Below are 281,764 nucleotides of genomic sequence, written 5' to 3' on the forward strand. Positions count from 1 at the left end.
ATTTGTTTTGTGCGCTTATATTCGGAAGTGTGTGTTCAATCCCACGTCGAGGCGAAAATTTCTTGCGCCTTTTTATTTTTTTTAAGATTTAGGTAATAACACACACGTAAATGGCTAAACAAGAGTATAAACCCTGAACCTAAGAGAACAAAATGTGAATGTACTTTGTAAAGCGCCTCACGTGATGCTTCCCTTGCGCAGCTAGCAGAGTGTTTGACTGCAAACTGTGAGGTAAGGGGTTCGATTCCCACGAGAAAAAAAGATGTTTTTCTCGAGATGGTGAGTTATTTGATTTTTATATTTATCATTTGTACACAGAGAAAAAACGGAACAATATGGAACTGATATTGTTTCATATCAAATTTTCCATAACAAAATTGTTTGTTATACCCGTTACTCGTAGAGTAAAAGGGTATACTAGATTCGTGCAAAAGTATGTAACAGCTAGAAGGAAGCGTTTCCGACCCCATAAAGTATATATATTCTTGATCAGGGTCACTAGCCGAGTCGATCTAGCCATGTCCGTCTGTCCGTCTGTCCGTCTGTCTGTCTGTCTGTCTGTCTGTCTGTCTGTCCGTTTCTATGCGAACTAGTCTCTCAGTTTTAAAGCTATTGCGATGAAACTTTCCCAAAAATCTTCTTTCTATTGCAGGTAGTACATACACTAGTCGGCCTAATACAATAGTATTTTAAAAAGTATCTTAATTACTTTCCCGAGCTTTTTAACAAGGGATGAAGTCGTTGATAAAATTCGAGTCCCTGGGAGACAATTACAACTTAAAAATAACAATAATAACGAATAACACTAGTTTACAAAATAATATTCTTGGTGTGCTCCCCAGCAATTGATGGCAAATTCTGTTAGTGTTGGACCCCAAGATCACAAAAATAGCAATTATTTTTTTTTCGATGGCACAGTTTTTTTTTAAAGATTTTTTAAAGTTTGAAATGTTAAATTTCAGACTTTTTTCGAATTTCTTCTTATATCTCGGCAGATATCCACTTGGTTGAGCCAGTTTTAGTTTTATTTTAAAGTCAATAGATCAGAGCTTAACTTTGCCATACAGATCAATATGATTGGATGAGTAATGGCAGCGCAGAAGCTTGACAAAGATGAAAAATGTGTTTTTTGGTCGTCTGTAAGTCAGCTGTATATATCGTAAAAACTCGAAATAAATCCGTTGAAAAATCATAATGGGTACAAACTTAAAGTGTACATCCTACCGAATAGAACAAGCTGGATATGGCCCAAATCCATGGAAAACTGGATTTATGGTGGATTTTTAAAGTTCGGATTTTTCTACTTTTTTCGATTGACAGAGTCCAAATTTAAGATTTATCATAGGCGGCGACATGTAAACAAAAATGAGTGGTGACGGCAGCCGGGTCAAAAAATAGCTAAATTTAAAAGCTAGAAAATTATAAAATAAATTTAATTTCTGAAAATTCCTTTAAAAATATAAAATTGCTTGCGTTATGACTGTGAGTATTTTTAACTAAGTACTATCCATTTGGATAGTTCATTCTTATGAAAAAAGTAACCTTAATTAAAAAATTAAATTCACTTTAATAATTTTCTAGCTTTTAAATATCTGATTTAGCTATTTAGTGACCCGGCTGCCAACACCAATTATTTTTGTTTACATGTCGCCACCTATGATAAATCTTAAATTTGGACTTTGTCAACCGAAAAAAGTGGAAAAATCCGAACTTTAAAAATCCACCATAAATCCAGTTTTCCATGGATTTGGGCCATATCCAGCTTGTTCTATTCGGTAGGATGTACACTTTAAGTTTGTACCCATTATGATTTTTCAACGGATTTATTTCGAGTTTTTACGATATATACAGCCGACTTACAGACGACCAAAAAACACATTTTTCATCTTTGTCAAGCTTCTGCGCTGCCATTACTCATCCAATCATATTGAACTGTATGGCAAAGTTAAGCTCTGATCTATTGACTTTAAAATAAAACTAAAACTGGCTCAACCAAGTGGATATCTGCTGAGATATAAAAAGAAAATCCAAAAAAGTCCGAAATTTAACATTTCAAACTTTAAAAAATCTTTAAAAAAAAACTGTGCCATCGAAAAAAAAATTAGTGCTATTTTCGTGATCTAGGGGTCCAACACTTACAGAATTTGCCATCAATTGCTGGGGAGCATTTCGGCTGTAAACTAGTGTAATCAAGGACTTTTAGAGTACAACTTATAAATATTACGGTCTCTGAAAAATAAGAGTCAATATCGTTGTATCCTAAGCCAGCATTTCTTTGAGGAAAATTTTTATTGGCGAACGCAAAAGTGATAGTTAATCTTTAAAATTGTAAAAAATAGAATCTCTATTTCATTGTGAGTCACAAAAAAAAAATGGTAAGTCGGGGATCGAACTCGATCCTTTTTGTTCGGAGACAGAAGCTCTACTGGCTAGGCTACGTCCAACTGTTAATATTCATGAAATACATTTCTACTTGACTCTTTTATTCGAGCGAAACCAAAAAGTTGACATGTTAAAATCGGACAAGAAATGGAATGGGGTAAATTCCTAGTTTTACACTTAATTTTTAGCGAAACTTTAGGGCCATTGCGCACCGCCTAACCGATGAAATACAATTTTTCTGTTTTCGCATAAATTTATTGGACACAGAAACCTACCATGTAAGATGCTGAGCTTAGTTGACCTTAAAGAAGTCCACCCTAATGCACACACACAAAAAAAACAAGAGAGAACGCTATAGTCGGGTTGGTGTCCCGACTATCTAATACCCGTCACTCAGCGAAAGGGAGTGCCAACGCTGTACTCGGATTGGTGTCCCGACTAATAATCGTAACTCAGCTAAAGGGAGTGCGTGGGAGATAGATATATAATTTTTGATTGCGTATAACTTTTTAATGAATGGTCCGATTTGAAAAATGTCTTCTACATTTCGATAGGTATAAATATACACAACAGAATTGCATTTATACTTTTCGGAAATCTTTAAAGATGTGGGCGCAGGACCCATTTTAAAATCGTTAGTGGGCGATTGTGGGCGTTAGAGGGGGCGTGGCGCTCGGCTAAAATAAACTTGCGCTGCGTAGGAAGCCAAAGAATATGTGTGGGAAATCTCAACCTTCTAGCTTTTGTAGTTTCCGAGATCTCAGCGTTCATACAGACGGACAGACAGACAGACAGACAGACAGACGGACAGACGGACAGACGGACATGGCTAGTGACCCTGATCAAGAATATATATACCTTATGGGGTCGGAAACGCTTCCTTCTAGCTCTTACATACTTTTGCACGAATACAATATACCCTTTTACTCTAAGAGTAACGGGTATAAAAACAATGTAAAATTAACATAGAAAAATAGTATTTCACTATTTTCTGAATTTTTCATGTATTTTGTTGTTTTATTTTTTGGGTCATTGTTAAATACTATAACAATTAAAATAGTAGAAAACCTATTTACGAAATTTGCATGTATTTTGTTGTTTTATTCATTTGGAAAGTTACGAGCAACGTCTCAATTAATATCGTAGCAAAACTATTTTATTTGTTTGCGTGTATTTTGTTGTTTTATTTTTTTGGGCATTAAATAGTAACACCACAATTAATATCGTAGCACAACTATTTTTTTCCTTCATATATTTTGTTGTTTTAAAAATACGATTATAAATTGTATGTCAACTATTTTTCTGGACTTAGGGTGGTTAGAGTATCCGACTCATAATCTCTGGGTCGTGAGTTCAAATCTCGCTTTTGAAGATGATGTTTTTCATTTTTTTTGTTTTGTTAAATGTTGATTTCAAGTCTATAGATTATCCTCTACGAAAATCATTCTTCTGTGGCCTAGTGATTAGAGTGCTCGACTCCGATGGTTGCGGCCCTGCGAAGGCAAAAAACCTGATTTGTAAGTTTAAGTATCTGTGAAATGTAAGTGTCTATAAATAACTTCCATATAAATTTATATAACAAATTAAATTAAAAATAAAAAAAATTAAAAACATAAATTAAAAAAACAACAATTTTTTTCGGGTTAAATACTATTTTGTAGGTTTTTTTATAGGTAATCTACTATTTTTTGGGGAATTTTCTATTTTTTATGGGTTGGTACAGTTTTCACTCTTAAATAGTTGATTTTACATATGTAGCTCTAATACAAAGACTAAAATGAAGATCGGTCCATGTTGATTTTTTTCGTTGGGTGCAGAAGCGCAAATGTTAAGTGCCGTCGCGAGGAGGGTAAGCTGACAGTGGAGCATCGGATGCTGTGCCTGGCCTTGTATTCGTGCCAAACTATTTTATAGGCAGAAAAAAGCGTTTCCGACCTAATAAAGTATGTATTTTCGAGTCGATATAGTCTGTCTGAAGGTCTGAGTGAAGGTTGAGATCTCGGAAACTGCAAGTGCTTGAAAGTTGGGATTAACCACACATATTTGCTTCCGACACAGCGCAAGTTTGTTTCAGCCGAGCGTCCCCTTCAACACCCACAATCGCCTTAATTGCAATTTGGTTGGGTTTATTTATATCTATGGAAATATAGAAGACATTTTTGTAATCGGACGGCTATCTGATAGTCGCGGTACACTCAAAATAAATTTAACCCTAAATTTTAGAAAATCGCCATTAAAATTTCTTTTTTCTAAATACAAGAAAGTTATTTCTAAATCTAAGGAAATTTTTCTTAAGTCAAGAAAGTTTTTCTTAAATCCAGGAAGTATTTCTTAAATGTAGAAAATGGTTACCATGAACTAAAATCACCCTAAAATCTAGAAAAAATGCCCTTAAAATTAGAAATAATTTTCTGAAAAATAGAAAGGCAAACGAAAATAATAAAATATTTTGGCAACACTTTTTCTAAAAATGAGTGCCCTAACCCTAAAATTAAGCTAACCCTAAATAATAGAAACATTTTCTAAAAAGTAGAAAGTTTTTCTAAAAAATAGAAATAGTTGTTTTCACATGCTCTGGCACACCAAAATGTTCAATACCAGAACTTGTCAGCTGCCGGGCGGCTGTACTCGTAGCGCAGACGGTTAAAGCGCTTGGTTAGAAATCGAATCGACCCTAATTCGAGTCCCAGAGCAAACTAATTTTTACCTTTTTTTTAAAGTTTTTTTTTTAAAGTTTTTTTTTAAATTTGTTTTTTTACTCTTTTTTTATTCCGTTTTTTTTATTGATGGCAAGCGGTAAACCGAAAATAATTTGGTTTATATTTAGCTACTTACTATATACTACACATAATATAAATTGCGATAGCATAAATATATACATAAGTATATATGTATGTAAATAAGTAAAACGCGAATGGTCAAAATTATGCAATTAGTATTCAAATGTATTCTCCGCTTGACCCTTTACATACAATGCTCGGTTTGCCACAGCAAATTTAAGTGCTACAATGGCCCAGTATGTAGGCCGTTCGCTCCTCGCGCGGGAGACCCGGGTTCGATTCTCACGACGGACAAGTAAAAAATTGTAAGTTTTTTTCATGAACATAAAATATTAACTAATCATAATTTCTACATTCCCAATCTTCCGTAGTCCCGTAGTCCACATTTACAACCACATTTGGCTTTGGTTAGATAAGAAATCCAAGCGCAAATACATAATAATAAATACATAACCTTTAACATTCACAATATACAAGACACACAACGCCTGCATATGTATCAGAGTTGTGCCTTTAAGCATTATCATTACTTTTTCATTATCATTAAAAAATGTAATGCTAGTGAAATCAGTTTTCATTATCATTAGAAAAAGTAATGCTTTTAATGCATTACTTTTGACAAATATAATGCTAATGAAAATTCAATTCATTATTTTTGACAAATATAATGCTAATGAATATTCAATGCATTACTTTTGACAAATATAATGCTAATGAAAAATATTTCATTACTTTTGAGAAAAAGTAATACCAATGATATTTTTTCATTACAATTAATAATGCTAATGAAAAAATTTGCATTAAAAATTTCATTAAATATTTTTTAACTATTTTTTTTTGATAAAGTATTGCAACCGCAAACCATACATATCTCAATTGAATACAGCCATTTTTAAGATAAGACGCTACTTTAAAGGCAAGGTTTTACGTCAGTACTACAACATGCACTTGACTTACAAGAACTTAATAGTCGTAATGCAACGCCAAGTGCATTTATTTTTTCAATGAAAAAGATTGGTCAAAATGGAAAAATATTTTTTTACTGAAATCGCCATCTTTGTTGTGTACCCTTTACTGAACACCTCTGCTGGTTAGGGATTGTCTTCATCCATAGAGGCCTAAAAGTTTCGCGGTTTGATTTGTATCTTTTTTTTGCATTAGTTACAAGTTTAGTATACTAAACTTATAAACTATAACACATTCATACTTAACTTACAAAACTTCTTGACAGTGCTGAAGAAGTCGCGGTCCATGGAAGAAAATTTGTTTTTAAAGTTTTTTGGGGGTATTGGCCGCTGTACTACACAGTTGCCGAAAAGTATCCAATGAGGATAGTCTTTTGGCGGTTTTACATTGAATGTCTATATTGTGGAATCATTGGATTTGACAGAATCTGTCAGAAGAAGAATCTGTCAACCAAAATCGCCAGGATACAAATGATTTGCCAGGAATCCAGGAAAAAGTAAAAATGTTCTATTTTATTTTGTTAAGTATATATGTGGGGCTTTATTTTGTAAGTGATAGAATATGAGAAACTTTATTTAATAGAAAACATAATATAGTTTAAGTTTGATAGTTCTTCGATTGAGTATTTATCGTCGTCGCGTCGTTTGATAAAGCACGTTTTTGCTCAGTCGGCCGTCATGACCGTCTTGGCTTCGCTTCAGGTCATCTTTTTGTCGTCTTGATTGTAGTCTTCTTCATATTCGTTTTCATCAGGGAAGAGCGATTCCTTGAGAGTTCTGAATTAAAACTGTTTATTTCTATCAATTGTACGAACTTAGGTAGCTAACCTGTGAAGTGATTTACAAAGGTTCTTATGTTAAAAATTATTTGTTATTATTTATTTATTAAAATTATTTAAAAGACATTGTTTGCTTTTAAAACAACGAGCTTTTCGAAATGGCCATCCGACAAATTTTGTCTTTTCTTCCCATTGACCATCCCGGCGTAACTGAAAAGACGCTCTACAGGAGCAGACGATGGTAACGGAGTGTTGTATTTGAAAAAAAGTCGCTTTAATAATAGGATATCGATTTAGGCATTCCAAGTCTTCATCCATGTCGTTCAAATAGCGGGGCATGTCTGGCATGCTGCTAAAACACCGCTAGCTTGCTTTTGGTGAGATGTGTTACAAACCTAAAATTGGATTATATAATAATATATTAATTAACTATGCCATTTTTCTATCAGTGTTTTTAATTTCATTAATTTAACAAATGGCCTTACACCTTTTACTTGACGCATTTACACTTCACTTACCGGTTTAATAATTTTAAAATATTTCCCAATTAATATCAAGGGCACTTGCGGGTCATCTAAAGCTACTTTTTCTTCCAAGGAACTATGCGAAGTGCTGGCTCTAGTTTTAATTTTTTTTATTAACTAGTACGTTTTTTCAAACGTTTAAGAAGAATACTCACGAAATGTTGGAAAACGAAGTAATCATTGACTGATTGCTGCATCCGTCCATCCCGTCAATCACTGGTTTATTTTCACTCGCCATTTCACTTGTTTTTTTTTTTGTAACTTGCACTGATTTTTTTTTATTTGTTTGCTCCGACACTGATTTTTCCTTATTTGTGTGTTCCGACACCGCTTTTTATGATATGTTTGCTCCGACACTGCTTTTATATAATGGTTTAATCTGACACTGCATGTCATTCGTTAGTGAATTTGACCGCAAAAGCCTGCTGGGATGCTTACTTAAAACTGAACAAAATTAAATAGAATACGGACCCCGAATACGAATAGAATACGGACCGCCAAAATATGTTGTAAGTTAAGCATAGCACTAATGTACTTGCTTTTACGAATACAAACAACAACCGATCCAAAAAACAATCGAAATCAATCCGCGAAATCTTCGGGCCACATTGGTTGAAGACAACACCAATGGCACAGCGGTCCATAACTCAAAAAACGTTAAAATCTATTTTTTCTCCATGGACCGCGAGTTCTGAAGAACTACCACCAAGAAATTTTCGGAAACTGCATATTACAGCGGTCCTAAGCTCGAAAAACGTTAAAAGCTAATTTTCCTTCATGGACCGCGACTTCTTCAGCACTGGCACTAAGAAGTTTTGTATGTTAAGCATGAACTCGTAACTAATGCAAAAAAAGATAAAAGTGAAATCGCGAAATCTTCAGGCCTATTTGCATGAAGACATGGTTTGCGGTTGCAATACGTTATCAAAAAAGTATAGTTAAAAAATATTTAATGAAATTTTTAATGCAAATTTTTTCATTAGCATTATTAATTGAAATGAAAAAATATCATTGGTATTACTTTTTCTCAAAAGTAATGAAATATTTTTCATTAGCATTATATTTGTCAAAAGTAATGCATTGAATTTTCATTAGCATTATATTTGTCAAAAATAATGAATTGAATTTTCATTAGCATTATATTTGTCAAAAGTAATGCATTAAAATTATTACTTTTTCTAATGATAATGAAAACTGATTTCACTAGCATTACATTGCTTTAATGCTAATGAAATTGCTAATTCATTACAAATCTAATGCATTAGTCACAACTCTGATATGTATATAGGGAGAAGTACATAATATAAACGTATATACAAAAAAAAATCATGATTGAACATGTTTTTTTGTTTTGTTTTTAATTTCTATTTTTTAGGAAAATTTCCTACTTTTTAGAAATTTTTGCCCTTAAATTTAGTAAAATTACCCTAAAATTTAGAAACATGACGTCAAAAAAATCAAAAATATAGAAAAATGTGACCCTAAAATTTAGGGCGAGCTTGTCTTGAAGACAAAAGTAGGGCGATTTCCTTGACTTTAGGGTTAATTTTATTTTGAGTGTACCCAACTATAGCGTTCTCTCTTGTTGGTATTTTAACTCGTCAAGAGGTGCGAGTATAATTAATTAGGATTTTTTATTTATTGGAGTTTTAGTTCTTGTAAGGGACCCTATTTTCGTAGTAAATCTTAAGTCAATTTAGATCTTACGAGCATATAATGACCAATCCTAATTTTCTAGTTTTTAGACCTACTTCAACTACATCAAGCCATTTATTAGTATTTGGTCAACTTGCAAAGGAAAGCTTTCAATGATCCCTTACACCGCACCCCGGGCCACACGAAAGGCTAATTTCCGAAATCTGGATGCTGTGCTTGGCCTTGTGCTTATGCAAACCGAAATCGGCTTCCCAAGCATTACAATCAATTATGCATTGGCTTAAATCATCGCATATGTGATTTACATACATACATACACCCAAGGCAAGCCAACCCGAGAACGAACACATCCACCCACTCGGAGACATTGCAAATCAACGGAAGGCATTGGGACCACTGCACTCAAAATAAAATTAACCCTAAAGTCAAGGAAATCGCCCTACTTTTGTCTTCAAGACAAGCTCGCCCTAAATTTTAGGGTCAAATTTTTCTATATTTTTGATTTTTTTTGACGTCATATTTCTAAATTTTAGGGTAATTTTACTAAATTTAAGGGCAAAAATTTCTAAAAAGTAGGAAATTTTCCTAAAAAATAGAAATTAAAAACAAAACAAAAAAACATGTTCAATCATGATTTTTTTTTGTATATACGTTTATATTATGTACTCCTCCCTATATACATATGCAGGCGTTGTGTGTCTTGTATATTGTGAATGTTAAAGGTTATGTATTTATTATTATGTATTTGCGCTTGGATTTCTTATCTAACCAAAGCCAAATGTGGTTGTAAATGTGGACTACGGGACTGCGGAAGATTGGGAATGTAGAAATTATGATTAGTTAATATTTTATGTTCATGAAAAAAACTTACAATTTTTTACTTGTCCGTCGTGAGAATCGAACCCGGGTCTCCCGCGCGAGGAGCGAATGGCCTACATACTGGGCCATTGTAGCACTTAAACTTGCTGTGGCAAACCGAGCAATGTATGTAAAGGGTGAAGCGGACAACACATTTGAATACTAATTGCATAATTTTGACCATTCGCGTTTTACTTATTTACATACGTATATACATATGTATATATTTATGCTAACGCAATTTATATTATGTGTAGTATATAGTAAATAACTGAATATAAACCTAATTATTTTTAGTTTACTGCTTGCCATCAATAAAAAAAGGAATAAAAAAAAGTAAAAAAATAAATAAAAATAAAATAAAATAAATTAAAAAAAATAAAATAACATTAAAAAAAAAGTTAAAAAATTTTGCTCTGGGACTCGAACCCGCGTCGATTCGATTGCTAACCAAGCGCTTTAACGGTCTGCGCCACGAGTACAGCTGGCCGGCAGCTGACAAGTTCTGGCATTGAACATTTTAATGTGCCAGAGCATGTGAAAACAACTATTTCTATTTTTTAGAAAAACTTTCTACTTTTTAGGAAATGTTTCTATTATTTAGGGTTAGCTTAATTTTAGGGTTAGGGCACTCATTTTTAGAAAAGGTGTTGCCAATATATTTTATTATTTTCGTTTGCCTTTCTATTTTTCAGAAAATAATTTCTAATTTTAAGGGCATTTTTTCTAGATTTTAGGGTGATTTTAGTTCATGGTAACCATTTTCTACATTTAAGAAAAACTTCCTGGATTTAAGGAAAACTTTCTTGACTTAAGAAAAATTTCCTTAGATTTAGAAATAACTTTCTTGTATTTAGAAAAAAGAAATTTTAATGGCGATTTTCTAAAATTTAGGGTTAAATTTATTTTGAGTGTGGGTCCTCGATTTTGTCCCTGGCTGGCATACGGACCCCTCTTCGTCCTTTGGCAAACGCGCTACGTATGCAACTCAAGTGAATTAAATTGGTTTCCAGCTGGTCTGTGCTATTAGTTGTAATTGATTCTTGAAATAATTTATTTTATGGCTTTTTGTCGCCAACCGCCTCCGGCTGACGATTCTCTTCACTTAACGATCTCTTTACTGGAGTTGAAAGTTCGGCAAATTGCATATAATCGGGATTTCCTGTCAATGTCAATGGCTTAAATTAATTAGAACAGATTTAAAACGTTCGTTTTGTCTTGCACTGACTGGATTTAGAAAGATATTTCATATTTTAGTTAATCCTGATACAATTTACACACATATTTTATCCATAATGATAGGGAAGAAATGTAAAATTTATATTAGTAATCTATAGAGGCTTTAACTTTAAAAAATAAGTCTATCATTCGCACTTCGTTATTCAAATTGTATTATAGCATACAATCTCAATATTTTTGGTTTTAAAACTCTAAAGATTTTCATTGTTAAATTTAAACTTACGACCATATTTATTTTTCAAAGTTGCCCACTTAAGGTCCCTTCTGCTAAGGAACGATGCAAAACTTATTCTGCCGAGTGTATTTACTGGTTGTACCCTGATGGCCCCTGCATTATGTATTCGCCACTCTACAGCCATTTGCCACCATTCAAAGTCCTTGGCCAACCTCGCTGGTATTATTAAAAATTCGCTTCTTGCATAAGCGACTACTTTTCAGTGGCAAATGGTCGACCTCTTACTGCTTCCATCCTGTTGCAATTCTTGCTCATTGCTAATTCCACGAAATCGAACCATCATAAAAGCTTGATGCTCCTTTTTCTCTCTCTGTTAGCATATTTTTAAGATTTTCGAGCCGTTCCAGTGCCACTTTCTTACCCACTTTTGGTGGCAAACACTATATAGCTATATACATAGCTGCATCGGCGGACGACAACGAGGCGACTGAGGTTAAGGGTGGAAGTGCCAATGATGGGTTCTGTGTTGGGGCTGAAAATTTATTTATAAGACTGCTGTGTTCATGAATATTTTGTTTTCCGCCGGCCACTCCCGATTTCCCCCTCTCTTCTAGTAGTGCTCCCTCTATTTTTCCTTCGCTCACTTTCGGTAGCTTCCTTTTTTCAAGTTGGTTTTGGTTCCCAAAGTCTTGTCTGTATTTATTAATTTAAATATATTAGTAAAATTTCATACTTTTGGGGTTCCCCAAAATCTCTTTTAAGCAAATTCTAGATTCTACCTTTGATTCAATAGCTCGAAAACGGTTGAAAAGTATTCGAAAACGGGAACATGGCCGATAGCTTTATTCTAGTATTCCTATTTTTCGGTCTGCTGGTACAAAATTTCAATTTGTGTTAACTAGTCGACTGAGTCATTCCGTCCCTTCCCTCTTCGATACTGTGGCAAACCCTTTTCCTGTCCTGGCAGCAGACAGCCACGCCAAAGTTATCCTTTCACCATTGTTGTAGTCATTGGCTGGCGCGGCCTTGGCTGATGATTTGATTTTTCCCGGCCTGGTAGTGGGCGTAACATCCCCGTAGACCCTTCCCCATTCCCTTCCAAAAAGTCTATCGCATGTGAAAATTTGGCGGATGTCATGTTTGCCCTTGCCTCTGTTTTGTTTTGCTCATGTTGAAGAAGGTAATATTTTAATGCATTTAAACGACTGTCAAGTGGCAAACACACGCCAAGTTGGCTATGATTCCTTTCCCGCCTGCCTTTACGATCTGCTATTTGTTTCCTGTTTTCGAGCCTCCCCAAAAACTTGTAAAAGTCGCGAGTATTCACGTAGAGGACTCTCAAAAATATTTTGGGAAAAGTAGATAGGCAATTGCACAGCGTATATGCGAGGATACTTTTATCTGAAGTCTCACATAAACTAAAAAAAAAATCAAAATTCATCTTAAATGTTTGGTAAGGATATAAGTATTGTCCCTTTCTGCAAAATTTTAAACAATTTTTATTTTTAGCTAAGCTTACAAAATCAAATATTTGTAATCATACTTCATTGCAAATTGCATTTCCAGACAATGGAATGCCATTAAACAGCTTTTATTTTACAGTTTTATTGCCTGGTTAATTAAAAAATACAGTTCCCCATAATGCATTTTTTTGTCATAATTGTTAATTTTTGTTATTAAAACCAATATTTCAAAACACATTTCACTGCACCCTTTTTATTCCAGTTATTTTTCAAGCACTTCCGTACATTTTTTGGTTTTCCAGACAATTGAATGCCCTTTTTAAATCTTTTATTTTACATTTTTATTGCCCCGATTAATTTAAAATTACAATTTGGTTATTCCCATAATAAACAGAATGCATTTTATTGTCATAATTGTTAATTTTTGGCATAAAGACCAATTAATTTCTTTCCTTTGATAACGGTCAGGCCGATCCTTTTGTTTTTACATTTTATCATGGACATTAAACATATATATATTATGTTTTCCTTTTTGTAGAGCAATTGTTGTTGCTCACGGTGTCTGCGGCTCCAATCTGGAATGGCTTAAAATATGCAATTAATTGCAATTGTCGCCCGGCAGTTTGAAGCCATCATTGGATGTCAATGTTTACCTTTCCAGGGAATGTGCACAGGCAGCATCATTATTTTTATACCCTTGCAGAGGGTATTATGATTTCAGTCAGAAGTTTGCAACGCAGTGAAGGAGACGTTTCCGACCCCATAAAGTATATATATTCTTGATCAGCATCACAAGACGAGTCGATCTAGCCATGTCCGTCTGTCCGTCCGTCTGTCCGTCTGTCCGTCTGTCTGTTTCTACGCAAACTAGTCTCTCAGTTTTTGAGCTATCAGGATGAAACTTTCCCAAAAGTCTTCTTTCTATTGCAGGTAATATATATGTCGGAGCCGACCGGATCGGACAACTATATCTTATAGCTCCCATAGGAACAATCGGAAAAAAAAAACTTTAAAAAATTCTAGCTTCGGTGTTTTTTGAAATATTACCTTCTACTTTTGTTGTTATTTTTTAAATATATCTGAATTTCGAATTAATTATTTAAAAAATCGGACTACTATATCATATAGCTGCCATAGGAACGATCGGAAAATTAATGGAAATGTAATAGGAAATAAATTCTAGCTTCTTTGGATTTTATTGTATTATCTTCTACTCTAGGTTATGACACTTTTTAAATATTTCCGAATTTCAATTTTAATTTAATCAAAATCGGACGACTATATCATATAGCTGCCATAGGAATGATCGAAAAATTAATGGAAAAGTAATAGGAAATAAATTCTAGCTTCTTTGGTTTTTATTGTATTATCTTCTACTCTAGGATATGACTCTTTTTAAATATTTTCGAATTTCAATTTTAATTTGATCAAAATCGGACGACTATATCATATAGCTGCCATAGGAACGATCGGAAAATTAATGAGAAATATTAGAAAATTGAACATTTTTGCGATTTGTTAATTAATAGGAATGATCTGCAAGGGTATATAAGCTTCGGCTGGCCGAAGCTAGCTTCCTTTCTTGTTCCATATGAGAATAATTAAATTGCTCAATTTCGCAGGCGACAGTATGCTGGAATGGAATGCGTATGAATATTGTGACAATAAAAATGCTGGAGAAAACAATTTCTGGCATACCTCTTATGTTACAACTTTCAAGGATGTGGGTTATCAGTCTTTGTTAATTTAAGTAAAATAATAATACAATGAATGTATAAAACTACAAAAGTGTGAAACCAAATATATTCCATTTTTATTCTTAGGCATATTTCAATATTATGTATTTTTTTGCAAAAAGAAATGTAGCTGGATTGTTCTTTTAATGTGCTGAATTTTTATTTACTGTGCTAAAAATGAGTCAGTCGACATTCCCATAAACTTAAATTTGATTCAGTTAGCTTTGTGTGAATGGATTTCCATTCACTGACTCGTTTCTGTAAAGCAAATATGCGATTTTTAAGGTCCTTTGTTGTAACTCTTTTGGCTAGAAATGAAGGTTCCACTTTTGCCATATTCGCCTTTTGGAGAGGGAGGGACATCTCGGTTCTGCTGAGCATATTTCTTATTTAAATGTAATTATGTGGCCAACAAGAACTAAAATTTAATTTACAGGGTTACAACAATTTATATACAAAACCTACAGATTTTTTGGTAAAGTATTGTAAACTGATCCACAAGTTCACAGAGCCTTCTGGATAGATGATATTTTAAACTTACAAATGTAAAGTTTGTATGTAGATTTGGCTATAAGAAGGGTTATAGTTTTTAATCAAGTAGGTACCTACTATGTACTACCTACGTCAGATTTTATTGGACTAAAATATTTTTGGTAATCATAGGTACCTTAGTTTTGCGCATATTTGGTTTATGGCTATATTACCTTTGCATCTGTTAGGAGATTATTCAGCAGGCAATGGCTAGCAGCTGGCATAACTTTACCTGCTCCTTTCTTGGGCATGGATTTGGATCCGTTGGGTTTTCCACGGGTTCTACCTGAGCCCAAAGAGTAAGAGAGTTATGTACATTTACCTGATAGGATCTATATAAAGCAATGCGCGGATAGCTTCAAATCAGTCTGCTTCAAGAGCCTCTTCTGATCACTACATTTTAAAATATATAAAAATGACGAACGTCGTAGCAGTATCAACTGGAGAAAATTCGACCGTTGGCCCACTAAAGAATGTGAAGAAAAGTACGATGACACCCATTGAGATATCTATTGAGCAATTGCCGAACCTCGCATCAAACTGGTCAACATTTTTAAGGGATATAACAAATGACCGAAAGCTACGAGTCGAGCGTATAAATCGCCAGTCGGAAGATGTCAGCCAATTTATAAATAGGTTCCCTCTTGTGGAATCTTAAGAAAATCTTCCTAGAAATACGGCCATGGGTTTAAATGCTGTTATCTCCAAAACCTGTCAATTCAAAATTATAAATAATAAGCTTAATGTAAACACAAAATTTATAAAATAAAGAAACTTACTTAAATTATTCCACAAATATTTCATTTAAACAAAATAAATCTTCTATTCCACAAATCATTAATAACGGAAATTTTCAGCTCTAAAGTATACCTACTATTATTAAGGAAAATATTGTACAGAAAAACTTATTGCTGTTCCTCTATCGTTTCCCCACTTTTCTTTTATCGTACCAAAAGATATTTTATGCGATTTGGTCGAAAAGTTTTACCCCGGAGCTTTGCGGATAGTAGAACAAATTCCTTTTTTATTGTTATTGTTGGTGTCCGCACAGCATACAAAGATTATAATCTTTATGGCCGAAAAACAACTCAAGCGACAAATAACCAATGAAAATGAAAAGCATATGAGCCGTGGTGCGGACGATGCGAGCGGCCATAAAGAGAGAGTCCGGGAGTTTTGTGCCCACCACACAAATTATGTGCTGCCGAATCAACCATTATTTATTGAAATCTAGTATGCCATAAACATCCTTGTTTTCGTGTTTTGAAATTTCAACAGAGTTCAATTTTCCAGAATATGGTTGAAGAAATTCAATTAATCTTCGTCCTACTGAGCCTTTCAAATTAATTTTACACATTAATCTTTGAACGCAACAAAGACTACTACTACCATAGACGCAATCAAACAATTTTTTTAAAAAAGAATTTGTGGAATAGAGTGCCGCTGCAAGGAATTTGGGAATAAGAAGCCTAGAAAAGATGGGATAACTAAATATAGTCACATGAGTTAAACCGTATACGGTTTATCTGGGCTCGAACCAAAAGTTCCATCAAATAAAACTCTCCCCTTACAAAATAAATCTTGATCCATTGCATTTCATATTTGGCCAAGAGGACAATAAGGTTACATTTGCTATTGTAAAATCAGGCTACATCTGATGTTCCCAGAAGTGCATACCGATTCTATTTAACTTGATTAAATGAATCGAGCCGAACGCAGTCGGTGTAAAGCTGTCCTGTCATCAAGGCAAGTGTCCTGAATGCCCCCTCTCCATTCAATTCGTTTGTCTTTGTTGTGAAGTCAATGACGTCAGCTCCGTTTATCCTGTGAATTTATTATATGCTTGCATACAAAGTTTACCAGGTGGAAGAGACTCGTAAGTCAGCACACTGATGTTTGCATACTGATTTTAAAAATCCTAATTGATTGGTGCACACTACTATAGTGCCTTTATCTTTAATCACTCAAATAATATTCTAATACAAAATCAAACAAAGATTCGTATTATTTTGTCTTTCAATTTAATTTGCATATCCCTTGAAGCCAGCAGTTCAGGACTGAAGTCAAGCAAACCAGGACAATGCCGAATGCAGAGTTCTACTCCAGAACATAAATCTCGAAACAATAAAGGCCAGGTCTAAGGGCCGAGGTAGATACTGAGAACGCTTTCCTTTATGAGTTACGAGAGACAGAAGTTCACTGGAATGGCTTTTAATAGCACTCGTATTGCCATCGACCACCGAAGCATACCTCCCCTGAGTTTATAACCTCGCATCGATGTCACTTCGGTGGCTGGCGTTTAACATATGACCATTTGCATAGCGGCTTGCTGCTCTCCATACATTAATTGCCTTATCGCTGACGGGGCTTTCGCTAATTTATGTGGAAATAGACTAATATATTTAAAATTTAGGCTTACATTGCCAAATTCTCCGCTAAACATTGATTTATGGTTAAATCTGTTTGAATTTTATTATTGAAGCATCCAACGCAAAGGTAAATGCTTTTTAAAGTAATAATTTATTGGTCTTCGGTCTAACTTCTAAACATCCTTTCCTCTGATTAAAGAGACCATTCATTTTTATTTTGTCAGTCAGGATTTATTGCTTAAAATTGTTTTTTACAATTTATTTAAGCTTGGTAAAAATTAAGAAATGTTAAGAAATCCCAATATATAAATATCAGTTTATGTCAAAAGCTTCCTGTTATAGGAATTAAAACACTCTATTTATGTAAATTGCATATTAAATTCGATTAAAACTTTTCTCAGCAAACTAACCGCAATGAGACTAAGATAACCTTCAATTATTTACTAATATACGCGAAGCACATAAATTCAAGCTGTGTCATTTAAAGGTATGCTCGGTGTAACCCGCTACTTTAATCACATAACCGTGAAAATCCTCAACGGACCAGTGGATTTCAGTATCCATTAAATAAATAACCGAAAAACTTTTCAGCTTTCATGAATATTAATAAAAGGAGTTTTTCCAACGAAATCAAAAAAGGTGACGCGGTGACTCCAGTTTGACTGTTTGGTCAGCTCGGGCTAAATGTAATATGTGCATTTAAATTGAGTTTCTTAACAATATCGTGGGGATTCGCCAAACAGGATACAGGCGATGAACAGGTGTATGAACAAAAGAATACTTATTGGTAGAATGAGAGAATGAGAATGAAGGTAATATATGTATTTGTGTCTTAAATTACACATTTTATTTTACATGGCAAGAAAGGTAATGTCTTGACTTCTATGCGTATTTTGTTCCTATACCATTATTTTCTATTAAATAATGGGCGTCAGTGTGCGGATCACGGATCATAAATGGATCAAAAATATACATTTATTTTTATCTTCTGACTGAAACTAGAAAACCCTCTGCTATGATGTTTTCTTTCTTTCTTTTTATTAAATATATTTTATTAAAAAAATAAAAAAAAATTAGTAGTTAAATTGTTAGTTAGTTACAACTCTGCAAAATGGTTACAGGTTCTCCGCAGGAACTAAATCATGCAATTCTCTGACTAAAAACCGTGGGCACGGATGTATGGTTTGTACTCAACGGTGTTACTAAAAACACAATCAACAGATGCACGCGACAACAGATGGCGAATGATGCAAAATCTGTCGCACAATGATGAAAAGGGACCACAGACCAAAGGACGATGTTTTCGGAGCGACTGGCTCCACACAACTGAATCGCCAGGAAGCAGTGGCGAGCATTTTGAAACGGCTTTGGAACGAAATGGAAAAGGACCTTGTGAAGCAAAACTTTGAGACCCCAGCCAAAACTCTCTTAAATTTACTGTGATAGCAAAGTGGAGAGTCTTTGGCAGAGAGAACAGAAATAAAGGTTGAAATTGGTGTTTGCAGTGGGCTAAGATTCGCAGTTGGGGAATTGAATTCGCCGGCACAAGAAATAAGTTAAAAATACCAACGTTTTTAGGAATATTAAAGAAAATAAAGAAAATCTTATATTTAGGGTTTTGTTTATTCTTTTTGTTGTCTTGAGCCAGAATCTTTCAAGGGCTAGAAGTACGAGTACTGTTTTTGAACAATAATAAGCGAAAAATTCTCTAAGTTTAAGGACCAAAAATAAATAAATGACAAGACAAAACTTAATTTTTAATTTAACAGCAAAATATTTTACATCATAAAGTTCCGTTGCTTGCTGTCGATTGCACTTTGCCATTTATATGACGGATTAGAACTTTTCGCCTTGGGGCTTAATGGTGATATTATGGATCTGCAATGGTAGGAGGTCACAATTTTATTATTATCCATAAAACGTGGTGTGTTATCAGTCATGCTAACGTTATTACCGATATGAAAATAAAATAGACTTCAGGCAAAGAACTTAAAGAGACACTGAATGAAAAAGTTCTGGTGGTTATGTAATGTAATTTTTCTACAAAATATAACTTAAAGGGAATCAATGCAAATTTTATAAGAATTTTTTTTAATTTTGTAAACTAAAATATTTATACAAAAAATAGTAAATATGTTAAAATAAAAAAATGTTAATAATGGAAATGCGATTTATGGAGCTTACCTGAACGTTAGGCGGTGTGCTGATAGTCCACAGAACCGCATCGGCCACGTCATCACTTCGCAACATGGGCATGTGCTGCTTTATAACACCCTGTATCTGCTCAGGCAAGATGTCCGTATCAACTATGCCGGGACTGACGGTCTGAAAATGCAACTTAAATTACGCAGTGCTCCAGAAGACTCTTCGGATTCACTTCACTAACCGAAACCCTTACAGGGGTCTTGTGCCGCTGGAACTCCTGCCGGTAGATCTCGTTCATGGCGCGAAGGGCAAACTTGGTGGCCGGGTAAATGTTAAGCGAAGGCAGCTGGGGACCCAGGTTGGGAACCTGGTAACCCGCCACGCTATTCACGATTACCACGTGACCTTCGGAGCCCCGCTTTTTCATCGAATGGAAGGCCTCGCGGACGCAGTAAACGGTGCCCATGATATTGGTCTCAATGGTGGACCGCATGGCAGGACCGTCATTCCGCTCGCTAAGTTCTCCGGTACCTATAATGCCGGCATTGCTTACCAGGACGTCTACGCCTCCGAACTCCCTGCTAGCCCAGTCAAAGGCCTTTTGTACCTGATCCTCCTGTGTAATATCGCACTTGATTGCATGCAACCGGGACTGCTGTTCGGGACTCAGATCCTTGCGGAGGAGCTCCACCCGCTCCTGCCGCCTTGCCAGGCCCACGACCACCATGCCTGCGCCGATCAGGGCCCTGGTGCAAGCGGCACCAATTCCTGCACTGGCTCCGCTCACCACGGCCACTTTGTTGCACCAGCGCTCCATGATACCTTCCAACTGACGTCTAGAAACCCAGTGGCTGGCATTTAATCGTTAAAGAACCAAACCACCGAGCAGCTCATAGGGAAGCCATAACAGTAAACACACTATTGATTGCTTTGAACTCGCGCTGTAAAGTGGGTCACTTCAAATGACTTCGCTATTGACTTTTAGGAAATACGCGAAATTAGCGTTTAAAGACCTCATCATCAAGCATACTTTTGTATTTGAGGATATTGGAAAGGTCTTTTTTCGACTTTACGACCTGGCGCCAAATTTTGAAAACGTTTTTCCCAAAAAGTTATGGGCATATTATGCAATCTGAAGAGCTATTAACGACGTATTTATTTACATTTCATTATTAACAGAGCTCTATGGGTAAAAAACCCGTTTTTGGTGCAAAAACTCAAGTTTAAAAGATATTATATTGAAATTTTGTTGTGCATTATTTAAAATTAAACGAAATTTTAAATTGTGTTGTTTTTTTAAATTTGTCCCCGTAGTATATATATAATAACCCCCGATTTCGTTCAAACTTTCAAAATCCACGTTATTTGGGTTCCTGATTATTGGAAAAATAGTCAAAGTTGGCGCAAATAACGGGATCATGGAAAATAACGGTAAAAACTGTTTTTCTATATCTTCGAATATAATAACTTAATCAAAAAGCTAGCTAGGAGAAATGAAAGCTATTAAATAAATGAGTATTTTATGTTTTATACATTTTTTCTGTAAAACTAATAGTTTTCGTTAAAAACGCTAAATAAGAATATTTTTTCACAATGTTTGAAAATAAAAAACCGTTGAAGCACACTTGCGTGATTTTGCCCGATATATCGCACGAAAGCTTCATGTTGTATCGGTGTGTCAAAATTTATATCTATGTCTCTCGATGTATTAGCGATGATACTACCTAAGCACGAGAATGGCATTACATTTTTTAGGAAGAGCATTTCACTTCTCGTAGTTAAATATAACATTTAGAAAACAAAATAAAATACAAATTATACAACGGAAATAAAATGTATTAACAAAAAATACATATAAATCATTTATAACGTCGCAGGCAAAAATTTTTTTAAACGAAAATCGCGGCGATTTTTGTTTTAAAAAATTTTTGCCTTCGGCGCTTTCTTCGCCCGTACCTTACTACTTTCTTTAAAAGCTTATCCAGCTTTCATTCAGGTCATCCGTTCCATTTCCTTTTTTCGAGGAGCATGAACAGGATACATCGTATAAAAAGGCAAAATAGGTCCATCATTAGAGTAGAAAGTAAAATGCTGTTATCGACTAATCGAAAACTATCTGTCGCCATTTTATGGCGGAATATTATAGTATTTTAAAATGTTCACTCCCAATTTAAAATACTTCTTTTAGTTTTTCATCGAAAACCTTTATGTTTACGAAGAAAATGATTAATACACAAAAGATCCGTTCTATAAATATCTTCTGTTTTTGTCTAAACATTTTTTGATTTTTCTTTTATTTTCCGAAAAAACTGCAAAAAACCGAAAATTTTACGATTTTTACCGTTATTTTTCAAGATCCCGTTATTTGCGCCAACTTTGGCTATTTTTTCCGTAATCAGGACCCAAAAACACATCAATATGGAAAGTTTGAAAAAAATTGGGGGTAGGAGCTAAACGGAAGTTTATCCACAGTTGGTCAACCGATTTCCCAAATTTTTAAGTAATTAAAATGCAAAATATCAAACAATCGGTCTCTCCCTTTCATGAAATATAAGTACGCCCCTGTTTAGTAATAGTCTAGTCACACTGTGTGGGGTAACCTATCGAGTGAGCCAATAACCCGATTACTCCAAAAAAGTGTTTCCACTGGGTTAACTCCACATATCGAGTAATGACAACTAGTGTTGGTTGTTTTTAGGGGGATTCCCTAAACTGTTGAATTGCTGAATTGTTGAAAATTCATCAAAAAATTTCAGCAATTAAGGGAACGACCCAAAATGGTTCCTGTTGAATTTTCAAACAGCTGTTATTTGTTGAAAAGTTTCACGGACATGTAAAATTTGATTTATTATTGCTAGTTACTGTCTAAAAGTGTTACCAAGGTAAAAAGAACCACAAATATGCTTTCTAAGTTGATTTTAAAATAAATAATGCGTACTGGTGATACTAAAATGTTACAGAGTTGCCACGACTTTTAAAAAAAGGTGACAACTCTGGCTTTTCAGCAATTCAACAAAATTTTCATCAGCCCCGAGGCTGTTGAATTGCTGAAATTTCTGAAAGTTGACTTTGTATGGAACAGCTGATTAACAGCTGACCAAAATTCAACAATTCAGCAATTCAACAGTTTAGGGAATCCCCCTTTTGTTGTTTATTTGAGTAGGGATGGACCTTCAACGATAGGAAATAAATACAAAATATACTGAAATATACAAAAAAATACTCCGAAATACCAAAGACCCTAAAAGTACCCCACTTTTGCACACTTCTAGTTGCCTATACACATCCTATGTAAAAAAACAGGGTTATGTCAATAACCCCATAACTCCACCCCAGTGTAAATAGACTATTACTTTGCAAACTAGAGCTGGAGAAATATCAATTAATCGATAATATATCGCTATTTCTTCCACCTCTAGTGCAAAATCTTTTCTTCTCGACACTTCTTTCGCGTCAAGTTCACGTCTCCGTAATGGATATTGACAAAATTGAGTTTAATGCCTATGCCTATGTAAAAAATCCCTGAACATCAATTTATTTTGAATTCATGGCGTCCATGATTTTCTCAGAACGATCCTGTTAGAAGGCGATATTCATATTTTTCCCAAATTTAAATTGTATGCTTCACAGAGCTGGTTGTCCTTGTGGACCTTTTAAATACCGAAATGCGGTCAGGTCCTTTTTAAAAATTACGAGAAATTTTTATTTTGATATATAACATAATTTATATTATTTAAATTGTTAAAATAATAAAGTAAATAGTAAAAAAGGACCAAAAAAAATACGTATTTCTAAAATATTTTCTTATCAATTTAAGCCACTGCTTATTATAGTACACCACAAATTGGGACAATAGTTTGTTGCTCACAGAATTGGCTCCAGTTTTAAGATCGGAGAAAGTTTCATTGATCAAACTAGGTGGCAGCAATGGAAGATGGAAGATACTGCATAAAAAATCTTGTTTCGCCTTAGTTCAACTTCAAATCCAGGTATTATGGCAGAAGAAGAACCAGCATGCGTAAAACTTTGTGGAGGGGTGCAAATTTCTGATTGCGTTACGCATAGCCTTTTGTAATCCGAAATGTACGATCTTCCGGCCAAGCTACAAATATTGCAACCAATATATGCAAAGAAATGTTGATAGCACACTTCTGTTTTTCTGGACATCAATACGAAAATAAAAGGTGTAATCTATAAAAAAAGCAAAATAAATTATATACAAATAAACATAAGAAAAACTATACACATTGGGCGCGTTCAGCAGAACATGATACCTGATCACTGATGGATTTCTTACAATAGTTCTTCTGAACGCACATGATTACTAATTATGATGCAAGAATTTTGCATCAGTGATCAGGTATCAGGTAGCGTAAAAATAGTACGCTATATGGCTTCTGGCATATATCGATTATCGAAATATCGAAACTTATTAACATAATAATTTAAAAAAAAACATAAATTCGGTTTAATTCTTTATAATTGTTCAGTCATTTTTTATTTTTATGTATCCGCGATAGCTGTGAGCAGTGCTGCATTTGCGGAGGCAGGAAAACATTTTTTTTAAATTGATATATTTTTTACTTTTACGTCATTGAAATGTATCATGAGCGTTCAGCAAAACAAACTTGATCACTGATAACTGATGGATCAGTAATCAGTGATCATGTCGTTCTGCTGAACGCGGCCATTACCTTTTCCATATATTTATACCCGTTACTCGTAGAGTAAAAGGGTGTATTAGATTCGTGCAAAAGTATGTAAAAGCTAGAAGGAAGCGTTTCCGACCCCATAAAGTATATATATTCTTGATCAGGGTCACTTGCCGAGTCGATCTAGCCATGTCCGTCTGTCCGTCCGTATGAACGCTGAGATCTCGGAAACTACAAAAGCTAGAAGGTTAAGATTTGCCACACATATTCTTGGGCCACCTACGCAGCGCAAGTTTATTTCAGCTGAGCCCACTAACGATTTTAAAGATTTCCGAGAATTATAAATGCAATTTTGTTGTGTACTTATACCTATCGAAATGTAGAAGACATTTTTCAAATCGGACCATTCATTAAAAAGTTATACGCAATCAAAATATCTATGTATATCTATCTCCCTCGCACTCCCTTTAGCTGAGGTTCAAATATTAGATAGTCGGGACACCAACCCGAGTACAGCGTTCGCACTCCCTTTAGCTGAGTGACGGGTATTAGATAGTCGGGACACCAAACCGACTATAGCGGGATACCAAACCGTTGCTTAGAATTAAATCGTAATGTTTTAAAATTTAAAATATATATTGGTTTTAAAAATATTATAATATTTTTATAAGAAATATGTACATCGTGTTGGAAAGTTTACAGTTTGGAAAACGAATATTTAGAAATTACACTCAAAAAACAAATGTACCTAAAAATATAGGTGTAATTTACTTAATTTTGTTTTCTTCGTTATAAGAATACTATTTATATCATTTAAGGGGTTATATAGAGTTGTGAAAGATGAAAAAATCGATTTTTTTGTTGCATATTCTTTAAGTATATACTGTAGAGAATACTCTTACAAAAATTCAGAACGATCGGAGCATTAGAACCGAAGTTGTAGCTATTTATAGCGCACTACCTGCACATCGGTCGTTACAAACTTGAAACCTTAAACCCGATTATCTCAGAATCTTGTTTTTTCGAAATTACCTTTGCGGGGACACGATTACTAAAAAACTATTAATCCGATCGACATTAAATTTTGACCACTTATTTATTATAACAATAGCTAGTCCTTGAACGAAGGATTTTAAATTTTTTTGAAAACTTCTTTTTTTAGAGCATAAAATCCAAAATTTTATACATTGAAAAAGTACATTTTTTGTTAAAACCGTCGCCATTTTTTTTTAATCAAAATTTTTACAAATCCTTCGTTCAGGGACTGGGCAATACAATATACTAACGAAATTTTTTTGAATTGGGGATTTGATATGAACCGTTCTTGGCATATGATGTCCACCGCAAGTCACCATCGAAAAAAGACGATCTTGGAATTTGGCCATAACATTTTTATTATTGAATATTTTTTTATGAAAAAATTTTAATGAGTACCCAGAAACAAGTACTAAACAACGCCGGCAAAACATTTGGTAATACTATACATTAGCGGGCTCACCCCCGAAATTCGCGAAAAAATTATCCTCGATGGACCGCGATTTCTTAAGAATTTACGTGCAAAAAGAACTTGGCGGTCGGCCATAGTTCTCTTGTAATTGAATTTCAAAGTTCCTGGGTTTGCTATAAACAAGGGTGCTTTTCTCATACTTGCTATAAAAATCGAGTTGTCTTTCAAGTTTCCCTAATATTAAAATTTTTATCAAAAATTGTTGTTTATTGATTCATATTGTTCAACATGACGTGCCAGTCCTGCTCTGCAACGTTTGGAGAGTTTCTCGGTATGGATGAGAAAGCTCATTTCCGCTTTTTACAAGATCACGGAGTAGTTTTGGACAAGCGCGACTGTCCAACCTGCCTTAGCCCATGCAAAGTGGTCGAAGACGGTGGAACAATAATGTTTGTATGCCGGCGAAGGTTCGCAGTTGAAAGTTTCATTTTTATATGTTCAAAAATTATATTATATACACTAAAAATTTAATTTCTTAGGAAAGTGCCTTCAAAAACACATTCTTTGAAAAGACTCATGTGTCCTTCAGTGAGGCATGCAAGTTCATTGCGTGGAACATGAAGGGCTCCACATATTCATTTTTGAAGGATGAATTGGGATGGGCGCCCAAAACCGTGGGCGACTGGACGAACTTCCTTAGGGAAATATATGTAGATTGGTCGGAGAAAATGATCAAGACCGTAATTGGAGGCGATGGTGTGACTGTGGAAATCGACGAGAAGAAGATTGGTCGCAGGAAACATAACTGCGGCCGAATAATCGAGGGTCAGTGGGTCTTCGGTGGCATAGATCGCGATACGGGCGACTTTTTCGTTGTTCCGGTAGAGGACCGGTCAAAGGACACTCTGCTACCACTGATCCAAGAGAAGATCGCTGCCGGGATCACCATCGTCTCCGATTGCTGGAGAGCGTATGATTGCTTGGATGACGAAGGTTATCAGCATCTGAAGGTCAACGACTCCGTCAATTTTGTTGACCCAGTCACGAAGGCCAACACCCAAAAAATTGAGCATCTGTGGCGAGACCTTAAAGAGACCATTCCGCACTATGGCCGGAAAAGAGAAAAATTATGAAGGATATTTGGCGCGCTTCGCTTTTTTAAAGAAGCACAAACCGCACACCGTGCAGCTTCATTTCTTTTTTGCAGCCATGGCGGATATGTACAGCCCGAAGAGCAAGTCATGTGATGTATGTTAAATATGAAATTAAAACATCGTGCAAGTACAAATTAAAAAAAAATGGAACGAGTCACAAGTATCGCCGCGATTTTTTTTTAATTTCATGCCAAATTTTACTTGTGACTCGTTCCATTTTTTTTTTAATTTGTACTTGCACGATGTTTTAATTTCATATTTAACATACATCATAAAATTTCGCATGTATATTTTTAGGACACCTTTGATAACAACTCAGCTGTTAATTAGGAGACTCTTTGTTATATTCGGATCTGAAGCGTGGACTAGGCCTAAGGGGGACACCACTATAAAAAAACGCGCCTGGAACTTTACCTCAATGGTGGTGTGGAAAAGTGTTCATTGAAACTATTTAAATAAATATAAAAATACAAATTGTTTGAGTTTTATTTAATGCATAAAAATGGTGGGGGACCTTGGATGGCTATGATCGTTCCTGGCCGTCACTAAAATCTCGATACAGCATTGTTATAACAATCATGTCCTTTATAGACCACAATCCACTCATAACATAATTATTTGCATACGTTTTTTCATTAGACAAAAAATACAATTTAAAAAAATGTGACAAAAGTACACTTTTTTTTATAGGAACTTATTTAAGCAATTAAATAATTTTATAGGAACTCATTTAAACAATTAATTAATTTTATAGGAACTCATTTAAACAATTAATTAATTTTATAGGAACTCATTTAAACGTAATTACTTTGATTGAAAATATGAGAAAAGCACCCTTGTTTTTTATAGCAAACCCGGGAACTTTGAAATTCAATTACAAGAGAATAATTTTTAATAAGTTTTTTTTTTGGACCAACTTCGGATTTTCCTCATACAAAAAAGGGCCCAAATATTAATTTGTCTTGGGCTCTACTCATAAAGATTGTGCAAACATGCATGGTAAATGGGTGGATTGGGGATCCTCCTAAGAACGTTTTGTGAAATTCATAAAAATTAAACCCACAGTTTCCGAGAAAATTGATTTACAGGGGTTAAATTGTCAAATTTTGAAATTGGCCGTTACCCATGACATTAGAACATGAGATTATATTGATCTTTGCATCAACCATGTAAATATCCATTTTTATGCAAACTTAAAGTAATTATTACAGCTCTCACAGAGATTGTGGGGCTTACTTCCAATGTTTTCTTCAGAATGGCAACTCCCCAATCCAAAATCAGTAAACCGTCAAATTCCACCAAACCACTAGATCGATTTGGATGAATTATATATTTAAAGAATCAGGAGAGTAAATTCAATTATGGGGCGCATACATATTACTTAAAAATTTTCTATAAAAATATATTTGTTTCGATATTAGGCGCTAAAAAGTTGCCAATTGGCTCAATTAAGTAATGTAGGTCGTACTTGCCGATATATCGATATAAATACCTAGATTTTGGTTTATGCCATGGTTCCGTACGCTAGGGGGATTCCCTAAACTGTTGAATTGCTAAACTGTTGAAAATTCAACAAAAAATTTCAGCAATTAAGGGAACGACCCAAAATGGTTCCTGTTGAATTTTTAAACAGCTGTTATTTGTTGAAAAATTTCACGGACATGTAAAATTTGATTTATTATTGCTAGTTACTGTCTAAAAGTGTTACCAAGGTAAAAAGAACCACAAATATGCTTTCTAAGTTGATTTTAAAATAAATAATGCGTACTGGTGATACTAAAATGTTACAGAGTTGCCACGACTTTTAAAAAAAGGTGACAACTCTGGCTTTTCAGCAATTCAACAAAATTTTCAACAGCCCCGAGGCTGTTGAATTGCTGAAATTTCTGAAAGTTGACTTTGTATGGAAAAGCTGTTTAACAGCTGACCAAAATTCAACAATTCAGCAATTCAACAGTTTAGGGAATCCCCCTGCTGTCTCGCTTGCTGGACAGTGTGACCGCGTGGGAAAAGCCATAATTTAAAAGACTTGAAATTTCCAAATCTGTGGGTTTGATTTCACTGAAATTAATGGCTTATTCCACGTGAAACGTGACAGGCCAATTTGGGTCAAATCTCAGAATCAATCAACAACAGCGTAACGTGTAAGAAAGAGAAAGAACTATTCCTGCTCTCCCGTGTTCGTATTGCTGTTCTCTTTTTACTCGTTGCAATGTTGTTGCATGATGCAAAGTTGCTAAACTAAATTCGTTGTCTTTATTGGTAGGTCTTGCAAATACAACAATTTTATTTTATTATTAGGATAATTATTTTTTTCGGAAATCGCGTATGCTCGTGATCCGTTTCACTTACAATCTTCTCAGTGCTAATTTTAAGCTTTAGCCATTGGGCGTAAAAATTTCCGTAATGCAGTTGTTCTTCTTGAAATTTTTTAATTGTTTTTGCAACGGAGTAAAGACTGCGCAATATAGAACCAAACCCAAAAAGAACCATTAACTTCAAAATTTTCCTCCTCCGATTGGTTTTTGATGGACTCGATTTTGCTTAGAACATCTTTTGCGTCCATTAAGTCGCTTAACTGTGTAAAAGTTGATCCCCATCTGGTTGGACAATCTAGGCGCGGAATTTTTAACATTTTTAAGTCAAAAATTTCCCGATAGCCATTGGAGATACTTTATCAAGTTCGATGCCTTAATTACGTCCAGAGCAACCAACTGTGCTGAATGTGCAGCACAACGACAAACTTGTATGTTGCCTACAAATATGCTTGGAATCTTTTCTACTGTTTCTATTTGCCCCAAGTAAAACGCATTTGTGGAGGATTCATCGTCTTCATCGATATCTTGCTCCGAAACAAAAGACAATGGGCGCGTTCAACAGAACAACATGATACCTGATCACTGATGGATCAGTAATCAGTGATCAAGTTTGTTCCAAAATCGAATTTTTATGGTATTCGTGGTTCTGACGGGCGCGAAAGTTTTCATTTGATTTTTTCCAATGGCGGAATATTTTTTTGACAACGTTTCTAATTGTACAGCCATATTTTCACCAGTTCTAACACCTGCAGCTACGGAGTACTTGCAAAAAGCACCATCTTCTTTTGCAGAGGAAGATATCCAAGCAAACTCATCTAGCCTTGATCGTTGGAAGGACAAATTCCAAGTCCCAACTTAAATGTTGGCGAAGGAACCACTTTCAATGATTCTGCTGAGTTTTTTGTTCCGTGGAATTTCCCAACGATTATTCCTATATCATTATGTGGGTAATTATGAATTTTGCTTGTTGTTATGTTATGGTTCAAATACGAATCTGCAATGGATAGCTTTCGCTATTTAATACAGGAGTAAAATTTATATCAAGAATAGCATATTAAACGTACCGATTTCTTTCTTTTTGAATATCACCCCCCACAACCTCTAGAACTAAGAAAATAAATACGTTCACTGAACATTAGGGCGGTCCAAAAAATGAAATCTTATTCTCACCCCTTCATATCGTAGATTAATGTCTGCAAAAAATGTATCCAAAAATCAAAAAAATGTTTGTTGACGTTTAGACCTTGCGAAATGTCCTCAAAGTTACATGTAAAATTACTCATACGACCTGTAGGCCAGCCAGAACTTTTTTTAAAAATATCTTTTTCCCCTCTCCAATTTTGTCAACTCTCTGATATTATTCAATATGAATCTAAAAATGGAGAAAAATGACGAAATTTTTTTGGTTGGGAAACTGATATCTGAAATACCCACAACGGACTTTCCAACGAAAAGGACCGTTCTTTCTAATGTCCTTTATAGGATTAGATTTAAAGGAAAATTGGTACTGGAAAGCGCAAAAGAAGTGGCAAATATGCTGATTGCCATTTGGAATCAAAGGAATATTCGAGCCCGCCCTTTCCACCACATTCTAAAATCAATATCGCGCCTTCGCAAGGACTATTTTGACTTAAAAAAAAATGTACAGTGGCTCACAGCTTATTTCGTGCAGAGGTAAACTTAAAATTCAAACTCTTATAGCTAACAAACTGTACGATAATTTACCAAAATTTAAATGCAGTTATGTTAGGTAGTATTTTGGCCCTTATTAACCCACTTTTCTATTCTAAGATTCCATAGAATAACACTTAAAATTAAAAAAAAACTAAAATCATTGACTTTGTCACAGCTTATTTCGTGCAAAACTTTAAAATTACTATTATTTGTAAATTATGGCTAAAAATGTGTTTTTTTTATTTCTACATTGAAGCGCCTATTATTAACAATTTTTTTTTTAATTTTAATTATGTCAAATACACTAAAAAAAAAGTTACATGCAAAAAAATAAAATAATCAATTAAAATGCTTAAATGTATATTTTCGTATTAAAAATATCGTAAAATGTATCCCAAATTTGCAAAATTTATTGAGCAAGGACTTAGTTCTCAACTTTCCATGGTCAAACGCTTCTTACAAAGGAATTAAGTGGTACCAATAGGCCCAAAATGCATCCTGTGCAATAGTATCTGAACTGGAACAGACTTAAAATTATTAAAAATGTATAGTAAATTTAACAATACGGGCTTCAAAGTTGGCTGTAATTGCTCGCAACGAAATGGTCTAATAATGTTTAGAACACAATTTCCGCCTCTTACAGCGAGATCACAACATTATTGGCCAATCAAGCCGAAATAAAGTATTTATTACCTACAAGTACATGCTCAGCAGATGAAAAATGGCCAGGAAGCTCGATATTCGTCAAATTTTCATCTGGAATGATTTTATATTTGCTTTTAAGCCCTCACTGACTAAATATTTGTTTACTTGTATGCACCATGTATGATCCTGACGGAGTTCCGAAGACCTCACAAACGCTCAAAATCAACGCTTAAGCAAAGTGGCGGGTTGTGATAGGGTTTGGGCATGTCAGATGTTTTTAGGGACTTCAAATTAAGTTTTTTTTTTTGACATTAGCCAACTTTGAAGTCCGTACTGTTAAATTTACTATACATTTTTAATGATTTTAAGTCTGTTCCGGTTCAGATACTATTGTACAGGATGCATTTTGGGCCTAGTGGTACCACTTAATTCCTTCGTAAGAAGCGTTTGACCATGGAAAGTTGAGAACTAAGTCCTTGCTCAATAAATTCTGCAAATTTGGGATACATTTTACGATATTTTTAATACGAAAATATACATTTAAGCATCTTAATTGATTATTTTATTTTTTTGCATGTAACTTTTTATACCCGTTACTCGTAGAGTAAAAGGGTATATTGTATTCGTGCAAAAGTATGTAACAGGTAGAAGGAAGCGTTTCCGACCCCATAAAGTATATATATTCTTAATCAGGATCACTAGCCGAGTCGATCTAGCCATGTCCGTCTGTCCGTCTGTCTGTCCGTCTGTCCGTCTGTCTGTCTGTCTGTATGAACGCTGAGATCTCAGAAACTATAAAAGCTAGAAGATTGGCATTTTGCGTGCAGATTTTAGGAGTTCCTACGCAGCGCAAGTTTGTTTCAAAATGGTGCCACGCCCCCTCTACCGCCCACAATCGCTTATATACGATTTTAAAAATTGTAATATTTTGGAAAAGTAAAAATGCAGTTTTATTGTGTTTATCAATACCTATCGAAATGTAGAAGAAATTTTTCAAATCGGACCATTCGTTAAAAAGTTATGCGTGATCAACGTTTTCTATCTCTATCTCCATCTCCCTCGCACTCCCTTTACCTGAGTAACGGGTATCTGATAGTCGGGGCATCCGACTATAACGTTCCCTCTTGTTTTTTAGTGTATTTGACATAATTAAAATTAAAAAAAAATTGTTAATAATAGGCGCTTCAATGTAGAAATAAAAAAAACACATTTTTAGCCATAATTTACAAATAATAATAATTTTAAAGTTTTGCCCGAAATAAGCTGTGACAAAGTCAATGATTTTAGTTTTTTTTAATTTTAAGTGTTATTCTATGGAATCTTAGAATAGAAAAGTGGGTTAATAAGGGCCAGAATACTACCTAACATAACTGCATTTAAATTTTGGTAAATTATCGTATAGTTTGTTAGCTATACGAGTTTGAATTTTAAGTTTACCCCTGCACGAAATAAGCTGTGAGCCATTGTAAACAAAAACGGAGCAATTCACCGAAACAGGGAAAGTTGTTTTAAAACATAGAGTAATAAACTGTATAGAGACGCCATTTGCTCTGCCCGAACCTCTGCCCAAGCTCTGCTGAGAGCCAATTCAAGGCCAAGTTCGAAGCGAACTTAAATTTCTCACCGCATCCAACATGTGCGAAGCAACAGCAATAGCGGTGAGAGTCCACATACAAAAACAAAACAGTGAGTGAGAGCGGTGCAGATATATAAAATCCCATAAAACTCACCATGGGCCCGAAATGCATGTTTGAATCGAACATATGAAAAATTAGGGAAATTTTTGTTTTTCGCCTAGGTGGCATCATTGGCGATTTCGCCGAAGAGAGCGGCAGAGCAAATGGCGTCTCTATACATTATTACTCTATGTTTAAAACTACTCTAAGTGAACTATTTTGCATTACCCATGCCCTGGCGCCCTCAGATGGAAGGACAAATTCCATAGAGCATAGAGTAAGAAAATATATAGAGGCACCATTTGCTCTGCCGCTCTCTTCGGCGAATTCGCCAATGATGCCACCTAGGCGAAAAACGAAAATTTCCCTAATTTTTAATATGTTCGATTCAAACATGCATTTCGGGCACATGGTGAGTTTTATGGGATTTTATATATCTGCACCGCTCTCACTCACTGTTTTGTTTTTGTATGTGGACTCTCACCGCTATTGCTGTTGCTTCGCACATGTTGGATGCGGTGAGAAATTTAAGTTCGCTTCGAACTTGGCCTTGAATTGGCTCTCAGCAGAGCTTCCCTCTCTGTCTCTCTTAAGCGATAGAATGAGAAAGCTAGATCATGGTGGAACTATACAAGGTGGTCTCGTTAGCTCTGCTGAGGACGTTAAATATGTTTACCTCTCTGTCTCTCTTAGGCGATAAAATGAGATAGCTAGATGGAGACTGACACAAATAACGTCCTCAAAAGAGGGCAGCTCTCGCGACGAGATCACCTTGTATAGTTCCACCATCATAAACACACATAAACATATACATACATACGCCAAAAACTTTTGTCGCAACGCGCCGCGGCCTAACCGCATGTCTTCTTCTTTTTTCGTTTTGAAGAAAAAATGAGAAGCATAAAAGAAATACAAAGTTTTTCTTAAATCTATGGTGATTTTATAATTCTACTTTTCTATTTTCAAGAAAAAAAAAATTTTTTTTTTCAGAAAAGTTCTTTAAATTTAAAAAAATGTACCGTGTTTTTTATGGCGACTTTCTAGATTCTAGGAAGGCCTGAAGTACATTTTTTCTTAATTTAATGGCGATTTCGCACTATCGCCTACGAAAGAAAGCGCAAGGAGTCGTCAAGCCGTACAGCTTGATACAAGAGGTATGTACCCGCTGGAACAGCGCGTTCAAAATGGTAAATCGCATACTGTTGACCAACGAGTATATTTCTTCTGGAACCAAGGCGCCGGAACCCCTGGCAGCAGACGATATTGCGATCTTGGAGGATTTAAATGACGTAATACCTCCTTTCGATGAAGTTAAAACTCAATTATCTTAGTGTCCAAAGTAACTGTATCCTGCGTAATACCCATATCGAATGAACTTGTGCAGAGTTTGTATGAAAAAATCGAGCAGTTAAGACCAAAAGAAGGCAATGAACTGTGCACATAATTTTAATTGAGAAGTGTAAGAAACGACTGTTTCCCTTTGAATAAAGGTCCTCGACTCGTTTGGCCATAATTTTAGACCCTCGGTTTAAAAAAGAGGGTTTCAGGTTCCACTTTAATGCGGAGCAAGCCGTATCTGTACTTGAAAAAACCATTTCTTCTCTTCCCCATACCAACGAGCAACCCACTTTAACCATCGAACCACCGGAACCATCAAATCCGAAATCGTCGCTACTAAATTTTGTGAAACAAAATATAGAGTCGAAACAGAGGTCACACAAAGTGGAGTCCATCATACAGCTAAGGCAGTATTTCGAAATACTGGAGTATTGGAAGGAAAGCTATAAATATTATTATTTAAAATTTGTATACTGCAGCAACATGAATTAGAGATGCCCCAACTGGCTATAAACGCTACGCAGTGGCTCTGCGTTCCGGCTATCTCGACGGAATCGGATCGGATGTTTTCCAAGGCGGGCCTAATCATCTCCGATCGACGAACAAAAATTTGTTCCTAACCAAAGAAACATGATTCTATATTTTCTTTCAAATATGTATCTCACTTAAATTTAAACTAATTGCGTTTTTAACTGTCAATAATTGAAAAGGGAGCATAATTGCTTTACTTTTATAAAATAATTTTCTATACCCCTATTATGTTGGTTTTTACATAAATGCCCCTAGTGTTTATATATGAGCGATACTATCGCGATAGTATGGAGGTTTAGTCAGCAAAATATCAAAACTATCGATGGGACGACTATCGATTTTTTGCAGCTCTAATAGCCTCTTCCCATAGAGTCCATCCGTTTGAAACGGTTGGGATTTTTGACGAATGTGAAACTCGTGTTCCCACAGAACTCCATCCACCATCTACCATCCAATAACAGCTGAATGAAGAGCTGTTACTCAGCTCAACATTAACGAAGGGGGATTTCAACTCGGGAAAATTGTCGTAAAATTGCGTTCTCCTAATTTTATTGTAGAATAATAAAAAAAAAAGATTAAGAAAATAGTTTAAAAACATATCTAAACGTTTATAACATAGCCTACAACGAGTATGCATACAAATTGCTGACTGGGGGAGCCTAACCTCCCGTACCCCACACTCGGCTCTTACTAGTAGAGCTGCAAAACTATCGATAGTGTAGTCAGTCGACTGTTTGACAGCATTTCTGTCGACTGTTTCGATATTATCGACTAGTCGTTATTTGACATTAGAAGAAAAGTTTTTATCAATTCTATTCCAAGTAAATAATAAATATAGCCTTTAATAGTATTGTTTGTTTTTTTTTAATCAGTCTGTATGTAAATTTAAATAAACATAAAAGTCAAATTTTTAATTACTAAGGACCCATTGGTTCTTGTTTAAAAAAAGTAACATGTTAATATTTCTGGGCTTTAGAGCAGATCTTCGATCTGAAGCAATGTAACCCGCTTTGCTGAACATTCGCTCAGATTCAGTTGAGGTTGCTGGGATATGTAAATATTTCCTAGCGCAGCATTTCAAAGTTTTATATTTTGACTCCGACATCTACAAAAAGAGCAAACACACAATATAAATTATTAATACAAAAATATGGGCAGATATTACCTCCCAATATTGTATTGGATTCTTCGCTGTAGAAATATTTATTTGCCTGAAATATTGTTCTAAGATGTGCCCTTCCTCAACTTGAATGGATTTTTTAAGTACTGCACTTTTAAGGAATCCGAATATATCACGTTTTCCTAAGAGAGATGGTGACTGAGGCGATGACAAATTGCTAGAAGATACCTCAAGCGTTCCTTTTTCGATTAGTTCCACTTCACGTTTAAGCTCTGCTGCTGCTTCATCAGCGATCGATAAGGATTTGAAGCCTTCTTTTTTAAAGCGCGGATCTAAAAGAGTAGCTTTTTTTAATAATGGCATTTCCTCATATGATTTTAATCGGTGAACAAGACGCTCCAGCAAATATTCTCCTATAAAAGTGCCCTCCACTGTTTTCATATTTTGACAAGACTCCATTATATTTTTCAGAAGACCACACGTTAAAGGCAATATTAACGAAATTGTCACAGAATCGTTAGCAGATTTTTTTTTCGTGGCATCGTCCACTTGGCTAAATAAATCTTCAATGTCTTCCAAAAACTCAATTTCCTCAGCGTTAAGCGGTTCCGGTGATTTCCGGGTACTTAGAAGAACCGTTGAAATAGAATCTTTCGTTAGTAAAATTCTATTTATCATTTTGTAAGCGCTATTCCACCGCGTTGCTACTTCTTGGATTAAAGACAGGGGAGGGTTTCTAAGCTGCGCGGATCGGAATTTAGCATACGCTATTGAGCTACTTTTAAAAAAACCAACCAATTTTTTGCATTTAATAATAATGTCCTTCAGGGAATAATGCTTTAAAACGTCTTGCATAACTAAGTTTAGGGTATGAGCAAAACATGGCAAATTGAATTTCTGCAAAATCGTACAAGCCTTTTTCATGCTCTGAGCGTTATCAGTAACAACGGCTACTACCTTCTCCCGAATGTTCCACTCATCAAGTACCTTGTTAATTGAATCTGCAATATTTTGACCCGAATGATTGGTGTCATTAATCAATGGGCAAGTGGATAAAACCGCTGATCTTAGCTTGTCCTTTAATATAAAATGGCAAGTAACGGTTAAATAATTAACATTGGCCCTTGATGTCCAACCGTCTGACGTTATTGAGCAGTAATTTACACCCAGAAAAAAAAATGACCTAAAATGTCAAAAAATGGCCTAGAATTTAGGTAAAATTGGCCTTAAACTGGGGCTAAGTCCTTAAATGGCCTAAAATTTAGGATTCCATGACCTAAAAATTTAGGTCATAAATGGCCTAAAATGGGGGTAATTTTTAACCTAGATTTGAGGTAATTGGCTGCCTAAAAATGTAAGAAAACTCCCAATCCAAAATTTTAGGCATTTAACGGCCTAAAATTCGAGTAATTTGTGGCCTTGATTCTAGGTTATGGGCTGCCTATAAACAACCCCATGTCCGATATTTAAGGCATCCAACGGCCTAAAATTTTGGCCAGCATTGACCTTAAATTTGAGCCTCTCATTTTGACCCCAGCCTAATTTTTTGGACAAATTTGACCTAAAAATTAAGGTAATAACTACCTTATTGTAAAAATAAATACAGATTTGTATTATTGTCTTTTATTTATTTCAATGTACTTCATTTTCAGTTATAACTAATTAAAATTGTTTTGGCTTAACATAGTTTTTATCTTTAAGAGCATGTATATGAATAGGCGGGTTAGTTATATTCTTAAGATTAAATATTTTATGTGTTCCATATCCGATCTGGAAGCAGGGACTTATAAATATGGTAGACCTAGCAGAGTAGGAAACTTTACCGTCGTCTGCTGAATCCGTTTTTAATTTCTTCAGTATTTCCAGGCTGTAATTTTTCTTCACTCTTTCTTGCGATAGTTGAAGGAACTTTGATCGAAATGTTGACCATTGAGTTTCCAAATCGATGATAGTCTCTGGATACTTAAGCTCAAAATCTCGACTTATCTAAACAAAAATGTATAATGAATATTCATTTTGATAACAAAGATACAGATAAGCTTACCAATTCATGTCCAAAACTCTGTCTTAAAATTGGCCATTCTTCAAGAATTGCGTTTAAGTTCTTGCTTCCAGTTTGAATCGACAATTTTCTTTCTGAGAAGGTGTGTTCCCAATGTTCCTTGACTATATTCAATGGGGCAACATTGCATTTGAGCCAGTACTTTGCATTATTATTATAGTTATCGTTCTCTAAATAAAATGCAACAAATTATTAATAATACAACATGTATTTAAGTTTAAAGCACCTTCGTCAGCAGGCTCATCTCCGTCGTCTTCAATGTTGACTGTTGACTCAAGGACTCTTCGTTTGGCCAAGGAGTTTCTATACCTGCAGCACAAAACACCTCCAGCTTTTTAATTTTTGATTTGCAGATAGTAAGTCTCCTATCAAAATATAATTCAATAAGTAAACACGTTTTGAAACTTAAATTTAGAAAAATATTCCTTTCTATTAACATAATATAGTTACTACCTTCACTTCAGTTGGAAACATTTCGACTAATTGCTCTGAAATTTCTTTAAACCTCCTAGGTTGCCAATCGATTCCATTACTGATTAAAAAATCGCAAATTAAGTTGCTTATCAGTTTGCGGTGACTCGGCTCAAGGTAGCCCTTCTTTCGATAAAGTGCTTGGATGTTTACAAATTGTGGGTATACTTTTAAAATGCCTAGAGCAGAAACCTAGTAGAGATATAATAATAATTTAGTAATGTAAGGATGAATATTAAAATTCGAATTGTTTTTTTTCTTGCCTGTACTCCGACTTGGCTACTAGCATTATTCCCCTTTTCGCCAATTTGGTTATACCCAATAGGTCTATTTTCAGAAAGTCCATTTTTCTGAAAATTAGTATAGAAATTTTTAGCAACTATAAAAAACATAAACGGACATTTTTATGACTACAATGCTCACCCATTCATTAAAGCGGTTAACTTCGTGCTCAAATCGAACACGCTCCCCAAACAGATGTTTGGGAACTATTTCCTTTAGGTGTTCACCGTTCAGTAAAAGTATGGTAGTTTCATCAATTCCATGTTCTATTTTTGAAATACAAAATTAATTTTTGCGTTTGGTTTTATATTTACATTAGTCGTACCTTCAAAGCACTCTTTCAGCTTCTCGCATTTAAAATCTTTTAATATTTGTTCCATATCTAAAATAAATGTAAGCCTACTGCGCAGCACGAACTGAACGAACCCAATACAAGCGTTCATACATATGAAATATATGTATATATATGAGTGAATACAAAAACATTCACTTGCGCATTAGTAAATTTAATGTGGTATATTAACTTATTAGGCCAACTTATTAAAGCCTTTTCTTTTACAGTGAAATTGAATAAAGCTTCTATAAAGTAAGTGCGCAGTTGCATCTATGAATGTGTGTCAAAACGAAAGTTCTAGAAGAATGCAGATGCATGTATATATGTACATACGTATGTACATATGTGTGTAAAATGGAAAGTTCCGGGAAAAATGAGTTCCTTACTTTTAATGACCTTTTTCCTACAATTGGGAAGTCTGCAGTTTACTTTTGTGTATACTATCCTTTTAACCTGTGTTATTTAGATTACTTACCAGAATATTAATTGATCCAAGCCAGGACACTTGTACACATTCACTTTGACTTTCACGAAATGTAATGCACACTATTATTGTGTATTGTCTTGTGTGCTTCTTCTTCTTGAAGGTCCAGTGTTGGTAATTTCCGTGCGCTATTTTTTGGTCACACTGGCTCAAAAACATAAGCAAACTTAAAATTCAAATTTTTAATTTGTATTTTATCAGCGAAATCAACCGTATGCTATTTCTATTGTTACAGTACTCGTTAGTCATTGTAAATAGTATTCGACCCTTGAGAGAGTATTTTAATTAAGGATTTAACTAGGTTGTTATCGGAATTGATCGATAGCTCAAGAAATATATAAAATTAATTATTTCTTGCGCGGTATTTTTGCGAGCCTAAGTACTGCCGTCCAAAAACTTCAACCAAAATTTTGACACCAAAAATGTTGTGACGTTTTTTATATGAAGTATTTGGTTTTGGACGACTTTTTTTGGGTTGAGTACTGGCCCTTATATCGGATTTTTCAACACTTTTATACAGCTGCCTTATAATACTTAAACATTATCTTTCCTAAAATAGTACCTTAAATAATTTATTAAATACAAATAAGCAATACAATTATTATTTGGTTAGGATCAGCATCAATATTTAACAGACATACTTAGTTAAAAAGGTTTTCAACTGTTAAATATATTTAGGTAAAGTGCAATAATTTTAAGGCCCAAGATGACCTAAAATATTAGGCTATATGTTCCCTAAAAGCTAGGGCAAATAGTCCAAAAATTAAGATTTTTAGGCAGTACATGACCTAAAAATGAACTTTTAGTCCATTTTAAATTTTTTAGGCTATGCATGACCTAAAATTTTGTCCATCATTTTTCTGGATGAACACATTTGAGAAGATTTTGAAGACGTTCCTTGCATTTTTCGTATGACGTCATTAGACACACGTTTTGCAAGGCGGTTCTGCTAGGCAATTTGTATTTCGGGTCCAAAATGCTCACCAATTTTTTTAATCCGGTTTCTTCTACAATCCGAAAAGGTTGCATGTCTGATACAATTAAGTTCATCACAGCGTTGTCAATTTCAATCTTCCGGGGAGAGTCCTGCTCATAGTGCGAGGGTGTAGTACTCTCGCTTATTTCCGGCTCAAGCAAAGACTAATCTTCGCAGTAAGCATGCTTCCTTCTGAGATGATCCCTTAGGTTTGAGGTGTTGTTGCTGGTCTTATATTGCTTGTTGCACAAAAGACATTTTGCGGTCGTCTTGTCGATTTTTTGGAACCTCTTCCATACATCGGAAGCTCTCGGTTTCCCTTTTTCTTGAGAGTCTACTCGTAACCAAATTATTAGATTATGCTGATTAAATAATTTAGTTATACTTACCATTTTCTTTGGAAACAGCTAAAAACTTCTCCATTTTAAATGAAAATAATTTCAAAAGATTCTTTTGATTTTATAAAGAAATATTAGAGTTAAACTATAGAAATGAGCTACAAACGGTACTTGATTAAAAAAAAAGTCGATAGTAGTCGACTGAAAATCGACTGAACAATCGCAAAGCATACTATCGACTTGTAGTCGACTTCAGTCGATCTTTTGTCAGCTCTACTTACTACGCCTCTGCCTAGCCAATATTAATATGAACAAGAGAGAACGCTATAGTCGGGTTGGTGTCCCGACTATCTAATACCCGTCACTCAGCTAAAGGGAGTGCGAACGCTGTACTCGGGTTGGTGTCCCGACTATCTAATAATCGTAACTCAGCTAAAAGGAGTCCGAGGGAGATAGATATATAAACAATTTTGATTGCGTATAACTTTTTAATGAATGGTCCGATTTGAAAATGTCTTATACATTTCGATAGGTAGAAATATACACAACCAAATTGCATTTATACTTCTCGGAAATCTATAAGGATGTGGGCGCAGGACCCATTTTAAAATCGTTAGTGGGCGATTGTGGGCGTTAGAGGCCAAAGAATATGTGTGGGAAATCTCAACCTTCTAGCTTTTGTAGTTTCTGAAATCTCAGCGTTAATACAGACGGACAGACGGACATGGCTAGATCGACTCGGCTAGTGCCCCTGATCAAGAATATATATACTTTATGGGGTCGGAAACGCTTTCTTCTAGCTGTTACATACTTTTGCACGAATCTAATATACCCTTTTACTCTACGAGTAACGGGTAAAAAAATTTCTAAACAAAACGAAATTTGTGCTGTTTTTGGTAATTTATAGCAACTTTGGAACTTTATAGGAGCACAAAGAACACTTTTAATTAATTTTAGTTATATTTACGAAGTGCAGAACATATTCTGACACTTTGCTGTAAACATTGATGTTGTTGTACGCACAACAGCTTACATTTTGGCCCACACATAGCAACCTGCTTGCGAACGCTTTTCCGCTCATAACAAACTACAAATAATTAAAAAAAATCTAAAAAACAATGAGCTGAAGCATTATTTAATTTTTTCCCGCCATCGATTTGATTTGTTCTCGCAGTCATCATTCCAATTTTCACAGTCAAGAGGAAGAATTCAGAGTTGCACCGAGAAAACATCGCCTAACTATCGCATAAAAGAGCCCGTCAAAGTCCGTCAAAATTGGATGGTGGTCTAACTGGGAAATTTTCGGAACGGCAAAACCTTACGGACCATCCGTTCAACGGATGGTAGATTGTGGATGGAGCTCTGTGGGACCTAAAAAGAAGCCAAGTAGGTCAAAATGTTATTCACGACATAAGCAAGGATTCTGTGAAATGGTCACCACATCAATATAGAGTTTATAACAAACTGATAAAGCAGAGTGTCCTGTGTGTTGATGCCTCTGGTGTGAGGTTTATGGAATATGTGCACGTAGACGGATAAAAGTCACAGCACATATTTTTTCACATTGCCGTGCCCCACTCTCCGTTTGGTCAGTTTGTAGCATCCTCGATGCTGACAAAGAAACAGGACATGCTTTCAATAATAATGCTAAATGGCTCTAGTTGACTCAGCTGAAAAACAACAAGCAGCAAAGGTCGACGACTCAGGTAAACTATATCAGTTAAGAAATAAATATACTCTATATTACTACTATATATTGTATTCCGACCCCATAAAGTATATATATTCTTGATCAGGGTCACTTGCCGAGTCGATCTAGCCATGTCCGTCTGTCCGTCCGTATGAACGCTGACATCTCGGAAACTACAAAAGCTAGAAAGTTAAGATTTGCCACACATATTCTTGGGCCTCCTACGCAGCGCAAGTTTATTTCAGCCGAGCCCACTATCGATTTTAAAGATTTCCGAGAAGTATAAATGCAATTTTATTGTGAAAACATATACCTATCGAAATGTAGAAGACATTTTTCAAATCGGACCATTCATTAAAAAGTTATACGCAATCAAAATAAATATGTATATCTATCTCCCTCGCACTCCCTTTAGCTGAGGTTCAAATATTAGATAGTCGGGACACCAACCCGAGTACAGCGTTCGCACTCCCTTTAGCTGAGTGACGGGTATTAGATAGTCGGGACACCAAACCGACTATAGCGGGACACCAAACCGTTGCTTAGAATTAAATCGTAATGTTTTAAAATTTAAAATATATATTGGTTTTAAAAATATTATAATATTTTTATAAGAAATATGTACATCGTGTTGGAAAGTTTACAGTTTGGAAAACGAATATTTAGAAATTACACTCAAAAAACAAATGTACCTAAAACAAGAGAGAACGCTATAGTCGGGTTGTTGTCCCGACTATCTAATACCCGTCACTCAGCTAAAGGGAGTGCGAACGCTGTGTCGGGTTGGTGTCCCGACTAATAATCGTAACTCAGCTAAAGGGAGTGCGAGGGAGATAGATATATAATTTTTGATTGCGTTTAACTTTTTAATGAATGGTCCGATTTGAAAAATGTTTTCTACATTTCCTGATCAAATTGCATTTATACTTCTCGGAAATCTTTAAAGATGTGGGCGCAGGACCCATTTTAAAATCGTTAGTGGGCGATTGTGGGCGTTAGAGGGGGCGTGACGCTCGGCTAAAATAAACTTGCGCTGCGTAGGAAGCCAAAGAATATGTGTGGGAAATCTCAACCTTCTAGCTTTTGTAGTTTCTGAGATCTCAGCGTTCATACAGACGGACAGACGGACAGACGGACAGACAGACAGACAGACAGACAGACAGACAGACAGACAGACGGACAGACGGACATGGCTAGATCGACTCGGCTAGTGACCCTGATCAAGAATATATATAATTTATGGGGTCGGAAACGCTTCCTTCTAGCTGTTACATACTTTTGCACGAATCTAGTATACCCTTTTACTCTACGAGTAACGGGTATAAATATAGGTGTAATTTACTTAATTTTTTTTTCTTCGTTATAAGAATACTATTTATATCATTTAAGGGGTTATATACAGTTGTGATAGATGAAAAAATCGATTTTTTTATTGCATATTCTTTAATTATATACTGTTGAGAATACTCTCACAAAAATTCATAACGATCGGAGCATTAGAACCGAAGTCGTAGCTATTTATAGCGCACTACCTACACATCGGCCGTTACAAACTTGAAACTTTAAACGCGAATGTTTTAGAATCTTGTTTTTTGGACGAAGGATTTTAATTTTTTTTGAAAACTTCCTTTTTAGAGTATTAAAACCGTCGCCAGGCAATGCAATATACTAACGACATTTTTTTAAATTTTCGATTTAAAACGAACCGTTTTCGGGATATGATGTCCACCGCAAGTCACCATCGAAAAAAGACTATTTTGGAACATAGCATTTTTATTATTTAATATTTTTTTATGAAAAAATTTTAATAAGTAGGGGAGTGTAGGGTAAGGTGACGAACGATTTGTTCTTTAATGCAACTTCTCCAAAAATCAATATTTTTTAAAAGTGTAAAAGCAGAAAGTTACTTACATTTACTAATCATATTTCTAAAAAAATTGGATTCAAAATTTCAACGTAGTCAAGTCCCACAGCGTTTGGTGTAAATCATCCTTTTCACAAACAAAACAATACATTTTTATACCCGTTACTCGTAGAGTAAAAGGGTATACTAGATTCGTGCAAAAGTATGTAACAGGCAGAAGGAAGCGTTTCCGACCCTATAAACTATATATATTCTTGATCAGGATCACTAGCCGAGTCGATCTAGCCATGTCCGTCTGTCCGTCTGTCTGTCCGTCTGTCTGTCCGTCTGTCTGTCTGTCTGTCTGTCTGTATGAACGCTGAGATCTCGGAAACTATAAAAGCTAGAAGATTGACACTTTGCATGCAGATTTTAGGAGTTCCTACGCAGCGCAAGTTTGTTTCAAAAGGGTGCCACGCCCCCTCTAACGCCCACAATCGCTTATATACGATTTTAAAAATTTCAATATTTCGGAAAAGTAAAAATGCAGTTTTATGGTGTTTATCAATACCTATCGAAATGTAGAAGAAATTTTTTAAATCGGACCATTCGTTAAAAAGTTACGGCGGATTAAAGTGTTTAACTCCATCTCCTTCGCACTTCCTTTAGCTGAGTAACGGGTATCTGATAGTCGGGGCACCCGACTATAGCGTTCTCTCTTGTTTTATATATAATTTACGGAAAAGTTAATTTCGATACGGAAAAGAAGGAAGTAATAAGATAATACGCAAACTTACAGAAAAAAAAAGGTCAATGTGCAATTTTTTTAAAATTAAATTAAACTGACGTCACTATTAAAAACAACAATAAAACTGCAGCAGTAAATGTTATCTGGTATTATTATATTTTTATTACAAATAATCAACGATAACAATTAAAATTCTTGAATAAAAAAAATTCGTCACAATACCCTACAAAAAGTTCGTCACGATACCCTACAAGGTAGACTTGGAGCAAAAACGGTGTCACTCTCAAACGGCGCAAAAGAAAAAAACGCGAAGTACCAAAAACTGTTGATAAAGATCTCACGTATACGTGCATATATTTGCCTGATTTTATTTTCCACTCATCTTTGCTCTGGCACTGCTGAAACACAAGTAAATTGAATAGGTATGCTAGTTTGCGCACTACATTTTTAGCGAAAATTACCTCACGAACAAATTACGGGACTTCTTATTAATATTACTGTAAATACATTGTCGACACAATAAGGGGAGACGACTACATTTATTTGGAATTTTTGTCGTGACGTCATATATGAGATTCGACGAGTTCGTCACATTACCCTACTCGTCAAATTACCCTACACTCCCCTACCCAGAAACATGTACTAAACAACGTCGGCAAAACATTTTTAATAAATATTTTTTATAGTGTCAAAAAAAATCGATAAAATTTAATTTTTTTGCGCGGTACATCTGTATATAACCCCTTAACAGATCCGACTGAAAACACTTTCGACAATAAGTGAACACTAGGGTGTTTTTTTTTTTTATGAAAAATTCTAAGGTCCCACTCTCACCTCCTTATAATTTGCGCATTGGTGCATTTAAGACATACCAAAAAGAAAAAGTTTAAAAAAATGCGATTTAGGGCCGGTTTCTCGAGACCCTGTCAAAGTCCCTGATAGCTATCTGTTCGAAAAACTTAAAGACCAGATAAACTGTTCGTAAAAGCAAATCCGCTTTCTCGACTGCTTTAATTTATCTGAACGAGAAACAATTATTGTGCTGTGAAGCGCAAAAAATGGCGTGCTTCGATTATTTCATCAAAGGAAATAATTCGATTATTTTCAAAGGAAAAGTCAGTTGTTTCGTTTCTTCTTCATAGTTGGCTTTGGGAAATCAGCTGTCATTTTATCGAGCCGAAAACGCTTAACAGGGACTCCGAGTCCCTGTGAGAGTTAGTTCTCACATTGATGCTCGAGAAATCCAAAATGCCTTAGCAGGGACTTTATCTGTTCGAGAAATGTTAGCCGGCACTCGAGAAACCGGCCGTTAGTACTTTCGCATTGACCTTTAAGTTTATCACTCATACGTACTGTTGCCCTTGATCAAATATTTTAATTTCATATAGAGGGCGTAGACTTGTTATTACTAAAGGTAACCTTGTCACCTTTACAAACGGCTAAAGAAAAATAAAATCGCTATGGCTATATAAGTTTCAATATTTATGGGAGTCGCACCACAGAACTAAAAATTTTTTTAATTAATCGCCCCCAAACCATTGCAGAATATGTGGATAATAAGATGTAACATGGGGTGACCCTCTTAAGAGTGTATCGTGGCCAAAATAATTAAAAACAAACAAAGCAATATAATTGTACCGAAAATTCATAAATTTATTTATTTTGTTATATCCTTGCATTTTATGGTATAGGGTATTATAATTTCAGTCAAAAGTTTGCAACGCAGTGAAGGAGACTTTTCCGACCCTATAAAGTATAAGGGAGTTTAGGGTAAGGTGACGAACGTTTCGTTTTTTGAATACAACTTTTCCAAAAAGCAATATTTTTTAAAAGTGTAAAAGGTTGCTTACATTTACTGGGCATATTTCTGTAAAAGTACGATTTAAAATTCCAACGGAGCTAGGTCCTACAGCGCTGGGCGTGAACCATTATTTTTTTGCACTTTCAAAAGTTGTATGGTAAGGTGACGAACGAATTTTTTTTCGTGTAACTTCCCCAAAAGTAAATTTTTTTAAAAGTGTAAAAGCAGAAAGTTGCTTACATCTACTGAGCATATTTCTGTAAAAGTACGATTCAAAATTCCAACGTAGCAATATCCCACAGCGTTTGGCGTAAACCATGCTTTTTACAGAAAAAAAATATTTAATTCAAAAAAGTCATTTTGGATACGGAAAAGAAAGAAGTAATAAGATAATGGCCAAACTTTTTAAAAAATAATTGGTCAAAGTGCAAATTTTTTTTAAAATTAAATTAAACTGACGGCACATCTAATAACAATACAAAGCAAAACAAGAGAGAACGCTATAGTCGGGTGCCCCGACTATCAGATACCCGTTACTCAGCTAAAGGGAATGCGAAGGAGATGGAGATAAAAACTTTGATCCGCCGTAACTTTTTAACGAATGGTCCGATTAAAAAAATTTCTTCTGCATTTCGATAGGTATTGATAAACACAATAAAACTGCATTTTTACTTTTCCGAAATATTGAAATTTTTAAAATCGTATATAAGCGATTGTGGGAGTTAGAGTGGGCGTGGCACCATACCCTACAAAAAGTTCGTCACAATACCTTACAAGGTACACTTGGACGGTCAAACGGGTCAACAAAAAAAATCGTCAAGTACCAAAAATTTTGATTAAGATCCCATTTATACAAGCATATATTTATATGATTTTATTTTCCACCCATTTTCGCTCTGGAACTACTAAGGGCCGGTTTCTCGAGTGCCGGCTAACATTTCTCGAACAGAAAAAGTCCCTGCTAAGGCATTTTGGCTTTCTCGAGCATGAATGTGGGAGCTAACTTTGACAGGGACTCGGAGTCCCTGTTAAGCGTTTTCGACTCGATAGAATGACAGCTGATTTCCCATAGCCAACCAAGAAGAAGAAACGAAATCACAGCTGACTTTTCCTTTGACATATACCCAAACAGCTGATGAAATAATCGAAGCACGCCATTTTTTGCGCTCTACAGCACAATTCTGTGCGTTAACAGCACTCTGTAATTGTTTCTCGTTCAGATAAATTTAAGCAGTCGAGAAAGCCGATTTGCTTTTACGAACAGTTTATCTGGTCTTTAAGTTTTTCGAACAGATAGCTATCAGGGACTTTGACAGGGACTCGAGAAACCGGCCCTAAAACAAATAAATTCAATAAGTTTGCTAGTTTGCACACCTCCTTTTTAGAAAAAATTACCTCATGAACAAATTACGAGACTTCTTAATAATATTACTGTAAAATTTAAAGTGTAAATACATTGTCGACACGATAAGAGGAGACGACTAGATTTATTTGGATTTTTGTCGTGACGTTATATGTGAGATTCGTCGAGTTCGTCACATTACCATACTCGTTAAATTACCCTACACTCCCCTATATATTCTTGATAAGCATCACCAGGAGAATCGATCAAGCCATGTCCGTCTGTCTTTTCTTGTTAAGCCGTGTTATTCGTCAAAATTGTTCGAAAGTGTTTTTCTGTTACGATTGGGATACGTTTTTCTGTGGTGCTCAACACATTGAAGAACGCATTGTGTTTGTTCCTTGCTTTGTGTCAGTTTGCCGTGGAAATCCTCCATCGTTTGTACTGCTCGTTCGGCTACATCATTTACGACGCCTAAGGAATTTATTGCAGCCATTGCCTGTACTTTACCGGAGGAGTTAGGGATTTCCGGCGTATCCAAAAGTTTTTCTTTCCCAAGTCCGGTATAATTGGAAGACGTTTGACTGGCTTATCATTTGCATCTGAATAGATAAGCTAGTAAGAATACTTGGAAAAAGAAGAAGAACTACTCACTATTCGGAGGAACAAGCTTTCCATCCCAGTGTACGGTTAACGCTCTAGGCATGGTATAATTATAGAAGGTAGTCTCGTCGGCTGCCTAATCGTTCGGCTTTTTGTCAGTGCTTGTCAAAGGAAAAGGTTGTGTGCGGACGATTTTTTTCAGAGTATTAACCCTTGTGTAACGATGACGTTCTGCAACCTCTGTCGAAACAACAACAAAACAAGGATTAATTTCAAATTCAAAATTATTAAAAACTAAATTATAAACAACTTTAACTCTCTTTACTATAAATGAAATATTTAAACCCCATGCACCATCTAAGGGTTAAACAACAAGCTCTATTGTCGTTTCACTCGCACTTACTACGCACACTCCTCTCACTCGCACTTGTTGTGAGTATTGTTAACGGACTGCTTTTTGCCGACTACCTTCTATAATTGTAGCATGGCTCTAGGTACCACCTCGGCGAAGTTCTTTTTTTATCTTTTCGGGTCTTTCTTTTCGCAGCTGTGCTCGGCACTTTAATATACTGGATTGACTTATGACAACCGTATCCAAACCTATGCCGCGGGCCTCCACAGTAGCTTCTAATAGGAAAACTGCGCTTCGAGAACTTATTTGACACCTATCCAGAACCTCGACCAACTTTGGCGTTATGAAAGATTTTTTTAAAATTCTTTGGAGTTTCGTATTTTTGCTTTTTTTCAGTTTGGCTTCGAACTGCATTCAGATTCGCCATCGCTTGAAGTTTGTTCATAGTCCATATCTAAGACTTCTATTTCTGCCTCTGAAACTTCTGCATTGTCCATTGCGTTATTGATACTAAATACGGTATCCAAAGAAATTTCAAATAAATTTAACCTGTTGCGGTAAAGTTTTTAATATTAAAACATTCTTTATGCACTCGCAAAATTTGCTCTTTAATGTGATGCAAAGGACGTACTCGAATTTCCTTTCTCTCCCATACGGTAACCAGCATTTTTGCAACAAGCTGAGCACTTTCAGATAAGGTTTGCTTCAGAAGTACGGTCTTTTTTGACGGCAAAGTTTCTTCTTCATCAAAATTTAAATTCAGCCTTCCAACCAAAAAAAGGTGCTCTCCATTTTGTAAACGATTATGAACGAAATCAAATATTTGACAACTCTAGGTATGAGAAAAGATTTGCCTACCCAAAACTCATACTGGCTTACGTGCCGTATGAGTAATCTTTTTGGATACTTTGAGACTTAATTTAATTTAAATTTTTTTTTGGATTTTAGTTTAAGTTATTTTGCACAAATATCTTGTGTTTAAAAGGGTGAGAAAAAAATGTATTATAAAAAACCGCCCTAGTGAACACATAGAACGACCAGTTACCTCGCTGAATGGGCTTCGGGTATAAAAAAGGAAGTAGATGAGATTGTGGAAAGCGAGAAAGGTGATGATCTTAATCCTCGTGAATGCGAGCAGTTCTCAAAACGGCTTCTAAAGCCGATCAGGACAATTCCTCTGTGGTCTAGTTTGGCCCGCAAACATTTTGGAAACGGCAGGATTCCAGCTAGCCGCGCACCAGTTGAAATCGAGTTTAACTCAATTAAAAATAAGGTTAAATTTTGAAGAGAGCATTAAATTGATAAATTGCTCAGCAAAAAAAAAAGAACGCTCTTCGTGAAGATCTGGAGTGCAATTCCGAAGATATCGAGGCAACAATTAAAAATCCGCAAAGTTCTACAGAACCTCTTTTGAATATCACCAATGTATTCGAAGATGTCTGTAGCTTATCCGATTTAGCTGTGTAGTCCCAGCCGCAGCCGGAGACGCGGCCACAGGCCCAGCGGCGTGGGAGGGCGTCGTCCACGACCTGAACTGGTCGGACGGGACGGCGCCCAGCGGAGCAGCAGCCGGAGCCGTAGTCCCAGCCGCAGCCGGAGACGCGGCCACAGGCCCAGCGGCGTGGGAGGGCGTCGTCCACGACCTGAACTGGTCGGACGGGACGGCGGCCAGCGGAGCAGCAGCCGGAGACGTAGTCCCAGCCGCAGCCGGAGACGCGGCCACAGGCCCAGCGGCGTGGGAGTAAATTAATTGATAAATTGCTCAGCAAAAAAAAAAAGAACGCTCTACGTGAAGATCTGGAGTGCAATTCCGAAGATATCGAGGCAACAATTAAAAATCCGCAAAGTTCTACAGAACCTCTTTTGAATATCACCAATGTATTCGAAGATGTCTGTAGCTTATCCGATTTAGCTGTGTAGTCCCAGCCGCAGCCGGAGACGCGGCCACAGGCCCAGCGGCGTGGGAGGGCGTCGTCCACGACCTGAACTGGTCGGACGGGACGGCGCCCAGCGGAGCAGCAGCCGGAGCCGTAGTCCCAGCCGCAGCCGGAGACGCGGCCACAGGCCCAGCGGCGTGGGAGTAAATTAATTGATAAATTGCTCAGCAAAAAAAAAAAGAACGCTCTACGTGAAGATCTGGAGTGCAATTCCGAAGATATCGAGGCAACAATTAAAAATCCGCAAAGTTCTACAGAACCTCTTTTGAATATCACCAATGTATTCGAAGATGTCTGTAGCTTATCCGATTTAGCTGTGTCTGGAGTCACTTGTTTTTTATGTACCAATCTTGTCCAGGATGGAAAAGATGTACAGGTCTGCAAAGATTGTTTTGAATGCTCTCACAACTCACCCAGAATAGCGTTTAACGCGGTCGAAAAATGGAGAGGGTTGGGGCAAAAAAACACAAAAATACGAAATAGCTCTACACTCAAAATAAATTTAACCCTAAATTTTAGAAAATCGCCATTAAAATTTCTTTTTTCTAAATACAAGAAAGTTATTTCTAAATCTAAGGAAATTTTTCTTAAGTCTAGAAAGTTTTCCTTAAATCCAGGAAGTATTTCTTAAATGTAGAAAATGGTTACCATGAACTAAAATCACCCTAAAATCTAGAAAAAATGCCCTTAAAATTAGAAATAATTTTCTGAAAAATAGAAAGGCAAACGAAAATAATAAAATATTTTGGCAACACTTTTTCTAAAAATGAGTGCCCTAACCCTAAAATTAAGCTAACCCTAAATAATAGAAACATTTTCTAAAAAGTAGAAAGTTTTTCTAAAAAATAGAAATAGTTGTTTTCACATGCTCTGGCACACCAAAATGTTCAATGCCAGAACTTGTCAGCTGCCGGGCGGCTGTACTCGTAGCGCAGACGGTTAAAGCGCTTGGTTAGAAATCGAATCGACCCTAATTCGAGTCCCAGAGCAAACTAATTTTTACCTTTTTTTTAAAGTTTTTTTTTTAAAGTTTTTTTTTAAATTTGTTTTTTTACTCTTTTTTTATTCCTTTTTTTATTGATGGCAAGCGGTAAACCGAAAATAATTTGGTTTATATTTAGCTATTTACTATATACAACACATAAAATAAATTGCGATAGCATAAATATATACATATGTATATATGTATGTAAATAAGTAAAACGCGAATGGTCAAAATTATGCAATTAGTATTCAAATGTATTCTCCGCTTGACCCTTTACATACAATGCTCGGTTTGCCACAGCAAATTTAAGTGCTACAATGGCCCAGTATGTAGGCCGTTCGCTCCTCGCGCGGGAGACCCGGGTTCGATTCTCACCGACGGACAAGTAAAAATGTACGTTTTTTTCATGAAGATAAAATATTAACTAATCATAATTTCTACATTTCCAATCTTCCGCAGTCCCGTAGTCCACATTTACAACAACATTTGGCTTTGGTTAGATAAGAAATCCAAGCGCAAATACATAATAATAAATACATAACCTTTAACATTCACAATATACAAGACACACAACGCCTGCATATGTATATAGGGAGGAGTACATAATATAAACGTATATACAAAAAAAATCATGATTGAACATGTTTTTTTGTTTTGTTTTTAATTTCTATTTTTTAGGAAAATTTCCTACTTTTTAGAAATTTTTGCCCTTAAATTTAGTAAAATTACCCTAAAATTTAGAAATATGACGTCAAAAAAAATCAAAAATATAGAAAAATGTGACCCTAAAATTTAGGGCGAGCTTGTCTTGAAGACAAAAGTAGGGCGATTTCCTTGACTTTAGGGTTAATTTTATTTTGAGTGTATGATGAGAATAGCTCTATTAATGATGACTTTTTAAACAAGGTGTCCATTTTAAAAAATGGCAGTAATTCTACTTTGGGATTGGTCAATGTAGAAGGCTCAACTTTTTGTTTTCGGAACACTTGTGCCCTTGACAGTGTGTTTTCAGGTACTTTTGGCTGGAGTGAAAAATTCTAGACCATTAAAGCAGTACATAAAAAAAGAAAAAGATTGAAAATAATTTTTTTGACATAGTTTTCAATGTGTCCGAATCGAAAGTTGACGCTCAGACCTACAGAAAACGTAAAAAATAATTATCCTCATGTCATAAGAGCATAGAGCAGCGGTCGGCACACACGTGCGTTGACATTTTGTTTTATATTTGTGCGAGTAATTTGCACTGGGCAGCTCATCGATGTGTGTGTGCAGACCGCTGTGTACGAGCAGCGCGCTGGCAGAACAAAACTTAATAGGGCGCTGCCGGCCGCTGAGTATAGAGACGCCATTTGCTCTGCCCGAACCTCTGCCCAAGCTCTGCTGAGAGCCAATTCAAGGCCAAGTTCGAAGCGAACATCGATTTCTCACCGCATCCAACATGTGCTAAGCAACAACAGCAGTGGTGAGAGTCCACATACAAAAACAAAACAGTCAGTGAGAGCGGTGCAGATATATATAATCCCATAAAACTCACCATGGGCCCAAAATGCATGTTTAAATCGAACATATGAAAAATTAGGGAAATTTTCGTTTTTCGAATTCGCCGAAGAAAGCGGCAGAGCAAGCCTCTATATAGTTTCTTACTCTATGCTCATGTTGGTTCATCAAATCTTTACGAAGTGTTAAAATACAATTTTTGTATTTGCAAGGCCTACTAGTAAAGACAACGATTTGCATCAAGCAACAAAAGCGCAATGTGTAAGATAGGGAAAGCACTCCGGCTTTCTCGTGTACGTATTGCAGTTCTCTTCTTTTGTAGTGTGAACGAGGTTTTCAGAGTTTATCCGAATTGCATGTAGCATAGTCTTATTGTAAATCAGCTGGGCTCACCAATTTTAAAATATTACAAAATGTTGTTATTGGCACACCGCTTCTGCGCACAGCCAAAGATAAAATTTTTTATTCTTTGGGCCGCGGCCAAAGGTGTTCATCGGAAAATCAGGTATTTTTTTTGTATTTCCTTACCATTTGTTTAGCTCATTTGAGTACCGCGGTGAAGGCTTTACCTACCTATTTACCTCTCGCTTACTGCTATGGCTAGCTAGCAGTTAACGAAATCACAGCTGACTTTTCCTTTAAATTATACCCAAACAGCTGATAAAATAATCTAAGCACGCCATTTTTTGCGCTTTACAGCACAATTCTGTGCGTTAATCTGTAATTGTTTCTCGTTCAGATAAATTTGCTTTAGTCTGCTTTAGTCGAGAAAGCGGATTTGCTTTTACGAACAGTTTATCTGGTCTTTAAGTTTTTCGAAAAGATATGTAGCTATCAGGGACTCAAAAAACCGGTCCTAAGTGCATCAATATTAATAACTTTGTCACAGAAATTTCTTTCTTACACTCAGAAAATGAATCGCCCTGAATTTTAGAAAATCGCCTATGGATTTGCTTCACTGGCGATTTTTTTCTTTAAAATAAAAAAATTTTCTACTGGTAAAGAAAATTTTCTTCCAATTAATCAAAATTCATTAAATTCAAGAAATATTCCAGAAATATAGAAAAAAATCGCCAGTAAAGCAAATCCATAGGCGATTTTCTAAAATTTTTTTTTGAGTGTAGGTTGGATTACTGCGTTGATTTACGTACACCCAGAAAAAAAAGAACGAAAAAAATCAACAACATTTTTCATGATTTAAGAGCAATCCGTTCGCTACTTTTCTTTCATGAAAAACGAACGCCGCGGGGCCAAATCTTTACATTTTTGGTAAAATTTTGAACGGGTCACAGAAAAGTGTTGAGCCTTGAACGATGTGGTAGAGACCTGCACGAGTAAGTAAAAATATACTCGATTACTACTCGGCAATGCAGATTCCAACTGTCAAATCTGGCATCGTGGCATCGTAGAATCGTTCCGAGGTTCCGAGGCATTATTTGTCCACAGATGCCTTCAGATTATGTTCAAATATGGTCTTATACTGAGAACGAACCATAATACCCTCGACGATGACCAAATTTGCTACTCCCGAGGCTTCAACTGTTCCCCACACCACACCACTCCCGCCGAAGTGCTTTACCGTCCAAATTAGTACTGTGGTGGGAGTATGGTAGGAAAGTCTTGGTGTCGGGATCAGATCAAATCAAATCGGTCAACTATATCTTATAGCTGCCATATAAACGCTTATTACAAAGGGGAATATCTCGGTTCTTTTTCGATACTTGTTCATGTAAATCAGGTTTTAGATTTTATTTCGATAACAAATTAAGTTTAGATTTATATTTTCAGCAAAATAAAACAAACTTAAATTATAATTTCAATTTTTTATTCATTCATCATTTTCATCACTACTGTCAGAACAGTCAAATGTATTCGCATACTTATTTTGAGAACTGGGAGGACTTTTTATAAGATCTAGAGCTGACTTTGGCATTTTTTCTTTTTTTTTTGAGTTTTAAAAAAGCTAGAAATAATGGAATCCGAGCTGATAAGCAATCTATTAAACACATCCTGGTTTGATTTTTCGCGACTGGTTTTTCTGGAATTGAATTCTTTGAAATGCTTAAAATTCTTATTCCGTGCTTCCTGTGCTTCCTCAGTTAATTGGTCAATAGGTAGCAAAGCATGTTCAATTATTTCCGGACCACGAATAAAAAATTTGTGCAGAGTTGGTGGCATATTATACCACGGATAGAGCTTTACAAAATGTCTATTTCAATCTCTTTATTGGTGAAATAACGATTAAAATGGTATGAATTTCTTTAATTAAATCCATATCTAAGTGTGTAATTTCTGCAGACTGCTCAGCATTTTTAAAAAATCTTCGAGAAAATGTTTAATATTTTAAACTTCCAAATCCAGGCTTTGGTACATCAAATAGTAAGCCCAGTATTCTTTTGAATTCGTTTTGAATACGTTTTTTATTACTGTCAAAAATATCTTTGTCCTCGACCGACCTTGCTTGCCATCTTTTAATGGGTAGTTTATAAGAAACATGTAAAAGACATTCAAAAAGAATATCCAACCATGCAAGATTGAAAGTCCGAACTTCAAATTTTCTGTTTTCACAGCTTTTTGTAACATATTATCTATGTTATTAAATTGCTTGCTCGTTGAGCCGCATAAATAGCATGTTCGTGTTGATGTTGCTTCTGTGATGGCATTGCACACCTTGCCGTCAATCATTGAAAGAATTAGTGTATGGCTCACCTCAACACCATTGCCTTCTATGTCCACAACTGTTTTAGCTAGCTTACTGATTTCTGCATTTACTCGATCATTTTCCGCCTGCGAGACACTTAAAGTTTCCTTTATGTATTCTATTTTTAAAGGTCTGCAAAATGAGTTGAGCCAGGACGTGGGTTCTGCCATAAAACATATTCTTCACATGTCATTTTTATTGGAACTATGGAAGTGATAAGTAGAGAGGAATCTGAGAGGAAATCGCAAAAAGCTTGCTTATAGGAACTGTGTCCCGAACTACCATCAAAATACCACTTCCTCATCTGACTCGGCTTTAAAGTGGCAATCTTGCGTTTTTCTAAATGAATTAATAGCTGAGCAGTGTGATTCATCAGGGCTTGAAGAGTAACTATGGCCACTGTCTCACTTATAGCCATGCTTTCTGGATAACACTCTTTTTTCGCTAGTTGGACATCATAGTACGATGGGAATCTATCTGGAGCAGAATCTCGGACTATATTGTATTGAAATCGAGAAAGTCGTGCTTCGACCAATACTGCCTGCCAGTGCTTTCTCTTTGGACATTTTGTCATCTTGCGGCCTTACAAAAGTCTCTTTATTGAATACTGCAGATACAAGCTTGGATTCTTCAACATGACCTTCTGATCTAAGCTTAGCAAAAGCTAGCACAGTCGAAGAATGTTGTTTCCTCAAGTCCTGGGTTTTTCTAAGCTTGGTTCTGTTGATGGATTCTTCAAACGATTTCTCGTTGCGTCCTCGTCTAAGCTCACAAAAAGAAATGAATGGTTGTATCTAGCCAACCCTGATTTGCCTTGAGAAAACGTTCTTCCACTCTATGTGCTCGAGTCCAGCGAGTCTTAAATTGTGATATAAACCTTGTCAGTTTTTCATTTAGACTTTTCAAGCTCAGCCCTGTTGCCTTAGTTTGGTCGCATAAAGACGTTTCCAAGTGCTAAAACTTTTCCTCAAACAAATCGTACGTGGATCTCTGCATGATGTTAAAAAGCTCTCGGCGAGTGAGAGAAGCAGTTGATAGTTCTGTTTTAAAAAGATATCAACTTATTTAACATGTATTACATTAAATCTTACCAACAAGTTAAATCACTATTTTTCACACTTCTAAGACATCAGAATAGCTCTAATACACTAATGCAGCACATTAATAAGAATATATTTGACGCCAGGAACACAATATAAATACCTCCGGCTTTATTTTCCATTATAATTGGATTTAAATTTGACAAAATAATTGGACAGCTTGCCGCGAAAGAAAAACAAAAGTAATTGGAAACAGCTGACAGGCTGGCGACTATTCGAACTACGAACATTTTTTGCTAACACTCATGAAATTATTTTTTCTTAAGGCCTAGTACTCACTTCAATCAAAAAGCCTACGAAATGAAAATCTCCATACGAAATTTTGATCACGAAATTTTTCGCCTGTCATTATACCCGTTACTCGTAGAGTAAAAGGGTATACTAGATTCGTGCAAAAGTATGTAACAGCTAGAAGGAAGCGTTTCCGACCCCATAAAGTATATATATTCTTGATCAGGGTCACTAGCCGAGTCGATCTAGCCATGTCCGTCTGTCCGTCTGTCCGTCTGTCTGTCTGTCTGTCTGTCCGTCTGTCCGTCTGTCCGTCTGTCCGTCTGTATGAACGCTGAGATCTCAGAAACTACAAAAGCTAGAAGGTTGAGATTTCCCACACATATTCATTGGCTTCCTACGCAGCGCAAGTTTATTTTAGCCGAGCGCCACGCCCCCTCTAACGCCCACAATCGCCCACTAACGATTTTAAAATGGGTCCTGCGCCCACATCTTGTTGTGTATATTTATACCTATCGAAATGTAGAAGACATTTTTCAAATCGGACCATTCATTAAAAAGTTATATGCAATCAAAAATTATATATCTATCTCCCTCGCACTCCCTTTAGCTGAGTTACGATTATTAGTCGGGACACCAACCCGACACAGCGTTCGCACTCCCTTTAGCTGAGTGACGGGTATTAGATAGTCGGGACAACAACCCGACTATAGCGTTCTCTCTTGTTTTTATATAGAATATTTCGTTTCGTTGCCTTTTTGATTGAAGTGAGTACTAGGCTTAAATATAGAAAAAAAATTTTCTGTGCTTTAAAAAAATATTCTATAAAGAGGAAAAATTTTCTAATCTTCAGAAAAATTTTATAATCTTCAAAAAAATTCTCTATTGAACGAGTTTTTTTTTAAAAATTTAGAAAATTTAGAAAATTTTAGAAAAAATCGCTGTTAATCGAAGAAAATTTGCGGGATTGGTAGCCTAGGGGTCTAACGCGTGCGTGCATGCATATGTATGTTATTCAAGCTTGCGGCTGCAAGTGTGAGTTCAATCCCACGTCGAGACGAAAAACTCATGGTGTCTTTTTGTTTTTTTTTTTAACACTAATATTTACATATTAATAAAAAAAATATATTGAATTTTTTTTAGCTCATGAATAATTATATTTTGATAAAAATGATGTGTAAGTTTTTCAAATTTGAAACATTCAATTACTGTTACTATTGAACCATATTAAATATATAAATATTAATATTAATCAATAAATATTTAAAAGCAAAATTAAATGAACAACTAAAAGGAATAACCAGAAGAGAGCCAGATCAATTTGAGTAAAAATAGGAGAACAAAATGTGAATAGACTTTGTACAGCGCCTCACGTGATGCTTCCGTGGCGCAGCTAGTAGAGTGCTTGACTGCAAACTGTGAGGCGAGCGGTTAGCGGTTCGATTCCCGCGTGCGGCGACCAAGAAAGATGTGTTTTTCTCCAAATAGTAAGTTATTGGGTTTTTATTTTTATAATTTGTAATTTGTACACTCATTTCAGTTATTATTACAGTTCCAATTTGAAACCACCCACGTGCTCAATTAAAGGAAATTCAAATAAGTGACAAACAAGAACGAAAAAAAAAGCAACACAAAGGCCGTGGCGTCACAGAAACAACCGGGTATAATTCGCAAGCCCGAAAATAGATTTTTGTATTTTCTGAATTTGAGAAATTTTTTTTTTGTTATTTAAAAAATATTTGTCCATATTTAAAAAAAACCGTATTTCTATTTTTTAGAAAACCTTTGTTTCTTAATTTGAAGAAATAATTTTTTAAAAAACGTCTTTGATTTTAAAAACCTACTTTCTTTAATATAGACAAAATCGCCAGTAAAGCAAATTCATAGGCGATTTTCTAAAACCAAGGGCGATTTTAGTCAACTTTTTTTTTTTGGTAAACTTTAACCGCGGTTATCTCAGAAGAGGTACAAAAGGGCAAGCTAGTTTTTTCAGAATTTGTAGTTGAAGATCTAAACTTTTTTTAAAGAAAGAATTAAAGGGGGATCTAGGGTGTAACACAAAACCAATTTTTTTGGACCACTTTTAAAAAATTAAAAAAAATAATGCAAAAGTATGTAACAGCTAGAAGGAAGCGTTTCCGACCCCATAAAGTAGGGGAGTGACGAACGATTCGTTTTTTGAATGTAACTTTTCTAAAAATCAATATTTTTCTAAAGTGTAAACGCAAAAAGTTGCTTACATCTACTGAGCATATCCCTGTAAAATTCGGATTCGAAATTACAATGCAGCCAAATCCCACAGCGCTTGTCGTGAACCCTTCTTTATTGGCACTTTTAAAAGTTGTTGGGTAATGTGACGAACGATTTGTTCTTTAATGTAACTTCTCCAAAAATCAATATTTTTTAAAAGTGTAAAAGCAGAAAGTTACTTACATTTACTGAGCATATTTCTGAAAAATTTGTATTCGAAATTTCAACGTTGCCAAATCCCACAGCGTTTGGTGTAAATCATCCTTTTCACAAACCAAAAAAAAATTTTTTTATATATAATTTACGGAAAAGTTATTTTCGATACGGAAAAGAAAGAAGTAATAAGATAATACCGAAACTTACAAAAAAAAATGGTCAAAGTGCAATTTTTTAAATTAAAATTTTTTTTTTTTGTTTAATTAAATTAAACTGACCTTACTATTAAAAACAACAATAAAACTGCAGCAGTAAATGTTATCTGGTATTATTATATTTTTTTTACAAATAATCAACGATAACAATTAAAATTCTTGAATAAAAAAAGTTCGTCACAATACCCTACAAAAAGTTCGTCACGATACCCTACAAGGTAGACTTGGAGCAAAAACGGTGTCACTCTCAAACGGCGCAAAAGAAAAAAACGCGAGGTACCAAAAACTGTTCATAAAGATCTCCTGTATACGTGCATATATTTGCCTGATTTTATTTTCCACTCATCTTTGCTCTGGCACTGCTGAAACACAAGTAAATTGAATAGGTTTGCTAGTTTGCACACCACATTTTTAGCGAAAGTTACCTCACGAACAAATTACGGGACTTCTTATTAATATTACTGTAAATACATTGTCGACACGATAAGGGGAGACGACTACATTTATTTGGAATTTTTGTCGTGACGTCATATATGAGATTCGACGAGTTCGTCACATTACCCTACTCGTCAAATTACCCTACACTACCCTAAAACTATTCTTGATAAGCATCAATAGCCGAGTCCATCTAGCCATGTCCGTCTTTCCGTTTCTATGCGAACTAGTCCCTCAGTTTTTAAGCTATCGCGATGAAACTTTCCCAAAAGTCTTCTTTCTATTGCATGTGGTACATATAGGTAGCGTACTTATTTAGTCGCATCTAAAATCATTTTTCGTCACAAAAGTTGATATCAGAAGTTTTGTAGTTTTTTACCTCGCTAAGAGGTGTTTTTATTTGATATATCAAAGAAGAATAGACGGACATGGCTAGATCGACTGGTCTAGTGACCCTGATCAAGAATATATATTCTTTATGGGGTCAGAAACGCTTCCTTCTAGCTGTTACATACTTTTGCACGAATACAATATAAGCTTTTACTCTACGAGTAACGGGTATAAAAAGCATTTCATTACCTAAGGTGTGTTTCAAAATTATACGACACCAACACACTTATTTTTTGAAAATTTGTAGCGTTGTTGTTGTTTATAGAAAGCGAAACATTTAAATGCAGATCGAAAGAACAATGTATGATGTGTACGAAAAAACGCGTCCTTGATCCTCTTTTCAAGGATTTACCGCTAATTTTTCGAAATATCGTTAATTTTTTGGCGATTTCGATTTTCAAAAGTGTTAAGAATATTGACCAGACAAAAGTTAAGACGAATTGGGGGATATGACTCAGAAAAAAACTTTTTTTAAGGTATAGAGAGAAATATTCAATATTTATGTATGGGCCGAAGATTAGAAGGATCAAAGATCCAGCCCAAAGCTGGATTTCGATTTAACCAGAAAAAAAATTTCGGGTAAGTTTGATCATTGGAACCGGAAAAAATTAATGGTGTCGTATAATTATGAAACACCTTAAAATTAAGATTTTTAAGATTAAGATAGTTATGCCACAGAGGCAAATTTTATATTGTTTTCACATGAAATTCTTTGTTTTGTTATAACGATTAAATACAAACACAATCACCTTAATACGACTTTTAATAAAAAAAATATTTAAGAAATTTATGGTGTCGTATAATTTTGAAACACACCTTATTTTCGGTCGCAGCTGATTTTTAATTTTTAAGCTATTTGTTGTGGTGTCCTCGCTCAAAATTAGGTAAAATATTATTAAACTAAAAAAAAGGGAATCTTTAATAGCCTAGTTATTTACTAAAAGTTTATTATTCAAATTCCACAGCTTTACATTTCATCTTTGACATTGCCAGCAGATTTCCACTCCGTGACTCGCTTCTGAAGAACCAACAACCGACTTTTGAGATCTTCAGATACATTTGGGCTGCTTTTCGCCACGAAGTTATGTGGCTGAATGATCGATGTTTTCAAGGGACTTAGTCTTCTTCTTGGTGTTGGTCGCTCTATCTTGATGATACGAGGCTGTTGCTCAGATACAGTCATTTTGCTTCGGTTTGGAATCTTAAGCATAATTTAGAATTTATGCACTTTAAAAGCTACTATCAGGTACTGATGATTTATGATATCTATTATTTGCAGAATATTAAAAAAAATGTTTAAATTTCAAGGTTTAGAGTCTAAACTTTAGACTAATGAGGTGAAGTGATTAACAAAACCTACTTTGTCTTGTAAATTCAAATGTTTTCATTGATAAAAAAATGACATAGTTAATTTTAAAAATTCGTTTTTTATATTTAAATTTAAATGCATGTAAACAAAATGATTTAATGGGAAAATATTTGAACCAAGATAGAAAAGATAAATTTTACCTTAAAAAAAATGTCATTTTAAAAGTAAAGTTTAAAATCTTTAAATTAACTATAAATATTATTTACGAATCGTTACCTACAATACTATACTTATAAAAAAATTATTATTTTCATATTTAAAGTTAAGAAAAACACCGATAAATAGAAATCCATGGCGAAAAATATTTTTGTTGAATATGAAATAAATGTATTAACTACTTTATTTTTACCAGTTTACGAATAAAGTTATCTATTCGGATAAAATACTACCATTACAAGTGGGGTACGGTAGTGAAGTGATACAACTGATCAATTCTTACGCATTTCAATTCATATTTAAACCTACTATGCAAAAAATCCGGGGTCTGGTTAAATAAGTTCAACTGGTGGAGTTTTTTTGCTGCTCGTCGGAGCTATTGTTTGAAAACGGTTCCAAATGGCTGCAGATAGTGCCAGCGATCAAGTAAGAGTAACGAACATTGCGCCCCGTCTAGTCGTTTCTCTCTTCAGTTTCTGGTTTAAATTTTTGGTGGATGGACAGTATTTTCAGTTTTGTTTTGCTAAGCTAACCGAGACGCTTGAAAAGTTTCGATGAGAGTAACCCATCAAGGGGTTCGTAGAGAGTTAAAAATGTATTCTCTGCGGTCTCTTACTTTCGCTGCTGTGAACTTGCCACAGAATGCTGCCTCTCGCCACAGTTCAGTTAAAATTTTACTGTCTGTGCCGCATCGAGCAACAGCGAGTTTAAATAAGTGTTTTCAATTTCGACTTTGGAGTACTTATATACACCCACACACATATTTGAGCATGCAGTGCACTGCCGTTACTGATCGCAATTATTGCATTTCGTCATAACAAATTCGGTTCTAATTTATTCTAAGAGACCACGCCTGCATTGATATAAACATGGGTTGCTGTTTTAACTATAAATTCGTACTCAATCTGTGTAATTTTTTATTCTTGGTGAGTGGTTACTCGACTAGTAAAGTGAAAGTTGCAATAAGTTCCTCCACCTGTAATCCTTTTCAGATATGTGGCCTACTGCTGATTGTATCAGGCCTGTACATCCTTTCGGATAACAAGCGGATTCTGCTCTCCAGACTTTTGGCTGCCTCCAGCGATCGGTTGAGCTCATTGCCCCAACCATTGCTCTTTTACATAGCCCTGGGCGTGGCAATTGCGGGATTCGTGGCCATTTTGGCCGCTGTCGTGGGCTTCTGGGCCAGCTGCCTTCACACCTACTGCTTCCTGACCATATACTTCCTGAGCGTTGTGGTCCTGCTCCTGACCGAATCGGTTCTGTGCCTGGCCATTACCTTGTGGCCCCACTGCCTGGGAATTAGCCTGGACGAGAGTCAAATGGTGCGATCGCTGCAGAGCAACTATGGAGTTCCGGGCCAGGAGCAATTCACCAACGCCATGGATTTGGCCCAGACTCAATTCGGCTGCTGCGGGATGAGGAGTTCGCTGGACTACGACACATCTTTGTGGCGATTGCAGGGCTATGGACAGAGGAATTGGCCGGTGCCGCTCAGTTGCTGTGTGCTGGGGAATGCGGGGCAGCCGATGGCATTTCTGGATCCAAAGCCGGCCAATGAATCGATGTGTCAGTCGCTGGAGCGGTTGTCCTACGAAAGGGAGCGCAACACGGAGTCCTGCCTTCCGCATCTGGACAACTGGTACCGCGAGCAGTATGGAGTCTTCCTTGGCGCCAGCCTGGTTTTGGCCCTGGTTGAGTTCTGTGTCCTGCTGGCTATTATCATGAGCTGCACCGGTCTGGCCTCCAAACGGGCTAGAAGAAGCAAGAAAAGGCCAACTCAGGAGGGCAGACCTCAAAAGGCGACAAAGTCGCGACAAACTCTGATCGAAAACATATACGAACCGGAGGTTGAGCTAAGGGAAAATTCCAGTCACAGTATCGACGGGATATACCTTGGACCAGCTAGCCGGCATGTGAGCAGTGAGGATTTTAAAGATCTATACATCAAGCCGAGGGACCTGTACAGACAACATCACTTGGGGACAGGAAAACCCATTTCTGTCGCCGGTCCAACGCAAATGAGAAATTATTTGGTCTAAACTTGTACTGAGATATAGCCCTGGAAATAATTTAATTTAATTTAATTTAATTTTATATTTTAACATTCGCTCAGTAATATTTAATCAGGTAAATTAGTTGACAGAAAAATTTAACTGTGTAAAAGTAGTGACTATTTAAGCACCGCGGTTACGGCTCTAGAATTATAGGTCTCAGAATATATGGTTCATAAATATTTACTTTTACCTAGTGTTTAGACTCATGTGGTACCTAATAAAAAATGTATTTAATAATAAATAACTTAAAATAATTGATTAAAAGTAAAATTTACGGCTGCCTAATTATAATTTGAACATGGTTTATGATGTGGTTCATTCAAATACAAATACAAAAAAATTGGTGCTAAAAAGTTAATTATTTAAAAAAAAATCCAAAAAATAATTAATTAAAATTAATAAAAAAATGTATACAATTTTTAAATAGTCTAAAGATAAACACACAGCTTAATTAAGTTAGTTTCATTACAAACAACCCTGTAGAAATAGATAAGTGGCGCCACCTAGTGTCACTCTACAACACCAGATTGTACACTGCTTACTGTGACTCGAACTGCTTGAAACGATAACATTTAACGGTCCGGTATTCCGTTACAAGTTTAAAACAAAAGACTCTCCTTGGCTAAAATTAAATCTACTGTATTCCAGCATTCAAGTTCAATGATAGTATACTTTTACGTAATACGTATTTCATTCATGGATTGCTCGATGACCAGATAATTTATGTGGCGACGTTCCAACAGATTGGCTTACCCCGAGTCAACGAAGTCTTCCCCCATGCGGACGACGCGTCGTAAAGTTATGACATAGGTCCCGGAAGTGGCACTATCAACTAGGCATTGGCATCAGCTTAAACTTGGCACAGTTCTGGAGCAGTTCGCGATGCTAATTTAAGCACAGAAACGACGATAAGCTGAAGATGGTGCTTTTTTTCGCGGATTCTGGATAAGTGTGGGCTTGACCCTAACAATTCAGAGTAGCTTGATAAAACAGCTTGGCCACCAGGCTATAAAAGGCGCTCCCCATCCACTGGCACCATTAGTCGCGATCGTGCATCGAAGTCGTCAAGTTCAGTGGATAAACATACAGTGAAAAGTGCTTAACCAAACAGTGTGAAAAAGTGAAAAACCGGCAGTAATGGATTACCAGTGTTAAATATTAGCAGGATAATCCTGTAGACAACATTGAACATAAAACGTTCGCTTCAGCCAATCAGAATGGCAAACAAATTGATTTTTGTATCCTTGTGGATACTACTCATCTGCTCTGTGTGGGCCGAGGATGGGGACATTATAATGAGCGATGATGATGACGAGGATATAAAGTGAGTGGAACAAAAAGTCGAAATTTATGTTTATTAAATTAATTATAATTACAATAATTACAAATTATTCTTTGTAAAAGTGAATTAAAATGTTTAAAAGTGGATTTCCAAGATAAGTTTCAAATTTAAAATAATGTTTTGATAGGAAAACAAGGACACAAAATATTAAAAATAAAAGAAGTAAATCAAACCAACGTTTCACTTCAATAAATTTGACAAATATTTTATAAAACAGTCACAATTAAAACATGTCTCTACGATTTTTTTTAAATTGTTATTTAGGCCTAGGCATGCTTTTGACAATTTGCATTTAAGATTCATACAAGTGAAAATATTAAAAACAAAAGTGGTTTTCAAAGGATAACTCGATTTCAAATAAAAAATCCTATTCAAATAAAATAAAATTTTGTTACAAATTTAATGTAATTGATTTTCACAAAAATTAAGTTATATAAATCTTTGACTTAAATACAAAAAAAAAATTACCCTATCAAAACAACACTACTCTCTCTTTAACTAAAAACTATCTTTTTTAACATTTTTTTTAAATAAGTGGGAATATAAAAAATATATATATGTATCGTACGAAGTTCAATAAGGTCCTTGCCTTGATAATCTCCATAACACTAGCTTATAATAATATTCATGAAACGCCCCCGAAATTGCTGGATCAAGAAAATGCCATTAACTTTTTTTTCGATGGCAAAGGTTTTATTAAAATATTTTTTAAAGGTTAAAATTATAAATTCGGGCCTTGAGGCATTTTTACTTAATTTAGCCAGTTTTCGTTTCATTTTAAAGTCAATAGATCAAACAGATCAACAAGATGAAAAAGATGAGTTTTGGTCGTCTGTAAGACGGCTGTACATATCGAAAAAACCCGAATAAAATCCGTTGGAAAATTACAATGGGTTCCAACATTAAGTTTACACCCTAACGACTAAAACAAATCCTATTCATGCAAAATATGGTTTATAGTGGATTTTTAAAATTCGTTTTTTCTCCTCTTTTCGAAATCCAGGGGTTTAACACTAAGACAATTTGCCATCAATTGCTGGGGAGCGTTTTGGCTGTAAACTAGTGTAATTTAACCTACTTTCTACTACTATTCTAAGGCTAATAAGGCTATTCTGTTATTTTTCTATATATTGCTTAGATATTTAATTGTAGTTCTGTAAATTTCACTTGGGTTCGTAATTAATACGAAAATTAGATAACCAAATAAAACATCAAAAGGGTTATGCATAGAACTTGTAAAATCAGAAAAAGTTAAAGCTAAAAATAAACATTATCAAACAGAACAATAAAAAACCCTAATATACTTATCTGCCTAAATATAAAGCTTTGTGTCCTAATGAATGCATAAATTATTTGCAAATTTAGCCCGCTGGTCCAGGCCGCACCGGAAGCCGTCGATAAGGAGAATGAACGCGACGAACGACACATAAGCTTCAACATCCTCCAGGCCCCCGCAGTTAGGTAATGATAAGTCGGAAGAAAGAGCGATAATTCGCCAAGTTCAGCGGGGATTATATAACCGGATTAATAATGTTATGTTATAGTGCGAGATACACTTATGGTGGTGGAATCGGTGGAGGATACAGTGGCGGCGGCGGAGGATATGGCGCTGGAGGAGGATATAGCGGCGGTGGAGGATATGGCGGCGGTATAAAAACTTCTCATGCTGCTGGAAGTGCCATTGGGTAATATGGTCGAATTTTTCAAAACCCGTAACTCTCTCTGATATACAAATTTATCGCAGAGGTGGATTTCTAACCAAAACCTTGGGAATGTTTGGCATTGGGAAGGGGTAAGTAGCACCATTAAAAGATATGTAATAAACAAACTTTAATTTATCATAATTCAGGAATCAGGGAAATTTTTACGGAAGCGGTGGCCAGTTTCTGGCAGCCTTTGGAAAGTGTTCGGCTCTGCAGCTGCCATCGAATGTTCAGTCCGAGTGCCACAATGGGCGCTGCAAGGTCTTTTGCCCAGCTGGCTATAGCTTCGCCCAGGACATTCAGTTTCTGGATATGTTCTGCAGCAATGATGGATGGATCATAGGCAATTCCGTTTTCACGGAGGTGCCACCCTGCCAGGCGCAATGTCAACCCCGCTGCCAGAACAATGGCATCTGCATCTCAGCCGGAGTCTGTCAGTGCCCCGAGAATTACTACGGACCGTTGTGCCAGCAAAAGAAGTCAGTATGTGCTTCCTTTCCAAGCGCACCAAAGAACTCAAAAGTGTCTTGCAAAAATAAGTGAGTACCGGTACGATTAGGTATGCTTTGGGGTCTAAAACTGAACTTTCCTTACAGTTTGTGCCATGCCGAGTGCATGAGAGGCTTCCAGTTTCCAGACGGCAGTGGTATTACAAACATTGAGTGCCGCAACGGCCAGTGGGTGCACACCAAATCGGGGCTATCCAAGCCCCCCGATTGCGCCCGTAAGTAGATCCACTAAAATGTTGGGACTTTCGTGATTCCAACTTTATCTTTCAGCTACTTGTGCGCCCGCCTGCCAGAATGGAGGACAATGCATTAGCTTCAATGTCTGTCAATGCTCCAAGATGTTTCGGGGAGCCAATTGTCAATATAGTATGTATACAGAGGAGTAATAGTCATAGACGAGTAGAAATAGTTATATTTGGAACCAGTAAAGAACTGGGCTCCATTGAATGCTTACAATTCTTTACTATTTTACTTTAATTTTATTTCGCCTATTATTTTTTATAGATATTGAAAGATGCAATGTGACGAATACCAACTTTAATGGAAACTATAAGTGCGCCTATGAAATGGAGGAGGCTCGTTGCACATTCACTTGCCCTCAGGTACCGGGCTTGAAAATCCAAGGTCGCCTTGACATAGAGTACAAGTGTAGCTATCAGCAAGGAAATTACCTCCCTGCACCACTACCAAAGTGCATATTTCGTAAGTGTTAAACCTCAACCTCATAATCTGATGAATCTGAAAAAATGTGAGCTAATTGCCAGAGTGCATTAAATTAAACAAAATTTTGAATTCTACATATTTAATTTAAAATAATTTTTAGCCATTTTGAACTTTTATGCAAGGGATGCGCTTTCATTAAATTGTTTTAACAATATAAATATTATTTTTAATAAGTAAACAGTGGGAATAGCTATAGCTAGCTGTAGTTCCTAAGATCCTGGAGTGTACAAAAAATTAAAAGATATATATCTAAAACCATAATACTGCAGCTCCTGGATACACCATTCGCTCCACCTCATCAATGCATTCATCGCATCAGACGAGTGGAGTCTATCAACGTGGAATGAGTGGGGAAATGTCCTACGAAATTCAAACCGAGCGTGAAAAGCTTCTGGCCTTGCTGGCAAAGTACCGGGATCTTGAAAGAAGAAGTGTACGTTAAAATGAAATTTAGATTGACTTTTATGCTTTATTTTTGTAAATGGATTTTATTAGGAATGGTGGTCATCGGAGGAAACAGTTGTCACCCTTAGCAGTTATTCCCTGTACCAGAGCAACGATTTGGAAATTGTTATTGACAAGACCCCGCGACCGGCTCTTTGTACCACTTGGGGTGGTATTAACATGAAGACTTTCGATGGTCTGGTCTTCAAGTGAGTGCATGGTGATAAAAATAAATGATTTGTATTTTTAAAACCGTATATTCCTCACAGAGCACCTCTATCATGCTCCCACACGCTGGTTACGGACAAGGTCTCGGGAACCTTTGACATTATCCTGAAGGCCTGTCCTTATGGCTCCGGCTATGGTTGTGCACACACGCTGAAGATTCTGTGGCAATCGGTTCTGTACACTTTTGAAAATCTAAGTAAGAGTCTACAAAATTAATTCAAGGTTCAAAATGATTTCTACCCAAACCCTTTTTGCAGATGGTACCATGCAGTTGAGCACACCCATTAAAAAACTACCCATGCCTGTGCAGGTTATGGGCATGAAGGTCATGCCCGTGGCCCAGCATGTCCAGATAGACCTAGAATCCGTTGGACTCAAGCTGGATTGGGACCATCATCAGTATGTCTCCGTGCAGGCTGGTCCCCAGATGTGGGGAAAAGTGGGTGGTCTATGCGGATCCCTGGACGGTGACTTCAACACGGACTTGTCCTCCAGAACGGGCAAGAAGCTGGCGACCGTGAAGGCCTTCGCAGATGCCTGGCGCGTAGAGGATCACAGTGAACTGTGCCAAGTGGAGAACAGTGCCGAGCTGGAGTTTGGCGTGGACTCCTGTGAGCAATCCAAGCTCCAAAAAGCCGTTTCCGTCTGCGAGCGTCTGTTGGCCAACGAGAAGCTCGGAGACTGCATCAAGCCCTTCAACTACGAGGCTCTGATCCGCACCTGCATGGCGGACTACTGCAATTGTGCAAATCGGGAGCATCCGGAGAGCTGCAATTGCGATGCCATCGCCATGCTGGCCAAGGAGTGCGCCTTCAAGGGCATCAAACTGGAACATGGCTGGCGGAATCTGGAGATTTGTCGTAAGTATAATGGAAAACTAAAGAAAGAAAATAATCCGTATTCAGGGTTTTAAAATAACTCAAAGGACTTTCCTGGTGTTAAATATGATGCAGGGGTACTTGGCCCAAGCACGCGGGTCACATTTGTTTTTACAAAGTCACAAAGCATGCCTGCCTATCTTGCATTGAGCGCACGTCGATTTTTTTTTTGTGTTTGCATCATATCTCTGCCAATTAAAAATGGTTTTTTTGTTGTTTAAATATTCAGCCATGCTGTGGTCCTAACTTTTGTTTTTATGTTTGTATTTATCAGTAGTCTCAAATTCGCATATTGCATGGTTACTCTAAACATTCTAAGTTGTATTTTAAGAAGCATCTAAAAACAAAAACGCAGAGTTTTTGAAAAACAATGACCGTTTGAGAATGTACCATTGGCTCTTACTAGTTTAATTAAGTTCATTAATTCTACCGGTTAATGACGTTCCCCTCTACTTTTTTCAGCCATCAGCTGCGGTTTTGGACGCGTCTATCAGGCCTGCGGTCCCAATGTGGAACCCACCTGCGACTCGGACTTGGCCGTACCAGCTTCTAGGGGCGCCTGCAACGAGGGCTGCTTTTGTCCGGAGGGAACTGTCCAATACAAGGAGGCCTGCATCACCCGCGAACTGTGCCCGTGTTCCCTTCGCGGCAAGGAGTTCAAGCCAGAGTCGACCGTCAAGAAGAACTGCAACACGTGTACCTGCAAGAACGGTCAGTGGCGATGCACTGAGGATAAATGTGGCGCCCGCTGTGGGGCCATTGGAGATCCGCATTATCAGACGTTCGATGGCAAGCGCTACGATTTCATGGGCAAGTGCTCGTACCATCTGCTGAAGACAGAAAACATCTCGGTGGAGGCGGAGAATGTGGCATGCTCGGGGGCCCTTTCGGAGGCAATGAACTTCGCCGCTCCCGATGACCCATCGTGCACAAAGTCAGTGACCATCCGATTCGTCCTGCGCGACGGTACTCCATCGGTGATCAAGCTGGACCAGGGACTTACCACCGCGGTTAACGGCAAGCCAATTGTCAAGTTGCCCAAGATGCTGGGTCTCGGCGAGGTGCTCATTCGACGCGCTAGCTCCACCTTCCTGACCGTGGAATTTGCGGATGGCATTCGCGTCTGGTGGGACGGAGTTTCGCGGGTCTATATTGACGCCCCGCCCAGTTTGCGGGGAAAAACTCAGGGTCTGTGCGGAACCTTCAACTCGAACACCCAGGACGACTTCCTGACGCCCGAGGGCGATGTGGAAACGGCCGTGGAGCCTTTTGCGGACAAGTGGCGCACCAAGGACACTTGCGAGTTCAAGGCCGAGACCCACCAGGGACCTCATCCCTGCACCCTGAATCCTGAGAAAAAAGCTCAGGCGGAGAAGTTCTGCGACTGGATTCTGCAGGACATCTTCCAGGACTGCCACTTCCTGGTCGAGCCGGAGCAGTTCTACGAGGACTGTCTGTACGACACCTGTGCCTGCAAGGACGACCTGTCCAAGTGCTTCTGCCCCATTCTGTCAGCCTATGGAACTGAGTGCATGCGACAGGGCGTCAAGACGGGCTGGCGCATGTCGGTCAAGGAATGCGGTAAGTTTAAATAAATTTTGGTACCTATATAGAGGGGATTTTTAATTTTTCTTCACAAAAAAAAATGTGTTTCAATTTAGTATTTTGATATTTATTTACGGAATGGACTTAGCGATAACAGTTTTAAAAACGTCCTAGACCTAAAGTCATTTTGTGTTTATTAAATTTGTCCAGTTTTTCTTAAACAGTAAGTACGAAAAGAACATTTTATAGGTCACGTTTAGTCCAGGCATTAAAGACAAAGAATTTTTTCTGTGAAAGAAAATAATCTGTGAGTTTTAACTTTTGAGTTCTGAAATTGTTTCAAATATAATTTGCTTCGACTTTTGTTTTTGCGCAAATTTGTAGCCAATAATAGCCGAAACAAAAGCAAAATGCTTAATTTTCAATGTTATTCAGCTATATGATTTTTAATTTAAATCTAGTTGAAATTTAAAAATTAAAAAGGATATTGTTTACTCGTAAATTCCTTAAATCAGCATACAATTTATAATGTTATCACCGGTGTTATTTAAACCGGTGTACTCCTTTTCCAGCTGTTAAATGTCCCATGGGCCAGGTCTTCGACGAGTGCGGCGACGGCTGTGCCTTGACCTGTGACGATCTGCCCAGCAAGGGCACCTGCAAGCGGGAGTGCGTCGAGGGATGTCGCTGCCCCCACGGAGAATACGTCAACGAAGAGGGTGAATGTGTGCCCAAACAGAAGTGCCATTGCAGCTTTGACGGCATGTCCTTCCGGCCGGGCTACAAGGAGGTGCGACCGGGAGAGAAGTTCCTGGATCTGTGCACCTGTACGGACGGCGTGTGGGACTGCCAGGACGCCGAGCCAGGTGACAAGGATAAGTATCCACCGTCGTCGGAGCTGCGCTCAAAGTGTGCCAAACAGCCCTTTGCCGAGTTCACCAAGTGTGCTCCGAAGGAGCCGAAAACCTGCAAGAACATGGACAAGTACGTGGCCGACTCTTCCGAATGTCTTCCCGGCTGCGTTTGCATGGAGGGCTATGTCTACGATACTTCCCGCTTGTCCTGCGTCCTGCCGGCCAATTGTTCCTGCCACCATGCCGGTAAAAGCTACGATGACGGCGAGAAGATCAAGGAGGACTGCAATCTCTGCGAGTGCCAGGCTGGCAACTGGAAATGCTCGAAGAATGGCTGCGAGTCGACGTGCAGCGTGTGGGGAGATTCCCACTTTACCACCTTCGATGGCCATGACTTTGACTTCCAGGGAGCCTGTGACTATGTTCTGGCCAAGGGAGTTTTCGATAATGGCGATGGCTTCAGCATAACCATCCAGAACGTCCTGTGTGGCACGATGGGTGTGACTTGCTCCAAGTCGCTGGAAATTGCTCTGACTGGTCATGCTGAAGAATCACTCCTTTTGAGTGCGGATTCTGCCTACAGCATCGATCCCAACAAGACGCCCATCAAGAGTTCGTAAATATCACTTTAAAATATACCCTTTAGTGATATCTTCTTTTTTGTTTTAGAACTTCGGGACAGTGTCAACTCGAAAGGTCACAATGCCTTCCACATTTACAAAGCCGGTGTCTTCGTTGTGGTGGAAGTGATTCCCCTGAAGTTGCAAGTTAAATGGGACGAGGGAACCCGGGTCTACGTTAAGCTGGGCAACGAGTGGCGGCAGAAGGTCAGTGGTTTGTGCGGCAACTACAATGGCAATAGTCTGGACGATATGCAGACGCCTTCGCTGGGACTGGAGACAAGTCCCATGCTCTTTGGCCATGCCTGGAAATTGCAGCCCCACTGCTCGGCTCCGGTGGCGCCCATCGACGCCTGCAAACAGCATCCGGAGCGCGAAACCTGGGCCCAACTGAAGTGCGGGGCCCTGAAGTCGGATCTGTTCAAGGAGTGCCATGCCGAGGTTCCCCTGGAGCGCTTCTGGAAGCGCTGCATCTTCGACACCTGTGCCTGCGATCAGGGCGGCGACTGCGAGTGCCTGTGCACCGCCATGGCTGCCTATGCGGATGCCTGTGCCCAGAAGGGTATCAACATTCGCTGGAGGTCCCAGCATTTTTGCCGTGAGTAGAGATTGAATGTCAAGACAAACATTATATTATTATTTAAGTAAATGAAGCCTATTAGCCGATTTCATATAATGAGTATTTATCCTAGACAAATCCAGATTATCCAGATTACGTAAATACTTAAACCCACGTGTATTCTTCCGTCTTCATATTGATAAAAAAACTTTTATTACTTTTATTTTTAATCGAGTCCCTCAGCTAAGGAAAGTGCGAGGGAGAGATAGATATGCATGCAAAGCATTTTTGCAAAGCGACTGCTTGAATTTTAATGAATGTTTCGATTTGAAATATTACTTCTACATTTCGATAGGTATTAATATGCACTACAACATTGACCGAAATCTTTAAAGATGGTGGCGCCATAAACCATAAAGGGATGGTTTAATAATGAGCTTTATTTTGACCAAAAATAAAATATAAATTGAACAGATTTCCAACTTTTTTAAAAACTGAAAAAACTGACTGTTTTGACTTCTTTTTTAAGTGCTCTAAAATGTATTTATCTTTATTTGACTCGGTCCATCTAAACAATTGATATCTTTTAAATTCAGCCATGCAATGTGATCCCCACTGCTCCGATTACAAGGCCTGCACTCCGGCCTGTGCCGTGGAGACCTGTGACAATTTCCTGGATCAGGGAATCGCGGAGCGCATGTGCAACCGGGAGAACTGCCTGGAGGGATGCCACATCAAGCCGTGTGAGGATGGATTCATCTACCTCAACGACACGTACCGTGATTGTGTTCCAAAGGCCGACTGCAAGCCCGTTTGTATGGTGAGGGAGGGCAAGACATTCTACGAGGGCGACGTCACTTTTACGGACTCGTGTGCCACCTGCCGCTGCTCCAAGCGCAAGGAGATTTGCAGCGGTGTTAAATGCACCGTTCCTCTGACTACCGCCCATCCGGCTCCCCTTATCGAGGGCACCACAGCACCAACTCCTTTGGCTACCCAAAATCAGACCAAGTGCGTCAAGGGATGGACTCGATGGTGCGACAAGGATCGCGATACCTCCGACAAGAGTGTGCGTCTGAATGATGAGGAGAAGGTTCCGCGTTACGATCGAATGGAGGATGTCTACGGGACGTGCCTGAAGCAATATATGACCAAGGTGGAGTGCAGGGTGAAGGAGACCCACGAGGCGCCGGAACAAATGGACGAGAATGTGATTTGCAATCTGGAGGAGGGTTTAAGGTGCATCGGAAAGTGCCACGACTATGAGCTGCGTGCCTTCTGCCAGTGCGACGAGGAGCAAGTGCCCGATGAGCCCAAGCCCACTGAAAAGCCGCAACTCGGCCTGGCCTGCGATGCGGGTGTTGTGGAGTACAAGGAGTTCCCTGGGGATTGCCACAAGTTCTTGCACTGCCAGCCCAAGGGAGTGGAGGGTGGTTGGATCTATGTGGAACAGACCTGCGGCGAGTACATGATGTTCAACCCCACCATGTTCATTTGCGATCACATAGCCACCGTCACGGAGATAAAGCCCACCTGTGGTGTAAAGCCCAAGCCTCAACCCGAACCGGAACCCATTAAGCAATGTCCGCCCGGCAAAATAAAGTCGGATTGTGCCAATCAATGTGAGCATACCTGCCATTACTATGGCAGCATCTTGAGGAAGCGAGGTCTCTGCCAGATCGGCGAGCACTGCAAGCCGGGCTGTGTGGACGAACTGCGACCGGATTGCCCCAAGCTTGGAAAGTTTTGGCGCGATGAGGACACCTGTGTTCATGCCGATGAATGTCCTTGCATGGACAAGGCCGAGCACTACGTTCAGCCACACAAACCAGTGTTGGGAGAGTTTGAAGTATGCCAGTGCATCGACAATTCCTATACCTGTGTGCCCAATAAGCAAGAGCCCGTTCCCAAGGGAGGAGGTTGGTATCTGTCATGTTAAGTCACGGACCATATCATTTATATAATCCTCTATTTCAGATGGTGAATTGGTGTTGGTACCTCTGGTTCCTATTTTCCCTGTTACCCTCACGCCACCTCTGCAATGCTCCCCAGAACGGTAAGAAACGCCTGTTCCTAATCCTATATTATGTTCAATCACAACTAAGATATTTGCCTTTTTAGACTCATTTACAAGATAGAGAACGAGGTACATTCAGAGCCCGACAGCATTTTCAATGCCAGCTCCCAATTGGCGCCCGAGCATGGACCGAAAATGGCTCGACTGACCAAGGACCATCCGAAGGGCAGTTGGTCCCCCAACATCAACGATCAGATGCAATATCTGGAACTTAACTTTGGAAAGCCGGAGCCCTTCTACGGTGTGGTTATGGCTGGCAGCCCTGATTTCGACAACTATGTTACCCTCTTTAAGGTGAGTCCTTGTCTACAATACAAATGAAATCTTATTTTCCATTGCTTCCATTGCAGATCCTTCACAGCCATGATGGAATCGCCTATCACTATCTCGTGGACGAAACAGAAAAGCCTCAGATGTTCAATGGACCCCTGGATTCGCGGGCTCCAGTGCAGACTCTCTTCAAGATTCCCATCGAAGCGAGCTCCCTTCGCATATATCCTCTTAAATGGCACGGCTCCATCGCCATGCGTGTGGAACTGCTGATCTGCGGAGATAAGGTGGAGCCCACGCCAGTGCCACCCACACTTCCAACCCTTCCACCCATAACAGAGCGCCCAGCCCAATTGGTAGATCTGGAATGCATCGATCTTATGGGCGTAGATGAGGGTAAGATGCATCAGGACCAGGTTCAATCGAGCAGTTTGTGGCAACAGCCCAACAATGGAAAGAAACCCCTGCTGGAACTGCTGAAATTGTCAACCCCATTGGCTTGGCGTCCTCTGGCCAATAGCCAAAATGAGTTCATTGAGTTTGATTTCCTGGAGCCACGAAATATTTCTGGATTTGTGACCAAGGGTGGTCCGGATGGATGGGTCAAGGGCTACAAGGTGATGTTCTCGAAGAAGAAGCCCACCTGGAACACAGTGCTCTCGACTAACGGACAGCCACGCATCTTCGAGGCAAACATCGATGCTGAATCTGAGCGCAGACATCACTTCAAGAAGCCCATATTAACGCAGTTTATAAAGGTTGTGCCGGCTTACTGGGAGAGGAATATCAATATGCGCATTGAACCCCTGGGATGCTTCTCGCCATATCGTAAGTTTTTTGTTAACTAACATCAGATATCAATTGTGTATCCTTCTTAACACCCCCAACAGCTGAGGTCCAACGGCAAGTGCCCGTGGAGGAGAGCAAGCCCACAAAGTGCAATATCTGTGATGGTGTGTCCACCAGTTCGACCACCGGATGCCAGTGCCAGGATCAACTCTTCTGGGATGGCAGTGCCTGTGTTCAGCACAATCTCTGTCCCTGCATTGAGAACTACGTTAGCTATCCTATCGGAAGCAAGTTTGAGAACTCGGCTTGCGAGGATTGCGTCTGTGTACTCGGTGGCCACAAGAATTGTAAGCCCAAGAAGTGCCCGCCCTGCCAGGATGCCAAGTTGCGGCCCGTCATAACCAGCGACTGTTTCTGCAAGTGCGAGTCCTGTCCCAAACACCAAAGACTGTGCCCGTCCAGTGGAGATTGCATACCCGAGGTGCTCTGGTGCAACGGAGTTCAGGACTGTGCCGATGACGAGGACTCCAGCTGCAGTGACTCCTTTACTGTGGAGCCCGACATCAAACGGGAAAAGAATGAGAGTGAGTTGGGTACCAAAAGTTAATGGGTAAAATATATTAATACAATATATGTTTCCAGCTGAAGTCATAACATGTCCCGTGCCCGTTTGCCCGCCTCAGATGAAGATCAGAATAACGGAGAAAAAGTCTAGAAAGATGTCCAAGATGTTCACCTTCTCGAAGCAGGTGTCGATTGTGGACGACGGAACGACCATCACCAAGACCAAGTTCATCTCGTCCAAGGAACAAATTCTGGCCATGCCCAGCCAGGAATTGGACTTTCATCAGGAGGAGCAGTGCGACGAGTTTACCTGTGTGCCCATTCCCAGCAAGCAGGTGGATAAAAACGAGACTGTCACATGCTCGGAGCCCAAGTGTCCGGAGAAATACGACGTGGAGCTGGACATGAGTGCGGCCAAGGTGGGCGACTGCTTGCGATACACCTGCGTCCTTCGGCCAAATAAGGACGACGTGTGTGAGATTAGCGGCAAGAGCTTCACCACCTTCGACGGCACGGTCTTCAAGTACGGACCCTGCAGCCACATCCTGGCCAGAGATATTCACAAGGGCAGCTGGTCCATATCGGGTACGAAATGTTACATTTAATTAACTACAGATGGTATATGTTTGATCTTTTTTGTTAGTACATCAACAATGCAGCGACGAGACCCGCAAAGTTTGCCACAAGGTGATCACCATCCAGGACACAGAGGCGGGCAACGAGTTGATCCTTCTGCCCCACCTAAAGCTCAAGTTCAATGGCTTCGAGTTCACAGTCCAGCAGTTGATAAACTCACCGATCTGCAAGGCTTCCTTCGTGGTTTCTCAGCCGGGCAAGACCCTGCTGGCCGTGTCCACTAAATACGGTTTCTGGGTGCAGCTCGATGACATCGGTATCGTCAAGGTGGGCATCTCGTCCAAATTTATTCGCACCGTCGACGGCCTGTGCGGTTACTACAACGGAAATCCGAGGGATGACAAGAGATCGCCGGATGGACAGATTATTGCGAATACGGAGAAGTTCGGGGACAGTTGGTACGACAAACGGATTCCCAAGGATCAGTGCGGAGACCTAAAGTGCACGAGGGAAATGCAGGCGAAGGCGTTGCAGCTATGCAATATCATCAAGTAAGTATTAGTAAGCAGGGACCGTAGCGATTATGAGTTCTATGGAAAAAACTCACAATTAATCTTTATTTGAGATTTTTATGCCAAAACATTTTTTACACTTTTAATTTTCAAATCTCAAATGATCGTTATATGGGATACTTATTTATAAAACTCACAAAAAACAAGAAAGGAAGCTACCTTCGGCCAGCCGAAGCTTATATACCCTTGCAGATAAAGTAATGCTCACTCGGTGCAGTTCCAGGGATTCCAGATTCAGCGTTTCTATTTTTGAATTTTGTTTTTAAGTAGTCAAGAATTAAAACGCCTACTTCCTACAAAGTTACAATGAATTTTCTTATATTTGTTTGAATACTCCTATGGGAGCCTTAAGATATAGTGGCCCGATCCGGCTCGCTCCGACATATGTACTACCTGCAATAGAAAGAAGACTTTCGGGAAAGTTTCATCGCGATAGCTTTAAAACTGAGAGACTAGTTCGCATAGAAACGGACAGACGGACATGGCTAGATAGACTCGGCTATTGGTGCTGATCAAGAATATATATACTTTATGTGGTCGGAAACGTCTCCTTCACTGCGTTGCAAACATCTGACTGAAATTATAATACCCTCTACAAGGGTATAAAAACTCTAAAAAACTCTGACATTAGCTGTTATATGAGTAGACATGGGCACGGCCATAATCCTCTGAAGAATTCGCGGTTTTTTATTTAATTTCATTAAACACCTTTAGTAACACTAGTTTACAGCCGAAATGCTCCCCAGCAATTGATGGCAAATTCTGTTAGATTTGGACCCCTAGATCACGAAAATAGCACTAAATTTTTTTTCGATGGCACAGTTTTTTTTTTAAAGATTTTTTAAAGTTTGAAATGTTAAATTTCGGACTTTTTTCGAATTTTTTCTTATATCTCGGCAGATATCCACTCCGTTGGGCCAGTTTTAGTTTTATTATAAAGTCAATAGATCAGAGCTTAACTTTGCCATACAGATCAATACGATTGGATGAGTAATGGCAGCGCAGAAGCTTGACAAAGATGAAAAATGTGTTTTTTGGTCGTCTGTAAGTCGGCTGTATATATCGTAAAAACTCGAAATAAATCCGTTGCAAAATCATAATGGGTACAAACTTAAAGTGTACATCCTACCAAATAGAACAAGCTGGATATGGCTTTCCACTTCCACTTTCCACTTTTTTCGGTTGACAGAGTCTAAATTTAAGATTTATCATAGGCGGCGACATGTAAACAAAAATGAGTGGTGACGGCAGCCGGGTCAAAAAATAGCTAAATTTAAAAGCTAGAAAATTATAAAATAAATTTAATTTCTGAAAATTCCTTTAAAAATATAAAATTGCTTGCGTTATGATTGTGAGTAATTTTAACTAAGTACTATCCATTTGGATAGTTCATTCTTATGAAAAAAGTAACCTTAATTAAAAAATTAAATTCACTTTAATAATTTTCCAGCTTTTAAATATCTGATTTAGCTATTTAGTGACCCGGCTAAATCTTAAATTTGGACTTTGTCAACCGAAAAAAGTGGGAAAATCCGAACTTTAAAAATCCACCATAAATCCAGTTTTCCATGGATTTGAGCCATATCCGGCTTGTTTTATTCGGTAGGATGTAATCTTTAAGTTTGTACCCATTATGATTTTTCAACGGATTTATTTCGAGTTTTTACGATATATACAGCCGACTTACAGACGACCAAAAAACACATTTTTCATCTTTGTCGAGCTTCTGCGCTGCCATTACTCATCCAATCGTATTGATCTGTATGGCAAAGTTAAGCTCTGATCTATTGACTTTAAAATAAAACTAAAACTGGCCCAACCGAGTGGATATCTGCCGAGATATAAGAAGAAATTCGAAAAAAGTCCGAAATTTAACATTTCAAACTTTAAAAAATCTTTAAAAAAAAAACTGTGCCATCGAAAAAAAAATAAGTGCTATTTTTGTGATCTAGGGGTCCAGCACTAACAGAATTTGCCATCAATTGCTGGGGAGCACACCAAGAATATTATTTTGTAAACTAGTGTAATGCATTTATTGAAGTACAACTGGCAAAGCCATTATCCTCTAAAGAATTCGCGGTTTTTTTTAGCTTTTTAAATTCTGGATATTTATCCAATTTTCCACGAGTTAGCAAAGACATCATCCTCTGAAGAATTAACGGTTTCTTCAGAAGTTTTTTAAGTTATTAATCAGGGACCGTAAATAATGATTATTGACCTATTTTTTGAACCAAAAAATCAGGCACTTAGGATCGACATACGCAAAAAAGGAATACACCATAGTGATCCTCATTGCTTAATCTATTCATTATCGCCATGATTTTTATTTTTGGGATTTTTATAATATTCTTCAAAAATAATCATTATTTTTGAGTTTTAAAATAAAAATCAAAAATAATCATTATTTCTGATCAGAAAAAATAAAACTCAAAAATAATGATTATTGTTGATTTTTATTTTTTTCGCTCAGAAATAAAACTCACTTGGACGCCACGGCTTTTCTGTGCCGATTTTCGGCGTTTTTTTTTGCATAGTCCTATGTAGCGAATGCAGACGTACCACCTCTGAAAAAAAAAATTGAACTTGGCTTCTGCATCCCGTTAAATGGTATCATTCTTATAGTCAGTAAAGGAGATACTTCTAGCCTTTGTTTATGTTAATGTATTTAAACAAACATTATGTTTATGTATTTAACCATGGATTGCAGTCGAAATGCACTTGTCTTTCTCTCTTACTCTACACGAAATAATTAACCAATGAAGGCCGCCAGCTCGACAATACATACTGGAGCAACATTTAACAAAGTGCCACCGCTGTTTGAAATCTCTAAAATCTAAAGAAGCATTGTCCCTTATTCTTAAGAACAGCTTATCCTCTTCTTCTCAAGAATTCGCGGCTTTTGCAAAACTAATTTAAATATCAAACCATGTATAGAAAAGGGTTTTAGGTAAGTAGAAATTGGTTAACAAAGTCTGCAGTATAAGTTGTTCTTAAGAATTCGCGGTTCTTTAAAAAATCGATTTCAGATACGTTTTTATTCAGGAATTAAGTAATCAGCACAACTTTCCACCCAAGAAAGACAAAATTGGTAATAATATTAAAACAATTATATCGTGTTATTTTATTTTAAATAGTATTATTATTTAAATATTTTAGTTAATTTTTATTTAATTAGACAAAAAGAAGCATGGCCAAGGACGAGCTTTTTATGTTGCACCTATTGTCCGTCAGCATCATTTTCAGTGCTGAAAACGATCTCTCAACACTAACTTGCGTTGCAGGTACAGCGTGTACGACTGTGGCCAGTTGATATAGAATTGGGTAGCGCAGCTTATTTTCTTCCCAAAACTTCATTATGTCTGTATCCAGGCTTATACGTTTGACATTTTGATCGATTCTTCAAAAACCGCGAATTCTTAAGAAGAAGTGGATGCTTTCTCTAAGGACCTTTTTTTATAGTTCGTTTCACATTTTAATCGATTCTTCAAAAACCGCGAATTCTTAAGAAGAAGATACTTTCTCCAAGGACCTTTTTCATATAGTTTGTTTGATATTTTAATAGATTCATCAAAAACCGCGCATTCTTAAGAAGAAGAAGATACTTTCTCCAAGGACATTTTTCTTATATATCGTTTGAAATTTTAATCAACTCTTCAAAAACCGCGAATTCTTAAGAAGAAGAGGAGCTGATTGTGTGGATACTTTCTATACCTAGATTAGTGGACTACTGAAGATATGAAAAAGTAGTAGTATTTTGGTAAATGTGGTTCCAGGTTGTGTTGAAGAACTCGCGGCCTTAAGTAGTTCTTGTAGAATGAGAAGGAAAAGAGCATTTAGACTGAAATCCATGTCTTAATACATAAACAACATAAGACATCATAAACATAAACAAGGCTAGAAGTATCTCCTTTACTGACTATAAGAATGATACCATTTAACGGGATGCAGAAGCCAAGTTCAATTTTTTTTTTCAGAGGTGGTACGTCTGCATTCGCTACATAGGACAATGCAAAAAAAAACGCCGAAAATCGGCACAGCAAAGCCGTGGCGTCCAAGTGAGTTTTATTTCTGAGCGAAAAAAATAAAAATCAACAATAGTCATTATTTTTGAGTTTTATTTTTTCTGATCAGAAATAATGATTATTTTTGATTTTTATTTTAAAACTCAAAAGTAATGATTATTTTTGAGTTTTATTTGTTTTGCTCACAAATAATGATTATTGAGTGAGTTTTAAAATAAAACTCATAATGATTACGGTCCCTGTTATTAATACCTCTTAAATGTTGGATATATCAATTATACTAATAGAAAGGTCACTTCTGAGTTTTTATTTCAAATTTGGCTCTTCTCCACAGCCACCCAACCTTTGCTCGCTGCCACAAGGCCGTCAATTACAAGCAGTTCCAAACCAATTACTGCCTAGAGGCTGCCTGCAATTGCATGATGGCCAACAATGGGGACCCGGCCGCCTGCAAGTGCAACATTCTGGAGAGCTTTGTGAAGAAGTGCCTCAGCGTAAACCCACTGGTCCAGCTGACCACATGGAGGGCCATCACCCAGTGCGAGATCAAGTGTCCGTCGCCGTTGGTTCACACAGACTGCTACAAGCGCCGCTGTGAGCCATCCTGCGACAATGTCCATGGCGACGACTGTCCTGTGCTTCCGGATTCCTGCTTCCCCGGCTGCTATTGCCCGGAGGGAACTGTACGAAAGGGAGCCAATTGTGTGCCCATTTCCGAGTGCAAGGATTGTGTGTGCAATGCCTTGGGCGGATCCAAGTACATGACCTACGATCGCAAGAGCTTCAGCTTTAATGGAAACTGCACATACCTTCTGTCGCGTGATGTCGTTCTGCCCGGAGTCCACACCTTCCAGGTTTATGCCAGCATGGATGACTGCAAGAAGCTGGGACAGCCGACGCCAGTGGAGGGCGGCAGCTGCGCCAAATCCCTGCACATCCTCAACGGCGACCATGTGATTCACGTTCAGCGCGTCCCGCAGAAACCGAAGTCCCTGCAGGTCCTGGTCGACGGATTCGAGGTTAAGCAAATTCCGTACAAGGACACTTGGATTAGCCTGCGACAGGTGGTGGGCAAGGAGCTGGTGCTCTCCCTTCCCGACTCCCATGTGGAGCTGACGGCCTCCTTCGAAGACCTGATCTTCTCGCTGGGCGTACCGAGTATCAAGTATGGCAGCAAGATGGAGGGACTCTGTGGCGACTGTAATGGCAACGCCGCCAACGATCTTCAGGCGAATCCGGCAAAGAAGAAGGCCGGAGTGGATGTGATCCAGAGTTGGCAGGCGGATGAACCCAAGTTGGGTCTGGTGGAAGAGTGCCTCAGCGAGGATGTGCCCAAGGAGCAGTGCCTTCCGCTGCCGCCCGATAAGGATCCCTGTCTGCAGTTCTACAATGCCGAGTTGTTCGGCAAGTGTCCCCTGGCCGTGGATCCCATTTCCTATGTCTCCGCCTGCCAGCAGGACATCTGCAAGCCGGGGAATACCCAGCAAGGAGTGTGCGTGGCCTTGGCCGCCTATGCCAAGGAGTGCAACCAGCACGGAATATGCACCAATTGGAGGCGACCACAGCTCTGTCCCTATGAATGCCCCAGCGAAATGGTCTACGAGCCGTGTGGCTGCGCCAAGAACTGTGATACCATCAAGGCCCTGTCCGAATTCGATGCAGTGAGCCTCAAGAACCAGGCCGTAATTCACACCGTGAAGAGTGATGAAATGTGCCTGAGTTCGGAGCGTTTCGAGGGCTGTTTCTGTCCCGCCGGAAAGGTAATGGATGGCGGCAAGTGTGTGCCCGAAATAGCCTGTACAAAGTGCGATGATGGACTGCATTTGCCTGGCGACAAGTGGCAGAAGGATAAGTGCACCGAGTGCCAGTGCGATCAGGGTGGCAAGACGTCCTGCGTGGAAAGGAAGTGCCAGGTGGAGGAGAATATCTGTGCCGAGGGCTACAAGCCGGAGACCCTGGTCCGCGTGGAGGAGTGCTGCCCCCGATATCGCTGTGTCCCGGAGACCAAGGACCCGGCCAAGATGTGCCTGGCCCCGCTGATGCCCATCTGTGGTCCCGGACAGTTTAAGAAACAGAAGATGGACGTCAACGGCTGTCCCCAGTATATTTGCGGTAAAACCTAAACCTAAACTATAAGTTCATAAATTAATCCCAATCTCTTGCAGAGTGTATACCCAAGGACAAGTGTGAGATTGTCAAGCTTCGGGAATTGCTGCCGGGCGAGGCAATTGTAAAGGTTGAAGAGGGATGCTGCCCCACTCAGAGCATCGAGTGCAGGCCGCAGTTGTGTCCCCAGGCACCGGCCAACTGTCAGGAGCGATTCTATGAGGTCAAGACCACCAAGGAGGGCGGAATGTGTTGCCCCAAACACGCATGTGGTAAGAAGAGGATCTCCGTCGGAACAGTTTCCCCTTAAAATCATATACCCAAATTATTTTCAGTACCACCCAAGGACCTGTGCATTGTTCAATACGAGCTCGACGAGTCCACAAAGTTCACCAAGCCGGTGGGCGAGAAGTGGACGCATGCCAAGGATGTTTGCAAGCAGGAGACATGTTCCTACGGTCCAGATGGCAATGCCCAGGTGGTCAGCACCTTGGAACAGTGCATCACAGACTGTGCCCCTGGATTCAGCTATCGGCACTTGGACAAAACCAAATGTTGCGGCAAGTGTGTCCAGACTTCCTGCATCTTTGAGCAGAAGCTATACGAAAACAATGCCCACTGGAAGTCGGCCGACAATTGCACTACCTATAGTTGCCTGCAGAAGGATGATCAGTTTTTGGTTACCACCTCCGTTGAGGTTTGCCCGGATGTGGGCAGCTGCCTTTCGCACCTACTGTACCAAGATGGCTGCTGTCAGCGATGCAAGTCTGAGCCACTGACGGAGGACAAATGTAAGCAGATTTCGAATACTCCAGCTCAGTTTAACTCGAAGTGTTATTTTTTGCAGCAACTTGCTTGCCTGTTTCGCTGGCCGACTCGCTAACGAAGGAGATTCTCAAGTTCCCCGTGCAAGGACACGGATCCTGTGTCAATGCCGAACCTATTCAAGGCTTCACCGACTGCGAGGGTGCCTGCTCCTCGGGTTCCAAGTACAATACACTCACCGACATGCACGAAAAGTATTGCACCTGCTGCAGCATCAAGTCCTATCGTCCGATCTCAGTAAAAATGACTTGCGAGGATGGCCACACGTTTACCCAGAAGGTTTGTGGAGAGAGGCCTGTCTTTAAGTCGGACCATAAATACTTATATATTTCTATTCCAGCACGAGGTGCCTTCCAACTGCGGATGCTCGCCGTGCTCGGAACTCTCAGACCCTCCGATCGATGTGCGAATGCAGCCGGATGTGCAGTCTCCGCTTCTGAATTTACTCGGCAACCATCGGCACTAATCAATATTTGGTTGCCTTGGAAAGTTATTTAATTAGATTTAAGCAAATCGAGCATTTAAAATAAAAAAATTTAAGCAAATTTATCTGTTTTTTACTTTTAAATGATTGTAGAAAATTTGTTTAGCATCTCGCTAACAGCATCAAAAAGGGTTGCATACACTCAGGAGTATCATTTATATACTTATTGTATAAGAAAGTATGTAGGTATAATAAATATAAATGTTCTACACAGAAAGAATTCATTTGAGTTGAAAAGGTTCTTAACAGTACAACAAAATTTTATAAGTTAATGTTGTTTTAATGAGCTTGAATCAAGTTAAATCAGCGGTATTTACATTGTTGACCTCAATAAGTAAATAATTAGTCAAATCAGTCATTTAAAATTTCTCAAACAATTGTCAATAAACTCAATTAAACTTTTCCCTTCTCACCGTTTTGTCCTTAGATTGAACTCAAGGATTGAACTTTTAAGGACGAATGTTCTCGATTGAAGAACACTTGCACTTACATTTTTCTCTATGTGTAGATTTGGGTTGCTAGAGTTCTGGTTAGATTTCACTAGGCTAAGAGTCCCCATCAACAATATATAGTTACGGGACTATAAGGCTTCCCTGGACCTTTTTACGCTACGAGCACCTACACCGCAAGCAAATTTATTAAATTAACTAACGAAATTAAAACTTCAAAAATGTACAAAATATACGTAACATTTTAATAACATTTTTTTTAACATATTATACTTCTTATGATCAAAACTTTATATTTACATATAACAATGGAAGAAATTCGTGTTGGGCTGCCTACTTTTCTAGATACTAGAAGATAATTGACGAACAGAATAATGGTTATACAGCGTAAAAATATAAATGTAGATTACGGGTAAATGGCACTACAGCTAATTAAATGAAAATATTGACACTAGTCCAATCAAATTAAAATTTTGGAGATAACTTGGAATAGGGGTCAATGGGGATCATGGAATAATTTAAATATCCTTGGTGGCTAAAGCTATTTTGTGCCCGGGCGGAGAGGCGTTGGTGGTGGTGGTGGCATTGGCCAGCCAGCAGGCACTGCCTCAGACGGACTTGATGGGGCGATCCTGCCGCTCGAAGAGCTTCGTCTTGTTGGCCAGCGTCTCGGCGGCGGTGGCGATGACGCCGCTGGTGGCGGCCATCGCGGCGGAAGCGGCACTCGCCAGTCGATCCTGCATCACGGCGGTCAGGCACTCCCGGAAGGCCAGGAGGAACTCGTCGGCGTTCTCCCGACTGAAGCACATGGGCGGCTTTAGCTTGATCACGTTGTCGTTGGGACCGTCGGAGGAGACCAGCACGCGGTGCAACTGCTTCATCCGGTTGACCACCCAGTGGGCAGCCTTCTTGTCCGGAATGCGCTCTGCCCGCTCCTGGACCAACTCAATGCCAACGAAGAGTCCGGCGCCACGGACATCGCCGATGCACTCAAAGTCCTGCTTCAGCCGGTTGCACTCCTCCAGCAGATAATCGCCCAGGACGAGGGCATTCTGCTGCAGGCCCTCCTGGTCGATCACCCGCATCACCGCATTGGCGATCGCACAGGACACCGGATTGCCTCCGTAGGTGTTGAAGTAGGCCACTCCGGTGGCGTGGAAGGCCTTGGCGATTTCGGGCGTGGTGACCACCGCACCCACCGGATGCCCATTGCCCATGGGCTTGGCCACGCACACGATGTCGGGGACTACGTTCTGGGTCTCGAAGGCCCAGTAGTGGCTGCCCACGCGTCCGAATCCCACCTGCACCTCGTCGGCGATGCAAACACCGCCGGCGGAGCGTACCGCCTCGTAGACAGCCTGGAAATATCCTGCCGGCGGCAGGATCTGGCCACCACAGCTCTGCAGGCTCTCGGCTATGAAGGCGGCCACGCCCTCGCCCTTGGCCAACTGCCTCTGGCAGATCTCCTCGATGGGCTGGGCATACAGGGCACCCATGTCCGCATCCGGATACATCTTGTCCGTGAACTTTCCGCCATAGATGTCCGGGCAGGGAGCCACGTGCACATAGTCGGGCTTCGCCTCGCCGCCCGGTTGGTTGAACTTGTACGGAGATACCTCCATCACCGACTGCAAGTGACCATGGTATGCGCTATTGGGAAAAAGAAAGCGAGGATTAGTAAACTAGCTTAAGATTCACTGCAACAATGGAAACTTACTGGTCGAGAGTGATGACATCCTGGCGCTTTGTAAAGTTGCGGGCCAGACGAAGGGCCAGGTCATTGGCCTCTGAGCCCGAATTGACGAAGAAGCACACGGACAAGGGCTCCGGCATTTTGCTGGTCAGCGTGCGGGCGCATTGGACCAGCTCGTCGTGGAGAAAGCGGTTATTGGTCGAGATGGTGGCCATCTGCAGGGCTCCAGCTCGCACCACCTCCGGGTGACAGTGACCCACTGAAAAGGAGAAAGTAAAAAGTGAAATTAAAAATTTATTTTATTTAATTACATTTAATTTATTTTATAAATATTTATTAAGCTCAACTTTAATGTTAGCCCCAAACTATGTACTAAAGCCCTGCATGGGTATACAAAATGGGTTATTTGGGTACCCAAACGAAATTTCAGGTCAAGTAGGTCAGGCTTTCTTTTAAAAATTTACCTACCCAACCCGACCACAACATTTTCGGGTCGTTTGGGTTTGGGTAAAATTTTACCCATTTACTCAAATACCCAAACCCAAACGACCCAAGTCGTTTCAAGTAGACCAGTTCAGGTTTTAGGTTACCCAAAGAAAAAAAATTGATTTTTAAATAAGACGATGATGACAATTTTCACAGCTCATCGACCCGTCGCGAATTCTAAAAATCAGTTTTTTAAAAAATCAATTTTTTTCTTTGGGTAACCTTAAACCTGAACTGTTCTACTTAAAACCCATTTGACTTGGGTCGTTTGGGTTTGGGTCGTTTGGGCTTGGGTAAAAATTGACTCACTTACCCAAATACCCAAACAAAAACGACCCAAGTCAAATGGGTTTCAAGTAGGTCGGATTTAAGGATTTAAGGTTTGACAAACAAGTCAAGTTACTTACGCAGGGCTTGACTATGTACTGTACTGTACTTCGAGTATATAAATTGCTACAAACTTGCTAATGATAATTCCCTTTGTTACAATATCTGTGCCAAAGAAAACTAGGTCAACTTGTAAATATTTCTGTTAACGGAAGAAGAAAGAAAAACAGCTTGGAAAAAATTATAATTAATAATCATACGTATCTAATCCTAATGGTCATTGTCTAAATTTAGCAAATATATAAATCTTCCTCCAATCATTAATTCTAATAAAAGATGCAATATATTAAGGTACCTGTGTGGTTAAACACATGGTGGTGAAAATCCCAAAAATAATTATTCTGCCAGTGGTCGTCCATTTCAAGCGCCGATATCGGGCCCAGTGACGATTATCAAATCTTATTTATAGATCAACCAACTCGCGATTAGCGTGCGCAAACTTCACCCACTTAATACAATACTTCGAGACTTCGGGCGTGCCTAAAAATAAGCGAGCCGCGCACGTGATTCTCCTCCGCCCATTTAATTCTCCGGCCGTTTGCGCATCGCACCGCATATAAGCAGGCGAATCTGATTCGACGCCGAAAATAAAACGCTTTCAGACTATTCAGACAGGCCCGGATCCAATTGAAACGGCGTCGCCACCCATGAGTATATCACTTTTCCGTAGGCCCCGACGGATGGGCGATAAGCCCCGGACCCAGACCACTCCGCCACCGTCCACGACGACAGATTGCGTTGTTTTGGGGGTCAACTACTCGTTCCGATTGCGTTTCTAATTCTAGACTCTCATTAGTTCTATTTGGACTTGGACTCACGCCTTCTGATAAGGCGCAGTGCTCTGCGAGCCAAGTATCACGTGAAGTTCACGCGATGCCTTCACGTTTCTAGTTTCTATATCAGTGCCATGAAATTATACAGCATACTGCTCCCCGATTCTGATTAGTTTTGCAATGAGAAGTGACCATGGGGAAGTCTCTTGGCTTCGGTTTCTAATTTTCTCGAGTGGGCGGGAGTACAGTTACGCTGGGAAAGACATAGTAAGTAACTAAGAAGAAGGGAATGTTTTCTAATGCTTATCTCAACTTCCTTCTTATTATAAGAAATTAAATCTTCTTTGCAGATTTTTTGGACCTTCTGGTGGATCTTAAGTAGCATTAAAACATCTAATACTCCTTACTTCTTATATTCTTTGTTATATATTATTTAGCAGTAGTCTAGGAAGGGCATTCCCAAGATATTTCCTATCCCACTTCTCTATATTTTTCTATCATTATTCGTTTTTCGGCTCTACTTGTGTATACATTTTAATGTGCGAATTTTCTTAGCTTTTCGCGACATTGTCGCCAATCTACAAGTGGTCACGATGACTTGCTCTCAGTTCTACTTGCTCTTGCCTTTATATCGGCTGTTTGTTCGACTTTTCACAGCTCGGGGTGATTTTCCGATTATCTGGTCAGAATTTTCCACTCGCAATGTGTGCCGAGTGGCACAGCTGATTGCTCAGATCCCGTGGGGTAGGGGCACTACGACAAATATTGAAACTAGACTACGGGCACAGAGCAATGGACGGACGGATGGGCATACTGTACGCCTGTGGACTCTCCCCGGGGTGGGGCGGCCCCTCCCCCTTTTTCTTGGACTGTGCTTAGCCGCTATCTCGAGTACATTTCCATTCGCACGAGACGTTCACATGTTGCGGGCTCTCGCAGGCCCGGAGTATAGAAAAGTAGCACGAGATTACGCGGAACGTGGTTCAAGTTTCATAACAACTTGTTATTCAGATCGTAGATCGTCGACACGTGCACTCGACGCCTTATCAGGTTTAGTTCCATGTTATGTTTGCCTGAGGACTGATTTCCCACTTTGTTATTGATGACTTATGGGTATAAGTCAGTTACGGGTCTTATTGATATTACGTTGTGGATGGGGAGAGCCAAACTATCAGTCGAATGATCATTCGAGGCTGACTGGCCTTTGCGATCGTCCGAGAAATGTGCAAACGCCTAAGTGGGTCATACAAGGGGGGATACTTCTATGACATCCAGCAACTGGTAGAGGATCACTAAATTATAAATGACTTCTTATTATGATAAGACCTAATTGTCATCTCATAAAAGTGAACTATTGAATTATGTAATCAGAATATTGGTAACATTGTATTTCAAAAAGGTAATAAAAGCTGTTGCAGGTAAGACGATTTTTTAAATTTTCATGATGATGTTCTAATAATATGCCAACCCTTGAGCGACAAAATCATTCACTTGATAACGCTCAAAGGTGCACACATCATCAGGTGACTATCTCTAAGGTGTAAACAACTTTACCATATGCCCCTGGGATGATAACCCTTAATGGAAAATAGTTTTGGACTCGGCTGATGAGCCCCCCATCGTAGGTAGGCATTACTCAAAGGGCGCTATTAATAAATTGTAGAGCCCGACGGTTGGCGTTATCAAGTCCCAGTGGATTTCCAATTCTATTTCATGATTTTTCAGTACATTCGCAATGCCAATGGCCTCAGCTTATCTGCTCGGCTAGCTCTAATTCAGAGCGAAAAACTAATTTAATAAAAGGGAAGCATCATAAAAATAGCTTGCACTAAAATAGATCAGCTGCTTGTAATTATTCTGTTTGTAATTACACTGCGTAATATTATGGTTGCTATTTGGCAAGCCCATTGAATAATTATTAACTGTGTATTTCGGCTAAGAAATTTCCTGTTGACTCAATATTGTAAATGGAAAATTCCGTTGTAGGAAGTGTTTTGGAAAAATACAAATGAGGCGAAAACATTTTGAGCTCCCTAGATCCCAGAATCAGCAAATTGGCAAATTGGTTGCCGACGTCAATCTTCGTTGTTGTTGTTATTGTTGGGCCACCGTTGTTGATAAGTTGATATGGTTAGACTGGATTTGACTGGCCCCCCTCGGTGATATACGGTGCTCGTAATACGTATTGTATATTTTATACGCAAATGGGCCCGTGGTCACTTGCTATTATTATTATTGTTATTGTTATTGTGATTGTCTTGATGACACTGTTGTTTTAATCATCAGTTATTGCTCTGCGGCTCTGTGTCGGGGCCCGAAAACCGAAATCAGAACCAAGTGGCCAGGCCCGCCCGCCGTATTATTGCCATTCATTCCCATTATTCCCATGCCGATTCTGATTCCGATTCCGGCAGGCAGCATCTAAAATTCACCGGTGGGCGATGATAAGGCTGACTCAGTCGCAGTGGGCTTCTCAATCGGGGCCTGAACATGCCGCCGTCGTCTGGCCCGCCACTTGTTCTATATCTATTTGTGCGGCTAACCTTGAACTTGTTGCCAAATGCGAGGGAACCGCCCATCCCCATCCCACTTCAAATTCCCATCGTATACGGCCTGCACTTTGCATCTAAGCGTTTGGCCATTTGTCGGGCGTGTGCCGCTGCTAATCAGCATAAACAGAAATAGGATCTGCCAACGACCAAGTGTCGACGTCCGGACGTTGGGTCCAAAAAAAGCGTCATCAGGCCCCGGTTCCAAAATTGTCGCCGAGCAATAGAACAGCAGGCCGTAGCAACTATCTTCACGAATTTCACATTTTTATATTGCAATGGGGCGAGTACGAGATCGTTTCATTATCTTTTAACTATTAAACGATAGTCAACGATTAAAGATACTTTTTTTCAAGAAAAAAAAATCTTAAATATATTTATATTTTCCCTTTTTAGACTAGATTTTAGAGTATAGTAACTTACCGTGGGCCACATTGTTGATGCAGTCCAGATACCGGGTACCCTCCTCATCGAACATATATTGACCTTGGCCGCGCACGATTTTCAGGGGATCAGAGCGGTAGAAGAGCTGGCAGGCTTGCCTACAAAAATACAAGTATTACAAAATGTTAACTTGGCCAGAATTACGTTGTAAACAGCTAAGTAAGATCATAAAGTCACAGCGACAATGTGAAGAGCAATGACGTACGTATATGGGACGGGACTATAGTTACATTATTAACCGGGGCCTATTTCAACAGTTCACAAGGAACTGCCACATCTGTAGTCATAATCACCAAGATTAATTCCGTTCCCACTCCCGAATTTAATGGTTATTGTATTTGTGTTTGTCACACAGAAACAAGGCGTCTTGCAGTGTTTGATAAACATTTTATGGTTGACTTTAGGCAAACAAAGAAAACAGGGGTACAGCCGCTAACAATTTAACGGGGACAAATAAATGAACTTTGATTCTAAGCCGGAGACATTTGCAAATCATAATTATTAGGACATTAATAATGTCATAATAATGTTCTAAATACCAATACTTAGAAAATTTATCTACAAGACGTTTATTAATAAAATTTCTGACGTACTTTGTAAGAGTCCAAAGTCATAAAAAACCAACCCGAATATTGTTTAACTTTTTTTTTTGTAATTTCTACGTTTATCGGACAAAATTTGCCTATTTACTTTTTAATTTATTAGGTTACAAATTTTCCATGAAAAAGGCGAGTTGTTAAATATGTTCTTAGGCAATTTTCCTAAATCAATATAAATTTTAGTACAATTAAAGTTAAATTAAATTCGATTGAAGAGAATTTTGTGAACCCAATACCAAAATATCTTTCCTTTCGGATTTATTTTTACATGACTTCTAATTTAGACTTCCTATTATTTTGCAGTCAGGCGATAAAAATCAATAAAGCCAAAATCTAAAAAAGCGCCGCTGCTGCATGTTTTTGTTTTTCGGTCCGTTTTGTACTTTTTGTTTTATTATTTCTTTTGGGGGGCTGCTGTTGGCAACAGTGCCAAAAATACAAGAAAAGCAGGCGGGGGTATTTTCTAGTGCGCGCGACAGAGAGGGAAGGCGATGAGTGGCCCGAGTGGGGAAGCCGCCTGACCTTGACAGCCACAGCGAATTCAAGGCAAGGTCGCAGGCTCACGACCCGGACCAGGGATTGCGGATTGCGGATTTCGGATTACGAATTACGGAGCAAGGACTATTGACTGCGAAAGGATGCGACTTACCCGATGTGCTGGTTGCGCAGCTTGATGGTCTCCGTTTTGCTCAGCTGCTCGCTGGCCACCAAATTAAGTTGCTCGTGGGCGAAAGGCATTTTAAAAATATTTAAATATTTTTATTTTTGGATATTTAAACTCGGCAAGGAAGCGCGCACTTTTTAAAATGAAAAGGAACTTTTTTGTGTTTTAAATCTGAACCGTGTGTTGGGGCTGTAGGTCCTGGCAGGATTTTCTGGGCTCCTGGACAGTCGCTGGCAGGCACGGTCGCCTTTAACGTCTTGTTTGAAATTGTTGCCGAACCAAGTTTTGTTCTCGCTTATAAACACACAGTTCACAATGTCGTGCCGTCTCTCTCTGCGAATTCGAACTCGCTCGCGTCTATCGATTAACCGATTATTCATCGCATGTGAGGCCGTTTGGGCGCCATAATTTAAAAATAGATTCGAATAAAATACTCAAATTAAGTTAGGTCATTTAATTATTTTGTGAAATAATTGTATATTATAATAAACAATTTTAGATCGCCATTTTGATTAATATTGATCTATTCGGTATGACTTACGTGTATTGTTTCGTTGTTTTGTGGTTACCCCAAATCCTAAGGATACTCGAATCATTTTTCGCCTTTAGCTGGAAGGCTTGAATCACTTACGTTTGTGACGCATCGCTTCACGAGGCACACATTTTTATTTTCTATTTCATTAACTTTTGTACCTTATTGTTTAAGTTTATCTATAAGACGCCATGAAGTATCTTGTTATTAGGTTTAAGAGAAATCCCTGAAGTATTATCGGTTAACAAAATTAAATTTAAACCAAAACGCGCCCTAAACAACGTTGCCAGATCGCAAGACTTTGCCAGATCGCTACGCGATCAAACCACCAGGTGGCCAGATTGACTATCGATGGTCAGCTCCGCTCGATATTTCGGCGAGTGGCAACGAAACCATGAGTAGATGACCGACATTGCTCGATATTTCGACGGGTGGCAACCCAAACCGAGTTGATGTTCAGGATCAATCGAAATGATTCGCTCTCTTGGTTCCGGACCGCTGAAGGAAGCAGACGTGTGCTCCACAACTGGGTAAAATAACTTGTGAATCAACGCGTGTGACTTATATCCTAAGAACTCGGTGCAGCAGCAGGGAAATAAGACAGGATAAGGAAATAAAGTGAAACTTCTGAATTATAACCCACCTGCGTATATTCGGTAACAAAGTAGTTCTTTGAAAAGTAACCCTAATCCTTCCTGAACCCGTAGTTAGTGATACTTCAGGCGTGGCTACGGTAATACCTGGTACTCCCAGAGAACGCCGGATCCTTGCCAGATATAGGCGTCTCATAATCAGGAGTCGCACAAGTACGCGGGAGCACCACGCGTGTTTTCCCCTTCCCCCTTCTCCTCTGATTAGCCACGCAAATAGAGGTGGAGAAACATCGATGTTTTTCGATGTTACATCGATGTTTGCCTTTTAAAACATCGAAAACATCGATGTTTCTCCACCTCTACACGCAAAGCCAGCGCATTTTCTGCGTCGCGGTCCCAGCAATCGCGACTTACCCGATCCAAGAACCCTCGCCTACGATTTCCTTTTTAAAGCAAGTCTCCTATAGATTACAAATTTCTTGTAAGGATCTCTGGCACGACTGAGACTCACCCCGGCCAGAGAACTTCGTTACACGTTAGGAACTGATTATTGGATCACCCCCTTGAGATGTTGAATAGAGAATATATCAAATAACGATCCAATTGCAACCCACGCAGAGCAGCGGTCAAAAAGATATCGGTTATATAAAAAAACGTTTTCTTTTTATTTTTCTTGTTTTTGTTGTTTTCTTTATGTATATGTAAATACCAAGGACAATATCATTTGTTTTTCACTTTGTTGTTTGCAATAATATAATTAATAATATAATATTAAATCAGCGCTTTTTGTGTTCATTTTCATTTCAATTTATGTATACCATTATCTTTTGCTATGCTAATGCCTTAGATTTGTTTGTATTAATTTTGATAAATACAATTATTTTATTAATGTTTCATTAAATTTTTGAATTCTTTTTTAAATGTTTAACTTTATATTTGTTCATTTATAATTGTTCTTTACAATATACACAACTGAAATACTTTTATTGAAATTGTTTATCTTTAAACACTAAGCACTAGTTTAGCTCGATCTTTTGCGTTTATGCCTGGTGTTATCTTTCCTAATTGTCATTTTGAATGGGGTCGGAGATTTAAATAAAATAGAAGTACGGGGTTTTCCAGGGGATTTTGTCTCGCAAGCAAAGCAAATTGGCTCTAAAAAGCAATGGAACGAATAACTAGGCATTTAGAACTTGTACACTATATATAAATATATTGTTTTGGGCATGTTTGTTTGGTTTTGTGGTTCAGTGGTTTTTACGGTGCTTCGTTCTGTGTCCTTTTCATTAGCTTTCTCGATATAAGTATATGTATGTATGATAAAAAATATAAAAGTGAGCATTGAATGATATATAACCATTTCTTGTTATGTACTAGGTGGCACAGTTTGTTTTTGTTGTAGTTGGTTGTTGGTTGTTTTTGTGGTCTGGTCTGAATGCATTAAGGGGTTTTGGGGGATTGATATATATTTGTTGGGCCTTTAAGGAGGATTAACTCATAAGCGAGACCTGGAAATCATAAGAGTTATTTTGTTAACCGGTAATATACACAATCATACACTTTATATGTGATATATCGATATATCTACAAGTTGGATTATCTCTGGTTAAAAGTCTAGCTCAATCTTAATCGTACAACAAGTTTGCTTCGGCTGAGGCTTTGCTATTCGGTAATTTAGCTATCCATATTAACTATAACTAACTGCTATTGCTATTTACGATACGATATTTACGTGGTACATGGTTGTGGATCTATATGGTATGGTACATATACGGTTCTATATGGTATTTATAAGCTTTCATTTCTTTCCCGTGTGATGCGGTCTTTGTTTTTGTTTCTGTTTCTGTTTTTGTTTGTTTTGGTTGAATGAGTTTAAATGCCGTTTACCCTTTCATTAGCATAGCATATAGATAGCCTTGTTGCTGTTTGTAATCATATGTAGTTATATATAGTTCTATACATATTAATTCACATAAATGGTTTCTTCTTCCGAGTGTGTTTGCATGTGGGGTATTGAAGTTGAAATTGAAATGGTTTCTTCATTTTGCTTAAAATTGCTTCTCATTGTCGTTTACAATTTAGATATAGTTTAGCATACGTTTTAAATACGGTATATGTTTATATGTTGTTTGTATGCATGTATACATTATATTAAATAGATATTTATCTGGTAGTTCTCAAAGTTTAAGTTAAGCCTTCTCATCAAAATGTATCGCAATATACAAAGGCGTAAGTGCGTCCACAAGGCAATCCCCTTGATACTTTTCGTCACGCATGAACGTTGCAAAATGATTTTATAGTTTTTATAAATTTTTGAAAATTTAACTTGAGTTTTACTTGTAAGATTTTTGTTTCATTCTTTTTGTGGTAAATTCACTAACAATAAGTAACAGCATAAGCTTCTTTGCTTGAATTTGGTTTTTAATTTTTACTTTTAGCTAAAAAATGTACATAACTGATACTCAGTAAAGCGTTTAATTACATAATAGTCAACAAAAATACAAGTACAATACCTCATATAACGATTCAATTTCAATTTTAATAATTTTGTATATTTACTTTCCACACAGACACATACATAAAGAGAGTTAATAAGAGAGAGTTAAGCAGAGAAATAGTTTTGGTTTTGAAGATTCGAGATGATAAAAACAAGCCCGGCATGGGAACCATGCCCTATGCATATCATTAGACACAAAGTTAACTTTTTTGGGACTCAGGGTGAACAAATTGCTCTTGTGACATGCAAAAGTTTCATATTATTCCAAACACTATCACACACAACAAACGAAATCAACAGACTTGCCGAAACGATTGACTGAACGATTGACTGAGTGAATGAGTGACAGATATAGGTAGATCGTATAATCGAAAGTGAAAGATAGAGAGCGAAAAATACGTTGGTTTTGTTTTTGTTTTTGATCTATAAAAAGGAATTCGTCTTTTGCTAATATTTTATACAATACGTACGAAGTTATAGTTAGCACTATCTGTTGTTCATCGTGCCCGTTTAAAGTTGTTATATAATTTTTTACTTGCTCGTGATCGCGCCCTGTCGGCTCGGCTCTTCCTGCTTCAACATCGTTTAACTTTTACTTAATGCCAATCAACCTCAAATTTTAAGCGTTAATTTCTTCTTGTTTCTACAGCGTTAATGTTATACTTGCATTTTTAGTGGCAGAGCAGACATAGATGTCTTTCTGCCCTAGCAGTTTCATAATTCGTTTACCATTTTGCAGGGTTGGAGTTGGTTGGGGATCGATTTGGGGTGCGAGGGATTTTTCTTAGTTAGTTTGGTGAGGAGAATACAATTTTGCAGCGGATTTTCCTGGTGTCGGCTTTTGCTCTTTAAAACATTTAACAAACATTCAAAAATTGTGCAGTGTGCAGTTTAAGTTGTACTAATAACAGGGATATGCCTTGCGGTGTTGTCAGATTGATCAAGGAACTTGATGGTCCACAAAACGTGGTCAATAAATAATCTCTAAACTGAACAAAAGAGAAGTTCTGTCGATGCCAAAATGCGGAAATATTGATTAACCTTACAACACTGCGGGTATATAATTTGATATTTTGGTTTAAATTTAGAATTGATGCGCTTTTTGGGCTAATTATTTCTGAGTGGGTGTTGGTGTAATTGTGTTATCGTGTGTGTTTGTGGCTTCCTTTTTAAATATATAATTATAGCTTTTTACATGTTTGTGTGTTTACTTTTAAGATTATTTTTTAATTTTTACAAATTATCTTTTTGCTTAGGTGGGCTTCATTTTTGTTTGTTGTTGGTTTTTTGTTTTTCTTCAATTAGCTGCTGTAAATACAATCAATTTGGCAATATGCATGCGTGTGTGTGTTTGCCGTGCATATGTGTATTTGTGTGTGTTAGTGTGTGTTTGAATCTAACAAAAGCGACAATTCGTTACTAGTTTTCTGGTTACTCTTATATTTTACAGTGTCTGTGCCTTTATTCCTTTTCGTATTTCTTCTCTGCAACGTCTTCTTCTTGCTTACTGTTTAAGGGATTTTTAGATATTTTACTTGTTCATTTTAAACATTTTAAGCTCTTGATTTTCTTAATGTATGCCTTATTGGGTTTTGGTTGCTTTTCCTTGGGGGCTTTTGTGGGTTTATCATCAAATAACATTGCTCTTACAGTAATCTCGTGAACCTAAACTTGTCTTGTCACTAGTTTAAACAAGTAATGACTAACGGTCTAAGCTAAGTGGCTCGCTTGATAATCAATAGTAATAATAATCATACAATAATATGTTTTAGAGTTTACACAGATTTACACATTTCGACTAGCGCGTGGTTCGATAGAGGGTTCTAGAATACCTAAGGTCTGGATAGGTCTTGTCATTGGTTATTTTAGTTGAGGATCGGAGTGGTTCTTGGTTCTAATATTAAAAGAGATTTTCCAGGGGGAGACATAGAACGGAAAGCCAAGTGAGAGTGAGATGCCCTTGCTTTTTATGTTAATACTTTTATTTTTTTTTTTAACCTCGGCAGTGTTAAAATTTTACTTTTGATATTTCGGGAAGTGTTTAACGTATTAAACGAAAAGACGAAACTTAAAGTAGGATTTCTTACAAACAGGTCTCTTGGACTCACTTTTCTTTAACCTTTTTTTGTTGCTAAGGGCATCTCGTCAGCTACAACAAATAAACACACTTCTATGGGCCTAGTTAAGCGGGATATGGCGGCTCATAAAATTCAGTTTCAATGGGATTTAGCCGGGAAATTTTGGGGCAATTTTGTATTTATTTTCTGACAAGCGCGTTGTGTTAAGTGTAGAAAGAGGCGTGCATGAGAGGGCGGGGGTCTTTTTTGTTTTAACAAAGGTAGCACAATTAAACTGTTTACTGATTGAATTGCTGTTGCAGTTTTGAAAGAATGTTTCCAAAAAATTGTGGCTCCAATTGCTAGAATTGCATTTTTGACTCTTGTTTCTCGGTTTCTCCTTACTGGTAAACGGAATTATTATGAGATTTGTAGCTGTTGCTGCTGCTGTAGCGTTGGTGTTGCTGCTGTGATCCAGATGAGTGATGATGACGGTGGTGATGGTGTTGCTCGTGATGCTCACGATGGTGATGGTGTTGGTGTTGTTCGTGGTGGTGTTCGTGTTCGTGTTGGTACTCCCGCTCGCGTTGTTCGCGTTGCTCACGCAAATGTTGCTGCCGTTCGCGTTGGTGTTGCTGCTGCTCGCGATGCTCCCGTTGTTCGCGTTGCTCGCGTTGCAGTTGCTGCTGGCGGGTGGGCGTTTGCTGCTGGTGTTCGCGTGTGGGCGTGGCATGTGCCTGATGTTGCTCCCGTGTGGGAGTTGCCTCCCGCGAAGCTTTCGTTGGTGTGTTGGTGTTTCCCGGTTGTAGTTTGCTAGCAGCTGTTGCTGCTCCCGTTGGTGTTGCTTGTGTGTTGCTGTTGTTTGTGTTGGGCGTTTTGGTGTTTTGATGTTGCTGTTGCTGCTGCGGCTGCTGTTGCTGTTGCTGCGACTGCTGCTGGTGAGGATGTGTATGCGGATGCGAATGCGAATGTGGATGAGGTTGATGATTGCTGAGCGCCGCACCGCTACCGTAATGCGCATTGATGTTGATGTGCATCTCGTGTGGCAGTGGCGGCGGATTCTTGGCTTTCGTTAGCGGTATTGGTGTTGGCATTGGTTTTGGCGTCTCCGTTAAATCGATGCCCCATTCGTAGAGGAACTCGAGTTTTTGTCGTTCCAATGGGTCACTGGCCGGCAGGGCAAGCAAATGTTAGGCTTCTAAAAATATCAGCGCCGTCGGCTTCGGTTCCAAATTTGATTTTTTTGCTTCGACAACTAAGAAGGTTATTTCAGCCTTTTCACGATTAGCAAAGCATTCGGCTATAAGTCGAGCAACCTCCTGCAAAAGCAATTAAATATTTAGCCAGTATGTTAAAAATATTCTTTAAACGACATTCCAGATTCTCTCTGAAATCTTTTAATCCAGATCAATTTATTGTTACCTGATGATGTAGACCTTCCACTTTGGTTCCATCTACCTCCAGTATGAGTTGCCCGACTTCTAGGCCGCCCGCTTCAAATGCTGCACCATTTTCCTGTTGCAAGTTCAGTTTGAGCATAAAGTAGTCTAAATGATCGTTTAAGTACTCACATGGATATTGATTATCCTAGGGAGCGGGTGTTTTGTATTAGCACCACCTTCGATAGCAATACCTAAAATTGGTTTGGTTTTCTTAACTGTAATGTGTAAGTTGCCTCTATGATCAGGTACGACGTTTGGATTGTGTTCATGTGTTTGTTCAGTCGTTGAACCACCATTCTGCTCCGCTGACAGACGCTGCATGGACTGAAAAACAAGCAAATGGAGTTGATGAAATGACAATTAAATAGGGTTACTACTTCAGGTATTAAACCCAGTTCGATGGGTACTTTTTTGCTATTCATTAGCCTAAGATTAGCTTATAGTTCAAATTGTGTTTGGGTTGGATCAAAGATAACTTGGTTCAAGCTGGTAGAGTAGATTTTGTGATTTGGTTAAGGCAAGCAATTTAACATTTGGTTGATTCAAGGACTTTAATAAATATTGTTTTGGGTTGTTGTACTTATTTACGTGTGGTTCAAACAATAGGAAACGGTTCAAGCTATGGAAAGGTAGGCCAATTCAAATTTACAAATATTGCTAGTTTAAAATATTCAATGGCTTAGTTGCTGTTTATTTTAGAGTTAGGTAAAAAGAGAGATAGAGAAAGTAGAAACTTTTGTGTGATTTGTTTGGAATGAATCATGAAATGTTCTGGGGTGACCGAATTGTATAGAATTTAGTAGAAAAACCGACGAAAGTCTTATGATTAAATATTAACTCTGATAATTTCGAGCCAAAACTCATTTTTGTTTCTCATACGTTTTTTGTTATATTAAAGTTGTTGTTGGCATTCAAGTGCTGTTGTATTCAGTTATTTTTTGTAGATATCTGTTATTTTAGTGTGGTTGCACTAGTTTGGAGTAGCACTCACCTGATGCCTTCGTACACCTTTATCGCCCAGCAATGTGCCGCCTTCTTCCTTCATATCGAAACTTCTTGAGAGTTTTGTGGCCAACTCCTATTCATTTAATTTTTGTTTCGGTTTTCAGATTTGGCCACATTGTATTTTGGCAATGAATTGGTTTGTTTTTGGGTTTTGCATAGTGAGCAAACATTTGATTGATTTTTGGTCGTACAATAAGTTGAATGTAAAATGAAAATAGTAGAGATATTTGCATAAGAAATCGTTGTAGTTGCTTGTAGTAGAGATAAAAAACGTTGTTGATTTCTTGGTAGACTGTATTGGTTGCGTGTGAAATATGGTTAGAATATATATAAAGTTCTTGATTGTAGCCGCTTTAGAGAGTGTTTGCTTTTTTTGTATTCTCGCTCACTTTCAAACATACAGATAGAAATTTAATTGAATAAAGTATGACAGTTGACTATACGGTGAGTTAAATTGAGTGGTGGGGTTGTTTTGGGTCGGCGGATGGGTGGTTCTTGTGGGGCAGCATGTGCCAAAGCGTGCTTTGGAGAGAGATAAAGAGATAGAGAGAGGGAGACAGTCTGAGATTCTGGATATCGATTGGCATTCGAAGTGAACTGAGCTGATTTGCTTTGAATTGCAGAGTTCTGATTTTTCCTTTGCATTCGATTTTTGGTTACCTTTCACCATATTGGATTAGTCGTTGATGTAAGCTTTGATTGCTTGATTGGCTTGGCAGTGGTTTTCAGTTTGTCACTGGAGAGTGCAGCTTATCTTATTTGTTGTATTTTATTGTACAATCGGAAAAGGAAGGCAAAAAGTTGCATGAATATGAATACTTAATATATTTTAGGTTTACTGTAGTGCCTAGCCCCTTGTATGGATACTTTGAATAATAGCAGAGTTCTATTTAGCTCAGTATTTTTAGAAATATATCCAAAAATGTAACATTCTATTTTTGTCTTTTAATAAGAATGATGAATAAAGTAAAGTAATATATTTTTTTAATAATCCCAAAATAAACAATTTGAAGTTAGGAATCTGCCATACAAAGAGCTATAGCAAGGGTAGACTTCCCTATAATTTTTTTTTGAGCCGAAATAACCTTATTTTAACATTTTTGTATATCGTAACACTGAATGGAATGAATACTTTTTAACCACTGTTGTTTTTTCAGGGGCCATCGGCTTCCCACCTATTTTGTATTTTGGACTAAGCTGAGTTCAAGAGTGCATTTTATGAATATGCGGGTGCTGTGTGCGTATCTGTGGATTTTGTCTGTGTTTGGCTGGGTTGTGTGTCTTTTAGTTTGAGTTTGTGCAATTTAAGGCTTTGCAACTATACAATAATTATACAATCTATTTATAAAAGCTAATGGCAATATTTGGCAACTAAGACACTTAGAGTTTGGTAACTAGACTAGGTCGGACTAGGTAGGACCGAATGTAGCGCTAACTAAAACTTCAAAACTTCAACTTACGAGTACTTTACAGGACTAAGAGCTGCTAACTACAACTAGGATTGGGGTGCGTGTGTGGATGTCAATTAGTGTCGTTGTGTGGGAGAGCAGCAGCTAAATTAAGGCCAACATAAATCGGGATTTACACTAATTACAGGGCAAATGAAAAGAAATGGTAAGACACTACAAATCGATGTGTGAGAGGTGAATCGGTGAGTTATGGCTGGCGGTGAACCAAGACCAATTTATTCGATGCTGATACGGATATTGATATTTGCGTGTGTTTAGAAATCGGGGTGACTCATGCGTAAATGTGCAAATGTATTTTTCAAGCTTTTCTTTTTTGTTGGTTTTCTTTTTTATATTTCACTTTGGTTCGTTTTTTGTCTTAAAGGCTTGACCTTTCGCTTTTAAATGCATTGTTGGCTTTTAGTCTTGTGTCTTGTTTAGCTTTTGTTTTAAAATACTTACATTGACAATTACTTTACAAAGAGACTAAGGAAATCTATATGAAACGTTTTCGAGTGCGCCACGAAAAATAAAAGAACGAAACACAATGGAAATAATGTTGTTTAACTTGTGGGGCAAGCAAAATTTGATTTGGAATGAGAGCACAAAGAAACTAAAACACAGTTCCTACGAATACAACACAAAATGCTGGAAATGCAACCGAATTTCAGAAAACAACCTTTTAAATTTTGTATTTTAATGGCAATGGCACTTGCAGTGGCTTTCGTTGCAATGCACATTCAAATTCAAAACGGTTAAGTTAGTTAAGTTAGTTAGTTAATAGAGAGAGACAGAGTTACAGAGAGATAGAGAGAGATAGAGAGCGAGTGAGAGAGTGATAGCAACAATACTAAGTAGTTCAGGCTAAATTGAATGCAACGAGATGCAAATTGAACGGTCTGTTCCAAAAGAAAAACAAAATGCAGACTGGTGAAAACATTTCGCAGACAAAAATTATTCCACTCAACTTGCGAACACAATTTCTATTTTGTGGTTGCTGGTGTCGTATTATTATTAGGTTTGTTTGTTTTCGTTTTAACGTTTAACGAAAAATACATTGGCACTTACTAGAGGTCGTCCCCAATACCATGATTTGACACGTTGTGTTAAACCACCCAAATGTGAACGCAGTCCATCTAAGTAGCCGCCCTGAAATGCACACAAATGAACAAACAAGAACAATTTTGGGGAGTACGGGACAAGAGGTCTCGGAAATCGAAATCCAAACTCAAAAGCGATCTGGAGTCTATGGATCTGATGGAACAACAAAAGTGGTGGGGTGAGGGTGCCGGGTGAAATGAGAGACTCGAGTGGAAATCAAGGGGGAAATCAGTGTGCTGGGTTTAAAGAGAGAAAGTAATAGAATAGGAGGATTCTGTGGGGGTTTCTTGGTAGGGTTCCTAGGTTATATGTATTTAACTAGTCGAGCTACTTGTAAGTATGTTACTGGTTATATAGTTGAACTGGATACTTGTTGAAGATTACGGGAGGTTACTGGTTACTTATATTTGTCGTAACCATAACTACTTAGATGAACTATTGGAAAATGAATACCTAACTATAGAACTAATGTCTTAACCATAATATGGGGTTCTTAAGGTGTCTAAATCAAGTTTTCTCTACAATCGCTACAGCAGTTATAGGTCGAATTACATTTACTTTTTAAGTTTCTAGTTAACTAGTTTAAAAACAGCTGGATTTTTTTCTTTTATATAAATAAATATAATTTAATTACTAAAGAATTGTTTAGAGGCTATTTGCAACAAATGTTGCTGAGCATCATCATCATCAACAAAGTCGAGTAAACTTTAATAGCACTGCATACTTTTAGGCTGAACAATAAAATCTGGTCACTCTAAAATTTAAATTTAAGTTTGAAAATGAGAAAGAAGAAAATGGTGAGATTAAGTATCTCCAGAAGACAAATTTCCTGTGCTCACAATTTAATAATCTCGGATTTAAGCTACACCCGCTACAACGCCTTTATTTGCTAATTAGCTTTGATTATGTCAAAACTTTGTGAGGTAATCCTCTCGAAAGCTCCGTTGCATGGGCATGTAATACGCCCACGTTCACGTCCCCACCTCTTGCATTTGGAAAATTATGCACACGAATCACCAGCGGCGAAATTAGTTAGAGAAATGGTTTAAAACAGAGTGGCGAGCTAAATATTTACAAGAGTTTCGGTTTTTGTGGCTCTTTCTTTGGTTACGATTGCTTCCTTATTGGTTTTTCCTTTGTTAAGTATGTACGTATATATTTATTGGAGTTTACATGTATATATGTGTTAGTGTGTGTGTTGGCATTTGGTTGTGTGTGAGTGTGTCGAAAAGATAGTTTCGAAAAGTGCTTAAAGTGTAACAAACGGCGAATGCAGCGAACATCGAGCTTACCTGTTCCTGTTTCCAATTAATGCGATTCCCATCCATTGCGCATACGCAGCGTGAAACGGTAGCGAAAAAAAGATGGAAAACCGAAAAAGAAAAATTAATTATCACCGCTTAGTTGCTAATGAGCATCATCTCTTTTCAATGCCAAATGCAAACGCATTTCTGGCCGTCAACTACCGAGTCTCTGAGTCTGTTGGCAGAAATAACAAATTTTCCGTTTACGTCATGTTCAGGCAAAACAAAGCAAAACCCAAGTGGTAAACAGAAACAGAAAAAAACGGGGGGCCGAGGAAACCGAAAACGCCACACAGCTGCAGTCGATGTCAGCTGCAGTATCCCACAGATACATTTTATTTATTTGTCACTCCAGTTTGACCATTGCGTAAATCGCACTCTTGCACTCCATATCACACTTACAACATAAATCTTGCAGATATAATTGCAGTATAATTTTTAGTCATAAATATTGACAATCTTTGTTTATCAAATCGCCTGCCATTGTTTCTGTCGTCGCTGTGGGTAATTTTTTACATTACTAGGCCATAAAAAGTAACTGGGAAAACGTTCAGTGGCAAAACGTCAAAGAAAGCAAAACTCAACGCAACAACGAAAACCCCTAGATGAAAAATATGTTTATGCCAAGCCAACTCTAAAATGCTCTAGCAAAGTTAAATTATTGAATTTCCTAGAATATCGGATGTTTTTCATTTGTGAAATAACATAGAAAATAACATAGAAAATATATAAGAAATGCAAGTTGAAATGATCGAAATTTTCAATTTTAAAAGTAGGACATGGCCAATTTTCTCTCTGTTTCAATTATATGAAAATAATGAACATTTCACAGATTTCTGATTTGGCTGTCATAAATCTTAATGTTAATTTAATTATAGATCTAGACTTTGGGTCTTAATTACTTATCTTATTATTTATTTATAAAGTTAGACTTAACTGAAAGTAATTTTTTCTGGAGAGATAAAGTTTTCATTCTTGATAATATCCTTCCCAACAGACTAGGGTTGATTGATCGATTGACTTGCGATATTTCAGTTTCGGAAGTTCAACTCCAATACTATTTATATAAATTTTACAAGGCCTTTTAAAATTTTTGGTCAAACCCTTTACCATCTGCCCACGACCCTGGCCAAAAAAGAGTAGCTCTGCTGCTGCGGCTGGCTGGGCATCGTCAACTTGGTTGGCTTTTGGCAGCGGCAGCAGCAACACCAACAGCAACAGCAGCAACATGAGCAACTACAACCGGGCAGCAGCAACTGCGGATTCAGCCGCAGCTCTACCTTCAGAAAAGTCTGCAGTTTCAGTCGCGCGTCGCCGCTTCGAGCGTGAGGTTGAAATCCCAGTCATCAGAGGTCCGAATACCCGTTTACAACGATTTGTGCGGCCAACGAGCATCAGCTAAAAGTGCGTATTACGAGGCTTAAATTGAACGAGAAACAAGTTGCCTGTGGAGTTGACAAATCTCGCGTTTCGTTACATTTCGCGCTCTGTTTGCCGCCGAATTATTGCATAAATAATAAAGCGAGCAGAAGTTTTGCCTGGCTCTTCTTTGGTTATATCATCGCAATCCGTTTTTGGGGCCTTTTTGGGGGCAGACAAGACGGTTTTACTGCTTTGTATTTTGCATTCAATTATCTGCTATTTCTCACCTTTTTTGGCTGAGCTAATTTCCTTTGTTTTTCCATTTTTTGTTACCTTTTTTAATTGCCAGAATGAAGCTAAGTCGCAGTCAGGCAGTGGTTTTGGCTGATTTGTTGCCTCTCTGTCTTTTCTGCAATTAAGTTGCTGACGGAAATGAGGGGATTCTAGGCGGCAAGACTGCGAAATAGTTGCTAAACATTTCGACCCAGAAAAAAACCATCGGCTGTCAGCTGTAGGGAAAGCCGAAAAGGTTTGGAAGAAATGCGCATAAAACACAGAAAGAACGAAATGCTTTTAATGGCTTTTTGGACAGCCTTTCAGAGTGTCTCTGGGCCTCAGGGCACTGACAACTGACTAAAGTAATTGCCATTGGAAAAGGCATAAATAAGAATACCCCTTTCCGGAGGAGAAACTTAATGGAGATTGCTCCAATAAAACGTTGTTCCGCATATTCACGAAAACACCGCTCTTTATGCATTCATCAAAATTGGTTTGAGTTAAAGTTAACCAATCAATTTCAGGCAACTCTGACCCACTTCTCATCACCGACCGCCGATCTACAAAATCAGAGCCAGAGATTTGATAAATTATTCTTAGACATTCGGTCAGCTGTCAGTTGCTTAATAGGTCAATGAGCTAGCCCAAATGTGAACAAAATTATTCATATCCAGTGTCACAACACCGAGCTCAACTCCGATCTCAGGCGTCTGAGTCTGACTTCATCGCTACCACAACAATAGTGTGAATAAGACAACAAATTAAATGTTCACCTTTTGTTTGACTTTAGAAAAAGTTAAAGAAAAAAGGTTCCGACTGGCAGAACCAGAAAAATTTCACCAGAACCGAAGGAACAACTCCGACTTCAAGTCGGAAAACCGGGAAGCACAACTTTCACAGGAAAGAGAAAGAGAATTTTCCAGACAATAATGAAAACTTTCAGTCAATTGTGCCTGCTGTCAGCCCATTTAACTGTATTTTCCCTACGCACATCATTTTCGGACCATTTTTCTCCCAATTTGTTCAATCATTTTCTGCGTCTTTTGGTAAGCTGCTCAGGGCAACCATTTCAAAATCAATCAAATTTATGACTTTGCAAACTTTTGCAGCCAAGATTTGCTGTCGTGTTTGATGATGTTTTTTTAGCCCCAGCTATTGGTAGTAGCTCAATTTTTGTAACTCGAATCGAAAAGCTGGCAATCATCATTCATAGCACATGCCATTGACCTCGTTGTTCAGTCGGAGGCTGGGGGATGGGGACTTGGGGAACCGGGGGGCAGGGGGCAGGGGCACCTCTTTGTCATTAGATACGCATCGGAGGTGGAGGGGGAGCCGAGTTCAACGTTGGTCCACCGCATCGATGGAGTTGCCAAACGTACTTCAGTCCCCAAGCTGGATTTTATTAATGCCATTGCAAGGTCGAACAAATTATATTTTTCAAATCGAATAAAATTGTGGCTTGCGAAACTGTCACCTGTCCAAAAATATCGAATGCAATAAAATAAAATACCACAGGCAATAAAAAATTTTGTTAATAGTTTAAAGTTCACTAACTTGGGTTTGTTAGCTGGCAAAAAGTATGGCAAAATTTATTTTTTATTATTAGTTGGCTTTAAAGATTTAAATTTAATTTGATAAATAAAAAATTAAATAAATGAATAGCTATTTTTTTGTAACATTATTTAATGATACATTATAAATGCATTTTCTATGAGTATTAAAATCCCCCTTAGGCAACCCAGAATTCCTAACTTTTCGTAGGGCTTTTAATAGGTAGCATAATTACCTAACCCCGGGGAGCCCAGTCAAGTATAATGAATAATGTCAAAAGATGACAAGCTGTCCGGATTGCTAGAACAACATAATGGATCGACGTAAAAGAGTTTGTCATAACGGTTAATCAAGATTCAAGACTTCACACCTCCCACCCCCTTCGCCTCAATTAAGGTTCTCATTATGATGGGTAAGAGTGTTCTCTATTGACAGACGGGTCTTCAATCTGACAGCCTACCAACTGGGCTCAATCTCATAATTATATTTTACACCCATTGAATTTGTAGACCGGATTTGGGTTTGTTTTTGTTTTCAGCTTGCTGCTTACTGGTTACTGGTTTTCGCTACGCATCCAAATGGTTTATTTACATTATAAACAACTTCTTCTTGCTCGCTATATGCCGAAGCTGGTAGCTACAACAATTTACTTTCCATTTACGTTTGCTCTTGACAAAGTTTTGTACCTTATTTAGTACATTTCTCTAATGACCCACTTTTGAGTTTTTGGTCTTGGCCGTTGCTCTGGCTGATCTCCCTCTACCGCTCCACCTCGATTTCTATCCCCGTCTCTGGTCCCTGTAATTTCGAAAAAGTGAGTGTCCCATAAGCCAGACAAGCGACATCCAACAAAAAGTTGTTTGTCAGTTGTAGTTGAAATCAAACTGGTTACTCAGCTGCCGTCTGGGTTTGTTCCACCGTCTACAGTCCATCGACCATTGGCCATCGTTCATCGGTCGGTCAAGCCGGCCCAAATGGTGTCAGCTGTGTAAACAGGGCTAAGCAAGCGGATCGCAAGCCGTTTAGCTGCTCATTTCCCCGCTGCTCCACTGTCCCACCATCACCATCGCCATCCGAATCAATTTCGTGCGAACCAAATGAAAATTCTGCCCTGAACTTGACTGCCTGCATGTGATACGGTTGAACGCCTTTTGCGGAAATTATTGCAATTTTCTTGTCTTGTCTTCTAGCCGAACACACATACCGTTCACTGGGGTTTTGGCGGTGAGTTTACTTTCACTTTTGCTGCACTTACTCAACAAGTTGTGGGGGAGAGCCGAGTGGCCGCCCGGCGAAGTTTGCTCAAAGGCGAAACATTCATCAAAAGATTCAAGTACGGCACTTTTTCCTCTAAATCAAATAAGAACTTAAGTGAATAACTGAAGTTGGCTGAGCATTAAAATAGTTCTTCATTACAGAGTGATTCTTGCTGGGAAGAAAGAGTTTTAACAGAGTTTTTTCGCAAACACATTCTTAAATCTTCGGAAACTCTTTGAGTTTCTTAGCAACTTCTTTGGAAATTTCACATTATTTATTACCAAATTATTTGCACTTTAACACGAAACTAAATAATGCTGCAACTACCCTTGTCTTGAAATAAAAATCTAATTAAAATACTACTTAACCAGAATTGCACTGAGACTAATTTAACTAATTCGTTAAAATTTACGCTCGACTCCACACTGATTGCAACTTGGCCAAAGAACAACAAATCATTTAAACAAATCAAACATCAACAGGCGACTGGCGACAACATGGAAACCTATTTGACGGAGATCAAACAGTTGCGCATACCACGCCCGAAATTCGAGCCCAACAGTTGCCATCAGCAGCACCACCATGCGGTGACAACCACCGCGACCACGCCCATCCAGCCGCCCCCGCCCCTGCACCACCGCCAGTGGCGGCACTTTGTGCGACCCTTTACGCCGCCACGCGATTACCATCTGCCCATGGTGGCCGAGGGCTCGATGCACGACAAGATGTGAGGAGGTCTTACTGGCTAGGCAAACATGCTGCCCATACATAACCCCATATACGATACCTACATATAGTATATAGTGCTTAAGTCTAGTGTTAGTTATAGACTAGTTGACGTACTATAGATACAGTTACAGATACAAAGAATAAAAAATACAGAAATTGATTGGACATTTCTTAAACAGTACAGTTTCATAAGGAGAGTTCAAAGAAGTGTGTCACGAAATGGAACTTCATGAGATGATCCAATGGAGGTGTAGAGTTAAGAAATACTGTGTATAAGATCTGTTGCTAATCACTTCTACTCTATAATGCCATATTTTATCCCCAGGAATGTCCTACAACATAATCGCTTACTCACCGCATCTTGATCGTATTCCGGTAAAAGGGTTTCGCTGCCCCGGCGAGTTCTGTGCTCATCACAGCCGTATTCCTAAGCCGGGATAAAAGAATTTACATAGTATATTTTTCAGCGGCTTAAATACTTTTCTGCTGTTGGCCAATTCGGTTTGGCACTGGTCTTAATGCGACTTAACAGTATTACAACACTCAATAGCCAATTGGACAACATTTAAAAAGGAAGTACAACATAACCGGAAACAGAGACGAAAACGTAAACTTAAACCACATTGAGCAGTTGGACAAACATGGAAAAAGATTGAAACACATAAAAACGGCAATAGACGTTACACACAACGAGAGACAAAGATACAAAAAGTAGATAGAGACAGAGAGAGATAAAGACACTAAAGATACAAATAAAGTAAAACATATACAGCCGACAGACAGTTTGAAATCTGAAGTCTCGGCAATTTTACAGCAGAATGTCAATTTTTTTTCAAAAGCGTACACAAATTTAAAATAAAATCCTGCTTTCGGTGCCTTTAAATAAAAGAAAATGTAAAACCCTACAGAAATTTATGCACAGTATATGCCAAAATATTGAAATAGAGGTACATTTTGGAAAGTTTCTCAGAAGGCTCATTAAGTAATTTTTATATAAGAGCTTAAAGTTGAGTTAGGGATCTTTTAAAGATCTGAAACTTTCAGAATAGAACAGTTTTAGGAACAGTGAAAATAGCTTTGCTACCCTATCCGCCCTACTCGTTTCGGTCCTGACCTGTTGCTGATTGTCTTTGGCCTGCTTGAATTTCAATTGACTTGGTCCCAACGGGTAGTGATGATTACGACCAGATCCCACGTTGCCGCCGATTCCGCCCAGGTGACGCAATGAGGCATGATGGGGTGGATAATGTTGCTGCTGTTGCTGATGTGGCTGCTGGTGTTGCTGCTGTTGTTGTTGTTGTTGTGGGGGCGATAATGGTGATGAGGACAGGTTGCTGGCTGTCTGGTAATGTGATGCTGGCTGTGAGCGATGCAGTATGGGTCCCGCCGACATGGGACGATGGGGCAACTGTAGTGCGGGTCTATCGTATACATATACACAGGTCAGTTAACTATTACGGTGGGGAGTGGATGGTTGGGGATCAGTGTTGGAGGTTCCCTAGATATATTAAGCTGTCAAACCTTCACAAATTATACCCAACATAAATAATTCAATTTTTTATCTAATTAAGAGTCATTTTTGAAAGCTTTACTTTACTTTTTGCACATTTCTAAAACAAATAATAGTTTTCTAATCATTTTATTACTTTAGACACTATTTAGAACCCAAAATTACGATCTTTTTCAACACTGTTTCGGGATAGGATTATGGGATATAGGTTTTCGGTTATTGGCTAGGTACCGTTTGTGTATATCCGATACGGTCATGCCCAGGCCCGAGTCCGACGAAGGACTCCGTCCGGTGGCGGCTATTATTTCCAAATCGTCGGCTGTTACCTGTTGGGGAACGGAACGGAATGGTACGGAATGGAACGAAACGAAACGAACGATTTGGTTTGCATACGATTCAGATCGAGTGAGACAGTGACAGCTGAACAGCTTGAGAGTGAGTGAGTGAGAAGGGTTCTAATCTAGGCTTCCGTAGAATTCTACCGAGCATAGACAGAGACAGAAAGAGATATAGAGAGCGAGACAGAGATAGCGACTAGGAGTCAGAGCTGGAGAGCGACAGAAATAGAGTGTCTGGAAGTGCATTCGTAGTTCGATCTATAGTTATATTGATTGGTATTTATATGCATATATTGGTGCTGATTCTTGGTGACTGTTGTGGTTTCTTGTTTATCTTTTAGGTGCACTTTCGGTGTGGGATTACATAGATTCGATGTGATATTTTACAGTAACTTGGTTGCTTAAATCTTATACTAAATTTAAATTTAAAGATAACTATTTGGCAGTAAGCCAAAACTGATCTAAGTCATATCCCATTATTATATTTACAACTTTTGAATATAATCAAATAGTTTCGAATTTTCCCAATAAGGGCCCCTGTATTTAAGGTTTGCGATCGAATTTATTTTGTTTTTGCTTAATCTACATTAGTTCACAAAAGCCCCTCTTCTTATTGCTAAAAATTATGTAAAAACTTTGCCACTACAATGTAACTAAAGTTGTATCTATATATATGTGTTTATTGTTTTGGAAAAATTGACATTCGATTTGATTGTACTTCTTTTGAAATGCAATTTCACTTGGAAAGGGCCGAATCAGAAGTAAGCAAGTTTCTGAAAGCTTTGTAAAAAGAAAATAAACGAGAATTACATGCAACATTTGGGAAATGAAAGAAGCATTAACTGGTTTAGAGTTGGGTGGATAAAGAAAGTATCAAGTGTATCTCGTTCAACAATTAAACTACAAGTTTTGTTTGGATTTTCTTTTGTCGAGTGTTATTGTATTTGTTCTACAGTTGAAACAGATAAATTAAAGTAAAAGTTACAAACGTACAGTGACAACAATTATCAACGACAACAGCAAGAAGAGAAAGATATACTAAACAATAAACATTTTGTAGGGGATATATAAGTAGAGTAGAGTAGAGTATAGACGAATAGTAGACAGTGGACCGGTTGAACAGTAGTCAACGTTTAGTTAGAGTATTTGGCTGAACATGCTCAGTGTTTTTTGGTTAAGGAAGTGTCTCCCTTAACTAAGTATATATTGTGTCTGTGTCGTAGAATAAATCTTCTAAAAAGCTTACCGGCAAATCACGGGCGGGGTCTCCCTTACGCTGTAAAAGATAAAGGGGTTTACATGGGGGCTAACCGGAAATGAGCTTCCTCGGGCTTACCCTATGCCTATCCACGCTATAAGGATCGCGTTCTCTGCGGTAGACTAGCTCATCGTATCGCGTGCGATCCTCGGGGAACACCAGTTCCCGTATTTCCGTCACTAGCGTGTGCTGGAAGTGAGGAAATTATATGATTAGCCTGACTTATTAAAGCTCCCAAAAACCTTCTGTGAAACGCACCTTCTCGTACGTATCTAACATCTCTAATAAGACGGCAACAAAGGCATCTATGGTCATTGCTTTCGCACTATATTCGGCAATATAGTAGGAAAGGCTTGCAAAGTGATGACGGGGCAGCAGAGAGCGCGCCTTCTCCTCCACCATGGTCGCAATTTGACCTTTTCGGCGTGCTCTGTGTGAGATCAAAGGACTAATGTTGTAGGATTTCAGAGGAAACTTTGAGCTTCTCGGGTGGACCCACCTTGTGCCCGTTGGACTGTAGGCATCCCAGGGCTCCATCTCGATGGAGGTGCAGGAGTGCGGCACCTTGCCCACGTCTCGTATCACCAGCGACATGCGCTTGTGGTACTTCAGCTGACCCACCGCCTCGTCGTGAGTCACATCGAGAAAGGATTGCCCGTTGACTTCGAGGATCTCGTCGCCGATCATTAGTCCGGATCGATCCGCCACACTGTCCTTATCCACGCCGGTGACGAAGATCCCCAGGCCGTACTCCACGCCGCCACGGATCATCAGGCCCAGAGATTGACCGGGCTCGATCAGCAGCTCCACGCGACGAATCCTGATGGGTGGTAAGGGGTTAGATTTCTCAATAAATCCTATGGATTATGGTGTCTTTAGTAACCCCTTGATATAAACATTTTTAATGAGTCAATTTTCTTAAAATAAAAAAAATGTTTTGGATTTACAAATTGGAGCATTTAAAATTTTTTAAATACCGCAGTGGTAACCAGCAAAACAAACTTTGCCTCTCACTGAAAGTATGCCAAAATTTCGTAGTAATTTTTCTGCTCTGCTGGTAAGCACTGGAATAAAGACATCTTTAGGTCCTAAAATCCTTTGATATACCGGAATAATTACACACAAAAGAAACACGGCGGGATCAAATCGATATGCGCATGGTTAATTTGTGGTATTTTTTTTTATGACTTTGAAAATGAGAGCAAAATGCTATATGACAACTTAAATGACGTGAGATGGAGCTAATTCTCTTAATTAGATTTGAAATTAGAACTAAGAACATGTTGATTACATTTTGAGCATATCAAATTGATATGCCGCATATCAAGTCAAAATTTATACCACATAATATCAAATTGATCAAGTTTTTTTTGGCTGTACCAATAAGTACTTATCAGTAGTATTTTGGGTTGCAATAGTAATGCATGTAAGAGCTTAAGAATCATTGTTTTATACCAGCGGTCGGCAGCGTCCTATTAAGTGAGCATAGGAAATTGTTCTGCTCATTCTCTGCCTATCACGTATACTGTAGAACAGCGGTCTTTACACACACACTGATGAGCTGCCCCGTGCAATTTACTCACACAAATATAAAACAAAATGAAATTGTATGAGTGTGCCGACCGCTGTTTTATACTCACCGATCCCGTCGCTCGCTGCGCCTGCCCCCGTACTCCATGGGCGGGGAGGCGGGTCGTCCGTGGCGGTCCATCCAGGAGCAGGTCTGGCGGAAGGGCAGACCCGCCCCCGAGGCCGCCGCCGCCGCTGCTGCCGCTGCCGCCTGGTTCTGTGGGTGCAGGGGTGGAGCCATCGATGCGTACATGGGGTCGCGGGAGGGCGGACCGAAGCCGTGGAGCGGGGCGGTCGAGTTCAGAGTGGGCGGCGCTCGCACCGTCATACTGATTTGACGTGACGATTTCAATATCTGCACACATCTCTGCGTTAAGAAAAAATGTGGCAATAGAAGAGACACAAAAAAGAGAGGACAGATGCGAGCAGAACGGAACGGAATGAACCAACAAGAAGAGAGAGAGCCGAAAAGGAGCAAAGTACTAAATGAAAATTAACAAAATTAAATTGAAATACGCAAAATGCTTGGACCAATACGTGTACGTAGAGTGGTGCGAAACCTCCCCGAAAATTCCCGAAATTATTAATTAACTTTAACTGTGGGCGTGTCCGCTAAAATTCCCCGTTAAAGCCCCCCAAGGCCCCCTGACTTTCATTAGTCGCCGGGCTTTTGCGGTCTAGTTTTGTTGTCAGTTTCCAGTGTCGCTTGCCACAATTTGCTGTCATTATTTTAATTGTTTCTGACCAAAAAACTAATGTGAGAATGTGCAAAATTGTGTTGGTCCACGGACGAGGGGGAGGTGCGGGTGCTGTGTGCAAATTGGTCTGTGAATCCTCACAGGTGTTGTCCGCTTTTAGGGGCTTCAAGCTTCGGTCAGAGTCTTAATTTTTCGGTTTGCGGTCGGCTTTCCTTGGGCTTTTCACCCAACAGCACACATTTTTAATAATCTTGTAACGTTTCTGTCGATCTAAAATGCAACGCCATAAGCTTTTGTGGTTGAATTCTTTGACATTCAGCATGAAAATAAATATATTGCAAAATCCTACTAGTTTAGTTTCACAGTTAAAAGGATGTGCAGCTCAAATGGAATTTTTAAAAGGCAAATGCAATGCAAAGTCGTCTGCTTCAATTGCTTGAAGAAATTTTAGTCTGGTCAACTGAAACTACCAACTAAAAGAATTCCAAATAAATAGCAATGAACGTAAACAAATGTATACTTAAAAAAATTCGGATACAAAATGCGACTAATCTATTGCCAATTTTTTCTCGGTGTATATTTGTATTAGTGTATTATTGATTTTATTTTCATAGTTTTTCTCAAATGTATGTTCGTATTTGGTTTAGTAATATTCATACAAAACTGTATCAAGTGCATAAAGATTTATATACTTGTATAGGAAACAACTACGAAAAATCGCTCGAAGCAGACAGCAATCGATCCGGGAAATGGGGAAAATGTCAATCTATATATTTGCATTTGTGCTTATCTTCGTCGTGTGTGTGGGAGTGTGTTTGTGTTCCCAAACAAGTTCTGTCGAAAACGGTTAAAGTTTAAATTGATAGAAAGCGTGAGAAATGGCACACCATGTGCCATGCCTAAGCCTTCGTCCTTTCTAGCCATCTAGTAATATGTTTGGGAATGAATTATATTGACTATCATAACGTGTCACATAAAATATTCCACAATAAATTGACTTTCGTTCTTGGGCAGCTGCCATCGTCGGAGGGCTGAGGACTGAGGAAATCCTTTTCTTTTGGCTACTCTGTCAAGTGTCGGCCATAAAAGACGATGGTGGCCTACTGAATACAGTTTACTCGTTGTACGGCTGTACAAATATGTAGCATGGCTGTGCACATGTATATATGCTTGATGGATAGAACCCCATTATGGGCAACTATTAAGAGCCAGCGATTGACAAACTGAGGCTGCCGATACCAGGACGGCCAGCTAGAAAATCGCATTAAAAATCAATAAAGTGTACAATAAAATTAGATATTTTTTGATGGAAGAAACATTTTTGACAAGGCTGTCAGGGTCGAACGAAAGGCAGCGACTTGGACGAAGGGAGAACAAGGAGAAAATACACCGAAGTGGGGATTGTTCGTGAATATGAAAAGATTTTATATTTCTCACAGAATTTCTATTCTAACTTGTTTTCATTTTTATTTCTGCTAGGAATTTGTAAAAGTAAACTTGATTTTAATTGGTACCACTGAAGGTACGTTTCAATTTGTATACACTTTTAACGAAGCTTCTTTTTCTTATTTCTTGCAAATATATTATTTCATTCCTTCCATACACATTTATTTATAGATTTATAATATTATGTAAAGGGACAAACAGTGCCCTTGTCAATCAATTTAAATATTCGATAAACATTTATTTTCAGAAAATCAAAGGACGCTTTCTTGTCTCCCCGCATTGCTGTATGCTTTAATCGATTTTTATCTATGTATAAATAACATTAGCTACTACAAAATATTTAATAAAGATCAAAAGAGATATAAATATTTATGCGGGCGCAAATATTTTGTTGGATGCTCACCTTCAGCGCCTCCTCGTGATTGATTGAGGTGAAGGGGGTGCCGTTCACCTCTAGGATTGTATCACCGGGTCGCAAACCGGCGCGCTCGGCCACCGAATTTTCCTCGATGCGTGAGATGTAGACGCCTAAGCCTGAAGCGAAAACAAAAATGAGAAGAGGAGGGGAAATCAATTAGCCAGCCCAGCACACACACTCAATTTTTAATAAAAGTTCCCCCTGAAAACCCCGGGCCAAATTACCCAGACCCCTTTTCTTCCACGGGCGTCTGTGTTTCTGTGTTTTTTTTTCGATGTTTTTCATTAAGCTCAGCCATTTTGCAGTGGATTGAGGATGGAGTGCGGCAGCCATTTTATGTTTAATTTATAAAGCATGTGTGTCTGTGTGAATGTGAGAGTGTGCACAATGGCGACGATGCACGGTAAAGAGAGGAGGAACGGAAGAGGAGGGGGGAGATGGAGAGGCGAGAAAAAGAAAAGCCTGCATACGGGGGCAACTTAAATAGATTTTTATCGATTTTAAAGCCGTCCGCATATTGCAAACTAAAAATAAATTCTACAGCAGGAAATGGGAATGAAGGAAGAGGAAGGGAAAAGGAAGGGGCACAAGCAGCGGCAGAGGAAAAGAGGCAGGAAAAGCTGGTTAGCCAAAAAGGTAGTCAGGTGCAAAATGCACTTGGAAATGTCAAAGCTGCTGGCGGTTTGTCACACACAAACATGCACGCCAATACACGTGGTTACTCCAACACGGACGGACACACGGCTCTTCGAGACCTGGACAATAAAACGAAATTGAAAACTAAATTGCACGTAAGAGCTTCCCATGCCAAAAAGGAAAATGAACCGGGAGGACCATCACCCAAACCGACTGGGCGTGACATCGAATCAAACAGCAAGGGGCGTGCCGCCAGATGGATTGAGTGGGTAAAAGGTGTCTGGAAATTTCTGTTGTGTAGATTTTTCGGCATTCCGAAGGACTTAAGATAGCTTACGATATCTTTTAATACAAGCTTACACCAAAGCCAGCATTAGCTTATAACTAAAACTTTAAGTACTAAGTATTCTAATTATATTTGTAAATAAAGCAAATGTATGTCAACAACTATTTCTAAATCGCTTTATTTCTCTGTTAAGTGTATGTAAAATCACAACTAACTCCTGAATCTCTTGCAAATTTTGTAAAATCTTTAAACTGAGTTTGAGTTATAATTAATTCCCCTTACTCACCTGAGTCTTTGCCTCCTTTGACGCAAATGCCGAAACCATGATCGATTTGCTGGTCGCGCGACATGGAAACGGTTCGCGTCGTAAGTTCATGGATATTCGGGACACTGCGATCCCTTTCCCGCTCCCGATCCCGATAAATCTGCAAAATAAAGAGGCATTAGAAAAATATACCGGAAAACACTTTACGAGAGTATCAGCGACCATTAATATTAATATGATCACGAAATCAATTAAATAGGTTTATAAAAATTAAAAAATGTGTATGTATGTACATTAGGGCGGTCCTCATTTGTATTGAAATTTTTAAGGTGCTACACCTACACGGTGAGCATTATGGTATTAAAGGTAAAAAATCGCGTTTAAGGGTTTGCGAATTTGCTTTAAAGTTTATAACCCAAAGATTTTTAATAAAGGTGGCATAGATTTCAAGAATATAGTTGAAATTCATAATTCATTCACGAAATTCATAATTTGGCAGGACATGAAATGGGAGAACGATTTTTTTCGACCAAAACTGTTATGGGCGTCGCATGAGTAATTTTTAAGCAAACTTTGAGGACGTTTCGCAAGGCCTAAATCCCGAAAAAAAATATTTTTGTTTTCAGAAAGATTTTTTGCTTACTTTAATATACCAAGTGAAGGGGTGAGAATAGAATTTCATTTTTTGGTCTGCCCTAATGTACATAGAGCTCCCAAAAGTGTTGACAGTTTGATATTTCTCAATATTCAATATTTGTCTTGTCATCTAAACATCGATACTTTCGAAAGTATCATGATTCATATCCTCAATAATTTGTAAAACAATCCTAAAGATATCTTTAAATTAACCTATCATTGATTTGTATTATTAATAGAGTTATGACACTTTTGAAATATTTTTCTTTAGTTAGAATCTTTGTTCAGATATTGCAACTGATTTGTTTGATATTTTTTGCGTGTCGCTATCATAAGGTTGTTTGGATTATCACCCACCTGGTGGGTGGTGGAGGGCGGACTGCTGGCGGGGCTCCGCCTGCCCGTGCGATCCCGATCCCGCGTGCCGCCGTTGCTGTAGTGGTAGCTACTCGTAGGAACTGATGACGACTGGGTGGCGCCGAACATGCGCAGCACCTGCTCCGGCGAGATGGGTCGCTTCTTGTTGCCGTTGCTACTCGCGTGCTGGCCCATCCGATCCGCTCGTGCGCTGGCCGCCGTCGAGGTGGGCAGGGTGCCCGCCGTTCCAGCGGCCATGTGGCTGGCGGGTGAGGAGCTGAGATAGGCGCTGCCACGCCCCGGCAGCGAGCCGCCCTTGGTGGGCACGCCCGCCGAGTTGAAGTAGTAGTGCGGCGAGTGGGGGCGCTCGATGATCGTGTAGGAGGTGCCCGGCGGAGAGTAATAGAGTCCGGATCGACCGCCGGCGCCGCGCAGCGAACTTGTGCTGTTGCCAACGCGCGATCCACTGGCCGCCGCTGCCGCCGACGATCCGACATAGGGTCCGCTGCCCGGCGGCGGACTGATCATGCCGAAGGCCAGACCAATGTCCTCCGCCTCGAAGCTGCTCGGGCCCGGCGCTCCACTACCGCGCAGGTGGTGACCACTGAGGCCCGCCGATCCGCCCGTCGGCACGCTCGACGACGACTGCGTCCCGCCCAACGTGGGCCCAAGTCCAAAGCCGGCGGCTGCCGCTGCGGTCGCATTGTATCCGTAGGGTCGGGCACTCCATCGCGAGGGTCCAAGATCACAGAGTTCGGCATAGTCGTTGCCAGCTGCGCTCATTGTCAGGGGGTCGCCGTCGTATGGAATGCCACTGCCCCCAAGGCGCATTACACTGCTGGAGCTGGAATGGAGGAGGTACCATTAAATATACAGTAATACCATTAAGTAATCTCGAAGTGCAACTAGATCGATCTGCCAGATCGAAGTTTTCTAAGCTCAGTGAATTCAGGAATTAGTTATTAAAGATAGATAAATAAGCAATAACATACACAATTAGAAAACTAATATCACTTTCTTAGGATATTTCAGTTAGACCCCTGCATGAATTCATTCAAGGAATTATTTTGAACTTTTTTGTTTTATGGGAATGAATCAATTTGAATTTTGAGTTTAACAGAATTGAATGAATTATGAGTTTCAATAGAATGAATGGCAATAATTTAAACAATAATAATTCAGACAGGTTTGCTTAAATCATTCATTTCATTCCAAATTAATTAGAAAGTCAATTCTATCAATTAAATTAGTCATCAAAAAAATTTAATAATTATGAGTCACAATGAAATGTAGAAGAAAATGATTAGTTTTCCTAATAAATATTTCACAACAAAAACAGCCCTACGAAATAAGGATTCCCTTACATTAGTCTATTTTGCACGCGTTTAAAAGGCCTAATCGACCCCTGCTCTCGTAACAGGTACCACCCATCCGGAATTGGGTTAAAACACCCGCTTCTCCATCCAATCTGAAATCCCTCGAACAACTTTTGTTTGCGTACGCAGGCCGCTAAGCCGCAGCTCAGACTGAGCGCCACATTCAGTGCAAACAATGGCTTAATCTCCAGAGTCATATGGAATACTGCTGCCCCTCATCCTGCGCCACATCATGGCCGTAAAAACACACACACACACTCATTTGCACACACTGCGAAATCAATGGGAACTTATGCCCCGTGCTTCATTATTTATGTGCCAACTTTGGCTGGCAAAACAAAAACAGGTTAGCACAAAGGCAGCAGCGGCTCCCGGAGGAGGAGCTTTTCCCCATAAACCATCCCATCCGCACATTTTCACACCGTTCAGATGGTAAGAGGCGCCTCTGTACTCATAAATAGTTGAAAATTACCGTGCTCACACATTGCCACTCACTTAGCCATGGCCCTGGTATTAGGAATGACGTGCACACGATAGCCATTCAGCGGCACTGGCCATAAAATATTTTCAATTTTCCCGGGTAAAAACAAAAATTCATCCAGCACACATGCATTTATTGATAGCCGATAACTACTCGCTGGCTAAAATTGAGTGCCAAACAAAAGCAAGGACCGAAATACCGAAAAACAAAAGTAACTTTTCGTATTTCAACTAAATTTTTAGCTATCGAAATGCTATAGTGTAATAAATTATAAATTATTTAGTATTAATATTTTTTCAGTTAGTTAAAAATTGTACCAGTTCCAATAGTTTTTGAAATAAGTATTTTATGAGACTATTATCAGAGAGTCAAAATGGATAAGATGTACCCTGTATAAACGAAATTAATAATTTAATATTTATTGCAGAAGCCTCAAATTAAATACAATTTATTTTTAAAAGTTTATGCCAAACTGTTTTAAATAAATATACAATTCGAAACTGACTAGCTCAAAGGGAAGTTCCTTTACATTCAATCAGCCCGCCGAGTTCAATTAAAAAACTTGCCCATCGATTATGCCAATAAAAGTTGCATCAAAGGCATAAACGAAACGCTGTCGATTAATCGAGTGTGAATAGCAAATAAGTTTCGAGTGCTCAAATACTCGTGCGTGGGTGTGTGGATTTTTTTCCTTGCACTTGTGTGAGTTGTAAAGTTATGTGGGTGTGTTGGTGTAGAGTGGGTGGGGAAAGGTAAAGTGCACTTTCAGCTAAGCGCCAAAGAACAAAGCGCCGGCCAATTTGGTTTGACGCTTAAGCGCACTTAGCGGTCGACCATTGGCAAACACAAACACAAACAGGACATACATACAAACACGCACACTTGCTCGGTTTAGTGACTAACACACACAGAGACACCTACGTAATGGCTGGCAGTTGTGCTTACGTCTAACAAGCAGCCAATAATGTCCTTTTTGATTTACCGATACACATTTGCATTTCTTTCTGCCACACAACAAATTGGCAAGCAGACGCCATTACAAATGAGGCTAACAAACACACGCGCAGGAATACGAATAGAAAACATATGTTTGAGGGTGTGTGTGCGCAGTATGCCAATGTATTTTGTATAAATATCAATAAGAAGCATCAGCAGAAGCTTGTGCTATATTATATAGATATGACAATAAATTTCTCTGCTGCTATTTCACTCTCATTCTCACCCCTATTCCCCTCCCTTTTGTTTCTCCCACTTTTTGTATTTTATTTTATTTTATTTTACTTATTTTTCTTTGTGTTCTTGTTGCTGCCTTGGCTTTGTTAGAGAATAAACGGCAAAAACAGCATGCTCCAAACGTATTTACTCATGACCTTGCTAAAGCACAGCCAGCACTCACACACTCGCCCAAGGATCGTACACACAGTCACAGACGCACACACATACAATACACAACCACAATTGCCGCCGTTTGGCGTTGGCGCTTGTCACAAGGACATTTTTCATGTGCGCAATGTGACATTTTTTGGAATTGTTAGTCTGACTCTGGTTTGTGCCAGGCAGCCAGTCGAGAGTGCATAGATGGACCGTGTCATAAAGTGGTGAGTTCAGCAAATGGTTTTTAGTTTCGTTTAAAAAATAAACCACACACTCAAACAATATAAACGTAGACAGAGGTTTTTTGGGCCAAACAATTTCAAAGTATATTTTTAAATCTTCTGTTTTTATAAGTACCAATTTTAAGACACATTCAATATTATACTTTCTAGCTTTACTTTAAGCATAACACAAGAATCAGGGAGACTTAAACCACTTAAATTATTTTATTGTTTCAATTGAAAGTTCCTAAAAAAAAGTCATAGTTTGTACCGATTTGTAATCCCACTGTACCGAATTCTAATTCTCTTTTCTGTCTACTTCCAACAACTGGCACTTTTTTGTAACTGTTTCACTGTTGTCACTGCCACGCCCCCTGCTCTTCGCCCTCTTTTTCCGCCATGGACTTCTACTTTTTGCCGTTGCTGTTGTTTGATTTGAAAATAAGTTTTGTATATTGTTCACTCCAGTTTTTATGGCACTCGAGCCTAGGTAGTTTGCATGTTGTGTTGCATGTTCCATCTGCTTGTGTCTACACAGAAAAAAAAATTCAAACAAGGATCAAAACGATCTTAAAACATATTATACCTAAGTTAAGAATACCAAATGAATAAAATACAAATTAAAAAAATATATATATAAACATTAATAAAAATCTAAAGTTTTTATGATTACATAAAAATTGAACTAGAATTAGTTCCATTTTTTTCTGTGTCGGTGTGGGAATGTGTCTTTTATTCATCGTCCTTTTTGGTCCAATGCTCAACTGCGATTGCAATTGTCGTAGTTGTTGTTTTTCCCCGAGTTGTTTGCATTTTTAAAATAATTGCTAAGCACATTTCGATGTTTGAGCATTTGCATACAATGTGCACACTAGGGTGGACTTATTTTGTATGAAATTTCTAAGGCCATGCTCTCACCCCTTCATATATAGCCTTTTTGTATCCTTAATCCATTAAAGAAAGAAAAAGTAAAAAATAATTAGTTTTAGGCGGTGCGCAACGGCTTTAAAGTTTATTACGCTAATTTCAGATTCATCTAGATGCCGTAGACTTAATTTTATACTTTGACAGTATTTTAAAAAGTATCTTAATCACTTTCCCGAGCTTTTTAACAAGGGATGAAGTCGTTGATAAAATTCGAGTCCCTGGGAGACAATTACAACTTAAAAACAAGAAAGGAAGCTAGCTTCGGCCAGCCGAAGCTTATATACCCTTGCAGATCATTCCAATTAATTAACAAATCGCAAAAATGTTCAATTTTCTAATATTTCTCATTAATTTTCCGATCGTTCCTATGGCAGCTATATGATATAGTCGTCCGATTTTGATTAAATTAAAATTGAAATTCGGAAATATTTAAAAAGAGTCATATCCTAGAGTAGAAGATAATACAATAAAAACCAAAGAAGCTAGAATTTATTTCCTATTACTTTTCCATTAATTTTCCGATCGTTCCTATGGCAGCTATATGATATAGTAGTCCGATTTTTTAAATAATTAATTCGAAATTCAAATATATTTAAAAAATAACATCCCCAAAAGTAGAAGGTGATATTTCAAAAAACACCGAAGCTAGAATTTTTTAAAGTTTTTTTTTTCCGATTGTTCCTATGGGAGCTATAAGATATAGTTGTCCGATCCGGTCGGCTCCGACATATATACTACCTGCAATAGAAAGAAGACTTTTGGGAAAGTTTCATCCCGATAGCTCAAAAACTGAGAGACTAGTTTGCGTAGAAACAGACAGACGGACAGACGGACAGACGGACGGACAGACGGACAGACGGACAGACGGACATGGCTAGATCGACTCGTCTTGTGATGCTGATCAAGAATATATATACTTTATGGGGTCGGAAACGTCTCCTTCACTGCGTTGCAAACTTCTGACTGAAATCATAATACCCTCTGCAAGGGTATAATAACAATAATAATGAATAATCAAGGACTTTTAGAGTACAACTTATAAATATTACGGTCTCTGAAAAATAAGAGTCAATATCGTTGTATCCTAAGCCAGCATTTCTTTGAGGAAAATTTTTATTGGCGAACGCAAAAGTGATAGTTAATCTTTAAAATTGTAAAATAGAATCTCTATTTCATTGTGAGTCACAAAAAAAAAATGGTAAGTCGGGGATCGAACTCGATCCTTTTTGTTCGGAGACAGAAGCTCTACTGGCTAAGCTACGTCCAACTGTTAATATTCATGAAATACATTTCTACTTGACTCTTTTATTCGAGCGAAACCAAAAAGTTGACATGTTAAAATCTGACAAGAAATGGAATGGGGTAAATTCCTAGTTTTACACTTAATTATTAGCGAAACTTTAGGGCCATTGCGCACCGCCTAAACGATGAAATAAAATTTTTCTGTTTTTGCATAAATTTATTGGACACAGAAACCTACCATTTAAGATGCTGAGCTCAGTTGACCTTAAAGAAGTCCACCCTAGTGCACACACACAGACTGAAATGAACAGGAAAGGAAAGCCCCCAAATGTATGCTATGCGAAAGACTTTATTTAAGCGCGAACCCTTTTTTGTTTGGCATAAATAATTGATGTTTAATATGCGCCTGGCATTTAACGTTCAGCTTTTCAAGTGTGCTTAATAGTTGCCAGAGGCATATTAAAACATTAACCAAAGCTGCAGAATTTCGCTAAAGCCCATGGCATTCATCAACGTTCATCATCATCAGCAACGGTCTCTTTTTTTGTTCTTTTCGTTCTCCTTTTTTTTGGCGGTAAATTTCTGGGGAAGTAATTATGATAAATGCAGGATATACACGAGTGTGGGGGCCGTTTGCCGAAGCGGCATGTCGAACTTGTAACTGGGTTAATTGCGCGTAAATAAAAGGCAGGTAACACACGGGGAACATGTGCCTCGCCCATTTCCCGTTTCCGGTGCTGCTGTCAATAAATCTTGAACGAGATCTCGGGGCATTTTGATAAGCAAAGCAAAGACTTGAGTTACGTGACTTTGTCTTGTTAACTCTGCGTTCCGACTCGCATGAAAATATGTGCTTTTCCACTTTATGCCCCAAGCTTTATTCTCATTAAATTGGTGATAAGAAAATGCAGCGTGCTAATTGTTAAATGGGCCAAATGTGCAATGAAAAATGAGTCAACCAACCTATTGCAAATTTTCGAATTTGACTGATTTGAAATATAAAGTTTTGTATGCTTTAATAAAAGATTTTTCAATATTTTTAATATTAATCATCACCAAAATGTCACTCGTTCTCTTTGCAGTCCACACAAATTATTTATTAAATCTCCTTAAAGGATGCAATTAAAATAACGTATATCAAAAACGATAATCATATTCCTTCCAAAGCTTCAAATACATTTATACAAACATAATTTAAGTAATCTTCTGGGGCATATTGATTGGCCCGCAGATGGATGATAATCCAAGGACGCCACCCACTCGACTCTGAACAATGACGATGCTCCTTGTGTCATGATGCCAAGTACTACAACAAAACAAAGCTATCGCATACATAATGGAAATTCACTTGTTCATGTATTAATCAGCCGTTGAATATGTGTACGCCTTGTAGGCATGTGTTTATGAACACTCTTGTTCGATTGTACGATTAAGAATTAAGGAGTCAAATCGGATTTTAATAAAAATCTTCAGTAAAAAGTAAAATTAAAACTTATTGAATATGACTTTTCAATGGGAAAACCATAAAACTGCTCGCCTAATGTTACCATACGATTTCATTTTCAGCTGCCTTTTTGTAGGTATACTATATCCACCACATAAGAATTTGTCCACATATCTCTCCGCCCTTTTCTTGGCTTTTCAATTTTCTTTCGCCAGCATTGAGGGTGTGGTTTTCTTAAGATATTCCTCCAACTGAAGCGTCACGTAGACTACACGAAGCCAGAAGAAAATCTGCTATAATAAGATATGCACAAATGCACATGCATAAGTTAGGGCAGACCGAAGGAAAATCGCCCAAAGAAACCCAAACCGTGGAAAAGGTACAACAAACCAGGCCCGAAAGAAGAACAAACCAAGTTGACTTACATGTCAACTATTGATTTTTTAATTAAATATTAATGAAGCACGAAGAACGGCAACAACAGCAGCAAAAGCAGCGGCAAAAATGGCACAAAACACGCTCGAAAAAAAGGAAGGAAAAAAGTTTACCCGGGAAGTGGAACGCCTCAGGTATGCTACAAAAAACATGACACACAAAGAAGGGTAGCAGGTGAGCTTGGGAGGGTTTACGAAATATACGGGCAAATTACGAATTTTTAATCACACGTCGCGTTTGTTATATAAGCGGGAATATCAAGTCCCCGCCAAACCTAAAAAAAATAACGTAGGAAAAAGCGAACAGAAATCAAATAAAATAAATATGCAAAGCGTCGTCTCGCTGTCCCTACCACCACCACCATTCTATTTTCCTCTTTTGAGTAGGTCGTCTATGCAGAGACACGCAACTACACTGATAACAAAATTGTGGCATTACTCTATATTTACTTCAGGATGGAAAAATAACAAAAGCCATATAACACAAATTAACTGACTTATAATTATGATTTATGAACTAAATTTATTGTTGTATTTAATTTTAAGAAATTCACATTCAAGAGAACTATTTTTTAAGGCATTGCACTATCACTACTCTTTTCCTGTCTTTCCAATTACCAAATAGTTGGCTAGTCAAAAATTTGTATTTCTATATTGTATACTTAACTGATATTAAGCCATGCATAATAGTTTTATAACAAAATAGGTTTAAATATTTAAGGGCCATTCTTAGCTTAGACATAGTTTTAGTTTTCTCTATATGCAGGGCAAAAGTAGGAAATGTGTGGAAATGTAAAAGGCAAATGAAACTAACTGGGGAAGTGAGGATCCGGGGAGTGTGTGTGTGCCAACGAGAGACAGGACAGCCGGGACAGACTGGCATTTCCTACAAAACGCCGAGCAGCATTTTGTCCAGTCACGAAAAGTTTGGTCTAGGCAAAGGCAAAAACGAAAAAAGGGCGATATATACACACGTACCGCTGAATGGCCGGAGTTCGAGTTAGCAAGAAGCTCTCGAGTCGACAAAGTCTCAAGTTGAATGAAGAACTCACGCAGCTTACACACAAACCCAAAGGTGGCGAAGGGTTTGGGGCGAAAGAAAAACCCTACCATCATATTATGCCGAGCAGGAATTCTAGTTGTTTTCCTTTATGTCGTTGGCCGTGTTTACGATGTTGCTGGGACTACAAAATTGGTGCATTTGAAAATTGAAATTTATGACGGGAATAAATAATCATAAATAACATGAAAAGTAGAAGCCGGTGAGGCGTTGATAGTGTGGTATAAGTAACATCACTCAAAATAAATTTAACCCTAAATTTTAGAAAATCGCCATTAAAATTTCTTTTTTCTAAATACAAGAAAGTTATTTCTAAATCTAAGGAAATTTTTCTTAAGTCAAGAAAGTTTTTCTTAAATCCAGGAAGTTTTTCTTAAATGTAGAAAATGGTTACCATGAACTAAAATCACCCTAAAATCTAGAAAAAATGCCCTTAAAATTAGAAATTATTTTCTAAAAAATAGAAAGGCAAACGAAAATAATAAAATATTTTGGCAACACCTTTTCTAAAAATGAGTGCCCTAACCCTAAAATTAAGCTAACCCTAAATAATAGAAACATTTCCTAAAAAGTAGAAAGTTTTTCTAAAAAATAGAAATAGTTGTTTTCACATGCTCTGGCACACCAAAATGTTCAATGCCAGAACTTGTCAGCTGCCGGCCGGCTGTACTCGTGGCGCAGACCGTTAAAGCACTTGGTTACCAATCGAATCGACGCGGGTTCGAGTCCCAGAGCAACATTTTTTAACCTTTTTTTTTAATGTTATTTTATTTTATTTTTATTTATTTTTTTACTTATTTTTTATTCCTTTTTTTATTGATGGCAAGCAGTAAACTAAAAATAATTAGGTTTATATTCAGCTATTTACTATATACTACACATAATATAAATTGCGTTAGCATAAATATATACATATGTATATACGTATGTAAATAAGTAAAACGCGAATGGTCAAAATTATGCAATTAGTATTCAAATGTGTTGTCCGCTTCACCCTTTACATACAATGCTCGGTTTGCCACAGCAAGTTTAAGTGCTACAATGGCCCAGTATGTAGGCCATTCGCTCCTCGCGCGGGAGACCCGGGTTCGATTCTCACGACGGACAAGTAAAAATTGAAAGTTTTTTTCATGAATATAAAATATTAACTAATCATTATTTCTACATTCCCAATCTTCCGCAGTCCCGTAGTCTACATTTACAACCACATTTGGCTTTGGTTAGATAAGAAATCCAAGCGCAAATACATAATAATAAATACATAACCTTTAACATTCACAATATACATGACACACAACGCCTGCATATGTATATAGGGAGGAGTACATAATATAAACGTATATACAAAAAAAAATCATGATTGAACATGTTTTTTTGTTTTGTTTTTAATTTCTATTTTTTAGGAAAATTTCCTACTTTTTAGAAATTTTTGCCCTTAAATTTAGTAAAATTACCCTAAAATTTAGAAATATGACGTCAAAAAAAATCAAAAATATAGAAAAATGTGACCCTAAAATTTAGGGCGAGCTTGTCTTGAAGACAAAAGTAGGGCGATTTCCTTGACTTTAGGGTTAATTTTATTTTGAGTGATGTTGGCCAAGGGTTAACTTATCATATATCTCAATTATGAATCAATTTAATCGACAATTTGAGCCTTTGGCCTGTCATTCGTTTGTCTTTGCATTAAAGTGCCGAAGGCTTTCATTAATTTTCCCATAAATCTCCTACGGAATATTTCCCATAATTTGGCTTGCCAAACTGCAGCTTATAAGCCCGCTTAATTATTGTGTCAGCTAACTGAAAGTTAATAAAGCAGCCATTGTCATGAAAATAAAATCCAAAAATAAACTGCCAGACCAAATGGGGCACGAGCCAAAATCAATAATAAATACATAAACAGGTCAAACAATGCCGCAAAGGAGAAAGACAAAAGAGAAACCATTGCCACGATGAACTGTGGAATACTCTTCAATATATAAGGGCAAAAACTAATAGATTTAAATACATTATTAACTTGTTGGAAAAGCATTTGAACTTTAATAAAAATAAATTGGAGAAAAAAATACATATTTGTTTTAAAAGGATTGCAAGTCTCATGAAGCTTTGTCTATTCCAAGTGACTCTTTGAGAGAACGCATAAATAAGCAAAAACTATTTTATTTATTTATAAAGAAACATTGTATAAAATTGTTTGAAGCACTTTAAAAAGCTCGGAGTTTATCTTAAAAGACATATTTAACAGAAAGTCATAAAGAAAGATATTTATTATTTATATTCTTCACGTTTGCGCAGCTTAAATTCCCTCCCGAATTTCGGCAACCCCGCCGTGCAATAAATAATACAGCGTTTTATCATAGTCATCATAATCGTTGAATTGCGTGGGAAAGCCCCAGACCCTTCGCGGCTCCTCCACAAATAAGGATAATAAGCCCGCAATTAGTGTCACCGATAGACTCGCTGAAGACTCAAACAGAAACATGGCCCAAAGCCAAAGCCTGCAACCCATTTAAAGCAATTTTCTCTGGGTTGCAAGTAAGAAGAATAACAAAAAAAAAGGTTAAGCGAGGCGCTCGCACCGACGCAAATCTATTATCCTACATCCTTTTTAGCTTCTACGGTAGAAATGGAAAAAAATAAGGAGGAGAGGGAAGAAAAGTTGCAAGGACAAATCGCAATTTCAGTTTTATGAATATTTTTCTATTTGCCTATGGAAAACTGCTGAATGGTCCTTACTTTATCAAGAGATCCTTCTCGACTCAATTCAATGGCTAGAGGTGGAAGAAACTTTCTTAATACAAGATACTTAAAGGACTCGCACACGGTCACAGAAAGAGGCGGAGTCCGACACTCAATTGCCACCGTTCGGCTGAAGGATATGCCATTTATAATGTGTGTGTGCCCCCGTGTGCGTGTGAGTTGTGGCAAACTCAAACCGAAAGTCTTAAGTGAATTAAGAGGAAAACTTGCAACATTTCTAAGACAACCCCAAGCCACCCCGACCGTCCTCCATCAAGGTTAGCCCACTTAATGAGCTCTTGAAGTGTTCAAGTTTGAGTTTGCTAAATACATATATACGAGTCAGAACAAAAAAAGGATTATTTGATACGGCAGCCCCGCCTCCCATTTAACCATTTCCTTCTGACTGGACACCTGTGTCCACCCCACACCCTCCAGCCTTCCCCGTAGGCTCCAAGATTGATTGTTATGCCACCGAAAACTAAACGCAGAAAGGGCTCGGCTCCCTTCGGCCCGACTTGGTTTTGCTTTAGTTTGGTTTGGGGCCACTTAATGATTGCCAGCCAAAAGATTGTGGATGGTGCGAGGTCAGGGAGTGAGGTGCTTTCCCGGAATGTCAGGAGGGGTGTCACCCACACCCTGTGATATACCATAAAACAATTATTGGAATTTCTTTCTTTCACCTTCCCTTTTCGTTGGGTAGGGTTGGGTTTTTGGGCTTAGTTTATGATGGCTGTAATTAAAGTTGGGGAGTGGGAAGCGGGTCACGTAACTTTGAATCGATAGCAGATATATCAGCATAAAAACCATTATGGATTTACAATTTGACCAATGTCTGTCATAGAACGAAATAGATCGAGAATGCCAAAGAAATCTACAGTGTCTGATCAGAATAACTAGCCGAATCGATTTAGACATATTCGTCTGTCTGTCTGTCCGTCCGTACACCCAAAAAAAAAATCGACTGAAATCGCCCTTGGTTTTAGAAAGTCGCCTATGAATTTGCTTTACTGGCGATTTTGTCTATATTAAAGAAAGTAGGTTTTTAAAATCAAAGACGTTTTTTCTAAAAATCAAAAAAAAATAGACTGCAATTTAGAAATATTTTGCTAGAAAGTAAAAAATTATTTCTTAGAATTTAGAAATAAAGGTTTTCTAAAAAATAGAAATACGGTTTTTTTTAAATATAGACAAATATTTTTTAAATAAAAAAAAAAAAATTTCTCAAATTCAGAAAATACAAAAATCTATTTTCGGGCTTCGGAATTATACCCGGTTGTTTCTGTGACGCCACGGCCTTTGTGTTGTTTTTTTTTTCGTTCTTGTTTGTCACCTTATTTTAATTTCCTTTAATTGAGCACATGGGTGGTTTCAAATTGGAACTGAAATGAGTGTACAAATTACAAATTATAAATATAAAAACCCAATAACTTACTATTTTGAGAAAAACATCTTGGTCGCCGCACGCGGGATTCGAACCGCTAACCGCTCGCGCCTCACAGTTTGCAGTCAAGCACTCTACTAGCTACGCCACGGAAGCATCACGTGAGGCGCTGTACAAAGTCTATTCACATTTTGTTCTCCTATTTTTACTCAAATTGATCTGGCTTTCTTCTGGTTATTCCTTTTAGTTTATCATTTAATTTTACTTTTAAATATTTATTGATTAATATTAATATTTATATATTTATTATTTATTATGGTTCAATAGTAACAGTAATTGAATGTTTCAAATTTGAAAAACTTAAACAAAATGCAATACATTTTTTTATTAATATGTAACTATTAGTGTTAAAAAAAAAAAAAAAGACACCACGAGTTTTTCGTCTCGACGTGGGTTTGAACTCACTCTTGCAGCCGCAAGCTTGAATAACATATGCATGCACGCACGCGTTAGACCCCTAGGCTACCAATCCCGGAAATTTTCTTCGATTAATAGCGATTTTTTCTTAGGCTAAAAAAAACTTTTCTAAAAAGTCTATAAGAAAGGAAATCGATCAAATACGGTTAAATTTTTTATTTTCTAGAAAAATATTTCTTAATATCACACATTTTTTTCAAAATGTTAGAAAAATCTTCAAAAAATTTTTCTGTTATTAGAAAAACAATATTTCTATTATATAGAAATATTTATAATTTTAATGGCAATTTTTTTTTAGTTTTAGAAAAGTTCAGTCTTTTTTTTTCTAAAATCAATGGCGATTTTAACCCTCAAAAAAAGAAAGGATGATTAGAAAAATAAACCTTATAATTTAGAAAAAAATTGATTTTTCTGTATTTCAGAAAATATTTTCTAAAAAAACTCGTTCAATTCAGAATTCTATTGAAGATTAGAAAATTTTTCTGAAGATTAGAAAATTTTTCCTCTTTATAGAATATTTTTTTGAAGCACAGAAAATTTTTTTTTTCTATATTTAAGAAAAAATAATTTTTTGAGTGTATGAACGCTGAGATCTCGGATGCTATAAAAGATAGAATTCCCCAAATTCTTGGGGTTCCTGCGCAGCGACCCAATTACTACTGTATTTATCGAACCATTAGGTTAATTTAAGCTATTTTTACAATGGCAAACAGTTGTTTGTCTCCAAAAATAAAGTTTAAAAAAAAAGGGGGCCTTTAGAAGTCATAACGAGCGCGCGACAAAAAGTCGGTTAGACTTATAGAGAAATTCGAGCGAAGTTCTACCTACGAGTTGGGGAAGTTCTTCTGTACTTTCTACGGCATATTCCACAATATAAACAAATATATTAAATCAATAATTTTTTTTTAAGATTGGCTAGATATGGAAAAAAATGCCTCTAATTATTAAAAATCTATCTAATTTGTTAAAAAAATTGCAAAGCTACACTCAAAAAAAAATTTTAGAAAATCGCCTATGGATTTGCTTTACTGGCGATTTTTTTCTATATTTCTGGAATATTTCTTGAATTTAATGAATTTTGATTAATTGGAAGAAAATTTTCTTTACCAGTAGAAAATTTTTTTATTTTAAAGAAAAAAATCGCCAGTGAAGCAAATCCATAGGCGATTTTCTAAAATTCAGGGCGATTCATTTTCTGAGTGTATGATTCTTCCGACAACAATGACTTTTACAAGACTTCTAAATCTTGCCAGCCTTGACCCACAAAGATAGTTTGCCTTAACGGTTTCAGTATAGCCATTATTAACGACAGAGTGTCAACAAAAAATTCGAGTAAGATATTAATAACCTAAAAAACACATTCGTGGTTGACACTTGCCGGCGACATGGGCTGAGGCTGAGTAATAACTATTTAATGAGTTTGTGTCACAGCTCGGTGTTGGGGAGAACAAAGTAACTTGGCCGTGAACCAAGTGCCAACTGCCGTCATCGGGAGAACATTTCCATCCACTGACGCCATTTAATTAAAATTTGCGCCTAATTAATTGCCGAAAACGGAAGCGCACAGCCTGACAGGACATTGTGTGTACTAGGCGTATGAGTGATGTTTGGCTATTTACATTCGCTGCTGTTTGATTGGGGCTCAGAACACTAATTGAAAATGAAAATTTGATTTCTCGCATTTCTGTGGTCGGCGCATTTATTGTGCAGTTTGCATCATTGATTTTTACGGCAAAATTTCTCTCAATTATGCATGAATTATTATAAATATTGAGCCACCGAAAAGTGTGCAACACTTTTGTTGTTTTCAATTTTTTCGGTTCGTTGCCATCATTTTTGCTCTGCATAATTGATGGCTGAGCTTTTAATTGAAACTGAGTTGTGGTTATTATGAGTGTAACGCGCAGAAGGGGCTGATTCGCTGAAAAATTTATGCAAATTAAGACTGCACTGGGGCGGTCGCAATTAAAGGCAAATTGCATCCTGAGGAGTGGAGAAAAAGAATAAAAGTACTGTAATTGAAGAGCGTTTGAAGGGTGCGAATGCCGAACGCTGCTTGAGATAGAAACGGAAAGGGCGTCCTTGAAGGCGTGGAAGTTTTTTTAACGAGGATTTCTTGGGCGATTGGATGTTCTTTAATTATTGGGAGAAACTAACATTTGTGAGACTAAGTTGGCCCGACCTTTGCAATTGAAGATAATTTTGTAGTTACTGCAAAAGCTAAATTCGTTTCCTTTAGATCGGAATTTAATTTTTATAACAAGAAATACTTATGGATCCGTCTACCTAAGACATCAATTAAAGGATCCATCTGTCCCTTTTTTAAGAAATTAAAAAATCAATGCACGAAATCGAATAAACATTTACGATACGGTATACGATAATATAAATTTAATTTTTAAAATCAAGTTTTATTTCTGAATTAATGATAATGACAAACTTTCTTAAGGGAAGCAAAATAATTTCAAAACTTTGACGAATGGATTAAACAAAAATCGAATACTGAAATCTATTTATCCTCTGGTACTGGCAAAAACAAACTCTAAACGCAATGATTTATTAAATAAGTTCCATGTAACAAATAACATTTTATCTCTTTAAACTTTTTGAACAGATAAATTAAAAATATTCTGCATCCAAACAAACTCCTATTGGGGATAATCTCGGCTAAATGAATGCGACAAGAGACCAAAAAAATTTGCTGAAACAAAGCGACTACCTTATTCACTGTTTCCTTGTGGCAAGTGTGCAACTTTTTATGTGGCACACTTTTGCGGCCCGGGACATTCAAACTTATCGCCCATTCAAAACTATAATCACAATGGTTTATTATGCGAGTATCAAGTCCTTTCACTGCACATTACTTCTTCCTTATCTGTGTTCACTTTTCGGGTTGTATGCTCACCTGTTTGGAATTCTAAGGACACATTAAAACTGCCGTTGCTTGGGCGCGGTGTGAGTGTTAGTGAGTGGCGGCGCGAGGAGCCTATGGCCAGTGTGCCCGCTGGAGGCCTCTATTGAATGGATGGTGAACGGACAGCCGGACGACCGGACGCTCGTCCTGTCCGCAACACAGTTGTCCCGCTGCCAGGCTTCCTGCAGCAGTCAGCTGATGCTGATTGTGGCGCTCCTACTGCTTGTGGCATGCAAAAAGTTTTCCCTTTGAGTTTTCCAGCGCCGTCCGTCTGTCTGTGTGTGTCTGTCTGTCACTCTATGCGCTTCCTGTCTCTCGATGCCGCCACGTTGTGGCGAGAGTGAAAGTATTTTTTTCCGTTTTTTTTGCTTCTTTGTTGTATTTTATCGTGGTGAATTCGGATTGGGGGTGCTCTGCTCTGCTCTCCCTCTGCAAGCTTTCTCCCTAGCTCAGAGAGCTAGGCACATTTTCTGGTTGAGTAAATTTGTAGAATATTTTGCTTGATGTTCTCCAGTGACAGGGACACTTTGGTTAAGGCTATTGTATTATTATTTTATTTTTGCGAACCATTTACCTTTTGAATATTTGTTTTGAGGGGATAAGTTGGAAAGTTTTGGAATGTTATGTGCTCAATAGTTTCTGCTCTCTGCACGCCTATAATCTGGATACTCCGTATCCCGACCGAGAACTCCGAAACCGAAACCGAATTTCGGACTGACGACTCCGAAACGACTGTCGTACGTGGCGAATTTGACGTTTTGTGTAATTTAACCTTCTGCCCTACTCTTCTCGAATGCGTCATCGGGAATCGCGTAGAGTGGAGTCTACTCGAATCGCTTATTTATTTGCTTAATATTTTATTTGGCACCCACACACGCGCACGCACACTTTGTTGCACATGTTTTCATATTGGCTAGCATACATTATTTTGGTTTTATTAAGCATACGCCATGTTGATCGGGAGCCCTCGAACAGCGAATTGAGAGCCTTGGCCAGAAGCTTCAAGGTTATTATTTCCTTGCTGTTTGCCTCAAAATGTAACCCTCATCTCGTTTTTTTTCGGTTTTTTTTTTCTTGCTTATTTTTCTGTAACCAATTTAATGAGGGGCTCTATTTCGGCCTGTTCCTGGCTGTATCTACATGCCCCATGCATATTGCCAAAAAAAATTGTTGGAGGAGGAAAATCGTTTCACACATTACACACAACAACATGGAAGAGTCAGAGTGGTCCTGTCTCTTTCCTTCTTTCGCCTTAGGCAGCCCATAATTGGCGTATTTGTTTAACTGGCATTTCTAAACACTTTTTACTTGGTTTTTTTTCGGGGTATTTGGCTGAGCCCTCTGCAATTATTGGCTAGCCAACTTTTTTCTTTTCCACGAAGCGCGATTTGGGCTGCGATTTTGTAGTTTCTTCCCCTTTGCTCTCTCCTTCTGTATTTTGGTTTATTTTTCAGCGGAGCTCCGCGTCTTGACCGTTTGGCTCCACTTCTCCGACTACTTTGGAGGCTTCGCTTTCGCAGAGGCCTCGGCCCAAAAGCTTTCCCCGATTTTGTAGGCTTCCATGCAGACCAAGAGAGCAAGGCAGCGAGAGCGGAATCCCCGTCGAGACTGACTGGCGACGTCCTGGCGAGCTTCGCCCTCTCTCTCTCTCTTGTCCTATTTCTACAGTTAGAAAAAATATATATCTTCATGATTGGCTTCCTGATAAAGATCGTTGTTACAGCCATAATTGCAAAGTTTCAGAGCGTTACTTAATTAATAAAAAAAAATAATAATTAAGGAAACCCTTGAAGTTTCGCTTTATTATATTTAGACTTAAACTTAAGCTCCATAAATAAATTATGAAAAAATTTAATCTTATATGCTATATTTTAATTTAAATTAAATAAAAATATTATAACTACAGTAGCAGTTTTTTAAAACCACAACGCAAGGTAATTTTGTACTAATATTCAATATATGTTTGCCATTTTTCTAGGTATATCCCTCTCTGGCCCTGGGACCTAGGGCTCTCTTGTTGGTCTTGCACTCAAAGTTTGCGTTGTTTGGATTTTGTTATTTTAATGTTCACTGAGCAGTCCCTGAGCAAGTGGATAAGGGGAGGGGAAGCCAGGACAAAGGGAATACGAGAGAGGGGGTGTGTATTCTCAGTCTCGTTTCCCGTGTGCTTTTCGAGGATTTCTTTCGTGTAATTGTTTTCGTTACGTTTGTTACGTTTGTTATGGGCACCAGGTCCACATGCACCTAAAATGTAGACGTAATTGTGCACTACAAAAAATGATTGATGAAAGGGTTTATCGTGATTTTAAAATTATAACGTAGAAGCTTTGATACAATATTATAAATATTACCGAGGTATTTTTAAATTTTCGCACGCATAAAAATTACATTTAAATCAATGCCAGAAATAATTTATAAAATATGTTATTTATACATATTTACAACATTAGTACAAGAAAGTACGGTTTGTAAAATTATATAGTAGTTTTATAACATTTTCTCGAACACTCCGAGCCAATATGCATACAGTTATAATAGGCTTATATTTTTCTCTTTAACGTGGCTTGATTATTCGGCAATTAATAATTAAGAATTTTATGTAAGTCACAATATTAAGGAAAATAAAAATATTTTAAATAAAATGTTTCAAATTATAATTCTAGTAGCTTCAATGGCTTAATCCAACATTTTATTGAAGCTTTTGCCCAATTAAGTGTCTTGGTGTAGCCATAAAAACCAACCAACAAACCCGCGCCCATCAAAAGCCTTCCCAGCCACTCCCACCTTTTCTTTCATTTTCCTGCCCCTCTCGAATTTCCCTGAAGAGAGGCAACTCACTCAATAGTCCGAAAAGCGAACTGAGGCCCATCCGCTGAGACCCAAAAGAACCAGGTAATGCCAGAGCTTTGCAGAAAAGCTCTCTTCTCGTCGGAGTTCTCTCTTTTTCTTTGGCCGTCTCTCCCACGCATGAACTCAACACAGCTGGCGAAGAAACGTCAAAAATGTGTGACAGGAGCTCCACTCTAAAGAAGAGGCAGAGAATCGCCAGTTTGGCAGCTAGCAGAGGTCCTTTACTCTCTCGCTCTCTGGGGAGGCTGTATGTGTGTGGAAGAAAGTGGAGGGGCGTAAGGGTGAGTGAGGGCCCGACACGTTGTTGCATTTTTCGAGAAAAAGCGCTCAAAAGCAGGCAACTGAAAATTCCTTTGGCTTGGTGTTTTCACACGCTTGCATGTAACAGTTAAATCTTCTTTCCTCTTTTCATAGCCGTTTCTTTAATCTAACAATATTTACAAATTTCCAATTTAATCAATTCAAAAATAAAGTTTTTAAACTTGTACTATTTAAAGAATAATATATATTTGCTTAACAATATTTAAAATCTATTTTATTATATTGATAATTAAAAAACTAAACAATTGTTAGTCTGTACTTAATGAAATGATGTCGTATTATTCGTGTAAAAATGGTATTGCAAATTTAAGAAAACTTACCTTTTTCCTAAGGTAGATATTTATGCACTTTGACATACCTTCACATTAAACATAATATTTTTAGTCAAGCCAATCTTGAGATGAAATTATTTAAACACCAAAATCTTACGATTTTGATATATTGGTTTGCAAGGGTATTTGAGACACCATGCCTCAGTCTTCATTTCTATTTTTTTGTATTTTTTTGCTTTTTTGTTTGAAGGTTTCACCTGGTGTCGATGGAAATGTACACGTGCTATATGGTGGGTATATGGTAGAGGGAATCGCTAAGGAAGAGGGTGTAGCCCCCAATGGGTGGGGGGAACTTGTGTGTGGTGTGGAGGAATGGAGAAGGCCAAACTAGACTGTCGTCACGATACTGCCACCCTTAATCCCCATCTTACTTCTAGGACTTTCTAATTGAATTTCTTGTTTTGACCTGCAGTTGTGACCCTGTCTTATCAATTTTCCCTGTGGGTATGTGTTGAATTATGTCACTCCAACTGCGTCATTGTGTCTGCTTGAGGTTATCGATTATTCGTTCTCAGTTATGACGAAACGCGTTTGTACGCTAGAAATTGCTTTACCCCATTCACTATCCTCACCCCCGTAGTTTGGCTTCCGTTGCACAGAGAAAAAATTATCAGCATTGGTTAAGAATTTTAATTCTTAAAATCCAGAACCTTTTTCAATTATGATACAAAATGTGGTTTCCAAACTAAAGTTAAATGATAATATTTTAAACATTCGATTATATTTTAAACCGATTCAATCGACATTCAATAGTTCTGCTATTTAGATAAAGGCCTACTACTATAATATACATATGCGGCTATAATTTTTTCTTGCAATCATTATTATTAAACCTGCAAAATTACAAAGAAACACTTAAATTTCATTTTAGAACATTTGTTGGTATAATTTTTTTCGTGTGCTCATGACTTGCAAAACTATGACGTCATTGTTAACCCCGGAGCTTTCACTATGCTCCACTCCTCTACGCCACGCCCTCTTGGCAGCACTCCACTTTGATGCCACCACCCACTTTTTAGCCCTTTTGAGCAGCCTCAACGTCAAGTCAAGTCAACTTATTTCCATTTCCATTTGATGCTTGATGCGGATTTTCACCGACTAGTTTGAGAAAGTTTGTTTTTCGAGAGCTTTCAAGTTCTCCCCGCCACACTGCCACGCCCCCTCGCCCTCCGCCCGCACATCTCCGTTTGTTTGGCTCCGTGGGTTTTATTATTGCGGTACAAGATTTATTTTTTGTCATTGAAGTGATCTAATTAAAGTTTGTGTGGGCCGAAAAATTATACGCGCCAAAAAAGGGTAAGGGATAACGAATTTTATTTTCAGCGAAAGTTAGGTCGGAGGTGCAACTTGTTTTCGTATCCGACCAAAAGTTGTTAAAAAGTCAAAAAATAAAAGTAATTTATTTCAGTTTTACTGCCTTCATCTCGTCTGTGTGTTTGTGTGTGTGTCAGCCTGCAAATGTAATGAGATGTTTTGACCCGCTAACTTGGTCCTTTTCTTCTAACCCCTTCCTTCAGCCTTCGGTGGATGCTGATTTGGTTTGAAGCCTTGGCCAAGTTCTCTTGGCATCGGCTGCTTGATAATCAGATTTTTCCACTTTCCGTCCTTCTTCGCTTTTCACATCGAAATGGGTTAAACTTTTTCTGTCGACTTGTTGGGGGTTAAGTTTTCACATAGCCAAGCCAGGCTAATCAAAGTTGGAAATCAGTTTTGTTGGATTACTAATACCTTTAATGGAATGACAAATTTTTATACAAAGATGGGATGGAAAGATTCTTGATATATCTTTAGTCCCATCAGAAAAACGTAGAAATCGATGGAGCTATTTTAGAAAGGGTTTGTAAAATCTATTACATTTTGATTTGTTTCGAATGGAATTGGAAATCTATGGAACCAAGCTAATGATTATTTTGCATTTTAGTTGATTTATTGAATTTCATTTTCAATGATTCCTTTAATCTTTATTTCGTAGAATGTTTTACTTACTTTTACCGAAATATTACAGTAAATCAGCGGTCGGCACACACATACGTTGACATTTTGTTTTATATTTGTGTATGTAATTTGCACTGGGCAGCTCATCGATGTGTGTGTGCAGACCGCTGTTTTACGTTATACATGTGCGAGCAGCGCGCCGGCAGAACAAAACCCTATGCTCACTTAATAGGGCGCTGCCGACCGCTGCAGTAAATTAACGAGGCAAATCATTATGTTTTCGTTTGGTACAATTTATTTTTCAGAAGAACACAAATTATAGCTTTTCATTTATCTATTTACAATATTTCTCTGTTCATCTTCTTTCGCGTACTTAGTTTTCATTTAAATAACTATCATATTTAATATGTATAATTCTAAGTAGATTCTTAGTGTTTACCGTAGATGTATAATTGTTTCATTCTCTCAGTAGTTTTCAATGTAGATAACTTACAAAATCTGAAATACAATATCTTAACCTGCTAAAGTTATTGATAAAATATTATTTCTTGTTGTGCACTCCACACGGAAACAGTTACAAATCGTACTTATTGTTAAACTTGTATTTATAATACACATACAGTGGGTAAAAACATCTATACAAATATGCTTAGTTGTTTGTGTTTGAAAGTCCTCAAAGTACAGACAAGGAGGATCCTTCAACCAACTCAATATCCGTTTCAAGATCCCAAATTATTGTACCACATTTAGAATATCAATTGTTGTATTCAAATATATATACGTAATATATAATTGTGTTTGTAAATATCAGCAAATATTCCAGTAGAGTCTCTATATAATATAATATATGTTTTGGATTGGTATTTTTCGAGATATACTTACACATTAAACTCTAGGCCTGGGAAAAATCAGAGATTACAAAAGTCGGCTAACTGCTAATTGACAGGTTAGAATCAAAAGAGATATTAATCGAAATAATCGGTTATCGAACTAATTTCTTCTACTATTCTTTCGCTTTTCAATAAATAACTTAAACAAATTACGAACCTAAGTAGAAATTGGTATATCCAGTTTTGTCATGGGCGAGTCAAGCTCCAGCTATTTACAATTTCCCCCTCCCAATAAAGGTAGTCCCTTCTTCACTCCTCGCCCTCGTATCCCAGACACCACAATTGGGACAGGGGCACGGCTGTGGACTAGCTTCCGGCCACGCCCTCTTCCTTTCGCGGTCTCAGGATAAAGTTGAGGTTGTAGTTCGTGTTCACCGCGTAGTAGACATTCGCATTCTTCGGCATTACCAGTTCCTTATCGGGTAGAACCTGGGCCAGAGTAAACCTATCCGGATCGTCCTCCAGGCCCAATTTGAGCATAGCATTTCGGATCACCGTCGGCGTGCGCTCGTTATTTCCCAGCATAATGCTCTTGTACAGCACGATTCCGTCCAGCTCGATGTTGTCCGTTTCGTAGGTCACCCGGATGATATAGAAGTCCGGAGCGGACTGGGGAGTTCCACTCGATGGCTGCACCAGCTGGGCGTTGATATGGGGGGACCCACCATTGGTGGTGCCATTCCCGTGCGATTTCAGTCCATTTCCCATGGACTGCGAGTGCGTCAGTTTGCCCGACTGTCGACCGCCGGAGTTGCTGGAATCCAGCGACAGATTGGACACACTGCTCGAGGCGGACATCAGGGAGGCGTGCTGGTGGTGGGCATCCCTGTCCAGGGAATTGTGCCTCGAGCTGGTGCTGCTGTTCAGTTCGCAGTAGAACTGCGATCCCGCCCCGCTGCTCGAGTTGGAGTGAATGGAGTCAGTCTTCCGGTGGCCCATTATCGAGGCCGTCGATGAGCCGGTCGTATTGGTTAACGAGGTGTTGGTGCTGACCACCGATTTCCGTGGCGCCGGTGGCTGTGGCTCCAGTCGACAACTCAGCTCAAAGGCCTCCCGCTCGTCAAACACCGGCATCGAGTTGAACCAATGATCGAACAGGGCGTCCCCCTGCAGATTATACGTGTTGGCCGCTCCCTGGAGCAACTTTATCTGGGCCAGCACCTCGAACTCCTTGCGTTTCTTATCGAAGTTTATGAGCTTGTTCTCGGTGAGGTAGTCCGGGTTGGCCGTATGGATCATGGTCAGGTCGGTGAGGAAAGTACCCAGATAGGGTATCGTTCCGTGCGATGTCTGCGTTCCCAAGTTCAGAATGAGCTTCTGCAGGTGTCTATCACCCTGATCACTGCCCGGATCGGGATTCTTGGCTGTTCCCTCGCGTTTCAGTACTTCCCTCAGGGTCCAGGCATTGTTGTCCTCCGAGCAAATGTTCGCCAGCTCCGTAAAGACTTCCATCTGGTGAAGAATTACGGATTAGGAATTTTATACGTAGTTATGTAACCAATACTTACCCTTTCTTTAGGCAGCACTTCCCAGATCTTGGAGAGGCGGTATATGGAATTGGAATTCAGTGCAGAAATAATGGCCTTCAGTGAACTAAAGTTCTTGAGCATCCGCAGCTCCTGGGCAATGTCAATCCAACGTGAAATGTTAAGAGCGCGTTCCTGGTAAACATAAAGAATAATAAGATTAATAAGATAAGACACATGTAAAATCGAGATGGTCATGTAAATTTCAGGTCATGCAAAAACCCATACGTTTTTATATACTCTCTCGATCAGGTCAAATTTACCTGGCCGAATATCAAATTAAAATGAATCTTTAATAATGTAAAATCGATCTACGTTTCATAATGATCATTACCTGAGGCTTGAGGCGATCGATCAAGATGCTGGACACCACCCGAAAGAGCACCGCATTGAATTGGTTGATGGTGGCCACCACAGTCTCCGATCCTCCGCTGTCCCGCCGGGCCCAAGTGTGTCCGAGGCACTGGTGGGGTATCAGTCGCTTGAAGAGTTCCGTGTCCATACGGGTCAGCTGCTCGGCAAAGTGCCGAACGGGGACGTGAGGGAAGCGGAAGGCCTGCAGAAAGTGCGTGGGTCCGCGGTAGATGTGCCCATGACCGCCCATTGGCGCCAGATACATGCCGTTGAACTGATCCGTCAGGTCATACGAAGAGCCGTAGTGCGTGGGAATCATGAACTGCTGCATCTGTTGCGAACCCGCTGCAGAAAGCCACGAGAGACCATTGCCCTCTGAGCCACCACCTCCACCTCCTCCTCCATTCCCATAGACAGACTGTCGGATCAGGCGCTCCAGACGATTTAGCACCTTGATGTGCAGATCGGAACGTTTCAGTCGCTTGGTGGCAAAGGCCAAGATCTGTTGATCGAAATATATAATCAATAAATAGAAATCTTACAATATTGTTTAGAGTTTTTCCCTACCTGCTGCAGGTTGTCCTCATGCCAATCCTCCGGGAATCCATCTAGCCACACGTGAAGCGCCGAGACTAGGGTTTTCTTGTGCTGCTCATGGATGGAAGCATGGGGATCATAGGCGGGATCCATAACCTGGCCATTCTGCTGCGCCTGCTCTACCTCCTCCACGTGCTTCTCGTGCAGCGCATCGTAGCGCTGCGTCAGCAGACTGAGCACCTGCTTGGGCGTGGAGAAGGTGCGGTAGGTGGACAGGAACACGTTGATGAAGGTCGACTCCAGCTCCCCGTCATCGGTGGCTAGCGCCTCCACCAGCCGGGCCAAGGTAGCCGCCTTCACGAAGCGCACTCGCACTGTCTCCCACTCCAGATGGGAAATCTCATCATCCGAGTCCTGCAAGGAGAAAAGTTAATATTATTATTTAATAATATTTAAAAAAAAAATTAAAAAAGATGTAAAAGTTACAATTACTATATCAGTAAGCATGATTTACTAATTGAAACTTGATTTCAGTCTGGCAAATTAATTGGCGTGCAGTAAAAAGTGAGACTGGTTTCTTCTATCTCAAATTGGTGGCACCAAACGATTCTATCCGACTAAGTAATTGATATTGGGGTTTACTTACATTGCTGGCGGTGGGCGTGGGTCGGTGGTATCGCACCTTCTTCAGGTAAACGGTGAAAATTGCATTCTTCTCGTGCTCTTCGCCCCAGAGGCGCCACGTGGGCTGTAAAATAATAAAGAAGGAAAAGTGGATTAGTCTCTGTGGCGCTGATTGCTTTCTAGTTTTTTAAGATGTTTGTTTTCCCTGAACTTTGTGTGGGACTTTGCCAAAACTAGTTAAATATTTATTGAACGAAGACAGCAAAAATATCAGTTCAGTAAAAAATAAAAATATTTATAAATGAGAAATGTTTGCTACCATTCAATAAAAATGTATTTAAACAATATCTAAAATCTGTGTCAAAGTCAAAGATCACGGATAATTTATAGGCAATCAAATGTATCATACATCTAAATTTAGATTTAGTTTCCGACGTATTTTTAATTTATTTCCCCTTAATGCGAGTTCAACAATTTTTAAATATTCCCAATATAAACATTATGTCTTCAGAAATTCGCAAATTGTTTTGAGTTTGAGATTTGTTTGTTTTTGTGGAAATTCGGTTGTCTGGCATTTCCATTTCCGTTTCGTATGGCATCTTTGGCAATGTTAAGGCCCAAACCACATTTGTTCTTGTCTAGTCGTGGTATTTTAATTGATACATAAATTCTTTGCTAATTTGTTGGATAAAGCAAAACTAAATGTGTTTCAACAGAGATAAAATTGAGAATTCAATTTCGAATGACTTGAAGAATTATGCAATATTAAATTTTAATCCAAATAGTTTTTTAAAATTTTAGACAATAAATAAAGCTGCCAAGATGTCTTTTTATACAAAAAGTTTCGCACGCACTTGTTTTTCTTTTTATACAACTTTTTCCCAAGGCCCAATGCGTCCGGAAAATGCCTAGCATATTTTCGCTTAATCAGCGCAAAAGCATTAAAATTCTAATTAGAAAATCATGCAACACACAAAGGCAGCGCTTTACAAAATACCTTTTGTGTTTATGTAAAAACTATGTAAATACCACACACAGACGGGCCCACATAAAATGAGTGCATAAGTATTTAAATTGAAATTTACTCGCAGCAATGCCAAAAGCGTGAAAAAGCATTAAACGAGAAGTGAATGAATAAACGGGCAGCAACAGCAACCACAAAGGAAAAGGCACGCAAAGTTTGTTTGTAAGTGATGGCGCCCCCCAATAATAAACAGCAACAAAAGTTACAGCAAAGCCGTGGATTAACCAAAGTTGCTATAAAAAGATTTTTCTGAACAGAGAAAAAATAATATCGGCAAATCTCTATAAGTTCGGATAATATTTTCCTTCTTGACTCAAAAGTTTATTAAAATTTGTAATTAATTTAAAGAACTCTAAAAAACAAGCATATTTTGATTATTATTTGTTTATTTAAAATACAATAAATATAAATAAATTAAAAACTATTAGTAATTTTTATTATGTTGTTAAGTCAATTAAACGTCAAAAATTTTGAAAATAAGAAAAAAGTTTTTAAAAAATCAAAGGTTTTTTTATTTAATTTTTTGAATAAATATTAAAATGCATGAAATATAAAACCAACTTAAAAATATTTATATTCAGAAAATTCGTATACCATATATATCTTATACATATGGCTAAAAATTAACTAAATTTAATTAAATGGAAACATTTTGCTCTGTGCAGACAGGGCGACAATAGCAACAACATCCAGCTGACCCCAAATGAGAATCCGAAAAGGAATGCAAAAACATAAACAATCTTTGACGGGGTGGGGAAAGGGGGCCCCACACACGAAAATCCACACACAGCCATCACACGTACATGGGGTCATCCATCCTAGACAGACAGACACGAATCTCATGTTGATCCAATTAATTGCCCGCATGCGCTTTGATTACACCAAACAAAGGCGAACCAAATTGCTCGAATGTTTAGTTCACTTTGCCAGCATTTCGTAAATTTTTATTGAAGTACTTTAATATTTCGTAAAAACATGGGACTACATAACGAGTACACACTTCTTTTTTTCTGAGGGCGTTAAGTGGCAGGCAAGAGTGGGGCGATTTGTTGCTTTGTGTAATTGTGCATACATTTTTGTTTGCGCCGAGATGAATCTGGAAACAGCTGAAACATTTCCAAATGGCCTTGCAAAAATAGAAGACACGATGTGGCAATGTAAGGGCATGTGGAATAGGGTAATCTAGCGATCCATTTGCATTTAAACAATTTAGCCGGCGATTAGTAAACAAAATTCAATAACAACAGCTGCGAAAAATGATGTTTGGCCGGCCAGTGCTTCCTGCTGAAAATCCGAAAACATAAGAAACAAAATTGCAATTGTTTTTTATTTAATTGTAGCATGCTTAAGCTTAATTGCCGCTGTCTGTTTTATTTTTCGCTTGGCTGATTTACACACACTTCCCCTTCCCAAATCATTTGGCATATATGTATGTATATTTTACATACATATACAATGTGAAGGCAACATTTAATCAATTCCGATTCACGATCATCGGCGCCGGCAGCGACTTTTCCTTAGCAGCATCTGCCAAAAACTTTTGCCGCTGTTCTTGATTCGCATTGTTGAAATCCACATACATATAGCGTATACGTATTTATTTAATTTATTTGTTATTTATTTGGCATTTTTTGTTTTGGATGCCTTATACGCTCTGCGTTCAGTTGGTTTCGCTGTTTAATTAATGACGCATTATGGCAGCTCAGTTCAATTCCCCATTTGCGTCAAAACTGAAGGAAATACTAGTACTGCTACTTAAAAATGATTTAAAGGCATGTATTTGGTGGTAAATCATGATTTAATGGACATTGATTTATTAGCTGCAAGCACCAATTTTGAGTTATTTTTCCAATATTGTCCTGCAAGGACTGGATATGATTCACTCTTAAAGATCTTGGTCGAATATTATTGTAATCAAATTATTCTTTAAAGCTTTTAGCTATTTTGGCATTTCATCTGAGAAGAAGATTAAACGTTGTTGAAGCGACAATTTCATTCATTCACTTCCGTCCGTGAATCTCACTACTCAGTCTATTATTATCACTGGGTTCAAGTTCACAGACAATTAAGTGATATGTTTTGCTATCACACAACTATTTGGCTTTGAACATTTGCATTTAAGTAAATATCAAATTTTGGGTTTTATTCAGTTGATATAATATATTGCTGTTCTTCAACCAAATTCTGAGCTATTTGTTAATTTTGCAAAATTGTCTCATGAATTGCCACAGCAATTTTGATCCAATTAGTAGTCTGTTGCCTTACCTCAACGTCTTAAATTCTTGCTAGCAATTCAAGCAATTAATTAGTGTCAATTAGTCAATCAATTGGGTAAACATAAATAAGCCGGATGTGACTCGGGTATCTGTAACTGAACGACTGTCTCACACTAAATACAAGCAAAGAGAAACAAAACCCGAAGCAATAATGAAGTGGGCAAAAAATACTCTTTGATATATAATTTTATAGAATGTTCTAAAAAACTGATATTTCAAATCTTGATAGAAAAGGGTACTTTCTGGTTTCAAATAGATAAATTTGGTCACTCTAAAATGCATTTATAAAATAAAAAATCATTACCATAAGTAAAGACTTTTCTTAATAATACGATTACGCTATTAATGATGCTTTATTTTAAGATTAACCACCAATTATTAAAGCTACGCATGCACGCGAGATAGTTATCCATTAAAATTTTCAAACGACGCGTCGTTAAGTTATTTTAAAAATAATAATATGATTTAATCAAATTAATGACGTAGGCTGACTAGTTTACGAAACCCTCAAGTTACCTTTGTGTAGGTATAGTTTTTGGCGTGCAGGTCCTTGGTCTTCTTGGAGAGATTCCTCAGTGTGGCACCCGTGCAGGCGCATAGGTACTTCAAGCTGGCCACCACCTTTCGTTCCGCATTGAGGACAGCTGACGAAACATCCAGGTCGTCGTAGGAGTGATAGGAGCTGTTCCTGCGCGGTTTGGCCGAGGCGGATCGGGATCGTCGCTGCTGGGGCTCCGTGTGCTTTTGGCACATGTGAGCAGCTGGCTCGCTGGCTGGGATCAAGGACTTCTTCCTCTGTCTCGGACAAGTGTGGTGGTGGTATTGCCTCTTGGTGTCCTTCGTGTCCTGCTGCTGCTGATGGTAGGCGCAGGACTGGCTGGTGGTGTTGTTGTTCACCTGCCGCCAGGCACTGCTGAAGTCCGTGTTGTCCAGCGGAGGCATCAGGGCGCGATTATATCCCGTCAGATCCTGCAGCTGATAGGCGCAGGTGTGACTCTTGATCAAGGCGGGCTTCTGCTGGTGCTTTTGGCTATGCGGGCATTTGCAGTTGGCGCGACTTGTGAAATTCTGCAAGTTTTTCGGGGGGTTTTGTTTAGACTCAAATAGTTTATCTAGTTTTTCGGGCTTGGGGGTGTTAAACTCTCAAGAGGTTGCTTTGTACTTGATCTTGGTCTCGCGGGCTGTGGTTCATTGATTGACTGCGACCCTCAACCCACTTGAGCTGTCTTCTCAGTTCGTTCACAGAGCCCCTGACCTTGGCTACGATTTGACTCCAAAGACACACACGAGCACAATCCACTCGCATTGTTCAGCTGTATTTGATGTTTATGAGCTACTCACTACCAAAAAAAAAGAAAATACCCAAAAATAGACAACAACAAAAAAAAACAATCCAGCAAACAAACAAACGAAAAGTGTATTTTTGACAAGCGACTTTGTACTTCAAGTGGCGCTCACTACTCACTCATCCCCTCCATATTTGGCTAAATGGGAAGCGTTTGCCCCTCGAACCCCTATCGCAACCCCCAAATGCCCGGGGGCCCAATTTACGGGCAATCTTTGTTTAACAATTTCACATTGCGTTTGGCGCGTTGTTCATCCCGGCCTATAATCGTAAACAACATCCCAAGTATGATCATTCAGGCAACCCATTCAAGATGTGTTCAACTTTTACCAGGAAGTTATTACGGGCAACTAGTTTGTTTTTGTTGTTTTTGGGCCTTAGTATTTCACGCCTATTGACAGCTGCGCACAGGTTTTCGCCAAGGAAATATTCATCCGAAAATACTCTAACAAAGGAAAGGCAACGGGAAGAGTTTCTACCAATGAACTAGAATGGAAAACTCAAGATCAAGTTGATGCTTTTCCAAATCAATATAATACTTTAAGATTATAAAGTCTCTATAAATGATCAACATTTAATAAAGAGTAATATATTTAAATAGTATTGGATAGAGCTCTTCTGTTTTTATATAAGTTTATGTGAGATTAAAGAGTATTTCCGAGTCGTTCAAGACAAATAACTCTACAATATTTTGCCTAGATAAATATTTTCTTGTCTCTGGTGTGGAAACTGCGCTGCGCTTTCCTTTTCTCCATCAGTTTTATGGCATTTACCTCGCCGGAGATGAACTGGCCCAGCCCATTTCATGTTGAGTTTAGACATAAATTCAGGCCAACTCCGACCATTTTGCAGTTTTTTGCTCAATTACAGCTCGGCCTGGCTTCATTGCCAATTACATAACTTGTTTCTGGCCAAATTCGTGCGAAGAGAAATGTCATTTGGCTGGTAGGTCTTTGAGCCAGTTAATCTCCGCGAGGAAAATAATCACATTATTCGAAGAGAGGTCAGCGCTTGGTCGTGCGTGAGGAAAGGAGAAAAAGGTCGGGTCCAGAGGTCTCGGATCTGGAACGTGCCTCGTGTGGCCGAGTGTACCAAATTATATGTGATGCCTTGAAATTAAATTACCAAGAAATGCATCGACAACCAAACAATCAAATACGCATCACGAAAATTAAATCGAGCGGCAATCGAATCAAACAAATATTGGAATGCCCTCCGATAATTAAGGCACGTCCGTCTAGCATGCGTCATTCTTTGGGGGGAAATCTAGGATTTTCTTCCCGGGGCGAACCCATAAACAAGATGCAATCTGAACAATCTAATAAGTCGAGCATGAATTATTAGTGGTTTGCGGATTGTAATCACAGTGGACTATTTTCAAATGGAAAGAACTAAGGAAATATGCATCTATCCAAAAAATGAAAATCAATAGGTTTTAAATAAATAGTTATATACGATGTAGTCTCACTAAACTTTTCATAATTATAATTTTTCTACAGCTCCACATTTCTGATTTATAGACATTAGCAACGTTTGCCCCGAAGATTGCATATTAATGGCGATAAGAAAATATGCTTGCTTATTCCAAGAATATATCAAAGCTTCTCCAAGTCGAACTTTGAGCCAAGAATTGATTAGAAAAAATCCTTCAAAGCTTCAGATCCAACAACCCAGACCCACATGCGCATACATATTTGTAATTGTTTTGTTTGAGATGCCTTCGTCTAATCAATATGCACATATATTGCACTCGATTCGTACCAAGCCCCAGAACCTGAACACACTCATTTCATTCACGATTATTATTACAACGAATGCCAAACGAGACCGAGAGAAACAGAACACGACGCTGGGAGGAAACGACATTTGCATACGGCTGAGTTTTTACCTTTTCAGTTCGAATGAATCATCAGAAAATACCGAGCCCAGGAAAAAACAGCGGCCGAAATAAAGCTCATTAAGTAATGAAATATTATAGTATTATAATGCCAGACGGGCAATTGTCAAACATTTTCGTGTTTGTGTATACAAGCTGCTCAATTATAAAGAAATAGCATCCAAGTATGATGGGGCGGCTAATTGGGACGGCCCACATCATCTGTCTATATATAGATCAGGTGACCTTTCCTCCAGAAAAGCGTGTGGGTGGTGATTTCTGTTTTATGCCAGGGGGTTTCTCTCAATTACAGATCTCTGCAAAAATAGCCAGAAACCAAAACAAAGGAGAGTCGAACAACAACATCAAAGCGGATGGCCATTGCTTTTGCATTTGCATTTGGGGTGAATTTTTCAACGAACAGCTGTACAGCTGAGGTCAAAATAATCAAAATGATTTCAAAATATGTAAGTTAAGGATTAAATTATAAAATTTCAATGGCAAATCAAGCTGTTAAAAAAGACTCCTGATTAAAAACGATGTTTTTTTTTTAGTTTGAGCAATAAAAAGATCTAAAACTAGATCTAAGTCATTGGCAAATTCCTAGGGCAATTAATTAAATGTCCGAAATTTAGAACACATTTCGTTTATCTTGTAAAATATTTAAAATCATTTATTTTGACCGCAACTGTAGGCACCAATATCTATATTTAAATCGACGACCCCTGGCACGAGTTTGTGAATTGCAGCAACAGAAGCAGCGGCAAAAAAACAACGCAAAACAAAATTGAAAACGCCAAAGAAAAAAGAAACTGAAACTAAACACCACTCTCCCCTCTGTCATCTCTGACTGACTGGCTAAATGACTCTGACTGACTGTCAGTTACATGTGACTGCATCCGACGCACTCAGCTTGACAACATTTGTTGCTCCCCCGGTGCACTAAAAAAATTTATGGGAATTTTTAATAAATTAAATGTCAATACTTTACTGACACAAACCCACTTAAAATGTTTAACTGTTTCTACAGAAAATATAAATAAAAAATACCGTGACAAAAATTATTTTAAAATTATATTCTACAGCCAAATTTTAGCATATTTCTTTGAAACTATAATCTAGCCAATTTTTTCAAATGCAAATAATTTTATACAGTAGTTATACCTCTCTTTTATTCATTGACCGCATTGATATTTTTTGATTTCCCAAACAATAATATCCGATTAATCTTTTCTTTTTGTGTACTCATTTGTATCTACTACTCAGCTTCTGTCCCGCTCTTTCTGCTATTATCAAACCACATCCGTCGGGCAGCAGAGATGATGTACAAACAATACAAAAACATATCAACTTGAACTAAAGCTTGAGCCACTGAGCATAGCTCGCCAAGTAAATTATTTTTATGCACTCCCCATCATTTTCCACTGAGAAGAGGAAGAGGGCGGAGCTTTTGTTTTGCATACAATGGGAGCTGATAAATGTTTGAGGGGGGAGCTCTCAGCATAAACGGATGATAAAGAAACAAAAACAAAACTGAGACTGCAACTGAATTAATACATTTGAGGCCTGTTCTCAAATGATTCATTTTGAAACTCATAACTTTCCGAAATAATTCGTGGCCTGCCCTGTGTGAATTTCTGAGAAATGCAACACATTACTTATTCATCACTTAAATATACACTACTTTCTCAAATCCAACAAATCGCACCATTCTGAATGCTTATCAATAAGGATGTATTTTGTAGGCCCCCGAACCCAGTATTATTACAACAAGTCTACAGGTCTGTCAGTTCTCATACGAATCATTTATAACTTGTAAATATTATCAACTTTTATCGATTCCTAGTCCTTCCCCCAGAGACGTGTTTTATTTCTGGACTCCACCAAGGCGTAAAGTTTCCATGCCATTGCCTTTTTACCCACAATCGTTGTTGGCATTTCTTTGTGATTCGACATCCAAGACACTACAGTAAGCCCTCTCCACATACAACCAGATCAAGTACAAAGCAACTAGTTTTCAGGGTGGGTATTATCGATATTTATCCATATTTAGGGGCGAAGGGTCAATAGTAATGAACAAGATAAACCTCCTACAACTGACATACCCTCACAGTGGTTGCAATTTAATCTTATCTAAACTTTTTAACTCCGAGTCAATGAATGGAAAAATGAGTATTTACTGTCAATATCTTGGAAACTAACAAATTTGTATGATTCAACATGCGAGTGACCACTGTAAGGGTAGGATGAGAGCCCATAGATCTCAAGTGCGCTCATTTTTATCTGCCCTGATGGACTACGATTTTTTTACCATTTGAGATTGGCTTTTGTTCCTTGAGAAATGTTGCTGAGATTTCCGGTGATGCACTGCTAGGTTTCTCCTATCCGTTATCCTCTTTCCTTTCTGTTTGCTTTAATTTACACGGCTCCTTTAATGGCTTCTGGTGTTTTATTTTTACACCCAAGTGCAGTTCAATGGATGGTGGGGGTGTTGTACAAGTAAAATCGATATTCCTGCTGCTCTTTTTTTCTGAGCTTCTGTGGCCTGTTCAGCTTCCTGAGGACGATGAGTCAACGGAACGTAGAAAAACACACCCAGGAGCAATATATGTAGGTGGGGTTGGGGGTTGATATTTGTATTTGTCCACTGGTTAGTGGATAGTGGTGAATCCTTGGTCCGCGAAGAAGGGTTCGTTGCACTACGCCTCTGCGTCTGCTTCGCAATCTCCTTTTGCTCTCGTGCTTTAGCACGCCTTCCTTACTATATCTATATATTTATTTTCACTTTTATCGCTTTTTCCTTTTCTTTGGCTAATGCTGCACTCGCACACACGTAAACACTGATTTTCGGGATACCGCTTGCATTTTCATTCGCTTGGTTGAAAATCTCAACATGAGATATCCATGTAATTACAAAAACATTATACAAAATTCCCATTCGGGGGTTTCTCCAATTGGAAAGGGGGGCGAGGCGCAGAGCGCAAAACGCGCGCGAGACAAACACACAAAGCCCTCGGCAGAGAGACACGCGACACAACCGCCGCCAACAACAGTCGAAAACGAACAAACGAACTCTGCCCGCTTAGAACAAACGACCGCCCGAAACCCCATCGCTTGGACCCAGCTCTCTCTTGCTCTCTCTATCTCTCGGGGATCCACTCTCTCCCAATAAGAACACAAGCAGCTGGGAGGGTTGTTCTTACCGGACGGATGTAACTGTAGCATCCCCGTGATGCGCTCTCCTGCGCGCTCTCTTCGCGCTCTCTCAGGTATTCCAGTTTTATACCGTGGGAACTTAAAGCACCCACTATTAATTCTAACCTTGTACAAGGGAATATAGAATGTGTGGGAACCGAGAAAAATATAAAGAATTCGAATAGGTACTTTAAAGTACACAAAACCATTAAAATTATAATAATAACATAATGCAATTTTTTGATAACAAGGAAACCTATTTTTAAAATATGATTCATTTCTTAAAATATTTTTTAGATTTATTCAATATCTATTGTATCAAAACCTACATACGAACTTTTTCATTAAAAATAAAGATTATTCGCCTTTTTGAAATGTAAATTTTGATTCAAATTCATAAAAATGGGCATCACTTAGTCGGTTCAACTTAAAGTAAAATATTCTTACTTATTCCTACCATTCTCGCTCTGTTTATGTTTTTTCTGATGAGCAATTGAATGGATTGTTTGTTTCTCATCAGAACTCTCTCACCCACTCTCTTAGTAATATTTAGTATTTTTTCAGTATTTTTTGGGGCAACTTCACACTGACCCCCACAATAGCATTTGTTTTCATTATCTTCACGCATTAATCAATGGAATTTATGAGCGTCTTAAAACTTTGAGACCTACCGTGCTTTTGATTAATGCCAAAGAAGAAATTTAAATAATTTTCCTACTTGCTTTGTTTGAATTTTTGGGCTATCTATTGACCACCCGGCCAAACATGTGAACTGGAATGACATAATTATGGAAATGGGAATACCTGTGTGTTGTCTGGTATTTGGTAACGATTTAAAGAAAGCTGGCGGGGAAATCAATAAGCAGAAATATTAATAAAAACGTGCATTTACGTAAGCGCCAATCAAACGATGTCTGTTGCTTGTAGACGTTGGATAAACATTGGACACCGAAGGCACGTCAATTGATCAATTAGCGAATGCAACAAGTTAAAAGACAAAGGGCGGTGATACGTTATGCACTTCGGGAAGCTGATAACGATTGTTGCATAAAGAAATCAAAAGAAATCAAGTAAAGCTGAAGTGTTAATAATTCCATCTAATATATTATTTGGTTTGGATTTTCCATTATTTGTTTCATTCATAACTTATTTCAGTCATAATATGTTTCATTCCCCGACTTTAAAAAAGAGGAAATTAAGATTAAATAATGAGAAATCAAATTTTTAGGAAATGTCTCATAGCGATTGTTATTTGAAGAGAACAATGTTTTACCCAAAAGATTTAGTCATATGGGAAGATTGCTCATTAAATTGAATTAGTAACAAAATAGTTATTTTTAAAAAATAATCATTATAAAAACCCTGTACGAAATTTCACAAATAGTTCATAGAACTAAATATAAAAATTCAACTTCACTTATATCAGCTTGTATATAAAAATATTATTACTAATTCTTCAACACCCGATGTGTTAAAATTGATATTTTGAAATCTGTTTAATCCAAGTGTAACTTCCTTACGGCCACAACTTCTGGTTCACGTTGATTTGGTCCACTAAATATTTGACCAAGTAATTAGCAGACTTGAGCAAAAGCTTCCACACAAAGTTCGGCGCTCAGCGAGATACTTTCAAAATGACTTTCTATGCATTTCCCTGTTACTTTCTACGCTTACTATGTATTTACTAGAGTGTACACCGAACTTGGACAAAAGATAATGGGGTAGCTACTCACCAAACTATCGGCCACATTTTGACTCATTATATTCCGCAGCGTTGACGATGGCCAGATGCTGCAATTACTTCAAGGTGCGTGCTGCTCAAAATCTGGTGCGATGCAATTGCCGATGGTGGTGGTGATGTAGATAATGATGCTGATAATGACTGGTATCTGTCGGATACGCGCATTTTGGCTTGGCACAGCTAACGACAAACAAAGACTGGAACACACACACTTTGGCGGACACGTGTAACGCGTTTACTTATTTATTTCTTTTTTGGGTTGTGCAATTCGCTCGGCGAGGCGGATGTATCTGCAAGATACGCGACCAAACTTGCAATCGTATCGACACAAATTTCAAGTTTTCTTTTCCATTTCGTTACCAAACTGCAAGAAAGCGACAAAACATTCGGGTGAAAACCATTTCAACTCAATGGAAAGTGCGGCAGTAGCAGCAGCCCGCAAATGAAACGGTCAATAAAAGTTTATAAAAAGTAACGCACACCGAAATGAATCAAAACCCAGCGCACACACATTGTTGGCATTCCAGAGGCTTAGAAGCCAAGACCGCGGAGACCAAGCGCCATCGAGCGCCCAGCAACAACTAACCCGCAGTGGAGCAGCAAAGCACCGGAATGAAATAAATGCGACTTGAGCGTGGCGCGCAACTGATTTACGATATTCGCTACACAGCTACAGTGGGATGAATGACCAACTATTTCAGAAATCTATCTTTGATTTAAAAGTCTAATAAAAAATATAATTTATAATACTTAAATTTCAATAAATAAACAATTATCATAATTTGCTGCTAGGGTAAATTTTTCTAGGAATAGGATATATATCTATGGTGAAAGTCTAGACAATTACCGCTTATTTTGTAAATAAACTAAATGCATGATGTAAAAATATAAGGCCAGTTAACTTTTGAAATTTTCTGTCACTTTAGAACAAAAATATTGTTTCGCAGTAAAATAATTTCAAATTACAGTCATGTGCTTTACTGACAAGGAGAATTGTTATTTGGTCATATTTATAATTTATGCTTTGGGCGCACTGGAGTTCGGCTTCAGACTCTTCGAATTTATATATATAGTCAACAATTTGCAATTTTTTAGTTGCATTCTATTCACCATATTGATTTCTTGGGTAGTGGTTTTCGTTTTCACCACGATCCTGTTTGTTGGTGTGATATTGGCGAGTATAACTTCAAATTTTAAAGGTAAACTCTTACAATTTTCTTTTTTAGAAAAACCCTAAATTGGTTAGTGCCTATTTGTGGGTTGCCCTGGTGTTTGGGGTTCTATTGTGCATAATGCAGATTGTGACGTATGCGTTTGTTCCGCGAAAGTACATCGTAGAAAGTAAACATGAAGTCGAATTTTTATTTATGGCAACGTGGCCAGCTTACTTCCGTGAGTCTGTTTCAGTGTTTCGTACAAGAGGTTATTACTAGGAAGTCGTTTTTTTTCAGTCTTGTGGGCCTCTTTTGTGTTTTATCCGTTTGTTTACTTTGTAGAAGAACTATGGCAGTAATGCATTATAGTTCCTTTGGAAATCGACGAAGTTTTCTCCTGATTTTGGCCAACATTTACAAAAATTTTAAATATATTTCTCACGACAATCCGAAAATTCAAACATATTTGTAGTCATTTTTTTATTAAAAAAATAAGTAAATCCTAGGGAATTATTTCTTGAAGGACGTTCTGCACATCCCACTGTGCCAATCTACGCAAGTGACAGTGGCTGTGGAGTTGACAGCACCTAATGATGGATTTCTTTTTTACGACTGGTAATCGCAGTTACCCCTTTTGCGGCGGTAAAAGAGCAGGGCAAAAGATAGCGGCTCGTCTCGAAATATTTAGCTAACGCAAAACAAAAACATTAATGAAAGTTTTTCAGCACAGCCGTTGTTTTTGTTAGTTTATGCTCTTCTACCTGTTCGCATTGGATGGCTGGCTTGGTATGTGTTCTGAATAGTTCGCCCAGACACACATGAAAAAATGCGGAAAATGTTTGGACAATACCTGGCCAAAGAAAAGAAAACAAAACAAACGAAGAACAGGTAGACGAATATCGTCAACATATACAGGCTTGCCAAACGCACAGGGAGAATCGGAACAAGATACAAAATCGGAGAGAATCTTGAGAGAACGCAGAACCGATCAGATGTTTTGAGGTTCCATGACATTTGGAAGAGAGAACTTCTTTTTACCAGCGAATATCGTAAACAGACTTTAAGTCAGAATTGTATTAAACTAAATTAATTTTCGAATATACCAAAACCTTTTATTTTTAATACTCATTTTGGAATAAGGTAATATTGGTATACTTCCTTGAAAACATCTCATTAAAAAAAAAACAACCCTTTCTAGAAAAAAAACTTCTTGAAAATAATTGTTTGTCTATTTTGTCATTACATTTGGGAAGCCACTCAATTTAAAAATTTTAATAACTTTTTTAAAAGATAGCTAAAGATTCACATTTCAGTGTCATTAGGGGCAAGTCTGTTTGGCCAAACACAAACAAAACCTGAAGAATCATCAACCTTGATTACCTTGAGCTGCGAGTGACCCTTCTCAAAGCCCCATAACGAGAAGAAGATGGAGATACACAGAAAAAATATATCCAGTTACTGTTCCTTATTTAAAATTTATTTTTTTTTAATATTAGAAGCAAGCAATATTTGTATATTTTCTAGTCAATTATGAATCTATTTCTAACTGTGCAGTTTTAATGCCAAGCTCAGCTCTTAATTATAAGTTGCGGACCTCCCTCTTTTCTATACCCTTTCCCTATATATCTCCCCCTCGCTAGTTCTTAGAACTATAAGACATCATCAATTCATTAGCATTTTAAATTTAAAACAAAAGTTAAAACAAGCTGGTCGACGTCAGCGTTTCGCTCTTTTGTTCCTCTCTCTTCCAATTTTGCCGTTCTGTCAACTTTGCGAGCTTTTTGCGAAATTGGTTGCTGTTTTTTGTTTTCGTTCGCTTTGTGTTTCTTACACCTCCACACAGCTGAGCTTGGATCCATAAAAGATATAAAAATATTTATATATGTTCCAGACCCAGTGATATATGGGCTACTTGCTGTTGTTGTTGCTGGGCAATATTGACAAATGGAAATTCTGAATCGTTTGTTTTTTGGCCTGGCTTAAACCAAATTAACTCTCTCCCACTCTCTTTTTCTCTGTTGCTGTTCAACTCGTTAGCTCTACCTCTCTCTTTTTTACGATTGCAATAATGATCTCACTCTGTTGTAGTTCTCAGTGTTTTTTGCTTTACGATATTAAATTGCTTTATTAGCCAAAAAAAGGCGAGAACGTTGCGGAGTAAAGTCTTTTTAATTCCTAGTTTTCGTTTTTTTCCTATTTTTGTTCGATTCCACTTCTGTGATTTCTTCTTTGTCAATTTAGCACTCGTTTCGAACGTGTTTCGGCGGTAACACGCAAGCAGCTCTATAAAATGGTAGCTTTTGATATCAATTTATCTTCGGTTGAATTTGTCATGTTGCTAAACTTTATTATGTCGTTAAGGTGGAGGAAAATTCCGTTATTTTTAACATGATTTTTGAGTTTTCTCTTTTTTTAAAGAGCATATTATATAGTTGTTTTTGATCAAATAAGTTTTTTAATTTTTTTCAGACTCTTTTACACCAAGGCAATAATTGTTAACTCCCGTTGATTTTTCCATAGCAGCTTCACATTTTTCTAGTAATTTTTATACTTTTTTGTTGGCTATCTCTTGGGCCAACAACTCAAAAAACACGTTGCAATTGGCAACTGGTTTACAGCTATGCAACGGCAAACACACACACTCGCGGCTATTTCTTTATGTACACACACTTGGGAGCGTCTAGGTAGACACAAACACAAAAGCAAATAAATGTTGCAGGTGTGTAAATGCCAATTTTTCCACTATATATAGGCATTTTTTGTTAACTTTTTTACATTTATATTTTGCGAGTAATTTGCACAATTAATTGTAATTATTTGATTGGGTATTTTCGATAAGCAAAAAGGCAGGGATTTCGTTGTATATACCTTTTAGATTTTCATGCTGCTTGATTATTTTTTTGCTGTTGCCACTTTTGTGCACCTTTTTTTCACACACAAACTCGAAACAGAAAATGCCATTAATGATACGATGTTGTTGTTGTCTTGAGCACTGGAAATTTTCGTTACGCTTTGGCAGACATTACGAGCCATGCTCCGCATCCGCGACCCCCAATCCACATCCGCAATCCGCCAGCAGCGATATGATGGCTATATCTATATCGTAGTTGCTCGCGGGTGTTGCTGCGGCAGTTGAAAGAGTTTGAGCGGTTTTGGGACTACTGGGATCGCAACTCGGACCCGTCTATCTTTGGTTACACGTACTTTGCGACTGAGCCGAGAGCAACTGGCGAAACACACGCCGAACTCAAAACTGAAGCTGGTCCCGTCTTTTGGCCTGGCCAAGAGCCTCGCTCTCCCAACAGTTAACAATGGCAGGTGAGAGCAGCTGCAGCGGAGAGCCAGATATCACATTTCAGGTACTGAGCGAATCGTGGTAGCGCAGATTTTTTGACCAAACGATCCACCTGGGTGAACAGCACCGCATCCGGCGAATATCGTAAGGTAGCTAAGGTGGTAAAGATATTCTAATTTATAGATATAAACGACTAGATTTAGATTGAAAAACGTATAAGATTGCGTTTTTGAAGATATTAAGGTTTCTAAAAAACGTTTGCATGTTAATACAACCTTGTTTTCAAATTTTAATAAAAAAAAAGGATTTTAAAACATTTGCAGCTTTTATGTAACAATTAATTAATAAATTGTTGAAAGTTTTTTCCACGTGAAAATGCGTTAAAATAATAAAAGCAACATAAAATCAGACAATCCAATATCGTAAATGGTGCAAAATTTAAAGATAAACTATTTTCCAATATTTAACTAAAAAAATCTTTTGTTTTTGAATGAAAGTCTCATTTATTCTATTTATTTATTCACTACTTCGAGCACGCACTTAAATTTGCACTTAAAAGTGGGAAACAAAACCAATAAAATTTGCCCGAGCCCAATGTTTTATTAACCATTAAGTGATTGACTTAGGAAAAGAGAAATCGGAAACTATTTATTAAGTATTTAAAATCAGTGTTTACTCTTCTTCTTCTTGGTCTTGTGCTTGGATTTGTCACTCTTTTTGGACTTTTTCTTGGATTTCAGTTTTGATTTCTTAGACTTTTTCGAGCTGGAGCTCTTGTGCGACTTCTTGGGTTTGCTGGGCTTAGATCTCTTTGCCTGGTCCCCAGAAGAATCTGAGGATAAACTGTCGCTGGAACTGTCGTCGCTGTCTTCGCTGCTGGATACGCTTTTCTTTTCCACCCACTTTTCAACTTTCCGCTTTTTGGGAGCGTGCTGCTGCCACAGCTGCTGTAGTTTGGCATCGATGGTAGCCTCTGCCTGATCCTCTGGGGCTGCAGGCTTCTGAGGAACTGCTCCTGGCAGCTTTGGCCCGTATATATCTTCGGCCGGCACCTCAGCCATTGCCAACTCTTTGTCGTTTCTCAATCGCTCTTCTCGTGATTTGTAGGAGATTTTCAATTTATTCCCCTCAATGGGAGCGAACTTCGGTGGAGCTGGGTCTTTGGGGGCCTGGGCCTCCACTTCCTTGGGCTTAAACAGCGCTGCAAATATTCCTCTAGGTGGCGAAGTATTCCTGAGAACATTATGTGCGGCCGCTGAAGTTGAGGACATTGAAGGTAAGCCCAGAGCCTCTTGCACTGCAGCCAATTTGTCCTGGACTGCATTCTCTGGCTGCTTTTCAGCTGCCTCCTCCTCCTCGTCGCTGTCATCGAAGATGCTCTTGAACAGGTCCGTTTTCTCTGAAATGGGCTTGTTGCGCGATTCGTCCACCGCCTGTTCCAATGGAGTTTTCGGCACGAAAGTGAACTTGGATGGCTCTTCTTTGGAAGTGCGTGTTTCCTGTACCTCAACTGCAGGAGGAAGAGCTGGCGTTGGTTCTACTTCTATCGCCTTTGTCTTTTCTATGTGCTTGGGAAAAATGGAGGGAGTCTGAAAGTTGGCTTTTGTGTTAACAGACGTCTCTAGATAATCGAATACTGAAATCTTCGGCTTGGCTTTGAGTTCCTTTTCCGGCTCTAACATGGCGCCGCCAAAGGGCTCGGCAATATTGTACCGCTTGCAAAGGAGAGAGGTGGGTTTCCACATGGTCTTGGTCCGTTCCATCACGATCTTTCGCTCCTCCGCGTCCTTTGCCTGCTCTTTGACCTTCTCTGCCTGTACATTTGCTTCCGAAACGAATCTGTCGTTCATAAGGCCATCTAATGGGCGATAGATCTTGGCCGCCTGGACGAACTCTTTCTTCTCCATCTCCCTGTCCCACAGGGAAAGTGTAACGGGTTGCATGGTGGCCAGGAGCTCAGTTATTGCTGTGTCGTCTGTTAGTTTTGAGGCTACAAACTTTTCGTATCGCAGCTGTTTAGCTTCATCGGCAAGGAAGGGTTTAAAAGCGCCTGAAGATGATGTTGCGGGGGCTAAATTAATAGAAATGTTTTAGTTTCATCACTCTGGGTTAACGAGATCTCTACTTACCCAAATCTTTGGTCTTGAGGGCAGCTTTCTCCAGTATAACTGCATTTGTATTCTTTACCTCTTTAGCCAATTCTGTTAGCTTCTCTTCGCCACTTTCGGTTATCAATCCGCCCTTGGTGAAACCCTCAGTCCTGGCATTGATGCGCTCTAGCAGGGATTTTCCGCGATCCTTGAAGGGATTCCGTTTCGGCTGCTCTTCCTCCTTTTTCTGCTCCCCCAGAAGCTGCGCTCGCTGGTCAGGATTGAGATCATGCCTTCCCAGACCCGAGCGTTTGTACTCCGTGGCAGTCTCCAGCTTTTTGGCTCGTTCCTTGTCCATGGGCGCAAAGCGACTCCTTCGCTGCAGCCAATTCCTGGGCTCAAAATCCCTGGGCAAATCAATGGCGTAGGGCTTCTGCAGGGCCGCGCCCGATTTGTCCTCACTGAAACCATCGATGACGTGGCGCTGCTGGACGTGCTGCTGTTTCTTTTGCTTGGGCTTCTTGTCCGCCAGCGAGAAGTCGTAGCGGGTCATATCGTCGCGAGCGTAGATATCCTCGTCCTCCTCTTCGAAGGCTCCCACTCCAAAGGCTTGACCCCGTATGGAGAGCTGCTTCTTGTTGGCCTGCTCCTCCATCTGGCCAAAGAGATTGATGTGCTGCATGGGCTTCGCAGAGCTAGAGGAGGATTTCGAAAGGATGGGATCGCGGCTGAGACCGGAGTAGCTCATGCCAAAGCGATTCTCCTTGGGCGTGTAGAAGATGGGCTCGTAGTCGTCGGGCGCAAAGGTAATATCCTCGTCGTCGTCGTCTTCATCCTCAGCATTGCCATCTTCCTCGTTTGCCTCTGTTTGGGCAGGTAATCCCTCCGCGCCGTAGTGCTCGAGGAGATACTGCTCCCTGGTGTTCCTGGCGGTGGCCTGGCGCTTCTCCTTTCGCGTTTGCCGCGGTCCCACTCCCTGGCCGGGCTTCCAGCCCATGCTCTTGAGTATGCGCACGGCCACCTTGTCCCGCACCGGACGCAGCAGTTGCTCCAGGACCGGAACTCCTGGTATGGGACCCACTGGCGCATCCGGCTGCATCAGCTTGCGACGGCGTTGACCGGAACGTTGCTCCTGCTCCTCCTCCTTGGCGAACTCATCGCGGGTGCGTATTCCCTGCGGTGCGATGCCAAACTCACCCAGGTCTTCGTGGTCCATGAAGTCCTCCGGCTTAAGCTGAACCCTCGGCGTCGCCTTCTCCGCGCGCGAGCTCTTAAATGTCTGCGGCGTCCAGCCCTCCAGGGAGCCCACGGTGTTCCAGAATCCAGCGCTAAAGCCGCCGGTGAAGGCGCCATGGAACCTCCGCTTTCCATTCTCATCCTTCACAATTTGATCCTCTATGGCAACCGGTTTCTTGGCAGGCACAACGTCTGTAGAAGATTAGGGGGTATTATCAAGGCTGCAATTGATCCTTGGCCATACATACCCTTCTCCAGGGGCGCCAGTGGAGTGCCGAACCTGTGTAGATGCTCTTCCTCGTCCATTTTAAGCTAAAAATTCCATTTATTTGCCAAAATGATTTGTTTGGTCTGGGTGCCAGTGTGTGCACACCGAAGAAATTACCCAAAACAGCTGACAAGACTGTCCACTCGCCGGTCGCAGTTTAACAAAAAGTAGTGACTGATACTTCGGGTTGAATAACGAAATATTTTATTTTACCAACCAATACACAAAATAAAAGTAATTAGAATATTTAGTTTGAAAGCTCAAATTAAGCTATTTTAAAAGGGTTTTAATGTGATTTAAATTGTTGGTATATGTAATAAAAACCTACAAACCAATACAAAAACAAAAAACTATTGGAATATTAAGTTCAATTTAAGTTAATTAAAATGTTTAATGTGATTGATTGATAAATTGTTGGTAAACGATATATCTACTTAATATTTTATATAAAAAGTAACATTACATCAAATTGTATCATCATTTATTTGGTAAAAACAAATTATTTGCAGGGCTTTCTTTTTTTAAACACAAATTCTGTTTGAACTCCCATCAGTAGTCACGGCTTCAAGTCGCGGTATTATTCGAAATCACCACAAGTGAATGTTGCCACCTCTAGTTCCATCACACGGTCACACTGCAAACATTGCAAATATTTTAGGAAAACTATTTCGTTGCAATTTTGATCTGCCTGCAACGGGAATAAAGAAATACAGTGCAAATGGTAAGCGTGGCGGCGGCGACAAAGAAAGGAACACCTGTCCGATTGGAAAAGCAGGTAGGTTCAGAGCACTCAGACAGTTGGGCAGCGGCCAGGTTGGAGCTACCTGTGCTGTCTGTATGGGTGACTAATGATGTCAACATTTTCTGTTTTCTCCCCGCAAGCCGACGGCCATTTTTTGCTAGCTAAGACGTGACTGTTGGCCGAAAAAGCCGAGCAAGTGCAGCGCAGTAAGTTGGCACAGATTCCGCCGTCGCCGGGAAGAGGCCCTCTAACCACAACTCCACTCCCATCGAACAGCATTCATAACCCCATCAGCCAAACCCACATCCTGGTCACACACACGCACACACCGAGAGCAGAGCGAGATGTCCGAGAAGAACCTCAAGGTGGGCGCCCGCGTCGAGCTGACCGGCAAGGATCTGCTCGGCACGGTGGCCTACGTGGGCATGACCAGCTTCGCCGTCGGCAAGTGGGTGGGCGTCGTGCTGGACGAGCCGAAGGGCAAGAACAGCGGCTCCATCAAGGGCCAGCAGTACTTCCAGTGCGAGGAGAACTGCGGCATGTTCGTGCGGCCCACGCAGCTGCGCCTGCTGGAGGCGGCTCCTGGCAGCAGCAGCAGGCGCAGCATCGAGGATGTGAGCGGTGCCACGCCCACGGCTGCCCAACCCACAAAGGCGCGGCTGAGCAGCTCGCGCACCTCGCTCTCCTCCAGCCGCCAATCGCTGCTGGGCTCCCGCACCCAGCTGACCACATCTCTGAGTGAACGCACTGCCTCCAGCAGCAGCATTGGCCCCCGGAAGTCGCTGGCCCCGCAGAGCAGCAAGGATAAGGACGCCTCCAGCACGGAGGGAGCAGCTGCAGCAGTCGCCTCTTCAGCAGCCTCTTCCAAGCGGGCCTCCTTCGTGGAGACCGGCTTCCTGGAGATCCTGAAGCCGCAGTTCACGCCCTCGCAGCCTCTGCGCTCGCCCTCCTTCACCATGCCCTCGAACTCCAGTGCCGAGGACAAGACCGCCCTGCTGGAGGCGCAGAAAACCAGTGCCGAGCTGCAGGCACAGCTGGCCGATCTCACCGAGAAGCTGGAGACCCTGAAGCAGCGCCGGAATGAAGACAAGGAAAGGCTGCGTGAATTCGACAAGATGAAGATTCAGTTCGAGCAGCTGCAAGAGTTTCGCACAAAGATCATGGCTGCGCAGGCTTCGCTGCAGAAGGAGCTGCAGCGGGCCAAGCAAGAGGCCAAGGATGCAGTGGAGGCCAAGGAGCAGCATGCCCAGGAAATGGCCGACCTTTCGGACAACGTGGAGATGATCACCCTGGACAAGGAGATGGCCGAGGAGAAGGCCGACACGCTTCAGCTGGAGCTGGAGTCCTCCAAGGAGCGCATCGAAGAGCTGCAGGTGGATCTCGAGCTCCTGCGCTCCGAGATGCAGAACAAGGCGGAGTCCGCCATCGGTAGCATCTCCGGCGACGGCGATTCCCCCGGTCTCTCCACCTACGAATTCAAACAGCTGGAGCAGCAGAACATCCGTCTGAAGGAAACGCTGGTGCGTCTGAGGGATCTTTCTGCCCACGACAAGCACGACATCCAGAAGCTGAGCAAGGAGCTGGAAATGAAGAGGTCCGAGGTCGCTGAATTGGAACGCACCAAGGAGAAGCTGAGTTCCAAGATCGATGAACTGGAGGCCACAGTGGCCGACTTGCAGGTGAGCATCCTAGTCGTAATAATCCTTTTTAGGCCTTTTCACTGCCCGCCACCAATTGGTATTCCCACACTCGACACTGTAATGAAAATTCACGGCTTTTCCCGCACATAAGTTTTGCTTTCCTTGCTGCGCTGCTTTAACTTAATTCTCGCTATTTTATTAAAAGAAGATATCGGTTAAAAATCTGTAAACTAATACTTAGAAAAACCGTAGATTTTCCATTTAAAGCTTTTCGAATAATTGAATTAATTTTATTAAGTCTAATTGATATTTCAAGCTATTTTTGACCGGTATCTTCGGTTTACAAGTGTAATATATTTTGCCCAAGGTCGCTCTAAAGATAAACTTTTTCATTGCCTTTCTTTTTGCCGGCCTGCCTTTAAAACTAATAATTATCGGGGTCCAAGGAGGTAAATTGTGTATATTAAACATTTCCCCAGACAAAATTTAAACCATTTCGCCTTTAAAATACTTTTAACCAATGAACAAAAATAAATAAAATTCTCTTGTCCCAGGAACAAGTCGATGCTGCACTGGGAGCCGAAGAAATGGTGGAGCAGCTGGCGGAGAAGAAAATGGAGCTGGAGGACAAGGTGAAGCTGCTCGAGGAGGAGATCGCCCAGTTGGAGGCTCTGGAGGAGGTTCACGAGCAGCTGGTTGAGAGCAATCACGAACTGGAGCTGGATCTGCGCGAGGAGCTGGACTTGGCCAACGGGGCCAAGAAGGAGGTGCTGCGGGAGCGAGATGCAGCCATCGAGACCATTTACGATCGCGACCAGACCATCACAAAGTTCAGGGAACTGGTGCAGAAACTGAACGACCAACTCACTGACTTGAGGGATCGCAATTCTAGCAATGAAAAGGAGTCGCTGCAGGACCCGAGCTTAAAGTTGGCCACCGAAACCATTGACTACAAGCAGATGTTCGCCGAATCCAAGGCCTACACTCGAGCCATCGACGTCCAGTTGCGCCAAATTGAGCTCAGCCAGGCCAATGAGCATGTCCAGATGCTGACCGCCTTCATGCCGGAATCCTTCATGAGTCGCGGCGGTGACCACGACTCCATCCTGGTGGTCCTGCTCATCTCACGCATTGTCTTCAAGTGCGGCATTGTCGTTTCGCAGACGAGGGAGCGTTTCCCAGCCGTGGAGGCGATCACCAGGGAGGCGGTGACCCAGGGCCATGCTGTCCAGCAGTACGCCTTCAAGTGCCGCCTGCTGCACTACGTCCACAGCCTGCAGTGTGCCCTCCACCAGATCCTCTACGGACTGAATAGCTGCCAACCGGACACTCTACTGAGAGCCGGCAGTTCCCTGCCCGAGATGGTGGCCCAGGAAAAGATAGTGGACGGCATCATCGAGCTGCTGAAGTCCAACCAGCTGGACGAGAACAGCACCACGGATAATATCGAGAAGTGTGTGGCCTTCTTCAATGCCATGAACTCCGTGCTGCTGGCCGGGGAGCAGCTGCTCAACGAAATCCAGATGATTCGCGACTGTGTGGCCTCCTTGGGCGCTGCTTGTGAGAGCATTCTCAGCGACACGGCTATTGCCAAGGTGATTATCCAGGAGGCGGGCGCCACCAGCGACTCGGTGCTGCTGATACAATTCCTCAACGAGAACATGGAGAGCGTGCGGCAGCAGGTGAAGTTGATCAAGCGCCGCCTGCCGAGCGACCAGCATGTGATCAAGAGCGGCCTCTCGCCGCACAAAGTGGAGGCGATGCGGGCTCTGGCCCAGAACATCAGTCGCATCATGTCGGCCATGCACCAGGCCACCAAGCAGTCCCTGGCCGCCATTGTTACGACCATCGAGAGCGACAATGCGGCGGAACATACGCTGCCGCAGGAAAAGTATTGGGCCCTGCTGTCCGCTTCGTGTGAGCGCATCTACGAGCAGGATGATCGCGGACCAACGCACAATTTCAAGACGCTGCTGGCCCAAGCCAACTCCGACCTGCAGCACATTGCCCAGCATCTGCTGGACAAGGAGTACGAGATCATCTCGGCGGCCAACAGTGCCGGTGGCCAACAGAAATCGGGTGCCCACAGCACGCCGATCACTCAGCGAGCGCAGCTGATTAAGAAACAGCTGGAGCAGAAGAACGTGCTGGCCGCCACGCTGGAGAATCGCGAGGCGGACGTGAAACAGCTGAAGCTGGCCGCCAAGATGAAGCAGAACGAGCTGAGCGAGATGCAGATCCGCAAGGATCTGGCCGAGAAGAAGCTGAGCGTGCTGCAGAACGAGTACGAGCACGCGGTGGACAAGTGGAAGCAGCAGTACGAGGAGACGCGCCAGCAGCTGCAGCTCAAGGAGAAGGAGTTCGAGGAGACGATGGACCATCTGCAGAGCGACATCGACGCCCTGGAGAGCGAGAAGAGCGATCTGCGCGACAAGCTGAAGCTGAACTCGAGTACGGGCAAGGTGCAGTCCGGTTCGGAGTCGCACTCCCCGCACAATCTATCGGTGGCTGGCTCCAACACCAGTGCTCCCGGCATCACCAACGTATCCTACACTGCTCCCGCGGGCACAGCTCCAGTTGTCGCGGAGGAGGTGCAGCTGCTGAAGAACGCCTTCAACCAGGAACGCAACGAACGACTGCGGCTGCAGGCTCAGGATATGCGTGCCAAACTGTCGCAGTTTGAGCCGCTGTATGTGCCGCAGCCACAGGATCAGCGCATCACCGCCTTGGAGTCGGAGCTGACCAGGATGAAGCACGCCTGGGTGCTGTCGCTGCTGCAGGTGCGCTCCCAGGATTCGGTGAACGCTGGCACGCGCATCGACACGGTGGCCCTGCAGAGGCGCCACCAGCCAGTGCTCCTCAAGGGGGAGATCAGCTCGAAGGCCTCGCAGCTGGCCTCCGACATCCTGACGGAGTATCTGCATCGGAAACCCCATCGTGCAGCTCACGGACAGTTCGCCTCCTTTCCCACCGTCGATGTGAAGCGCGTGCTGCAGATCTAAGGGGGTTGTATCATGGCCAGGGGCAATCTGAATAGAATGTAATGTTATTTGTACTGCTAGCACAATTTCGGATCGGGGGCAATCTTTCCTCGCACAAGCAGCTTCCCCAAAACCCACAAACACACAACTCCTCAAGACTCCCTGCTGCTGTGATGAAGCCCAAACATGATAGCTAAGCAAAGAGCAACTGAGAAATTAAAATTCTACACTTAATTTATGTTTTTTGTATAAAGATTATATTCCTATTGTAATACTAACTTTGTGTTTAACTCCAAAAATGCCTGTTTCGAAACTAAACTCAAGCGAACTAATACCGGTATTATCTATGAAGTCTATGGCAGGGGAGAAATATGTGAAAGACACAACTAAACCAGAGAAACAAATCTAATTTGCATACATGAGAAAATTAAATACACTATATATATATAAAGTAAATATATTTTGCTGATGTTGTATAACTTAAAATAAAACTGGATTTTACTTGGGGTCGGGTAAGGGACTAATAATTGAAATTAATGTCATAAGAAACTTGCTTTGACTAAATAACATTTCTTAAAATATATTTAGCCAGTTAATTAGAATTTCTAACTCTGAAATCACGCAAGTGTTGCAACGCCCTTATAATAATTACTCGTCTATTTTCCATCACTTAAATATTTAAAATTCCTTCCCTAAACGAAAAGATATTCTCATTTCACATCATTCAAGATAATATCCCTAATTTAATTTAATCACGAATAAGCCAAGCTCAGTTAGATTTTCTGGGGCCAACTGAAAGCCGTTTAAGCCAAGCACAGAACCATAAACAAACATACGATCCAAACGATGTCCACTTGGAATCCACCCGCGGAAAGAGTGTTGTGTTCTCTTAACTCCGACTCTCTTTTCAGCGCTCTCTCTCTTACAGCTCATTTCCGTCCCACTTGCCCAACAACAACAATATGCGTCAATGCCGCTCGGTTGCAGCAACAACAATTGCTGTAGCAACAACAACCATTGCTGCCAGCAATGACAACAACAGCTGCAATAGCAAGAAACTATTACATTAGACCAGGCCATAAACCATGATGGCCAAAATAGCCGCCCCCTTTCCTTCCCCCTCCCTCAGCTGCCCACTCAACAACCCCTTCTGCTTGAAATGTAAATTGAAAATAATTTTCATTTTCTGCGCTTTTCCTTGGCATCGCCACTGCCCTTTTGACCGACCAGACCAGAAACTGGTGCTTCTTTTGACCCCATTCTGCGGCTTGACCTCTCGAGCTGAGCGTTTTCCCGGCGGCAAGCACAAATGAAGAAGGAAACTTTTGCAAATGCAATGAAAAATATTCTTGATTTCATAAAACGAAATGTAATCTTTAATATTTCAATGTAGCCAACAAGATCTTAAACGCTAACCGAGGTAATCATCATCATAAATAAAAATAAGTAGCAGTATTTCTCTTTTTAAATTAGTTAAAGTTGTTCAGACTACACCCCCAAAACTTTAATTATATATATATTTAATTATTCAGGAGATATAGTCTTTAAAAGTTATGTTCTTCTGGGCGTTTAGCCAGACGCAACGCATTTATATCGCGTTTTTCTCGAAACTACGACTTGGAAGCCGGAGGACACAATATCTCAAAAAGTTATAAACAGATATTTGTTTTCAAATATTCAGCACCTTAACCGCTAATGCTTGAACAAAGGGTTTTTTAAATAAAAAACAAATTTTTATCCGTAACATCTTTGCTAAAAATTTACTTTATAGTAGATTTTTTTTGGTGATCCTATCACCAATTTACAGTTTTATGACATTCGAAATTAAATATATTTTTTAACTACTGACGGTCCTCTTTAATATTGGAATACATGTCCAGATAATATAAAAAGCGCTAAATTGTGCTGGTACAAATAGCTACATTTTTAAGCGTCAAAAAAATAAAAAAAACAAGAGAATTAGCTCCCAAGCGATCTGATTGCTGTACATTTATGGAGCGGCTTCTGATGTGTGTCGCCTTGGTTTAGGTTCCGGACCCCATCGGGCCAAAAAGCCATTCTCACGCCCAGCTCTCAGCCAGTGGCTGACCTTTTTACGGTACTTTGTCCGCCTGCCTTTTCGTTTATGGCCTGGCACTGGGTTTTGTAATACGGTTGCTGTTTACCTTTCGGGCCTTAACATTTTGGAGGGGCCCGAGCGCAACAGGCGGCACAAAAGCCGGACTTCTCGCTCTGCTTGCAGCGACCGCCAAAGTGACAGATCCTTCACCAAGTCACCAGTGTACCACTGTCACTGACACACATATCTGGTAACGTAACCATTCCACTTCATCTTCAGCTTGAGCTCCAGTTCCACTTCCAGTTCTTTTGTCGCCGCAGTAACCAAAACTTTTGACCAGAAAACGCCCGGTAATGCCCCAACTTGTTGCTGTTGACTCATGCCGAGCGCTAAAAACAACATAATTATTGTACATATTAAAAACCTGATGTATGTGTGCTCCAAAAGGTAAGTAAAACGATTGGTGGTATACCCTGAAATCGAAAGAACATTCATATTTTTGTTGTTTTCAATGTTATATCGTATCTTGCACAATTAAATCACTGTTGATTTCCAATGAATAACAATTATAAAATTAAGCTTTTTATTATTGCATGGCTAATCATTAGATAACCTTTAAATTTGAATTTAATACTGAAGTTCTTTAGCACTTTGCTGGGACCTCTTCAAGTGTAACCAACATCATGGCCACCTTGGAAATTCTCTGTTCTTTGCGATTAACTTGGAAAAAATGACACCAAGATGCCAGAAAAGTTAATCAACCTCCCATAAGAGCAGAGCAAAAAAACAACAGAAATAATTAAAGATAAAACTGCGATACAATGCAGAGCAAGACCAAGACCGAAACCAGTTTAGGTGGGGTATGTTGTAGTACGGTTCGGTATGGTACCCGTACCCCCTAGATGGATGAATGGATGGTCGGAGCCCCGGACCCCAACAAGAGCGAGAGTGTAAGACAATAAGGCAGCTCAAGAACACTCGATTGCAGGTGAACACCCAACTGAAGAACCGAAGAGTGGAAACCGGAGATGAACAGAGCCACGAAGAATTCCACGCAGATGCCACACAAATGTTCAAGGAAGACCCCACTAACCCTTCCTCATTAGGCACCGCAGCAAAAACTAAAGATCGATCTGCGGCGGAAGCACGGAAGTTTCACTCGTGATTAGGAAAACCAGGTAAACACAAAAAGTTAGTTACGCCTGGTTAGGCCACCATCCGAAAGCTCAATTTGGGAAATGGCCAAACAGTAGCCCATGCAGTGGCCAACATAAACAAGCGGCCACGCAACATCAGCATTATGGATAAATCAGAAGGCGGACACGGAGACGGAGATGGCGATGGCCACCAAGAACAATGGTCTGGTGTCGGTCTGAAGCTCATCTTCATCTTCACTTGGCCCGGCCACTTGAGTGTCTTATTGTGCATGTTGTTTGGGAAGTCGAGCGGAGGGGAGATGGAGGAAGTCTAGAAAGACTCTGTCTTAGTACACGCACTAGAAGCTCTGACCATGTCTATAGCCCCCTTTAGAAATCTACCTCACTTGCTACACTGAAACAATCAGGCTAGAACCAAATACGAAGATTTTTTTAACACCTATTCGTTTTATAAAATTCTATTTCCTATTTTTGTAGCAATATTGACTTGTTTGTTTTATGAATTATCATTTCAATCTTTGATCTTCATTTTTTTATATTAGTATAAAAGTTTACCCTAAAGATTAATTTATCATAATGGACAGAAGAACCAAATTCCAATATTAACACAAATTTAAATTATTACTGAAATTAAAAAAAAGGAATGGCTCCTTTAAAATTTTTTTGAAATGTTGAAATCTTTTCTTTTTTTTGAAGTTTTAAATTAATAATTAACTTATTTCTAAATAACAGTTAATACTTGGATAGTGAAGTCAATTTATTGATTTGCAAAAATTATGAAATAAATAAGCTGACGTTACCAAATTTTGATTATCCCTGCAAAAGCCTTCTAAGCTAAAATATTTTTTTTGAAGTGTACATCCATTGTTATTGCCATTCTTAGGAGCCCCATTGTTTGTGTTCTTGCCGTATGTAAATTTTGCATTGAAATATGTACATTTGGGTACACGTTTGTATGCACGTCGTGGTTTTTGGAGGTCCAGGTCTCTGGCCCTCCCTCTTGGCCCCCTAGCCAAGCGAAGCGTCGCTCCGTTTCATTATTGTTCACTTGGCCGCTTTCGTAAGTCAGTCTCAATGCAAAACAAACGGCGAAGAGCAGTCAAGAGAATAAACAAAGCATATGTCGGCTAAGAGAAAGCGACTGCGAGGCCAAATCAACCATATGCCAGTTAAAAGGGAAGTCGGAGCAAGAGAGCGCCAAGTGGAGCTTACCTTTGGAGCTGCGTTATGGTTATATCAGGGTTGTCAGGTGTAAAGCATTTTAAAGAAATTTAATAAAAAAAAATCTATAAATTTTAAAATTAATATTGTTTAAAATTATGTCTGAACGAATAAAATTTGATATTCTAAAATTTATAATTTTTTAAGAACTTATAATAATCATGACATGTTGTATTGGTAGTCTTTGATTGTGCTTATTTAGTAAGATTGGTTATCAGCTAGAGAACAGAAAACCACTTCTTAAAATCCGCATTGACTAAAATAAGATAACATAAGACAGACTCTTTACACAGAGAATTAACCATCAGTTATCTGTACCCCCTACATTGCAATTTAATGCTGCCTTGCTATCTGAGTTACCTTGTAACCAATAACATAACTCCACTGCAATAATCTTATCTATCATACGGCGATTTCTCGACAACCCTGGCGGGTCAGTCGTAACTCTCTTTTAACCGAAACTTAAGAGAGCCAACCGCCGTTGTTGGTTGTTGTTGCCAAGATACGAGGCTTAGCCAGTCGGGTCAGCCGTCGCTTGGTTACTCATTTGTTTTGCCAATTTTCGTAGCACGACGCTTCTGCTGTTCAGTTAGTAACGAACGTTCGCGCCAGTCAGACGTATACGCCACGCCCACGCGCCGCCGCCCCCTGAAAAGCTGGGGAAAGCCAGAAAAATCGTAACCGAAGCGAAGCGAGCGCGAGTTGTACGGCATCGGAGAATCGGAGAATCCGAGGAGCGGAGAATCGGAGACTCGAATCGGACATCGGAAGTTCTGCTTTGGAGTGGAGCAGCGTCGTCGTGACCGAGGTTTCTGCCCTCATACATATACGGATAACTACTATATATATATAGGTGTTTAACTAAAACTATAGGGCCAGACTCTACCGCGTTTCTTTGCGAAAGTGGAAAGTATCTGCTGGATACTTGGATACTTTCCGTTTGGGGGAATTAATTAGACCAATATATCCCATGCAATCCGCGCGTTTATTTTTGTTGTTTTGTCAATAATAATGCCAAACTCTGGCCAAAACCGACATATATAAAGCGGAAATGCAAAACAATAATACCAACAATTCGAGCAACAACGCCTGTGTGTTTGTGAACTGTGTCTGTGTTGCTTCCAAAAAACGAATAAAATAAGATAAACACAAAGAGTACATAAATAAATAAATAAATGTTGGCTAAAGCTCGGCCTGAAGCGTATTATATATTATAACAACAGTTGCTGTTGCTACCAAAAGCAGCTGAGCGTGAAGTGTTTGCCAAATGAATTTTCTATATAACAAATGCGAAACTACCAAAAAAAAAAAGATGTAGAAAAATCAGTTAGAAATTTATGTCGAAAATTAAAACGATATTTGTTGACTGTGAGGGACTTTGGCTCCCATCGTTTAGCTCTATTGACGTGATAGGTTTGCCAATGAAGCACTTAGCATTTAACTGCTTTTGTATATATTTGAAATTCCGAACCACAAGTGGAGCTACTTACTAACCCCTTTGGTCCATTTAGTTTTACTGAGGAAATTAACCCACTAAAATTAATAGAAACCTGTGAAAGTCTGGGTCTTAAATTGGATAATCAAAACTAATTTTTAATACACAATCCACAACATTTTGTAAATACCCACGCATGTAAATACACCCCAAGCCCCAAGAAACCTAAACCCTATTTGATATCCAAACCGCATGGAGCTTAACCAAATGCGAACTAAAGACGGGCTAAAGGCAAATTCCGTTTATATTAACCCTCTTGCTTAACACTGTAGTTATATGTCATCCCCCCCGTACCCAAACACACCCCTGACCCTACAAAAAGAAAACCGAAAAATCCCCAGAAACAAGTAACTGAAAACGTGCTGGCAAATGCTCAACGTGACCGTCGCTCCCTTTGGCTAATGATTAGACCCGTCTTCTTGGGCACTCATACCCCACATTTAATGCTAATTCTCATTAAGGCTGTGTACTTACTATATATCTAACCGAAATCAACTGCAGCTCCTTCATCAGTCGCTTTAACCCCGGGTCTGCTCTCTTGGGGGCAGATGGTGGCCCATGGAACTATGCTCGGACATATCATCGTATCGCCGCGCCAGCTAAAGCTAATACTACGACCAGAGCAGAGTCACCTGAATACCTAACCTCCGACATAAAACCAAAGCGATCTCTGCATCTCTGCGAACTAGAAACTAAAAACTAAAACCAAACTGAAACAAATTGCATCTTACTTACTGTGTGTGTGTGTGTTATGTCTGTAAATTTGGTTCGTTGTTATAATCCGTACCCGTAATACCGTAATACACCATACCACACCACACCTAAACCCGCCTGAAACAAACAAATCAAATCCAAGCCTGCCCGCTAACGATCATGCATAAACCAAAGCTAGCGAATGCTATAACCGCTGCCGCCATTGCCTCATCCATATCCACCAACAACAACCACAGCGGCAGCAGCTCCAGCGGCAACAAGTCGAAGCGACCACGTCAGTTTGGCAAACACTCGATTGGAGCCGGGGCTGGAGCTGGGGGGCTCCTCCGGCCGGACGACTCCGGCTTCGACCACCTCGACCATACGTCACTAATTGGGGATTCGATTGATTTAGAGCACTACATCAGCGCCATGGAGGCCCGTCGACACGACCAGGAGCCGGATGTGTGGGCCCAGCTGCAGCAGAAGGAGTCGGACATCCTTCTGGCCGCCGAACTGGGCAAGGCACTGCTCGAGAAGAACGAGGAGCTGGTCAAGCAGCAGGAGAAGCTCATCGAGGACTATTCGACCAAAATTGAGGTGAGTCATGAGCACCTAGTCATAATAATTACCTAGAGCACTGAAAAAGTTAGGAGGTGGAAATCCCATTACAAATGGCAAGTAAATACTATATTATCTGGCTATTAGTGGGCAGGGAAGTATTTGGAATAATGCAGAACTTCAATATGTGAAAGTGTTCGAGTCTACAATTACCTAAAATATTATTTGCAAATATAAAATAAATAATATTAAATTATTTTATATTTTACTAAGAAACTTTAAATGTAAACAGCCAAAGGCATTATTTTATTTATTTCTCTCTTAATAATGAAATACTTCCAAGTTTCTATGTATGTCTTTGCTATCTGATTTGGCAAGTGTGCGCAATAAATAAAATAATTACTTTGCTGCTATCTATACAGCAGTTATTTTTTTAAGAGTTCTATACCATGTTAGATGTCGCGTTAATTTTTAGGGCTTAAAAAATATATGATTTGATTAACAAATGTTTAAATAATTTAAAAATTAATAATTTAGGAAATACGATATATTTTATATAAATATTTTCGAACACTCTAAAGCTCTTGAATTTATCAAATTGGCAAAGGCAGTTATACTTTAGTTTCTGAATTTTGATTGACTCACCTGGTGATTTGCATTGATTATTACGGACATGTGTCCGTACATATCTATAATATGACCTCTCATTGACGCACTGCTCGCGTTCCCAGGTCGGGAATTAAATAATGCATATGGATATTGATTTTTTAGCTGAAACACGGCACCTGTCCGCATGTCCAATGCAGCTCTGTAAACTCTCCACTTCTCCACGACTGTCAACTGCAATTTGATGGCTTGGGGGGAAGGTGGAGCGGGCTCTTTAACTATTTAGACAAACAAAAAAGGCTGCGACTGTCAGTCGGTCATGTCATTTTATGGACGGTGACAAAGTGTGCGCAGTAAACTACTGAACCATATATCGCGTAAGGGTATCGATTTTTTTCAGTGTCTACCAGCTCGGCACTTGTCCTACAGTAAAAATGATGCATGAAATGGCTGCAGCCCTTTTGGAGTCTCTCTCCAAAAGTGGCTTTATCGAGCACTTTCCTGATAACATGGTATAAAAACAAAGTCTGTTCATAACACCGCCTAATGTTTCCGAAGTTTCGGTCTGCCGCTCGACCTTGAACCGCTCGAATGGGTGGTTTGTGTGGGTGGGGTGCGGTTCGTTCGCCTGTCACCTGTGCACACACACACAGGTACCTGTAGTTTCACGGTAACAGACAACTAACAATAGAAAGAATTTCCGATAGGCAAACATAAAACACCCGTTCCAGCTATCGCTCCAAGTGAAGTTCAAGCCGCGGCTCAAGTTCGTGGCCGTTCATTAGCATATTGCTAGCAACGACATTCCCTCAAACCCACCACGATTTCCTCGATTTTCCATCCACCGAACCGATAGTTAGGCTAATGTACTTCTGTTGACCAACCCCGACACAATGTAGTCTTATCAATTACGCTCCCGCCGACCGATTAATGGCAATCCAATGCACGGAAATACCAGGAAGTGCCGGGATGGTTGGGGACCACCTGACGGTGTCAGTAACCCAAGCAGAGGACATGGCAATGCGTTGAACTTGAATTATTTCGTTGGCTCACAGTTTTCCGTGGGTTTGGGCCATATTTACATTCCGTTGGCTTAGTCACTTTAACTCAGTTTAGTATTCTCCCACTTTTTCCACCTTGTTTGGTTTTGTTTTTATTTTTAAGCACGTTGAGTGACTTCATCTTCATTGAGAAATGAAAGTGCGAAGGCCAATTGCTGGGGCTGGCCGCGTAATATCCTGGTAAAACCGTCAGATGATGTCATCAGGGAATCGATATGATAATTTTAACCAGTTTCAAAATTTGAGAGCGCAGTTGAAGTCAAATAAATCTCAAGTAAACCAGATGTGAATATGAAAAGAAATTAAATTACACACATCTCAAATAATTTAACTTTTTGTATAATAAAAAATTCAACTTCTTTTCTTAAATGTCAATTCCATTATTTATCTTACATACATTTATTAATAATCCTAAAAAATAAAACAATTTCTTGGCTTTCAAACCTTACAGCTTTATTAAAAGTGTGTTAATCCAACTCTATTCCCATAAAAATAATAGTTTTCTCACTTCACCACAAAAATCCCATAACCATTAACAATTTAAATTAAAATCATTTGCCACCTCAGAAACCATTAAGTTTATTATAGAGCGCTCCAATTAAAAGCCGAAAAGCTTGGAATTCCCATGTTCCATTTTCCATTAGCCATTAAACGGAAAACGCTTTAGCCTAATGAAATTGGGCCAGGTTAACAAAAAGGGTCAACTCCTGACAGTTGGACAACGCCAATTGTCATTTTAATTATTTGCTTAGTTTTTTTAGTCACGGTGATCACTAAAGGGAATTCTGCCGTGGGGCTGCCGCATAAATCTCTTGGATTTAGTCACCTTGACTTTACCTTTGGTCTTTGTTTAGCAAGTGACGTGAGGCGTCTGCCAAAATTCACTTTTATTTGCGTGTTTTTGGCAATATGCAAAATTGTTGTTCGCGTATCTAATTAATTTCTTCAACGTTTTGGAGCGCACAATGTCATTTCGTTGGCTGGATGAGCTGGTGGTCAGCTAAACCAGGCCCATCCCATGGCATATACTATATTCGTGAGTCCGATGTTTGGCTGACTGACGTAATTAGACTGCTCCGTTGTAGGTGTTTTGGTTCTGGCTAAAATGGCAGTAGTTTTAGTCGGGGTTTTTGTTATTGTCGTGGTCCGAAGCTCGCCCATATATTTTTTATTTCGCGGTCTGCTGAAGCGTGTGTGCCAATTTACGAGCATTGGCTTTTATTTTTAGCTCCGATTTGTTTTTGCATTAACTTTTATATGCGCCATAATATAGTATAGTTCTGTGCCCAATTCTCACATGCTAATGAGTTCAGAGGCCTTGGCTTGATTAGTGGTCATTTCGAGGGTTTTTCGCACTGGAAAAGGGAGTAGGATTACTTGGAAAATGCTTCCAGATTTAATATATTCATGTGCATAATCAAGTGATATAACTGTTACCACCCTATAAACGGAGTCCCACAGTTTTCAACCTCTTCAATCTCGACTAAAACAGCTTTAACTATAAATAGCCCCGCTCTGAATCAGTCTTTTATTCTCGATATGTTCTCAGCCATATTTCATTTCGTTTACGATTTTTCCAAGCCCACTCCATATTATCTAGTTCACAGACAATCGACCGAATAGTTGACCATTGTCATTGTCTGACTACCAAAACCACAACGTGTTTGCTTCGCCCAGGCTCGACTACAAGCCCAGTTTCAACTCTCCGGCGGAGGAGAACAATTGAGTGGAAATCAATTGGAATCTGGCGCTGTATTGTAGTTCGCTTTAAGTCGCTCGTTTATCACGATCTGCAGACAATTGTTGCTATTACTGGTTAGGAAATTTAAACCCAACTTGGGACGACGAAGTGTTGCAAATGGCAGCCGAAAGTAAAATATATAATTTGGAACGTAGGCGTCTGTTACGGTTAGGCATTTAAATAATTCACATTGCTAGCGGCTTGAACCCCTTTGGCCTTTTCGAAAGTCTACACCCCTGAGTTTACGGCTTTAATAACTTTTGTTGTTTGGTTTTTATTTATTTCTGACATTGGCCAACCGGCTTCAGTAATTTATTTAAGAGCTCGCAGTAGAACGGCCAGTCACAATCGATGGCAATTTGTTCTCTGATCAATTACGATATTAAATTGAAACTTTCAGCCGTTTCCCCGATCAAAGAATGCTAATGAAAAGGTAATTCCATTTAAACGTTCTTTGATTGGCCTTGATGGTTGTTGGTCGAAGTCTTTTTGTAAACAGGATATGGTTAACCATAGAAAATGGAAGTGAAGAACTATGATTTGTGCCTAATGAAAGGAAGTTCTGCGGGATCTGTTAGATGATGAAAAACTGATGGACGGAATATTTACATACCATACTGTTGTTTCATTAGAACCAAATGCAGGGGAAGTAGTTAAAAGGCTAAGTTTATAATTTAGTTAAACATTTCCTGATGCATACCAAGCTTTTCATTTTAATTCAGTTATTTGTTACCCAATGAAAGTTGATGCATGTAATTAAAACAAACAAAACTAAAACGAAGTCTTCAAAGTGTGAGTTTTCCTTTGTGCTCTTTTAATAACCGTCAACACTTGAAGTTATATTTATATTTTTATTTATTTCTCTAACAATCAACATGATTCATGCAAATGAACGTATCTTCCGCCTTTCGATCGACTCACACGCCCACAATGCCCATCGTTTCACTCAACTGACCATGCCAGGTGGGCGGACTTCTCGAGGCGCCCAAGAACACATTACCTCTCAATTGAAGCCACCTACTGGACGCCTACTTCATCTAGAGTTAGATAACCAAACGCGTTCTACATGCGAATGCGAATTAATAAAAAAGTTCGACCTGGGGGCCCGAAGAAAAAACTTAATGGAAATAAAACTCTCCTCACGTTTGCCGTCCAACTTTTTTGTTATTTTGGTATGAGGTGAAGTCATCAACACATTGTTTACTGCGGCTTTATGGTTGTTGTTTTTTATTTTTTGCAAAAAAACGTTTCAAAATCAACCAATTTGCATGCGAATAATACGGGTTTATATAGCAAGGCACATACATATATGTGTGTATATATATGGTACCGTGTCCATCTCATTTGCCGAAAACCAGTTTGATTGATCTTCAAAACAGCAACGAAAAGTATTTATTTTTTGTAATCTTCTTTGATGAGTCACAAAGCGAATCTGAGACTGAGTGGAGCTCATTTACCCGCCAAGCATTTCTTCGAGTACCCCTAAGTTAAGACCCAGTCCTCAAGTTTTTGGCCCCATTTGCCGGGCGGGTATGCAAATTCGCTTGTTCATTTGTGAACGAAAAGGTATTGCCTTCATTTTGGCCCGGTCGAAAGGTTTCAGATTCGAAGTGGTCAAAATGCTGGGCCCTGCTCATAAATGGGGGGTGTACGATCTGGGGTTGGCCCCCATTTAGGTGGGAAATTGAGGTCGTTCAACATAGTGTGCCACGATTATTATTGGACATTAGTCGTCAACGTCACCCTATTCGCATTCGCATTGGCTCTTGGCCAGTAATAGCATTTCTTTGGCCATGTTGTATGGATCAATGTACATGTGCAAAATGTCACGGTGAGTGCTTTGTTTTCTTCTCCGACTTTTTCCATAGGGAAATTACTTTCCTTATTGGTCAGCCTGTAAGCGCTTACCTTCGTTTGCCTTTTGGTGTCATCAGGGAAACATGAGTTTTTAATGCGGATTTTCCGGGGGCGTCCGAGGTTGTATTTAGCTTCTCCACCTAGTAATGAGCTTTCCTGAAAGCGAAACTGTATCAAGCGGGGCTTGGACTATTCCGTTAGAGGTTTTTCAGGAATTACATTAGTCTTGAAACTTCCCAATTCAGGTGTTTATTTAAGTAAATTCAAGTTTTGGAAACCAAATAAACTGAAAGAATTAATGTATGGCATATTAACGGAATTAAAGAAGAAGAAAAGTTACACGAAATAATGTAAATACAAAATAAGCATAACTCTGCGCTCAGAAAAGAACCGCTACAAGTTTAAACTTAATTTTTAACCGCCAAGTTTCAGTACAGTGTTGGCTAGTTCCTAACAATTGGTTCAAGTCCAGTGTTGGTAAACGTGCTTAAGCTGTCGAATGGTAAACTTGATTTTTATTTTGTAAAAACTATGCAGGTTCGAATCCTGGTTGAGAAGAAAATAAACATTTATTTTTTAGTTTTTTCTTCACGCCTTAACGAACTTACGCCTATTTAAAATAGTGTGTAATTGTTTTCAAGGCCATTTTCTATCACAATTTGAATTTGGCAGGACTTTTTTTCCCCCACTTCATATTAGAGCCCTGCATGAATGGATCCAATGAATTATTTTGAATTTTTTTTGTTATATGAATGAATTAATTAGAATTTTTGAGTTTAATAGAATTGAATGAATTTGAATTTTGAGTTTAATAGAATTGAATGAATGAATGGCATGAATTCCGAAATAATTCAAACGACAATTTATTTTGAAGAAGAAAGGGCCATAATTTTGTGATTAAATCTGCCTGAATTTTATTTACTATGCAGTTAACATTGATTTGTTAAAAATTATCCACTTTTTGTTCTCAAAAGAAAACAGAAAAAAAATCTGGAAAATTCAAAAAATTCATAAAATAATTCATTCAATTCATTCAATTCGAAATGAATTAGAACAACATTCAATTTATTTCATATAGAATTGAATTAAACAAATCAGAAATTTCATGGCATACTATGATAAAACAAAAATTGAATGATTCATGCAAGGCTCTACTTCATATTAACATTTTTCGTTGACGATTTTCGGCGGCCCACGGTGCAATCGTCTGGGCTGCCAGAATTCTGGTTGTTCCTATGCAAAAGTAGGTTCGATCGCAGCCGCGCACATTGTTACGTCGGATTTCTAAATGGGAGGAGATGACATTTAGGGCGCAGAGCTAGCAGAACGCTAAATCCTATAGCAAAAGGGGATGTTAAATCCAGTGAATAACAAGACTTAGAAAATAACAAAAAAAGGATAAAACTATGTAAAAAAAAAAAAAAAAAATATTTTTACATTTTTTTTTTATATTAATATTTTTTTTTTTCAAAAATCATAATCATATATCATTTAGGGCCGCTTTCTCGAGTCCCTGTCAAAGTCCCTGATAGCTATCTGTTCGAAAAACTTAAAGACCAGATAAACTGTTCGTAAAAGCAAATCCGCTTTCTCGACTGCTTTAATTTATCTGAACGAGAAACAATTACAGAGTGCTGTTAACGCACTGTAAAGTGCAAGAAATGGCATGCTTCGATTATTTCATCAGCTGTTTGGGTATAATTCAAAGGAAAAGTCAACTGTGATTTCGTTTTTTCTTCATAGTTGGCTTTGGGAAATCAGCTGTCATTCTATCGAGTCGAAAACGCTTAACAGGGACTCCGAGTCCCTGTCAAAGTTAGCTCTCACATTTATGCTCGAGAAAGCCAAAATGCCTTAGCAGGGACATTATCTGTTCGAGAAATGTTAGCCAGCACTCGAGAAACCGGCCCTTAGAGTTTACGCTTTGCTGTACTTACTAACTTAAATCTAATTGTCACAGTATCTGGTCATTTGGGACTTCATCGTATTGACCATGAGTTTGGATAGGTGGAGATGAGAGGCGGCGGCCTTCAGGCTCTATTCACGATCAACTAACTATGGCAATCTCGGCTCAGTTTCCATGTTAGTTAATCGTCCCGAAGAGCAGTTGGCAGGAAGCGAATCTAGCTCAAATTATAGTTGCTATTGATTCAGGCTTTACATAATCGCATGATGGTTAAATGTGGCAGAGTCCGTGAGCAAACGGTACCGCCTCACTGTCAAAGTCTACACTCATAGAAATTTTTACCCTAAATCGCCCTAAAAAACTGACTTTTCGCCCGTGGATTTAGAAAATCGCCCATAAATCGTATCCGCTGGCGATTCGCCCGTGTATTTAGAAAAATTTTCTAAAAAATCCCGATGGAAATTTGGTTTAATTTAGGGTGATTTTTCTTGAAATAAGAAATATTTTCCTGTTTTTAGGGTGATTTGCCCTAATTTTAAGGTGTATTTTTCTAAAATTAAGGGCGAATTTTCTGATTTTATAGGCAAATGCCCTAAAAAATTAGACAAATTAAAAAAAATCGTGTTTGAGCATGCTTAACTGAATTTGGGAAGCATGTTTTTTTTTTAATCGTCTATATTCTGGGACTGCTGCTTTAATTAAACAACACCGGCGGAGGACACCGTTTCATATTATTGTATTGGTGTGTAGCTTATATGGGAGCTGCGTTGAGAGGGGGGGCCCGATCTATACAACACAGCCGTTAGAACTGAAAAATCATGTTTGTAAACGAATTAGGGAAATAAATATGAGGAGAAAAAACAACTTACTTTTTTTGGTCGTTGCGAGAATCGAACCCACGACCTCTCGGTTTAGAGTCTAGCGTCCTACCGCTGCACCACAGACCCATCGCGCAAGACAACGAACAAACTCTGCAGACATCTTATTTTCTTGAGGTCTACGTTATATTTTGACTAAAGGCAACTAAACCGTATATTTTTTCCTGACGATTGTGACAATTAGTCCCGTTTTCTTGCCAGCAAACACAAAGATGCTTTTAACTCAGAACTCCCATACGTTTTTAAGGTTTAAAGACTACTTTAATTTAAAATTCGGACGAAAAAATGTCCTTAGTATTATAACGTTTACAAAAAAAAAAATAAATAAAAATCAAGTTGAATCACACAGGGTTCGAACCCACAACCCCACGACCTTAGTCCTCATATAGCAAAGTTGAAAGCGCAAGTGATTAGACCGCTGGGCTACCGAATTTCACACTTTTGGAGTGATTTTTAAGGCGAATCGCCCTTGTATTTAGACAAATTTTAGAAAAAAAATTAGGGCAATTCGCCGTTGGATTTAGAAAAGGTCAAATCGAAGCAAATCGAAAAAATCGCCCTAATTATTAGAAAAATAGAAAAATTAACCCTAAAAATATTTTTTTATGGTCACCTGCCTTGAATTTATGGCAAAATTGTCGTGAAAATAGAAAATTTTTCTCAGTTCAAGGGCGAAAATTTTTTTAGGGCAATTTTCTAAAATGTAGAAAATTATTTTTATGAGTGTATTGATGTGCAAATTACGGCTAACAACTGAAAATTAATAACTGCAAGGAAATTAATTCGAGTTATACCGCGACTGACAGGTAAATTGCAAGTATTACCCATCGAGATCGAGGCGGCGTTCCCCGACTTTGACTTTGGGCTCTTAAAGAGAGCGGAGTCTGAGACTACCGCAACAATGCGGCTTCTTCCAGTAAGCCATTGTTGTTGTCATACCTAAACCTTTGTATATACATACATACATTTGTTGCATGTGTATAATTTTATAAAATTAATTTCTTCCATCTTCTTTCCCTACACATACCCACAGATGATGATTTTTAATGAATTGCAGAAGGTGAAAGCATTTTCACTTTCCAAAAGCAATTTTCGGTGTCAAAGCGATGCTTGGGAACAATAGAAGTCGACTTGGAAGTGTCGCCAAAGACTCAATCTGCGCTGAATCGTAAAAAAAATTAAATAAAATCAAGGGGGCAGCTAATGCTAGTCAAGATGTGTTATTGAACTGCGAATAAAATAAATCTAAAATTTATTTTAATATTACATTTTTTAGTTTTATAGTTTAACATAAATCTTTAGATATTTTTTTTTCATATTACACCTATTTTGACTCTACATTATGAAAGCCAATGTCTTTAGATTATAATCTATTATGATTTGTATGAATATATTGTTTTAATAGCTAATTGAAAGTTATTTAAAGTTTCATATTCAACTACTTATAATTCTTTATGGGAAATGGTTTTCCCACACACTGTACGATTTTAGCCAGCAAAAATCAATTATTCGATACATTTTTGATGGGTGAGGAAAACTACCACAGCTGAAACAGGCTGAAACGCCACCCACAGGCCGAAAACTTGCCCTTTTACTTGCCAGCTGACTCATTGACAATTAATTAACAATATCCCCAGGGCCTACATGTGGGTACTCACTCCCTTCCCTGTCATATCTATATGTGGATATGCGTATGTACACTGCTAATTGGGCAGCTTTCATTGCAATAATAAAAATATATACACACAGAGTAACATATACACTTTTTGTGTGACTAAGAGCCAGCCATCGAATCGGCCAATTGGCAAATTTCAAAGGCCAATACAAATGCAAATAAATATACAGAAAATATTCATATGTATATGGCCATCGAACGTTAGCATGATGACAATAATAGACGATTTCACAAAATACGATATAGCCCCGCACCACACCCCGCCAAAAGGCCAAAAGTCGAGCCGCAGGGCGAAAACTTTTTCAGAGGCTCACGCAAATCAGATAACAAATTCGAGTGTCAGACCAAGTGGCATAAACAATGTGCCCATCGCAAATGGAGGAGCACTATGGATGTGAGAGGGTGTTGGAGGATGGCTTTTCAGTGGAGCGAAGCAGACTCCTGCCAATGACAGTAATTTATGCACCCAACTTTCGATTCAAATGGCTAAACCATAACTATGGTCGGGGAAATCTGTTAATTGCAAAACTGTCCTGATACGAGTGTGTTATCGGCCATGGAAATGTTTGTTTGTGGGCTCAATGTAACTGGGAACGGGAGTTATCGAAATAACCCACCAAGTACCAGAATGTAGGTCAAACTTGGATAAATCCACTCAGAAAAACTAAAAGTAGTTCAGATACATTGTGAGAACACTTATTAATTTAATTAAAGATAATAGCTTATTATTTAAAAACTATTAATTACTTAATTTTTTTCAATAAAAAATGTATTATATTAAATCCGAATGCCAAAAACTATAATATATATTTTAATTGTTTTACTTTAACATTTTTTTTTTATTTACAATTTCTCACTTAAGCTAATCGCGCAATTAAACTTCATATCTACCAACATCGACTACTTTAACCACTATTTTGGTTTAAGCTGATTGTAAACTCGAGTTTACAAGGTCAGCATTGACAGACACAATTAAAAGCCAATTTAATGGCCAATTATCATGTCATCAGTCAGAAAACCGAACCAAAAGATAGTTTAAGATGAATCTTTATTTTGTTTACACATTTCTGTGCTTTTTTACCTTGCACAATCGTATTAAAATTAGTCGAGCATCCGCACAAATCGAATTCGACTTATTTGGTGAATGACTCAGGCTCAGATTGGGACAGAGACAGAAGTAGTGGAACGATCGCTCTACTGCGCATGCGCAACGACAATCAGATGGTGGAAGAAAGAGAGGGCCATACGGCAATAGAAGTAGAAATGCTTTAAGCTGCAATCGAAACAGTTTTTGTATCTGATTGTTTAAAGGAGAGCCTGTGTGTATGTGTGCCCAGGTGTTATGTAACGGCTCTTTCGGCTAAGCGGTATTATTTTTGCGAATTTGTATCTTTCTCGGAGTATCTCTCCTATTTTTCAGTATGTCGTGGGTACCCTACTAAGCATTCAATTATAGGTAAGGGGCTGTCCATATATTACGTAATCACCTAGGGGGGGGAGGGGGTCATTGAAATGATTATGTTTGATTACATGGGGAGGGGGGGGTCTTGTACAATGATTACGTAATCATTTTATATTAATTTTTTTATTTAAAGAATTTATTTAAAAACTTTTTTCCTTTAATAATATCTACAAACCAGGGACCAAAAATAAGTTTAATTGTAAATTTTTCATACAAAAAAATCACGCATTGTAGTTTACAAATCCGTAATGATTTTTATTTTTTGATTTTTTATTATAAAACTCAAAAAATAACTGTTATTTTTTGGTTTTTATGAATAACAGTTATTCCCTTGACATTTTTGAAGAAATGAAATAATTAAAAAAAACATGATTCCCGTGTTTTATATAACTTACTAAAAATTTGTTAAAAAAGGCAACCGTGCATATTTTATACCTATATTTTTTTAAAATTTATTTTACCCACAAAATCGCCATAAATCAAGTTTGAGTTTTATTTTTGATCGCGACGAATAACTGTTATTTGCCAACTTGTATTATAAAACTCAAAAAATAACAGTTATTGCTTGAGTTTTACTTTACAAATCAGAAAATAACTGTTAAAGTGTGATTTTTAAAATAAAACTTATAACAGTTACGGACCCTGCTACAAACTTAAATAGGAAAGCAGAGAAAAAATTTTTGTAGCGGCTGGGCGGCGAAAAAATGAATGTTTAGTGGTTCAATCACACGAAGGACGCGAAGACCTGGAATGGCTTGACGAAGAGTATGTTGGGGATAATATCAGCGTAGACGAACCGAATGTGTCATACCAAACTTTATTTATAAACAATATTAAAGATTGGGTTGCATCTCCGTTTGAATCCACAGATTAAAACAAAAAAAATTTTATTCTGGGGATTACGTAATCATTGGGTGGGGGGGGGGGGGTTTTTTTTTGAATGATTACGTTTGATCACCAGGGGGGGGAGGGGGTCAAAAATCACCAAAAACGTGATTACGTAATATAAGGACAGCCCCTAATGCGCTGAGATATGTATACAAATTGGTTATAAATATTAATTTTAATTGCCAATTTATTGGCCAGCATTAACATTAAATTTATAAAGTAACCGTTTTTTTTAATTTTTGTATATTACTTTGAATTAAGCGGGAAAGCTATTTATAATTAGACTTATATATTTTCATTATTTTCTTTTTTTAATACATTGTAAAAACAAAATTCAATTTTTTTTTTACAAAACGTTTTTTTCTTAAAAGATTCCCAACATAAATCATAGTTTTCTGCCAAATCTGGAATCCCCCTGATATTTCGGTGCATCGCCTTTTCCCACTTTTTCTTGCACCTTACCCTGCTTTTGCAATTAGCGCTTACTTTTTTGTGCTATTGTTTGCGTAAATGTTTCACCCACAAGCCTTTTGCCCAGGTGAGTTTTTGTGTCTGCAGGTGTGCGAATGGTGATGGCCTGGTCCCAGGAAACCATTTAGCATTACAGCCTGAGAACTAAGTCGCCTGTCACTTTGTCTTGTTGCACTCCAATTTGGCTTTAACTGGGTAAAAGGTGGCGGCTCTTGCCTGTTATTGTCGCTTTTTCCGCTGCTGCTGTTGCAGTATTACGGGTATCATGTAAGCCCAACAGTTTGAATTATGGACAGATTGCCACATATATTTCTTTAACTGTGAGTGGAGTCTTTCTCTGTGATTTTTTGCCAGTTAGGTTTTAAGGTGTTGAGCGAGTGGAAAAAATTACACTACCTTGCTGTCTTTATAATGGAGATGCATAAACACAACGTTTATATTAGCTGGGAAAACTCCTTAACTGTTACAGGAGAATTATTTATTGTTTAGGTCATTAAGTATTTAACTTAATTTCACATGACAAAAAAATCTCGGCCCCGAAACGAACCCTGGATTGATTTTATAAATTAATCAATATCGACTGGAAGCTCAACCCTCCTGAACAAACTTTGCCTTAGCTACCACAAAAAATGTTTATTTATTTGTATTTATGACGAGCAAAACATAAACAAAGCCAAAGACAGAAAAAGAGCCATAAAACATGTCTTCCCCGTACATAATTGGGCCATAAATTTAAAGATTTTCCTTCAACTACAACCAAGGAATTATATGGAAATAATCTTTTGCCAAATGGGGCCATTGTTCTTGGGCTGAGCTCATCATCAACAGTAGCCGGGGAGTCGTAATCTTAAATCTCCAACTAGTTACCCTCGCTCATCATCAGCTCATATACTGGTAGTTGGGAGCTTGACGATTCTGTTTTGAAGTCTTTTAGTCACTTTGACTGGCCCTGAGATGACCGCTTCGCTGGTCTTGGCTTAATGGTCTGAGTACATTTTTGGTATTTTCTGTGTCATAGTTTTATTTTCGTATGCTTTTCGTATCTGGCTGTTTAACCACTGCAAGATTAATGACATTTTCGGAAACATCTGTCGTACAACTAGGAAGTTAGCATTGGGAGAAATATATCTTTATTTTTAGCCGTTTCATTTTTGGGACTTACGAACTCTCCCATTTATCGAGGTGAGAAAGTGAAATTTAGCTGACGGCTCACAGGTGATAATATTGCCTTACGGATTGGGGAGCGTCTCAAACTGACGAGTGGTTAATTTACATCCGAATCGGAAGTCGCAAAACATACGAAAAGAAATCAGAGAAAGAGGTGTGGAGAAGGACTAATTAAAGTAGTAGGAAGCACACGCCAAGTGATAATTTAATTTAAATCATTGCAGTGATTTGCATCGTTCTAATTTATCAAACTACCAATCAAATTATTTTCAAACTAATGATATTTATTAATTTCAAATAAATCAGTGGTAAGCTTGGTTATTAACCTCAAAAGATTTTTCACTTCGAGAGCCTTACAACTTTTTCGGACCATTGAATAATCATCAATTTTTTTGCTTTATTTTAACAACTGTTTATACAAACTTCTCCTTTGTCTGGCCTGGAGTTCATTTACTCGGGCACTTGTGCCACAATGATAATTGTTTTTATATAGCTAAGTATGTTTTTTATATTTTTTCTGTTAATAATACTTTTTTCGCAATCGTTTTTGGCCAAGCGCGTCATTAGCGAAGGCAGCATAATTAAAAAACTCTTAGCCAGCATGTCGAGGGTGCTCTGCGGGGGTTTTGGGGGTGAGCACAAAAGAATTGTGGTCGAAAAACAAGAGACCTCAAATTGTGTAAACAACCTAGAGGACAGCAACTGAAAAGCACAAGTTGTATTTTATTTTGAAATATTTAATGAGTTGGTGAGGAATTAGAATGGCTGAAGCAATACAAACATTTTTATGGATTTTGCTTATGAGTAATGGGAGAGGTTGAGCTATTAAAATTCAAAAATTAGGCTTTAATTTGTTTTGAAATTAAGGTTTTAACAAGTGTTTGTAATAAGGCAAAGAGAAATAAAATATTTATTAAATATGAAAACCGAAATTAATTTTAACTTTCTGAAAATTATTTGAAATAATAAGGAATACTTTTTTTCGAACGAAAAAAGAGTAGACTTAGGAATGTTTGACTGTATTTTTAATAAGTTTTAAATTATTTTTCGCCTACTTCTTTTAAAGATCTTGACTTTCCCGACTCTGTAATCGTTTTATACGCAACGGTGACTAATTGTTGAGGCCTCCTCTTCAGGTGTCTTTGCCTACATATCCAGCATCTCTTCTACCTTACATTTCATGGCTCTTCTTGGGAGCTTATTTTGTTATTCAGTAAATTTTGTTGACTTTACAAGAGCTTGGTCGAAAGTCAAGAAACCCACGCGCTGTCGCTCCCAGAGAAAGAAATTTGGGCTCCAACGTAACCCGCGTACTTCCCTTTCCCTGCCCCATTTCATCGTCTCAGATGTGTGCGCATGCGCAGTGGGCGTTACTTTTTGTAACGTTAAGTATTTATGGCCTAATAATTTTTGGCCTGCTGCCTTTGTGGCAGCACAATCAGATCTAGAAGTGAGTTAATTTCGGTGCAGTTCGCTAACTGCTTACCTCATTCCGCCTGCAGAACTGTTGTCATTCTGCCGGCTATCTGAACAGCGCTCTTATCGGTGGAAGTGCGATAAGTTTTCCACTTCATTTTGGCCATGTTTTGCGTGTGCCGGTGATAAGATAAAAGCGAAAACCCGAAACAAGTGCAGCGATTTCTTTTCTCCCATGAATCACCCGGTCTCTGGTTGAAAATCTTTATTAAATACTGTGTAAACAAAAACACTCCCCCTTTATGTCTTACGAAGAGCCGCTAATTAATCATAATTACCGTTTCCGACTTTTTTGTCACATTTGAAGACCCGCCGAAAATTGCGACACTTAAAGTTTTGCGTCTGCTCTCCGTCTTGCCAATCAAAACAAGCCCACAAAAATGGCAATCACCTGAGGCCAGCCCCCTCATCCCAAATTCGGTTTAATTAACTGTCTCGCGGGCTCTACGCTCTCGAAATCGTTTTCGTCTTGGCTCGAGATAAAAATAAAAAATTTGCTTGCCCAATTCTTCGACGTTTTCACAATTTCCTTAACAATGGTTCGGGGGATGTCTGGAAATCGGCACACAAAATTGTCAATGCCAAACACTTGAAATTAAAGACGGTGAATACCGATTTTGCTGCAGTTTTCTTTGTAATTCAAGGGCTTTTCTTCGGCATGAAATTGCAAAATTACAAAAAAAGAAAAAATGGAGCAGAAAATAGGTAGCCGGCTTATCGATACTTAAAGTAGTCTTAAAAGGTTGGCCACTGTTAAATTTGCTGCACTTTAAAGCTTGTAATGCAGATAAGCTCTAGAAATCAAAGAGTGAGTCACAATATTTCAACAAATTCGAAGAATACCTAATTGGCCCTTTGTAGTAATTCAATGCAATACATTAGTTTTTTGAAGTACTTCAGTTCGAGCTAAACCATGAAATTGATATCATTTATCGGCACACATTAAGGTAGATTGCGAATTGATACTTAAAAAATATGCGATATTTATTTTCTCGGAATTAATATTTCTTCTTTTCTTTCATCTGGGCAATTGTGTGAAGTAATAATCTGTAAGTAAATCCCCCAATTGTTGTCATCCCTCTGCAACTCACCATGACCAAGTTGGCAAAGGTCTTGCATGGCTTACACTCCCCCACTTCCAAGGGCAGTCGAAATTGCATTGCCTGTCGAGCAAACCGAACCGAACACAATGGCAAAGATCTGCCTTTTGCCTTATTGTGGCATTATTTTTATTATTATACTTATTAGCCGCCGCTTCTTTTTTTGTTTTTGGCGGGGAGAGCTCCGAAAGTCGAATGGGCAGACTAGCAAGAGTCAGTCAAGTGTGGCGGAGGCTCATGGGAGGTGCCCCGCCCACCGCTGACTGCGACATGACCTTAGGCGCATAAACAAACTTTTGGCACAAGCACACAGCTCGGCTCTTTTGGACTTGGTCTATAATTTTATTTTTTTTATGGCTGCAAAGCTTAAATTCAGTTCACTTCGCGACGCTCTCTGTGTGTTTGGGCCATAAAATGGGGCTGGTGGGGTCAATGCTGCACTCTGGTGCATTGTTAATGGGTTCGGAGAATATAGTTTTGGGTGACCATATAACCAGCTGACAGTCTGATTTAATCACTTCTGCACTGGGAGTAAATTGAATGGCTATTTTAAATAACATTATTTCACAATAATAAATAATATTGTTGTGAAATAATTCAAGATAATAGCTGTCATATATTTCAGTAATATACAACCCATTCTTGTCATCAGTTCAATCTTATCTGACATGACATTTCGAATTTTAAATTATCTGGTATTGAACAACTTTAATTTAGTAAATTCTTATCTAGTTATACATGCATGAGTAAATGAGATAATCATTAATAAGGTATTCATTTATAATTTCTTTGTAAAAATCCAACTAAATCCTTTTTTTGAGTTTTGAGTTTCGAAAATGTAACATTTGGCCATTTGCCAAGCCCTGTGGACTGTTGACAATTCAATTGCTGGTTGGTCAACAGTGCTTGGCACCCGAATTGATTTATGGTCGATGTGCAATCCCCCTGCAGTGTGGGCCAATCCTCGCTAATGGCTGCATTTCACACTCCACTCCAAATGGCTGCTCTCGCTTCTTGGCCAACTTGCAACCGAGCTGCAACAATTAGCCGAGTGGAGAGACTTTTTCACAAGACTTCCCCCTTTGTTATCAGCGATCATTAATCGGTTTCCATTTAAATGAGCTGAAATTAGTCAAAATGCTTGCGGCTAAACGTGCAATTTGCATAATTTTTGCGCTACATTTCGTTTTGCATGCCAATAAAAATGCATTATGGCATTTGCAATTATGTGTGAGTGCCGCTAATTAAAATTGTAATTGTGGAAAAGTCTTGTGAAAACGGAAAGTTACAAAGTTTTCCTGGCGGCCGGCCCGCTTTCCACCCGCCGTCTAATTTACTTTTGTGCAGCGAAGTGCAGCTGATTTATCTATGAACTCTGGTTTTATTTTCGACGGCCAGACCATTTACGCACAGCGAAGAAAAATGCCTGGAAAAATGTTGGCTAGGCATGTGGAAAATGCATTTGGAAATGTTCATCTACCAATGTAGCCAGGGCCATTGACTCATCGCCCAAAAGATCCGGACTGAGCTGAGCTCACCGGCCTGAGTCATTGCTATTTGCAATGTTTAGCAATTCAAAAGCTAAGCCAGCCGAGGTTTATTAATGCACAGAGAACGAAATTTTATAAAACTAGTGTTCTATTCATCATTTTACTTTTCCTTGTTGGGATTTCTTAAAATACACAAAAAAAACACGCCGCTGTCAAATCGATATGCGCATGGTAAATTTCTGGTATTGCAATATTGCACACTGTTTTTACCGGAAGAATCTGGCCTGTTGCTTACATTTCGAGCATATCGAATTGAGGTGCCCGCATATATTTATTTATTTTTTTGGTGTAGTTATTAGCCGTTTAATATCAACAAATATTAAGGTTGTGTAAAGAATATTCATTTTATTTTTTTTGTAAGTTGTGATTAACGCTTTAATAGTATCAAAACTTGTTATTCAATATTTTTTTACTCTGTACAACCTCTTGCTTCTGAGGTAATTCCCATTCATTTGACATTCGAAACTGCAGCTTACCTGTTGCATCCGTCCCCAAGAAGTGAGCCTTGTCAACTCATCGCTTTGGCAAAGCGCATTCAAGCGAGTCATCAACGGCCCCGCCCACCTTCCTGCCGCCCCTTGGCACGATTCTAGCCTGGCCAACATGACTTGGCTCGCAATTTAGTTAATTATTTTAAAACAATTATCGAATGCATTTTGTTGCCATGGCGGCACGCCGCTTTCAACACCAAACTCATCAGCGAAGCAGATTGCTTCCACACTTTAGACATTTGAAGGAACGACAGAACAGGTTTCTGCAATCCAAAAATTAATATGCAAAAAATTTATAATGATAAGCAAAAAAAGAACTTTATTTACCTACATTTTAAAGTATGATAGTAATTATAATTACCATTTTTTAGAAACAAAGTTTTGAATTGTACCTATTTATTTAACAGTAAAATTAAAAAAAGGAATAGCATTTAAAAAAATTTATTTAGGATTTTGAAAACTGTTTAAATGACAATCAAATTTTCAATAATTCTTTAGCAATTCGTCAAAATAATCAAACCATCAACCCTCCACACTTCCTTTTATTTACCCAGCTCACTTTAGCTAGCATTAGAGAGGTATTTGCATAAGTGCACCTGAAAGCACTTGGCCCATTGATGAGTCATTTAGCATTTCGCGCACCTGTCGCCGAGTTTGTCTATGCCGCTAAGCGTGTCAATTGCTTCGACATTTCCTGCACAAAATTTCGCTGCACAAATATTTATAATTTTCATACCTCCAAAATGGCAGCGAATGAACAACAATTGCCGCGGAACGTTTAGCGGGAAAGTGGGTCGAGTTACGTCGCATTTGAATAAGACACATAGACCATAGACCACGGGTGGCAGCCAATGATGGCAGCATGTTGCCAGTTCGGATGGGCGGGTTTGTTTACAGCGCTGGCTGCGATATATTGTACATATATCCCATTTCAGGTGATCATGCAATGCAATTAGCCGTGGATGAAAAAGAGATCCGAAATACAAATACGTAATAAAATTAACGCAAAAACAAAACTGGCTTGTCCATCATGAAATTTGAGGCTGATTTTGTTTTGTTGTTGCGTCTTCAGTTTTCCTACAATTAAAGTCTGCCACATGATTTTGCTTTTGAATATGTGAACTCATTTTTTGCGGCGCGGCGGCTGCTGTTGTGGCGGCTGGTTTTTGCACAGAGAGAAAATTCGTCTTAAGTATACATACGTGACTTAACGTTTATAAATTCATTGTGGTTTAAATGCTAAAATAATGTAAATTACAGAAAATTTATCGCAAATAGTTCAAAGGACCTTGTAGCAATTTAATATGGTTAAAATGGATAATTAATATTTTGAAATAAAAACATTAAAATTAATATTCTTTAAAAAATACGAATTTTTTAGTTAGAAAACAAATCTATTAATACCTATTTGTTGAAGAACAAGAATATCTGAAGAATATTCAAGGAACCATAGCTAATCTTTATTTTATAGTTATTAAAGTTTTGAAATAAAAACATTAAATAAATATTCTAAAAAATTCAAGTCATTTCAAAACAGTTTTAAGCGTTAATTTAATTAATTTTTTGAGGCACCATTAGATTTTTATATATTTTCTCAGTGTGTTTGGTGATGGCAACTTCCGCTGTTGCTATTGCTGTTGCTGCTGCTGCCAGTTGTAGTGGTGCTGCTGCCATCATCAACACATTTCATTGAGCGTGAAATAGAAACAGAGAAAGTACAATATGTACAATAATTTTATTTGTGCCTCGTTTTATCTCTGACTGCGCAGTCTCCTCTGACTCTAAAAATCCAACTCTGCCAGTGCAATTGTGTTTTGTTATTAAAGTTTGTTTCCATTGTTGCTAGTTGCTGCAGTTTTCCTTTTGCTTTGGGCTTGTGCAGCGACAACTACTTTGTGGTTTTTTCGGCATCGTTGGCGTCTTTTGCATTTTATGCAAATTGCCCGTAATTTTATTTAAGCTTTTCATTTACAGTTTTGTCGCTCCAATTTATTAGGTTGTTGTTTATTTCTTGCGTTGTTTCTCTTTTAGGTTTTGCAGTTGTTTCGCTGATAGGCCAAAACAATCGCGTTGACTTCTCAGATTTATTGCCAACTCGTGATTTTCCCCAGCTCGATACGTGGTCGCTTTGGTTTTTCCGCCTTCCGAGTTGTTACGGTGAAATAAAGAAGCTGCATTCGTTACAAGGCTTGACGGGTTCTATCGGCGGCTTTATTTTCTTTATTTCTTGCAGGCCTTTTTGCCAGTGCTAGCCAGTGTTTGCCAATTGAAGGTCCAATTATCGATTAAACTTTGCATGCAATTTTCAATGTCTCCGCAAGCCTTGATCCAAAAAGGTCGGGTTATAAAAACACAAATAGCCCCCAGCAAACGCCGCTTACTCATACCTGGCGAGGACTGACACACGCCTGTCAATTATGCAAATTAATTGCTGCCGTTTCTCGCGCCGATAAGTCCAAGTGGCATTCAAAAAGCGGGCTTAGATCACTTGGTTGCCCAACGCTTATCGATCTGAAAAGACCTTTGATCCAATTCACTTTACTAAAAACCTTATTGAAAAAAAAGTTTGAAATGAGTTACGGTTTTTTTTTGTCTTTAATAATTGAATCTATTATAAGAGGCATATCAAGAACAATAAATAGAAATCACATTTTTATATACGTTACTCGTAGAGTAAAAGGGTCCGTATGTCCGCCTATATGTTTGTCCGTATGAACGTTAAGATCTCGGAAGCTAGAATAGCTAAAATGTTGGGACTAACCATGCCGATTCTTAAGATTCATTCGCAGCGCAAGTTTGTTTCACCAGCGTGTCACACGCTTTCTAACGCCCACTCTCACCTTAAACGACTTAAAAAGGTGTCTGGCGCACTCATCTTTAAACATTTCGGAATAGTATAAATGCCATTTAGTTGTGTTATTGATACCTTTTAAAATGCAGAAGAAAGTTTTAAAATCGGACCATTCGTTAAAAAGTTATAAGCAAACAATGGAATTCAAGCAGTGTAAGCAGTCGCTTTACTGCTTGTACATCTCCATCTCCATTGCACTTGCTTTAGCTGTGTAACGGGTATCTGATAATCGAGGTATAGCGTTCTCTTTTGTTTTTTCTTGTAACGTTTTTCGTATTCTTTCAAATAAGAACGCTCTATAAATATTTTAAATGTGCAATACAAACTAAAATAATTATTCAAGTGTTTTTAAATGCATTTGAGACACGTTCTGGAAAAATAAATAAATTGATTTTAATTTAAATAAACTATTAATTACACACGTACAAATGCGTAAAATGCATAGCAATAAAAATGAATTTAAAACTCATTTATTATAAAAAGCTATAGCTACATTATTTAACCTCTTCTTAATGAATTGCTTTGGCAATAAAATAAATTATTGAAATATAAACTTAAAAATTTTTTACTGCCGGGTGAAAATGATGTTGAAGTACTTGCAATGAAGAATGCTTACAATCCTCTTAAAATTCAAATGCTTCCACAATTGGCTGAAAACTCCCAAACGCTCGCTGGCTGATGCGCTTTTAATTTTTCGCCAGCCATTTGTCTGCAAACCGCATCTCAGCAAAGCGGAGAAGTGAAAATTCAATTGCATTTTAATTTTAATAATGGGAATTTGTTTCTTTTGACGGGTGGCTTTTGCAGCCGTTGGTGTCAAAAGTCGTTGGCATTGTTTCGGGGGCTTGGGAGTCTTTTGGCCGCCGGCACAGTGGGGCAAATTGGTGCAAAAGGCAAACTAAGTGAGAGGTGGTACTAGCACTCTTTTGTTATTTTTCTATTTTTGCATCTTTGCCGGCCTGCAGCCAATTGAAAATGCAAATAACTAAACAATTAGTAGTCGAGTGCTGAGAGCTGAGTTAACCTTGCGGTTTTGCCTGGCGTCGAGTACTGTGACTGTGTACGTGCCCATTGTTGGCTTTACTTTCATTGTCTTGACTGCCATATAATTGACGGCACGTCATAGAACCCACAATACGCCAAATGCACACACAATTAACTTTCCTTTTTTGTTTGCCCCTTTGCAGAAACTCGAGCAGGAGAAGCATGTGCTGCGCCAAAAGCTGGCGATCGCCGAGGACGAGAGCGATCAGCGCGTCCTCGAACTGCAGTCCGATCTCACCGAGCTGAAGGATAAGCTGCAGACCCAGGACACGGCCATCAGGCAGGCGGAGAAGGAGAAGACCATCCTGATCGACGAGCTGCAGCACCAGAACACACGCCTCACCGAACAGATCCAGGAGGCCCACGCCACCGAGCTGAAGCTCAGCGCACAGATCCAGGAGCTGAAGGACCAGTATCACTACAGGAACAGCAGCCTGCAGGTAGGTTTTGAAATAAATAAATAACACAACCAAGATTAAGTATAAAACTTAAAATTTTTCCTTATTCTTTATACAAACCATACACACACAAATCGATATGGCCATGTAAATTTCAAGTCATGCCAACCCCATATCGTTTTTATAAAACATGTATACATGAAATACTCTTTTCGACCAGTTTAAATTTACCTGGCCGCATATCAAACTAAAATTGTTCTTAAATAATGTAGAATCGATCTACTTTCATATATGAATATAGATATATCTATTTTTTTGGGTGTATCTTTTTGGTGAAAGTATAAAAATATTTTATCTTAACCAGGGACCGTAATCATTATAAGTGAAAAATTAAAAATCTGCATTTAATGATTATTTTTTAAGCGAAAAAAAATATCGTTCAGAAATAATGATTGTTATGAGAGCGATTTTATTTCGCTTAAAAATATCACTCAAAATGCGATTGCAGCCGTTCTGTACGGAATTGTCCAAAGTTTTAAAGTTGTGCTTGTATGTAGAACCGCGGAGCACACATCGAGTTAAAAAAGAAGGTGATTTCTTTGTATAAACTTTTTGAAACGCGGTTTTTAGTTTAAAAGAGGTATGCATAAATACAAAAAGTTGTATCAACCCTAGGACTTTATGTCATTTATATATTAGTAAAACGACTTAACAAGATGTTATGAACTATTCCACTTAGATTCAACCCGACATGTGGGCTGGGTGTTAGTGTGTTGGTCCACCGAGCTGTAAGCACGAGTTCGATTCCCACAGAAAGTCTTCTTTTATACAAAAAGTTTTTTTTGTTTTTTTTTAAGCGGTTTACACAACGAACAATTTTTTTCATCTTAACTGAATATGTGCTCCGTGGTTCTACCTACAAGAGCACATTTAAATCTTTGTGAAATTCCGCGTAGAAGCGAAATATATCGCTCATAAAATAATCATTATTTTTTCGCTTACAAAATAATCATGAAATGGAGATTTTTATTTTTTACTCAAAAAAAAAATTCAATATTTTCGGTCCCTGATTTTAACCCTAAACCGATCCCTCTGCAGGAACATGTCAACAGCCTGGAGTCCATCAAAACGGAGCTCAACCTCACAACGGGCAAACGTCAGGAGCTCGAGCGCCGCCTACAACATGCCCAGGAGGAGAAGGAGAGCCTCACCTCATCGCTGGAGGAGTCCTCCGACAGAATTCACATGCTGGAGCGCCATGCTCGCGAGCAGGAAACAAAATTAGAGGTAAGTCAGCTACAGTTAGAGGTTTAATAAGAAAAGGTGGCGGAGGAGGAAAATCAGAATTTGGCTTTATCACGTCGCGTCAACGGAATCGTGATTTACCCACCAACTGAAGATTATTTATGGGCCAGCGGAGCCAACTGCGCAGTTTCTTGAGTGCCCATTCCAGGTTTATCTCCCCGGCAACAACTTTCTTTTTTCTCTGTCATGAGCAAAGATTAAACTCCATTCTATAAATATTTCCTAACATGGATTCATTAACGAAGGCTCAAAGCCAGGTATCTAATCAATTTTATACGAAAAAAACATATTGACATGATTAAATATATTTGGAAATTAAAACAATAGATGTAGCTAAAGGGTAAAAAACTTTATTATACATTTTTCTACTATAATTTATCTTTGCATTATATCCAACGTTTTAAAATTGAATACTTTTGTCCTTTTACAGACCACCTTACAAGCACTGGAACGCTCCCAGCGCGAAAACAATGTACTCAGTGAACGTTTGGGTGCCGTAAGTTGTCCATTCCTTCAACTCAATAATTCCTCATTTACTAACCAAACATTATGCCCTCCTCAGGGATGTATGTATAACTAACCTCATCTAAATTCGTATTCAGCTTAGAAGGATATTTTTAAAATTAACATTATCAACAAGCCTTTGTCCTTTACATCAATCGATACTCGCCGTGAATCTTAGTCCAACTTTGATTTATAATCCCAATCCGTTTCAAATCCTCACCCGTAGGACACAAACTCGAGCACGCCGGGCAGGAAAAGTCTGCAGTTCGAAATGGAATGCGACGAGGACGATGGCAGCTATACGGAAACGGGGAAGCCCAATCATATGTGGGTGGAGGCCCGATCCGTATATATACAACTTAAGTCCCTCGTGGATTCGCTGAAAGTGAGCCACGATGACGATTCAGGTGGGTACTTAAAACTATATGGATGTATTCAGAACATGTATCTTTAACATCATAAATTTAATATATATTTTTGTGGCTATCTCTGTATTAAAACATGTTTTTTTCTTGAGCTAAACACTTTAATATAGTTTTCCAATTTGCTTACAAAATCGGAGTAAAAATCCTTTACCAAAATACAATAGATGTCTTATTATTTAAATCGAAATCCTCTTTGCAGGTCTCAACTCGGACATTTCGCTGGAGCTGGAGTCGATGGACAACACCATTTCAAGCTCGGAGCGCCACGAGGACGGTCACCTGGCCATTGAGTTCCGCCAAGGGATGCTTTCGTCCATGTCCGACGAACTGACGCGGCTGTTGCTCAACCTGGACGCCGGCAACTTCAAAAAGATGCTTGACCAGACGCGCAACCTGGTCCTGGAGCAGGAGGACGAGATCAAGCGCAGTCACCAGCTTATCCAGCAGCTGGAGGCCAAGGTCACGGTGACGGACGTAGAGCTGCAGAATGTCAAGGAGGAACGCGATCAGGCGCGGGGTGATCTGGAGGACAACACGGATCGAGATGAGCTGTTGTCCAAGGCACAGACGGAGCGCGATGCGGCGAATGATCGCCGCACCAAGGCCGAGGTGGAGCTGGCCAAGACGCGGGTGGAGCTCATGCAGGCCAATAGCCAGCTCCTGGAGTCCATTCAGCAGAAGGTGGAGCTGTCCCAGCAGCTGGAACAGTGGCAGATGGACATGCACGAGCTGATCGACGAGCAGATGCGCTCCAAGCTGATCAACAACCGGCGGGCGATGGCCGCCGAGTCATCCGCCCCATCGCCGCCCAGCAGCGCCGCCGCCAATCTGGCCAAGCGGGTGACCAGCTACAAGCTCTGGAGCTTATTTCAGCGGTAATTGGACGAACCTCACTACCCGCTGGAAGGTCTACGCCACCCTCCTGTTCTTAATGTAGGACGGATCTATATATTTTTAATATTTATATTTGTACACAACAAACAACACACACAAATCGGAGCGCCTAGGCATTATAGGTATTGTACTTTATTGTTATTTGTATACTGGCAGCATCGCCCTTCGTCTGTTCGTAGTGAAATCTATCTAATTACGCTTTATTAATTTTAAACACTTACCGCATATTCGATATGATTATTGTACCTATTGTAATTACTGTAATGTAACCGTACTCGTACCTATGTTTAAACACAAATCGTCTAAGCAAACGCTTTGCCCCTCTTTCTCTCTATTTAGTTTGTCCAGAATTGTTCTTAAACCCTCTTATGGACCCCACAAGTAACACCGAATAGCTGAAGAAATTTTTACGTTTTCATCGGGACCGTTGGCATTACTTGTTGGGTCCGTTTAGGTCTAAACTGTTAACTGATAATCAAAAAACAAAAAACATATCGCGCCTTTATGTTGGAGGCTTAAAAAGCCTCCACTCCTCGGGAGAAACTCTTGCGATTCATCAAAATCAAAGTGAAATTGAAATCAAAATCTGTACGTAAGCAAGTATAATATGTAAGCAAGGCATTTATGTTATAGCATATAGAAATATTCATCATGCTGGCAATCGGAAGGGCGCAGGAAATGTTGAAACTGTGCGACAGACAAAACTTGCCTTAATGAACGGACAATGAAATTTTAGATTGTTTAAATAACATAACTTACCAATAAACTTACGAATATACCACAACCTTATTGTTTATCATATTTTTTAAAATTAATTTTCTCTTTAAACAACTTCTTAGGTATATTTGTAATAAAAACTTATTAAAATTTATAGTAAGTTTCCTAATGGTCTTATGTTTTGATTGCAATTTGTTTCTTATAGATTCGAAACTTTGAACAAGGGGTAGTATGATACAATTGCACATGAAATGGAAAAATAACTTTTATTCCTTCGTTTTGTGCGTTTTAAGGTGTCTGTCTAAGCTCTTCAGGGAGAAAAATCCTTCGCTACAATGCGGGCAAGGGTGGGGCCGAATCTTATGACTACTAATATGCTTGTCCAATGTTTTCTTTATGGCAAAGCTGACGTCGCAGTGTGGGCATTGGTGCAGTGTTTTCGGTCCTTCTGGCTTTCTGTGCGCCTTGTCGTGGCCCCGTAAACTCTGCTGTGAGTCAAAGGCTTTGGGGCATTTGGTGCATTTGAAGGGCCGATCGTTGTTCTCCACATGCCAGAGGATATGTTTGGCAAGAGACTGATTCGCGCAGAAACCCTTGCCGCACTGGTCGCATTTGTAGGGCTTTTCTCCGGTGTGGATGCGCAGGTGACTCTTCAGATGATGGTTGTGCGAGAATGCTTGGCCGCACTCGGCGCATTTAAATGGCTTTATGCCCGAGTGCGTGCGCTGATGCTTCATCATGTTGGATTTCTCGAAGAAGCGCTTGTCGCAGTCGGGGCACTTGAACTGGCGGTCCCCGTTGTGGACCCGCAAGTGCGTGATTAAATGCTGGTTCTGGACAAATCCCTTGCCGCACAGGTCGCACTTAAAGGGACGCTCCTCCTTATGCAGCCGACTGTGCAGTTTAAGGCCCGAGTTCTTCGTGAAGGTCTGTGAACAATCAGGACACTTATATGGTCTTTCGCCTGAGTGCCGCTTTATGTGGGCCCTCAGGTTGCCCCTAGTGTAAAAGGTTTTGTCGCATTCCGGACACTTATGGGCCTTCTGCTCGTCGTGGGTGAGCATGTGCGACTTGAGAGTTGGACCGTGCGTATACGCTTTCGGGCAGAGGGGGCATTGAAATGGACGCTCTCCGGTGTGCTTGCGCCTGTGGGTTGTCAGCTGGGCGTTCGTCCGGAATCCTCTGCCACAGAAGTCGCACAGGTGCGGCTTTTGTGGATCATCCTGCGCCCGGTGCCTGGCAATGTGCTTCGCCAACGACTTCTCTGTCGGATAGGTCACCCCACACTCGGTGCACAGCAGCGATTGATTCTCGTCGCCATCCGTTTTTGGCTCTCCTTTGCCTGTCATCCAGGGCTCGTCTTCGTCCTCTGACCATTCATCAGACTCACTCTCAGATTCATCATCATTATTATAGTCCTCTGCGAAAGCATCTTCGAATGTCTCATCGTTGGAAATTTCTTCTTCTGTTTTTATATCTCCCAAAGTTACTGAAATATTAATAATAATATTTTAGCTGGTTTTCAGTGCTCAGTTCCGGTGGACCTACTTTCAAATACTTCATGCAACGGTTGGGTTTCCTGTTCTGTAGTTAGCAATCCATCTGCCAGCTCGGAATCATTACCCGTTTTCAGATCAAGCCGATCCACCTCCTTTCCAGAAACATTAGTGTCCAGCGGATCCTCGCAGCCGACCATTTCGAAAGTTTTCAGTGGATTCTTGTCACCTCTTCTGCCCCGAGTTTTACCATGATTTGTGGCGGATTTGTCCAGCGAGAGGAGGTGCGTAAAGTACTGGAAACTCTGCTCGCACTTGTTCTTGAAGTAAAAGGCATTTTGGGCGGCCACCAGGCAGGTTGGACAGATCTTCTGCGGCATTGCATCCCGGTTGACGCGGCAGTTCTCGGGGAGAAAGGAGTTCAGCATTTCCCAAATAGGCGGATCGGAAATGTCCGTTGAGAAGAGGTCCACCAGAATTGCCGAGTGTTCGGCGCACGCTCGGCAGTTCTTTCCCGCGATGGCGTCCGACGATTTTTCCATTTTTTATGATGATTTTCCAACCGCAAAAGGCCGGAATTTCAAAAATTTCAAGAAATGTTGGGCACTTTTATGCCAAATAGTCAATGTGAACGTATTTGAGCAGGGTTGTCAGCCAATTGCGATGATTGGCGATAGTTTCAGTCGCTGCATGTCGCATCCCTAATAACGTCGTGAGGGAAAGTGTGACTGCGAACAGATCTGCGCTGTTCAAAAGAGTGATCAGTGATCACTGATCAGATTTAAAAGTTCAAAAATAGTTTCAGGCATTTAAATATAAATACAAGAGTTCATTATAGAAACATAAATGCAATCAACGAGTCTTGGCACTACGTCAACTAAATTCAAATCTATAAATAAATATTGTACACTCAACTAAAGTCATTGATAATTTGTAAAATTTTAATAAATTTTAGTTTAAGTTTATTTTTCTATTCAGCCACTTTTGCCATTGCTTACGCATTTCCCTTTCGCTTTCACCGTCACGGCAGTGACTCATGGGTTAAAAATACCCGTGACTCGTCACGGACTCGCGGATATCGCTCATCTCTATCAGCTTTGAGCAAAATTATCTTGTATTGGTCAAACAGACGAGCGAACGAAGGCCTTTTTGTTGTCGATTCTCGCAATGATTTAGGTCTTCACCCAAGTGTTTTAAGCTAAGCGTAGAGTTTCACTCATCCGATCGCTGGACATGGATATCCTGGACATCGATGAGGCACTAAAGGATGATTCATATATGTGAGTGATGCACTCCTGTTGTTTCTGTGTCGCTGGTGTTGTTGTTGCTGGGACTGGTACTCTGGCACAGCACAGGCGGAGGCAGCGATGCTATAAATACTCATATGCCTGGTACTCCTTTGGCAGATTTCTGGCGGATAAGACCCACGACGATGTCTCCAACATATTGCAGCAGTGGAAGACGAACAATCAGCCGCCGTTGCAGTTGCACTTGCAGTACAACAACGAGGGTAAGCCTTTCCACGCATACCGATGCACCCACACTCACTCACGAACACAGTCCCAATCAAATCACACACATGTGCAGCACTTTATGCAGTTGCGCTTTCTAAAAAAACAAATTTGGGTTAAACTGGCGGCTACGTTGACAAAGTTCGGGTCGCATGTGGGCAGTATATTACTTGGCCAGGCACTTACCGTTGTCTTCCAAGTGGCCGTTGGCCATAATTGGCAGCAGCGCCAATGTTATTGTTACGGTAATTAATCAAGTCTCAAAGGCACACACACACACGCTCTCGTTTCCAACAGCTGTGCGTGGTACGGCAAAAAAAAAGGAAAAACTGGCTATGCTAATATGGCAAGAATCTCGCATAATATCCAAGCATTATATAAATCCAATTTACTTCCTGCCCAGCCAGCGAAAGTCAATCAAGCGATACGCAAATCACTTTAAATATAACAATTACCGAACTGGAGACGAGGATCAAAAATCGATTGCGTGATTTAATGCGTGCCAAATGCTGTCATGCCGAGCTCTATATAATGATTTTTCGAACAGGAATGAGCGCATTTTGGCACATTCATCAAGAATCTACGGTCAAGCCTGTCAACAAAATAAAATTAAAATAACAAAAAACAAATAAATATCACAAGAGCAAAGTTCACGCTAAAATAATAATACCGCTTCAAATATACAGGCAGGGTATTCCCTAAACGACCCATTTTGGGTCGTTCCCTTAATTGCTGAAAGTTTTTGTTGAATTTTCAAATTTAACAGTTTAGGGAATACCCTGATAGATTTGTAAATGTCTCTGTTTAGAATAATAGTTTTAAAGCCATCAATTTATAAACCACATCGAACGCGATAAAAATATTTAATTAGGAAGGTCATATCTATTTCCACTACTTACCACTTCAATGCATTTGTCGTCAGTTTAAAGTTTAAACCTTACAAATGCATAGGAATTCAGAGTTCAAAACCTACTTTAAATTTAAATAAGTACTAAGTACTACTAAGTAAGTAAATAAGTACTCCTTTGCTTAAAAATTTACGTTGGCGAGCAAGAAACAATTATTGGTTTATTAATCAAGATCCTATCAAAGTTAAGAATTAGTTTTATGAATAAGATATCGGCTCACAATAATATTGTGATCACAACGGTAAAGTCACATTCCCAAAACGAAACTCGTGCAGTGTTGCAAAACTCCACCTGCCAAAGCGTCCTGCTTTGCCAACACTGATAAAACGGCACTTTTTTCTGGACGGAGTTTCGTGGAAACTTACTGCGAAGTTTAATTATTTTCTGATAATTAAAAGAAACTGCCGCTATGCCAAGGACTCAGAAATCCTGTGCTGCGGTCAACCGACTGAGCGTGACCATCAAGACGCACGCGAATTCGCAATCGCAGCTGACCGATCTGCGGAAGAATCTGAACGACAAGGGCCGAATTCGCGAGTATGTAGAAAAGCTGCTCGGCGACGAGAAGCACATGGGCTCCGTGCTGGACACGATCTCGTCCACCGAGGAGGAGAAGCACCGCCTGGCCACCGTGACCGGCTGGTCCACGGTGAGCATCGCCAACTGCGCCGGCGTTTCCAATGCGTCCATCTTTCTGGCCCTCAAATGGGTGCTGATGCCCGTCAAGGTGGAGATATTCGACTTCAAGCGCAGCGGAACGGAGGACCAGATGGCACGTGGCCAGTTCCTGGTGGACAGCCAGCTTAGCGCCAATCGCCTGAAGCGCCTGCAAGGGGAGGTGGCCGTACTCTACACATGCCAGAAGATCGAGATGCAGGTCACTCCAGGTCTGCCCAAATCCGTGATGAACGCCAAGATAACTGAGGGATTCACTACTGCCATGCAGGCGGCCATAGAATCGCGCTATGAACTGGCCACACGCACCCTAGATCTCTCCCGATTCCACGCCAGCCCAGAGCTGGCCCTGCATTTCTGTCCGCTGCATGTGGTCAAGCTCCTGGAGAGCGCACTCGTCCTCACGGGACTCGTATTTCCCGACGTGGCCGGCATTGTGCTGAGCAACAACTATTTGTGCTCTCTAAAAGCCTTCGCCGGTATTTCCCATAATTTTGCGCGCCTGGAGCGCTTGGACATAAGCGCAAATAGAATCAATGATTTGGGCGAGCTGGTCTACCTGAAAAATCTGCGTTTCAAGACCCTGTTCCTGGCCGGAAACGGTGTGGCCAAGCTCAAGGCGGAGGAGATTCGAGAGGCGCTGCCCCAGGTGCAAAACGTTCATGGTTGCGTGCACCCGGAGGAAAATATAAAGGTCGCTGAAAATCTTCCCAAGTATCAACGCCATCAGGGTGAAGGAACCAAGGGCCTTCAGTTCTGCAACGGCTTTATCAGTTCGTATTACAATTTCTTTGATGATCCCGAACAGCGCTCCCAACTTAAGGAGTACTACGACGACCACGCTATGTTCTCGCTAAGCGTGCCCGGTCAACTGGACAAGGTGTCCGCCTACAAAATGTACAATAGAAACCAGAAGCGCCACTACTCATCCTTTGCTCACAATGCCAAGCTGCAGGTGGACAACGCTGCACTGCTTCTCGCCTTGAGCCGCTTGCCTTCAATGCTGACGGACCACCAGAACGCTGGGCTTGACATCCACGTGTTCACCGCGAGCTTGCGCATCTTTACTCTGACCGGATACTTTAAGGAGATCACCTCCGATGGCTGGGAACCGAGGCACTTTCAGCGCACCTTTGTACTGCGTCTTCTCAATAGCCCAGGATGGCTAATAACTAACGACATGCTCTGCATAATTTCGCTGAAGTCGGAGCAGAAAGAGCCCGTTAAATTTAAACCAGAAGTAACCAAGATAGAAAAGGTTGCCTTGGTACCAAAAAAAGTTAACCGTCCTGCCGTTAAGGGGATAACCATAAAAACAAAGGCTCAGAAGAAAGCATCCCCCGTCTCCTCTTTGAATAAAGATATGGATCCCCTGTACCAGGCGGTGGAGAGTATGTCCTTGCAGGGTTCCAAGATGGACGTTCTTCCTAGCGAGAACTTTGATGATATGCCACCACTGGTTGCCATCGGTCCATTAGTTACCAATCCTACCGATACTTTGGAACAGGAGATCGAGGACACTTTGATGTCTGATGAGGATGCCTTTGAACTGGTCATCGATGAGGATGTCCTAATCGGAGGCGATGATTTTTAATGGTTTTACATCCAAAAACAATACAAAAAAAAATAGCAATAAGAAAGCTAAATACTCATAGGTTTAAGACACCATATTTTCATAAGTCGATAGTTCACCGAGTGCGAAACTCAAGAATCTAATTTATTTTCAACTTTTATTTTTTAACAAAAGCCTTTAAACACAACTCGAAAACGTTTACCCGCCCCAAGCGTCGGAATCTGGATTTCGTAAGTAAAAGTCGAAAACTGAAAGTATTTTTTTATAATAATGATGACCCCAAATTTTGCAGAGCCAAAATGGAGCAGGAAATGATAGCGGAGTTGGAACCGGATCGGTTTCGGGTACCCCGGGAATGCTTCAGCTGGAAATCGGCGGCCTGGTCACCACGAATATGCACAAATCCTTCCTGCAAGACACATCGCCACCGTCTTCCATATGCTCCTCCATGAACACGGAACGGATGAACAACTCATTGATCACGTCGGCAGACTTTACAAACCTAAACTTCCTGCAATCCACAATCGGCCTGGAGCAGGAGCCTAGCCTGACCACCACACTTACCGACCAGACGACAGACAACATGGGAATGGGCGGCTACACGCTTAGTGACATGATCCGGGATCGCAAGGCGCTGGAGTCGTTGACCTTGTGCGAGGAAGATGGCACCCTAATTAAGGACTCGCACATCGGTCAGATCGACGAAATATCCTTGACGCTGAGCAAAACCGCCTCCGGCTGCAGCACCATGGACAACAGCACAGACAGCATGTCCATTCCGTTGGCCGCGGATCGAACAATGCCCGCTGCGATGCCCGCACTTTGTCCTGCCCTGCAGCGTACCATGATCCTGGGAGAGGAGATGATTGGCGATACCACCTTTAACCTGGTGGATAGCCTTACCACTTCCGTCCTGCAGTCCGAGTCTGAGTCCCTGCCAGTGGATGGAAATGCGACCTTCAAAAGGCCCAATGCGGGTGCTGCTCAGGCTGACGAGACGCAGGTGCTGACAGGACGGCAGATGAATGCCACATTTACCGAAGGTTGCAATACTCCCGAGGGCCGCTGCGAAACGCCCGAGAATATCGACCGAAAGCTGGCCCTGCTCACCATGGAATCCTCCACTCCGCTGACCACGAACATACGCTCCCACTGCTACCACAACAACAACAATAATAATAATAACAAGACGGGATATACGCCTACCCTGAAAGGCCGTGGAGACATGAACCTGTCCCCGATTGTTGGCGCTACGCCGCAAAAGCCAATGGGTGCAGCTCCAGGACGACTCAACAACACCTTCGAGCCCGCGGCCAAGACAGCTCCATTCAATGGCGAGAAGTTCGTGCTGGACACCATGGAGCTCTTGGAGCAGATCGAACAGCCGCTGGATGGCACCTACAGCCTGCAAATGTCCGAGCAGCACAAGCAGATGCAGTGCGTCATGGACCTGGCCGAGGCGGAGGTTGAGATGTTGGCCCAGCAGGGCGACGAGGAGCAATTCGAGCATATGCTCTCCGAGTTGGGCAAGGTCAACACGCTGAACGAGGAGCAATTGAAGATGCAAAAGTCGTTGGACACCATCAAGCGGCGCTTCCACAGGGATGAGCCGGAGTCAGAGGAACGGGAAGAGGAGCAGCCACAGTCGGCGGCCCCGAAGGTGGATAACCCGGTTCTAAATCAGAGCCACTCCAGCAGCAACAGCAGCGGTGGCGGTAGTGGTGGCGAACGGCTGCTCAGTCGACGAAGTCGCCTCTACGACGATGTCAACCTGAGTGCCATGCACGGCAGCAATGCCAGCTCGGCCAGCGGCAGCTCTGCCTCATTCATCGTCCAGCGGAGGGATATGCCACACATGGAGCAGCCAGTACCCGAACCCGATCCCGAGCCGGCGGAGGAGCCTCCGAAGAGCCAGGCGGCTGCAGAGACTGACCCGTCCAGCTACAAGCTGCCGGAGCGAAGGGAGCGGGATCGCGATCGCTTCAAGACAATTAAGATTTCAAAGGAGATGCGACTGCAGCAAGAGATTATTGTGCCTTGTATAGACGATGAACCACAGCAGCAGCTCGAGGAGCAGGAACAGGAGTTCGTGGAAGAGGTGCAGCCCGAGGAGGAGCAGCGGCGGCAGGGATCTCCACCAGGTCGTCTTTCCCGTCGAGATCAGAACAGCGTATTGAACCAAGCAGAGGGTAGTGCAAGTAACTATTTGACCTACAAGAAGCCCAAGGAAAAGAGCCTGCTCCAACGACGACCGCTGCAGCAGGAAGCCCCACCACCGGCAGAACCAGCGCCTGCGTCGACTCTTCCCCAGCCGCGCTCCCTCTCCCGGCCGCGTTACATCAGTGGTCTGCAGAAGTTTACCACGGTGAGCAAGGCCACATCCGCAGGAGCGGGATTAAACTCCACGCCCGCCGCTACCATGCCAACCACTGTCACAGTGCCGGCCACTGGTAGCGGTGAGTTGAAGAGTCCCATGGGCATTAAGTCCAAGTCGTTCCACAATTTGTCCTCCACGATGAGCGGCATTGGTGCTGGAGCCCTGCCAAGACCCAGTTTGGGAGGCGGACTACGTCGACCGGGTGCGCAGCCCAGCAAGCTGATGGGCGGAATGCGCGGGACAACGCAGAACCAAGAGGTGAGTAGGAAATTATTTACAAATGATTATAATAATATAATATAATAATTACTCTTTAACTTTCTAGGATGACTCTGCTGTGTTTAAAGTGCCCAAATTAGTAAGCGGACTGCGAGCTCCTGGTCTTGCTGGTGCGAAACGGGCAGGCGCAAATGGACTGGCACGCCCATCGTCTGGATATTACAGTCTGAGTGTTAAAACAGCTCCAGAGGCGGAAACTCCTGAGGTTGGTCCATCATTAAATACCTGACTCATTTTAAAATCGTGCTAATTTCTTTGCTAAATATTACAGAGCCTCTCCTCGGCATCTTCGCGTGGCAGTCTCTATGGCCACAAGGACTCTAGCAGACCGTTAAACGGCGGAAATGTTCCTCAGCAGAATCACCAGAACACTTTCGACATACAGGCGCTCTCCTCCAAGCTTACCCAGGTGACCACGGGAGCCACTGGCATACCGAAGCCGTCGGGTTTGCGGCCACCCTCGCAAATGAAGCGCAGCGGTCTGCCAAGACCATCTAGCATTGTGAGGCGCTGAGGGCGGATCACTTTTCCCGTCGCCGATTGTACGCCTATGTCACATCCCCCGCCTGAACCGAATTTCCATGTTATCCGTAAAATAGTCTATCATTTTTGTACTTTGTGTTTAGCTCTCTTTATGTGTTTATCATGCCTGCCTTCAAGCTTCACTTGCCTAGTGATTTCGAGGCACTAGCGACTATGTTTATGAATTAATATTACGACAAATTATGCATTTAGTTGAACGATACAGAAACGAAAACAGAGAACTTGGCGACTTGTAAAACAATTAGGCACTCCTAAGAACCCCATACATTTATATATAGAACAAATACATAAACACGAACTTTGCCTTACGAATCATAATAATACAAATGATTGAGGGAAAAAGGAAGAGGAGACTTAAGCGAGAAATGATAATAACTGTATATTTTTGTAAAAGCTATGCAAAAATTCTACGAACGTTATATTTGTGGACGCACCGAGTGATGCGGAAAATCAAGCAAGCAAATCGAATACATAATACTGATTAAAAAAATATACAATAAGATCTGCTCAGTGGCCACGAAACCACAAAAAAGAACGAAAGAAACCAAACTAAAATTGATAGTAACTGATAAGAGTATTGAGAAACGTGTTAAAAATCGAACTTACAATATTATATAATATTATCGCATATACATACAAATACAAAAAAAAAATAAACGATAGCAATATTCATTGTCTCATCAGATACTTAGACCAGAAGGTTTATGACCTGTTTATATTTTGCTAATACTAGCTCCAAATCGAAAATTATCATACTCGTAATTTCTTGAGGTGCAGAGTATATTACTATTTCCATTGTATCCTAAAGAAACGTCAAAATTTCGGCTCTACTTATGTGCTATATATGAACATAATATATACAGTTTTGTAAACCATCGGAAGACATACATTTTTTTTCATTTTTATGTTGCCAAATTGAAAAGTGAAACTAATTTTTTGTTAGTTACCAACGAACATTTTCTTAATAAAACTATGCCGCATTGTGCGAAAAGTATAATCCTAAAAATCTTCAATCTAAAGAAGCTTTTGTCCATCACGTATGCATATCCTAAGTTAAGTTTAGTCGGCATTGTTTAACCCTAGAGTAGAATTAGTTTAATCTGTAAAGGCCCTTTTGCAGGGTCAAGTATTGTTTCACCCTCATCAACTGACTAATATTCACAAACTAACCCCAACCAAGCCTCTACTTTGTATCCTAGCGCTAACCTGTTAAGCTTTAACCCGATTAGGCGATGATTTGCATGAATCGAATTTAGTTAGCCACTAAGACTAGAATGGATTATTATTTTTGCTAACGCTTTCATATGAGCCTTATAACGTGTGGTTTTCCCAGTATCAAGTTAAGAATGAAACCGTTCCAGCAAGTCTCTTTTTTGACCAAGCGAGACTTTCAAATAAAACCCAAGAGATTTGTGCTAAAACATGATCAACGTTTATTTATTGACTTCTAGCCGTAGAGCTGGCAGGCTCCCCACTTGCAGATCTTCACGGTATTCGAAGTGGGACGGCACCAGTTGTTCTTCCAGGAGCAGTAGACTATCTTGTGAACCACGACAGTCGTAGTGTTCGCTGAGGCCGTCGAGTTTGTAGAGGCTGAGGCTGTGGAATTTGTTGAAGTAGCTGGCTCAGTCGTATTGGTAGTTGATGCCGGCACCACGTAGACAACTCGCTTGAAACCCGATGCAGCCTGAAGAAGGACGAAAGCTGCGAGCGCACAGATGACAAAGTATTTCATGCTGATTATGTCTAAATGGACCGATTTCAAAACCGTTAATGATTCTATGGCACTCAGATGGAGTATTTATACCTTAATTTCTGGATGTAAGTTTTGTGCTGTATGCAAACAAACATCGAAAACATCTGTTTGCAAGGTCGCAACCTGCAGAGTCTGTGGTAATAGATCAATTCTTAGCTCGATGTACAACCTTGACTTTGACTGGCTTTATTAGCTTTTAACATTTTTTTATTGGCAGCTGTAAATGCGGAAATTATTTTAAAATTAAACTTAATATGTATGTATCTGTTGTAAAGGTTCTTAAGTTTTTTTTTAAGAAAATTAAGTTTACCTTTATAAATCTTCCTTTAAAAAATGCTTTGAATTATTCACTATTATAAAAGCAGCGATTCAAATTGCTTATTGCTGATTAATTGCACAAACAATATAAAATGGAAGGGTATCCCAAGACCAATATATTAATTTAGAACAAAAGTACTTAAATACCAAACACAATATGAATTTTCTGTTTATACCCTTGCAGAGGGTATTATGATTTCAGTCAGAAGTTTTCAACGCAGTGAAGGAGACGTTTCCGACCCCATAAAGTATATATATTCTTGATCAGCATCACAAGACGAGTCGATCTAGCCATGTCCGTCTGTCCGTCTGTCCGTCCGTCTGTCCGTCTGTCCGTCTGACCGTCTGTCCGTCTGTCTGTTTCTACGCAAACTAGTCTCTCAGTTTTTGAGCTATCGGGACGAAACTTTCGCAAAAGTCTTCTTTCTATTGCAGGTAGTATATATGTCGGAGCCGACCGGATCGGACAACTATATCTTATAGCTCCCATAGGAAGGATCGGAAGAAAAAAACTTCAAAAAATTCTAGCTTCGGTGTTTTTTGAAATATTACCTTCTACTTTTGGGGATGTTATTTTTTAAATATTTCTGAATTTCGAATTAATTATTTAAAAAATCGGACTACTATATCATATAGCTGCCATAGGAACGATCGGAAAATTAATGGAAAAGTAATAGGAAATACATTCTAGCTTCTTTGGTTTTTATTGTATTATCTTCTACTCTAGGATATAACTCTTTTTAAATATTTTCGAATTTTAATTTTAATTTGATCAAAATCGGACGACTATATCATATAGCTGCCATAGGAACGATCGGAAAATTAATGAGAAATATTAGAAAATTGAACATTTTTGCGATTTGTTAATTAATAGGAATGATCTGCAAGGGTATATAAGCTTCGGCTGGCCGAATTTAGCTTCCTTTCTTGTTTTATTTAGAATTTCTTTAGTTTCTCTGTTTGAGCATTTTCTTTGGTCTCTGAGTACCAGGCTTAAGAGATTAATTTTTCTAATTAATCATTTTATTTTTGTCTTAAGGTGACGTAGGTCTTCGCCGCACAAAGATAAATCTCCTCAGCATAGCTTCGATTTTTTAGATTATTACTAGATGTAGATCAACTTATTGCCAGGTAAGACATCTTAATCGATCCCAGAACCGAATAGCACCGATGTTATGTTGCAGAGCATGAGCATCGTCGATGATCGAACGATTTTGGCAAGGGATCGGTTGTCGCAACACTCGGCCCGCCAGTTGTCTGGTGGCATTCGTGGCGCGTGCATCTTGCAATCTCCCAGCGAGAAATCCTCGAGAAATCCTCAAGAGAACCCCCCACAAAGCAAGGTCGGGAGCAGGATTGGAATTGGATTTCATTGTGGCAACGTGAGGATAAACGGAAGACGCTGTGGAGCTGCAAAGAGAGAAGGCGCTCGAATTCTTCCGAGTCTTGACCTTCGTGCTGCTGTTCCTGATCATCTCCCTGTACCTCTATCGCTTCGCATTCTAAAGGACTAGCGCTGACTGCCTGGGGGATTTGGGTGAGGATCGACTCCGTTGTGTAATCAGCCCAAAAGGGGAGACTGTGATTTTAATTTCATTTTCGATTCCGAATCCGATTCGTCTCGCCTCGCCTCGTTCTCGATCTCTCTGTGGGACCTTGACGTGGTGGTGGGGTCTAATTAAAGCCACAGCCGAGATGCCCAAATTACCAGCGGTTGGCATTGATCTTGGTACCACGTACTCGTGTGTCGGCGTCTTTCAGCATGGCAAGGTGGAGATCATCGCCAACGACCAGGGCAATCGCACCACGCCCAGCTATGTGGCGTTCACGGAGTCGGAGCGTCTGATCGGCGATGCGGCCAAGAACCAGGTGGCCATGAATCCCAACAACACGATTTTCGGTGAGTCCCATGTCCACAGTGTCCTTGCCTTGCAATCTCTGCCTGGGACTCGCAGCGATCTCATTTAATTACTGGCAACATTTTCATGAATGAACTGTGCGCACATTTTGTTTATTATCTCGCTTTGGGTTTATTTAAAGAAATTCTCACTCGCTGGCGCCAAAATGCAGTCGCATCTCAGCCGAACGATTTTCCTCCCAATTGCGAGAGAGTCTTCCCTCCCACTGAAGTCTACACCCATCCCCTCCGGTTTTCCCACCATCAATCTGGTCTAGTGACACCTCCACTTGTTGTGTCAGTTCTTGCGGCCTCTTTGATGATGCGGCTCCCCGTCCTCCCAATGGCATCCAAGTTCGGTCCGTGCCAACAAAAACGGTTGCCATGTTTATTGGCATCATTTGTGTCGGCTAAAATAATGAAAATAAGTCTCAGTGCAAGTTGTTATGGATTGTCAGAAGCGTTTGCTTTCGCATAAATATTTTTCATGCTGGCTGCGGAATGTCGCAGAAATTTCTCTATTATGTTTTCTGAAAGTCGAAGCTTCTAAAGGAATGATATAATCAGTGCTGCCATTTTGTCCTCTTTCCGGACAGATCTGTCCTTTTTTTAACGGCTTTATCCGGAAAAAATTTTAAACATCCCCTATCCGGAAATCTTTCCTTTTTTTAAAGATAAGGTTATTTTTGCTAGTCGAAAGTGTATAAACCTGTTATCATATGCTAAAACGCCTTTTTAACCATCATTCTTACAGCTCGGCACTTAAAAAATAATTTCTTATACAAATTATCAAAGAGACGTAAAGCAGTCGATGAATTTTCTTTATAGTACATTTTTTTCTGTACCAAAAAATTGCTAAATTTTTACGCCCTGCTTTTTTGTTAGAAAAAATTTCAGATTTGAACGACTCTTATTCGGGTTTGACGCAGATATTGAATTTTTTTGTATTACCAATATAGTTACTTGAAATGCTTTTATTATTTTAATAATTTTAGATTATTACGTATACGCACAAAAATTTACCATGGTAAAATGATCAAACAAAGAAGGTTGTAAGTCGGGCGCAGTAGATCTTTATATAATTGAATTTAATATAAAATCCATTTAATATAAGTAAATATATAACCCATTGGTAAAAACAAAAATGGAGGCGCATTTACTTTTGTCCTTTTTTTTGTCCTATTTTAAATTTTTTATCCTTTTTTCCCTGTTTTTTTTGGCTTACCTGTCCTGTTTTTCAAGCTGAGTGATGGCAGCATGGATGGATATAATAATTAGAAAAATCTACATATCTTCAAACCAAAGATTTTTGTACTATTGATATTTAAACATTAATTTCAAGAATTCAGATAGAGTACACTCAGAAAATGAATCGCCCTGAATTTTAGAAAATCGCCTATGGATTTGCTTCACTGGCGATTTTTTTCTTTAAAATAAAAAAATTTTCTACTGGTAAAGAAAATTTTCTTCCAATTAATCAAAATTCATTAAATTCAAGAAATATTCCAGAAATATAGAAAAAAATCGCCAGTAAAGCAAATCCATAGGCGATTTTCTAAAATTTTTTTTTGAGTGTAGGTTATAAAAAAAAAGTGTATTTTTTGGGATGACAGAAATTTAGTCAATAGTCCATGAATATGATCGTAAAACACTTGGATTTTCGAGCAACACTGAGAGAGGAACTTAAAGATTTGGTAATCCCTTTAATAGAGTTCTTCTTTCCAATAACAAGTTATATCAGCATCTTTGTAAACAGCTATTCAGCATCCGTTTTTAGTCCTTTCTGCACCCATTTCCATGCTGCCATCCGAGAGATTTGCTGAGCAGATCTAATGCAAGTCTTCTTTCTCTTTTTGTACTTTCATTTCAGTCTCAGGGTCCGCATAGAAATCCGCCTAGAAAGCCTAGAAAGCCTAGACCTGCCCAGACACACAATACAAATCCAATTACCAGACTCAACACCACACACCCTCCCTAAATGCCACCCCCTAAATGTTAGCTAATAAAGCGAATCTGTTGTCCAAGTGCGCCGATGTTGTTTCATTGGATTCTGACCGAGTGATTCTGACTTGCAGATGCCAAGCGGCTGATTGGTCGCCGCTTCGACGACGCCACCGTCCAGTCGGACATGAAGCACTGGCCCTTCGAGGTCTTCGCCGAGAACGGAAAGCCCCGCATCCGGGTGGAGTACAAGGGCGAGCGGAAGAGCTTCTATCCGGAGGAGGTGTCCTCGATGGTGCTGACCAAAATGCGCGAGACGGCGGAGGCCTACCTGGGCGGCTCTGTAACGGATGCAGTGGTCACCGTGCCGGCCTACTTCAACGACTCCCAGCGGCAGGCGACCAAGGACGCGGGTGCCATCGCGGGATTGAATGTCCTGCGCATCATCAACGAGCCGACGGCGGCGGCCATAGCCTACGGACTGGACAAGCAGGGCACCAGCGAGCGGAATGTCCTGATCTTTGACCTGGGCGGCGGAACCTTCGACGTTTCGGTGCTGACCATCGAAGACGGGATCTTCGAGGTGAAGGCCACCGCCGGCGACACCCATCTCGGTGGCGAGGACTTCGACAACCGGCTGGTGAACCACTTCGTGCAGGAGTTCCAGCGCAAGCACAAGCGGGATCTGGGCCAGAACAAGCGGGCATTGCGGCGCCTGCGCACCGCCTGCGAAAGGGCCAAGCGCACCCTCTCCTCGTCCACGCAGGCCAGCATCGAGATCGACTCGCTCTTCGAGGGCGTGGACTTCTACACTTCGGTGACTCGGGCCCGCTTCGAGGAGCTGAACGGGGATCTGTTCCGGGGCACCATGGAGCCGGTGGCCAAGGCTCTGCGCGACGCCAAGATGGACAAGGGCCAGATCCACGATATCGTCCTGGTTGGGGGCTCCACCAGGATTCCCAAGGTTCAGCGCCTGCTGCAGGACTTCTTCAACGGCAAGGAGCTGAACAAGTCGATCAATCCCGACGAGGCGGTGGCCTATGGAGCCGCCGTGCAGGCGGCAATCCTCCATGGCGACAAGTCGGAGGCTGTGCAGGATCTGCTCCTGCTGGACGTGACGCCTCTGTCGCTGGGCATTGAGACCGCTGGCGGAGTGATGACGACGCTGATCAAAAGGAACACCACCATACCGACCAAGCAGACGCAGATCTTCACCACCTACGCGGACAACCAGCCGGGTGTGCTCATCCAGGTGTTCGAGGGTGAGCGGGCAATGACGCGGGACAACAACAGCCTGGGCAAATTCGAGCTGTCGGCTATTCCGCCGGCTCCCCGTGGAGTGCCCCAGGTGGAGGTGACCTTTGACATCGACGCCAACGGCATACTCAACGTGACGGCGCTGGAGAAGTCGACGGGCAAGGAGAACCGCATCACCATCACCAACGACAAGGGGCGTCTCTCCAAGGAGGACATCGAGCGGATGGTCAACGATGCGGAGGCTTACCGGCAGGCGGATGAGCAGCAGCGAGACCGGATCAACGCCAAGAACCAGCTGGAGTCCTATTGCTTCCAGCTGCGCTCCACCCTGGACGATGACCAGCTGCGCAGCCGCATCAGTCCTGCGGATCGGGAGACCATTCAGCAGCACTCCAGCGAGACAATTTCCTGGTTGGACGCCAATCAACTGGCAGAACGGCAGGAGTTCGAGCACAAGCAGCAGGAGCTGGAGAGGATTTGCAGCCCGATCATCACGCGGCTTTATCAGGGCGCTGGAATGGCTCCACCTCCGCCTCCAACCGGCGGCTCGAATCCGGGGGCATCTGGGGGATCTGGTCCCACCATCGAGGAGGTGGATTAATAAATTGAAAACAGAGTGGACCACTTCCTGTTCGGTTCCTCCAGTTGATTTCAAATTTGTTTGTTATCCCTAGAAACTCGAAAAATCCCATCCAAATTTAGCCAATTTTTTGAATCCCTTATAGGTCAAAATAAAAATAAATTTCTCGTGTAAATACATTTTATTTTTCTACATCCCGAAAAGATTTTTCTACTGAAGAGTATCTTCCACCTGAAGTATTGATCAAATCCATTACGATCTGAAAGAAGTAAAAGGCCATGGGTTGTTGAAAACACAAAATTGCATTTATTTCTATTTACTCCCAACATCAACCAACACTGAACTCCAGATATGTGTCTACTCATCGTATGTATAGCATAGTTAAGTACAAATATGCATACACTTATGTATATGCTTGTATAGGTGTATATGTAACGATTTTTGAATAGCTGCTGTATTTCGTACTATTGAGAACGGATCTATAGATAGGATACAATAAATCATGGAACCAAACGATGTAGAGAACATCAACTACAGTCAACAACCTTGGTATCAAATATTAAATAATATTACCATCGAGTAAGTAATGTACATTTGATCTACACATTTTCGATTATTGTATTCACTTGAAACGCCTCTGTAGAAAAATTCGTAAGTCGTAAACTAAAATTGACTTTGCACCTCCAGCAATAGGAATGTGCGTTAAAGATTTCTATTCCTACAAAGAACAAAATACCTCTTCGTCGCTCACTTAAATTGTCCTAACTTGATATATTAACACTTTTTGATTTATTTCGTGGCGATGGCTTAACATAATTATTGATTTAGCTAGAACAATCTGGCATATTCCGATACAGTTGTCATTATGAGTACAATGTACAAGAAACTACTGTTGTATAAACCGATTTTGTATAAATTCATCTTGCGTATATTTTATCAGTACTATCTCACGCTAACGATAAACACTAGACTAATTTAAGCTAATCAATTCATGTTGATCTACATAAGTGAAAGGCCAAGTGGCTTATCAATTCTTCATCAGCGATTCTAATCGGTCAGCACCAATTTTCGGAACCCCTTCCACTTGGCCCAGCCTGCTCTTTGTCAATAGCTGGATTCTCGCTTGTATAACTTCTACAAAAATTGTATGACAATATACACACACGTACAAAATGTTTCGACTAGCTCCTACGTATTATGATACACACAAAGGCTGTCTAATTTGGGAACTCACTTATGACTTAGAATTAGTTCTAGGCTTAACCTAGTTGGGTTACTTACTATGTTACACATAATCTAAGCTGACTACAACACGTTTGACGTTCAATTTGAATTCAATTTAATTAGCAACGGGCTCATAACGCAACTCCTTGCCTACTACGCAGATTACTTAGATGATACATTTTTGATTACTTACGAGCTAATTTAAACTTGGGCCTACTTATGCACGAACTAACTTTAGAGGGCCTCAGTCGAAGAGCTGCAGGGGCCGTGATATCCATTCGAACTGCCCGGGGATGATTGGGAAGCAGCTGCCCTCAAGGCGGCTCCAGCTCCGGAGGAACCTGCTCCTCCAACCTGAGGCTGTATGAACTGCTTCAACGTCGTCTCCAGTCTGGGAGGATACTGTGGATAAAGATGGATTGAGGTGGACGGAAGATCTTGATATACCAAAATTACATTTGAACTATACATTATTTGTTGCCAATTCCACAAACGAGTTAAGCCGAATGAGGGGTTCAAATCGATCAAACTTTATACGCGAATTCTTCAGCACGGCCATCACTTCGCCTATTTTTTTTTCATTTTTCAAATAATCCTTTTTTTAAATCAGTATTTAACTCATTCGGCGAATTCTTTAGCAAGAGATGAATTTATTAAACAAATGATTACTTTCTACACCAAAGGATCGTAACTCACCTCCTGATTTTCATCCAGCGACGGCAGCAGCTCGTCCAGTGAGTTGGGCGTTAGGGGACTGGGCGTGGCCATGGTGACGCGACTGAGGGCGCCGTGTTGCATCAACGCCTCGCCGATGACGATCTGTGGCTTGTTCTGTGTAAGATGCTGCTGCTGCTGCAAGCGGGCCAGTCGCAACTTCATCTCCTGACGGATTTCCTTCTGTTGCGTCTCCTTCTCGAAGCGCATCATGCTGTAGCTGCGCACCGAGGAACTGGTGCTGTGCACCGACGCTAGACTTGGTCTTCGAGAACCTAAAATCGAAGCAACCGAAATACAGGTGTCAGCCAGGTGATTCGGAATGGGATATTCGGATGGGGTTGCTGTATCAAAACTGAGTGAGTATCGAAGCGTTTTGGTTAGAAGAAACGGCGGACAGAAAGATAGTAGTAAGATATATGTGAAAGAAAGTAGACAGAGATGCATAGCCACAGCGAAAGATCATTCCGAAGCGATTGGAAAGCAAACTAAGCGAGTGCGAGCAGCTGAAGACCCTTTAATAGAAATCTTTAAAATATAGGCTTCCCATTTTGGTCGTTTTATTAAGTAAAATTGTGACCCCTTTTCATATCTCTTACTGTCCTTATGTATCTTACATCTTATGTATTATGAGTTAAGTGCTGTTCCCCATTTATTATCTTCTTTTAGTTCGTTAACTTTATAAGGAACCCGTAAATGATTTAAAATATGTTAGTTGTTTTTTTAGTTAAAAAATACAAAGTGTTTTAATGAAGATCCTGCCACTTTCTTGTATTAAATGTATATGTAAACATCACTCATACGCCAAGTGGTACAATCACGACCATTGACCTAGATCTAGTCACAAAATGCTGACGTATAATAATCAAAACTTTAACCAGTCTATGGGATAAGAATGAAGATAAACAGAAACTTTATACATGAAAAGTTTGTTTGTTTCAAAATGCAGTCATCTTTAGTTGAAAATTCAAGGCGCACAGGAAGAAAAGTAGAAGAAGAAGAACGAGAAGCGAAGGACATTCACATATAAAGTTGCGGGATTAACATATATAGAAGAAAATTTTCATATCGTTTATCGATTCGGGTGTGTGTGAGTGAGTGTGTCAGGGTGTGGATACTTTGGGGACTCAACCGAATAAGTTCAGGCAAAGGTCAGCCTGTCAGGAGGTTGAGTGGCGTAAAGAATCCTGCCGGCAGACAAGTGTCCTTTGCTGCTGGCAGGATGCATGCAATTGCAATTGTGTGTGTTACTGTGTCTATGTAAGTGTGTGGCATAATTTTCTTAATTTGCATTAGTTGAATATATTAGCTAGAAAATCGTGTACGGTTATGCTATATTATTATTTTGTTTTTTGTGTAAGTTGGGGAGGATTTTCTTTGAACATAGTCACCGCCATATTGCTTCAATATCATCTTGTCGAAATGTATATGTCATCATCCTTAAAATATGTGGTTTCTAACAATCATTATTCATATATCAGATGCTTTAATTGTCCTCTCAGTTATTTATTGGTGTTATCACTTATATAGTTTCAATAGAATCTCAAAAATTATTTCGTGGCTTAGTGCGCGTGTGTTGCGTTGTGTTCTGTGTGTGTTTTGGTAACGATAGAGAAAGTAAAACAATGTAACAACTTTTTATTTGGAAACAGAGGGAGCTCGGGAGCACATTTAACATCGATCATCAAGAAAACGCAAAAATTGTTTGTTGTTTATCGTTTTTAACTAGACAGAGTTGGCAATTTAAACACTAAATAGACAAGCAGGGGAGTAAGGATAACCAACGCCAATGTACACAAATTAAGTTTCAACTGTAAGTAAACTGAGCTGAATTAACGATATGAGATTGCATGAATAACTCAATTTGCGAGATTTAATTATGGCTCATGAGTCATGTTTTTCACACAGAGTCTGATAATTATGCGGGGGAGGACTTTGACTCGACATTTGTAAAATTATTATTAAGTTCTGAAAAAAGTATTAAATTAGGTCATGTTAATGAACACAAAACATTTGAGCAAAAAACCGAGTTTTTTATCCAACTGATTTAGTTAATTTCTATAATGAATTTCACTAGCATTTTCATAAAGAAAAAACTTACTGGTAAAAAATTAGTTATGAATAAAAGAGGGTGGTAAAAGTAAAATAATGAATAACAATTTATGGCAGTCTTTTGGTAACTGGGCGTTTAAACCATAATTCTTAACATTTTAAATGTTGTACCTAAAGACGGATAGATTTTCGGAATGAACAGATATAAGAAATACAATACAAACTATAAGGGCTAGCACTTTAAAGTATCTCTAACCGGGAGAGGATGCAACGATTGAACAGATACGATTTAGCAAATAGTCGAACTTGTTTCTGTTGTAATGTAGAACTGTTTGGGGTGGACTTGGTGGATACGGAATGCGAATGGGGATGAGCAGACCACACGATCGAACAATGGATGCGGGATGACTGATGTTTGAGTTGATTTACCGCAAATCGTGGCGTTTCACTCGCCGGCGTGGGCAGTGCGCCAATTTGCAGGTGATGCAGCTCGGCGCCAGTGGCGAATCCGCCGCTGGAGTCGCCGCCATTGGTGTCGGCATCGCCGTAACCACCAGCCACACCATAGCCGAAGCCGTAGCCGAAGCCACCACCACCAGGATCAGCCGGATCGCTATCGTGGGCATGGACATGGGCATGTGCATGAGGGACTGTTGTGCTGGGATCTATGCTATGCGGCCCGCACTCATCGTCCTCATCCTCATTGCCCCCAAAATTGTCAATGCCATTCATGCCCAACAATGTCCTAAATCTATCCTGATTCCGCGACCTCGCCGGCGACAGCTCGAAGCTGAGCAGATGCCGCTGGTGGTTCAGTTGCTTCTGCAGTTGGCGGTTCATCGAGACCGTGCTCTCGCAGCTGCGGCACCCGCTCCCACTCCCACCGCCACCTCCACCTCCGCCACCACCTTCATCGAGATCGTCCCGGGAATGCTGGCTGCAGCCCGCTCCGGATGTGTGCCGCGACGAGGCCCGGGAATTCTGTTTGGACACCGCCGCTATGTGACACGATATGAGCAATATGGCGGCCGATCTAGCCGCACCTGTTCGAGACGTCGACACCAGGATGCCCTTCGAGCCGCTTCCTGCCGCGCCTCCTCCGCCGGCCCCGCCTGCCACGCCTCCTCCGGCGGCTCCCCCGCCCAGTCCGCCGGACGAGGCACGTCGGTTGCCGTAGGATCCAATCGATCCCGTCGACCGGATGCTGGAACGCGACGACGGACGCGCCGAGTGAACGGTGAGCGGAATCCCTGAAATCAAGGCAATCGATCAGTAAGTCAGAGAGAGTATTTCAGGAGAACCAAAAACCACAAGGAAAGTTAAATATTGAAATACAATAGAAAAACCTAAAACTATTTTTGACAATTATCCTTGTGCTTTGTAAAATTTGTACTCATAAGTAATTACAATAATGGTAAATAAAAATTCCAAGCAAATATAAATGTATAAATGATATTTTTGGGCATCAAGATTTAAGTCCAGCTTACCTGTATCGCTGGAATAGAGAATAGGCGGCGGAATGCTGGCGTCTCCGTAATTTCGATGCCTCGGGTACTTCGTTTTGCTGAACAGATGCAGCACCATGCAGATGAGACCGGCCAGTACGGCTATGCCCGTGGAGACGCCCAGCAAAGTGGGCAGATCCGAACTCAGTTCGCTGAGATCTGGAAAGAGATATTGTTTATTTCTGTTGAAAATCAGTGTTTCATTTTTCTACTATATCTGTGATTAAATGTGGACAGAGATAATTGCCACGAGAATTGTATTTAGGTAAAAGATATAGCCTGAGGTTAGATACCAGTACAAATTGTATTAGAACGTAAGAAGTCCCATCTATGTGTCTTATAATCTTTGGATCGATGTTTAAGTTAAATAAAAATGGAAATACTTCTATAGGCTTTGGTGATTTGAGTAACACCTCGTATTCCTTGTACACAATCGGATATTTTGAAACAGACCAAAAAAAACAAATTGCGTTGGTTGTATGAAAGGTTCTTAAACAATAAATATACCTATATCGTGGGTGCCACACTGCTCGATTTCTGTGTCACCCCCGTATATTATTATCTCATAATTATAGCAATTTATTATTATACATTTATTTTGGTAAGATATCGTACCTGGAGTGCAGAAGACGCGGCGCGTTGGCTTCACATAGCTAACGGAGTGAAATCCGCTGGCACATTGGCACATCGCGTTGTGCCGCACCTGAACACAAAGGGAGTTCTCGTCGTTGTAGATGCATGTTTCATCGTAGAAACACTGATCGCCCAGTTTTTTAGCTGCCGAGTGAGGATTACATTTATGTTTATATTGCGTGGGAGTTGAAGGGAGCCATTGTCTTATAGCTTATCCACTTACGTTTGGCGCAACCCTTTATCAGTCCGAGCTGCACGGGATAATTGCGTTCACAGCTGCAGGTTTGCGACTCCTTGTCGCAGGACACGTGCAGCAGCTTGACGTCACACTTCAGCTCGTTGCACGGCGCTCCAATATATTTCCCCTTAGCTGCAATGCGCAAAGCCAATTTGCATTAACAATTAAGCCAAGCATAAAAGAATGCAAATTAAATAAATCCGGGACAATGAAAATGAACACAACTCTGCCGAATAATTTAATTTCTTATTGAGCTTTAGAAATGGGCTAACAAAGTTATTAATTTAAAACCATTGTTGGGTCAGAATTAATGAATCAATTTAATTTAAAGCAAATTGATTGTCATTCGAATATATTTTGTGACTATTTACTAAATAAAACTAAAATACCTCTAAATGGGGAAAAAACTAGTGACAATTGCACCTTCAACATTCAAATATTCAGATATCAACTTTCGTAACGAAGTTACGAATTCATCGCAGAGCTAACTTTAGAAATAAATATATTCTGTTTGGTTGGAATTTTACTTTTGTATGTTTGTAAGTTGCAATTTTTTGAACAATAATTTGGCACAGAGAAAACGTCATTTATACACTCAAAAAATTTTTTTTCCTAAATTTTAGAAAATCGCCATAAAATGAAATTTTTTCTTAATCTTAGAAAATTTTCTGAATTTTAGAAATGGTTTTCTTGAATCTAGGAAAAAAGACCATAAAAACAGAATTTTATGAAAAACCTTTCTAAAATTTAGAAAAATTATTTTTTTTCTTAAATCAATGGTGTTTTTTCCTAGTTTGCTCTCCAAAAGTTTTCCTAAATTAATGGCGATTTCGCCATTAAATTAAGAAAAAATGTACTTCAGCCCTTCCTAGAATCTAGAAAGTCGCCATAAAAAATACGGTAAATTTTTGTAAATTTTAAGAATTTTTCTGAATTAAAAAAAAATGTTTTCTTGAAAACAAAAAAGTAGAATTAGAAAATCACCATAGATTTAAGAAAAACTTTTTGTATTTCTTTTATGCTTCTCATTCTTCGAAAGGAAATAGAGGAAGACAAGGGGTTAGTCCGCGGCGCGTTGCGACGACAGTTTGTGGCGTATGTATGTATATGTTTATGTGTGTTTGTGCGTATGATCGAGAATTTTCTTGTGCGTAGCTGTAACTTTTATTGCGTTGTTGTTTTGGAAATGCAGTCTCTCGCGAGAGGGTTGCTTGCGTTGCGCTGCATCTTGAACCCTTGTGCTCAGTTTTGGATGAGCATTCAAAGTAATAAGTTTGTGTTGAGCCTATTTAAGAAAGTTAAAGTGCGATCCCTCTAAGAGGCAATTAATAGGTAAGCAATTTAAATAAATTTAAATATAAATTTGGTAAGTGTGTGAAAATTTATGGTAAGCATAGGGCATACTATTGCAGGCCGCAAATACCATCCTTCTCTAATATTAATTTTTATTTTCGATTGCAGGAATAATTTCAATTTCAGGTATTGTTGATAATTTGGCAGTAAGTAAGTAAATTTTAATAATAGGTAATATATTAAATACCTACTTAATATTAATATTAATAATTTTTATCTATTTTGTTTTCTTTTCTCTTTTTTGTTTAGGAAATATTTAAAATGTAATTTTTATCTTTTTTTGTTTTCTTTTCTCTTTTTTCTTTAGGAAATATTCATTATCTTATTTTTATTTTTTTTGTTTTGTTTTCCTTTTTTGTTTAGGAAATATTAATAATTTTCTTTTCATCCTTTTTATTTTCTTTTCTCTTTCTTGTTTAGGAAATAAAATAGTAGAATAAATATGTATACATTTTATTAAAATAAATAAAATTTTCTGAAAATAAAGAAAGTCATTTCTTATTTTAAGAAAAAAAATTCTATTTTCAAGAAAAGTACTTTCTGGATTTAAGGAAATTTTTCACAATTTTATGGCAATTTTTCTTGATTTTAGAAAAGTATTTCTGCTTTTCAGAAATTTTTTTCTAAATTTTAGAAAATTCCTTTCTAAAAAATACGGTAAATCGCCATCGACTGAAATTCATGGCGAATTTCTTGATTTAATGGCGATTTCGGGCTGTTTTTTTTTTGAGTGTACAGTTTAAGTGTCTACATATTAAATGCCATTATCTGGTTGCATATGAATTTCACAAATAATTGGATCAGGGTAATAAATAAATTTTATTTTCAAGTGTTAAGTGTTGATTTGTGATAATAGTTATGTTAAGCCAATTACCCTAAGTCCATGTTATCTTTACAACACCGTTGAGAAATTTCCATTTATTTATTTGTTTATTTAAATAGAATATTTATTTCAATTCCATTAAAATCGCATATTAATTTATGCTTGCACATGGACTGGGTTGTTCTTTGACACTCCTTAAACCCGACGACCTCCTCTTTGCCACCATCCTTTGCTGCGGTATTTTGTAATTCCCGCATCATGACCAAAATAAAATGGATGAGTCCGTGAATCATACTGCACGGTATGATGGTCCTTTAGTCAGGATGCGAGTCCTGCAGCTGTGCGGCAGATGCAGTGCCAGGTGGCCAAAAATAAAAGTTTAACAACAACGAAGGAGCAGCGTGGCGAGTGGATGTTGTGCAATTTATGGCTATCACCCTCTCTGGGGTTTTCGGTTTGGGACTCCGCACTGACCAAAGGTCAATGCAAACTAACGAAACGCAGCCCTGTGCCAAGTGCATTATCAACACAGTTTTCATTTATTTGTGTTTGCAGCTGCAGCCACAAATATTCATTTTCGAAATGGGATTACACAAAGGCGTGTACAGATAAGTTTTTCGCAGTAAATATTCTTATTTATAAACTACAGGGAATTTATATTTTGGCAGAATTTGTGGCTTTTTATATATAACTAAAAATATTTTGCATCATATTATATCATGTCAAGTTCCAAAAATTCGTGATAAAATGTAAATTCATTCATTTTATTTTTTAGGGGAGAGGTCTGTAAGTTGAAACAATCGACTTTCTTAGAACTTTTCCACAAAAAAGTTTGTGTAGTTATTTTTAGTGACAAAAAAACATTGCAAGCCAGACTTAAGCCAATTTTAAGCTGTATAATTTTTCACCAAAAAAGTACCTGTACCCTTTTTTTTAAATTCCATAAAAAAATTAAAACCGGTCTAAATTAAATTGGCAAAATGATTAAAATATTAAACATAAACAGTCAGGAGAAGAGCTATTAATTTTTTCCGAAACTACCCATTTTGAGTAAGCTGGAACACTTTCAGCGTGAAAGTTGGGATACCCGTTTTGCATACAAAAAGGGCTCAGACCGATAAAGGTCGCTTTGTGCCCAGTTAATTTAAAATTAGGTGAAATGCGATTGTTCGAAGAGCCTATAGCTTCTTATTGTTATTTAGTCTGAGTTCTTTTAAAATGGAGTCAATTTAAAACGAACTAAAATTGTTTAAATGCACAACAATAAATAGTTTCTAAAAGTTAGAAGTACGAATTCGATTTACTGACTTTAAAAAGTGCTCCAACAAACAGACCTTATTTTCAAAATCTCTTTATTTAGCACTTTAAAAAAATTATTTTAGTTTTCTCAATTAAAAAACATTTTTTTTTTGTTACTTCAAAGTTAAAACACTAAATCACAATTATATGTTTCTTAATATTTGATATGTATAAGACTAAAATAGCTTTCAATAGTTTTTCCATTAGAATAATAGAATTAAACAATAAAAAGTTCTTTGAAACTAAAGACTGATTGAGATGTTTGAAAACTGACGTTTGCCAATGATTAGGGCACTCACCTGACTTATTATTAAGCAAGGCCTCCAAGTCGTCGACATCGTCCGGATAACTGCCATATTCGTCATCGTCAGGCACATTGGCGGCATCGCGCTTCCGCGTGCGTTTCTCGAGAAGCTCATGCTGTTGCTGAGTCGGCGATCCATCCAGGTCCACTGTGGTGGAGAGATTCGCCAGTGCTGGAAGGACAGCCGCGTCCGTCGAGGACGAGGCCAGGACAGAGGCGGATACGGAGGCGTGGAGCAGCAGTAGGCAGCCGTAGAGGAGCACGGCCTGGCCCAGTTGCATGGTCATCAAGTGGCAACCGTGTGGAGGTTGCTGTTGCTGCTGCTGTTGTTGTTGTTGTGGCTGCAGTTGCAGTTGCAATTGCAGCGCCACCAGCTGCAATCGCCGCAGTAGACAGGGCAACGTTAACTTCGCCATTTTGTCATTTTTGCACCGGCTGCCGGTCTTCTCAACACATTCGCAATTGTTTGAAAACTTTCGCCATTTGGCCAAGAAGTTTCGTTGCCGTCGTTAACAGTTTCAGTTTTAGTTATAGTTTGCAGCTCGGGTTTCTGTTTTTGTGTCCGTGCTTTCGTTTCCGTTGGCTCAGTGGTTCTCGCTCGCTTGGACAAATTGGCCAAACCCCGGTGCACATTACGTATACGTCATGGCGCATATTACGTATACGTCGCCATTAGCTCTTGCTTCTGATTCTGCTGATGTTCAGCCTTGTCCCGCCTGCCGCTGTCGAGTGGCCAACCAGCTAGCTGCCTGCCCTGCATGATAATTTTATATAATTTTCCCCCGCTGCCACAAAACGACTCTGGTTGTTCTTGCTTTTGCTTTTGCTGTTCCTGCGGTTGCGGTCAGCAGCGTCATCATCTTCGAGTGACCCACTAATGTGTGTTGCATGTGCAGCACCTCCTTTGGCCTCCCCCTCCTAGTTGAGTATTAATTCCATGCAAACAGCAGATTTATGGCACGAACTTTGCAAATCTGGGTCTTCTTTCTGCCCCGCCTCGGCTCGTTATCCAAAGCTGGAATTGCACGGAAAAGGTCAAACATATAAATTTGTGCTTGTACTCAAAATAACCATAAGTAATTTGAGCAATGCGTGCCAGCACATTAAATAGTCACCCATATTAACCGTTTAAAAATGATTGCCTTTATGAATGTTAAATATGAGAAATACACGAGGTATCCACTCAACTTGAAGTTTTTCTTTAGACCCTTTTCTTACAAAGAAAATTGCGCATTTTATTAGTACTTTACGGGTCACATACGGTTAAACACAATCATGCACCAATTCTAAAACAAATTGATAATCAAGAAAAGTCATACACAGCTGGCGAAAAGTAAACTAACGAAACATTTGCGTATTTACTTATTTTATTTAACAATATTTGCTCTTAATTTATGAAAATGAAACACAAATGCTGGGGCGAGTATAAAAACCAGTAGGTTGTGCTTTCTTCAGTTAGATCACGAAATCTTCCAGAGACGAAAATGAAACTTCTACTGGTCCTGGCATTGGCTGTATTCATCGCCCACGTGGCAGTGGCACAAACTAGTGAGAATTCCTCTTCTGAGGACGAATCTGTAGATGATACTGCCGATGATACTGCCGATGACACTGCCGATGATACTGCCGATGATACTGCCGATGATACTGCCGATGATACTGCAGATGATACTGCAGATACTACAAATGACTCCGAAGATAATACTTCAGTAGACGACGGAGCTGCTGAAGACGATACCGGAAGCAATACTGATACCGATAGTGGAAACGATTCTGATGACGGCAGTTCTTCTGATAATGACGACTCCGAAAACGAGGTAGCCCCTGCTGCTTCGAAAACAAAAAAAAATAAGAGAGGTAACGGGCGCAAAAATAATAGAAATAACAAGAAAAAGTCAACACCCAAACGACGTAACGCCAGCGCTGCGAAGAAAAACAAAAAACAGGCGTCTAGGAAGCGAGCACCTGTTGCCGCCAACAAGAAGCGGACAAATGCTGTGGCCAACAAGCGCAGGCGCTCCGGATAAATCCAACTTACATTACCATACTCAAAAATTATGAAAATATTAATGGTGTCTTTAGACATCTTTTAATAATAAAAAAAATACATGTTTTACTCCCTGATTGACCATTGTATTTATTTCATCCATAAACAATAGTAAAATCGACTGCTCAGTAACATTAAAGTTTTCGCTAAAAAGTCTTATTTAATAACCAATGTTTCAATTCAAAAAAAAAACTCGAATACTTGAAGCGGGGTCATTGAAATAGAAACCAATGTCTGGAACAAATTTAAAAGTAGACTAAACAAATATATTAAATTTATTTAATATAGATTAATTCTTGTAAATTTATATTATCGGGCATTGATGTTTATGGCCCTAGCGGCTAAACGGATTGTGTAAGATGCTCGCAGTTCTTAATATAGGCAAATTAGAAGCCTTAAGAGTCAGCAGAGGGAGAGCTCGATGAGCCAAGATGCATTAAAATTTAGCAATGCGGCAAAGTCGCGGTTAGGGAGGACAGACCAAAAAGTTGAAAATAAAAACAATGTAAAAATAAAAAATCCAAACAAATTATATTGCGTCATATTACTTAATTGTTTTCTTCTTTTAAATGAAAAAGTTTAAACAATAAAGGGTTGAGCCGTAGTACTTTAACCTTGGCTCATTTTCAATGCTCCCATATTTGTTTTCCTTATTCTAATTCATTTTTTAATTTCTTAAAATCCACTTTCAGCAACCCAAAAATGTTATACAATGAAATAGCGCACACACAGGTGTTCTAAGCCACCGAAAACAAAAAAGATGAATTGAAAAACAAATATGTACATTGTCCGTATGTACATAGATAAAAAAAATGTAAAAAAGCTTTATATATTTTTATATTTCTTCTGACAAGAAAAAAACTATAAATACCCAGTGTTAAAGTCTTTTCACCTCAGAAGTTTGTATTTAAGGTTACCTATCTGTTCGTTGACTCTCGCTGAAATGAAGCTGTTGCTGGTATTAAGCCTGGCCATAATGGTTGCCTATGTGGCGGGTGCTAATGACACCAGCTACGACTACGACTACTCCGATGAAGATTATTCTTATTATGATGATGATTCATCCACACCCACCGATTCTGGTTCAGTACAGGACAGCAGTGATGACACTTCAGATGGAGATGAAACTTCAGATGAAGTTTCCCCGGAAAGTTCTGAAGATAGTGCCTCGGAGGACAACTCCTCCACCGGTGAGGCCGCCAAGTCACCTTCATCCAAGGCAAACAATGCCAAGAAAAACGCAGCTCGACGGAATAGGCGGCGCAGGCGCACCACCGTAGCTCCAAGAAGAACCACCGCTGCTCCCCAACGTAAGAAAGCCGCTGCCAAAAGGCAAACACCTGTAGCCGCCAAGAAGAATACACCTGTGGCCGCCAAGAAGAATTCACCTGTGGTCGCCAAGAAGAAGACCAATGCTGCCACCAATAAACGGAGGCGCACCGGTTAACCAGAAGAATTCCATTCAAAGCTATAATGTTGTTACAGTTTAAAAGAAATGTAAACCGAACTAATAAATGAAACCTATCTCACATTAGACATCCGGCTTATTAAAAAAAAGTTTCATTAATATCAGTTTAAAATAGTTAAAAAGCTTAAATTCGGAGTAACGTAAGGTTCTCCAACAAAAAAGTATGGCTAACGAAACTCTAATGAGAGTTATAGAAAATATTTTAATATCTACACAACAAATTTCGAAATGATGTAGTCCCAGACAAATTCCAGATTAACTTTAACTTACAACATTTTGCCATGGAACATAAATGAAATTTTTACAATAACTTTTTTGATTAATTCAAGATCTAAGCCTTCTTTATATATTAAACTCAAACGTTAGAAACAAATCTTGCACTAAACTCAATAAAAAAAGCGGTTGTAACACCCAAGCCTATAAGCTTAACCTTGTGGCAGACAGGTAAAGTATATTTTACAATTTTAAGCCATCTTTACTTTTTGCAGCATAGTTTTAGGGTTTAGCATTTGCATATTAATGCGCTTGGCCCTTTTTTGGTTGTTCTTAGACGAAAGCCAATAGCATCTATAAATAGTAATTATGCCCCCATACATATACACATAAATGCACAGGGACACTTAATTACTGATGCGCACAGGCGACAATTGTTTAATGGCGAAAGGATAACAAAAAGGGAGGAGCAGACACCGCCATCGGCTGCCACAATGGGTCCTTTGTTTTCGATTTCAAAGCCGACATTCTGGCAGTGGCATTGCCAACAGAAATCCCGTGTATCCAGTGCACTGCGGCGCACATAAAAGCCACTCCGCATCCAAGTGTTTGTATGCCCGAGAGAGATACCAGCCTGTCAGTGTGTTGGTGGCAGAACATATACAGATATAGCCACACACACATATCCTAGTATGACACCCGCTGCGGCAGCTTAGTGAGCCAAGTGTGGCAACAATCTGAATCATCGTTTTAGTTTCCCCCCTACAACCCAACCCAGATGAAGAGGGTATTGACGGGTTAGTGGGTTCCGCAGGGAATCATAGGTCATCCTTATAAAAAATAATATCACGCCAGGAAATGGTTAATAAATAATCGTTGGGCAAACATCAGGGAGGTAGGTAAGTTCAAAACTCTCCTCAAAAATATTAGTATTTCATAACAGATTTCTTTGAAACCTTGATTCGATACTCTCATTTTTTGAGGGGGAAATTTTCGAATTAATAATGATTGTATATAGGTTTCAAACAAATATTGGATAATCTAACATTTATAAATTATAAAGTGTACATGGTAAGGACATTTTGTATAATATAAATAAATAATGAAAATAAGTTAGGAAGGGGGGAACAACTTTTGTTATACAAAATATTTTTGTTTATGTGCGATGCAAACTAACTAGTTTTCATTTAAAAAAATGTTCCCTAACTTATTCATATTTTACACATCATCTATTTTAATTTTTCCATTTAAATCTTTCCGTTTTTTAAGCTCCCCAATCTTTTAAGAGGAATCTAAAGGGTATATCCCCGTGGATGGCATTATATACTCTGCTAACACCATTTACAATTGCTGACGGTGGGCTGACATAGAACCCAAGGAAGGTGCAGGCGGAGGATATGGCTGCTGTAATATCTGTGGCTGATGCCTTAAGAGGAAAATGCGATAATGTGCGCTAAACAATGAACAATGCAGAAATGGCATAAAAATAGCCAGAAGTGGGATACGAGTGGGACGTAGCAGCGGGAATTATAATGGAATATGTGTTTGGCTCTGAGGATGATAACGGCGAGGATGGCGTCGGTCGGTGGTGTTGGTCTTGTTGGCACTTACGATGATGATGATGGCAAGTGCCAGATATATGCTGATTGTAGGTGTGCTGACGTTGATGGGAATGGTTGAGAAGCAGATCGTCAGATTGGAGATACTGCTTTTGACATTTACATGTTTTGCAACGAAAATTTCAAGTAGCAAGGCGCGTGTTAAATCTGTTTTGGACTTTTCGGAACTTAGTAGGGATTTTCTGTGAAAATTAAGTTTTGTTGTGAGATGTTTTCATTGTTAATCTGATAAAGCTAACAAAGAAAAACCTTTTTTAAGCCCGATTTTAATTAAAATCAAATCAATAAAATTAAATTAAACCAATTATTTCTGTCAGATATTTACTATCTTAACTGATATCTTCAGGCTTAAACAGGCCATCCATCAAACTTTTTTAGAATCTTCCATTGCTCACTTTTTGATAACAATCTTAAACGCCCAACAAAGACATAAACTTCCTCCTTGCGGAATGTATAATTTGAAAAACAATTTGCATTTCCTTGAGGGCAATTTATTTTCCATTCCTTCGCAGCGGGAGAAAGCAGGGTAAACTAAAAGTTTCCGCACTCGAAAGAAAATTTCTCTAACAAGGCATTTAGTTGGCAAACAAAAATACGTGCATATTTCTAACCTGGCGGTGGGAAAAATGTTTATGTAATTACAGACACGTTTAAAAGCTGTTGGTTTTTCGGAGGGCCAGAAGGAAAGGACTAGGAGAAAGTGAGCGAGTAACTAGCAAAGAGCAGAGCAATTTATGTAAGTGCGAGATATTTTTATGTCTCGGCGAACCATTAAAATGTGCATAATGCAATTCCGCCACTCCAGCACTTTGAATATAAATTTTCACCGGCTGAGGCGAATAGCGGAAATGCAAGTCCAATAACAAGCGTCACGGATTGTAAGGCGAAGGGAAAGATAGACAGGGGCTTAGTGGACACGGTATACGGTATACACTAAAAAAAGCGATTTTCCAATTTCTATTTTAAATACGTTTTATTATAATAATATATTTATTTTAAAACTTTTGATAATTGAGTTCTATAAATACCAAGTACCATAATAAACACCTTACCCTCTTTTTAATAACTCTTGTTATGGTATAAATATTATTTTTAGTTAACAATAACATGTATATTTCGACATGAAAAACTAAAAACTGTTATAAAACTAACTAAAAACTAAGAACGGAAAACTGATTTCTTGAAGAGTAAAGACATATCAGATACCAAAAGAAACATATTTTTGATAAGGTACAAAATAAATTGAACACTATATTATGTATTAGTTTATTTATATTAATATTTCTTACTTTTTTTCTTCAATTAAATCCAAAATAACCAATTTTTTAAGTGCACACACTTGCAACGGCGATGTGAATGAACGCACCGCTTTGAGCTCCTGTGTGTGTGTGCAAGGACTTGAGAGGGGATGGGAGGGAGAGGGGCAGTTTTACAGTAACGGCAACGGAAGCAACGAACGCAAACATCATCCTGCATTTCTGCATCGCCGCAGCTCGGCTCTCTCATTCTCTCCCTGTCTCTTAAAAGAGAAAGTTAGAGAGAGAGCCGCGCGCCTGCCCCCAGAGAGTACCGTTAAATCTAGCGGTACATAAGACTTTGCGGACACATAAGACTGCACTCGTGTGCGTGTGTGTGGGCTCCTACTTTTAGGCACTGATAAAGGCAAATTTACATATATATGCCGAAAAGCCTCGCCGCCCCCCGATTCCCGCCCACTTGGTTAGGGCCACGGCTTTTGGCTTCTTATGTGTCGCCGATGCCGTTTAAAATGTAGGTTACACACAGCGAAAGAGGACCCGTAGACGCACACAAATCACAAACACACACACACTCTCAGAGAGTCGGGCACACATGCACGTGCATACGTGCAATATATTTTAGCACTTTCCGTTTTCCCTTCGGAGAGTGTCCTGCTCTAAGGTAATAAAAGTTTTACAATTTTTCGGCTACATATAGACACATATGGGTGTGTTTGGCTTTTGTCTTTTACTAGGTCCAAAGTCAGCTGGGCCGTACAGATTTCTATTCCCACAAAATCAAAGTTACGGACTCTGTGGCCCGTAAAAGTATGCTACCATATACGAACTATTCGTCGTTTCTGTGAGAAATTTAGAGAAACCAAAACTTAAAAATGTTTAAAACAAACTTCAATGGCAAAATTTAAATAAACAAATTGCTAAGTTTTATTTGTCCAAGATCGTAGCATTTTTTAATAGGTACATTTAAAAATAAGTTTGTCAGGAAGTTTTATATTCGTATTTCCAAAAATTAAACATAATTTTAAAATGTAAAAAAAATGTTAAACTTGTATATTGTTGACAAATGTTTCAATTCATGAAAATCAATTTCTTTTAATATTGTTTTTTTAACTTGATCTTAAAACTTTGTAGCTTTTCATCAAGAAGTATGATCAAATATTTAAAATCTACATTTATTCATAAATCATTCATAATGCATAATTGGATTACACTTAAATTGTAACCAAAAATACTACAACACTGATTTAATAACTTATTGCTCTTGCTTAAAAATGTAGTTTTCGTTCGACTTCAATTTCCAATTGGACCTAAAAAGCCATTCAAGGCTTTGTAGCATCCTGTTCCTTGGGCCTTTCCACGAACATAATTTATATTGTTTTTGTTGACTTTTTGATGACCGTCTGTGTGAGTTGGAGAGCAAAAGCATAGAGAAAACGTAACAACTGCGACAAGGGCAGGAAGTGCTCCCCGAGGCCCATAATACTACACAGATCCGTACAGAACATACATATATACCTACAGTTATGTGTTGTAGTGTACCTATGTGGAAAATATATACATAATCGTCTGGGAGTTCTTGTTTTCGTGTGCGGACTCAAATGGCCTGCCAAACAACCCACCAGGAACCAATCAGCGATAAATCAAAATTTAATTTAATTTTCAGCAACATTTCTACCTTTTTCGGGCTGGTTTTCCTCCACTGCCAACTACCGGAACAAAGTATTCGTTTACGAATTAAAACTTTCACATAATTCGGCAAACTTGGCGATTTAATCATTTAACTTTTGCCAATTTGGCACAGACGAAACTTTCCGCATCGCGGACACCCACACAAACACTATTCGTTTAATTTTTAATGCAATTTTAATTGCGACTTTTTTGCGCGCACTTGTATGGTTTTCAGTACATTAATCCACGTTCCTACACATTCCCAGATATCACTGTGCTGTCTAGTTTAGGCTTGTTTAAAAAAACCATGCGATTTGGCAATCGAACTCGTGCGATTGGCAAACTAAACGGAACTGAACCGAACCGAGCCCACACCAGCAAAGGTAAAGGACGATGCGTAGGCGAGAGCGACGACGATGCTGCTCCTTTGGTGGTTACTTGACATCTGGTCGGGGTCCTTTCGGGATCTCGACTCGGCGAAGAGCTCCCCAATGCAGGAGAACTTGACGTAGGTTCATGTTCCCAAATGGGGGTGAGACTCCATACCGCTCACCAATAATCAGAGAGAAAATAGAGAGCCGAGAGAATCGCGCGACTGGGGCTGTTGAGAAGGGTGTCCTGCTCAGTTCTTTAATGCCAGCTGTTTAACAATAGCTTAAACTTTATGTAAACATCTGAACATTTCAGTAAAAAATGTGTCTCAACATAAAACAAAATGTTTATCCCTACAAGTTTCATATGTATATAATCCCTGAATCTGACGGTAAATTTTTCGAGCAATACAAAATTTTAAAAATATGTAAGCAAGCATTATTCGGTAGACATTTAAGAGCAAAGTTTAACGTAAACATTAAGCCTTTTTTAATTTATTGAAAATTTGCATATTATTGTTATAATGATAGGGGGATTCCCTAAACTGTTAAGTTGCTGAATTGTTGAAAATTCAACAACAAATTTCAGCAATTAAGGGAACCACCCAAAATGGTTCCTGTTGAATTTTCAAACAGCTGTTATTTGTTGAAAAGTTTCACGGAACTTAAAGCATGTAAAATTTGATTTATTATTGCTAGTTACTGTCTAAAGGTGTTACCAAGGTAAAAAGAACCACAAATATGCTTTCTAAGTTGATTTTAAAATAAATAATGCGTGCTGGTGATACGAAAATGTTACAGAGTAGCCACGACTTTTAAAAAAAGGTGACAACTCTGGCTTTTCAGCAATTCAACAAAATTTTCAACAGCCCCGAGGCTGTTGAATTGCTGAAATTTCTGAAAGTTGACTTTGTATGGAACAGCTGATTAACAGCTGACCAAAATTCAACAATTCAGCAATTCAACAGTTTAGGGAATCCCCCTAATACCTATACAAAATTTTGAAAAATAAATAACGATTTCGTGGTGGTATATTAGAGACAACATGCTGCGGTCACACCAGAGGTATCGATGATTTATCGAATTTAGTTCCATCTCTAACCTTTAGTAAACAAGAGTATGTTAATTTATAACAAAAATTTAAGAAATACGTTTCTTATCCAATAGAATACACTTAACAACAATATTTTTCAGAATAATTGAGGAAATATGATGACCTTGCCTGGGAAATTGAAAGTAAGTCGAATTTAAACTCTACAGCAAATGAATGAGAGAAGAAATGAATCCCCACCTTTCTGACGTTCAAGTGAAGGAAGAAGACATTAAGAAAGAGTTCCTGGATGAGGACGAAGAGTTGGCGGAGTTTATTTGGGACGAGAAGAAGGACAAGAAAGTACTCGATATTTTGGATTGTGGCAGCTCAGTTTCTGTTTCGGAACCCTCATTAAATAAAGGAGAATTTACCGAAGATTTAGAAGGGAATAAAGAAAGCATAAAGGACAAGCATGTTGACCTGTTCAACATTCAAGTGAAAAACGAACCTATTGAAGAAGACGCATCGGATATAGAATTTGAATTTGAAGAAATTTACAGCCAAGTGAAGATAGAAAATGATTCTGAGAATAAGGACTGCAGTTTGAATAGTTCTCAACCCAAGAAAACCTCTAAATCGGAAGAAGCCCCCGACAACAAATGTCCTTATTGCCCGAGGACCGTTTCCAATTCATGGAGACTTTGGAGACATCTTCTAACTCACACGGAGCGGAAGCAGTGTTCTTACTGTCCGAAAACCTTTTCATCTGCGAGGAAACTTGAACTTCACCTTATAAGTCACTCTAAGGAACGGCCGCACCAGTGTTCTCATTGCTCGAAATCCTTTGCATATGCAAGTAGTCTCAATCAGCATCTGATAACACACGTTACCGGTTTTTTCAAGTGTCCGCAATGTTGTAAGCCCTATTCCCATAAGTCCTCTCTGAAGAACCACATCCTGGAACACACTGAGGGATCCCACAAGTACAAAGGTTCTCCATGCGTAAAACATGAATGGCACAATATGATGTACACTGAGGACCGGCCAAAAAAATGTCCTCACTGTCCACAGACTTTTAGTCGAAACTCACTTCTTACAGAACATTTTCTTACTCATAAGGAAGGCGGTAAACACAAATGTTCTTTTTGTCCGTTGTACTTTGAGAATAGGAAGCATCTTGCCTATCACAAAAAAGTTCACCGGTGAACGGTCTTTCAAGAGATTTTTATAGCCAAAAAATTAATTTTTATATTCTATAAAAATTTTTCGGAATCGAGTTTCTAGTTCAAAAAGTTATGAATTCATTTATGTATTTTAAAAAATTTGTTATTTTTAACAGTGACCTAAACTAACATTCGTTTTTAGTTTGTATTTTTTTTATCAAAGGTCTGACACTAAGGTCTAAACTAACGTTCGTTTTTTAACTTTTATATTTTTATCAAAGGTCTGATTTTAATTTTGTTTTGTTGTAAAATTTGTAAAGCAAATAAAATATTTTTTCCTTGGAATCGAGTTTCTAGTTCGAAAAGTTATGAATTCATTTATGTTTTTTTAAAAGTTTTTTTTTTTAACAGTGACCTAAACTAACATTCGTTTTTAACTTTTATTTTTTTTATCAAAGGTCTGACACTAAGGCCTAAACTAACATCCGTTTTTTAACATTTATTTTATTTATCAAAGGTCTGATTTTAATTTTTTTTATACAAACTATTTAAAAAAAGTAAATTTTTAAAATAAAATATATTTTAACCCTGACTAAAAAGTGCATAAAAATTAAACAAACTAAATGAAAAACTCCTTATAAAATACAAATTACACGAACTGTTACTTTCGGTCCCTTGTTTTTGTAAATAAAGAGAATGTTTATTACCAAAGCAAAGAAATTTAATTTGGCGGCTTAAATCTATTTCGTATTTTTGGCTTTTGTTTTAGCTGGGATTTTCATTGCATTATCTATTTTAGCCACGGAATTTTAGCTGATCCTACATGTACAATTACTATAAAAACAAGAGAGAACGCTATAGTCGGGTTGGTGTCCCGACTATCTAATACCCGTCACTCAGCTAAAGGGAGTGCTAACGCTGTACTCGGGTTGGTGTCCCGACTATCTAATCGTAACTCAGCTAAAGAGTGCGAGGGAGATAGATATATAAACAATTTTGATTGCTTATAACTTTTTAATGAATGGTCCGACTTGAAAAATGTCTTCTACATTTCGATAGATATACATATACACAGCAAAATTGCATTTATACTTCTCGGAAATCTTTAAAAATGTGAGCGCAGGACACATTTTAAAATCGTTAGTGGGCGATTGTGGGCGTTAGAGGGAGCTTGGCTGAAATAAACTTACGCTGCGTAGGAAGCCCAAGAATATGTGTGGGAAATCTCAACCTTCTAGCTTTTGTAGTTTCCGAGATCTCAGCGTTCATCCGGACGGACAGACAAACAGACGGACATGGCTATATCGACTCGGCTAGTGACCCTGATCAAGAAACGCTTCCTTCTCCCTGTTACACGAATACAATATACCCTTTTACTCTACGAGCAACGGGTATAAAAATGGAATAAAAAATTTAAAAATTCACACAGCTGATAAAGTTTGTTTAGGAATGGGGGAGCTTTTAACCGATGAATACCGATGATTCTTACGATGGCGTTATCTCCTCACTCATAGAAAGTTGTTGTTAAAGCGGTCGGACTATTGAGCCGGCAGAACAGTTTAGTTCTTCGGAAAGAAAGGAAGTAAAGTAAAGTGAACCCGAATCCGTAATATTACACAAAACTCTGTAGTGAATTCTCCAGAATGCAAGTGTTTTTAGCTTTAGCCCTGCTCGCAGGCCTGGCTTTCTCGGGTGAGTATAAACATTAGATTGCAAAAAAGGTTTTGCCAAACAAAGAATAATTGCTTATGCGTGTGTGTGCTTTAACTAATGCATATAAAAACAAGTAAGGTCAATATTTTAGCATTGTTAGCTCTAACCTTTTTTAAGAACTTAAACAACATGCTTTTTTAAAAGAAAGCTGCTGATTTTAATATATTTTCTCTTTTAATTTAATGTAGGAATTTGTATTCTGTAAAATTTTAATTATTTTTCTGCGATTTATTTAATATATGTAAAAATTAAACTATTCTCAATGTCGCTAACATATTTTTTTTATTTTTAAATTATTCAAATGAAATTCTATCCATGTACTTAAATTTTGACTGCAGCTGTACATAACAGATTAATTATGCATGTGTATAATACCTACATACAAATGTACATACATATAAGCAATGGCGTGAGCTTGAAGCTTGATGGCTGCCCTTTACCGTTTGTTTTTGTCAAACCCCCGCTTATTTTCTGCTCTCTCTATCTCCATACTTTCGCCGAAAAACTAGCTGATGCCACGAATCCGCCGAAATGGGATCCAAACTATATTGTCAAAGGAACCCTCTACATTCCGTACGCCGAGATCGCCGAGCCATTTTACGCCTGGTATGACAAGAATACGAAGCGATCCCGCATCGACTACTACGGCGGAATGGTGAAGACGTACCAGCTGGCCGGCGAGGGCCAGTTCGGAACCCTGCTTAAGCTGGCACCGATCACCACCAAAACGGAGGACAACAAGCTGACCTGCCTGCAGGTGAACGGTACCGCCGACCAGGTCGTCGAGATCCAGAGCATCCTGCCCGATGCGAAACCCTTCAGTCTGGTGGGCACGGAAAGCTTCTTGGGCTTCACCTGCGACAAGTTCCGGCTGGAGTCGACCATTGGCCAGAAGAAGAACGTCTATACGCTGTGGGTGCGGTACAAGAAGTCGCCGCACTATCCCTCCAGCCGGATGCCCATTCCCGTGCGCTACGAGATGAGGGGCTATAACACCCTGCTGGGATCCCACTTCGATCATTACTACCTGGACTACGACAGCTACGATCACGATGATATCCCCAACGAGGTGTTCGAGATCGATGACAGCCTGCAGTGCGTGGGATTCCCCGGACCCGGCACCGGTCACTATGCCACCTTCAATCCCATGCAGGAGTTCATAGCCGGAACCGATGAGCATGTGGACAAGGCCTTCCATCACTTTAAGCGCAAGCACGGAGTCGCCTATGCCAGCGACAAGGAGCACGAGCATCGCAAGAACATCTTCCGCCAGAACCTGCGCTACATCCACTCCAAGAACAGGGCCAAGCTCACATACACGCTGGCCGTGAATCACCTGGCCGATAAGACCGAGGAGGAGCTGAAGGCGCGCCGCGGGTACAAATCGTCGGGCGTTTACAACACCGGCAAGCCATTCCCCTACGATGTGCCCAAGTACCAGGACGATATCCCCGACCAGTACGATTGGAGACTATACGGCGCTGTCACTCCGGTGAAAGGTGGGTCAAATGTCCAAAGTCCTTTTAATTACATTCATATATTTCAAATTCTCAACTTAATTTTATATTTACAAAATGAAACGATACGAGTCACTTCAATTGCTATCTTTTATTTTTTAAAGCTTTATTTGTCACAATATATTTTTTTTAACTTTACCAGTCACATTTAACTTTCATTTCTTTGTGACCATAATAATAATTCCAAGATAAGTATTTTTTTAAACAATTATGACTATAAGATTTAATATAATTTAGTCGTTAATTTTTCACTTTTTATCTTTAAACCGTTTTCAGATCAATCTGTTTGCGGTTCCTGCTGGTCGTTCGGCACTATTGGTCACTTGGAAGGCGCGTTCTTCCTGAAGAACGGCGGCAATCTTGTCCGGCTTTCTCAGCAGGCCTTGATTGACTGCTCCTGGGCCTACGGCAACAATGGTTGCGACGGGGGCGAGGACTTCCGCGTCTACCAGTGGATGCTGCAGTCTGGCGGAGTTCCCACGGAGGAGGAGTACGGTCCCTATCTGGGACAGGATGGCTACTGTCACGTCAACAATGTGACCCTAGTGGCTCCGATCAAGGGATTCGTGAACGTAACCTCCAACGATCCCAATGCCTTCAAGCTGGCCCTGCTCAAGCACGGACCTCTGTCGGTGGCCATCGACGCCTCTCCAAAGACATTCAGCTTCTACTCGCACGGGGTTTACTATGAGCCTTCGTGCAAGAACGATGTGGATGGACTGGATCACGCCGTGTTGGCAGTAGGATATGGAACCATTAATGGAGAGGACTACTGGCTGGTGAAGAACTCGTGGTCCACCTACTGGGGCAACGATGGCTACATCCTGATGTCGGCTAAGAAGAACAATTGCGGTGTCATGACCATGCCCACTTACGTGGAGATGTAAACGAACCCGCACTCATATTTCTTATTTTGTGTAATCTTTTCTATTATCACGCCCCGAGGGCGCTAAATATGCAATACATTTCATGAACTCTTTTTTAATCCAAGTCTTTCGAGTCTTATCGCTACTTTGGTTGGTCACAGATGTAGCTAAGTATAGCTTTCTGTTATGGCATGGCATTCCTCGATGTTGCTTAAGTACAGTTTGTTGGGCGCGATAAGCTTAGAAGGCAATGAACAGTGATCCGTTGAACTTTGTGCAAGTTGCAATAGTATTATGGAATCTTTGCCATTTATAGGAGGATTCTAGTGAGCAGTAGAAACCAGAAGGGTTAAAAATATATTTTTTTTATCGATTCTAATTCTCTCCATAATGCAGTTATAACAGAAATAATTTATATCTTATAGCTCCCATAGGAAGAGTCGGAAAAAAAAACGTTAAAAAAATTCTAGCTTCGGTGTTTTTGAAATATTACCTTCTGCTCATGGGAATATTCTTTTTAATTATTTTTGAATTTTGAATTTTTATCATTAATATGAAAAAATTGTATCTTTGTTGATTTTTTTTACATTTTCTTCCTCTCTTATATATAGCTTTTCTTTGACATTTCAAAATTTCAAATTAAATTCAACAAAATTCAGACGGTTATATTATATAGCTGCCATAGAAAGGATCAGCAAATTAATGCCAAAATAATAAGAAAGCAGCTAAAATTTTATTTGATTTTACATCTACGCAAGTAAATATAAATTTAATGTTTTGTAAGTTAATAAGAATGATCTGCTTCCGAAGCTAGCTTCCTTTCTTGTTTAAAAATGTTTCCAAAAAATTTGGGTTATTTAAATAAATAATATTAATCGAAAACTCACAAAAAATCATCGTTTCTTTTATATTTTTCATGAACTCGGTGCTGATTAGGAATATATATACTTTATGTGGTCAGAATCGTCTCCTTCCCTTTGTTGCAAACTTGTGACGGAAATTATAATACCCTCTGCAAGGGTATACAAATAAACCCTTTCAATAAAGCATTTTGCAGCCCTGGAATGGCGCCATTTGGTATTTTTTTGCGGCTGCCCGACGGTCCTTCAATGCAGTTCACTCTTTTAAATTTACTTGACTTTCGAATATAGAATATAGAGCGCAAATCATGGAGGATCTGGTGAAGATGTGCCGAGTTTGCATGGGCGAGGCGGAGGAGCTCCGAGACATCTACGACAACAAGAGTTTGGGGGACGAGCTATCCGTCGAGCTGAAGAAGTCCAAGGAACCGGAACCCACGCCGGCCGATCTGATGAAGAACTGCAGCTCAGTCCCGGTTTCTTCTGGCGACTGCTTCCCCCTGAAGATTTGCGAGCCCTGCCTGAAGAAATTGCGCCAGGCTCTACTTTTTAAAAGGCGTTACGCAAAGAACACGGAATTCTGGGGACGCGTAAAGTCTGAGCGAAAAGACCAGGAGACACTGGATATCCTGGAGGCCGAGGACTGGAATCTGGCGGATCGGATCAAAGAAGAAGTCGAGGAAGAGGACGAGGGCGACCTGCAGGCGAAGAAGAAAACGCCCAGTAAGCCGGAGGAAAAACCGCGGCCTTTCAAGTGTGCCGACTGTCCGAAAAGTTTCACCGGCAAAGCCCAGCTCACCATGCATAGTCGCACCCACTCAAAAAGATCAACTAGGGGAAAACGACGGTCTCTTAAATAGTATCCTCCATCTGAGGACTTCGAATTTTTAGGTTAGGCACTTGGCAAGCCAAATATACATATATTAAATGTTTACAACCCAGACAAAGAGGTAGAACTGCTTTCGCAATCTAGATAAGCGAATCATCTTGTTAACCACATTTTAAGATACGTTTTCACTAATCTTATACTACGTTAAAAGGCACGCCTTATAATAACTTAGTTAACCATGACAAACTATGTACATTGACATTAATGGATTAAAAAAACTTAATTAGTATAAAAATACTTAAAAATTCTTAAAAAAGTGCATATATATGCTCATTGGTAAATATATATTTTTATTCAAATCAAAAATCAAAGGGGGCCGAAAGAGTTAATCTCAGTTGACCATTTATTTATACAGTTGGCATACAGAAGATAACACTGGATTTTCTTAAATTGTCTTTTAAATATTAGTCAAAGTAAAAATGGAACATTTTCTTAGATCAAATTCTAGATCATCCGTTTTGCATTAGCAACGGTTCTAATTGTCAAACAATATTAAAACTATTTACCACACTTAAATAGTTTAGCAGGTCTCAAAAATCAAGGTTTCTTAAAACTATTCGTTAGTCGCAGAGATTAAAAACAGAATTAAAGGATTCGTTACTCGTTGTATGAAAAAATGAAATTCAAATAAGGATGCCATTCCCATAAAACCGGAATAGGGGCACATAAATTAAAAATAAGATTCGTAACTTTCTTAGGCATTTTTCTTTTTGGTTCTTCGCTTTTTGGGCTGGAACTTCACACCTGTGTGAACGGTCATGTGGTTTTCTAGGCCGCACTTCTGTGAAAATCGATGCCGGCAAATGGTGCACTTGAAGGGACGTTCGCCAGTGTGCACCCGGATATGGACACGGAGTTGGCCGACTTGCCGGAAGCGTTTGGGGCAGATTGGACATCCGTAAGGACGCTCGCCGGTGTGGCAGCGCATGTGGGTTTGCAAATTGCCCTTCTGGGCGAAGGATCGCGGACAATAGGAGCACTTGAAGGGACGCTCGCCCGTGTGAACACGCATGTGGATCTCCAGGTGCATTTTGTGGGCAAAGGATAAGTCGCAATGGATGCACTGAAAGGCCTGGCGTAACTTCTTTGCTTTGCTCTTTTTCGAGCCTCCCCATTGCTCATCCTCGTCCTTGGAGCATTCACTTTCAGGACTCCAGGACTCACTTTCCGAACACGACCTCGCCCTCTTCTTTGGAATGTCTTTATCATCGGCTGGCCGCTCTACTGCAGACTCCATTTCCATGAGTTGCTCCTCCGAAGCCAGCGACTTGTACTTCTGCTCCACGAGCTCTACAAAGAGGGGTTCCAGGTCTTGAGGTTGGTAAGCTTCTGCAGGGGCTCCCGCCTGGACGCACGGCTCAGGCTTCGGTGGTCCAGCGGGCTTCTCCATTTTCAGGCGAGCCTCAATGCCCTCCAGCTCCTTGACCATCACACGGAGCTGTTCGAAGTACTGGTGGCTCTTCCGGCATTGACGTCTCAGCCGGAAGGCTTTCCTCGTGGCCCCCGCACACTCCACGCAGATGAACTGCGGCATTCCATCCGCTCTTTTCACGCTGCATCCGGTGCACTCCCGCAGCATCGTGGCCAATTGCGGCTCCTGATCCCCCGTCCCTCTGGGCGGACAGGAATCTGCGAAGAGGTCCACCAGACAGTCGGATTCGTCCCGGCAAACGCGGCACATTTCCGTGATGTCCAGCATGGTCGAAATTCGAGTTGTTATCAGGAAGGATCGAACAAAACGCCAGCTGGGGAATAAAATACCAACTAATAAAATATACCAAAAATGGATATCCAGCTGATATTTTCTATTGTTCGTTATTTTTAAATAATTTGGGATTAGATTATGGCGAAAATTTTGTAAAAAGAAAAAGGGTTGGAATATTGAATTTTATTCAAATCTATCACCTGTACTATTAATTATACTCGCAATAAAAAACGTCAAATAAATGTTTTTGTATATAAAATAAATAAGCGTTTATTAATATTATTTATATAAGATATTCTTACATATTCAATATGTTCACAGTTGGCACAAAGGCAATTAAATTGAAGCAACATTTGCTTGAAAAAATAAATAACTATATTTTAGCTACTAAATTGTTTTGCTTTCGAAGACTTTACAAAATAGATGCATTCCCATTTAATAGATTACATATATGGATTAACTAACAAAAACATTCAACATAAACATCTTGGAATGAAAAATTCGACCAAATCTACTTGGTGTTGTTGTACATGGATGCGATTGCGGGATCCTCGGTCTCGTAGATGATGAGCACATCCCTGAACTTGTCCAGCAATTGGAGCAGTTGCGACCGGCGAAGGTTCTCAAAGTACATGATCTCCTCCAGGTGATGCTCGCTCTTGAAATAGCCCATCTGGTACAGCTTCACCAGCAGGGAGAGATCGTCGACATTGGCGGAGGCGGGAATGCGCCGAATGGCGGCTCGATCCGCGTCACTAAAGACCTGCAGCAGCTCCTTTAGCTTCTGCTCGTCCTCCATTGAGTCGAGGCTGTCGCAGTTATCCGTGCTCATCGAGGCGGTGATGCTGAAGTTGGACTTGTGGCTGGACGAGGGCTGAATGGCGATGTTGTCGGAAGCCAGTGAAGAGTGGTCCTCGGAGGCGTCCCGCCGATGGCCACCGATCGAGACCGCTGGCACGGGCAGCGGCTGACTGGACATGCTCAACATGGAGCCCTCGTGCAGCTCATCCGCATCCTGCTCCTGCTCTCCCTCCTCGTCGCTAATGGCATCCCTTAGATGATTGCTGCACGATGCCGAGTCCCCAAACTCATCCTCGCTGGGCATAAACTGAACGTACGTGTGCAGCTGCATGAGCAAGTGGTGCTGCAGCATCCAAATGACCATCTGCGCGAGGATACCTTGGCGCGCCGGCTGCTGCAGGGGCGTGGTCAAATGCCCAATCGACGTGGGCAGCGAGAAGTCCGAGATCACCTCGAACAGTGACATTCCCGCAAAGCGAGCGGAGAACTTCTCGACCAGATGAGATTTTGTGTGCAATGGTGCATCGGGTGCGATCACATAAACGTTCGTCTCGCAGAGCGGATATATAATAGTGGCCTTTGCCCAGTAGACCAAATGCGAGACCAGCTTATAGACATGCTCAATGCTCAGGTCCGCATTGGAGGCCATGCTTTGGAGGCTAATCAGTGGGTTGTAGGCGTCCACGAGTTGCCACAGCATCCGAGCCCCGGTCGGTGGGACGCAGTCCAGCAACTCGGCAAAGTCCACGAGCAACAGCATGCCGTGATAGGGTTTCAAAGCGCGAAGGCAGCGGTCAATTGTCTCCGGATCCACCATACTGCCCTTCTTGTGCAGCTGGTGGGCCTTGGCCGGCAGGCAAAAGCACAGCGTAAGATTGTGATTCAGCGAGGTGCTCAGCAGGCCGGTGGTGCACAGATCGTGGAAGATGGAGCGCAGCGACTGCGCCAAGCTACAGCGTTCGGCAATCAGCTCCAGAGTCCGTTCCAGCGGCTGTTGCTGCTGTTCGTCGTGCGTGCGCGCCATGTGGGCAGTCTGCTCGGTAACATAGCCACAGCGCTGCTCCTCGAACTTGAGTGCCAGCCCCAGGCGCTTGCTCAGCTCGTGGTAGCACTTCACAATCGAGTAGCTGGCCTGGGCGTGGAGCGCAAAAACAATGTTGATGAGCATCTGCTGCTTGGCCAATGCTCCGCTCCGTTGCTCCTTGTGGGGGATCAGCGTGGGATGGCTCACGAAGCGCACGTCGTTCAGCTTGAGCTCGAATTTCTGGTTGCAGAGCTGTGGCTTCACGGCAAAAAGAGCGGAGAGCACCTCGTCGGCGAATCCCTGCAGCTGTCCTTGGCCCTTGGAAGCCCCCAAGTGAGTGGGCGTCTGCAGCAGGTCGTCCACATGGGCCACGGCATACGGATTGCGCTTCCTGTGGGCACAAAAGCCAGTTAAATCTAAGCAATAGGCAAATTAAATCCTTACTTGGACTTTCGATGCTCGTCGCTAGTCACCTCCGTTTGGCCAAGTGTCTGATAGGGGTATCTATACAGCAGTCGATCCCCCTTGCTGTCGAAGTAGACCAGGATTACGGCCAGCGGGTTCACATTCGTGTCCATGGCGGTATAGAGTCTTCTCCTATCTGTAAGTAATGAACATTTCCATTATCAGCTGGTGTCAGGGTCAAAAATAATGTTGATAGCCACCCAGATGGGATCGTCGGAACCGGATTTTCTCCACGAAATGTATTTTTTACTATCCAAAATGCACCTCAAATTGACTTCATGGTTAATATTCTGCAAAGTTTATAATTTTAAAATAATGTAAATATTTTATTTCTTCATAACAGCAGTGTGGCTTCCTCTAATTTCGCCCAAAATGCAGCGTTAAAAAAAATATGAAACATTTTATTTCATATAGCTCAAAAATTAAATATTAAAAACGGTATCGCCAAAGGTTTTATAAACAAGTTCATAAAGAATAGTTTATAAAATAGTTTATAAAATTTAAAAACTAACCACGAACGGTATTACTTTTTCAATCGATATAAAACATAACGTTGCGCAACCCTGGTAGGGCGATGACGATTTATCGCCCGCTGTAGTGTGACCGTCTTCGGTTGGTCAGTCGCTAATTTTTTAGAAGCGGAAAGTTGTGAACAAAACGCGTGGATATTGTGCTCAAAACGTCAACAAAAAATTTGTGAAAATAGCTGGGAGCGTAGTATGCGAGCGCGGCAATCGCAGAACTATGAAATTCCCCCGTGAAACGTGTTAGTTTGGCTGCGAAAGCACTTTTAATTTGGCGATTTCTTATTAGCGTGTTGGAAAAGAGGAAAACACACACAATGTGAGAGGCAAAATACGTGCAGGGCGTAGGTGGGAGCGAGATGACGCTAAACGTGTACTAGCCGCGGTCTATATATACATATATATAGTATTTGTGTGAGTGTAGGAGAGGTATAAAGAATTGTTCAAAAAGTATAGTTTACTTGGCTGTGCGCTCCGATTCTGAATTAATTGTATAGTCTTTGGTCGAAAGGCGGCCAATAAGTTGCATTCGACTTATTGTCATAACTCAAGCCTTGTTTTTTGTCCGACGTTTGTGTATCTATTATTTGTTCCATTTTTTTTTGCTAGACTCTCAACTTTGTTGGCTCTCTGGAATGTGAATAGCTAGCTTGTTGCCGAATAGTTAATAACATTTAACTATTTTGCGTTTTGTGTATATGTGCGCCAACATCCGTGTGTATAGATTTTACACATACCTACGTAGAAAGGCATGCACAGATATACGTTTGTGTGGGTATCAACGAATAGGCGGAAAGGCGAAATCGAAATATGTACGTACAGCATTTCGGAATGGCCAGGCGCAGTAGTAATAGGCTAAAGCGGGGAAACGGAGCAACACAAAAACCAAGAAGAAGAAGAAGCAGGGCAGGCGAACAAAATAAAATAGCCGATAATAGGCTCGGACGTAAGTCAGAACGGTCACACTAGCTGTGCGCCTAGCCGACCAGACTAGTCGTCTCGCTCCCACACACGCCTTTTGCGCCACCCGTGTATGTGTTTTTCTTGCGTGTTTTGTCTTCTGTTTCTTGTGCCATACGGTATTAATAATAATAAAATTGATTAATCAAAGTAGAAACATTTTGATTTGTGCAGGTAGTAAACGTTCGAAGCAGAGTCGCGCCATCATCTGAATGCTGCGAGTCAACAATGTGCAACAGACCAAAAAGAAAGCAGTGTCCAAGTTTATAAAAAGTGTATTGTAAAAATTGAAATACAAAGCTTCAAGAAGCCAAATCCACGTAGCTTGCCGTCAAATCAAACTAAGTTGTGCAAAATGAAGTGAAAACGTAAAATTTATAGAGTAAACGGTGAGTAAAACTAGTGTGTTTGTGTGTGTGAGTGCGCGCCCAAATAGTAAAGTACATTCAATCGATACAAAGAGATCCGCATAAGTTATGCAAATAAAACGGTTCCCAACTAATTGTAATTCTGATTCAATGTTGATTTGAGCAAGTTAAATATTCCATTTGTTGATGCCTTGATTTCTTGCTTTCTTTTTTTTGCATACTCTGTACTGTGTGTCGCCATATTTGATTGCATATTCTGTTCCCCACTGGTCGCTTATATAGCGTGCTCGCTCGCACACGTTCGCGGGTTCATTTGTTTTGCTTTCGATTCTGTTTTGTGCAACGTGAAGTTAGATGTGCGTAATGCCCCAAGCACAGAGTTGCCAGCCCGACGCAATTGTTATATTCAATTTTAATTTTTAGTTTGTTTTGCTCGAGTGGCCAAATTAATGGATTATCTAGATCAGTTTCCGCGTCGACACACCCTCGCCGCATTTTGATTGCAATGTGTATGCCGCGGAGTAGGTTTTGTTGTCTCCTCCAATGTTTTGACATGCGCACCAGCCAGACATTAAAACTATCAACAAAATGCACCGAAAAGGGTACTGTGATACTCGCAATTTTGTTTTACAATGTCGACGACGCCATATTGAATCAATTTCTACAATGTTGGCGCCGAGCGAATTTAGATTTTATTCCCATTTCTTTCCTCTTGTTTTCGTCAAACTTTTTATTGCGTGTTTTCCGTTTACACGTTTGTACGCCGTGAAGTTGGCCGCAGTTAACAGTGCGCAAGTGTGTGTGTGTGAGCGGCCTATCTGTTTGTCCCGCTCTCGCGCCCAGGTATTACTCGAACGTTCCTGTTCTGCTCCTCGCGCATACGTGATTTTTGCAATTGTTATTTATGCCTTGCTCTCTGTACGCGCGAATTTTCGCCACAAAATGAAAGCAAAAGTTGATAGACAACTTTTTGCACTGCGCTTGATTTTCGTTATTTTCTGCGCAGCGCAGACGAGACCAACGAAACAAATGTAAATTCGCGAAAGCAAGCTATTCGATAAATCCAAGGGTTGTCGAGGCGCTCCCCTCACTCCCCTTCCGATTTTTTAAAAGGTGCAATTCAATGATATCCAAATCTTTAAAATCATATCTAGACTCTGAGCTGGGAAATAGATCGAATTAGACACACCTTATAGCCGTGCAGAAATAGAGAGAAATAACCTAAAATAAGACGCAATTAGTTGACACTAGAAACTAGAAAATAGCCCGTATGCAAAAGCTAAAAGCCCATTATACGGTCGGCGTTTGTGTCAATGAAAGTACAGCCAAAGCAATGCCAATATTATTGTGCAGTCACGTAGTCCATTGGTCAACAAACTAATATGAGCAGCATTACTATTTTTAATTGCAGGTTCATTTTTATTCAGCAGATCACAATAGGAGTCTTTCTCTTTTTGACACACTCAGTTGTGTGTGTGTGTGGATAAGCTTTGTATTTGTTCTACTTCATCTAGCGATGCAACAAAAGTCATAGCAACGCAACAAAAGCCCAACAATAACCACACGAAAACGCAGTGGCGGGGACTTTTTAAGGGGACTTTAACTTTGGGAGGTATCATTATTAATTATTTTTATATTTGAAAATTCAAATTGTTTTTGTGATTTTTGGTTGATATAACGGAACATTTGGGAGCAAACAAACCCCATATATCCCTATCCCCCTGGATCCGCCCATGTATGAAAGCACCGCGACCTCCTCTCATGTGTGTGTACGATAAGTTTCCAACGTGCATTGGCAGGCACGATTTACGGAGATCTGCTGCTGTCTTGCTCACACCCACGACCCGATAATGGGCTCCAATGGGGCTTATTTTGTGAGCTTGTGTGTAATTTGTTTATGGCGCGCATTTTACTTGCCGATGATGTTGTTGCTGGGGTTGGGGTAGGGTTGGCTCTCGCACACGTGTGTGTGTATATTTCACCTTCTTTGCGAGGATGAGAGAATCAAATTCTTCTCCCTCCCACTTTCTCGCATGGATATTTTTAACTAGCAGCGTTGTAAGATTCGATGTAAATGTTAAGATATGGCTCATGCTAGTGTGTGTGAGTAACCCAAATCAAAATTTACTGCAGCCCCCAATTGTTCCGTTATCTTGCTTTCATTGAGAAATACAAAGGGAAACATTAAACGGAAATGAGTAATGGTTACCATCACTATCGATAAAGTTCTAAGCACAGTTTCCTGGGTTATACAACCCAGCTTGAAGCTGTAAAATCCCTTTATAGATTCCCTTGGCGGGCTTTACATAATCGCACATTGTATCTGCAGGAAATAGGCAAAAGGTTACATAAGCTTTCGCCGTGCTTTCCCAGATTCACTATTTAATTGGGGAATCAATTGCGCTGCTCCCTATTCTCTGTTTCAATTAGAAATTGTATCTACAATAGGCGCAAATTGGCAACCAGCACAATCGCTCTCGCACACACACACGCAGGTGTATATCCAAGTGCAAGTTGCCTGTGTAATGTGTAATAGATACAAGAAACTGAAAAGCCAGCGACAAAAGCAACGACAAAAAACCACAACAACAACTACAACTAGCGATGAATGCCGCGCCGGATGCCAAGGCGAAATTAGTGCATTCACTTTTCGCTCCGCTTTGATTTTTTGCTTTGGCTCTCTGCCTTGCAATGCGAAAGACGAGGCGAACGCGCGGAATGCGCAATGAATTAGAGAATTAGGGAAACTGTTAGCAAAACATGGCAAAATATTGACATCTTGCAGGAAGGCAGTGGTTAATGATATTTTATGTACATGCAACTGTATGTGTGTACATTTGCTTTGGGGTCGATATTATTGGCACTGGGGTCGTATTAGCTTAAAGGTTAATCAAACCAATCTCAGATTGACTTTCTTTTTAAGAGATTGTTTGATGTCGTATTCGAACTTAAAATAAATTTGTTAGGATTGTGCCTTTTCAAAAACGTAAGACAACCATTTTTTGAAATCATATGTAATCCAAGTATTTCGAACCTAAACTTAAATCCTGTGTATCTCAATCATATCATATCATTTCAAAGGCTCATACGAGAGACGAACAATCAATCAATTGTTAACCAAATAATTTGGGACGCTTTTTACGCTGGAAAATTAGCGATTAAGCGATGCGCATAAACAAAGCAAAATAGAAAAAAAACTGGTTTCCACAAAAGCCAAATGCACAAGTGCTAAACGTTGTTGGTGATTTTATTGGCCAGGGGGGTCACAATACTACAAATGCAGAAACACACACACACAGGTGTAAACAATGCACAATCCCTTGCTTTGCTTTGGCGCACCTTTCGCACTGTTTTCGCTTTGCCGTTTCGCTGATTTTCTACTTTTCCGCTCCCTGATGCTGCGTTCAAGTTTACAGCAAGTGCAGCAGCCACCACGAAGCACATTCCGAAAGCATAGACGAAAATACATACGCAGAATAAACGCGGATATTGACGTTTGAAGTGCGCATGCGCATTTTTGGCGCCCGTTGGCAGCGCTGTGCTTTTTATTTTATTACATAACGCAAATTGATGTTGGCAATGCCATTCCTTTGTGATAGAGATGGGCACCTCCCCTAATTTTTATCGATAATGGCTTTCGTGATTTCAAAAACTTTTCTGAACAATTTACATTTTTGGAAAATTTAAAATATTCAAGATTTTAGAATATTGATCAATTCTATTGCAAAACATTTCTTGTAAGAAGTCGTTAAAACTTGATACAATTTGGGAACTGCAAACTATTTTCTAAATGAAATATATTGATCTAAGGTTTTCGGCTCATATTTAATTGTACTTGTATTTTTGACTCATTGCAGAAACAACGAAAGATCGTTTATTTGAAACCCGTATCTACAAAATACAATTTTCCACATACAACGAGAGACAACGCAGAATCTATTGGGCGGGATTATACTCACGAAACAGGATCAGGCTCCGGATAAGGATCCAAAACCAGGGTGACAAGCAGAGGAAGCCGGAGCGAAGGAGCCAGGAGGCACGCGGAGGAAGTCTTCGAATTTCTCGCAGCGTTATGATTGTGATGGCTGACAATGTGATGTGGCACAGAGTTGGACACCGTCTATGCAAATCAAGCGCGCACCACCGCCTACGCCTACAGTTGTTACCACTGGGAGTCCCAGCCTCCGTCCTCCGTGCCAGAGCCAGAGGTTATGCATTGAGCCCCCAATGTTTTGGGGGCACGTCACCGAAGGCCCAGCGACAGCAGGAGCAGAAACTGCATCAGCAGAACCGGCAGCAGCATGACGGCTTTGCCTGTGAAGTAGTGTTGTGAAATAGAAACTCAAACCGAGACCGATACCGAAACCGAACTCTAACAAGCGAGTGAACTCTCAAGCCGACACAAGGCTCCCTCCCTCTAAATACACGTCTAATTTTAGTTCGCAGTCCGATCTGCCGCAGCACCAGCACCATGCCCATGTCCAGCCACGACACGGTCTTCGTGGAGCCTGCCGTTAGCAGCAGCGGCGGCGGCAGCACCAGCAGCATTAATCGCGTGGGAGTAGCCGGTGGCCCCCAGCCGCCTCCCCCGCACATCGTCATCGATGGCAGCAACCTGTCCACGCAGGCCCAGCTGCAACGCATCATGCAGCGTCGGATGTCGATCAGTACGCGCCAGATCCTTAGCGCCAGCCAGTCCCAGTCGATGAATCCGACGCAGAAGTACGCAGTGCGTACAGCAGCCGGAGCCGGAGCCTTGGCCGCAACGTCAGCTCCGTCTGGAAGCGCCGGCCAGGAGTTGATCAATCCCCAAATCTACAAGATTGTGACCACTGACGGCAGCACCAGTAATGTAATCATCGACGCCTCGGCTGCTGCGCCTCCCCACAACTCTAAACTGTTGCTCAGCAATCTCACGGTGCTCTCGAAGCAGGCGCCAGTCCAGGGAGGAGGCACTCAGCAGCAGCAGCAGCAGCAGCTCAACTATCTGGGGGCCAAGAGTTTGCCGTATGTGACGGCCTCGCCGGCTAAGACGCAGCAGCAGCCCCAGAAGTTCGGAAGCATCAGCGCATTCAAGGCGCAACAGCAGCAGCAACATCATCCGCATGCCACGCTGCAGAAAGTGACTTTGGGCTCCCGTGTGGCTACCCGCCTGCAGTCCTATGTCCCGGCCACTCCGTCGCAAATAATGGTGCAGCCGGCGCAGCCAAAATATGTAAATGCCACGGCAACAGCGTTAGGCGGGAATGCTGCTCTTCTAAAGAAGGCCAATCAAAAGATCACGGTCAAGAGCGTGAGCAATTTGACGCAGCAGCAGCAGCAACAACACCAGCAGCAGCAGCAGCAGCAGCTACAGGCCCAGCAGCTGAAGACCTTCATCGCGCAGCAGCAACAGCAGCAAACCTACAAGGCGGCGGGGGCCAAGGCAAAGTTTGTGAAACAGACTTCCCTGTCTATTGCCGCCTTGCCCCAACAGCAGCAGCAGCAACAAGCGCCTGCCTACGCAAAGCAGGCAATGGTCACCACTCCGACTAACGCGAAGGTCACAAAACTGAATAGCAAGTATGTGCAACAGCAGATCAGCCTGCCGCAAGGAACGCAGTTGCAGCACAAGACGTCGCAGAATGTCGCAGGAGGAGGATATCTGCTGCAGCAGACTCAGGCCACGGGTGGGGGAACCATTAAGTTTGTCAACTCCCATGGCACGGTCATCCAGCAGCATCCGCAACAGCAGCAGCAGCAGGCGACAAAGCGCACCCATTACAATAGCAGCGGGAGCAGCGACAATGAGCAGCATGCGGTGGCCAACTCATCGCTGATCACCGACGACGTGATGATCGTCAACGGCACCCAGATGACCGATGAGCTGTCTGCCCGCATCCTGCAGAGCATGGCCCAGAAGTCATTTAGCCAGCAGCAGCAGCGATTCCAGCAGGTTCCCGCTACTGGCAGTAGCAACATGCCGCCACCCACTCAGATCATTTACAGCAACAGCGGCAGCAGCAGCAATGGGGCAGCCGCCAGCAGTCCGGGGGGAAATCCGCCTGGAAATCTGCTGCTTGCCCACTACCAGGCAGCCGGCCAAAAGCCGGTCTCCTCGGCCTCGTTCCTCACGGTCACGGGAACGCCGCCGGTTACGGTGGCCACCACACCCTCGGTGAGCATCTCCTCGCATGGCTTTGCCAGTGGAAGTGCAGCCATTTCATCCTACATGTCGTCAGCGACGGCGGCTCGACGTCAATCGGTGAGTGCGCCCAGCAGCAGGGCGGTATCCCTGGAACGGAAGCAGCATCAGCAGCACCAGCCGCTTCAGCACGAGGTGATCGGTGGCGGACGTAAGGCTCCAACGGTCATCGAGTATTACAATAAGCACGGGTAAGTGTGAAAGTAAGGGGAAAATGTAGTTAAAACGTTGAAAACCAGAGTTGTCACCTTTTTTCTTAAAAGTCCTGGCAACTCTGTAACATTTTATTTATTATTTATTTCAAAATCAACTTAGAAAGCATATTTGTGGTTCTTTTTACCTTGGTAACAATTTTAGACAGTAACTAGCAATAATAAATCAAATCTTACATGTTTTAAGTTTCGTGAAACTTTTCAACAAATAACCATAACAACTGTTTGAACAATTTTGGGTCGTTCCCTTAATTGCTGTAATTTTCTGTGGAATTTTCAACAATTCAACAGTTTAGGGAATACCCTGACTGTATTAGTATTTACCTGCCTTAATTGACATTCGAAATATTTTTAACGATGCCCCCGCTTTTAAATGTAACCGTTTAGAATCGATTTGTCCGTCAACTGTCTCGATGTTGTATCGAGATGTGATGATCGATTGTACATTTTCTTCGAAGCATCGATAGTTAACTTTTACTACTGTCAAAATTCATATTTACAACTATCGGCCAGTTGGTCAATTCTACTGCAGTAGGAGATTTAGCCTCGTCAATGGCGAAGCACAAATTGTGTTGTGATACTTTTAAGAAATCTCGAACGGCAGTTCCTAACCACAGCTATTCCTTGATTGCAGCGTGAACAGCATAATCGGCAGCAGCAATAGCCTGACCCAAAGCACCAGCATGAGTAATCTCGGAGCCCTGCGGAGCAACAGTGGTAGTGGATTCGCCACGACCACTCCAACGCCAGCAGCACCAATTCACCTGACGCCGCTGAACGTACCAGTCCACGTGGAGGCTGCACCGCAGTCCTCACCAGCTCTGGGCAAGGGTGCGTCTCAGGCGCCGGCGCAGCCACCGCAGCAGCCGCATCTCTTGGGGCACAACCAGCTGAGTGCCAACGATGAGGAACTGTACATCGAGGAGGTGCGTCCGGTTCCGGTGCTGACGCAGGATCTGCGGCTGCAGCAACTGCACGCCATCATGCAGGATCACACGTACGCCTCCCAGCAACAGCAGCAGGCGGCCCAGCAGGCAGCGGGCGATAGTACGATTCCAGGAGCTGCCCAGCAAGTCCAGCAGCCGCAGCAGTGGTCACTGGGCGGCATCGGGGTCACGGTGGCCGGAGGCCAAGCCACGTCCACAGCGGCAGGCGGATATTGCAGCTACTTTGGACAGCAAAGTGAGTAGTTGTGAAAGTCTTATCCAAAGTTTAATTTTTATCTAAAACATATTTTTTTATATCACTAATACAATTCAATTCTTGTTTACTCAGTTGCTCGCCATCAAGCCGACGATGATGCTCACTCTGCCATAAGCAGCAGCTCCCGTTTGGGTCTAGCCAGTGCAGACATTGATCCTGGCGAGGAGACGGAAACGGCACCCGAAGCGGAGGCCGAGGACGACTCTGTTACGCGCTGCATCTGCGAACTTACCCACGATGATGGATACATGATCTGCTGTGACAAGTGCTCGTAAGTATATCCCTTTGCCTAAAGGCATTGAAGATGGTTAAATACTAGAGATTCCGCATGAGTACACTTGAACTGACAAACAAGTCAATTTTTATTTTTAAGTTAACTTGGATCACCGGTTCACTTTATTTTTTCATAAGGAACAAGAAAGGAAGCTACCTTCGGCCAGCCGAAGCTTATATACCCTTGTAGATAAAAGAATACTCACTCGGTGCAGTTCCAGGGATTCCAGATTCAGCGTTTCGATTTATTTCAATTTTGTTTTTAAGTAGTCAAGAATCAAAACGCCTACTTCCTACAAAGTTACAATGAATTTTCTTATATTCGATTGGGAGCCTTAAGATATAGTGGTCCGATCCGGCTGGCTCCGACATATGTACTACCTGCAATAGAAAGAAGACCTTCGGGAAAGTTTCATCGCGATAGCTTTAAAACTGAGAGACTAGTTCGCATAGAAACGGACAGACGGACAGACGGACAGACGGACATGGCTAGATAGACTCGGCTATTGGTGCTGATCAAGAATATATATACTTTATGTGGTCGGAAACGTCTCCTTCACTGCGTTGCAAACATCTGACTGAAATTATAATACCCTCTACAAGGGTATAAAAACAAGGGATATAATATAAAATAAATAGATATAAAATAATTTAGAATCACCGAAATAATTTGCTTAGTAATTCTATCATTCCCACTCACTTTTAATATATGTTTTTGTCACTTGTTTTTCCTTACGGAGTGATCAAGTGAAACAAGTGATCCAAGTTAACACACGTGAACTCATTCACTCTATTTTCAAAAATTGACTTGTTTGTTAATACAAGTGTACTCATCCAGGACTCTATTGAATACCACACACATAAATCGAATAAATATTCCACCAAAATATCCTTTTAATATGCTTACAATAATAACCACATATTTTACTTTGTAATAGGGCCTGGCAACACGTAGATTGCATGGGCATTGACCGACAAAACATCCCGGAGGAGTACATGTGCGAGCTCTGCCAACCGCGTGCGGTGGACAAGGCCAGAGCACGAGCCTTGCAGCGTCAGAAACGCAAGGAGCACATGCTGCTGGTGGCCACGCAAGCGGCCAATGGAGCAGCGGCCGTGGCAGCGGGAACGACTCTCAGCGGAGGACTCGGTGGTGGATTGGCCATGTCTGAGGAATTGCAACAACGGCTGGCATCTGGCCTAAATGGCGGATTTGCAACGGGCACCGGCATGTCCAAGAAGTCGAAGAAAACCAAAGAGAATGCGGGCAGTTCCGGCGCCTTGAAGAAAACGAAGAAGAGCGGTGTTGGCATGGGTGGCGAGAAGAGCGGCAGCGGAAGCGGTACTCCCTCGGCCAGTGGTGGCAAATCCAGCAAGAAGAGCAGCAAACGCAAGAGCAAATCCAGTGGAGATGGAAGTTGCGGAGGTGGCAGCAGTCCGGCTTTAACAGCCGCCGAAAAGCACGCCGCCAACCTTCGGCAGTGGATTGAGAACTACGAGTATGCCGTGACCAACCATTATTCGCCAGAGCTTCGAGCCCGCCTCCACGCTATCCAGAAGCAACCCAGCCTGTTGCAGAGCATACAGAACACTGAGAACAAGGCCTTGAGGCAGATTCAGCAGCAACTGTCGACTGCCGGCAGCAGTGAGCTCGAGCAGCGGGCACAGCTCATCCCGTATGCGGGTGCAAAGGTGCTGATTAGCAGCGTCGAATTGGCTCCCCATGCCCCCATCCACGAGCTGCGCGGCAAGTACATGCTGACCACCCAGTTCCGCACCCAGAATCCCACCGTCAACATGAACACACCCCCGCCCAGCAACTACCTGAACAGCTTCAAGGCGCACAAGACGCCGGGTCAGTTTGTGTTCTTTTACCAGCTACCCGGAGTGGAGGCACCCATGCAGACACTGCGGCCGGATGGAAGTGTGCCGCAAGTGACGCAGCAACCACCCTCGTATCTCAAGGGTCCGGAGGTGTGTGTGGATACGCGGACGTATGGCAACGATGCACGATTCGTGCGCCGCTCCTGCCGGCCGAATGCCGAGCTGCAGCACTACTTCGAGAAGGGAACGCTGCACCTGTACATAGTGGCACTGACGCACATTCGCGCCCAGACAGAGATCACGGTGCGCCACGAACCTCACGACCTGGCGGCTGTGGAGCAGAAGAAGTCGCACGCCGCCGTCATCCAGCCGACAAGTACCCGTTGCGCCTGCGACATGGGCAGTGACTGTCTCTTTGCCCTGCCGCTGGCCGTGCAGCAACAGCTCCAGGCTCCACCGGCCCAGCCGAGGAGCAGTCATCGCAACAAGGCGGCAGCAGCAGCGGCTGCGGCAGCTGCGGCCAACAGTGCGGCAGCCATACAGCTAACGATGGGATTGGGCGTCGTGGGAGCGTCGGTGGTGGCAGGAGCAGGTGTTTTGCCCAATTCAAGGAATCGCTCAACTTCATCCAGCGGCGAGAGCAGCCAAATGGGTCTTAATAGTCCGCAGCTTGGACAGTTGAATCTGGGCTTTAAGCCCTCGCCGACGCCAGCATCGCTGACGGCCCCAGTTTCCGGCGTGCATTGCAACAACAGCGGCGGGAGCAGCAGCAGCAGCAACAACTCCTGTTCCGTCTCCATGTCCAGTGTGCTGCACGACTCTGGCATCTGCACTTCGTCATCGTCGCCGTCGGTGTCTATTCCCTCGCCTACGCCCACTCAACTGCAGTCGCCCACTTTGCAGCAGCACTCGCACCAGCTGCCACAGCAACAATTGTCGCTACTGCAGCGCAGTCCGACGCAACAGCATCAGCAACAGATCCTGGCTGCCTTGCCCACGCCTATGCTCACGCCGATGCTCTCACCTCAGTTGCCAAAACCAGCACAGCAGCCGCATGTTGTGTTGCCAATTCAGCAGCAGCAAACTTCCTTGTTGCAGCAGCAGCCGCAGCAGCAGCAGCAACAACCACAGGAGCCGTTGGCTGTCATTGCAGCCGCAGCAGCTGCACAGCAGCCCATGGCAACCTATTTTGTACGGCAACCGCAGCAACAGCAATCACCAAAGCCGCAGGCCGTGGTGGCACAGCAGCAACAGCAGCAAACCTTCCTGCAACAGCAGCAGAAACAACAGCAGCAACAAAAAATGGCGGATGAGGCTAGAATGGCAGTGAGTGCATTGCAAACTCTGCATGCCACCCCCACTTCGCATATAGTGACGCCAGTTAAAGTAGCGACAGTGCAGCAACCACAGCCGGCGCAGCAGCAACAATCGCATAACCAACAAACAGTACAACCAGCAAGTCAGCTACAACAGCAATCTCAGCAGCTAAGCTACCCACAGTCACCCCAACGTCAGCAGAAGCCTCAGCCTTTGCAGCACCAGCAGCAGATAATCTTTTCAGCCGCAGCCCAGGCCATTCCGGCGACGACGGCCGCCAAATTGAATTCACCCACGAAGATTGTGGCGCCTGTGACGACCAACAATAACATAAGTTTGGGTGCCCAATCATCGGTGGCTGTCGCAAAGAAAACGCCTGCCAAGAATCAGCATCAACAACAACAGCAGCAGCAGCAGCACTCATCGACACCCCATTCGGCCGCTTCACTTCCGGCAGCTTCTCCTTCGTCCGCCGAATCCAAAGAGGATGATGTGTCGTCCAGTACCACTTCAACGCCCACCACACGAACCCCGGCCAAGGATAAGCCGAAGCAGTCACGCGAGGATCGCAAGCTGGAGGCCATCCTGCGAGCGATTGAGAAAATGGAGAAGCAGGAGGCACGCGGCAAGAAGGAAACCCGTCAGAGTAGCGGTGGCAAGCGGCAGGCGAGTAACTCGCCAGCTTCGCCCAACAAGCGTGGCAGCTCCAACTCCATTAGCGAGGATGTGGACACGCCAACTAGTACCAATTCCGCGGCAGCTGCTGCCCAGCGTAGGAATAAAAAGAAGCGTAAAGTGAGTCGCAGCTACAACAACAATACCAATGGCCTTGGCTCAGGAGGTAGCAACAACAAGCGGAGGAAGAGCATCCTGGTGGAATCGGATGGCGAGTCGCATGCATTGACCAATTCGGAATCGGAGGATCAAGTGCAGCATCCGCATAGGCATCACAGTGGATCAGAGGATCAGGCCGCAGGCCTTCTTTTAGCCTTGGCGCACAACAACTCCTCACCCAATGAGTCATTCAAGTCGCCCTCATCCCAATCGCACTCCCTGCCAGCAACTCCAGCCTCTGTGAGCAGTGCCTGTTTGCTGATCGAGGCTGCCATGGGACCCCTGGAACAGCCGGCACCGGCGACAGCGTCCCCTTCCCTCGGCGAATTCAAGTACCCGCCCGGCGGGGCCAAGACCAAAAAGTCGCTCATGTCCAGCTGGTTTCAGCAGGCGGAGCAACAGCACGCCTCCGGTTTGGACAGCCTTGTGCAGGCGGCTATGAGCGAAATCAACGGCGAACGGGAACAACTCCACCATCAAGCCCAAGGGGAATCCTCGCCAGCACCGGCATTACTCAAGGTCGAGCAGTTTATCCATCAGGCGGAGTCGACGACTTCAGTCGCTGCTCGCGAGCAACTGCATCTCCCGTTGCAAAACAATTCTTCGGTGAAGAAGCGCTGGTTGCGACAGGCTATCAGTGAAGAGACCACGCCGGTTGAAGAACAGCAGCAGCAACCTGCCACACCCTCACCACAGCCGGTGGTACCAACAGTCTCGCCACTGGCGAACGGATTTGGCACGCCGCTTAAAAAGCGGCGCCTGGTCGTCGTTAGCAATGGATCGAATGTGGAAGCCGATGAGCCGCATATCGATGTGATCGGAGAGAGCAAGGATGAGGCCGAAGAAAGTGTCCCGATGCCTGCACTGAAGGTAGAAACGGAAAACCACCAACAAGAGCAGGAGGACGACGTAGACATCCTGCGATCGCCCAGTCCGGGAACCCATCAAATAGTGGCCGAGGATAACTTGGTTAAGATCGAGCCAGAGGACACAAGTGCAGCCGCCGATGACGTTAAGATTGATGTGGAGCGCGAGGAGAGCCAGGCGTGCGATAAGTTTGAGGAAATGGTCAAGGTGAAGCGAGAGGAGGAGGAGCAGCGAGAGCAGCAAAGCCAACAGCTGCTGGAGCAGATTCAACCTAAGGTTGAACCCTCGCCAGTGGAACCAAAAGTGGAAGTGACCAAAGTTAAAGCAACTCAGGAGGTAGTGCCTTCTAAGAAGGAGTTGGCGAAGGTGGAACCCAAACCGGGAGAATCTCTGCTGCGCACGACAGCGACTGCAACTGCAACAGCAGCGGCCGCAGCAACTCTGCTCGATGTGAGCAAAGTGGCAGTCAAGAATCGGCCACAACCTCTTAAATTGGAGGATGAGCCTCAAAAGAAGAAGCCCAAGCTGGAGGCGGTACCCCAGGCGATACCAGAGCCGCCACTTTCCGGAATTCCGATACCAGCGATTGCATCAAATACAGCGACCGCATCAAACACGGCAACCACGTCAACTGCTCCACCCAGTACCAAAAATCTTACCGAACACGATATACAGGAACGTTTGCTGTCCTTCCATGCGGCCAACATTTCCTACCTGCAGTCCAGAAACAAGAAGGCCACAGCAGTCTCTGCATCCGCCTCCTCCTCGAGTCAGAAGAGCAACAGCAGCAGCGGCGGCAGTGGCGCAGAGTCTAAGAAACCGGCCAAGGATAAGGACGAGCGACGCGATAAGGAGAAGCAGCTGAAAAAGTCGAAGAAGGACAAGAAAAAGTCAAAGGAAAAGGATAAGCAAAAGGCGACAGCCAGTCCCACTGTGCAAATAGTTGAGGCGAAAAAGAAGACTTCGCAGCCAACAAAGCCAGAGGGTAAATCATCGGCAGTGCCATCGGTTCTAGTGCCACCCACTCCACCACCAGCTACTACAGCCAATGGGAAGACCAAGCACATGTCACAAAACAATGCCAATGATCAGCAGCAGCAGCAGCAAATGAGGCGTCGCACCATGTCCATGTGCATTACACCGATCACGCCCACTCCAGTGGCCGCCATGCCCTCACCAATGCTGGGTACGCCGCCCACAACCAAGAAGAGGCAGACCAATTTCGAGCAGGAGCTCACCAAGCCCAACAGTCAGATCTTGAGCAGCAGCATCCTTCTAAACAGCAGCAAGGGACTCGGCCTGCCGATTGCCACGCCCACAGTGGTTGGCGTGCCCACGGTTGTGCCACAGCAGCAGCATCGCAAGGAGAACAACCACCAGGAGGCGACTGCCGCCAGTGGAGGACCCATGAGTTTGGCTGCTGCCATCGCTAGCGGAAAACTGACTGCCATCAGTCGGCGGAGGGAGTCCATGTGCGGCAGCCGGCAGCAGGCACTAATTGCGGCCGCCTTGAAGAAGGAAAAGAAGGAGAAAAAGAAGAGTAAGAAAAAGGATCGGGAGAAGCAAAAGCACGAGAAGCAAAAGGGCAAGGACAAGGAACGCGAAAAGGACAAGGAGAAGGACAGCAAGCTCAAGACAAACCACATACAGAAAACGGCACCACCGGCGCCTACCACTCATAATCCTAATCCAATTCCAATTCCGAGCGCCACTTCAGTTCCAGTTCCTGTTCCCACGCCCCTGGCAACTCCGAAGGCGGCACCCATTCCAGTATTGATAACCCAACCCCCTCCGGCTGCGATCCATTCAGCTCAGCCTGTGCCCAACAATTGCTCCAGCAAGGTTGCACCGCTGCCATTCTACAACACAATCTACGGCAAGTTGCAGGATCCTCCAACGCCAACTAGCAGCCCCAGTCCCACCATTAACACCATGCCAAGTCTGGCTGAATATCTCGAGTCTACGAAAACTAAGACGGCGGCATCACCGGTGGCCAAACCAGCCGCTGTTGCAGCAGTTACGCCAGTTGCAGTTGCAGCAACAGTTGCAACTTCATCTCTTGAAATGCCACCTCCGGCGACCACGCCATTGAAGTTGTATACGCGGACTGCAAGCCACGATCCGCGACTTAATCCCATGCTTACGGTTCCCGATCCCACGCCCATGCCAAAACGTAAGCTCTCCATCAGCGAGTACCGGATGCGCCATCGCCCTTCGGTGGATACGGCCCCGACCACGCCCACTACGCCAACCACTCCCACCACGCCGACGAGCACCAATAAGGAACGCTGCTTCGCCAAGCCGCAGACCATTAACAAGTGCTCACTGCAGTCGCCGGAACGCTTTCAGGCCGCAATTCGGGAGCGGCGCAACTCGATCAGTGCTCATCACCTCCCGCACCAAAACGCCAATCTAAATCTCAACAACAATAAAGGCAGCAGCAGCAGTAATAAGAGCGGAAGCACCAGCGGTAATCATCTGCAGCAGGCCTTGGGCGTCGCCGGAGGAAGGATGCCCATTAAGAATGCGATAGTAGATCCGGCAGCCACCACCTTGAGCACGGTAAACAAGATCCTAAGCACGGCTCAACAGCTACACATGTTTGATGACAAGCCAAAGGGTAAGTAAACGGGTTTAAAAACGTTCAAAATTATTCTAAACTAACCTCATCTTCTGCAGGTGGCCACTTTAATGCTGCACCCACACTACTCGAGCAGCAGCAGGAGAAGATGAGCGAGCGATCGCGGTGCTTGCAGCGGACTATTTCTTGTGACTCTCGGGTTATCGAGCGATTAGGCACAGGTGCCGCTGCGACTGCCTTGGAAAAAGTCACGACAGCAGCAACCAGGCGAGATAACGTCTAAATAGGTAAGAAAAAATATATCCAAACCGAAATGTAATTTCTAACCATATTTCCATTCACAGTAAAGCAAACTAAAAACCAATGACCAGAAAATCAGTCTTAAACCGAACGAATAATACATCAACAACGAAGGCCGCTAAACTGCAGATAGATTCCAATTTGCTATATTAGATAATAGCTTTCTTACACCAAATAACAAAAACTACCCGTTCTTTGATTTTAAACACTAAACTAAAAAGATAATTACAACGCGCATATAGTATGAGCTGCATACCTGTACGTTATGTCGATTGAGCTCAGGAGACGAAAAGCAAAGCCAATGCTATTAATGAATGTATATTAGAAAACGGGAAGGATTTTGCATAACAAACATGTGAAACCTGGAAGAAACGTTCTACTAAACTACTTAGTTATTTGATAGTATCGTTTTTGTCACAGCAAACAAACCGCTTAAATTACTTACAAACAAGAAACCTACAATATATATGCACGTGTACATGCTAAACACCTATAACATAATATATTATATAATATATAATTATATTAGGCAGTCAAAATTGAAGTTATTGAGATGTTATAAATCAATTTGGCTTGTTTAGTAATCGATTATGTATTTTTAGTTATTAAGTTCATTCAATCGTAGAGAAGTTTCTTTAAAACAATTGCAGAGGAGCAGAAAATAGATGGGGGTGTCCAACCCAACATAATATGATTTGTGTATCATTCGTTTAAATTCTGAATCACTTGTAATCGTAGAAATAAAAGAAACAATATATTTAACTCAGAAACTACAATATCTATCCAAATAAAATTAGCCAGACTTAAATGCAAGCAATATTAAAAAATCCATTACCTAGAGCAGACCTTGGCAAATAATATAAAGTAAGAACGTTATAAAGACCAAGAAAAAAGAATCCGGGACTAAAAACATTGTAAATAATCTTTTAAAATAACCAGATACAAACACAAGAAGGAAATAAAAAATACTTGTTATCTTATTAAGCAAGTGATGTAAGTTAAAAAGAGTACAAAGTGAGGGTTAATCTAATGAAATTAAGCTAAACGAAACGCGTTAAAATGTAAATAGAGGCAGCCACAGTAAGTTTGCAAAGCCATTTTCGTAATTAGGATTAATTTTTATTTTATCTTTTCCGAATTTTGTCTGAAATAATATATTCACAAAATATTTAGTAAATTATTTGCTTTGATAAAGTAAAATCAGTTTTATAACTTGTCATTAGGCTTAGAAGAAGTTTTATTCTGACCAATGCTCATAGAGGAATGTGTACGACAACTTTATCTCCCATGGTTACGTTTTTAAGACTTAACTTGGGTGGTTGTTTCGATACATTCCTTGTTGCAGCATTTTTCTGTTCTCACTGTAACATAAACATAATTTCATTACTTCCAAGTTATGCACACATACAAAAATTGGATTATTTTAAGATCTAATTAAAATAAAATAAAATAAACTTATTTCGACCCTGTGAAACCAATTTTTTGTCATAATCAATTCAGAAAGGATTTTTTACTGATAATATTCTAGACACAAAATTATGCATAAGTTGTAAAGGTGTTTACAAATCTGATTTTAAGGACTATGTGGGGAGTAGTATATGTACATATGAAATTTTATTTTTAACATTAATTATTTAAGAAAATTATGCAGGTGGTTATTGGCGAAGCGCTTTTTAGTTTAAATTTAACTTTTATTTTTGTAAATATGCATATGCCACATTAATAGCGTAATCAAATAAGTGTAAAATATTAACTGAAGTGTACTAAGACGATTTTATGAAACGTATGTTGTTAATTTTTTTTAGCGCTGTACAATACAAACAAGACCTATATTAAACATATTCATAGTTATCTGTAAAGCATAAACATGGATGAAGAGTTCGTAGTTTTCGTAATAAAGTTTTTGATAGTTATAGCATAAAAACAGAAATTATTTATAACTTATTTGAAAAAAAATACCTACTCGTAATAATTTTTACTCTAAACCTAGATTCTTTGTAAGCGCGAATTTGAATTGTAAGTCTAAGCATAATGGTTTTAGTCGTAAGTCTACCTTGGTTTAACTGATGTAAATTAAATACGTTAATTGTTTACTAAACACAAACACAAGTATGCCTCCTAAAGAAGTCGGCAAACAAGCTTCGTCTGTAAAATACATTACAAATGAATTCATAAGATTCTTTAACAATAAACAAAAAACCGAAAAACACAATAAAACGAAAATAAAATGAAATTAAAGAAAGTGGTTTTTATTCACACTCTGTCTGTCGGGGATGGATAGAGTTGGAGATGGAGGGGCGAAGGGCAGTGCGAGCGAGATTTGGACATCTGGGGAAAACTGCCTCTAGAAATTAAACGGCCGTGTGACTTGAACGCAACGCAACGCGCCCACGCACAATCGCCTTTAATGACATTATAATGTGTGTGGCGCCCACATCTTTAAAGATTTTGAAAAACTATAAATGCAATTTTGTTGTGTTTATTAAAACCTTTGGAAATGTAGAAAAAATTTTTCAAGTCAGACCATTTTTTAAGGGCCGGTTTCTCGAGTGCCGGCTAACATATCTCGAACAGATAAAGTCCCTGCTAAAGCATTTTGGCTTTCTCGAGCACCAATGTGAGAGCTAACTTTGACAGGGACTCGGAGTCCCTGTTAAAGCCTAGTACTCAGTACGACGAAAACTGCTAGCTAAGCATAGGAGTAAGCGAGAGGCAAATAGGTAGCTAAAGCCTTTAGCTGGGACTTTTTTCCACCGCGGTACTTGTTTTCACTCGGCAGTCAATAATATTGACTCAATATGACGGGGCTTTTACATTTTTAAATATATCATTCAGCCGAAGTCCCAAAAATAGGAAAACCGCGAGTTCTTCAGAAGAGGATGGGCCATTGATGTCATTTTAAGTTTGGATCCTATGTTTTATTGGGAACTTTTGAGGTGGATATCGGAAAACAGCGAATTCTTCAGAAGAGGATTGGCTATAAAAATTGTGATCCAATGTTGTTATGGGACAATTTAGAGATGGATATCAAAAAGCGCGAATTCTTGAAAAGGCCCAGAAAACGAAATTAAATTAAGCATAGCTTCAACTTTATTTCCTTTTAGAAGTCACAAAGCTACGTTCATTTAAAAAGGGCTGATATTTTCTATTTATTTAGAAAATGTTCAATTACCATTATTATTTTTACTGAAAAATAAGCATTAGAATTGAATTTTTCAAATGTAATGAAATATTTTTTCATTGGCATTATTCTTTTGAAAAGTAATGCAATGATATTTCATTGGCATTACTTTTTTTAAAGTAATGAATTCAAATTTCATTGGCATTACTTTATTAAAAGAAATTCATTATTAAGCATTACTTTTTTGAATTATAATGAAGCCCGATTTCATTAGCATTACTTTTTTTAATGATAATGAAATTACCAATTCATTACAAAAGTATTTCATTGGGCACAACTCTGGGAAAAGTCAACTGTGATTTCGTTTCTTCTTCATAGTTGGCTTTGGGAAATCAGCTGTCATTCTATCGAGCCGAAAACGCTTAACAGGGACTTCGAGTCCCTGTCAAAGTTAGCTCTCACATTTATGCTCGAGAAAGCCAAAATGCCTTAGCAGGGACTTTATCTGTTCGAGAAATGTTAGCCGGCACTCGAGAAACCGGCCCTTAGAAAACAAAATAAAATGCAAATTATACAACGGAAATAAAATTTATTAACAAAAAATACATATAAATCATTTATAAAGTCGCAGGCAAAAATTTTTTTAAACAAAAATCGCGGCGATAGAGATCCCTGCTAAGGCATTTTGGCTTTCTCGAGCATAAATGTGAGAGCTAACTTTGACAGGGACTCGGAGTCCCTGTTAAGCGTTTTCGGCTCGATAGAATGACAGCTGATTTCCCAAAGCCAACTATGAAGGAGAAACGAAATCACAGCTGACTTTTCCTTTGAAGTATACCCAAACAGCTGATGAAATAATCGAAGCACGCCATTTTTTGCCCTTCACAGCACAATTCTGTGCGTTAACAGCACTCTGTAATTGTTTCTCGATCAGATCACTATGGACGGCAGTCCATGTAGTGACGAAGCGCACCAGGAGAGTGTGCGAAGGCGACTACTATTATATAGCCGCAAAATTGAAAATCTGCTGTGATAGTCCGATCGTAATGAATAATACACCAATCGAAAGGTATTGCAAAAACTTAAAGGATTGCATACCAAGACTTTAAGAAAATCAATTGGCTTGGGAGAGAGAGCGGTGAAAGTGAAAAAGTGCAAGTTTCGAAATTTGGAGCTGTTGGGTGGGGATAATGCCCCCTCGCAATGCTTTAGTTGTATTCCTATTGAAAATACCCGTCGAATGAGGGGTCATATGATAAAATCTGACGCTCCGTTCAAAAGTTATAGCCAAAATAAGATTTTCTACGTCTTCCCAAAATGAAAATTAAATTCTGTTTGTCAGTTTGTCAGTTTGTCCAAAACATGTTTTTTAAGTTTTGAAAATTTGATATGACGTTCATCATATCGATATAAAAAACTTTTGTTCTACCACTTCTGGAAAAACTCGCTAGTTTAGCGGGAAAACAGCTATAAATAGCTAAAATCCGGAATACCGTAACTTCTATACTACTAAAGCACAGACTTGTGCCTTCTAAATTTATTCGTTCGGCACGCTACAACAGAAAACTTTTGTGTAGATATTACATATTTGCTAAAGCGGGCCGAACGAATAAATTTCAGGTGGCGTACTTATTTAGTCGCATCTAAAATCATTTTTCGTCACAAAAGTTGATATCAGAACTTTTGTACGTTGAAGGTGCGATCGTCACTAGTTTTTTACCTCGTTAAGAGGTGTTTTTATTTGATAAATTTAAGCAGTCGAGAAAGCCGATTTGTTTTTACGAACAGATTATCTGGTATTTAAGTTTTTCGAACAGATAGCTATCAGGGACTTTGACAGGGACTCGAGAAACCGGCCCTAAAACGTTCAACGGTACCTACCCAGCTAAGCTAAGGCTTAAGCTAAAGGATATAATAGAAATTGGTCGCGTTCAGCAGAACAATATTATCACTTATCACTTAATCCATTAGTGATCATTTTGTTTGATACATTTCGAAAACGTACAAGCAAAGAATTGCTCACAGCTATCGTGGATACATAAAAACAAAAATGGCTGAAGATAGGCGACCTAAAATTGTATTTTTGTTCAATTCTATTTTGAACAATACAGTTGAGTTAATAAAATTTAACATGTTGAAATGCTAGGGACTCTTACATCAATCTTGTATCTGCTTAACAGTGTGTTTAGACTACTAGAATCATTTTCCAATATTTAAAAATGATGTGAGGCGTTTACATTATAGATACTGCCTCAAAACAATATAATTAAAAGAAAACTGACTTAAAAGTCGAGCGTTACTTATATATTTCTTCATATTTAGTAGTATATTTACAAACCTTTGTCGAACATTTGAAAAACTGTTCTCTTTTCTAACCTATGCACAAGGGCAAAAAACCCGTCTTTGGTGCAAAAACTCAAGTTTAAAAGATAAATTGAAATTTATTTTGAGCATTATTTGAAATAAAACAAAATTTTAAGTTTTATTTTTTTTTCAATGTGTTCCCCGCACAGAAGTTAAAAAATTTTTTTTCATTAAGTAATTGTTAAAAATTACACATGCCAACAGGCTTGCCACCATTTTATTTCGATAAATGACGCTTTTCTAAGCATAACACTAGTTTACAAAATAATATTCTTGGTGAGCTCCCCAGCAATTGATGGCAAATTCTGTCAGTGTTGGACCCCTAGATCACGAAAATACCATTAATTTTTTTTTCGATGGCACAGTTTTTTTTTAAAGATTTTTTAAAGTTCAAAATGTTAAATTTCGGACTTTTTTCGAATTTCTTCTAATATCTCGGCAGATATCCACCCGATTGGGCCAGTTTTAGTTTTATTTTATAGTCAATAGATCAGAGCTTAACTTTGCAATACAGATCAATATGATTGGATAAGAAATGGCAGCGCAGAAGCTCGACAAAGATGAAAAATGTGTTTTTTGGCCGACTGTAAGACGGCTGTATATATCGTAAAAACTCGAAATAAATCCGTTGAAAAATCATAATGGGTTCCAACTTAAAGTTTACATTCTACCGAATAAAACAAGCCGGGTATGGCCCAAATTAATGGAAAATTGGATTTATGGTGGATTTTTAAAGTTAGGATTTTTCCACATTTTTTGATCGACAGATTTCAAATTTAAGTTTTATCGTAGGCGGCGACATGTACACAAAAATTAGTGGTGATGGCAGCCGGGTCAAAAAATAGCTAAATCAGATATTTAATAGCTAAAAAATTACAAAAGTGAATTTAATATTTGAAATTTATTAATTATTCAAATGGATGTTACTTATTAAAAATACTTACAGTCATAACTAGACATCGGATTTTAGGTTTTTTTTGTTTGTGGTCTAAAAAATTTGAAATTTTTAAAATAGACTTATAAAAATACATGCTTTCAGTAAATGGTGGCATATCAAAAATATGCCTTTTTTTAGGTCAAAGAAGGTTAAGGAATATGCTAAGACTATTTTAACCTATTTGAATAGGTCAAAAAAGGTCAAAAAAGGTTCGGTTTTATTTTTCGCTTATAGAATTGAAAAGATGGCTTCTTTTATTAATGACGAGTCAGTGGTTTATTTAAAAAAATTTTAAACGGAAACAAAGTATTACAAAAATTTTTATTGGCCCAAGGAGGTAAATTTTGTGTTTTTACATATAATTTTGGTTGTTTTTGTTTTGTTATTTGGGTAGAATTTAGATTTTATAAACTGTAAAGAGAAAGTTAGTTATAATTTTGTTTACAGTATATAATTATAAGTTTTTCCATGTTACTCGGAGTAAGTTTCTGCCTTTTTTCCGAATGTATTAATTTGTATGCTGAAAAACTCCGCTCTACGTCACATGATGTCAATGGTGAATTGGTATATTTAACGACATTTTCTTTTGTAATGTTGGGAACTGAGAATGTACAAATATTTATCGAAGTGTTAATGGATTCAATTAGGGTGAAATCTGGATTATCCTTTATTATCCTTTCTATTGGGATTCGGCATTTTTCGTTTAAATTCTCAATCACAAGGCACACGACTATGAAATTATTTTGACTTTAACAGTATCAATTTCAGTTCGCCTACTTAAAGGCATATATTCAAAGCAAAAAAAGGTCAAAAAGGTCAAAAAAGGTTGACATATTCCGAAATATGCTTTTAGGTGGAAGATATGTAAAAAGGTCAAATTTGCAAAAATATGCCGCCTTCAAAATGATCTACGTTACATGAAACAAATTTGTATGCAATCCAAAAAAATTTTGGACTGCTCGTTCAAAATATGTTTTTACCTAAAATCCGATGTCTAGTCATAACGCAAGCAATTTTATATTTTTTTAGGAATTTTTAGAAATTAAATTCATTTATATAATTTTCTAGCTTTTAAATTTAGCTATTTTTTGACCCCGTTGCCGTCACCACTCATTTATGTTTACATGTCGCCGCCTATGATAAATCTTAAATTTAGACTCTGTCAACCGAAAAAAGTGGAAAAATTCAAACTTTAAAAATCCACCAAAAATCCAGTTTTCCATGGATCTAGGCCATATCCGGCTTGTTTTATTTGGTAGGATGTAAACTTTAAGTTTGTACCCATTATGATTTTTCAACGGATTTATTTCGAGTTTTTACGATATATACAGCCGTCTTACAGTCGGCCAAAAAACACATTTTTCATCTTTGTCGAGCTTCTGCGCTGCCATTACTTATCCAATCATATTGATTTGTATTGCAAAGTTAAGCTCTGATCTATTGACTATAAAATAAACCAAAAACTGGCCCAATCGGGTGGATATCTGCCGAGATATTAGAAGAAATTCGAAAAAAGTCCGAAATTTAACATTTTGAACTTTAAAAAATCTTTAAAAAAAAACTGTGCCATCGAAAAAAAAATTAATGGTATTTTCGTGATCTAGGGGTCCAACACTGACAGAATTTGCCATCAATTGCTGGGGAGCATTTTGGCTGTAAACTAGTGTAATTTGCCACTATGCCTATACTCCATCAGCTCTGGTATTTCCGGTATCTTTAATTTAAGAAAATCTTCATTTTTCTACGTCCTTTGGGATATATCTTCAAGAGTGGTTGATCAATTTTGTTACTCTTTTCGGAATAAAATAGTTACACGTATCTTCTATATGATCCTTTTTGAAAATGTAATATAACTTAACCACAAGAGAAGGTGGGCGCATTCAAAATTTGAAAGTCACATCTAAATTTAAAAATCTTAATTTGTGAACAGCGTTTAAAAATTAAACAAGAGAGAACGCTATAGTCGGGTTCGTGTCCCGACTATCTAATACCCGTCCCTCGGCTAAAAGGAGTGCGAGAGAGATGAATTAATATTTTTTTGATTGCGTATAACTTTTTAATGAATGGTCCGATTTGAAAAATGTGTGATACATTTCGATAGGTATATATATATACACAACAAAATTGCATTTATACTTCTCGAAAATATTTAAAGGTGTGGGCGCCAGACACATTTTAAAATCGTTAGTGGGCGATTGTGGGCGTTAGAGGGGGCGTGGCACTCGGCTGAAATAAACTTGCGCTGCGTAGGAAGCCCAAGAATATGTGTGGGAAATCTCAACCTTCTAGCTTTTGTAGTTTCCGAGAAAGCGTTCATACAGACAGACAGACGGACATTGCTATATCGACGCTTCCTTCTAGCTGTTACATACTTTTGCACGAATACAATATATAATAATAATATTTTATGATAAAAATATTTTCTTCTACAATGCTTTTTTGACCCAAAGATACCTTATGACCTTAATTTTTAAGCCACTTATCAAGCTTATGTGAATTGTTTTGGAAAATTAATTTTCTTACTTCCTTATTAGTGACGATTCAGAAAACTTCAGAAAACTTCTGATGCACTTTCTGATAAGGAGCCAACAGGAACAATGTATTTATACCCGTTACTCGTAGAGTAAAAGGGTATATTAGATTCGTAAAAAGTATGTAACAGGTAGAAGGAATCGTTTCCGACCCTATAAACTATATATGAGTGATTCTTTGTGAAACGTATCGAGATTTTCTTCATGGTCTCAAAACGATATCTAATTTTTATGATACTATCACACCATTTAAAAAGGATTTTTTACAAAAAGTTAAAAAAAAAATTCATTTGACAGAAGCGAAGATATGGCGATGCTATTTTTTTGTTTAATTCATTTATAATTTTAAACTACGTGGGGTAAAAAATAAAAAAAAATACTCAAAAATTATTATTTTTGCCAAGCTTTCAGATGAAAATAACAGCCATAATGGTTCCAATGCAAAATACAGTCCAAACTTAAAAAAAAATATTTCATTCGCGGTTTTCTGCAAATCGGCATTTTTAATCTTTATAAAAAAATAGCATAATGTTCTATACATAATTCTTGTTGGCTCCTAAAAGTTTCGTCATGGGACCTCCATTACTTTCTGCATAATTTAATAAAACATTAAAAAACAAAGCAGTCTTTCGTTGTTATACATTAAATTTTATTAGACGAACAGTTTTTGTTCTTCTTGAATTCCTGGAGAACGACCGTTCCCATTTAGGTAAAACTAATAGGAAAAATTATAAAATTAATTTATTTAAAATTATAAATGAATTCAAAAAAATAGCATCGTTATATTTTCGCTTCTGTCAAATAAATTTTTTTTTTAACTTTTTTAAAAATCCTTTTTAAATGGTGTGATAGTATCATAAAAATTAGATATCGTTTTGAGACCATGAAGAAAATCTCGATACGTTTCACAAAGAATCACTCATATATTCTTGATCAGGATCACTAGATCTAGCCATGTCTGTCTGTCCGTCTGTCTGTCTGTATGAACGCTGAGATCTCGGAAACTACATAAGCTAGAAGGTTAAGATTTCCCACACATATTCTTGGGCTTCCTACGAAGCGCCAGGTTATTTCAGCGCCACGCCCCCTCTAACGCCCACAATCGCCCACTAACGACTTTAAAATATGACCATCTTTAAAGATTTCCGAGAAGTATAAATGCAATGTTGTTGTGTATATTTATACCTATCGAAATGTAGAAGACATTTGTCAAATCGGACCATTCATTAAAAAGTTATACGCAATCAAAAAAATGTTATATATCCATCTCCCTCGCACTCCCTTTAGCCGAGTGACGGGTATTAGATAGTCGGGACACGAACCCGACTATAGCTCTCTTGTTTTCTATTATGATGTAGCTTCATGGGGAACAAAAAGTAATTAGTCCTATACATGGTGAACACATATGTGGCTAGATAAACGCAAGTTTACCAAAAAGGAACAAAAATGACACTTTAGTGGTTAATTCTTCGTTTTTACTTCTTTGCAACTCTGTGCCATTAAGAAGTTATACTCCACAAACACAAACACAATCGCTAGCTCAAATCTATAAAGATACACATATAAGAGAGTTCACAGGTACCTGTCGGAAGTTTTGGAGTGGTCGGCGTTTCGGAATGCTTCCGGAACGCATCTTTGTCCACAGAAAAAATGCGATACAATGTTGGACAGCATCCAGAATGCATGCTAGATGCATTCCCAAGTCATCACTCCCCTATAGCTTTTTTAGAAGGCAAAACGGGAGCGATCCGTGCAATCGTAGCTTCTCGTACGTCGCAGCCGAACCCTTGCCGAAACCCGAACGCTGGCCGATCGTTCGTTTTTTTTTTCAATCGGTGCAATCATAGCTTCCATCGGAATGCATCCGGAATGCATCCATTGGCATGGAAAATATGAAATGATAATCTTAAACGGTGGTCTTGAAAAACAAATGAAAAGAACAAAAGAGACATTGCAAGAACGCGCGCGGTTTTTTCGTTTCTTATGCATTTCTTCTCACTTGCTTTTTGGAATCTGACCAGTTAAGTGTTATTGATTTTTCGGTTAAACAATTTTAATCGTTTTATTTGTTTATAGTTCTTTAAATCAAACATTTGTGCTTTTCTGTGCCAAGTAAGTATAGTGCGGTGATAAGTGGAAATAAAAAATAATAACTCTACAAAAAAATATACCTCTAAAGAGGTAAAATAACTAACTAAATAAAAG

The 281,764-nt window shown here is 39.8% G+C and overlaps 29 protein-coding genes and 3 long non-coding RNA genes across 52 annotated transcripts; 17 read left to right on the forward strand and 15 right to left on the reverse strand.

Moving 5' to 3' along the window:
• Nucleotides 1-15,448: 15,448 nt before the first annotated feature.
• Nucleotides 15,449-15,875, forward strand: LOC108068998 (uncharacterized). The gene has a single exon (XM_017158899.3). It carries the CDS (start codon nt 15,504-15,506, stop codon nt 15,744-15,746), a length of 243 nt encoding a protein of 80 aa, XP_017014388.2. The 5' UTR covers nt 15,449-15,503; the 3' UTR covers nt 15,747-15,875.
• Nucleotides 15,876-19,061: 3,186 nt separating this feature from the next.
• LOC108068997 (farnesol dehydrogenase) lies at nt 19,062-20,519 on the reverse strand. Its single transcript, XM_017158898.3, has 3 exons — nt 19,844-20,519; nt 19,642-19,782; nt 19,062-19,335 (listed from the first exon to the last, which is right to left on the reverse strand). Exons 1-3 carry the CDS (start codon nt 20,417-20,419, stop codon nt 19,294-19,296), a joined length of 759 nt encoding a protein of 252 aa, XP_017014387.2. The 5' UTR covers nt 20,420-20,519; the 3' UTR covers nt 19,062-19,293.
• Nucleotides 20,520-37,465: 16,946 nt separating this feature from the next.
• Nucleotides 37,466-41,304, reverse strand: LOC108058553 (uncharacterized). Its single transcript, XM_070215793.1, has 9 exons — nt 41,156-41,304; nt 39,298-41,100; nt 39,114-39,238; nt 38,954-39,040; nt 38,673-38,882; nt 38,446-38,584; nt 38,202-38,389; nt 37,981-38,143; nt 37,466-37,927 (listed from the first exon to the last, which is right to left on the reverse strand). Exons 2-6 carry the CDS (start codon nt 39,413-39,415, stop codon nt 38,555-38,557), a joined length of 570 nt encoding a protein of 189 aa, XP_070071894.1. The 5' UTR covers nt 39,416-41,100; nt 41,156-41,304; the 3' UTR covers nt 37,466-37,927; nt 37,981-38,143; nt 38,202-38,389; nt 38,446-38,554.
• Nucleotides 41,305-48,172: 6,868 nt separating this feature from the next.
• On the forward strand, nt 48,173-51,567 carry LOC123002997 (skin secretory protein xP2-like). Its single transcript, XM_070214982.1, has 3 exons — nt 48,173-48,213; nt 50,943-51,218; nt 51,396-51,567. The coding sequence occupies exons 1-3, from the start codon at nt 48,173-48,175 to the stop codon at nt 51,565-51,567; spliced, it is 489 nt and encodes a 162-aa protein (XP_070071083.1).
• A 10,743-nt stretch (nt 51,568-62,310) lies between these two features.
• On the reverse strand, nt 62,311-62,738 carry LOC108066857 (uncharacterized). The gene has a single exon (XM_017155553.3). The coding sequence runs from the start codon at nt 62,588-62,590 to the stop codon at nt 62,348-62,350; it is 243 nt and encodes an 80-aa protein (XP_017011042.2). The 5' UTR covers nt 62,591-62,738; the 3' UTR covers nt 62,311-62,347.
• Nucleotides 62,739-63,570: 832 nt separating this feature from the next.
• Tsp68C (Tetraspanin 68C) lies at nt 63,571-64,976 on the forward strand. Its single transcript, XM_017155552.3, has 2 exons — nt 63,571-63,831; nt 63,898-64,976. Exons 1-2 carry the CDS (start codon nt 63,775-63,777, stop codon nt 64,945-64,947), a joined length of 1,107 nt encoding a protein of 368 aa, XP_017011041.2. The 5' UTR covers nt 63,571-63,774; the 3' UTR covers nt 64,948-64,976.
• A 1,042-nt stretch (nt 64,977-66,018) lies between these two features.
• On the forward strand, nt 66,019-86,713 carry Hml (hemolectin). Its single transcript, XM_070214430.1, has 27 exons — nt 66,019-66,286; nt 67,670-67,765; nt 67,849-67,989; nt 68,049-68,096; nt 68,154-68,546; nt 68,604-68,731; nt 68,787-68,882; nt 69,021-69,218; nt 69,509-69,672; nt 69,735-69,892; nt 69,953-70,107; nt 70,169-70,771; nt 71,252-72,370; nt 72,907-73,800; nt 73,858-74,406; nt 74,964-76,286; nt 76,345-76,423; nt 76,489-76,738; nt 76,795-77,542; nt 77,605-78,087; nt 78,146-78,652; nt 78,711-79,194; nt 83,572-85,349; nt 85,403-85,615; nt 85,679-86,134; nt 86,191-86,447; nt 86,509-86,713. The coding sequence occupies exons 1-27, from the start codon at nt 66,180-66,182 to the stop codon at nt 86,632-86,634; spliced, it is 11,553 nt and encodes a 3,850-aa protein (XP_070070531.1). The 5' UTR covers nt 66,019-66,179; the 3' UTR covers nt 86,635-86,713.
• A 612-nt stretch (nt 86,714-87,325) lies between these two features.
• On the reverse strand, nt 87,326-94,974 carry LOC108066864 (alanine--glyoxylate aminotransferase 2-like). Its single transcript, XM_017155578.3, has 4 exons — nt 94,682-94,974; nt 93,413-93,531; nt 88,819-89,053; nt 87,326-88,751 (listed from the first exon to the last, which is right to left on the reverse strand). The coding sequence occupies exons 1-4, from the start codon at nt 94,768-94,770 to the stop codon at nt 87,710-87,712; spliced, it is 1,485 nt and encodes a 494-aa protein (XP_017011067.2). The 5' UTR covers nt 94,771-94,974; the 3' UTR covers nt 87,326-87,709.
• A 765-nt stretch (nt 94,975-95,739) lies between these two features.
• Nucleotides 95,740-112,010, forward strand: LOC108066860 (uncharacterized). 4 transcript variants are annotated; one of them, XM_070214577.1, is made up of 3 exons: nt 107,505-108,079; nt 111,055-111,088; nt 111,604-112,010. In XM_070214577.1, the coding sequence occupies exon 3, from the start codon at nt 111,619-111,621 to the stop codon at nt 111,850-111,852; it is 234 nt and encodes a 77-aa protein (XP_070070678.1). In that variant the 5' UTR covers nt 107,505-108,079; nt 111,055-111,088; nt 111,604-111,618; the 3' UTR covers nt 111,853-112,010. The 4 variants fall into 4 exon arrangements, with proteins under 4 accessions (XP_070070679.1, XP_070070678.1, XP_044249852.1 ...); XM_070214578.1 differs by lacking the exons at nt 107,505-108,079; nt 111,055-111,088 and adding an exon at nt 95,740-95,758; XM_044393917.2 differs by lacking the exon at nt 111,055-111,088 and having other exon boundaries at nt 107,891-108,079.
• LOC108066859 (G-box-binding factor-like) lies at nt 100,170-101,606 on the reverse strand. The gene has a single exon (XM_044393916.2). The coding sequence runs from the start codon at nt 101,467-101,469 to the stop codon at nt 100,777-100,779; it is 693 nt and encodes a 230-aa protein (XP_044249851.1). The 5' UTR covers nt 101,470-101,606; the 3' UTR covers nt 100,170-100,776.
• Nucleotides 101,566-138,443, reverse strand: dysc (whirlin protein dyschronic). 9 transcript variants are annotated; one of them, XM_070214576.1, is made up of 17 exons: nt 137,329-138,443; nt 121,268-122,111; nt 120,296-120,434; nt 119,073-119,203; nt 116,597-116,892; nt 115,456-115,776; nt 115,215-115,386; nt 115,035-115,145; nt 114,945-114,974; nt 113,592-113,686; nt 112,965-113,271; nt 112,206-112,277; nt 105,339-105,419; nt 102,809-102,895; nt 101,947-102,141; nt 101,798-101,890; nt 101,566-101,694 (listed from the first exon to the last, which is right to left on the reverse strand). In XM_070214576.1, the coding sequence occupies exons 2-17, from the start codon at nt 122,096-122,098 to the stop codon at nt 101,566-101,568; spliced, it is 3,090 nt and encodes a 1,029-aa protein (XP_070070677.1). In that variant the 5' UTR covers nt 122,099-122,111; nt 137,329-138,443. The 9 variants fall into 9 exon arrangements, 8 of the variants coding, with proteins under 8 accessions (XP_070070677.1, XP_017011045.2, XP_070070675.1 ...); XM_017155556.2 differs by lacking the exon at nt 105,339-105,419 and adding an exon at nt 106,664-106,669; XM_070214574.1 differs by lacking the exon at nt 105,339-105,419 and having other exon boundaries at nt 116,597-116,880.
• Nucleotides 133,777-134,323, reverse strand: LOC138913057 (uncharacterized). The gene is made up of 2 exons (XR_011418632.1): nt 133,998-134,323; nt 133,777-133,944 (listed from the first exon to the last, which is right to left on the reverse strand). It is a non-coding gene; the product is annotated as an uncharacterized lncRNA (long non-coding RNA).
• A 4,604-nt stretch (nt 138,444-143,047) lies between the features above and the next one.
• Rgl (Ral guanine nucleotide dissociation stimulator-like) lies at nt 143,048-162,538 on the reverse strand. 3 transcript variants are annotated; one of them, XM_017155574.3, is made up of 7 exons: nt 162,186-162,538; nt 158,156-158,527; nt 146,729-146,830; nt 146,113-146,496; nt 145,526-146,047; nt 145,174-145,326; nt 143,048-145,117 (listed from the first exon to the last, which is right to left on the reverse strand). In XM_017155574.3, exons 2-7 carry the CDS (start codon nt 158,180-158,182, stop codon nt 143,972-143,974), a joined length of 2,334 nt encoding a protein of 777 aa, XP_017011063.1. In that variant the 5' UTR covers nt 158,183-158,527; nt 162,186-162,538; the 3' UTR covers nt 143,048-143,971. The 3 variants fall into 3 exon arrangements, with proteins under 3 accessions (XP_017011063.1, XP_017011065.1, XP_017011062.2); XM_017155576.3 differs by lacking the exon at nt 162,186-162,538 and adding an exon at nt 158,644-158,725; XM_017155573.3 differs by lacking the exons at nt 158,156-158,527; nt 162,186-162,538 and adding exons at nt 150,523-151,074; nt 155,539-156,293.
• Nucleotides 159,079-160,365, forward strand: LOC138912888 (uncharacterized). Its single transcript, XR_011418434.1, has 3 exons — nt 159,079-159,337; nt 159,390-159,555; nt 159,615-160,365. It is a non-coding gene; the product is annotated as an uncharacterized lncRNA (long non-coding RNA).
• A 700-nt stretch (nt 162,539-163,238) lies between the features above and the next one.
• On the reverse strand, nt 163,239-166,340 carry LOC108066865 (G patch domain-containing protein 1 homolog). The gene is made up of 3 exons (XM_017155579.3): nt 166,187-166,340; nt 164,742-166,130; nt 163,239-164,683 (listed from the first exon to the last, which is right to left on the reverse strand). Exons 1-3 carry the CDS (start codon nt 166,242-166,244, stop codon nt 163,278-163,280), a joined length of 2,853 nt encoding a protein of 950 aa, XP_017011068.2. The 5' UTR covers nt 166,245-166,340; the 3' UTR covers nt 163,239-163,277.
• Nucleotides 166,341-166,818: 478 nt separating this feature from the next.
• DCTN1-p150 (dynactin subunit 1) lies at nt 166,819-172,060 on the forward strand. Of its 2 annotated transcripts, XM_070214475.1 has the most exons (4): nt 166,819-166,981; nt 167,089-167,154; nt 167,225-168,627; nt 169,143-172,060. In XM_070214475.1, exons 3-4 carry the CDS (start codon nt 167,293-167,295, stop codon nt 171,588-171,590), a joined length of 3,783 nt encoding a protein of 1,260 aa, XP_070070576.1. In that variant the 5' UTR covers nt 166,819-166,981; nt 167,089-167,154; nt 167,225-167,292; the 3' UTR covers nt 171,591-172,060. The 2 variants fall into 2 exon arrangements, with proteins under 2 accessions (XP_070070576.1, XP_017005730.2); XM_017150241.3 differs by lacking the exon at nt 166,819-166,981 and having other exon boundaries at nt 167,002-167,154.
• A 4,542-nt stretch (nt 172,061-176,602) lies between these two features.
• Nucleotides 176,603-205,289, forward strand: LOC108063198 (bicaudal D-related protein homolog). 2 transcript variants are annotated; one of them, XM_017150212.3, is made up of 7 exons: nt 176,603-176,814; nt 178,003-178,794; nt 201,123-201,419; nt 202,476-202,664; nt 203,113-203,178; nt 203,413-203,593; nt 203,811-205,289. In XM_017150212.3, the coding sequence occupies exons 2-7, from the start codon at nt 178,375-178,377 to the stop codon at nt 204,488-204,490; spliced, it is 1,833 nt and encodes a 610-aa protein (XP_017005701.1). In that variant the 5' UTR covers nt 176,603-176,814; nt 178,003-178,374; the 3' UTR covers nt 204,491-205,289. The 2 variants fall into 2 exon arrangements, with proteins under 2 accessions (XP_017005701.1, XP_017005702.1); XM_017150213.3 differs by having other exon boundaries at nt 178,610-178,794.
• Nucleotides 205,290-205,320: 31 nt separating this feature from the next.
• Meics (Meiotic central spindle) lies at nt 205,321-207,369 on the reverse strand. Its single transcript, XM_017150125.3, has 2 exons — nt 206,771-207,369; nt 205,321-206,711 (listed from the first exon to the last, which is right to left on the reverse strand). The coding sequence occupies exons 1-2, from the start codon at nt 207,258-207,260 to the stop codon at nt 205,489-205,491; spliced, it is 1,713 nt and encodes a 570-aa protein (XP_017005614.2). The 5' UTR covers nt 207,261-207,369; the 3' UTR covers nt 205,321-205,488.
• A 248-nt stretch (nt 207,370-207,617) lies between these two features.
• Nucleotides 207,618-216,010, forward strand: ssp2 (short spindle 2). The gene is made up of 6 exons (XM_017150208.3): nt 207,618-207,998; nt 208,125-208,228; nt 211,560-211,615; nt 211,678-214,020; nt 214,088-214,246; nt 214,313-216,010. Exons 1-6 carry the CDS (start codon nt 207,952-207,954, stop codon nt 214,553-214,555), a joined length of 2,952 nt encoding a protein of 983 aa, XP_017005697.2. The 5' UTR covers nt 207,618-207,951; the 3' UTR covers nt 214,556-216,010.
• Nucleotides 209,304-211,553, forward strand: Nxf3 (Nuclear export factor 3). Its single transcript, XM_017150209.3, has one exon. The coding sequence runs from the start codon at nt 209,547-209,549 to the stop codon at nt 211,404-211,406; it is 1,860 nt and encodes a 619-aa protein (XP_017005698.2). The 5' UTR covers nt 209,304-209,546; the 3' UTR covers nt 211,407-211,553.
• LOC108063197 (uncharacterized) lies at nt 216,000-216,371 on the reverse strand. The gene has a single exon (XM_017150210.3). It carries the CDS (start codon nt 216,317-216,319, stop codon nt 216,032-216,034), a length of 288 nt encoding a protein of 95 aa, XP_017005699.2. The 5' UTR covers nt 216,320-216,371; the 3' UTR covers nt 216,000-216,031.
• Nucleotides 216,372-217,658: 1,287 nt separating this feature from the next.
• On the forward strand, nt 217,659-222,508 carry Hsc70-1 (Heat shock protein 70 cognate 1). 2 transcript variants are annotated; one of them, XM_070214742.1, is made up of 4 exons: nt 217,659-217,789; nt 217,843-218,195; nt 218,349-218,558; nt 220,631-222,508. In XM_070214742.1, exons 3-4 carry the CDS (start codon nt 218,354-218,356, stop codon nt 222,352-222,354), a joined length of 1,929 nt encoding a protein of 642 aa, XP_070070843.1. In that variant the 5' UTR covers nt 217,659-217,789; nt 217,843-218,195; nt 218,349-218,353; the 3' UTR covers nt 222,355-222,508. The 2 variants fall into 2 exon arrangements, with proteins under 2 accessions (XP_070070843.1, XP_017005658.2); XM_017150169.3 differs by lacking the exons at nt 217,659-217,789; nt 217,843-218,195 and having other exon boundaries at nt 218,230-218,558.
• Nucleotides 222,509-222,635: 127 nt separating this feature from the next.
• LOC108063174 (uncharacterized) lies at nt 222,636-233,507 on the reverse strand. 2 transcript variants are annotated; one of them, XM_017150171.3, is made up of 7 exons: nt 232,474-233,507; nt 228,685-228,831; nt 228,444-228,605; nt 227,811-227,987; nt 227,367-227,573; nt 224,254-224,546; nt 222,636-223,959 (listed from the first exon to the last, which is right to left on the reverse strand). In XM_017150171.3, the coding sequence occupies exons 1-7, from the start codon at nt 232,892-232,894 to the stop codon at nt 223,792-223,794; spliced, it is 1,575 nt and encodes a 524-aa protein (XP_017005660.2). In that variant the 5' UTR covers nt 232,895-233,507; the 3' UTR covers nt 222,636-223,791. The 2 variants fall into 2 exon arrangements, with proteins under 2 accessions (XP_017005660.2, XP_017005659.2); XM_017150170.3 differs by lacking the exon at nt 222,636-223,959 and having other exon boundaries at nt 224,435-224,546; nt 226,753-227,573.
• A 417-nt stretch (nt 233,508-233,924) lies between these two features.
• LOC108063175 (pre-intermoult gene 1 protein) lies at nt 233,925-234,602 on the forward strand. Its single transcript, XM_017150173.3, has one exon. The coding sequence runs from the start codon at nt 233,963-233,965 to the stop codon at nt 234,503-234,505; it is 543 nt and encodes a 180-aa protein (XP_017005662.2). The 5' UTR covers nt 233,925-233,962; the 3' UTR covers nt 234,506-234,602.
• An 834-nt stretch (nt 234,603-235,436) lies between these two features.
• On the forward strand, nt 235,437-236,042 carry LOC108063141 (pre-intermoult gene 1 protein). The gene has a single exon (XM_017150123.3). It carries the CDS (start codon nt 235,469-235,471, stop codon nt 235,970-235,972), a length of 504 nt encoding a protein of 167 aa, XP_017005612.1. The 5' UTR covers nt 235,437-235,468; the 3' UTR covers nt 235,973-236,042.
• Nucleotides 236,043-242,219: 6,177 nt separating this feature from the next.
• On the forward strand, nt 242,220-243,592 carry LOC138913159 (zinc finger protein 575-like). 2 transcript variants are annotated; one of them, XM_070215748.1, is made up of 3 exons: nt 242,221-242,240; nt 242,318-242,359; nt 242,431-243,592. In XM_070215748.1, coding segments are annotated over exons 2-3 (933 nt in total). In that variant the 5' UTR covers nt 242,221-242,240; nt 242,318-242,358; the 3' UTR covers nt 243,363-243,592. The 2 variants fall into 2 exon arrangements, with proteins under 2 accessions (XP_070071848.1, XP_070071849.1); XM_070215747.1 differs by having other exon boundaries at nt 242,220-242,240; nt 242,318-243,592.
• A 1,258-nt stretch (nt 243,593-244,850) lies between these two features.
• On the forward strand, nt 244,851-247,534 carry CtsK1 (C1 family peptidase 26-29-p). Its single transcript, XM_017150268.3, has 3 exons — nt 244,851-245,011; nt 245,542-246,531; nt 246,826-247,534. Exons 1-3 carry the CDS (start codon nt 244,963-244,965, stop codon nt 247,434-247,436), a joined length of 1,650 nt encoding a protein of 549 aa, XP_017005757.2. The 5' UTR covers nt 244,851-244,962; the 3' UTR covers nt 247,437-247,534.
• A 970-nt stretch (nt 247,535-248,504) lies between these two features.
• LOC108063250 (zinc finger protein Paris) lies at nt 248,505-250,526 on the forward strand. The gene has a single exon (XM_017150288.3). The coding sequence runs from the start codon at nt 248,584-248,586 to the stop codon at nt 249,133-249,135; it is 552 nt and encodes a 183-aa protein (XP_017005777.1). The 5' UTR covers nt 248,505-248,583; the 3' UTR covers nt 249,136-250,526.
• LOC108063249 (zinc finger protein Paris) lies at nt 249,554-250,931 on the reverse strand. The gene has a single exon (XM_017150287.3). It carries the CDS (start codon nt 250,861-250,863, stop codon nt 249,859-249,861), a length of 1,005 nt encoding a protein of 334 aa, XP_017005776.2. The 5' UTR covers nt 250,864-250,931; the 3' UTR covers nt 249,554-249,858.
• A 297-nt stretch (nt 250,932-251,228) lies between these two features.
• On the reverse strand, nt 251,229-259,103 carry Nprl3 (GATOR complex protein Nprl3). Of its 3 annotated transcripts, none has more exons than XM_070214741.1 (3): nt 258,971-259,103; nt 253,139-253,295; nt 251,229-253,085 (listed from the first exon to the last, which is right to left on the reverse strand). In XM_070214741.1, exons 2-3 carry the CDS (start codon nt 253,270-253,272, stop codon nt 251,381-251,383), a joined length of 1,839 nt encoding a protein of 612 aa, XP_070070842.1. In that variant the 5' UTR covers nt 253,273-253,295; nt 258,971-259,103; the 3' UTR covers nt 251,229-251,380. The 3 variants fall into 3 exon arrangements, with proteins under 3 accessions (XP_070070842.1, XP_017005656.2, XP_017005655.2); XM_017150167.3 differs by lacking the exon at nt 258,971-259,103 and adding an exon at nt 253,424-253,519; XM_017150166.3 differs by lacking the exon at nt 258,971-259,103 and adding an exon at nt 253,360-253,519.
• A 226-nt stretch (nt 259,104-259,329) lies between these two features.
• upSET (SET domain-containing protein upSET) lies at nt 259,330-271,806 on the forward strand. The gene is made up of 6 exons (XM_017150164.3): nt 259,330-261,386; nt 262,042-262,589; nt 262,683-262,881; nt 263,822-270,345; nt 270,405-270,593; nt 270,651-271,806. The coding sequence occupies exons 1-5, from the start codon at nt 259,483-259,485 to the stop codon at nt 270,587-270,589; spliced, it is 9,360 nt and encodes a 3,119-aa protein (XP_017005653.2). The 5' UTR covers nt 259,330-259,482; the 3' UTR covers nt 270,590-270,593; nt 270,651-271,806.
• A 531-nt stretch (nt 271,807-272,337) lies between these two features.
• LOC138912915 (uncharacterized) lies at nt 272,338-273,263 on the reverse strand. Its single transcript, XR_011418474.1, has 2 exons — nt 273,131-273,263; nt 272,338-273,062 (listed from the first exon to the last, which is right to left on the reverse strand). It is a non-coding gene; the product is annotated as an uncharacterized lncRNA (long non-coding RNA).
• Between the last annotated feature and the right edge of the window lie 8,501 nt (nt 273,264-281,764).

The sequence above is a fragment of the Drosophila takahashii genome, chromosome 3L (assembly GCF_030179915.1).
Source record: "Drosophila takahashii strain IR98-3 E-12201 chromosome 3L, DtakHiC1v2, whole genome shotgun sequence".
Taxonomy (NCBI): domain Eukaryota; kingdom Metazoa; phylum Arthropoda; class Insecta; order Diptera; family Drosophilidae; genus Drosophila; species Drosophila takahashii.

Excerpts from the sequence above, each read along its gene's own strand:
- LOC108068998 (XM_017158899.3), top strand. The coding sequence starts at position 15,504 with ATGACGAACGTCGTAGCAGTATCAACTGGAGAAAATTCGACCGTTGGC.
- LOC108068997 (XM_017158898.3), bottom strand. The coding sequence starts at position 20,419 with ATGGAGCGCTGGTGCAACAAAGTGGCCGTGGTGAGCGGAGCCAGTGCA. Across the intron at positions 19,783-19,843 it reads AGACCCCTGTAAGGGTTTCG|ACCGTCAGTCCCGGCATAGT; the intron begins GTTAGTGAAGTG and ends TTGCATTTTCAG. Across the intron at positions 19,336-19,641 it reads GCACACCGCCTAACGTTCAG|ATCCATAATATCACCATTAA; the intron begins GTAAGCTCCATA and ends CTACCATTGCAG.
- LOC108058553 (XM_070215793.1), bottom strand. The coding sequence starts at position 39,415 with ATGAACGCTTGTATTGGGTTCGTTCAGTTCGTGCTGCGCAGTAGGCTT. Across the intron at positions 39,239-39,297 it reads GCTGAAAGAGTGCTTTGAAG|AACATGGAATTGATGAAACT; the intron begins GTACGACTAATG and ends TTTCAAAAATAG. Across the intron at positions 39,041-39,113 it reads TTAACCGCTTTAATGAATGG|AAAAATGGACTTTCTGAAAA; the intron begins GTGAGCATTGTA and ends ACTAATTTTCAG.
- LOC123002997 (XM_070214982.1), top strand. The coding sequence starts at position 48,173 with ATGAATGTGGGAGCTAACTTTGACAGGGACTCGGAGTCCCT. Across the intron at positions 48,214-50,942 it reads GACAGGGACTCGGAGTCCCT|CTGTGTAGTCCCAGCCGCAG; the intron begins GTTAAGCGTTTT and ends TATCCGATTTAG. Across the intron at positions 51,219-51,395 it reads GCGGCCACAGGCCCAGCGGC|CTGTGTAGTCCCAGCCGCAG; the intron begins GTGGGAGTAAAT and ends TATCCGATTTAG.
- LOC108066857 (XM_017155553.3), bottom strand. The coding sequence starts at position 62,590 with ATGCTTAAGATTCCAAACCGAAGCAAAATGACTGTATCTGAGCAACAG.
- Tsp68C (XM_017155552.3), top strand. The coding sequence starts at position 63,775 with ATGGGTTGCTGTTTTAACTATAAATTCGTACTCAATCTGTGTAATTTT. Across the intron at positions 63,832-63,897 it reads TGTGTAATTTTTTATTCTTG|ATATGTGGCCTACTGCTGAT; the intron begins GTGAGTGGTTAC and ends AATCCTTTTCAG.
- Hml (XM_070214430.1), top strand. The coding sequence starts at position 66,180 with ATGGCAAACAAATTGATTTTTGTATCCTTGTGGATACTACTCATCTGC. Across the intron at positions 66,287-67,669 it reads GATGATGACGAGGATATAAA|CCCGCTGGTCCAGGCCGCAC; the intron begins GTGAGTGGAACA and ends TTGCAAATTTAG. Across the intron at positions 69,219-69,508 it reads ACTACCAAAGTGCATATTTC|CTCCTGGATACACCATTCGC; the intron begins GTAAGTGTTAAA and ends ATAATACTGCAG.
- LOC108066864 (XM_017155578.3), bottom strand. The coding sequence starts at position 94,770 with ATGCCTTTCGCCCACGAGCAACTTAATTTGGTGGCCAGCGAGCAGCTG. Across the intron at positions 89,054-93,412 it reads CATCAACAATGTGGCCCACG|TGGGTCACTGTCACCCGGAG; the intron begins GTAAGTTACTAT and ends TCTCCTTTTCAG. Across the intron at positions 88,752-88,818 it reads GATGTCATCACTCTCGACCA|CGCATACCATGGTCACTTGC; the intron begins GTAAGTTTCCAT and ends TTTTCCCAATAG.
- LOC108066859 (XM_044393916.2), bottom strand. The coding sequence starts at position 101,469 with ATGCCAACACCAATACCGCTAACGAAAGCCAAGAATCCGCCGCCACTG.
- LOC108066860 (XM_070214578.1), top strand. The coding sequence starts at position 111,619 with ATGGAAACCTATTTGACGGAGATCAAACAGTTGCGCATACCACGCCCG.
- dysc (XM_070214576.1), bottom strand. The coding sequence starts at position 122,098 with ATGCGCCTTGGGGGCAGTGGCATTCCATACGACGGCGACCCCCTGACA. Across the intron at positions 105,420-112,205 it reads CGGAATACGATCAAGATGCG|GGCGGCTACTTAGATGGACT; the intron begins GTGAGTAAGCGA and ends TGTGCATTTCAG. Across the intron at positions 102,896-105,338 it reads GGTATTGGGGACGACCTCTA|GAGTTGGCCACAAAACTCTC; the intron begins GTAAGTGCCAAT and ends TTAAATGAATAG.
- Rgl (XM_017155573.3), bottom strand. Across the intron at positions 145,327-145,525 it reads TCGATCGCCTCAAGCCTCAG|GAACGCGCTCTTAACATTTC; the intron begins GTAATGATCATT and ends TATGTTTACCAG. Across the intron at positions 145,118-145,173 it reads AAGTGCTGCCTAAAGAAAGG|ATGGAAGTCTTTACGGAGCT; the intron begins GTAAGTATTGGT and ends ATTCTTCACCAG.
- LOC108066865 (XM_017155579.3), bottom strand. The coding sequence starts at position 166,244 with ATGGACGAGGAAGAGCATCTACACAGGTTCGGCACTCCACTGGCGCCC. Across the intron at positions 166,131-166,186 it reads ACTGGCGCCCCTGGAGAAGG|ACGTTGTGCCTGCCAAGAAA; the intron begins GTATGTATGGCC and ends AATCTTCTACAG. Across the intron at positions 164,684-164,741 it reads CCTCAAGACCAAAGATTTGG|CCCCCGCAACATCATCTTCA; the intron begins GTAAGTAGAGAT and ends CTATTAATTTAG.
- DCTN1-p150 (XM_070214475.1), top strand. The coding sequence starts at position 167,293 with ATGTCCGAGAAGAACCTCAAGGTGGGCGCCCGCGTCGAGCTGACCGGC. Across the intron at positions 168,628-169,142 it reads CCACAGTGGCCGACTTGCAG|GAACAAGTCGATGCTGCACT; the intron begins GTGAGCATCCTA and ends CTCTTGTCCCAG.
- LOC108063198 (XM_017150212.3), top strand. The coding sequence starts at position 178,375 with ATGCATAAACCAAAGCTAGCGAATGCTATAACCGCTGCCGCCATTGCC. Across the intron at positions 178,795-201,122 it reads ACTATTCGACCAAAATTGAG|AAACTCGAGCAGGAGAAGCA; the intron begins GTGAGTCATGAG and ends GCCCCTTTGCAG. Across the intron at positions 203,594-203,810 it reads GAGCCACGATGACGATTCAG|GTCTCAACTCGGACATTTCG; the intron begins GTGGGTACTTAA and ends TCCTCTTTGCAG.
- Meics (XM_017150125.3), bottom strand. The coding sequence starts at position 207,260 with ATGGAAAAATCGTCGGACGCCATCGCGGGAAAGAACTGCCGAGCGTGC. Across the intron at positions 206,712-206,770 it reads GTTGCATGAAGTATTTGAAA|TAACTTTGGGAGATATAAAA; the intron begins GTAGGTCCACCG and ends TTAATATTTCAG.
- ssp2 (XM_017150208.3), top strand. The coding sequence starts at position 207,952 with ATGGATATCCTGGACATCGATGAGGCACTAAAGGATGATTCATATAT. Across the intron at positions 208,229-211,559 it reads CTTGCAGTACAACAACGAGG|CCTTTAAACACAACTCGAAA; the intron begins GTAAGCCTTTCC and ends TTTTAACAAAAG. Across the intron at positions 214,021-214,087 it reads GGACAACGCAGAACCAAGAG|GATGACTCTGCTGTGTTTAA; the intron begins GTGAGTAGGAAA and ends TTAACTTTCTAG.
- Nxf3 (XM_017150209.3), top strand. The coding sequence starts at position 209,547 with ATGCCAAGGACTCAGAAATCCTGTGCTGCGGTCAACCGACTGAGCGTG.
- LOC108063197 (XM_017150210.3), bottom strand. The coding sequence starts at position 216,319 with ATGAAATACTTTGTCATCTGTGCGCTCGCAGCTTTCGTCCTTCTTCAG.
- Hsc70-1 (XM_070214742.1), top strand. The coding sequence starts at position 218,354 with ATGCCCAAATTACCAGCGGTTGGCATTGATCTTGGTACCACGTACTCG. Across the intron at positions 218,559-220,630 it reads TCCCAACAACACGATTTTCG|ATGCCAAGCGGCTGATTGGT; the intron begins GTGAGTCCCATG and ends TCTGACTTGCAG.
- LOC108063174 (XM_017150170.3), bottom strand. The coding sequence starts at position 232,894 with ATGGCGAAGTTAACGTTGCCCTGTCTACTGCGGCGATTGCAGCTGGTG. Across the intron at positions 227,988-228,443 it reads CCGCGTCTTCTGCACTCCAG|ATCTCAGCGAACTGAGTTCG; the intron begins GTACGATATCTT and ends ATCTCTTTCCAG. Across the intron at positions 227,574-227,810 it reads TCTCTATTCCAGCGATACAG|GGATTCCGCTCACCGTTCAC; the intron begins GTAAGCTGGACT and ends CCTTGATTTCAG.
- LOC108063175 (XM_017150173.3), top strand. The coding sequence starts at position 233,963 with ATGAAACTTCTACTGGTCCTGGCATTGGCTGTATTCATCGCCCACGTG.
- LOC108063141 (XM_017150123.3), top strand. The coding sequence starts at position 235,469 with ATGAAGCTGTTGCTGGTATTAAGCCTGGCCATAATGGTTGCCTATGTG.
- LOC138913159 (XM_070215747.1), top strand. The coding sequence starts at position 242,391 with ATGAGAGAAGAAATGAATCCCCACCTTTCTGACGTTCAAGTGAAGGAA.
- CtsK1 (XM_017150268.3), top strand. The coding sequence starts at position 244,963 with ATGCAAGTGTTTTTAGCTTTAGCCCTGCTCGCAGGCCTGGCTTTCTCG. Across the intron at positions 245,012-245,541 it reads CGCAGGCCTGGCTTTCTCGG|CTGATGCCACGAATCCGCCG; the intron begins GTGAGTATAAAC and ends CCGAAAAACTAG. Across the intron at positions 246,532-246,825 it reads CGCTGTCACTCCGGTGAAAG|ATCAATCTGTTTGCGGTTCC; the intron begins GTGGGTCAAATG and ends AACCGTTTTCAG.
- LOC108063250 (XM_017150288.3), top strand. The coding sequence starts at position 248,584 with ATGGAGGATCTGGTGAAGATGTGCCGAGTTTGCATGGGCGAGGCGGAG.
- LOC108063249 (XM_017150287.3), bottom strand. The coding sequence starts at position 250,863 with ATGCTGGACATCACGGAAATGTGCCGCGTTTGCCGGGACGAATCCGAC.
- Nprl3 (XM_070214741.1), bottom strand. The coding sequence starts at position 253,272 with ATGGACACGAATGTGAACCCGCTGGCCGTAATCCTGGTCTACTTCGAC. Across the intron at positions 253,086-253,138 it reads GACGAGCATCGAAAGTCCAA|GAAGCGCAATCCGTATGCCG; the intron begins GTAAGGATTTAA and ends TTGTGCCCACAG.
- upSET (XM_017150164.3), top strand. The coding sequence starts at position 259,483 with ATGCCCATGTCCAGCCACGACACGGTCTTCGTGGAGCCTGCCGTTAGC. Across the intron at positions 262,590-262,682 it reads CAGCTACTTTGGACAGCAAA|TTGCTCGCCATCAAGCCGAC; the intron begins GTGAGTAGTTGT and ends TTGTTTACTCAG. Across the intron at positions 270,346-270,404 it reads GTTTGATGACAAGCCAAAGG|GTGGCCACTTTAATGCTGCA; the intron begins GTAAGTAAACGG and ends CATCTTCTGCAG.